Consider the following 288,358-nt stretch of genomic DNA (forward strand, 5'->3'; position numbering starts at 1 on the left):
AATTGCACCTTGCAATGCGGAGAAATTACTGTTTGTGCATTTACAATATTCATTGATTTTTGCCATTGAAAAACATCATGTTATTCATATACCAGAAATGTTTGAAGCTACTGACTGAATGAAAAGAGCTGGCATCTCACTCTCTTTGAATCTTCTTTATCAAGCTAAGAGGAGCAGGAAAAAGCAAAAAATTTCAGAATTGCACCTTGCAATGTGGAGAAATTACTGTTTGTGCATTTACAATATTCATTGATTTTTGCCATTGAAAAACGACCAGAAATGTTTGAAGCTACTGACTGAATGAAAGGAGCTGGCATCTCACTCTCTTTGAATCTTCTTTATCATGCTAAGAGGAGCAGGAAAAAGCAAAAAATTTCAGAATTGCACCTTGCAATGCGGAGAAATTACTGTTTGTGCATTTACAATATTCATTGATTTTGCCATTGAAAAACATCATGTTATTCATATACCAGAAATGTTTGAAGCTACTGACTGAATGAAAAGAGCTGGCATCTCACTCTCTTTGAATCTTCTTTATCATGCTAAGAGGAGCAGGAAAAAGCAAAAAATTTCAGAATTGCACCTTGCAATGTGGAGAAATTACTGTTTGTGCATTTACAATATTCATTGATTTTTGCCATTGAAAAACGTCCAGAAATGTTTGAAGCTACTGACTGAATGAAAGGAGCTGGCATCTCACTCTCTTTGAATCTTCTTTATCATGCTAAGAGGAGCAGGAAAAAGCAAAAAATTTCAGAATTGCACCTTGCAATGTGGAGAAATTACTGTTTGTGCATTTACAATATTCATTGATTTTTGCCATTGAAAAACATCATGTTATTCATATACCAGAAATGTTTGAAGCTACTGACTGAATGAAAAGAGCTGGCATCTCACTCTCTTTGAATCTTCTTTATCATGCTAAGAGGAGCAGGAAAAAGCAAAAAATTTCAGAATTGCACCTTGCAATGTGGAGAAATTTGTTTGTGCATTTACAATATTCATTGATTTTTGCCATTGAAAAACGTCCAGAAATGTTTGAAGCTACTGACTGAATGAAAGGAGCTGGCATCTCACTGTCTTTGAATCTTCTTTATCATGCTAAGAGGAGCAGGAAAAAGCAAAAAATTTCAGAATTGCACTTTGCAATGCGGAGAAATTACTGTTTGTGCATTTACAATATTCATTGATTTTTGCCATTGAAAAACATCATGTTATTCATATACCAGAAATGTTTGAAGCTACTGACTGAATGAAAAGAGCTGGCATCTCACTCTCTTTCAATCTTCTTTATCATGCTAAGAGGAGCAGGAAAAAGCAAAAAATTTCAGAATTGCACCTTGCAATGTGGAGAAATTACTGTTTGTGCATTTACAATATTCATTGATTTTTGCCATTAAAAAACGTCCAGAAATGTTTGAAGCTACTGACTGAATGAAAGGAGCTGGCATCTCACTCTCTTTGAATCTTCTTTATCATGCTAAGAGGAGCAGGAAAAAGCAAAAAATTTCAGAATTGCACCTTGCAATGCGGAGAAATTACTGTTTGTGCATTTACAATATTCATTGATTTTTGCCATTGAAAAACGTCCAGAAATGTTTGAAGCTACTGACTGAATGAAAGGAGCTGGCATCTCACTCTCTTTGAATCTTCTTTATCATGCTAAGAGGAGCAGGAAGAAGCAAAAATTTCAGAATTGCACCTTGCAATGCTGAGAAATTACTGTTTGTGCATTTACAATATTCATTGATTTTGCCATTGAAAAACATCATGTTATTCATATACCAGAAATGTTTGAAGCTATTGACTGAATGAAAAGAGCTGGCATCTCACTCTCTTTGAATCTTCTTTATCATGCTAAGAGGAGCAGGAAAAAGCTAAAAATTTCAGAATTGCACCTTGCAATGTGGAGAAATTACTGTTTGTGCATTTACAATATTCATTGATTTTTGCCATTGAAAAACGTCCAGAAATGTTTGAAGCTACTGACTGAATGAAAGGAGCTGGCATCTCATTCTCTTTGAATCTTCTTTATCATGCTAAGAGGAGCAGGAAAAAGCAAAAAATTTCAGAATTGCACCTTGCAATGCGGAGAAATTACTGTTTGTGCATTTACAATATTCATTGAATTTTGCCATTGAAAAACATCATGTTATTCATATACCAGAAATGTTTGAAGCTACTGACTGAATGAAAAGAGCTGGCATCTCACTCTCTTTGAGTCTTCTTTATCATGCTAAGAAGAGGAGGAAAAAGCAAAAAATTTCAGAATTGCACCTTGCAATGTGGAGAAATTACTGTTTGTGCATTTACAATATTCATTGATTTTTGCCATTGAAAAACGTCCAGAAATGTTTGAAGCTACTGACTGAATGAAAGGAGCTGGCATCTCACTCTCTTTGAATCTTCTTTATCATGCTAAGAGGAGCAGGAAGAAGCAAAAATTTCAGAATTGCACCTTGCAATGCTGAGAAATTACTGTTTGTGCATTTACAATATTCATTGATTTTGCCATTGAAAAACATCATGTTATTCATATACCAGAAATGTTTGAAGCTATTGACTGAATGAAAAGAGCTGGCATCTCACTCTCTTTGAATCTTCTTTATCATGCTAAGAGGAGCAGGAAAAAGCTAAAAATTTCAGAATTGCACCTTGCAATGTGGAGAAATTACTGTTTGTGCATTTACAATATTCATTGATTTTTGCCATTGAAAAACGTCCAGAAATGTTTGAAGCTACTGACTGAATGAAAGGAGCTGTCATCTCATTCTCTTTGAATCTTCTTTATCATGCTAAGAGGAGCAGGAAAAAGCAAAAAATTTCAGAATTTCACCTTGCAATGTGGAGAAATTACTGTTCGTGCATTTACAATATTCATTGATTTTTGCCATTGAAAAACGTCCAGAAATGTTTGAAGCTACTGACTGAATGAAAGGAGCTGGCATCTCACTCTCTTTGAATCTTCTTTATCATGCTAAGAGGAGCAGGAAAAAGCAAAAATTTCAGAATTGCACCTTGCAATGCGGAGAAATTACTGTTTGTGCATTTACAATATTCATTGATTTTTGCCATTGAAAAACATCATGTTATTCATATACCAGAAATGTTTGAAGCTACTGACTGAATGAAAAGAGCTGGCATCTCACTCTCTTTGAATCTTCTTTATCAAGCTAAGAGGAGCAGGAAAAAGCAAAAAATTTCAGAATTGCACCTTGCAATGTGGAGAAATTACTGTTTGTGCATTTACAATATTCATTGATTTTTGCCATTGAAAAACGACCAGAAATGTTTGAAGCTACTGACTGAATGAAAGGAGCTGGCATCTCACTCTCTTTGAATCTTCTTTATCATGCTAAGAGGAGCAGGAAAAAGCAAAAAATTTCAGAATTGCACCTTGCAATGCGGAGAAATTACTGTTTGTGCATTTACAATATTCATTGATTTTGCCATTGAAAAACATCATGTTATTCATATACCAGAAATGTTTGAAGCTACTGACTGAATGAAAAGAGCTGGCATCTCACTCTCTTTGAATCTTCTTTATCATGCTAAGAGGAGCAGGAAAAAGCAAAAAATTTCAGAATTGCACCTTGCAATGTGGAGAAATTACTGTTTGTGCATTTACAATATTCATTGATTTTTGCCATTGAAAAACGTCCAGAAATGTTTGAAGCTACTGACTGAATGAAAGGAGCTGGCATCTCACTCTCTTTGAATCTTCTTTATCATGCTAAGAGGAGCAGGAAAAAGCAAAAAATTTCAGAATTGCACCTTGCAATGTGGAGAAATTACTGTTTGTGCATTTACAATATTCATTGATTTTTGCCATTGAAAAACATCATGTTATTCATATACCAGAAATGTTTGAAGCTACTGACTGAATGAAAAGAGCTGGCATCTCACTCTCTTTGAATCTTCTTTATCATGCTAAGAGGAGCAGGAAAAAGCAAAAAATTTCAGAATTGCACCTTGCAATGTGGAGAAATTTGTTTGTGCATTTACAATATTCATTGATTTTTGCCATTGAAAAACGTCCAGAAATGTTTGAAGCTACTGACTGAATGAAAGGAGCTGGCATCTCACTGTCTTTGAATCTTCTTTATCATGCTAAGAGGAGCAGGAAAAAGCAAAAAATTTCAGAATTGCACTTTGCAATGCGGAGAAATTACTGTTTGTGCATTTACAATATTCATTGATTTTTGCCATTGAAAAACATCATGTTATTCATATACCAGAAATGTTTGAAGCTACTGACTGAATGAAAAGAGCTGGCATCTCACTCTCTTTCAATCTTCTTTATCATGCTAAGAGGAGCAGGAAAAAGCAAAAAATTTCAGAATTGCACCTTGCAATGTGGAGAAATTACTGTTTGTGCATTTACAATATTCATTGATTTTTGCCATTAAAAAACGTCCAGAAATGTTTGAAGCTACTGACTGAATGAAAGGAGCTGGCATCTCACTCTCTTTGAATCTTCTTTATCATGCTAAGAGGAGCAGGAAAAAGCAAAAAATTTCAGAATTGCACCTTGCAATGCGGAGAAATTACTGTTTGTGCATTTACAATATTCATTGATTTTGCCATTGAAAAACATCATGTTATTCATATACCAGAAATGTTTGAAGCTACTGACTGAATGAAAAGAGCTGGCATCTCACTCTCTTTGAATCTTCTTTATCATGCTAAGAGGAGCAGGAAAAAGCAAAAAAATTCAGAATTGCACCTTGCAATGTGGAGAAATTACTGTTTGTGCACTTACAATATTCATTGATTTTTGCCATTGAAAAACGTCCAGAAATGTTTGAAGCTACTGACTGAATGAAAGGAGCTGGCATCTCACTCTCTTTGAATCATCTTTATCATGCTAAGAGGAGCAGGAAAAAGCAAAAAATTTCAGAATTGCACCTTGCAATGCGGAGAAATTACTGTTTGTGCATTTACAATATTCATTGAATTTTGCCATTGAAAAACATCATGTTATTCATATACCAGAAATGTTTGAAGCTACTGACTGAATGAAAAGAGCTGGCATCTCACTCTCTTTGAGTCTTCTTTATCATGCTAAGAAGAGCAGGAAAAAGCAAAAAATTTCAGAATTGCACCTTGCAATTTGGAGAAATTACTGTTTGTGCATTTACAATATTCATTGATTTTTGCCATTGAAAAACGTCCAGAAATGTTTGAAGCTACTGACTGAATGAAAGGAGCTGGCATCTCACTCTCTTTGAATCTTCTTTATCATGCTAAGAGGAGCAGGAAGAAGCAAAAATTTCAGAATTGCACCTTGCAATGCTGAGAAATTACTGTTTGTGCATTTACAATATTCATTGATTTTTGCCATTGAAAAACATCATGTTATTCATATACCAGAAATGTTTGAAGCTACTGACTGAATGAAAAGAGCTGGCATCTCACTCTCTTTGAATCTTCTTTATCAAGCTAAGAGGAGCAGGAAAAAGCAAAAAATTTCAGAATTGCACCTTGCAATGTGGAGAAATTACTGTTTGTGCATTTACAATATTCATTGATTTTTGCCATTGAAAAACGTCCAGAAATGTTTGAAGCTACTGACTGAATGAAAGGAGCTGGCATCTCACTCTCTTTGAATCTTCTTTATCATGCTAAGAGGAGCAGGAAAAAGCAAAAAATTTCAGAATTGCACCTTGCAATGCGGAGAAATTACTGTTTGTGCATTTACAATATTCATTGATTTTGCCATTGAAAAACATCATGTTATTCATATACCAGAAATGTTTGAAGCTACTGACTGAATGAAAAGAGCTGGCATCTCACTCTCTTTGAATCTTCTTTATCATGCTAAGAGGAGCAGGAAAAAGCAAAAAATTTCAGAATTGCACCTTGCAATGTGGAGAAATTACTGTTTGTGCATTTACAATATTCATTGATTTTTGCCATTGAAAAACGTCCAGAAATGTTTGAAGCTACTGACTGAATGAAAGGAGCTGGCATCTCACTCTCTTTGAATCTTCTTTATCATGCTAAGAGGAGCAGGAAAAAGCAAAAAATTTCAGAATTGCACCTTGCAATGCGGAGAAATTACTGTTTGTGCATTTACAATATTCATTGATTTTTGCCATTGAAAAACATCATGTTATTCATATACCAGAAATGTTTGAAGCTACTGACTGAATGAAAAGAGCTGGCATCTCACTCTCTTTGAATCTTCTTTATCATGCTAAGAGGAGCAGGAAAAAGCAAAAAATTTCAGAATTGCACCTTGCAATGTGGAGAAATTAGTTTGTGCATTTACAATATTCATTGATTTTTGCCATTGAAAAACGTCCAGAAATGTTTGAAGCTACTGACTGAATGAAAGGAGCTGGCATCTCACTCTCTTTGAATCTTCTTTATCATGCTAAGAGGAGCAGGAAAAAGCAAAAAATTTCAGAATTGCACCTTGCAATGTGGAGAAATTACTGTTTGTGCATTTACAATATTCATTGATTTTTGCCATTGAAAAACGTCCAGAAATGTTTGAAGCTACTGACTGAATGAAAGGAGCTGGCATCTCACTGTCTTTGAATCTTCTTTATCATGCTAAGAGGAGCAGGAAAAAGCAAAAAATTTCAGAATTGCACCTTGCAATGCGGAGAAATTACTGTTTGTGCATTTACAATATTCATTGAATTTTGCCATTGAAAAACATCATGTTATTCATATACCAGAAATGTTTGAAGCTACTGACTGAATGAAAAGAGCTGGCATCTCACTCTCTTTGAGTCTTCTTTATCATGCTAAGAAGAGGAGGAAAAAGCAAAAAATTTCAGAATTGCACCTTGCAATGTGGAGAAATTACTGTTTGTGCATTTACAATATTCATTGATTTTTGCCATTGAAAAACGTCCAGAAATGTTTGAAGCTACTGACTGAATGAAAGGAGCTGGCATCTCACTCTTTTGAATCTTCTTTATCATGCTAAGAGGAGCAGGAAGAAGCAAAAATTTCAGAATTGCACCTTGCAATGCTGAGAAATTACTGTTTGTGCATTTACAATATTCATTGATTTTGCCATTGAAAAACATCATGTTATTCATATACCAGAAATGTTTGAAGCTATTGACTGAATGAAAAGAGCTGGCATCTCACTCTCTTTGAATCTTCTTTATCATGCTAAGAGGAGCAGGAAAAAGCTAAAAATTTCAGAATTGCACCTTGCAATGTGGAGAAATTACTGTTTGTGCATTTACAATATTCATTGATTTTTGCCATTGAAAAACGTCCAGAAATGTTTGAAGCTACTGACTGAATGAAAGGAGCTGGCATCTCATTCTCTTTGAATCTTCTTTATCATGCTAAGAGGAGCAGGAAAAAGCAAAAAATTTCAGAATTGCACCTTGCAATGTGGAGAAATTACTGTTCGTGCATTTACAATATTCATTGATTTTTGCCATTGAAAAACGTCCAGAAATGTTTGAAGCTACTGACTGAATGAAAGGAGCTGGCATCTCACTCTCTTTGAATCTTCTTTATCATGCTAAGAGGAGCAGGAAAAAGCAAAAATTTCAGAATTGCACCTTGCAATGCGGAGAAATTACTGTTTGTGCATTTACAATATTCATTGATTTTTGCCATTGAAAAACATCATGTTATTCATATACCAGAAATGTTTGAAGCTACTGACTGAATGAAAAGAGCTGGCATCTCACTCTCTTTGAATCTTCTTTATCAAGCTAAGAGGAGCAGGAAAAAGCAAAAAATTTCAGAATTGCACCTTGCAATGTGGAGAAATTACTGTTTGTGCATTTACAATATTCATTGATTTTTGCCATTGAAAAACGACCAGAAATGTTTGAAGCTACTGACTGAATGAAAGGAGCTGGCATCTCACTCTCTTTGAATCTTCTTTATCATGCTAAGAGGAGCAGGAAAAAGCAAAAAATTTCAGAATTGCACCTTGCAATGCGGAGAAATTACTGTTTGTGCATTTACAATATTCATTGATTTTGCCATTGAAAAACATCATGTTATTCATATACCAGAAATGTTTGAAGCTACTGACTGAATGAAAAGAGCTGGCATCTCACTCTCTTTGAATCTTCTTTATCATGCTAAGAGGAGCAGGAAAAAGCAAAAAATTTCAGAATTGCACCTTGCAATGTGGAGAAATTACTGTTTGTGCATTTACAATATTCATTGATTTTTGCCATTGAAAAACGTCCAGAAATGTTTGAAGCTACTGACTGAATGAAAGGAGCTGGCATCTCACTCTCTTTGAATCTTCTTTATCATGCTAAGAGGAGCAGGAAAAAGCAAAAAATTTCAGAATTGCACCTTGCAATGTGGAGAAATTACTGTTTGTGCATTTACAATATTTATTGATTTTTGCCATTGAAAAACATCATGTTATTCATATACCAGAAATGTTTGAAGCTACTGACTGAATGAAAAGAGCTGGCATCTCACTCTCTTTGAATCTTCTTTATCATGCTAAGAGGAGCAGGAAAAAGCAAAAAATTTCAGAATTGCACCTTGCAATGTGGAGAAATTTGTTTGTGCATTTACAATATTCATTGATTTTTGCCATTGAAAAACGTCCAGAAATGTTTGAAGCTACTGACTGAATGAAAGGAGCTGGCATCTCACTCTCTTTGAATCTTCTTTATCATGCTAAGAGGAGCAGGAAAAAGCAAAAAATTTCAGAATTGCACCTTGCAATGTGGAGAAATTACTGTTTGTGCATTTACAATATTCATTGATTTTTGCCATTGAAAAACGTCCAGAAATGTTTGAAGCTACTGACTGAATGAAAGGAGCTGGCATCTCACTGTCTTTGAATCTTCTTTATCATGCTAAGAGGAGCAGGAAAAAGCAAAAAATTTCAGAATTGCACTTTGCAATGCGGAGAAATTACTGTTTGTGCATTTACAATATTCATTGATTTTTGCCATTGAAAAACATCATGTTATTCATATACCAGAAATGTTTGAAGCTACTGACTGAATGAAAAGAGCTGGCATCTCACTCTCTTTCAATCTTCTTTATCATGCTAAGAGGAGCAGGAAAAAGCAAAAAATTTCAGAATTGCACCTTGCAATGTGGAGAAATTACTGTTTGTGCATTTACAATATTCATTGATTTTTGCCATTAAAAAACGTCCAGAAATGTTTGAAGCTACTGACTGAATGAAAGGAGCTGGCATCTCACTCTCTTTGAATCTTCTTTATCATGCTAAGAGGAGCAGGAAAAAGCAAAAAATATCAGAATTGCACCTTGCAATGCGGAGAAATTACTGTTTGTGCATTTACAATATTCATTGATTTTGCCATTGAAAAACATCATGTTATTCATATACCAGAAATGTTTGAAGCTACTGACTGAATGAAAAGAGCTGGCATCTCACTCTCTTTGAATCTTCTTTATCATGCTAAGAGGAGCAGGAAAAAGCAAAAAAATTCAGAATTGCACCTTGCAATGTGGAGAAATTACTGTTTGTGCACTTACAATATTCATTGATTTTTGCCATTGAAAAACGTCCAGAAATGTTTGAAGCTACTGACTGAATGAAAGGAGCTGGCATCTCACTCTCTTTGAATCTTCTTTATCATGCTAAGAGGAGCAGGAAAAAGCAAAAAATTTCAGAATTGCACCTTGCAATGCGGAGAAATTACTGTTTGTGCATTTACAATATTCATTGAATTTTGCCATTGAAAAACATCATGTTATTCATATACCAGAAATGTTTGAAGCTACTGACTGAATGAAAAGAGCTGGCATCTCACTCTCTTTGAGTCTTCTTTATCATGCTAAGAAGAGCAGGAAAAAGCAAAAAATTTCAGAATTGCACCTTGCAATGTGGAGAAATTACTGTTTGTGCATTTACAATATTCATTGATTTTTGCCATTGAAAAACGTCCAGAAATGTTTGAAGCTACTGACTGAATGAAAGGAGCTGGCATCTCACTCTCTTTGAATCTTCTTTATCATGCTAAGAGGAGCAGGAAGAAGCAAAAATTTCAGAATTGCACCTTGCAATGCTGAGAAATTACTGTTTGTGCATTTACAATATTCATTGATTTTGCCATTGAAAAACATCATGTTATTCATATACCAGAAATGTTTGAAGCTATTGACTGAATGAAAAGAGCTGGCATCTCACTCTCTTTGAATCTTCTTTATCATGCTAAGAGGAGCAGGAAAAAGCTAAAAATTTCAGAATTGCACCTTGCAATGTGGAGAAATTACTGTTTGTGCATTTACAATATTCATTGATTTTTGCCATTGAAAAACGTCCAGAAATGTTTGAAGCTACTGACTGAATGAAAGGAGCTGGCATCTCATTCTCTTTGAATCTTCTTTATCATGCTAAGAGGAGCAGGAAAAAGCAAAAAATTTCAGAATTGCACCTTGCAATGCGGAGAAATTACTGTTTGTGCATTTACAATATTCATTGAATTTTGCCATTGAAAAACATCATGTTATTCATATACCAGAAATGTTTGAAGCTACTGACTGAATGAAAAGAGCTGGCATCTCACTCTCTTTGAGTCTTCTTTATCATGCTAAGAAGAGGAGGAAAAAGCAAAAAATTTCAGAATTGCACCTTGCAATGTGGAGAAATTACTGTTTGTGCATTTACAATATTCATTGATTTTTGCCATTGAAAAACGTCCAGAAATGTTTGAAGCTACTGACTGAATGAAAGGAGCTGGCATCTCACTCTCTTTGAATCTTCTTTATCATGCTAAGAGGAGCAGGAAGAAGCAAAAATTTCAGAATTGCACCTTGCAATGCTGAGAAATTACTGTTTGTGCATTTACAATATTCATTGATTTTGCCATTGAAAAACATCATGTTATTCATATACCAGAAATGTTTGAAGCTATTGACTGAATGAAAAGAGCTGGCATCTCACTCTCTTTGAATCTTCTTTATCATGCTAAGAGGAGCAGGAAAAAGCTAAAAATTTCAGAATTGCACCTTGCAATGTGGAGAAATTACTGTTTGTGCATTTACAATATTCATTGATTTTTGCCATTGAAAAACGTCCAGAAATGTTTGAAGCTACTGACTGAATGAAAGGAGCTGGCATCTCATTCTCTTTGAATCTTCTTTATCATGCTAAGAGGAGCAGGAAAAAGCAAAAAATTTCAGAATTGCACCTTGCAATGTGGAGAAATTACTGTTCGTGCATTTACAATATTCATTGATTTTTGCCATTGAAAAACGTCCAGAAATGTTTGAAGCTACTGACTGAATGAAAGGAGCTGGCATCTCACTCTCTTTGAATCTTCTTTATCATGCTAAGAGGAGCAGGAAAAAGCAAAAATTTCAGAATTGCACCTTGCAATGCGGAGAAATTACTGTTTGTGCATTTACAATATTCATTGATTTTTGCCATTGAAAAACATCATGTTATTCATATACCAGAAATGTTTGAAGCTACTGACTGAATGAAAAGAGCTGGCATCTCACTCTCTTTGAATCTTCTTTATCAAGCTAAGAGGAGCAGGAAAAAGCAAAAAATTTCAGAATTGCACCTTGCAATGTGGAGAAATTACTGTTTGTGCATTTACAATATTCATTGATTTTTGCCATTGAAAAACGACCAGAAATGTTTGAAGCTACTGACTGAATGAAAGGAGCTGGCATCTCACTCTCTTTGAATCTTCTTTATCATGCTAAGAGGAGCAGGAAAAAGCAAAAAATTTCAGAATTGCACCTTGCAATGCGGAGAAATTACTGTTTGTGCATTTACAATATTCATTGATTTTGCCATTGAAAAACATCATGTTATTCATATACCAGAAATGTTTGAAGCTACTGACTGAATGAAAAGAGCTGGCATCTCACTCTCTTTGAATCTTCTTTATCATGCTAAGAGGAGCAGGAAAAAGCAAAAAATTTCAGAATTGCACCTTGCAATGTGGAGAAATTACTGTTTGTGCATTTACAATATTCATTGATTTTTGCCATTGAAAAACGTCCAGAAATGTTTGAAGCTACTGACTGAATGAAAGGAGCTGGCATCTCACTCTCTTTGAATCTTCTTTATCATGCTAAGAGGAGCAGGAAAAAGCAAAAAATTTCAGAATTGCACCTTGCAATGTGGAGAAATTACTGTTTGTGCATTTACAATATTCATTGATTTTTGCCATTGAAAAACATCATGTTATTCATATACCAGAAATGTTTGAAGCTACTGACTGAATGAAAAGAGCTGGCATCTCACTCTCTTTGAATCTTCTTTATCATGCTAAGAGGAGCAGGAAAAAGCAAAAAATTTCAGAATTGCACCTTGCAATGTGGAGAAATTTGTTTGTGCATTTACAATATTCATTGATTTTTGCCATTGAAAAACGTCCAGAAATGTTTGAAGCTACTGACTGAATGAAAGGAGCTGGCATCTCACTGTCTTTGAATCTTCTTTATCATGCTAAGAGGAGCAGGAAAAAGCAAAAAATTTCAGAATTGCACTTTGCAATGCGGAGAAATTACTGTTTGTGCATTTACAATATTCATTGATTTTTGCCATTGAAAAACATCATGTTATTCATATACCAGAAATGTTTGAAGCTACTGACTGAATGAAAAGAGCTGGCATCTCACTCTCTTTCAATCTTCTTTATCATGCTAAGAGGAGCAGGAAAAAGCAAAAAATTTCAGAATTGCACCTTGCAATGTGGAGAAATTACTGTTTGTGCATTTACAATATTCATTGATTTTTGCCATTAAAAAACGTCCAGAAATGTTTGAAGCTACTGACTGAATGAAAGGAGCTGGCATCTCACTCTCTTTGAATCTTCTTTATCATGCTAAGAGGAGCAGGAAAAAGCAAAAAATTTCAGAATTGCACCTTGCAATGCGGAGAAATTACTGTTTGTGCATTTACAATATTCATTGATTTTGCCATTGAAAAACATCATGTTATTCATATACCAGAAATGTTTGAAGCTACTGACTGAATGAAAAGAGCTGGCATCTCACTCTCTTTGAATCTTCTTTATCATGCTAAGAGGAGCAGGAAAAAGCAAAAAAATTCAGAATTGCACCTTGCAATGTGGAGAAATTACTGTTTGTGCACTTACAATATTCATTGATTTTTGCCATTGAAAAACGTCCAGAAATGTTTGAAGCTACTGACTGAATGAAAGGAGCTGGCATCTCACTCTCTTTGAATCATCTTTATCATGCTAAGAGGAGCAGGAAAAAGCAAAAAATTTCAGAATTGCACCTTGCAATGCGGAGAAATTACTGTTTGTGCATTTACAATATTCATTGAATTTTGCCATTGAAAAACATCATGTTATTCATATACCAGAAATGTTTGAAGCTACTGACTGAATGAAAAGAGCTGGCATCTCACTCTCTTTGAGTCTTCTTTATCATGCTAAGAAGAGCAGGAAAAAGCAAAAAATTTCAGAATTGCACCTTGCAATTTGGAGAAATTACTGTTTGTGCATTTACAATATTCATTGATTTTTGCCATTGAAAAACGTCCAGAAATGTTTGAAGCTACTGACTGAATGAAAGGAGCTGGCATCTCACTCTCTTTGAATCTTCTTTATCATGCTAAGAGGAGCAGGAAGAAGCAAAAATTTCAGAATTGCACCTTGCAATGCTGAGAAATTACTGTTTGTGCATTTACAATATTCATTGATTTTTGCCATTGAAAAACATCATGTTATTCATATACCAGAAATGTTTGAAGCTACTGACTGAATGAAAAGAGCTGGCATCTCACTCTCTTTGAATCTTCTTTATCAAGCTAAGAGGAGCAGGAAAAAGCAAAAAATTTCAGAATTGCACCTTGCAATGTGGAGAAATTACTGTTTGTGCATTTACAATATTCATTGATTTTTGCCATTGAAAAACGTCCAGAAATGTTTGAAGCTACTGACTGAATGAAAGGAGCTGGCATCTCACTCTCTTTGAATCTTCTTTATCATGCTAAGAGGAGCAGGAAAAAGCAAAAAATTTCAGAATTGCACCTTGCAATGCGGAGAAATTACTGTTTGTGCATTTACAATATTCATTGATTTTGCCATTGAAAAACATCATGTTATTCATATACCAGAAATGTTTGAAGCTACTGACTGAATGAAAAGAGCTGGCATCTCACTCTCTTTGAATCTTCTTTATCATGCTAAGAGGAGCAGGAAAAAGCAAAAAATTTCAGAATTGCACCTTGCAATGTGGAGAAATTACTGTTTGTGCATTTACAATATTCATTGATTTTTGCCATTGAAAAACGTCCAGAAATGTTTGAAGCTACTGACTGAATGAAAGGAGCTGGCATCTCACTCTCTTTGAATCTTCTTTATCATGCTAAGAGGAGCAGGAAAAAGCAAAAAATTTCAGAATTGCACCTTGCAATGCGGAGAAATTACTGTTTGTGCATTTACAATATTCATTGATTTTTGCCATTGAAAAACATCATGTTATTCATATACCAGAAATGTTTGAAGCTACTGACTGAATGAAAAGAGCTGGCATCTCACTCTCTTTGAATCTTCTTTATCATGCTAAGAGGAGCAGGAAAAAGCAAAAAATTTCAGAATTGCACCTTGCAATGTGGAGAAATTAGTTTGTGCATTTACAATATTCATTGATTTTTGCCATTGAAAAACGTCCAGAAATGTTTGAAGCTACTGACTGAATGAAAGGAGCTGGCATCTCACTCTCTTTGAATCTTCTTTATCATGCTAAGAGGAGCAGGAAAAAGCAAAAAATTTCAGAATTGCACCTTGCAATGTGGAGAAATTACTGTTTGTGCATTTACAATATTCATTGATTTTTGCCATTGAAAAACGTCCAGAAATGTTTGAAGCTACTGACTGAATGAAAGGAGCTGGCATCTCACTGTCTTTGAATCTTCTTTATCATGCTAAGAGGAGCAGGAAAAAGCAAAAAATTTCAGAATTGCACCTTGCAATGCGGAGAAATTACTGTTTGTGCATTTACAATATTCATTGATTTTTGCCATTGAAAAACATCATGTTATTCATATACCAGAAATGTTTGAAGCTACTGACTGAATGAAAAGAGCTGGCATCTCACTCTATTTGAATCTTCTTTATCATGCTAAGAGGAGCAGGAAAAAGCAAAAAATTTCAGAATTGCACCTTGCAATGTGGAGAAATTATTGTTTGTGCATTTACAATTTTCATTGATTTTTGCCATTGAAAAACGTCCAGAAATGTTTGAAGCTACTGACTGAATGAAAGGAGCTGGCATCTCACTCTCTTTGAATCTTCTTTATCATGCTAAGAGGAGCAGGAAAAAGCAAAAAATTTCAGAATTGCACCTTGCAATGCGGAGAAATTACTGTTTGTGCATTTACAATATTCATTGATTTTTGCCATTGAAAAACATCATGTTATTCATATACCAGAAATGTTTGAAGCTACTGACTGAATGAAAAGAGCTGGCATCTCATTCTCTTTGAATCTTCTTTATCATGCTAAGAGGAGCAGGAAAAAGCAAAACATTTCAGAATTGCACCTTGCAATGTGGAGAAATTACTGTTTGTGCATTTACAATATTCATTGATTTTTGCCATTGAAAAACGTCCAGAAATGTTTGAAGCTACTGACTGAATGAAAGGAGCTGGCATCTCACTCTCTTTGAATCTTCTTTATCATGCTAAGAGGAGCAGGAAAAAGCAAAATATTTCAGAATTGCACTTTGCAATGCGGAGAAATTACTGTTTGTGCATTTACAATATTCATTGATTTTGCCATTGAAAAACATCATGTTATTCATATACCAGAAATGTTTGAAGCTACTGACTGAATGAAAAGAGCTGGCATCTCACTCTCTTTGAATCTTCTTTATCATGCTAAGAGGAGCAGGAAAAAGCAAAAAATTTCAGAATTGCACCTTGCAATGTGGAGAAATTACTGTTTGTGCATTTACAATATTCATTGATTTTTGCCATTGAAAAACGTCCAGAAATGTTTGAAGCTACTGACTGAATGAAAGGAGCTGGCATCTCACTCTCTTTGAATCTTCTTTATCATGCTAAGAGGAGCAGGAAAAAGCAAAAAATTTCAGAATTGCACCTTGCAATGCGGAGAAATTACTGTTTGTGCATTTACAATATTCATTGATTTTTGCCATTGAAAAACATCATGTTATTCATATACCAGAAATGTTTGAAGCTACTGACTGAATGAAAAGAGCTGGCATCTCACTCTATTTGAATCTTCTTTATCATGCTAAGAGGAGCAGGAAAAAGCAAAAAATTTCAGAATTGCACCTTGCAATGTGGAGAAATTACTGTTTGTGCATTTACAATTTTCATTGATTTTTGCCATTGAAAAACGTCCAGAAATGTTTGAAGCTACTGACTGAATGAAAGGAGCTGGCATCTCACTCTCTTTGAATCTTCTTTATCATCCTAAGAGGAGCAGGAAAAAGCAAAAAATTTCAGAATTGCACCTTGCAATGCGGAGAAATTACTGTTTGTGCATTTACAATATTCATTGATTTTTGCCATTGAAAAACATCATGTTATTCATATACCAGAAATGTTTGAAGCTACTGACTGAATGAAAAGAGCTGGCATCACATTCTCTTTGAATCTTCTTTATCATGCTAAGAGGAGCAGGAAAAAGCAAAAAATTTCAGAATTGCACCTTGCAATGTGGAGAAATTACTGTTTGTGCATTTACAATATTCATTGATTTTTGCCATTGAAAAACGTCCAGAAATGTTTGAAGCTACTGACTGAATGAAAGGAGCTGGCATCTCACTCTCTTTGAATCTTCTTTATCATGCTAAGAGGAGCAGGAAAAGCAAAAATTTCAGAATTGCACCTTGCAATGTGGAGAAGTTACTGTTTGTGCATTTACAATATTCATTGATTTTTGCCATTGAAAAACATCATGTTATTCATATACCAGAAATGTTTGAAGCTACTGACTGAATGAAAAGAGCTGGCATCTCACTCTCTTTAAATCTTCTTTATCATGCTAAGAGGAGCAGGAAAAAGCAAAACAATTCAGAATTGCACCTTGCAATGTGGAGAAATTACTGTTTGTGCATTTACAATATTCATTGATTTTTGCCATTGAAAAACGTCCAGAAATGTTTGAAGCTACTGACTGAATGAAAGGAGCTGGCATCTCACTCTCTTTGAATCTTCTTTATCATGCTAAGAGGAGCAGGAAAAAGCAAAAAATTTCAGAATTGCACCTTGCAATGCGGAGAAATTACTGTTTGTGCATTTACAATATTCATTGATTTTTGCCATTGAAAAACATCATGTCATTCATATACCAGAAATGTTTGAAGCTACTGACTGAATGAAAAGAGCTGGCATCTCACTCTCTTTGAATCTTCTTTATCATGCTAAGAAGAGCAGGAAAAAGTAAAAAATTTCAGAATTGCACCTTGCAATGTGGAGAAATTACTGTTTGTGCATTTACAATATTCATTGATTTTTGCCATTGAAAAACATCGTTATTCATATACCAGAAATGTATGAAGCTACTGACTGAATGAAAAGAGCTGGCATCTCACTCTCTTTGAATCTTCTTTATCATGCTAAGAGGAGCAGGAAAAAGCAAAAAATTTCAGAATTGCACCTTGCAATGTGGAGAAATTAGTTTGTGCATTTACAATATTCATTGATTTTTGCCATTGAAAAACGTCCAGAAATGTTTGAAGCTACTGACTGAATGAAAGGAGCTGGCATCTCACTCTCTTTGAATCTTCTTTATCATGCTAAGAGGAGCAGGAAAAAGCAAAAAATTTCAGAATTGCACCTTGCAATGTGGAGAAATTACTGTTTGTGCATTTACAATATTCATTGATTTTTGCCATTGAAAAACGTCCAGAAATGTTTGAAGCTACTGACTGAATGAAAGGAGCTGGCATCTCACTGTCTTTGAATCTTCTTTATCATGCTAAGAGGAGCAGGAAAAAGCAAAAAATTTCAGAATTGCACCTTGCAATGCGGAGAAATTACTGTTTGTGCATTTACAATATTCATTGATTTTTGCCATTGAAAAACATCATGTTATTCATATACCAGAAATGTTTGAAGCTACTGACTGAATGAAAAGAGCTGGCATCTCACTCTATTTGAATCTTCTTTATCATGCTAAGAGGAGCAGGAAAAAGCAAAAAATTTCAGAATTGCACCTTGCAATGTGGAGAAATTATTGTTTGTGCATTTACAATTTTCATTGATTTTTGCCATTGAAAAACGTCCAGAAATGTTTGAAGCTACTGACTGAATGAAAGGAGCTGGCATCTCACTCTCTTTGAATCTTCTTTATCATGCTAAGAGGAGCAGGAAAAAGCAAAAAATTTCAGAATTGCACCTTGCAATGCGGAGAAATTACTGTTTGTGCATTTACAATATTCATTGATTTTTGCCATTGAAAAACATCATGTCATTCATATACCAGAAATGTTTGAAGCTACTGACTGAATGAAAAGAGCTGGCATCTCACTCTCTTTGAATCTTCTTTATCATGCTAAGAAGAGCAGGAAAAAGCAAAAAATTTCAGAATTGCACCTTGCAATGTGGAGAAATTACTGTTTGTGCATTTACAATATTCATTGATTTTTGCCATTGAAAAACATCGTTATTCATATACCAGAAATGTATGAAGCTACTGACTGAATGAAAAGAGCTGGCATCTCACTCTCTTTGAATCTTCTTTATCATGCTAAGAGGAGCAGGAAAAAGCAAAAAATTTCAGAATTGCACCTTGCAATGTGGAGAAATTAGTTTGTGCATTTACAATATTCATTGATTTTTGCCATTGAAAAACGTCCAGAAATGTTTGAAGCTACTGACTGAATGAAAGGAGCTGGCATCTCACTCTCTTTGAATCTTCTTTATCATGCTAAGAGGAGCAGGAAAAAGCAAAAAATTTCAGAATTGCACCTTGCAATGTGGAGAAATTACTGTTTGTGCATTTACAATATTCATTGATTTTTGCCATTGAAAAACGTCCAGAAATGTTTGAAGCTACTGACTGAATGAAAGGAGCTGGCATCTCACTGTCTTTGAATCTTCTTTATCATGCTAAGAGGAGCAGGAAAAAGCAAAAAATTTCAGAATTGCACCTTGCAATGCGGAGAAATTACTGTTTGTGCATTTACAATATTCATTGATTTTTGCCATTGAAAAACATCATGTTATTCATATACCAGAAATGTTTGAAGCTACTGACTGAATGAAAAGAGCTGGCATCTCACTCTATTTGAATCTTCTTTATCATGCTAAGAGGAGCAGGAAAAAGCAAAAAATTTCAGAATTGCACCTTGCAATGTGGAGAAATTATTGTTTGTGCATTTACAATTTTCATTGATTTTTGCCATTGAAAAACGTCCAGAAATGTTTGAAGCTACTGACTGAATGAAAGGAGCTGGCATCTCACTCTCTTTGAATCTTCTTTATCATGCTAAGAGGAGCAGGAAAAAGCAAAAAATTTCAGAATTGCACCTTGCAATGTGGAGAAATTACTGTTTGTGCATTTACAATATTCATTGATTTTTGCCATTGAAAAACATCATGTTATTCATATACCAGAAATGTTTGAAGCTACTGACTGAATGAAAAGAGCTGGCATCTCATTCTCTTTGAATCTTCTTTATCATGCTAAGAGGAGCAGGAAAAAGCAAAAAATTTCAGAATTGCACCTTGCAATGTGGAGAAATTACTGTTTGTGCATTTACAATATTCATTGATTTTTGCCATTGAAAAACGTCCAGAAATGTTTGAAGCTACTGACTGAATGAAAGGAGCTGGCATCTCACTCTCTTTGAATCTTCTTTATCATGCTAAGAGGAGCAGGAAAAAGCAAAAATTTCAGAATTGCACCTTGCAATGCGGAGAAATTACTGTTTGTGCACTTACAATATTCATTGATTTTTGCCATTGAAAAACATCATGTTATTCATATACCAGAAATGTTTGAAGCTACATGACTGAATGAAAAGAGCTGGCATCTCACTCTCTTTGAATCTTATTTATCATGCTAAGAGGAGCAGGAAAAAGCAAAAAATTTCAGAATTGCACCTTGCAATGTGGAGAAATTACTGTTTGTGCATTTACAATATTCATTGATTTTTGCCATTAAAAAATGTCCAGAAATGTTTGAAGCTACTGACTGAATGAAAGGAGCTGGCATCTCACTCTCTTTGAATCTTCTTTATCATGCTAAGAGGAGCAGGAAAAAGCAAAAAATTTCAGAATTGCACCTTGCAATGCGGAGAAATTACTGTTTGTGCATTTACAATATTCATTGATTTTGCCATTGAAAAACATCATGTTATTCATATACCAGAAATGTTTGAAGCTACTGACTGAATGAAAAGAGCTGGCATCTCACTCTATTTGAATCTTCTTTATCATGCTAAGAGGAGCAGGAAAAAGCAAAAAATTTCAGAATTGCACCTTGCAATGTGGAGAAATTACTGTTTGTGCATTTACAATTTTCATTGATTTTTGCCATTGAAAAACGTCCAGAAATGTTTGAAGCTACTGACTGAATGAAAGGAGCTGGCATCTCACTCTCTTTGAATCTTCTTTATCATGCTAAGAGGAGCAGGAAAAAGCAAAAAATTTCAGAATTGCACCTTGCAATGCGGAGAAATTACTGTTTGTGCATTTACAATATTCATTGATTTTTGCCATTGAAAAACATCATGTTATTCATATACCAGAAATGTTTGAAGCTACTGACTGAATGAAAAGAGCTGGCATCTCATTCTCTTTGAATCTTCTTTATCATGCTAAGAGGAGCAGGAAAAAGCAAAAAATTTCAGAATTGCACCTTGCAATGTGGAGAAATTACTGTTTGTGCATTTACAATATTCATTGATTTTTGCCATTGAAAAACGTCCAGAAATGTTTGAAGCTACTGACTGAATGAAAGGAGCTGGCATCTCACTCTCTTTGAATCTTCTTTATCATGCTAAGAAGAGCAGGAAAAAGCAAAAAATTTCAGAATTGCACCTTGCAATGTGGAGAAATTACTGTTTGTGCATTTACAATATTCATTGATTTTTGCCATTGAAAAACATCGTTATTCATATACCAGAAATGTATGAAGCTACTGACTGAATGAAAAGAGCTGGCATCTCACTCTCTTTGAATCTTCTTTATCATGCTAAGAGGAGCAGGAAAAAGCAAAAAATTTCAGAATTGCACCTTGCAATGTGGAGAAATTACTGTTTGTGCATTTACAATATTCATTTATTTTTGCCATTAAAAAACGTCCAGAAATGTTTGAAGCTACTGACTGAATGAAAGGAGCTGGCATCTCACTCTCTTTGAATGTTCTTTATCATGCTAAGAGAAGCAGGAAAAAGCAAAAAATTTCAGAATTGCACCTTGCAATGCGGAGAAATTACTGTTTGTGCATTTACAATATTCATTGATTTTGCCATTGAAAAACATCATGTTATTCATATACCAGAAATGTTTGAAGCTACTGACTGAATGAAAAGAGCTGGCATCTCACTCTCTTTGAATCTTCTTTATCATGCTAAGAGGAGCAGGAAAAAGCAAAAAAAATTCAGAATTGCACCTTGCAATGTGGAGAAATTACTGTTTGTGCATTTTCAATATTCATTGATTTTTGCCATTGAAAAACGTCCAGAAATGTTTGAAGCTACTGACTGAATGAAAGGAGCTGGCATCTCACTCTCTTTGAATCTTCTTTATCATGCTAAGAGGAGCAGGAAAAAGCAAAAAATTTCAGAATTGCACCTTGCAATGCGGAGAAATTACTGTTTGTGCATTTACAATATTCATTGATTTTTGCCATTGAAAAACATCATGTTATTCATATACCAGAAATGTTTGAAGCTACTGACTGAATGAAAAGAGCTGGCATCTCACTCTCTTTGAATCTTCTTTATCATGCTAAGAGGAGCTGGAAAATGCAAAAAATTTCAGAATTGCACCTTGCAATGTGGAGAAATTACTGTTTGTGCATTTACAATATTCATTGATTTTTGCCATTGAAAAACGTCCAGAAATGTTTGAAGTTACTGACTGAATGAAAGGAGCTGGCATCTCACTCTCTTTAAATCTTCTTTATCATGCTAGGATTAGCAGGAAAAAGCAAAAAATTTCAGAATTACACTTTGCAATGCGGAAAAATTACTGTTTGTGCATTTACAATATTCATTGATTTTCGCCATTGAAAAACATCATGTTATTCATATACCAGAAATGTTTGAAGCTACTGACTGAATGAAAAGAGCTGGCATCTCACTCTCTTTGAATTTTCTTTATCATGCTAAGAGGAGCAGGAAAAAGCAAAAAATTTCAGAGTTGCACCTTGCAATGCGGAGAAATTACTGTTTGTGCATTTACAATATTCATTGATTTTTGCCATTGAAAAACGTCCAGAAATGTTTGAAGCTACTGACTGAATGAAAGGAGCTGGCATCTCACTCTCTTTGAATCTTGTTTATCATGCTAAGAGGAGCAGGAAAAAGCAAAAAATTTCAGAGTTGCACCTTGCAATGCGGAGAAATTACTGTTTGTGCATTTACAATATTCATTGATTTTTGCCATTGAAAAACATCATGTTATTCATATAACAGAAATGTTTGAAGCTACTGACAATGAAAAGAGCTGGCATCTCACTCTCTTTGAATCTTCTTTATGATGCTAAGAGGAGCAGGAAAAAGCAAAAAATTTCAGAATTGCACCTTGCAATGTGGAGAAATTACTGTTTGTGCATTTACAATATTCATTGATTTTTGCCATTGAAAAACGTCCAGAAATGTTTGAAGCTACTGACTGAATGAAAGGAGCTTGCATCTCACTCTCTTTGAATTTTCTTTATCATGCTAAGAGAAGCAGGAAAAAGCAAAAAATTTCAGAATTGCACCTTGCAATGCGGAGAAATTACTGTTTGTGCATTTTCAATATTCATTGATTTTTGCCATTGAAAAACATCATGTTATTCATATACGAGAAATGTTTGAAGCTACTGACTGAATGAAAAGAGCTGGCATCTCATTCTCTTTGAATCTTCTTTATCATGCTAAGAGGAGCAGGAAAAAGCAAAAAATATCAGAATTGCACCTTCAATGTGGAGAAATTACTGTTTGTGCATTTACAATATTCATTGATTTTTGCCATTGAAAAACGTCCAGAAATGTTTGAAGCTACTGACTGAATGAAAGGAGCTGGCATCTCACTCTCTTTGAATCTTCTTTATCATGCTAAGAGGATCAGGAAAAAGCAAAAATTTCAGAATTGCACCTTGCAATGCGGAGAAATTACTGTTTGTGCATTTACAATATTCATTGATTTTTGCCATTGTAAAACATCATGTTATTCATATACCAGAAATGTTTGAAGCTACTGACTGAATGAAAAGAGCTGGCATCTCACTCTCTTTGAATCTTCTTTATCATGCTAAGAGGAGCAGGAAAAAGCAAAAAATTTCAGAATTGCACCTTGCAATGTGGAGAAATTACTGTTTGTGCATTTACAATATTCATTGATTTTTGCCATTGAAAAACGTCCAGAAATGTTTGAAGCTACTGACTGAATGAAAGGAGCTGGAATCTCACTCTCTTTGAATCTTCTTTATCATGCTAAAAGGAGCAGGAAAAAGCAAAAAATTTCAGAATTGCACCTTGCAATGCGGAGAAATTACTGTTTGTGCATTTACAATATTCATTGATTTTTGCCATTGAAAAACATCATGTTATTCATATACCAGAAATGTTTGAAGCTACTGACTGAATGAAAAGAGCTGGCATCTCACTCTCTTTGAATCTTCTTTATCATGCTAAGAGGAGCAGGAAAAAGCAAAAAATCTCAGAATTGCACCTTGCAATGTGGAGAAATTACTGTTTGTGCATTTACAATATTCATTGATTTTTGCCATTGAAAAACGTCCAGAAATGTTTGAAGCTACTGACTGAATGAAAGGAGCTGGCATCTCACTCTCTTTGAATCTTCTTTATCATGCTAAGAGAAGCAGGAAAAAGCAAAAAATTTCAGAATTGCACCTTGCAATGCGGAGAAATTACTGTTTGTGCATTTTCAATATTCATTGATTTTTGCCATTGAAAAACATCATGTTATTCATATACCAGAAATGTTTGAAGCTACTGACTGAATGAAAAGAGCTGGCATCTCACTCTCTTTGAATCTTCTTTATCATGCTAAGAGAAGCAGGAAAAAGCAAAAAATTTCAGAATTGCACCTTGCAATGTGGAGAAATTACTGTTTGTGCATTTACAATATTCATTGATTTTTGCCATTGAAAAACGTCCAGAAATGTTTGAAGCTACTGACTGAATGAAAGGAGCTGGCATCTCACTCTCTTTGAATCTTCTTTATCATGCTAAGAGGAGCAGGAAAAAGCAAAAAATTTCAGAATTGCACTTTGCAATGCGGAGAAATTACTGTTTGTGCATTTACAATATTCATTGATTTTTGCCATTGAAAAACATCATGTTATTCATATACCAGAAATGTTTGAAGCTACTGACTGAATGAAAAGAGCTGGCATCTCATTCTCTTTGAATCTTCTTTATCATGCTAAGAGGAGCAGGAAAAAGCAAAAAATTTCAGAATTGCACTTTCAATGTGGAGAAATTACTGTTTGTGCATTTACAATATTCATTGATTTTTGCCATTGAAAAACGTCCAGAAATGTTTGAAGCTACTGACTGAATGAAAGGAGCTGGCATCTCACTCTCTTTGAATCTTCTTTATCATGCTAAGAGGATCAGGAAAAAGCAAAAATTTCAGAATTGCACTTTGCAATGCGGAGAAATTACTGTTTGTGCATTTACAATATTCATTGATTTTTGCCATTGTAAAACATCATGTTATTCATATACCAGAAATGTTTGAAGCTACTGACTGAATGAAAAGAGCTGGCATCTCACTCTCTTTGAATCTTCTTTATCATGCTAAGAGGAGCAGGAAAAAGCAAAAAATTTCAGAATTGCACCTTGCAATGTGGAGAAATTACTGTTTGTGCATTTACAATATTCATTGATTTTTGCCATTGAAAAACGTCCAGAAATGTTTGAAGCTACTGACTGAATGAAAGGAGCTGGCATCTCACTCTCTTTGAATCTTCTTTATCATGCTAAGAGGAGCAGGAAAAAGCAAAAAATTTCAGAATTGCACCTTGCAATGCGGAGAAATTACTGTTTGTGCATTTACAATATTCATTGATTTTGCCATTGAAAAACATCATGTTATTCATATACCAGAAATGTTTGAAGCTACTGACTGAATGAAAAGAGCTGGCATCTCACTCTCTTTGAATCTTCTTTATCATGCTAAGAGGAGCAGGAAAAAGCAAAAAATTTCAGAATTGCACCTTGCAATGTGGAGAAATTACTGTTTGTGCATTTACAATATTCATTGATTTTTGCCATTGAAAAACGTCCAGAAATGTTTGAAGCTACTGACTGAATGAAAGGAGCTGGCATCTCACTCTCTTTGAATCTTCTTTATCATGCTAAGAGGAGCAGGAAAAAGCAAAAAATTTCATAATTGCACCTTGCAATGCGGAGAAATTACTGTTTGTGCATTTACAATATTCATTGATTTTTGCCATTGAAAAACATCATGTTATTCATATACCAGAAATGTTTGAAGCTACTGACTGAATGAAAAGAGCTGGCATCTCACTCTCTTTGAATCTTCTTTATCATGCTAAGAGGAGCTGGAAAAAGCAAAAAATTTCAGAATTGCACCTTGCAATGTGGAGAAATTACTGTTTGTGCATTTACAATATTCATTGATTTTTGCCATTGAAAAACGTCCAGAAATGTTTGAAGCTACTGACTGAATGAAAGGAGCTGGCATCTCACTCTCTTTGAATCTTCTTTATCATGCTAAGAGGAGCAGGAAAAAGCAAAAAATTTCAGAATTGCACTTTGCAATGCGGAGAAATTACTGTTTGTGCATTTACAATATTCATTGATTTTTGCCATTGAAAAACATCATGTTATTCATATACCAGAAATGTTTGAAGCTACTGACTGAATGAAAAGAGCTGGCATCTCATTCTCTTTGAATCTTCTTTATCATGCTAAGAGGAGCAGGAAAAAGCAAAAAATTTCAGAATTGCACCTTCAATGTGGAGAAATTACTGTTTGTGCATTTACAATATTCATTGATTTTTGCCATTGAAAAACGTCCAGAATTGTTTGAAGCTACTGACTGAATGAAAGGAGCTGGCATCTCACTCTCTTTGAATCTTCTTTATCATGCTAAGAGGATCAGGAAAAAGCAAAAATTTCAGAATTGCACCTTGCAATGCGGAGAAATTACTGTTTCTGCATTTACAATATTCATTGATTTTTGCCATTGAAAAACATCATGTTATTCATATACCAGAAATGTTTGAAGCTACTGACTGAATGAAAAGAGCTGGCATCTCACTCTCTTTGAATCTTCTTTATCATGCTAAGAGGAGCAGGAAAAAGCAAAAAATTTCAGAATTGCACTTTCAATGTGGAGAAATTACTGTTTGTGCATTTACAATATTCAATGATTTTTGCCATTGAAAAACGTCCAGAAATGTTTGAAGCTACTGACTGAATGAAAGGAGCTGGTATCTCACTCTCTTTGAATCTTCTTTATCATGCTAAGAGGATCAGGAAAAAGCAAAAATTTCAGAATTGCACTTTGCAATGCGGAGAAATTACTGTTTGTGCATTTACAATATTCATTGATTTTTGCCATTGTAAAACATCATGTTATTCATATACCAGAAATGTTTGAAGCTACTGACTGAATGAAAAGAGCTGGCATCTCACTCTCTTTGAATCTTCTTTATCATGCTAAGAGGAGCAGGAAAAAGCAAAAAATTTCAGAATTGCACCTTGCAATGTGGAGAAATTACTGTTTGTGCATTTACAATATTCATTGATTTTTGCCATTGAAAAACGTCCAGAAATGTTTGAAGCTACTGACTGAATGAAAGGAGCTGGCATCTCACTCTCTTTGAATCTTCTTTATCATGCTAAGAGGAGCAGGAAAAAGCAAAAAATTTCAGAATTGCACCTTGCAATGCGGAGAAATTACTGTTTGTGCATTTACAATATTCATTGATTTTGCCATTGAAAAACATCATGTTATTCATATACCAGAAATGTTTGAAGCTACTGACTGAATGAAAAGAGCTGGCATCTCACTCTCTTTGAATCTTCTTTATCATGCTAAGAGGAGCAGAAAAAAGCAAAAAATTTCAGAATTGCACCTTGCAATGTGGAGAAATTACTGTTTGTGCATTTACAATATTCATTGATTTTTGCCATTGAAAAACGTCCAGAAATGTTTGAAGCTACTGACTGAATGAAAGGAGCTGGCATCTCACTCTCTTTGAATCTTCTTTATCATGCTAAGAGGAGCAGGAAAAAGCAAAAAATTTCATAATTGCACCTTGCAATGCGGAGAAATTACTGTTTGTGCATTTACAATATTCATTGATTTTTGCCATTGAAAAACATCATGTTATTCATATACCAGAAATGTTTGAAGCTACTGACTGAATGAAAAGAGCTGGCATCTCACTCTCTTTGAATCTTCTTTATCATGCTAAGAGGAGCTGGAAAAAGCAAAAAATTTCAGAATTGCACCTTGCAATGTGGAGAAATTACTGTTTGTGCATTTACAATATTCATTGATTTTTGCCATTGAAAAACGTCCAGAAATGTTTGAAGCTACTGACTGAATGAAAGGAGCTGGCATCTCACTCTCTTTGAATCTTCTTTATCATGCTAAGAGGATCAGGAAAAAGCAAAAATTTCAGAATTGCACCTTGCAATGCGGAGAAATTACTGTTTCTGCATTTACAATATTCATTGATTTTTGCCATTGAAAAACATCATGTTATTCATATACCAGAAATGTTTGAAGCTACTGACTGAATGAAAAGAGCTGGCATCTCACTCTCTTTGAATCTTCTTTATCATGCTAAGAGGAGCAGGAAAAAGCAAAAAATTTCAGAATTGCACCTTGCAATGTGGAGAAATTACTGTTTGTGCATTTACAATATTCATTGATTTTTGCCATTGAAAAACGTCCAGAAATGTTTGAAGCTACAGACTGAATGAAAGGAGCTGGCATCTCACTCTCTTTGAATCTTCTTTATCATGCTAAGAGGAGCAGGAAAAAGCAAAAAATTTCAGAATTGCACCTTGCAATGCGGAGAAATTACTGTTTGTGCATTTACAATATTCATTGATTTTGCCATTGAAAAACATCATGTTATTCATATACCAGAAATGTTTGAAGCTACTGACTGAATGAAAAGAGCTGGCATCTCACTCTCTTTGAATCTTCTTTATCATGCTTAGAGGAGCAGGAAAAAGCAAAAAATTTCAGAATTGCACCTTGCAATGTGGAGAAATTACTGTTTGTGCATTTACAATATTCATTGATTTTTGCCATTGAAAAACATCATGTTATTCATATACCAGAAATGTTTGAAGCTACTGACTGAATGAAAAGAGCTGGCATCTCACTCTCTTTGAATCTTCTTTATCATGCTAAGAGGAGCAGGAAAAAGCAAAACATTTCAGAATTGCACCTTGCAATGTGGAGAAATTACTGTTTGTGCATTTACAATATTCATTGATTTTTGCCATTGAAAAACGTCCAGAAATGTTTGAAGCTACTGACTGAATGAAAGGAGCTGGCATCTCACTCTCTTTGAATCTTGTTTATCATGCTAAGAGGAGCAGGAAAAAGCAAAAAATTTCAGAGTTGCACCTTGCAATGCGGAGAAATTACTGTTTGTGCATTTACAATATTCATTGGTTTTTGCCATTGAAAAACATCATGTTATTCATATACCAGAAATGTTTGAAGCTACTGACAATGAAAAGAGCTGGCATCTCACTCTCTTTGAATCTTCTTTATCATGCTAAGAGGAGCAGGAAAAAGCAAAAAATTTCAGAATTGCACCTTGCAATGTGGAGAAATTACTGTTTGTGCATTTACAATATTCATTGATTTTTGCCATTGAAAAACATCATGTTATTCATATACCAGAAATGTTTGAAGCTACTAACTGAATGAAAAGAGCTGGCATCTCACTCTCTTTGAATCTTCTTTATCATTCTAAGAGGAGCAGGAAAAAGCAAAAAATTTCAGAATTGCACCTTGCAATGTGGAGAAATTACTGTTTGTGCATTTACAATATTCATTGATTTTTGCCATTGAAAAACGTCCAGAAATGTTTGAAGCTACTGACTGAATGAAAGGAGCTGGCATCTCACTCTCTTTGAATCTTCTTTATCATGCTAAGAGGAGCAGGAAAAAGCAAAAAATTTCAGAATTGCACCTTGCAATGCGGAGAAATTACTGTTTGTGCATTTACAATATTCATTGATTTTTGCCATTGAAAAACATCATGTTATTCATATACCAGAAATGTTTGAAGCTACTGACTGAATGAAAAGAGCTGGCATCTCACTCTCTTTGAATCTTCTTTATCATGCTAAGAGGAGCAGGAAAAAGCAAAAAATTTCAGAATTGCACCTTGCAATGTGGAGAAATTACTGTTTGTGCATTTACAATATTCATTGATTTTTGCCATTGAAAAATGTCCAGAAATGTTTGAAGCTACTGACTGAATGAAAGGAGCTGGCATCTCACTCTCTTTGAATCTTCTTTATCATGCTAAGAGGAGCAGGAAAAAGCAAAAAATTTCAGAGTTGCACCTTGCAATGCGGAGAAATTACTGTTTGTGCATTTACAATATTCATTGATTTTTGCCATTGAAAAACATCATGTTATTCATATACCAGAAATGTTTGAAGCTACTGACAATGAAAAGAGCTGGCATCTCACTCTCTTTGAATCTTCTTTATCATGCTAAGAGGAGCAGGAAAAAGCAAAAAATTTCAGAATTGCACCTTGCAATGTGGAGAAATTACTGTTTGTGCATTTACAATATTCATTGATTTTTGCCATTGAAAAACATCCAGAAATGTTTGAAGCTAGTGACTGAATGAAAGGAGCTGGCATCTCACTCTCTTTGAATCTTCTTTATCATGCTAAGAGGAGCAGGAAAAAGCAAAAAATTTCAGAATTGCACCTTGCAATGCGGAGAAATTACTGTTTGTGCATTTACAATATTCATTGATTTTTGCCATTGAAAAACATCATGTTATTCATATACCAGAAATGTTTGAAGCTACTGACTGAATGAAAAGAGCTGGCATCTCACTCTCTTTGAATCTTCTTTATCATGCTAAGAAGAGCAGGAAAAAGCAAAAAATTTCAGAATTGCACCTTGCAATGTGGAGAAATTACTGTTTGTGCATTTACAATATTCATTGATTTTTGCCATTGAAAAACGTCCAGAAATGTTTGAAGCTACTGACTGAATGAAAGGAGCTGGCATCTCACTCTCTTTGAATCTTCTTTATCATGCTAGGAGTAGCAGGAAAAAGCAAAAAATTTCAGAATTGCACCTTGCAATGCGGAGAAATTACTGTTTGTGCATTTACAATATTCATTGATTTTTGCCATTGAAAAACGTCCAGAAATGTTTGAAGCTACTGACTGAATGAAAGGAGCTGGCATCTCACTCTCTTTGAATCTTCTTTATCATGCTAAGAGGAGCAGGAAAAAGCAAAAAATTTCAGAATTGCACCTTGCAATGCGGAGAAATTACTGTTTGTGCATTTACAATATTCATTGATTTTTGCCATTGAAAAACATCATGTTATTCATATACCAGAAATGTTTGAAGCTACTGACTGAATGAAAAGAGCTGGCATCTCACTCTCTTTGAATCTTCTTTATCATGCTAAGAGGAGCAGGAAAAAGCAAAAAATTTCAGAATTGCACCTTGCAATGTGGAGAAATTACTGTTTGTGCATTTACAATATTCATTGATTTTTGCCATTGAAAAATGTCCAGAAATGTTTGAAGCTACTGACTGAATGAAAGGAGCTGGCATCTCACTCTCTTTGAATCTTCTTTATCATGCTAAGAGGAGCAGGAAAAAGCAAAAAATTTCAGAGTTGCACCTTGCAATGCGGAGAAATTACTGTTTGTGCATTTACAATATTCATTGATTTTTGCCATTGAAAAACATCATGTTATTCATATATCAGAAATGTTTGAAGCTACTGACAATGAAAAGAGCTGGCATCTCACTCTCTTTGAATCTTCTTTATCATGCTAAGAGGAGCAGGAAAAAGCAAAAAATTTCAGAATTGCACCTTGCAATGTGGAGAAATTACTGTTTGTGCATTTACAATATTCATTGATTTTTGCCATTGAAAAACATCCAGAAATGTTTGAAGCTAGTGACTGAATGAAAGGAGCTGGCATCTCACTCTCTTTGAATCTTCTTTATCATGCTAAGAGGAGCAGGAAAAAGCAAAAAATTTCAGAATTGCACCTTGCAATGCGGAGAAATTACTGTTTGTGCATTTACAATATTCATTGATTTTTGCCATTGAAAAACATCATGTTATTCATATACCAGAAATGTTTGAAGCTACTGACTGAATGAAAAGAGCTGGCATCTCACTCTCTTTGAATCTTCTTTATCATGCTAAGAAGAGCAGGAAAAAGCAAAAAATTTCAGAATTGCACCTTGCAATGTGGAGAAATTACTGTTTGTGCATTTACAATATTCATTGATTTTTGCCATTGAAAAACGTCCAGAAATGTTTGAAGCTACTGACTGAATGAAAGGAGCTGGCATCTCACTCTCTTTGAATCTTCTTTATCATGCTAGGAGTAGCAGGAAAAAGCAAAAAATTTCAGAATTGCACCTTGCAATGCGGAGAAATTACTGTTTGTGCATTTACAATATTCATTGATTTTTGCCATTGAAAAACGTCCAGAAATGTTTGAAGCTACTGACTGAATGAAAGGAGCTGGCATCTCACTCTCTTTGAATCTTCTTTATCATGCTAAGAGGAGCAGGAAAAAGCAAAAAATTTCAGAATTGCACCTTGCAATGCGGAGAAATTACTGTTTGTGTATTTACAATATTCATTGATTTTTGTCATTGAAAAACATCTTGTTATTCATATACCAGAAATGTTTGAAGCTACTGACTGAATGAAAAGAGCTGGCATCTAACTCTCTTTGAATCTTCTTTATCATGCTAAGAGGAGCAGGAAAAAGCAAAAAAGTTCAGCATTGCACCTTGCAATGTGGAGAAATTACTGTTTGTGCATTTACAATATTCATTGATTTTTGCCATTGAAAAACGTCCAGAAATGATTGAAGCTACTGACTGAATGAAAGGAGCTGGCATCTCACTCTTTTTGAATCTTCTTTATCATGCTAAGAGGAGCAGGAAAAAGCAAAAAATTTCAGAATTGCACCTTGCAATGCGGAGAAATTACTGTTTGTGCATTTACAATATTCATTGATTTTTGCCATTGAAAAACATCATGTTATTCATATACCAGAAATGTGTGAAGCAACTGACTGAATGAAAAGAGCTGGCATCTCACTCTCTTTGAATCTTCTTTATCATGCTAAGAAGAGCAGGAAAAAGCAAAAAATTTCAGAATTGCACCTTGCAATGTGGAGAAATTACTGTTTGTGCATTTACAATATTCATTTATTTTTGCCATTGAAAAACATCCAGAAATGATTGAAGCTACTGACTGAATGAAAGGAGCTGGCATCTCACTCTCTTTGAATCTTCTTTATCATGCTAAGAGGAGCAGGAAAAAGCAAAAAATTTCAGAATTGCACCTTGCAATGCGGAGAAATTACTGTTTGTGCATTTACAATATTCATTGATTTTTGTCATTGAAAAACATCTTGTTATTCATATACCAGAAATGTTTGAAGCTACTGACTGAATGAAAAGAGCTGGCATCTAACTCTCTTTGAATCTTCTTTATCATGCTAAGAGGAGCAGGAAAAAGCAAAAAAGTTCAGAATTGCACCTTGCAATCTGGAGAAATTACTGTTTGTGCATTTACAATATTCATTGATTTTTGCCATTGAAAAACGTCCAGAAATGATTGAAGCTACTGACTGAATGAAAGGAGCTGGCATCTCACTCTTTTTGAATCTTCTTTATCATGCTAAGAGGAGCAGGAAAAAGCAAAAAATTTCAGAATTGCACCTTGCAATGCGGAGAAATTACTGTTTGTGCATTTACAATATTCATTGATTTTTGCCATTGAAAAACATCATGTTATTCATATACCAGAAATGTGTGAAGCAACTGACTGAATGAAAAGAGCTGGCATCTCACTCTCTTTGAATCTTCTTTATCATGCTAAGAAGAGCAGGAAAAAGCAAAAAATTTCAGAATTGCACCTTGCAATGTGGAGAAATTACTGTTTGTGCATTTACAATATTCATTTATTTTTGCCATTGAAAAACATCCAGAAATGATTGAAGCTACTGACTGAATGAAAGGAGCTGGCATCTCACTCTCTTTGAATCTTCTTTATCATGCTAAGAGGAGCAGGAAAAAGCAAAAAATTTCAGAATTGCACCTTGCAATGCGGAGAAATTACTGTTTGTGCATTTACAATATTCATTGATTTTTGCCATTGAAAAACATCGTTATTCATATACCAGAAATGTTTGAAGCTACTGACTGAATGAAAAGAGCTGGCATCTCACTCTCTTTGAATCTTCTTTATCATGCTAAGAGGAGCAGGAAAAAGCAAAAAATTTCAGAATTGCACCTTGCAATGTGGAGAAATTATTATTTGTGCATTTACAATATTCATTGATTTTTGCCATTAAAAAACGTCCAGAAATGTTTGAAGCTACTGACTGAATGAAAGGAGCTGGCATCTCACTTTCTTTGAATCTTCTTTATCATGCTAAGAGGAGCAGGAAAAAGCAAAAAATTTCAGAATTGCACCTTGCAATGCGGAGAAATTACTGTTTGTGCATTTACAATATTCATTGATTTTTGTCATTGAAAAACATCTTGTTATTCATATACCAGAAATGTTTGAAGGTACTGACTGAATGAAAAGAGCTGGCATCTAACTCTCTTTGAATCTTCTTTATCATGCTAAGAGGAGCAGGAAAAAGCAAAAAAGTTCAGAATTGCACCTTGCAATGTGGAGAAATTACTGTTTGTGCATTTACAATATTCATTGATTTTTGCCATTGAAAAACGTCCAGAAATGATTGAAGCTACTGACTGAATGAAAGGAGCTGGCATCTCACTCTTTTTGAATCTTCTTTATCATGCTAAGAGGAGCAGGAAAAAGCAAAAAATTTCAGAATTGCACCTTGCAATGCGGAGAAATTACTGTTTGTGCATTTACAATATTCATTGATTTTTGCCATTGAAAAACATCATGTTATTCATATACCAGAAATGTGTGAAGCAACTGACTGAATGAAAAGAGCTGGCATCTCACTCTCTTTGAATCTTCTTTATCATGCTAAGAAGAGCAGGAAAAAGCAAAAAATTTCAGAATTGCACCTTGCAATGTGGAGAAATTACTGTTTGTGCATTTACAATATTCATTTATTTTTGCCATTGAAAAACATCCAGAAATGATTGAAGCTACTGACTGAATGAAAGGAGCTGGCATCTCACTCTCTTTGAATCTTCTTTATCATGCTAAGAGGAGCAGGAAAAAGCAAAAAATTTCAGAATTGCACCTTGCAATGCGGAGAAATTACTGTTTGTGCATTTACAATATTCATTGATTTTTGCCATTGAAAAACATCGTTATTCATATACCAGAAATGTTTGAAGCTACTGACTGAATGAAAAGAGCTGGCATCTCACTCTCTTTGAATCTTCTTTATCATGCTAAGAGGAGCAGGAAAAAGCAAAAAATTTCAGAATTGCACCTTGCAATGTGGAGAAATTATTATTTGTGCATTTACAATATTCATTGATTTTTGCCATTAAAAAACGTCCAGAAATGTTTGAAGCTACTGACTGAATGAAAGGAGCTGGCATCTCACTTTCTTTGAATCTTCTTTATCATGCTAAGAGGAGCAGGAAAAAGCAAAAAATTTCAGAATTGCACCTTGCAATGCGGAGAAATTACTGTTTGTGCATTTACAATATTCATTGATTTTTGCCATTGAAAAACATCATGTTATTCATATACCAGAAATGTTTGAAGCTACTGACTGAATGAAAAGAGCTGGCATCTCAATCTCTTTGAATCTTCTTTATCATGCTAAGAGGAGCGGTAAAAAGCAAAAAATTTCAGAATTGCACCTTGCAATGTGGAGAAATTACTGTTTGTGCATTTACAATATTCATTGATTTTTGCCATTGAAAAATGTCCAGAAATGTTTGAAGCTACTGACTGAATGAAAGGAGCTGGCATCTCACTCTCTTTGAATCTTCTTTATCATGCTAAGAGGAGCAGGAAAAAGCAAAAAATTTCAGAATTGCACCTTGCAATGCGGAGAAATTACTGTTTGTGCATTTACAATATTCATTGATTTTTGCCATTGAAAAACGTCCAGAAATGTTTGAAGCTACTGACTGAATGAAAGGAGCTGGCATCTCACTTTCTTTGAATCTTCTTTATCATGCTAAGAGGAGCAGGAAAAAGCAAAAATTTCAGAATTGCACCTTGCAATGCGGAGAAATTACTGTTTGTGCATTTACAATATTCATTGATTTTTGCCATTGAAAAACATCATGTTATTCATATACCAGAAATGTTTGAAGCTACTGACTGAATGAAAACAGCTGGCATCTCACTCTCTTTGAATCTTCTTTATCATGCTAAGAGGAGCAGGAAAATGCAAAAAATTTCAGAATTGCACCTTGCAATGTGGAGAAATTACTGTTTGTGCATTTACAATATTCATTGATTTTTGCCATTGAAAAATGTCCAGAAATGTTTGAAGCTACTGACTGAATGAAAGGAGCTGGCATCTCACTCTCTTTGAATCTTCTTTATAAAACTAAGAGGAGCAGGAAAAAGCAAACAATTTCAGAATTGCACCTTACAATGCGGAGAAATTACTGTTTGTGCATTTACAATATTCATTGATTTTGCCATTGAAAAACATCATGTTATTCATATACCAGAAATGTTTGAAGCTACTGACTGAATGAAAAGAGCTGGCATCTCACTCTCTTTGAATCGTCTTTATCATGCTAAGAGGAGCAGGAAAAAGGAAAAAATTTCAGAATTGCACCTTGCAATGTGGAGAAATTACTGTTTGTGCATTTACAATATTCATTGATTTTTGCCATTGAAAAACGTCCAGAAATGTTTGAAGCTACTGACTGAATGAAAGGAGCTGGCATCTCACTCTCTTTGAATCTTCTTTATCATGCTAAGAGGAGCAGGAAAAAGCAAAAGATTTCAGAATTGCACCTTGCAATGCGGAGAAATTACTGTTTGTGCATTTACAATATTCATTCATTTTTGACATTGAAAAACATCATGTTATTCATATACCAGAAATGTTTGAAGCTACTGACTGAATGAAAAGAGCTGGCATCTCACTCTCTTTGAATCTTCTTTACCATGCTAAGAGGAGCAGGAAAAAGCAAAAAATTTCAGAATTGCACCTTGCAATGTGGAGAAATTACTGTTTGTGCATTTACAATATTCATTGATTTTTGCCATTGAAAAAAGTCCAGAAATGTTTGAAGCTACTGACTGAATGAAAGGAGCTGGCATCTCAATCTCTTTGAATCTTCTTTATCATGCTAAGAGGAGGAGGAAAAAGCAAAAAATTTCAGAATTGCACCTTGCAATGCGGAGAAATTACTGTTTGTGCATTTACAATATTCCTTGATTTTTGCCATTGAAAAACATCATGTTATTCATATACCAGAAATGTTTGAAGCTACTGACTGAATGAAAAGAGCTGGCATCTCACTCTCTTTGAATCTTCTTTATCATGCTAAGAAGAGCAGGAAAAAGCAAAAAATTTCAGAATTGCACCTTGCAATGCAGAGAAATTACTGTTTGTGCATTTACAATATTCATTGATTTTTGCCATTGAAAAACATCGTTATTCATATACCAGAAATGTTTGAAGCTACTGACTGAATGAAAAGAGGTGGCATCTCAATCTCTTTGAATCTTCTTTATTATGCTAAGAGGAGCAGGAAAAAGCAAAAAATTTCAGAATTGCACCTTGCAATGTGGAGAAATTACTGTTTGTGCATTTACAATATTCATTGATTTTTGCCATTGAAAAACGTCCAGAAATGTTTGAAGCTACAGACTGAATGAAAGGAGCTGGCATCTCACTCTCTTTGAATCTTCTTTATCATGCTAAGAGGAGCAGGAAAAAGCAAAAAATTTCAGAATTGCACCTTGCAATGCGGAGAAATTACTGTTTGTGCATTTACAATATTCATTGATTTTTGCCATTGAAAAACGTCCAGAAATGATTGAAGCTACTGACTGAATGAAAGGAGCTGGCATCTCACTCTCTTTGAATCTTCTTTATCATGCTAAGAGGAGCAGGAAAAATCAAAAAATTTCAGAATTGCACCTTGCAATGCGGAAAAATTACTGTTTGTGCATTTACAATATTCATTGATTTTTGCCATTGAAAAACATCTTGTTATTCATATACCAGAAATGTTTGAAGCTACTGACTGAATGAAAAGAGCTGGCATCTCACTCTCTTTGAATCTTCTTTATCATGCTAAGAGGAGCAGGAAAAAGCAAAAAATTTCAGAATTGCACCTTGCAATGTGGAGAAATTACTGTTTGTGCTTTTACAATATTCATTGATTTTTGCCATTGAAAAACGTCCAGAAATGATTGAAGCTACTGACTGAATGAAAGGAGCTGGCATCTCACTCTTTTTGAATCTTCTTTATCATGCTAAGAGGAGCAGGAAAAAGCAAAAAATTTCAGAATTGCACCTTGCAATGCGGAGAAATAACTGTTTGTGCATTTACAATATTCATTGATTTTTGCCATTGAAAAACATCATGTTATTCATATACCAGAAATGTGTGAAGCTACTGACTGAATGAAAAGAGCTGGCATCTCACTCTCTTTGAATCTTCTTTATCATGCTAAGAGGAGCAGGAAAAAGCAAAAAATTTCAGAATTGCACCTTGCAATGTGGAGAAATTACTGTTTGTGCATTTACAATATTCATTGATTTTTGCCATTGAAAAACGTCCAGAAATGTTTGAAGCTACTGACTGAATGAAAGGAGCTGGCATCTCACTCTCTTTGAATCTTCTTTATCATGCTAAGAGGAGCAGGAAAAAGCAAAAAATTTCAGAATTGCACCTTGCAATGCGGAGAAATTACTGTTTGTGCATTTACAATATTCATTGATTTTTGCCATTGAAAAACATCATGTTATTCATATACCAGAAATGTTTGAAGCTACTGACTGAATGAAAAGAACTGGCATCTCACTCTCTTTGAATCTTCTTTATCATACTAAGAAGAGCAGGAAAAAGCAAAAAAATTCAGAATTGCACCTTGCAATGTGGAGAAATTAATGTTTGTGCATTTACAATATTCATTGATTTTAGCCATTGAAAAACATCGTTATTCATATACCAGAAATGTTTGAAGCTACTGACTGAATGAAAAGAGCTGGCATCTCACTCTCTTTTAATCTTCTTTATCATGCTAAGAGGAGCAGGAAAAAGCAAAAAATTTCAGAATTGCACCTTACAATGTGGAGAAATTGCTGTTTGTGCATTTACAAAATCATTGATTTTTGCCATTGAAAAACGTCCAGAAATGATTGAAGCTACTGACTGAATGAAAGGAGCTGGCATCTCACTCTCTTTGAATCTTCTTTATCATGCTAAGAGGAGCAGGAAAAAGCAAAAAATTTCAGAATTGCACCTTACAATGCGGAGAAATTACTGTTTGTGCATTTACAATATTCATTGATTTTGCCATTGAAAAACATCATGTTATTCATATACCAGAAATGTTTGAAGCTACTGACTGAATGAAAAGAGCTGGCATCTCACTCTCTTTGAATCGTCTTTATCATGCTAAGAGGAGCAGGAAAAAGGAGAAAATTTCAGAATTGCACCTTGCAATGTGGAGAAATTACTGTTTGTGCATTTACAATATTCATTGATTTTTGCCATTGAAAAACGTCCAGAAATGTTTGAAGCTACTGACTGAATGAAAGGAGCTGGCATCTCACTCTCTTTGAATCTTCTTTATCATGCTAAGAGGAGCAGGAAAAATCAAAAAATTTCAGAATTGCACCTTGCAATGCGGAAAAATTACTGTTTGTGCATTTACAATATTCATTGATTTTTGCCATTGAAAAACATCTTGTTATTCATATACCAGAAATGTTTGAAGCTACTGACTGAATGAAAAGAGCTGGCATCTCACTCTCTTTGAATCTTCTTTATCATGCTAAGAGGAGCAGGAAAAAGCAAAAAATTTCAGAATTGCACCTTGCAATGTGGAGAAATTACTGTTTGTGCATTTACAATATTCATTGATTTTTGCCATTGAAAAACGTCCAGAAATGATTGAAGCTACTGACTGAATGAAAGGAGCTGGCATCTCACTCTTTTTGAATCTTCTTTATCATGCTAAGAGGAGCAGGAAAAAGCAAAAAATTTCAGAATTGCACCTTGCAATGCGGAGAAATAACTGTTTGTGCATTTACAATATTCATTGATTTTTGCCATTGAAAAACATCATGTTATTCATATACCAGAAATGTGTGAAGCTACTGACTGAATGAAAAGAGCTGGCATCTCACTCTCTTTGAATCTTCTTTATCATGCTAAGAGGAGCAGGAAAAAGCAAAAAATTTCAGAATTGCACCTTGCAATGTGGAGAAATTACTGTTTGTGCATTTACAATATTCATTGATTTTTGCCATTGAAAAACGTCCAGAAATGTTTGAAGCTACTGACTGAATGAAAGGAGCTGGCATCTCACTCTCTTTGAATCTTCTTTATCATGCTAAGAGGAGCAGGAAAAAGCAAAAAATTTCAGAATTGCACCTTGCAATGTGGAGAAATTACTGTTTGTGCATTTACAATATTCATTGATTTTTGCCATTGAAAAACATCATGTTATTCATATACCAGAAATGTTTGAAGCTACTGACTGAATGAAAAGAACTGGCATCTCACTCTCTTTGAATCTTCTTTATCATACTAAGAAGAGCAGGAAAAAGCAAAAAAATTCAGAATTGCACCTTGCAATGTGGAGAAATTAATGTTTGTGCATTTACAATATTCATTGATTTTAGCCATTGAAAAACATCGTTATTCATATACCAGAAATGTTTGAAGCTACTGACTGAATGAAAAGAGCTGGCATCTCACTCTCTTTTAATCTTCTTTATCATGCTAAGAGGAGCAGGAAAAAGCAAAAAATTTCAGAATTGCACCTTGCAATGTGGAGAAATTGCTGTTTGTGCATTTACAAAATCATTGATTTTTGCCATTGAAAAACGTCCAGAAATGATTGAAGCTACTGACTGAATGAAAGGAGCTGGCATCTCACTCTCTTTGAATCTTCTTTATCATGCTAAGAGGAGCAGGAAAAAGCAAAAAATTTCAGAATTGCACCTTACAATGCGGAGAAATTACTGTTTGTGCATTTACAATATTCATTGATTTTTGCCATTGAAAAACATCATGTTATTCATATACCAGGAATGTTTGAAGCTACTGACTGAATGAAAAGAGCTGGCATCTCACTCTCTTTGAATCTTCTTTATCATGCTAAGAGGAGCAGGAAAAAGCAAAAAATTTCAGAATTGCACATTGCAATGTGGAGAAATTACTGTTTGTGCATTTACAATATTCATTGATTTTTGCCATTGAAAAACGTCCAGAAATGATTGAAGCTACTGACTGAATGAAAGGAGCTGGCATCTCACTCTTTTTGACTCTTCTTTATCATGCTAAGAGGAGCAGGAAAAAGCAAAAAATTTCAGAATTGCACCTTGCAATGCGGAGAAATAACTGTTTGTGCATTTACAATATTCATTGATTTTTGCCATTGAAAAACATCATGTTATTCATATACCAGAAATGTTTGAAGCTACTGACTGAATGAAAAGAGCTGGCATCTCACTCTCTTTGAATCTTCTTTATCATCCTAAGAGGAGCAGGAAAAAGCAAAAAATTTCAGAATTGCACCTTGCAATGTGGAGAAATTACTGTTTGTGCATTTACAATATTCATTGATTTTTGCCATTGAAAAATGTCCAGAAATGATTGAAGCTACTGACTGAATGAAAGGAGCTGGCATCTCACTCTCTTTGAATCTTCTTTATCATGCTAAGAGGAGCAGGAAAAAGCAAAAAATTTCAGAATTGCACCTTGCAATGCGGAGAAATTACTGTTTGTGCATTTACAATATTCATTGATTTTTGCCATTGAAAAACATCGTTATTCATATTCCAGAAATGTTTGAAGCTACTGACTGAATGAAAAGAGCTGGCATCTCACTCTCTTTGAATCTTCTTTATCATGCTAAGAGGAGCAGGAAAAAGCAAAAAATTTCAGAATTGCACCTTGCAATGTGGAGAAATTACTGTTTGTGCATTTACAATATTCATTGATTTTTGCCATTAAAAAACGTCCAGAAATGTTTGAAGCTACTGACTGAATGAAAGGAGCTGGCATCTCACTCTCTTTGAATCTTCTTTATCATGCTAAGAGGAGCAGGAAAAAGCAAAAAATTTCAGAATTGCACCTTGCAATGTGGAGAAATTACTGTTTGTGCATTTACAATATTCATTGATTTTTGCCATTGAAAAACATGATGTTATTCATATACCAGAAATGTTTGAAGCTACTGACTGAATGAAAAGAGCTGGCATCTCACTCTCTTTGAATCTTCTTTATCATGCTAAGAGGAGCAGGAAAAAGCAAAAAATTAAAGAATGCACCTTGCAATGTGGAGAAATTACTGTTTGTGCATTTACAATATTCATTGATTTTTGCCATTGAAAAACGTCCAGAAATGTTTGAAGCTACTGATTGAATGAAAGGAGCTGGCATCTCACTCTCTTTGAATCTTCTTTATCATGCTAAGAGGAGCAGGAAAAAGCAAAAAATTTCAGAATTGCACCTTGCAATGCGGAGAAATTACTGTTTGTGCATTTACAATATTCATTGATTTTTGCCATTGAAAAACATCATGTTATTCATATACCAGAAATGTTTGAAGCTACTGACTGAATGAAAAGAGCTGGCATCTCATTCTCTTTGAATCTTCTTTATCATGCTAAGAGGAGCAGGAAAAAGCAAAAAATTTCAGAATTGCACCTTGCAATGTGGAGAAATTACTGTTTGTGCATTTACAATATTCATTGATTTTTGCCATTGAAAAACGTCCAGAAATGTTTGAAGCTACTGACTGAATGAAAGGAGCTGGCATCTCACTCTCTTTGAATCTTCTTTATCATGCTAAGAGGAGCAGGAAAAAGCAAAAATTTCAGAATTGCACCATGCAATGCGGAGAAATTACTGTTTGTGCATTTACAATATTCATTGATTTTTGCCATTGAAAAACATCATGTTATTCATATACCAGAAATGTTTGAAGCTACTGACTGAATAAAAAGAGCTGGCATCTCACTCTCTTTGAATCTTCTTTATCATCCTAAGAGGAGCAGGAAAAAGCAAAAAATTTCAGAATTGCACCTTGCAATGTGGAGAAATTACTGTTTGTGCATTTACAATATTCATTGATTTTTGCCATTGAAAAATGTCCAGAAATGTTTGAAGCTACTGACTGAATGAAAGGAGCTGGCATCTCACTCTCTTTGAATCTTCTTTATCATGCTAAGAGGAGCAGGAAAAAGCAAAAAATTTCAGAATTGCACCTTGTAATGCGGAGAAATTACTGTTTGTGCATTTACAATATTCATTGATTTTGACATTGAAAAACATCATGTTATTCATATACCAGAAATGTTTGAAGCTACTGACTGAATGAAAAGAGCTGGCATCTCACTCTCTTTGAATCTTCTTTATCATGCTAAGAGGAGCAGGAAAAAGCAAAAAATTTCAGAATTGCACCTTGCAATATGGAGAAATTAGTTTGTGCATTTACAATATTCATTGATTTTTGCCATTGAAAAACATCCAGAAATGTTTGAAGCTACTGACTGAATGAAAGGAGCTGGCATCTCACTCTCTATGAATCTTCTTTATCATGCTAAGAGGAGCAGGAAAAAGCAAAAAATTTCAGAATTGCACCTTGCAATGCGGAGAAATTACTGTTTGTGCATTTACAATATTCATTGATTTTTGCCATTGAAAAACATCATGTTATTCATATACCAGAAATGTTTGAAGCTACTGACTGAATGAAAAGAGCTGACATCTCACTCTCTTTGAATCTTCTTTATCATGCTAAGAGGAGCAGGAAAAAGCAAAAAATTTCAGGATTGCACCTTGCAATGTGGAGAAATTACTGTTTGTGCATTTACAATATTCATTGATTTTTGCCATTGAAAAACGTCCAGAAATGTTTGAAGCTACTGACTGAATGAAAGGAGCTGGCATCTCACTCTCTTTGAATCTTCTTTATCATGCTAAGAGGAGCAGGAAAAAGCAAAAAATTTCAGAATTGCCCTTTGCAATGCGGAGAAATTACTGTTTGTGCATTTACAATATTCATTGATTTTTGCCATTGAAAAACATCATGTTATTCATATACCAGAAATGTTTGAAGCTACTGACTGAATGAAAAGAGCTGGCATCTCACTCTCTTTGAATCTTCTTTATCATGCTAAGAGGAGCAGGAAAAAGCAAAAAATTTCAGAATTGCACCTTGCAATGCGGAGAAATTACTGTTTGTACATTTACAATATTCATTGATTTTTGCCATTGAAAAACATCATGTTATTCATATACCAGAAATGTTTGAAGCTACTGACTGAATGAAAAGAGCTGGCATCTCACTCTCTTTGAATCTTCTTTATCATGCTAAGAGGAGCAGGAAAAAGCAAAAAATTTCAGAATTGCACCTTGCAATGTGGAGAAATTACTGTTTGTGCATTTACAATATTCATTGATTTTTGCCACTGAAAAACGTCCAGAAATGTTTGAAGCTACTGACTGAATGAAAGGAGCTGGCATCTCACGCTCTTTGAGTCTTCTTTATCATGCTAAGAGGAGCAGGAAAAAGCAAAAAATTTCAGAATTGCACCTTGCAATGCGGAGAAATTACTGTTTGTGCATTTACAATATTCATTGATTTTTGCCATTGAAAAACATCATGTTATTCATATACCAGAAATGTTTGAAGCTACTGACTGAATGAAAGGAGCTGGCATCTCACGCTCTTTGAATCTTCTTTATCATGCTAAGAGGAGCAGGAAAAAGCAAAAAATTTCAGAATTGCACCTTGCAATGCGGAGAAATTACTGTTTGTGCATTTACAATATTCATTGATTTTTGCCATTGAAAAACGTCCAGAAATGTTTGAAGCTACTGACTGAATGAAAGGAGCTGGCATCTCATGCTCTTTGAATCTTCTTTATCATGCTAAGAGGAGCAGGAAAAAGCAAAAAATTTCAGAATTGCACCTTGCAATGCGGAGAAATTACTGTTTGTGCATTTACAATATTCATTGATTTTTGCCATTGAAAAACATCATGTTATTCATATACCAGAAATGTTTGAAGCTACTGACTGAATGAAAAGAGCTGGCATCTCACTCTCTTTGAATCTTCTTTATCATGCTAAGAGGAGCAGGAAAAAGCAAAACATTTCAGAATTGCACCTTGCAATGTGGAGAAATTACTGTTTGTGCATTTACAATATTCATTGATTTTTGCCATTGAAAAACGTCCAGAAATGTTTGAAGCTACTGACTGAATGGAAGGAGCTGGCATCTCACTCTCTTTGAATCTTCTTTATCATGCTAAGAGGAGCAGGAAAAAGCAAAAAATTTCAGAATTGCACCTTGCAATGCGGAGAAATTACTGTTTGTGCATTTACAATATTCATTGATTTTTGCCATTGAAAAACGTCCAGAAATGTTTGAAGCTACTGACTGAATGAAAGGAGCTGGCATCTCACTCTCTTTGAATCTTCTTTATCATGCTAAGAGGAGCAGGAAAAAGCAAAAAATTTCAGAATTGCACCTTGCAATGCGGAGAAATTACTGTTTGTGCATTTACAATATTCATTGATTTTTGCCATTGAAAAACATCATGTTATTCATATACCAGAAATGTTTGAAGCTACTGACTGAATGAAAAGAGCTGGCATCTCACTCTCTTTGAATCTTGTTTATCATGCAAAGAGGAGCAGGAAAAAGCAAAAAATTTCAGAATTGCACCTTGCAATGTGGAGAAATTACTGTTTGTGCATTTACAATATTCATTGATTTTTGCCATTGAAAAACGTCCAGAAATGTTTGAAGCTACTGACTGAATGAAAGGAGCTGGCATCTCACTCTCTTTGAATCTTCTTTATCATGCTAAGAGGAGCAGGAAAAAGCAAAAAATTTCAGAATTGCACCTTGCAATGCGGAGAAATTACTGTTTGTGCATTTACAATATTCATTGATTTTGCCATTGAAAAACATCATGTTATTCATATACCAGAAATGTTTGAAGCTACTGACTGAATGAAAAGAGCTGTCATCTCACTCTCTTTGAATCTTCTTTATCATGCTAGGAGGAGCAGGAAAAATCAAAAAATTTCAGAATTGCACCTTGCAATGTGGAGAAATTACTGTTTGTGCTTTTACAATATTCATTGATTTTTGCCATTGAAAAACGTCCAGAAATGTTTGAAGCTACTGACTGAATGAAAGGAGCTGGCATCTCACTCTCTTTGAATCTTCTTTATCATGCTAAGAGGAGCAGGAAAAAGCAAAAAATTTCAGAATTGCACCTTGCAATGCGGAGAAATTACTGTTTGTGCATTTACAATATTCATTGATTTTTGCCATTGAAAAACATCATGTTAATCATATACCAGAAATGTTTGAAGCTACTGACTGAATGAAAAGAGCTGGCATCTCACTCTCTTTGAATCTTCTTTATCATGCTAAGAGGAGCAGGAAAAAGGAAAAAAATTCAGAATTGCACCTTGCAATGTGGAGAAATTACTGTTTGTGCATTTACAATATTCATTGATTTTTGCCATTGAGAAATGTCCAGAAATGTTTGAAGCTACTGACTGAATGAAGGGAGCTGGCATCTCACTCTCTTTGATCGTCTTTATCATGCTAAGAGGAGCAGGAAAAAGCAAAAAATTTCAGAATTGCACCTTGCAATGCGGAGAAATTACTGTTTGTGCATTTACAATATTCATTGATTTTTGCCATTGAAAAACATCTTGTTATTCATATACCAGAAATGTTTGAAGCTACTGACTGAATGAAAAGAGCTGGCATCTCACTCTCTTTGAATCTTCTTTATCATGCTAAGAGGAGCAGGAAAAAGCAAAAAATTTCAGAATTGCACCTTGCAATGTGGAGAAATTACTGTTTGTGCATTTACAATATTCATTGATTTTTGCCATTGAAAAACGTCCAGAAAGGTTTGAAGCTACTGACTGAATGAAAGGAGCTGGCATCTCACTCTCTTTGAATCTTCTTTATCATGCTAAGAGGAGCAGGAAAAAGCAAAAAATTTCAGAGTTGCACCTTGCAATGCGGAGAAATTCCTGTTTGTGCATTTACAATATTCATTGATTTTTGCCATTGAAAAACATCTTGTTATTCATATACCAGAAATATTTGAAGCTACTGACTGAATGAAAAGAGCTGGCATCTCACTCTCTTTGAATCTTCTTTATCATGCTAAGAGGAGCAGGAAAAAGCAAAAAATTTCAGAATTGCACCTTGCAATGTGGAGAAATTACTGTTTGTGCATTTACAATATTCATTGATTTTTGCCATTGAAAAACGTCCAGAAATGTTTGAAGCTACTGACTGAATGAAAGGAGCTGGCATCTCACTCTCTTTGAATCTTCTTTATCATGCTAAGAGGAGCAGGAAAAAGCAAAAAAATTCAGAATTGCACCTTGCAATGCGGAGAAATTACTGTTTGTGCATTTACAATATTCATTGATTTTTGCCATTGATAAACGTCCAGAAATGTTTGAAGCTACTGACTGAATGAAAGGAGCTGGCATCTCACTCTCTTTGAATCTTCTTTATCATGCTAAGAGGAGCAGGAAAAAGCAAAAAATTTCAGAATTGCACCTTGCAATGCGGAGAAATTACTGTTTGTGCATTTACAATATTCATTGATTTTTGCCATTGAAAAACATCATGTTATTCATATACCAGAAATGTTTGAAGCTACTGACTGAATGAAAAGAGCTGGCATCTCACTCTCTTTGAATCTTCTTTATCATGCTAAGAGGAGCAGGAAAAAGCAAAAAATTTCAGAATTGCACCTTGCAATGTGGAGAAATTACTGTTTGTGCATTTACAATATTCATTGATTTTTGCCATTGAAAAACGTCCAGAAATGTTTGAAGCTACTGACTGAATGAAAGGAGCTGGCATCTCACTCTCTTTGAATCTTCTTTATCATGCTAAGAGGAGCAGGAAAAAGCAAAAAATTTCAGAATTGCACCTTGCAATGCGGAGAAATTACTGTTTGTGCATTTACAATATTCATTGATTTTTGCCATTGAAAAACATCATGTTATTCATATACCAGAAATGTTTGAAGCTACTGACTGAATGAAAAGAGCTGGCATCTCACTCTCTTTGAATCTTCTTTATCATGCTAAGAGGAGCAGGAAAAAGCAAAAAATTTCAGAATTGCACCTTGCAATGTGGAGAAATTACTGTTTGTGCATTTACAATATTCATTGATTTTTGCCATTGAAAAACGTCCAGAAATGTTTGAAGCTACTGACTGAATGAAAGGAGCTGGCATCTCACGCTCTTTGAATCTTCTTTATCATGCTAAGAGGAGCAGGAAAAAGCAAAAAATTTCAGAATTGCACCTTGCAATGTGGAGAAATTACTGTTTGTGCATTTACAATATTCATTGATTTTTGCCATTGAAAAACGTCCAGAAATGTTTGAAGCTACTGACTGAATGAAAGGAGCTGGCATCTCAATCTCTTTGAATCTTCTTTATCATGCTAAGAGGAGCAGGAAAAAGCAAAAAATTTCAGAATTGCACCTTGCAATGCGGAGAAATTGCTGTTTGTGCATTTACAATATTCATTGATTTTTGCCATTGAAAAACATCATGTTATTCATATACCAGAAATGTTTGAAGCTACTGATTGAATGAAAAGAGCTGGCATCTCACTCTCTTTGAATCTTCTTTATCATGCTAAGAAGAGCAGGAAAAAGCAAAAAATTTCAGAGATGCACCTTGCAATGCGGAGAAACTACTGTTTGTGCATTTACAATATTCATTGATTTTTGCCATTGAAAAACATCATTCTATTCATATACAAGAAATGTTTGAAGCTACTGACAATGAAAAGAGCTGGCATCTCACTCTCTTTGAATCTTCTTTATCATGCTAAGAGGAGCAGGAAAAAGCAAAAAATTTCAGAATTGCACCTTGCAATGTGGAGAAATTACTGTTTGTGCATTTACAATATTCATTGATTTTTGCCATTGAAAAACGTCCAGAAATGTTTGAAGCTACTGACTGAATGAAAGGAGCTGGCATCTCACGCTCTTTGAATCTTCTTTATCATGCTAAGAGGAGCAGGAAAAAGCAAAAAATTTCAGAATTGCACCTTGCAATGTGGAGAAATTACTGTTTGTGCATTTACAATATTCATTGATTTTTGCCATTGAAAAACGTCCAGAAATGTTTGAAGCTACTGACTGAATGAAAGGAGCTGGCATCTCAATCTCTTTGAATCTTCTTTATCATGCTAAGAGGAGCAGGAAAAAGCAAAAAATTTCAGAATTGCACCTTGCAATGCGGAGAAATTGCTGTTTGTGCATTTACAATATTCATTGATTTTTGCCATTGAAAAACATCATGTTATTCATATACCAGAAATGTTTGAAGCTACTGATTGAATGAAAAGAGCTGGCATCTCACTCTCTTTGAATCTTCTTTATCATGCTAAGAAGAGCAGGAAAAAGCAAAAAATTTCAGAATTGCACCTTGCAATGTGGAGAAATTACTGTTTGTGCATTTACAATATTCATTGATTTTTGCCATTGAAAAACATTGTTATTCATATACCAGAAATGTTTGAAGCTACTGACTTAATGAAAAGAGCTGGCATCTCACTCTATTTGAATCTTCTTTATCATGCTAAGAGGAGCAGGAAAAAGCAAAAAACTTCAGAATTGCACCTTGCAATGTGGAGAAATTACTGTTTGTGCATTTACAATATTCATTGATTTTTGCCATTGAAAAACGTCCAGAAATGTTTGAAGCTACTGACTGAATGAAAGGAGCTGGCATCTCACTCTCTTTGAATCTTCTTTATCATGCTAAGAGGAGCAGGAAAAAGCAAAAGATTTCAGCATTGCACCTTGCAATGCGGAGAAATTACTGTTTGTGCATTTACAATATTCATTGATTTTTGACATTGAAAAACATCATGTTATTCATGTACCAGAAATGTTTGAAGCTACTGACTGAATGAAAAGAGCTGGCATCTCACTCTCTTTGAATCTTCTTTATCATGCTAAGAGTAGCAGGAAAAAGCAAAAAATTTCAGAATTGCACCTTGCAATGTGGAGAAATTACTGTTTGTGCATTTACAATATTCATTGATTTTTGCCATTGAAAAACGTCCAGAAATGTTTGAAGCTACTGACTGAATGAAAGGAGCTGGCATCTCAATCTCTTTGAATCTTCTTTATCATGCTAAGAGGAGGAGGAAAAAGCAAAAAATTTCAGAATTGCACCTTGCAATGCGGAGAAATTACTGTTTGTGCATTTACAATATTCATTGATTTTTGCCATTGAAAAACATCATGTTATTCATATACCAGAAATGTTTGAAGCTACTGACTGAATGAAAAGAGCTGGCATCTCACTCTCTTTGAATCTTCTTTATCATGCTAAGAGGAGCAGGAAAAAGCAAAAAATTTCAGAATTGCACCTTGCAATGTGGAGAAATTACTGTTTGTGCATTTACAATATTCATTGATTTTTGCCATTGAAAAACGTCCAGAAATGTTTGAAGCTACTGACTGAATGAAAGGAGCTGGCATCTCACTCTCTTTGAATCTTCTTTATCATGCTAAGAGGAGCAGGAAAAAGCAAAAAATTTCAGAATTGCACCTTGCAATGCGGAGAAATTACTGTTTGTGCATTTACAATATTCATTGATTTTTGCCATTGAAAAACGTCCAGAAATGTTTGTAGCTACTGACTGAATGAAAGGAGCTGGCATCTCACTCTCTTTGAATCTTCTTTATCATGCTAAGAGGAGCAGGAAAAATCAAAAAATTTCAGAATTGCACCTTGCAATGCGGAAAAATTACTGTTTGTGCATTTACAATATTCATTGATTTTTGCCATTGAAAAACATCTTGTTATTCATATACCAGAAATGTTTGAAGCTACTGACTGAATGAAAAGAGCTGGCATCTCACTCTCTTTGAATCTTCTTTATCATGCTAAGAGGAGCAGGAAAAAGCAAAAAATTTCAGAATTGCACCTTGCAATGTGGAGAAATTACTGTTTGTGCATTTACAATATTCATTGATTTTTGCCATTGAAAAACGTCCAGAAATGATTGAAGCTACTGACTGAATGAAAGGAGCTGGCATCTCAATCTTTTTGAATCTTCTTTATCATGCTAAGAGGAGCAGGAAAAAGCAAAAAATTTCAGAATTGCACCTTGCAATGCGGAGAAATAACTGTTTGTGCATTTACAATATTCATTGATTTTTGCCATTGAAAAACATCATGTTATTCATATACCAGAAATGTTTGAAGCTACTGACTGAATGAAAAGAGCTGGCATCTCACTCTCTTTGAATCTTCTTTATCATGCTAAGAGGAGCAGGAAAAAGCAAAAAATTTCAGAATTGCACCTTGCAATGTGGAGAAATTACTGTTTGTGCATTTACAATATTCATTGATTTTTGCCATTGAAAAACGTCCAGAAATGTTTGAAGCTACTGACTGAATGAAAGGAGCTGGCATCTCACTCTCTTTGAATCTTCTTTATCATGCTAAGAGGAGCAGGAAAAAGCAAAAAATTTCAGAATTGCACCTTGCAATGCGGAGAAATTACTGTTTGTGCATTTACAATATTCATTGATTTTTGCCATTGAAAAACATCATGTTATTCATATACCAGAAATGTTTGAAGCTACTGACTGAATGAAAAGAGCTGGCATCTCACTCTCTTTGAATCTTCTTTATCATGCTAAGAGGAGCAGGAAAAAGCAAAAAATTTCAGAATTGCACCTTGCACTGTGGAGAAATTACTGTTTGTGCATTTACAATATTCATTGATTTTTGCCATTGAAAAACGTCCAGAAATGTTTGAAGCTACTGACTGAATGAAAGGAGCTGGCATCTCACTCTCTTTGAATCTTCTTTATCATGCTAAGAGGAGCAGGAAAAAGCAAAAAATTTCAGAATTGCACCTTGCAATGCGGAGAAATTGCTGTTTGTGCATTTACAATATTCATTGATTTTTGCCATTGAAAAACATCATGTTATTCATATACCAGAAATGTTTGAAGCTACTGATTGAATGAAAAGAGCTGGCATCTCACTCTCTTTGAATCTTCTTTATCATGCTAAGAAGAGCAGGAAAAAGCAAAAAATTTCAGAGATGCACCTTGCAATGCGGAGAAACTACTGTTTGTGCATTTACAATATTCATTGATTTTTGCCATTGAAAAACATCATTCTATTCATATACAAGAAATGTTTGAAGCTACTGACAATGAAAAGAGCTGGCATCTCACTCTCTTTGAATCTTCTTTATCATGCTAAGAGGAGCAGGAAAAAGCAAAAAATTTCAGAATTGCACCTTGCAATGTGGAGAAATTACTGTTTGTGCATTTACAATATTCATTGATTTTTGCCATTGAAAAACGTCCAGAAATGTTTGAAGCTACTGACTGAATGAAAGGAGCTGGCATCTCACGCTCTTTGAATCTTCTTTATCATGCTAAGAGGAGCAGGAAAAAGCAAAAAATTTCAGAATTGCACCTTGCAATGTGGAGAAATTACTGTTTGTGCATTTACAATATTCATTGATTTTTGCCATTGAAAAACGTCCAGAAATGTTTGAAGCTACTGACTGAATGAAAGGAGCTGGCATCTCAATCTCTTTGAATCTTCTTTATCATGCTAAGAGGAGCAGGAAAAAGCAAAAAATTTCAGAATTGCACCTTGCAATGCGGAGAAATTGCTGTTTGTGCATTTACAATATTCATTGATTTTTGCCATTGAAAAACATCATGTTATTCATATACCAGAAATGTTTGAAGCTACTGACTTAATGAAAAGAGCTGGCATCTCACTCTATTTGAATCTTCTTTATCATGCTAAGAGGAGCAGGAAAAAGCAAAAAACTTCAGAATTGCACCTTGCAATGTGGAGAAATTACTGTTTGTGCATTTACAATATTCATTGATTTTTGCCATTGAAAAACGTCCAGAAATGTTTGAAGCTACTGACTGAATGAAAGGAGCTGGCATCTCACTCTCTTTGAATCTTCTTTATCATGCTAAGAGGAGCAGGAAAAAGCAAAAGATTTCAGCATTGCACCTTGCAATGCGGAGAAATTACTGTTTGTGCATTTACAATATTCATTGATTTTTGACATTGAAAAACATCATGTTATTCATGTACCAGAAATGTTTGAAGCTACTGACTGAATGAAAAGAGCTGGCATCTCACTCTCTTTGAATCTTCTTTATCATGCTAAGAGGAGCAGGAAAAAGCAAAAAATTTCAGAATTGCACCTTGCAATGTGGAGAAATTACTGTTTGTGCATTTACAATATTCATTGATTTTTGCCATTGAAAAACGTCCAGAAATGTTTGAAGCTACTGACTGAATGAAAGGAGCTGGCATCTCACTCTCTTTGAATCTTCTTTATCATGCTAAGAGGAGCAGGAAAAAGCAAAAAATTTCAGAATTGCACCTTGCAATGCGGAGAAATTACTGTTTGTGCATTTACAATATTCATTGATTTTTGCCATTGAAAAACGTCCAGAAATGTTTGTAGCTACTGACTGAATGAAAGGAGCTGGCATCTCACTCTCTTTGAATCTTCTTTATCATGCTAAGAGGAGCAGGAAAAATCAAAAAATTTCAGAATTGCACCTTGCAATGCGGAAAAATTACTGTTTGTGCATTTACAATATTCATTGATTTTTGCCATTGAAAAACATCTTGTTATTCATATACCAGAAATGTTTGAAGCTACTGACTGAATGAAAAGAGCTGGCATCTCACTCTCTTTGAATCTTCTTTATCATGCTAAGAGGAGCAGGAAAAAGCAAAAAATTTCAGAATTGCACCTTGCAATGTGGAGAAATTACTGTTTGTGCATTTACAATATTCATTGATTTTTGCCATTGAAAAACGTCCAGAAATGATTGAAGCTACTGACTGAATGAAAGGAGCTGGCATCTCACTCTTTTTGAATCTTCTTTATCATGCTAAGAGGAGCAGGAAAAAGCAAAAAATTTCAGAATTGCACCTTGCAATGCGGAGAAATAACTGTTTGTGCATTTACAATATTCATTGATTTTTGCCATTGAAAAACATCATGTTATTCATATACCAGAAATGTTTGAAGCTACTGACTGAATGAAAAGAGCTGACATCTCACTCTCTTTGAATCTTCTTTATCATGCTAAGAGGAGCAGGAAAAAGCAAAAAATTTCAGAATTGCACCTTGCAATGTGGAGAAATTACTGTTTGTGCATTTACAATATTCATTCATTTTTGCCATTGAAAAACATCATGTTATTCATATACCAGGAATGTTTGAAGCTACTGACTGACTGAAAAGAGCTGGCATCTCGCTGTCTTTGAATCTTCTTTATCATGCTAAGAGGAGCAGGAAAAAGCAAAAAATTTCAGAATTGCACCTTGCAATGTGGAGAAATTGATGTTTGTGCATTTACAATATTCATTCATTTTTGCCATTGAAAAACATCATGTTATTCATATACCAGGAATGTTTGAAGCTACTGACTGAATGAAAAGAGCTGGCATCTCGCTGTCTTTGAATCTTCTTTATCATGCTAACAGGAGCAGGAAAAAGCAAAAAATTTCAGAATTGCACCTTGCAATGTGGAGAAATTACTGTTTGTGCATTTACAATATTCATTGATTTTTGCCATTGAAAAACGTCCAGAAATGATTGAAGCTACTGACTGAATGAAAGGAGCTGGCATCTCACTCTTTTTGAATCTTCTTTATCATGCTAAGAGGAGCAGGAAAAAGCAAAAAATTTCAGAATTGCACCTTGCAATGCGGAGAAATAACTGTTTGTGCATTTACAATATTCATTGATTTTTGCCATTGAAAAACATCATGTTATTCATATTCCAGAAATGTTTGATGCTACTGACTGAATGAAAAGAGCTGGCATGTCACTCTCTTTGAATCTTCTTTATCATGCTAAGAGGAGCAGGAAAAAGCAAAAAATTTCAGAATTGCACCTTGCAATGTGGAGAAATTACTGTGTGTGCATTTACAATATTCATTGATTTTTGCCATTAAAAAACGTCCAGAAATGTTTGACGCTACTGACTGAATGAAAGGAGCTGGCATCTCACTCTCTTTGAATCTTCTTTATCATGCTAAGAGGAGCAGGAAAAAGCAAAAAATTTCAGAATTGCACCTTGCAATGCGGAGAAATTACTGTTTGTGCATTTACAATATTCATTGATTTTGCCATTGAAAAACATCATGTTATTCATATACCAGAAATGTTTGAAGCTACTGACTGAATGAAAAGAGCTGGCATCTCACTCTCTTTGCATCTTCTTTATCATGCTAAGAGGAGCAGGAAAAAGCAAAAAATTTCAGAATTGCACCTTGCAATGTGGAGAAATTATTGTTTGTGCATTTACAATATTCATTGATTTTTGCCATTGAAAAACGTCCAGAAATGTTTGAAGCTACTGACTGAATGAAAGGAGCTGGCATCTCAATCTCTTTGAATCTTCTTTATCATGCTAAGAGGAGCAGGAAAAAGCAAAAAATTTCAGAATTGCACCTTGCAATGCGGAGAAATTACTGTTTGTGCATTTACAATATTCATTGATTTTTGCCATTGAAAAACATGATGTTATTCATATACCAGAAATGTTTGAAGCTACTGACTGAATGAAAAGAGCTGGCATCTCACTCTCTTTGAATCTTCTTTATCATGCTAAGAGGAGCAGGAAAAAGCAAAAAATTTCAGAATTTCACCTTGCAATGTGGAGAAATTACTGTTTGTGCATTTACAATATTCATTGATTTTTGCCAATGAAAAACGTCCAGAAATGTTTGAAGCTACTGACTGAATGAAAGGAGCTGGCATCTCACTCTCTTTGAATCTTCTTTATCATGCTAAGAGGAGCAGGAAAAAGCAAAAAATTTCAGAATTGCACCTTGCAATGCGGAGAAATTACTGTTTGTGCATTTACAATATTCATTGATTTTGCCATTGAAAAACATCATGTTATTCATATACCAGAAATGTTTGAAGCTACTGACTGAATGAAAAGAGCTGGCATCTCACTCTCTTTGAATCTTCTTTATCATGCTAAGAGGAGCAGGAAAAAGCAAAAAAATTCAGAATTGCACCTTGCAATGTGGAGAAATTACTGTTTGTGCATTTACAATATTCATTGATTTTTGCCATTGAAAAACGTCCAGAAATGTTTGAAGCTACTGACTGAATGAAAGGAGGTGGCATCTCACTCTCTTTGAATCTTCTTTATCATGCTAACAGGAGCAGGAAAAAGCAAAAAATTTCAGAATTGCACCTTGCAATGCGGAGAAATTACTGTTTGTGCATTTACAATATTCATTGATTTTTGCCATTGAAAAACATCATGTTATTCATATACCAGAAATGTTTGAAGCTACTGACTGAATGAAAAGAGCTGGCATCTCACTCTCTTTGAATCTTCTTTATCATGCTATGTGGAGCAGGAAAAAGCAAAAAATTTCAGAATTGCACCTTGCAATGTGGAGAAATTAGTTTGTGCATTTACAATATTCATTGATTTTTGCCATTAAAAAACGTCCAGAAATGTTTGACGCTGCTGACTGAATGAAAGGAGCTGGCATCTCACTCTCTTTGAATCTTCTTTATCATGCTAAGAGGAGCAGGAAAAAGCAAAAAATTTCAGAATTGCACCTTGCAATGCGGAGAAATTACTGTTTGTGCATTTACAATATTCATTGATTTTGCCATTGAATAACATCATGTTATTCATATACCAGAAATGTTTGAAGCTACTGACTGAATGAAAAGAGCTGGCATCTCACTCTCTTTGCATCTTCTTTATCATGCTAAGAGGAGCAGGAAAAAGCAAAAAATTTCAGAATTGCACCTTGCAATGTGGAGAAATTATTGTTTGTGCATTTACAATATTCATTGATTTTTGCCATTGAAAAACGTCCAGAAATGTTTGAAGCTACTGACTGAATGAATGGAGCTGGCATCTCAATCTCTTTGAATCTTCTTTATCATGCTAAGAGGAGCAGGAAAAAGCAAAAAATTTCAGAATTGCACCTTGCAATGCGGAGAAATTACTGTTTGTGCATTTACAATATTCATTGATTTTTGCCATTGAAAAACATGATGTTATTCATATACCAGAAATGTTTGAAGCTACTGACTGAATGAAAAGAGCTGGCATCTCACTCTCTTTGAATCTTCTTTATCATGCTAAGAGGAGCAGGAAAAAGCAAAAAATTTCAGAATTGCACCTTGCAATGTGCAGAAATTACTGTTTGTGCATTTACAATATTCATTGATTTTTGCCATTGAAAAACGTCCAGAAATGTTTGAAGCTACTGACTGAATGAAAGGAGCTGGCATCTCACTCTCTTTGAATCTTCTTTATCATGCTAAGAGGAGCAGGAAAAAGCAAAAAATTTCAGAATTGCACCTTGCAATGTGGAGAAATTACTGTTTGTGCATTTACAATATTCATTGATTTTTGCCAATGAAAAACATCATGTTATTCATATACCAGAAATGTTTGAAGCTACTGACTGAATGAAAAGAGCTGGCATCTCATTCTCTTTGAATCTTCTTTATCATGCTAAGAGGAGCAAGAAAAAGCAAAAAATTTCAGAATTGCACCTTGCAATGTGGAGAAATTACTGTTTGTGCATTTACAATATTCATTGATTTTTGCCATTGAAAAACGTCCAGAAATGTTTGAAGCTACTGACTGAATGAAAGGAGCTGGCATCTCACTCTCTTTGAATCTTCTTTATCATGCTACCAGGAGCAGGAAAAAGCAAAAAATTTCAGAATTGCACCTTGCAATGCGGAGAAATTACTGTTTGTGCATTTACAATATTCATTGATTTTTGCCATTGAAAAACATCATGTTATTCATATACCAGAAATGTTTGAAGCTACTGACTGAATGAAAAGAGCTGGCATCTCACTCTCTTTGAATCTTCTTTATCATGCTATGTGGAGCAGGAAAAAGCAAAAAATTTCAGAATTGCACCTTGCAATGTGGAGAAATTACTGTTTGTGCATTTACAATATTCATTGATTTTTGCCATTGAAAAACATCCAGAAATGTTTGAAGCTACTGACTGAATGAAAGGAGCTGGCATCTCACTCTCTTTGAATCTTCTTTATCATGCTAAGAGGAGCAGGAAAAAGCAAAAAATTTCAGAATTGCACCTTGCAATGCGGAGAAATTACTGTTTGTGCATTTACAATATTCATTGATTTTTGCCATTGAAAAACATCATGTTATTCATATACCAGAAATGTTTGAAGCTACTGACTGAATGAAAAGAGCTGACATCTCACTCTCTTTGAATCTTCTTTATCATGCTAAGAGGAGCAGGAAAAAGCAAAAAATTTCAGAATTGCACCTTGCAATGTGGAGAAATTACTGTTTGTGCATTTACAATATTCATTGATTTTTGCCATTGAAAAACGTCCAGAAATGATTGAAGCTACTGACTGAATGAAAGGAGCTGGCATCTCACTCTTTTTGAATCTTCTTTATCATGCTAAGAGGAGCAGGAAAAAGCAAAAAATTTCAGAATTGCACCTTGCAATGCGGAGAAATAACTGTTTGTGCATTTACAATATTCATTGATTTTTGCCATTGAAAAACATCATGTTATTCATATACCAGAAATGTTTGATGCTACTGACTGAATGAAAAGAGCTGGCATCTCACTCTCTTTGAATCTTCTTTATCATGCTAAGAGGAGCAGGAAAAAGCAAAAAATTTCAGAATTGCACCTTGCAATGTGGAGAAATTACTGTGTGTGCATTTACAATATTCATTGATTTTTGCCATTAAAAAACGTCCAGAAATGTTTGACGCTACTGACTGAATGAAAGGAGCTGGCATCTCACTCTCTTTGAATCTTCTTTATCATGCTAAGAGGAGCAGGAAAAAGCAAAAAATTTCAAAATTGCACCTTGCAATGCGGAGAAATTACTGTTTGCGCATTTACAATATTCATTGATTTTGCCATTGAAAAACATCATGTTATTCATATACCAGAAATGTTTGAAGCTACTGACTGAATGAAAAGAGCTGGCATCTCACTCTCTTTGCATCTTCTTTATCATGCTAAGAGGAGCAGGAAAAAGCAAAAAATTTCAGAATTGCACCTTGCAATGTGGAGAAATTATTGTTTGTGCATTTTCAATATTCATTGATTTTTGCCATTGAAAAACGTCCAGAAATGTTTGAAGCTACTGACTGAATGAAAGGAGCTGGCATCTCAATCTCTTTGAATCTTCTTTATCATGCTAAGAGGAGCAGGAAAAAGCAAAAAATTTCAGAATTGCACCTTGCAATGCGGAGAAATTACTGTTTGTGCATTTACAATATTCATTGATTTTTGCCATTGAAAAACATGATGTTATTCATATACCAGAAATGTTTGAAGCTACTGACTGAATGAAAAGAGCTGGCATCTCACTCTCTTTGAATCTTCTTTATCATGCTAAGAGGAGCAGGAAAAAGCAAAAAATTTCAGAATTGCACCTTGCAATGTGGAGAAATTACTGTTTGTGCATTTACAATATTCATTGATTTTTGCCATTGAAAAACGTCCAGAAATGTTTGAAGCTACTGACTGAATGAAAGGAGCTGGCATCTCACTCTCTTTGAATCTTCTTTATCATGCTAGAAGGAGCAGGAAAAAGCAAAAAATTTCAGAATTGCACCTTGCAATGCGGAGAAATTACTGTTTGTGCATTTACAATATTCATTGATTTTGCCATTGAAAAACATCATGTTATTCATATACCAGAAATGTTTGAAGCTACTGACTGAATGAAAAGAGCTGGCATCTCACTCTCTTTGAATCTTCTTTATCATGCTAAGAGGAGCAGGAAAAAGCAAAAAATTTCAGAATTGCACCTTGCAATGTGGAGAAATTACTGTTTGTGCATTTACAATATTCATTGATTTTTGCCATTGAAAAACGTCCAGAAATGTTTGAAGCTACTGACTGAATGAAAGGAGCTGGCATCTCACTCTCTTTGAATCTTCTTTATCATGCTAACAGGAGCAGGAAAAAGCAAAAAATTTCAGAATTGCACCTTGCAATGCGGAGAAATTACTGTTTGTGCATTTACAATATTCATTGATTTTTGCCATTGAAAAACATCATGTTATTCATATACCAGAAATGTTTGAAGCTACTGACTGAATGAAAAGAGCTGGCATCTCACTCTCTTTGAATCTTCTTTATCATGCTATGTGGAGCAGGAAAAAGCAAAAAATTTCAGAATTGCACCTTGCAATGTGGAGAAATTAGTTTGTGCATTTACAATATTCATTGATTTTTGCCATTAAAAAACATCCAGAAATGTTTGACGCTACTGACTGAATGAAAGGAGCTGGCATCTCACTCTCTTTGAATCTTCTTTATCATGCTAAGAGGAGCAGGAAAAAGCAAAAAATTTCAGAATTGCACCTTGCAATGCGGAGAAATTACTGTTTGTGCATTTACAATATTCATTGATTTTGCCATTGAATAACATCATGTTATTCATATACCAGAAATGTTTGAAGCTACTGACTGAATGAAAAGAGCTGGCATCTCACTCTCTTTGCATCTTCTTTATCATGCTAAGAGGAGCAGGAAAAAGCAAAAAATTTCAGAATTGCACCTTGCAATGTGGAGAAATTATTGTTTGTGCATTTACAATATTCATTGATTTTTGCCATTGAAAAACGTCCAGAAATGTTTGAAGCTACTGACTGAATGAATGGAGCTGGCATCTCAATCCCTTTGAATCTTCTTTATCATGCTAAGAGGAGCAGGAAAAAGCAAAAAAATTCAGAATTGCACCTTGCAATGCGGAGAAATTACTGTTTGTGCATTTACAATATTCATTGATTTTTGCCAATGAAAAACATCATGTTATTCATATACCAGAAATGTTTGAAGCTACTGACTGAATGAAAAGAGCTGGCATCTCATTCTCTTTGAATCTTCTTTATCATGCTAAGAGGAGCAGGAAAAAGCAAAAAATTTCAGAATTGCACCTTGCAATGTGGAGAAATTACTGTTTGTGCATTTACAATATTCATTGATTTTTGCCATTGAAAAATGTCCAGAAATGTTTGAAGCTACTGACTGAATGAAAGGAGCTGGCATCTCACTCTCTTTGAATCTTCTTTATCATGCTAAGAGGAGCAGGAAAAAGCAAAAAATTTCAGAATTGCACCTTGCAATGCGGAGAAATTACTGTTTGTGCATTTACAATATTCATTGATTTTGCCATTGAAAAACATCATGTTATTCATATACCAGAAATGTTTGAAGCTACTGACTGAATGAAAAGAGCTGGCATCTCACTCTCTTTGAATCTTCTTTATCATGCTAAGAGGAGCAGGAAAAAGCAAAAAATTTCAGAATTGCACCTTGCAATGTGGAGAAATTACTGTTTGTGCATTTACAATATTCATTGATTTTTGCCATTGAAAAACGTCCAGAAATGTTTGAAGCTACTGACTGAATGAAAGGAGCTGGCATCTCACTCTCTTTGAATCTTCTTTATCATGCTACCAGGAGCAGGAAAAAGCAAAAAATTTCAGAATTGCACCTTGCAATGCGGAGAAATTACTGTTTGTGCATTTACAATATTCATTGATTTTTGCCATTGAAAAACATCATGTTATTCATATACCAGAAATGTTTGAAGCTACTGACTGAATGAAAAGAGCTGGCATCTCACTCTCTTTGAATCTTCTTTATCATGCTATGTGGAGCAGGAAAAAGCAAAAAATTTCAGAATTGCACCTTGCAATGTGGAGAAATTAGTTTGTGCATTTACAATATTCATTGATTTTTGCCATTGAAAAACATCCAGAAATGTTTGAAGCTACTGACTGAATGAAAGGAGCTGGCATCTCACTCTCTTTGAATCTTCTTTATCATGCTAAGAGGAGCAGGAAAAAGCAAAAAATTTCAGAATTGCACCTTGCAATGCGGAGAAATTACTGTTTGTGCATTTACAATATTCATTGATTTTTGCCATTGAAAAACATCATGTTATTCATATACCAGAAATGTTTGAAGCTACTGACTGAATGAAAAGAGCTGACATCTCACTCTCTTTGAATCTTCTTTATCATGCTAAGAGGAGCAGGAAAAAGCAAAAAATTTCAGAATTGCACCTTGCAATGTGGAGAAATTACTGTTTGTGCATTTACAATATTCATTGATTTTTGCCATTGAAAAACGTCCAGAAATGTTTGAAGCTACTGACTGAATGAAAGGAGCTGGCATCTCACTCTCTTTGAATCTTCTTTATCATGCTAAGAGGAGCAGGAAAAAGCAAAAAATTTCAGAATTGCACCTTGCAATGCGGAGAAATTACTGTTTGTGCATTTACAATATTCATTGATTTTTGCCATTGAAAAACATCATGTTATTCATATACCAGAAATGTTTGAAGCTACTGACTGAATGAAAAGAGCTGGCATCTCACTCTCTTTGAATCTTCTTTATCATGCTAAGAGGAGCAGGAAAAAGCAAAAAATTTCAGAATTGCACCTTGCAATGCGGAGAAATTACTGTTTGTGCATTTACAATATTCATTGATTTTTGCCATTGAAAAACGTCCAGAAATGTTTGAAGCTACTGACTGAATGAAAGGAGCTGGCATCTCACGCTCTTTGAATCTTCTTTATCATGCTAAGAGGAGCAGGAAAAAGCAAAAAATTTCAGAATTGCACCTTGCAATGCGGAGAAATTACTGTTTGTGCATTTACAATATTCATTGATTTTTGCCATTGAAAAACATCATGTTATTCATATACCAGAAATGTTTGAAGCTACTGACTGAATGAAAAGAGCTGGCATCTCACTCTCTTTGAATCTTCTTTATCATGCTAAGAGGAGCAGGAAAAAGCAAAAAATTTCAGAATTGCACCTTGCAATGTGGAGAAATTACTGTTTGTGCATTTACAATATTCATTGATTTTTGCCATTGAAAAATGTCCAGAAATATTTGAAGCTACTGACTGAATGAAAGGAGCTGGCATCTCACTCTCTTTGAATCTTCTTTATCATGCTAAGAGGAGCAGGAAAAAGCAAAAAATTTCAGAATTGCACCTTGCAATGCGGAGAAATTACTGTTTGTGCATTTACAATATTCATTGATTTTTGCCATTGAAAAACATCTTGTTATTCATATACCAGAAATGTTTGATGCTACTGACTGAATGAAAAGAGCTGGCATTTCACTCTTTTTGAATCTTCTTTATCATGCTAAGAGGAGCAGGAAAAAGCAAAAAATTTCAGAATTGCACCTTGCAATGTGGAGAAATTACTGTTTGTGCATTTACAATATTCATTGATTTTTGCCATTGAAAAACGTCCAGAAATGTTTGAAGCTACTGACTGAATGAAAGGAGCTGGCATCTCACTCTCTTTGAATCTTCTTTATCATGCTAAGAGGAGCAGGAAAAGGCAAAAAATTTCAGAATTGCACCTTGCAATGCGGAGAAATTACTGTTTGTGCATTTACAATATTCATTGATTTTGCCATTGAAAAACATCATGTTATTCATATACCAGAAATGTTTGAAGCTACTGACTGAATGAAAAGAGCTGGCATCTCACTCTCTTTGAATCTTCTTTATCATGCTAAGAGGAGCAGGAAAAAGCAAAAAATTTCAGAATTGCACCTTGCAATGTGGAGAAATTACTGTTTGTGCATTTACAATATTCATTGATTTTTGCCATTGAAAAACGTCCAGAAATGTTTGAAGCTACTGACTGAATGAAAGGAGCTGGCATCTCACTCTCTTTGAATCTTTTTTATCATGCTAACAGGAGCAGGAAAAAGCAAAAAATTTCAGAATTGCACCTTGCAATGCGGAGAAATTACTGTTTGTGCATTTACAATATTCATTGATTTTTGCCATTGAAAAACATCATGTTATTCATATACCAGAAATGTTTGAAGCTACTGACTGAATGAAAAGAGCTGGCATCTCACTCTCTTTGAATCTTCTTTATCATGCTATGTGGAGCAGGAAAAAGCAAAAAATTTCAGAATTGCACCTTGCAATGTGGAGAAATTAGTTTGTGCATTTACAATATTCATTGATTTTTGCCATTAAAAAACGTCCAGAAATGTTTGACGCTACTGACTGAATGAAAGGAGCTGGCATCTCACTCTCTTTGAATCTTCTTTATCATGCTAAGAGGAGCAGGAAAAAGCAAAAAATTTCAGAATTGCACCTTGCAATGCGGAGAAATTACTGTTTGTGCATTTACAATATTCATTGATTTTGCCATTGAATAACATCATGTTATTCATATACCAGAAATGTTTGAAGCTACTGACTGAATGAAAAGAGCTGGCATCTCACTCTCTTTGAATCTTCTTTATCATGCTATGTGGAGCAGGAAAAAGCAAAAAATTTCAGAATTGCACCTTGCAATGTGGAGAAATTAGTTTGTGCATTTACAATATTCATTGATTTTTGCCATTAAAAAACGTCCAGAAATGTTTGACGCTACTGACTGAATGAAAGGAGCTGGCATCTCACTCTCTTTGAATCTTCTTTATCATGCTAAGAGGAGCAGGAAAAAGCAAAAAATTTCAGAATTGCACCTTGCAATGCGGAGAAATTACTGTTTGTGCATTTACAATATTCATTGATTTTGCCATTGAATAACATCATGTTATTCATATACCAGAAATGTTTGAAGCTACTGACTGAATGAAAAGAGCTGGCATCTCACTCTCTTTGCATCTTCTTTATCATGCTAAGAGGAGCAGGAAAAAGCAAAAAATTTCAGAATTGCACCTTGCAATGTGGAGAAATTATTGTTTGTGCATTTACAATATTCATTGATTTTTGCCATTGAAAAACGTCCAGAAATGTTTGAAGCTACTGACTGAATGAATGGAGCTGGCATCTCAATCTCTTTGAATCTTCTTTATCATGCTAAGAGGAGCAGGAAAAAGCAAAAAATTTCAGAATTGCACCTTGCAATGCGGAGAAATTACTGTTTGTGCATTTACAATATTCATTGATTTTTGCCATTGAAAAACATGATGTTATTCATATACCAGAAATGTTTGAAGCTACTGACTGAATGAAAAGAGCTGGCATCTCACTCTCTTTGAATCTTCTTTATCATGCTAAGAGGAGCAGGAAAAAGCAAAAAATTTCAGAATTGCACCTTGCAATGTGGAGAAATTACTGTTTGTGCATTTACAATATTCATTGATTTTTGCCATTGAAAAACGTCCAGAAATGTTTGAAGCTACTGACTGAATGAAAGGAGCTGGCATCTCACTCTCTTTGAATCTTCTTTATCATGCTAAGAGGAGCAGGAAAAAGCAAAAAATTTCAGAATTGCACCTTGCAATGCGGAGAAATTACTGTTTGTGCATTTACAATATTCATTGATTTTTGCCAATGAAAAACATCATGTTATTCATATACCAGAAATGTTTGAAGCTACTGACTGAATGAAAAGAGCTGGCATCTCATTCTCTTTGAATCTTCTTTATCATGCTAAGAGGAGCAGGAAAAAGCAAAAAATTTCAGAATTGCACCTTGCAATGTGGAGAAATTACTGTTTGTGCATTTACAATATTCATTGATTTTTGCCATTGAAAAATGTCCAGAAATGTTTGAAGCTACTGACTGAATGAAAGGAGCTGGCATCTCACTCTCTTTGAATCTTCTTTATCATGCTAAGAGGAGCAGGAAAAAGCAAAAAATTTCAGAATTGCACCTTGCAATGCGGAGAAATTACTGTTTGTGCATTTACAATATTCATTGATTTTGCCATTGAAAAACATCATGTTATTCATATACCAGAAATGTTTGAAGCTACTGACTGAATGAAAAGAGCTGGCATCTCACTCTCTTTGAATCTTCTTTATCATGCTAAGAGGAGCAGGAAAAAGCAAAAAATTTCAGAATTGCACCTTGCAATGTGGAGAAATTACTGTTTGTGCATTTACAATATTCATTGATTTTTGCCATTGAAAAACGTCCAGAAATGTTTGAAGCTACTGACTGAATGAAAGGAGCTGGCATCTCACTCTCCTTGAATCTTCTTTATCATGCTACCAGGAGCAGGAAAAAGCAAAAAATTTCAGAATTGCACCTTGCAATGCGGAGAAATTACTGTTTGTGCATTTACAATATTCATTGATTTTTGCCATTGAAAAACATCATGTTATTCATATACCAGAAATGTTTGAAGCTACTGACTGAATGAAAAGAGCTGGCATCTCACTCTCTTTGAATCTTCTTTATCATGCTATGTGGAGCAGGAAAAAGCAAAAAATTTCAGAATTGCACCTTGCAATGTGGAGAAATTAGTTTGTGCATTTACAATATTCATTGATTTTTGCCATTGAAAAACATCCAGAAATGTTTGAAGCTACTGACTGAATGAAAGGAGCTGGCATCTCACTCTCTTTGAATCTTCTTTATCATGCTAAGAGGAGCAGGAAAAAGCAAAAAATTTCAGAATTGCACCTTGCAATGCGGAGAAATTACTGTTTGTGCATTTACAATATTCATTGATTTTTGCCATTGAAAAACATCATGTTATTCATATACCAGAAATGTTTGAAGCTACTGACTGAATGAAAAGAGCTGACATCTCACTCTCTTTGAATCTTCTTTATCATGCTAAGAGGAGCAGGAAAAAGCAAAAAATTTCAGAATTGCACCTTGCAATGTGGAGAAATTACTGTTTGTGCATTTACAATATTCATTGATTTTTGCCATTGAAAAACGTCCAGAAATGTTTGAAGCTACTGACTGAATGAAAGGAGCTGGCATCTCACTCTCTTTGAATCTTCTTTATCATGCTAAGAGGAGCAGGAAAAAGCAAAAAATTTCAGAATTGCACCTTGCAATGCGGAGAAATTACTGTTTGTGCATTTACAATATTCATTGATTTTTGCCATTGAAAAACATCATGTTATTCATATACCAGAAATGTTTGAAGCTACTGACTGAATGAAAAGAGCTGGCATCTCACTCTCTTTGAATCTTCTTTATCATGCTAAGAGGAGCAGGAAAAAGCAAAAAATTTCAGAATTGCACCTTGCAATGCGGAGAAATTACTGTTTGTGCATTTACAATATTCATTGATTTTTGCCATTGAAAAACGTCCAGAAATGTTTGAAGCTACTGACTGAATGAAAGGAGCTGGCATCTCACGCTCTTTGAATCTTCTTTATCATGCTAAGAGGAGCAGGAAAAAGCAAAAAATTTCAGAATTGCACCTTGCAATGCGGAGAAATTACTGTTTGTGCATTTACAATATTCATTGATTTTTGCCATTGAAAAACATCATGTTATTCATATACCAGAAATGTTTGAAGCTACTGACTGAATGAAAAGAGCTGGCATCTCACTCTCTTTGAATCTTCTTTATCATGCTAAGAGGAGCAGGAAAAAGCAAAAAATTTCAGAATTGCACCTTGCAATGTGGAGAAATTACTGTTTGTGCATTTACAATATTCATTGATTTTTGCCATTGAAAAATGTCCAGAAATGTTTGAAGCTACTGACTGAATGAAAGGAGCTGGCATCTCACTCTCTTTGAATCTTCTTTATCATGCTAAGAGGAGCAGGAAAAAGCAAAAAATTTCAGAATTGCACCTTGCAATGCGGAGAAATTACTGTTTGTGCATTTACAATATTCATTGATTTTGCCATTGAAAAACATCATGTTATTCATATACCAGAAATGTTTGAAGCTACTGACTGAATGAAAAGAGCTGGCATCTCACTCTCTTTGAATCTTCTTTATCATGCTAAGAGGAGCAGGAAAAAGCAAAAAATTTCAGAATTGCACCTTGCAATGTGGAGAAATTACTGTTTGTGCATTTACAATATTCATTGATTTTTGCCATTGAAAAACGTCCAGAAATGTTTGAAGCTACTGACTGAATGAAAGGAGCTGGCATCTCACTCTCCTTGAATCTTCTTTATCATGCTACCAGGAGCAGGAAAAAGCAAAAAATTTCAGAATTGCACCTTGCAATGCGGAGAAATTACTGTTTGTGCATTTACAATATTCATTGATTTTTGCCATTGAAAAACATCATGTTATTCATATACCAGAAATGTTTGAAGCTACTGACTGAATGAAAAGAGCTGGCATCTCACTCTCTTTGAATCTTCTTTATCATGCTATGTGGAGCAGGAAAAAGCAAAAAATTTCAGAATTGCACCTTGCAATGTGGAGAAATTAGTTTGTGCATTTACAATATTCATTGATTTTTGCCATTGAAAAACATCCAGAAATGTTTGAAGCTACTGACTGAATGAAAGGAGCTGGCATCTCACTCTCTTTGAATCTTCTTTATCATGCTAAGAGGAGCAGGAAAAAGCAAAAAATTTCAGAATTGCACATTGCAATGCGGAGAAATTACTGTTTGTGCATTTACAATATTCATTGATTTTTGCCATTGAAAAACATCATGTTATTCATATACCAGAAATGTTTGAAGCTACTGACTGAATGAAAAGAGCTGACATCTCACTCTCTTTGAATCTTCTTTATCATGCTAAGAGGAGCAGGAAAAAGCAAAAAATTTCAGAATTGCACCTTGCAATGTGGAGAAATTACTGTTTGTGCATTTACAATATTCATTGATTTTTGCCATTGAAAAACGTCCAGAAATGTTTGAAGCTACTGACTGAATGAAAGGAGCTGGCATCTCACTCTCTTTGAATCTTTTTTATCATGCTAAGAGGAGCAGGAAAAAGCAAAAAATTTCAGAATTGCACCTTGCAATGCGGAGAAATTACTGTTTGTGCATTTACAATATTCATTGATTTTTGCCATTGAAAAACATCATGTTATTCATATACCAGAAATGTTTGAAGCTACTGACTGAATGAAAAGAGCTGGCATCTCACTCTCTTTGAATCTTCTTTATCATGCTAAGAGGAGCAGGAAAAAGCAAAAAATTTCAGAATTGCACCTTGCAATGCGGAGAAATTACTGTTTGTGCATTTACAATATTCATTGATTTTTGCCATTGAAAAACGTCCAGAAATGTTTGAAGCTACTGACTGAATGAAAGGAGCTGGCATCTCACGCTCTTTGAATCTTCTTTATCATGCTAAGAGGAGCAGGAAAAAGCAAAAAATTTCAGAATTGCACCTTGCAATGCGGAGAAATTACTGTTTGTGCATTTACAATATTCATTGATTTTTGCCATTGAAAAACATCATGTTATTCATATACCAGAAATGTTTGAAGCTACTGACTGAATGAAAAGAGCTGGCATCTCACTCTCTTTGAATCTTCTTTATCATGCTAAGAGGAGCAGGAAAAAGCAAAAAATTTCAGAATTGCACCTTGCAATGTGGAGAAATTACTGTTTGTGCATTTACAATATTCATTGATTTTTGCCATTGAAAAATGTCCAGAAATATTTGAAGCTACTGACTGAATGAAAGGAGCTGGCATCTCACTCTCTTTGAATCTTCTTTATCATGCTAAGAGGAGCAGGAAAAAGCAAAAAATTTCAGAATTGCACCTTGCAGTGCGGAGAAATTACTGTTTGTGCATTTACAATATTCATTGATTTTTGCCATTGAAAAACATCTTGTTATTCATATACCAGAAATGTTTGATGCTACTGACTGAATGAAAAGAGCTGGCATTTCACTCTCTTTGAATCTTCTTTATCATGCTAAGAGGAGCAGGAAAAAGCAAAAAATTTCAGAATTGCACCTTGCAATGTGGAGAAATTACTGTTTGTGCATTTACAATATTCATTGATTTTTGCCATTGAAAAACGTCCAGAAATGTTTGAAGCTACTGACTGAATGAAAGGAGCTGGCATCTCACTCTCTTTGAATCTTCTTTATCATGCTAAGAGGAGCAGGAAAAAGCAAAAAATTTCAGAATTGCACCTTGCAATGTGGAGAAATTACTGTTTGTGCATTTACAATATTCATTGATTTTTGCCATTGAGAAATGTCCAGAAATGTTTGAAGCTACTGACTGAATGAAAGGAGCTGGCATCTCACTCTCTTTGAATCTTCTTTATCATGCTAAGAGGAGCAAGAAAAAGCAAAAAATTTCATAATTGCACCTTGCAATGCGGAGAAATTACTGTTTGTGCATTTACAATATTCATTGATTTTTGCCATTGAAAAACATCTTGTTATTCATATACCAGAAATGTTTGAAGCTACTGACTGAATGAAAAGAGCTGGCATCTCACTCTCTTTGAATCTTCTTTATCATGCTAAGAGGAGCAGGAAAAAGCAAAAAATTTCAGAATTGCACCTTGCAATGTGGAGAAATTACTGTTTGTGCATTTACAATATTCATTGATTTTTGCCATTGAAAAACGTCCAGAAATGTTTGAAGCTACTGACTGAATGAAAGGAGCTGGCATCTCACTCTCTTTGAATCTTCTTTATCATGCTAAGAGGAGCAGGAAAAAGCAAAAAATTTCAGAATTGCACCTTGCAATGCGGAGAAATTACTGTTTGTGCATTTACAATATTCATTGATTTTTGCCATTGAAAAACATCATGTTATTCATATACCAGAAATGTTTGAAGCTACTGACTGAATGAAAAGAGCTGGCATCTCACTCTCTTTGAATCTTCTTTATCATGCTAAGAGGAGCAGGAAAAAGCAAAAAATTTCAGAATTGCACCTTGCAATGTGGAGAAATTACTGTTTGTGCATTTACAATATTCATTGATTTTGCCATTGAGAAATGTCCAGAAATGTTTGAAGCTACTGACTGAATGAAAGGAGCTGGCATCTCACTCTCTTTGAATCTTCTTTATCATGCTAAGAGGAGCAGGAAAAAGCAAAAAATTTCAGAATTGCACCTTGCAATGCGGAGAAATTACTGTTTGTGCATTTACAATATTCATTGATTTTTGCCATTGAAAAACATCTTGTTATTCATATACCAGAAATGTTTGAAGCTACTGACTGAATGAAAAGAGCTGGCATCTCACTCTCTTTGAATCTTCTTTATCATGCTAAGAGGAGCAGGAAAAAGCAAAAAATTTCAGAATTGCACCTTGCAATGTGGAGAAATTACTGTTTGTGCATTTACAATATTCATTGATTTTTGCCATTGAAAAATGTCCAGAAATGTTTGAAGCTACTGACTGAATGAAAGGAGCTGGCATCTCACTCTCTTTGAATCTTCTTTATCATGCTAAGAGGAGCAGGAAAAAGCAAAAAATTTCAGAATTGCACCTTGCAATGCGGAGAAATTGCTGTTTGTGCATTTACAATATTCATTGATTTTTGCCATTGAAAAACATCATGTTATTCATATACCAGAAATGTTTGAAGCTACTGATTGAATGAAAAGAGCTGGCATCTCACTCTCTTTGAATCTTCTTTATCATGCTAAGAAGAGCAGGAAAAAGCAAAAAATTTCAGAATTGCACCTTGCAATGTGGAGAAATTACTGTTTGTGCATTTACAATATTCATTGATTTTTGCCATTGAAAAACCTTGTTATTCATATACCAGAAATGTTTGAAGCTACTGACTTAATGAAAAGAGCTGGCATCTCACTCTATTTGAATCTTCTTTATCATGCTAAGAGGAGCAGGAAAAAGCAAAAAACTTCAGAATTGCACCTTGCAATGTGGAGAAAATACTGTTTGTGCATTTACAATATTCATTGATTTTTGCCATTGAAAAACGTCCAGAAATGATTGAAGCTACTGACTGAATGAAAAGAGCTGGCATCTCACTCTCTTTGAATCTTCTTTATCATGCTAAGAGGAGCAGGAAAAAGCAAAAAATTTCAGAATTGCACCTTGCAATGCGGAGAAATTACTGTTTGTGCATTTACAATATTCATTGATTTTTGCCATTGAAAAACATCATGTTATTCATATACCAGAAATGTTTGAAGCTACTGACTGAATGAAAAGAGCTGGCATCTCACTCTCTTTGAATCTTCTTTATCATGCTAAGTGGAGCAGGAAAAAGCAAAAAATTTCAGAATTGCACCTTGCAATGTGGAGAAATTAGTTTGTGCATTTACAATATTCATTGATTTTTGCCGTTGAAAAACATCCAGAAATGTTTGAAGCTACTGACTGAATGAAAGGAGCTGGCATCTCACTCTCTTTGAATCTTCTTTATCATGCTAAGAGGAGCAGGAAAAAGCAAAAAATTTCAGAATTGCACCTTGCAATGTGGAGAAATTACTGTTTGTGCATTTACAATATTCATTGATTTTTGCCATTGAGAAATGTCCAGAAATGTTTGAAGCTACTGACTGAATGAAAGGAGCTGGCATCTCACTCTCTTTGAATCTTCTTTATCATGCTAAGAGGAGCAAGAAAAAGCAAAAAATTTCATAATTGCACCTTGCAATGCGGAGAAATTACTGTTTGTGCATTTACAATATTCATTGATTTTTGCCATTGAAAAACATCTTGTTATTCATATACCAGAAATGTTTGAAGCTACTGACTGAATGAAAAGAGCTGGCATCTCACTCTCTTTGAATCTTCTTTATCATGCTAAGAGGAGCAGGAAAAAGCAAAAAATTTCAGAATTGCACCTTGCAATGTGGAGAAATTACTGTTTGTGCATTTACAATATTCATTGATTTTTGCCATTGAAAAACGTCCAGAAATGTTTGAAGCTACTGACTGAATGAAAGGAGCTGGCATCTCACTCTCTTTGAATCTTCTTTATCATGCTAAGAGGAGCAGGAAAAAGCAAAAAATTTCAGAATTGCACCTTGCAATGCGGAGAAATTACTGTTTGTGCATTTACAATATTCATTGATTTTTGCCATTGAAAAACATCATGTTATTCATATACCAGAAATGTTTGAAGCTACTGACTGAATGAAAAGAGCTGGCATCTCACTCTCTTTGAATCTTCTTTATCATGCTAAGAGGAGCAGGAAAAAGCAAAAAATTTCAGAATTGCACCTTGCAATGTGGAGAAATTACTGTTTGTGCATTTACAATATTCATTGATTTTTGCCATTGAGAAATGTCCAGAAATGTTTGAAGCTACTGACTGAATGAAAGGAGCTGGCATCTCACTCTCTTTGAATCTTCTTTATCATGCTAAGAGGAGCAGGAAAAAGCAAAAAATTTCAGAATTGCACCTTGCAATGCGGAGAAATTACTGTTTGTGCATTTACAATATTCATTGATTTTTGCCATTGAAAAACATCTTGTTATTCATATACCAGAAATGTTTGAAGCTACTGACTGAATGAAAAGAGCTGGCATCTCACTCTCTTTGAATCTTCTTTATCATGCTAAGAGGAGCAGGAAAAAGCAAAAAATTTCAGAATTGCACCTTGCAATGTGGAGAAATTACTGTTTGTGCATTTACAATATTCATTGATTTTTGCCATTGAAAAATGTCCAGAAATGTTTGAAGCTACTGACTGAATGAAAGGAGCTGGCATCTCACTCTCTTTGAATCTTCTTTATCATGCTAAGAGGAGCAGGAAAAAGCAAAAAATTTCAGAATTGCACCTTGCAATGCGGAGAAATTGCTGTTTGTGCATTTACAATATTCATTGATTTTTGCCATTGAAAAACATCATGTTATTCATATACCAGAAATGTTTGAAGCTACTGATTGAATGAAAAGAGCTGGCATCTCACTCTCTTTGAATCTTCTTTATCATGCTAAGAAGAGCAGGAAAAAGCAAAAAATTTCAGAATTGCACCTTGCAATGTGGAGAAATTACTGTTTGTGCATTTACAATATTCATTGATTTTTGCCATTGAAAAACCTTGTTATTCATATACCAGAAATGTTTGAAGCTACTGACTTAATGAAAAGAGCTGGCATCTCACTCTATTTGAATCTTCTTTATCATGCTAAGAGGAGCAGGAAAAAGCAAAAAACTTCAGAATTGCACCTTGCAATGTGGAGAAAATACTGTTTGTGCATTTACAATATTCATTGATTTTTGCCATTGAAAAACGTCCAGAAATGATTGAAGCTACTGACTGAATGAAAAGAGCTGGCATCTCACTCTCTTTGAATCTTCTTTATCATGCTAAGAGGAGCAGGAAAAAGCAAAAAATTTCAGAATTGCACCTTGCAATGCGGAGAAATTACTGTTTGTGCATTTACAATATTCATTGATTTTTGCCATTGAAAAACATCATGTTATTCATATACCAGAAATGTTTGAAGCTACTGACTGAATGAAAAGAGCTGGCATCTCACTCTCTTTGAATCTTCTTTATCATGCTAAGTGGAGCAGGAAAAAGCAAAAAATTTCAGAATTGCACCTTGCAATGTGGAGAAATTAGTTTGTGCATTTACAATATTCATTGATTTTTGCCGTTGAAAAACATCCAGAAATGTTTGAAGCTACTGACTGAATGAAAGGAGCTGGCATCTCACTCTCTTTGAATCTTCTTTATCATGCTAAGAGGAGCAGGAAAAAGCAAAAAATTTCAGAATTGCACCTTGCAATGTGGAGAAATTACTGTTTGTGCATTGACAATATTCATTGATTTTTGCCATTGAAAAACGTCCAGAAATGTTTGAAGCTACTGACTGAATGAAAGGAGCTGGCATCTCACTCTCTTTGAATCTTCTTTATCATGTTAAGAGGAGCAGGAAAAAGCAAAAAATTTCAGAATTGCACCTTGCAATGCGGAGAAATTACTGTTTGTGCATTTACAATATTCATTGATTTTTGCCTTTGAAAAACATCATGTTATTCATATACCAGAAATGTTTGAAGCTACTGACTGAATGAAAAGAGCTGGCATCTCACTCTCTTTGAATCTTCTTTATCATGCTAAGAGGAGCAGGAAAAAGCAAAAAATTTCAGAATTGCACCTTGCAATGTGGAGAAATTACTGTTTGTGCATTTACAATATTCATTGATTTTTGCCATTGAAAAACGTCCAGAAATGTTTGAAGCTACTGACTGAATGAAAGGAGCTGGCATCTCACGCTCTTTGAATCTTCTTCACAATGCTAAGAGGAGCAGGAAAAAGCAAAAAATTTCAGAATTGCACCTTGCAATGCGGAGAAATTACTGTTTGTGCATTTACAATATTCATTGATTTTTGCCATTGAAAAACATCATGTTATTCATATACCAGAAATGTTTGAAGCTACTGACTGAATGAAAAGAGCTGGCATCTCACTCTCTTTGAATCTTCTTTCTCATGCTAAGAGGAGCAGGAAAAAGCAAAAAATTTCAGAATTGCACCTTGCAATGTGGAGAAATTACTGTTTGTGCATTTACAATATTCATTGATTTTTGCCATTGAAAAATGTCCAGAAATATTTGAAGCTTCTGACTGAATGAAAGGAGCTGGCATCTCACTCTCTTTGAATCTTCTTTATCATGCTAAGAGGAGCAGGAAAAAGCAAAAAATTTCAGAATTGCACCTTGCAATGCGGAGAAATTACTGGTTGTGCATTTACAATATTCATTGATTTTTGCCATTGAAAAACATCTTGTTATTCATATACCAGAAATGTTTGAAGCTACTGACTGAATGAAAAGAGCTGGCATCTCACTCTCTTTGAATCTTCTTTATCATGCTAAGAGGAGCAGGAAAAAGCAAAAAATTTCAGAATTGCACCTTGCAATGTGGAGAAATTACTGTTTGTGCATTTACAATATTCATTGATTTTTGCCATTGAAAAATGTCCAGAAATGTTTGAAGCTACTGACTGAATGAAAGGAGCTGGCATCTCACTCTCTTTGAATCTTCTTTATCATGCTAAGAGGAGCAGGAAAAAGCAAAAAATTTCAGAATTGCACCTTGCAATGCGGAGAAATTGCTGTTTGTGCATTTACAATATTCATTGATTTTTGCCATTGAAAAACATCATGTTATTCATATACCAGAAATGTTTGAAGCTACTGATTGAATGAAAAGAGCTGGCATCTCACTCTCTTTGAATCTTCTTTATCATGCTAAGAAGAGCAGGAAAAAGCAAAAAATTTCAGAATTGCACCTTGCAATGTGGAGAAAACTGTTTGTGCATTTACAATATTCATTGATTTTTGCCATTGAAAAACCTTGTTATTCATATACCAGAAATGTTTGAAGCTACTGACTTAATGAAAAGAGCTGGCATCTCACTCTATTTGAATCTTATTTATCATGCTAAGAGGAGCAGGAAAAAGCAAAAAACTTCAGAATTGCACCTTGCAATGTGGAGAAAATACTGTTTGTGCATTTACAATATTCATTGATTTTTGCCATTGAAAAACGTCCAGAAATGATTGAAGCTACTGACTGAATGAAAAGAGCTGGCATCTCACTCTCTTTGAATCTTCTTTATCATGCTAAGAGGAGCAGGAAAAAGCAAAAAATTTCAGAATTGCACCTTGCAATGCGGAGAAATTACTGTTTGTGCATTTACAATATTCATTGATTTTTGCCATTGAAAAACATCATGTTATTCATATACCAGAAATGTTTGAAGCTACTGACTGAATGAAAAGAGCTGGCATCTCACTCTCTTTGAATCTTCTTTATCATGCTAAGTGGAGCAGGAAAAAGCAAAAAATTTCAGAATTGCACCTTGCAATGTGGAGAAATTAGTTTGTGCATTTACAATATTCATTGATTTTTGCCATTGAAAAACATCCAGAAATGTTTGAAGCTACTGACTGAATGAAAGGAGCTGGCATCTCACTCTCTTTGAATCTTCTTTATCATGCTAAGAGGAGCAGGAAAAAGCAAAAAATTTCAGAATTGCACCTTGCAATGTGGAGAAATTACTGTTTGTGCATTTACAATATTCATTGATTTTTGCCATTGAAAAACGTCCAGAAATGTTTGAAGCTACTGACTGAATGAAAGGAACTGGCATCTCACTCTCTTTGAATCTTCTTTATCATGTTAAGAGGAGCAGGAAAAAGCAAAAAATTTCAGAATTGCACCTTGCAATGCGGAGAAATTACTGTTTGTGCATTTACAATATTCATTGATTTTTGCCTTTGAAAAACATCATGTTATTCATATACCAGAAATGTTTGAAGCTACTGACTGAATGAAAAGAGCTGGCATCTCACTCTCTTTGAATCTTCTTTATCATGCTAAGAGGAGCAGGAAAAAGCAAAAAATTTCAGAATTGCACCTTGCAATGTGGAGAAATTACTGTTTGTGCATTTACAATATTCATTGATTTTTGCCATTGAAAAACGTCCAGAAATGTTTGAAGCTACTGACTGAATGAAAGGAGCTGGCATCTCACGCTCTTTGAATCTTCTTTATCATGCTAAGAAGAGCAGGAAAAAGCAAAAAATTTCAGAATTGCACCTTGCAATGCGGAGAAATTACTGTTTGTGCATTTACAATATTCATTGATTTTTGCCATTGAAAAACATCATGTTATTCATATACCAGAAATGTTTGAAGCTACTGACTGAATGAAAAGAGCTGGCATCTCACTCTCTTTGAATCTTCTTTCTCATGCTAAGTGGAGCAGGAAAAAGCAAAAAATTTCAGAATTGCACCTTGCAATGTGGAGAAATTACTGTTTGTGCATTTACAATATTCATTGATTTTTGCCATTGAAAAATGTCCAGAAATATTTGAAGCTTCTGACTGAATGAAAGGAGCTGGCATCTCACTCTCTTTGAATCTTCTTTATCATGCTAAGAGGAGCAGGAAAAAGCAAAAAATTTCAGAATTGCACCTTGCAATGCGGAGAAATTACTGTTTGTGCATTTACAATATTCATTGATTTTTGCCATTGAAAAACATCATGTTATTCATATACCAGAAATGTTTGAAGCTACTGACTGAATGAAAAGAGCTGGCATCTCACTCTCTTTGAATATTCTTTATCATGCTAAGAGGAGCAGGAAAAAGCAAAAAATTTCAGAATTGCACCTTGCAATGTGGAGAAATTACTGTTTGTGCATTTACAATATTCATTGATTTTTGCCATTGAAAAACATCCAGAAATGTTTGAAGCTACTGACTGAATGAAAGGAGCTGGCATCTCACTCTCTTTGAATCTTCTTTATCATGCTAAGAGGAGCAGGAAAAAGCAAAAAATTTCAGAATTGCACCTTGCAATGCGGAGAAATTACTGTTTGTGCATTTACAATATTCATTGATTTTTGCCATTGAAAAACATCATGTTATTCATATACCAGAAATGTTTGAAGCTACTGACTGAATGAAAAGATCTGGCATCTCACTCTCTTTGAATCTTCTTTATCATGCTAAGAGGAGCAGGAAAAAGCAAAAAATTTCAGAATTGCACCTTGCAATGTGGAGAAATTACTGTTTGTGCATTTACAATATTCATTGATTTTTGCCATTGAAAAACATTGTTATTCATATACCAGAAATGTTTGAAGCTACTGACTTAATGAAAAGAGCTGGCATCTCACTCTATTTGAATCTTCTTTATCATGCTAAGAGGAGCAGGAAAAAGCAAAAAACTTCAGAATTGCACCTTGCAATGTGGAGAAAATACTGTTTGTGCATTTACAATATTCATTGATTTTTGCCATTGAAAAACGTCCAGAAATGATTGAAGCTACTGACTGGATGAAAGGAGCTGGCATCTCACTCTCTTTGAATCTTTTTTATCATGCTAAGAGGAGCAGGAAAAAGCAAAAAAGTTCAGAATTGCACCTTGCAATGCGGAGAAATTACTGTTTGTGCATTTACAATATTCATTGATTTTGCCATTGAAAAACATCATGTTATTCATATACCAGAAATGTTTGAAGCTACAGACTGAATGAAAGGAGCTGGCATCTCACTCTCTTTGAATCTTCTTTATCATGCTAAGAGGAGCAGGAAAAAGCAAAAAATTTCAGAATTGCACCTTGCAATGTGGAGAAATTACTGTTTGTGCATTTACAATATTCATTGATTTTTGCCATTGAAAAATGTCCAGAAATATTTGAAGCTTCTGACTGAATGAAAGGAGCTGGCATCTCACTCTCTTTGAATCTTCTTTATCATGCTAAGAGGAGCAGGAAAAAGCAAAAAATTTCAGAATTGCACCTTGCAATGCGGAGAAATTACTGTTTGTGCATTTACAATATTCATTGATTTTTGCCATTGAAAAACATCTTGTTATTCATATACCAGAAATGTTTGAAGCTACTGACTGAATGAAAAGAGCTGGCATCTCACTCTCTTTGAATCTTCTTTATCATGCTAAGAGGAGCAGGAAAAAGCAAAAAATTTCAGAATTGCACCTTGCAATGTGGAGAAATTACTGTTTGTGCATTTACAATATTCATTGATTTTTGCCATTGAAAAACATCCAGAAATGTTTGAAGCTACTGACTGAATGAAAGGAGCTGGCATCTCACTCTCTTTGAATCTTCTTTATCATGCTAAGAGGAGCAGGAAAAAGCAAAAAATTTCAGAATTGCACCTTGCAATGCGGAGAAATTACTGTTTGTGCATTTACAATATTCATTGATTTTTGCCATTGAAAAACATCATGTTATTCATATACCAGAAATGTTTGAAGCTACTGACTGAATGAAAAGATCTGGCATCTCACTCTCTTTGAATCTTCTTTATCATGCTAAGAGGAGCAGGAAAAAGCAAAAAATTTCAGAATTGCACCTTGCAATGTGGAGAAATTACTGTTTGTGCATTTACAATATTCATTGATTTTTGCCATTGAGAAATGTCCAGAAATGTTTGAAGCTACTGACTGAATGAAAGGAGCTGGCATATCACTCTCTTTGAATCTTCTTTATCATGCTAAGAGGAGCAGGAAAAAGCAAAAAATTTCAGAATTGCACCTTGCAATGCGGAGAAATTGCTGTTTGTGCATTTACAATATTCATTGATTTTTGCCATTGAAAAACATCATGTTATTCATATACCAGAAATGTTTGAAGCTACTGATTGAATGAAAAGAGCTGGCATCTCACTCTCTTTGAATCTTCTTTATCATGCTAAGAAGAGCAGGAAAAAGCAAAAAATTTCAGAATTGCACCTTGCAATGTGGAGAAATTACTGTTTGTGCATTTACAATATTCATTGATTTTTGCCATTGAAAAACCTTGTTATTCATATACCAGAAATGTTTGAAGCTACTGACTTAATGAAAAGAGCTGGCATCTCACTCTATTTGAATCTTATTTATCATGCTAAGAGGAGCAGGAAAAAGCAAAAAACTTCAGAATTGCACCTTGCAATGTGGAGAAAATACTGTTTGTGCATTTACAATATTCATTGACTTTTGCCATTGAAAAACGTCCAGAAATGATTGAAGCTACTGACTGAATGAAAAGAGCTGGAATCTCACTCTCTTTGAATCTTCTTTATCATGCTAAGAGGAGCAGGAAAAAGCAAAAAATTTCAGAATTGCACCTTGCAATGCGGAGAAATTACTGTTTGTGCATTTACAATATTCATTGATTTTTGCCATTGAAAAACATCATGTTATTCATATACCAGAAATGTTTGAAGCTACTGACTGAATGAAAAGAGCTGGCATCTCACTCTCTTTGAATCTTCTTTATCATGCTAAGTGGAGCAGGAAAAAGCAAAAAATTTCAGAATTGCACCTTGCAATGTGGAGAAATTAGTTTGTGCATTTACAATATTCATTGATTTTTGCCATTGAAAAACATCCAGAAATGTTTGAAGCTACTGACTGAATGAAAGGAGCTGGCATCTCACTCTCTTTGAATCTTCTTTATCATGCTAAGAGGAGCAGGAAAAAGCAAAAAATTTCAGAATTGCACCTTGCAATGTGGAGAAATTACTGTTTGTGCATTTACAATATTCATTGATTTTTGCCATTGAAAAACGTCCAGAAATGTTTGAAGCTACTGACTGAATGAAAGGAACTGGCATCTCACTCTCTTTGAATCTTCTTTATCATGCTAAGAGGAGCAGGAAAAAGCAAAAAATTTCAGAATTGCACCTTGCAATGCGGAGAAATTACTGTTTGTGCATTTACAATATTCATTGATTTTTGCCATTGAAAAACATCATGTTATTCATATACCAGAAATGTTTGAAGCTACTGACTGAATGAAAAGAGCTGGCATCTCACTCTCTTTGAATCTTCTTTCTCATGCTAAGTGGAGCAGGAAAAAGCAAAAAATTTCAGAATTGCACCTTGCAATGTGGAGAAATTACTGTTTGTGCATTTACAATATTCATTGATTTTTGCCATTGAAAAATGTCCAGAAATATTTGAAGCTTCTGACTGAATGAAAGGAGCTGGCATCTCACTCTCTTTGAATCTTCTTTATCATGCTAAGAGGAGCAGGAAAAAGCAAAAAATTTCAGAATTGCACCTTGCAATGCGGAGAAATTACTGTTTGTGCATTTACAATATTCATTGATTTTTGCCATTGAAAAACATCATGTTATTCATATACCAGAAATGTTTGAAGCTACTGACTGAATGAAAAGAGCTGGCATCTCACTCTCTTTGAATATTCTTTATCATGCTAAGAGGAGCAGGAAAAAGCAAAAAATTTCAGAATTGCACCTTGCAATGTGGAGAAATTACTGTTTGTGCATTTACAATATTCATTGATTTTTGCCATTGAAAAACATCCAGAAATGTTTGAAGCTACTGACTGAATGAAAGGAGCTGGCATCTCACTCTCTTTGAATCTTCTTTATCATGCTAAGAGGAGCAGGAAAAAGCAAAAAATTTCAGAATTGCACCTTGCAATGCGGAGAAATTACTGTTTGTGCATTTACAATATTCATTGATTTTTGCCATTGAAAAACATCATGTTATTCATATACCAGAAATGTTTGAAGCTACTGACTGAATGAAAAGATCTGGCATCTCACTCTCTTTGAATCTTCTTTATCATGCTAAGAGGAGCAGGAAAAAGCAAAAAATTTCAGAATTGCACCTTGCAATGTGGAGAAATTACTGTTTGTGCATTTACAATATTCATTGATTTTTGCCATTGAAAAACATTGTTATTCATATACCAGAAATGTTTGAAGCTACTGACTTAATGAAAAGAGCTGGCATCTCACTCTATTTGAATCTTCTTTATCATGCTAAGAGGAGCAGGAAAAAGCAAAAAACTTCAGAATTGCACCTTGCAATGTGGAGAAAATACTGTTTGTGCATTTACAATATTCATTGATTTTTGCCATTGAAAAACGTCCAGAAATGATTGAAGCTACTGACTGGATGAAAGGAGCTGGCATCTCACTCTCTTTGAATCTTTTTTATCATGCTAAGAGGAGCAGGAAAAAGCAAAAAAGTTCAGAATTGCACCTTGCAATGCGGAGAAATTACTGTTTGTGCATTTACAATATTCATTGATTTTGCCATTGAAAAACATCATGTTATTCATATACCAGAAATGTTTGAAGCTACAGACTGAATGAAAGGAGCTGGCATCTCACTCTCTTTGAATCTTCTTTATCATGCTAAGAGGAGCAGGAAAAAGCAAAAAATTTCAGAATTGCACCTTGCAATGTGGAGAAATTACTGTTTGTGCATTTACAATATTCATTGATTTTTGCCATTGAAAAATGTCCAGAAATATTTGAAGCTTCTGACTGAATGAAAGGAGCTGGCATCTCACTCTCTTTGAATCTTCTTTATCATGCTAAGAGGAGCAGGAAAAAGCAAAAAATTTCAGAATTGCACCTTGCAATGCGGAGAAATTACTGTTTGTGCATTTACAATATTCATTGATTTTTGCCATTGAAAAACATCTTGTTATTCATATACCAGAAATGTTTGAAGCTACTGACTGAATGAAAAGAGCTGGCATCTCACTCTCTTTGAATCTTCTTTATCATGCTAAGAGGAGCAGGAAAAAGCAAAAAATTTCAGAATTGCACCTTGCAATGTGGAGAAATTACTGTTTGTGCATTTACAATATTCATTGATTTTTGCCATTGAAAAACATCCAGAAATGTTTGAAGCTACTGACTGAATGAAAGGAGCTGGCATCTCACTCTCTTTGAATCTTCTTTATCATGCTAAGAGGAGCAGGAAAAAGCAAAAAATTTCAGAATTGCACCTTGCAATGCGGAGAAATTACTGTTTGTGCATTTACAATATTCATTGATTTTTGCCATTGAAAAACATCATGTTATTCATATACCAGAAATGTTTGAAGCTACTGACTGAATGAAAAGATCTGGCATCTCACTCTCTTTGAATCTTCTTTATCATGCTAAGAGGAGCAGGAAAAAGCAAAAAATTTCAGAATTGCACCTTGCAATGTGGAGAAATTACTGTTTGTGCATTTACAATATTCATTGATTTTTGCCATTGAGAAATGTCCAGAAATGTTTGAAGCTACTGACTGAATGAAAGGAGCTGGCATATCACTCTCTTTGAATCTTCTTTATCATGCTAAGAGGAGCAGGAAAAAGCAAAAAATTTCAGAATTGCACCTTGCAATGCGGAGAAATTGCTGTTTGTGCATTTACAATATTCATTGATTTTTGCCATTGAAAAACATCATGTTATTCATATACCAGAAATGTTTGAAGCTACTGATTGAATGAAAAGAGCTGGCATCTCACTCTCTTTGAATCTTCTTTATCATGCTAAGAAGAGCAGGAAAAAGCAAAAAATTTCAGAATTGCACCTTGCAATGTGGAGAAATTACTGTTTGTGCATTTACAATATTCATTGATTTTTGCCATTGAAAAACCTTGTTATTCATATACCAGAAATGTTTGAAGCTACTGACTTAATGAAAAGAGCTGGCATCTCACTCTATTTGAATCTTATTTATCATGCTAAGAGGAGCAGGAAAAAGCAAAAAACTTCAGAATTGCACCTTGCAATGTGGAGAAAATACTGTTTGTGCATTTACAATATTCATTGACTTTTGCCATTGAAAAACGTCCAGAAATGATTGAAGCTACTGACTGAATGAAAAGAGCTGGAATCTCACTCTCTTTGAATCTTCTTTATCATGCTAAGAGGAGCAGGAAAAAGCAAAAAATTTCAGAATTGCACCTTGCAATGCGGAGAAATTACTGTTTGTGCATTTACAATATTCATTGATTTTTGCCATTGAAAAACATCATGTTATTCATATACCAGAAATGTTTGAAGCTACTGACTGAATGAAAAGAGCTGGCATCTCACTCTCTTTGAATCTTCTTTATCATGCTAAGTGGAGCAGGAAAAAGCAAAAAATTTCAGAATTGCACCTTGCAATGTGGAGAAATTAGTTTGTGCATTTACAATATTCATTGATTTTTGCCATTGAAAAACATCCAGAAATGTTTGAAGCTACTGACTGAATGAAAGGAGCTGGCATCTCACTCTCTTTGAATCTTCTTTATCATGCTAAGAGGAGCAGGAAAAAGCAAAAAATTTCAGAATTGCACCTTGCAATGTGGAGAAATTACTGTTTGTGCATTTACAATATTCATTGATTTTTGCCATTGAAAAACGTCCAGAAATGTTTGAAGCTACTGACTGAATGAAAGGAACTGGCATCTCACTCTCTTTGAATCTTCTTTATCATGTTAAGAGGAGCAGGAAAAAGCAAAAAATTTCAGAATTGCACCTTGCAATGCGGAGAAATTACTGTTTGTGCATTTACAATATTCATTGATTTTTGCCTTTGAAAAACATCATGTTATTCATATACCAGAAATGTTTGAAGCTACTGACTGAATGAAAAGAGCTGGCATCTCACTCTCTTTGAATCTTCTTTATCATGCTAAGAGGAGCAGGAAAAAGCAAAAAATTTCAGAATTGCACCTTGCAATGTGGAGAAATTACTGTTTGTGCATTTACAATATTCATTGATTTTTGCCATTGAAAAACGTCCAGAAATGTTTGAAGCTACTGACTGAATGAAAGGAGCTGGCATCTCACGCTCTTTGAATCTTCTTTATCATGCTAAGAGGAGCAGGAAAAAGCAAAAAATTTCAGAATTGCACCTTGCAATGCGGAGAAATTACTGTTTGTGCATTTACAATATTCATTGATTTTTGCCATTGAAAAACATCATGTTATTCATATACCAGAAATGTTTGAAGCTACTGACTGAATGAAAAGAGCTGGAATCTCACTCTCTTTGAATCTTCTTTCTCATGCTAAGAGGAGCAGGAAAAAGCAAAAAATTTCAGAATTGCACCTTGCAATGTGGAGAAATTACTGTTTGTGCATTTACAATATTCATTGATTTTTGCCATTGAAAAATGTCCAGAAATATTTGAAGCTTCTGACTGAATGAAAGGAGCTGGCATCTCACTCTCTTTGAATCTTCTTTATCATGCTAAGAGGAGCAGGAAAAAGCAAAAAATTTCAGAATTGCACCTTGCAATGCGGAGAAATTACTGTTTGTGCATTTACAATATTCATTGATTTTTGCCATTGAAAAACATCTTGTTATTCATATACCAGAAATGTTTGAAGCTACTGACTGAATGAAAAGAGCTGGCATCTCACTCTCTTTGAATCTTCTTTATCATGCTAAGAGGAGCAGGAAAAAGCAAAAAATTTCAGAATTGCACCTTGCAATGTGGAGAAATTACTGTTTGTGCATTTACAATATTCATTGATTTTTGCCATTGAAAAACATCCAGAAATGTTTGAAGCTACTGACTGAATGAAAGGAGCTGGCATCTCACTCTCTTTGAATCTTCTTTATCATGCTAAGAGGAGCAGGAAAAAGCAAAAAATTTCAGAATTGCACCTTGCAATGCGGAGAAATTACTGTTTGTGCATTTACAATATTCATTGATTTTTGCCATTGAAAAACATCATGTTATTCATATACCAGAAATGTTTGAAGCTACTGACTGAATGAAAAGATCTGGCATCTCACTCTCTTTGAATCTTCTTTATCATGCTAAGAGGAGCAGGAAAAAGCAAAAAATTTCAGAATTGCACCTTGCAATGCGGAGAAATTACTGTTTGTGCATTTACAATATTCATTGATTTTTGCCATTGAAAAACATCATGTTATTCATATACCAGAAATGTTTGAAGCTACTGACTGAATGAAAAGAGCTGGAATCTCACTCTCTTTGAATCTTCTTTCTCATGCTAAGAGGAGCAGGAAAAAGCAAAAAATTTCAGAATTGCACCTTGCAATGTGGAGAAATTACTGTTTGTGCATTTACAATATTCATTGATTTTTGCCATTGAAAAATGTCCAGAAATATTTGAAGCTTCTGACTGAATGAAAGGAGCTGGCATCTCACTCTCTTTGAATCTTCTTTATCATGCTAAGAGGAGCAGGAAAAAGCAAAAAATTTCAGAATTGCACCTTGCAATGCGGAGAAATTGCTGTTTGTGCATTTACAATATTCATTGATTTTTGCCATTGAAAAACATCATGTTATTCATATACCAGAAATGTTTGAAGCTACTGATTGAATGAAAAGAGCTGGCATCTCACTCTCTTTGAATCTTCTTTATCATGCTAAGAAGAGCAGGAAAAAGCAAAAAATTTCAGAATTGCACCTTGCAATGTGGAGAAATTACTGTTTGTGCATTTACAATATTCATTGATTTTTGCCATTGAAAAACATTGTTATTCATATACCAGAAATGTTTGAAGCTACTGACTTAATGAAAAGAGCTGGCATCTCACTCTATTTGAATCTTCTTTATCATGCTAAGAGGAGCAGGAAAAAGCAAAAAACTTCAGAATTGCACCTTGCAATGTGGAGAAAATACTGTTTGTGCATTTACAATATTCATTGATTTTTGCCATTGAAAAACGTCCAGAAATGATTGAAGCTACTGACTGGATGAAAGGAGCTGGCATCTCACTCTCTTTGAATCTTTTTTATCATGCTAAGAGGAGCAGGAAAAAGCAAAAAAGTTCAGAATTGCACCTTGCAATGCGGAGAAATTACTGTTTGTGCATTTACAATATTCATTGATTTTGCCATTGAAAAACATCATGTTATTCATATACCAGAAATGTTTGAAGCTACTGACTGAATGAAAAGAGCTGGCATCTCACTCTCTTTGAATCTTCTTTATCATGCTAAGAGGAGCAGGAAAAAGCAAAAAATTTCAGAATTGCGCCTTGCAATGTGGAGAAATTACTGTTTGTGCATTTACAATATTCATAGATTTTTGCCATTGAAAAACGTCCAGAAATGATTGAAGCTACTGACTGAATGAAAGGAGCTGGCATCTCACTCTCTTTGAATCTTCTTTATCATGCTAAGAGGAGCAGGAAAAAGCAAAAAATTTCAGAATTGCACCTTGCAATGCGGAGAAATTACTGTTTGTGCATTTACAATATTCATTGATTTTTGCCATTGAAAAACATCATGTTATTCATATACCAGAAATGTTTGAAGCTACTGACTGAATGAAAAGAGCTGGAATCTCACTCTCTTTGAATCTTCTTTCTCATGCTAAGAGGAGCAGGAAAAAGCAAAAAATTTCAGAATTGCACCTTGCAATGTGGAGAAATTACTGTTTGTGCATTTACAATATTCATTGATTTTTGCCATTGAAAAATGTCCAGAAATATTTGAAGCTTCTGACTGAATGAAAGGAGCTGGCATCTCACTCTCTTTGAATCTTCTTTATCATGCTAAGAGGAGCAGGAAAAAGCAAAAAATTTCAGAATTGCACCTTGCAATGCGGAGAAATTACTGTTTGTGCATTTACAATATTCATTGATTTTTGCCATTGAAAAACATCTTGTTATTCATATACCAGAAATGTTTGAAGCTACTGACTGAATGAAAAGAGCTGGCATCTCACTCTCTTTGAATCTTCTTTATCATGCTAAGAGGAGCAGGAAAAAGCAAAAAATTTCAGAATTGCACCTTGCAATGTGGAGAAATTACTGTTTGTGCATTTACAATATTCATTGATTTTTGCCATTGAAAAACATCCAGAAATGTTTGAAGCTACTGACTGAATGAAAGGAGCTGGCATCTCACTCTCTTTGAATCTTCTTTATCATGCTAAGAGGAGCAGGAAAAAGCAAAAAATTTCAGAATTGCACCTTGCAATGCGGAGAAATTACTGTTTGTGCATTTACAATATTCATTGATTTTTGCCATTGAAAAACATCATGTTATTCATATACCAGAAATGTTTGAAGCTACTGACTGAATGAAAAGATCTGGCATCTCACTCTCTTTGAATCTTCTTTATCATGCTAAGAGGAGCAGGAAAAAGCAAAAAATTTCAGAATTGCACCTTGCAATGCGGAGAAATTACTGTTTGTGCATTTACAATATTCATTGATTTTTGCCATTGAAAAACATCATGTTATTCATATACCAGAAATGTTTGAAGCTACTGACTGAATGAAAAGAGCTGGAATCTCACTCTCTTTGAATCTTCTTTCTCATGCTAAGAGGAGCAGGAAAAAGCAAAAAATTTCAGAATTGCACCTTGCAATGTGGAGAAATTACTGTTTGTGCATTTACAATATTCATTGATTTTTGCCATTGAAAAATGTCCAGAAATATTTGAAGCTTCTGACTGAATGAAAGGAGCTGGCATCTCACTCTCTTTGAATCTTCTTTATCATGCTAAGAGGAGCAGGAAAAAGCAAAAAATTTCAGAATTGCACCTTGCAATGCGGAGAAATTGCTGTTTGTGCATTTACAATATTCATTGATTTTTGCCATTGAAAAACATCATGTTATTCATATACCAGAAATGTTTGAAGCTACTGATTGAATGAAAAGAGCTGGCATCTCACTCTCTTTGAATCTTCTTTATCATGCTAAGAAGAGCAGGAAAAAGCAAAAAATTTCAGAATTGCACCTTGCAATGTGGAGAAATTACTGTTTGTGCATTTACAATATTCATTGATTTTTGCCATTGAAAAACATTGTTATTCATATACCAGAAATGTTTGAAGCTACTGACTTAATGAAAAGAGCTGGCATCTCACTCTATTTGAATCTTCTTTATCATGCTAAGAGGAGCAGGAAAAAGCAAAAAACTTCAGAATTGCACCTTGCAATGTGGAGAAAATACTGTTTGTGCATTTACAATATTCATTGATTTTTGCCATTGAAAAACGTCCAGAAATGATTGAAGCTACTGACTGGATGAAAGGAGCTGGCATCTCACTCTCTTTGAATCTTTTTTATCATGCTAAGAGGAGCAGGAAAAAGCAAAAAAGTTCAGAATTGCACCTTGCAATGCGGAGAAATTACTGTTTGTGCATTTACAATATTCATTGATTTTGCCATTGAAAAACATCATGTTATTCATATACCAGAAATGTTTGAAGCTACTGACTGAATGAAAAGAGCTGGCATCTCACTCTCTTTGAATCTTCTTTATCATGCTAAGAGGAGCAGGAAAAAGCAAAAAATTTCAGAATTGCGCCTTGCAATGTGGAGAAATTACTGTTTGTGCATTTACAATATTCATAGATTTTTGCCATTGAAAAACGTCCAGAAATGATTGAAGCTACTGACTGAATGAAAGGAGCTGGCATCTCACTCTCTTTGAATCTTCTTTATCATGCTAAGAGGAGCAGGAAAAAGCAAAAAATTTCAGAATTGCACCTTGCAATGCGGAGAAATTACTGTTTGTGCATTTACAATATTCATTGATTTTGCCATTGAAAAACATCATGTTATTCATATACCAGAAATGTTTGAAGCTACAGACTGAATGAAAGGAGCTGGCATCTCACTCTCTTTGAATCTTCTTTATCATGCTAAGAGGAGCAGGAAAAAGCAAAAAATTTCAGAATTGCACCTTGCAATGTGGAGAAATTACTGTTTGTGCATTTACAATATTCATTGATTTTTGCCATTAAAAAACGTCCAGAAATGTTTGAAGCTACTGACTGAATGAAAGGAGCTGGCATCTCACTCTCTTTGAATCTTCTTTATCATGCTAAGAGGAGCAGGAAAAAGCAAAAAATTTCAGAATTGCACCTTGCAATGCGGAGAAATTACTGTTTGTGCATTTACAATATTCATTGATTTTGCCATTGAAAAACATCATGTTATTCATATACCAGAAATGTTTGAAGCTACTGACTGAATGAAAAGAGCTGGCATCTCACTCTCTTTGAATCTTCTTTATCATGCTAAGAGGAGCAGGAAAAAGCAAAAAATTTCAGAATTGCACCTTGCAATGTGGAGAAATTACTGTTTGTGCATTTACAATATTCATTGATTTTTGCCATTGAAAAACGTCCAGAAATGTTTGAAGCTACTGACTGAATGAAAGGAGCTGGCATCTCACTCTCTTTGAATCTTCTTTATCATGCTAAGAGGAGCAGGAAAAAGCAAAAAATTTCAGAATTGCACATTGCAATGCGGAGAAATTACTGTTTGTGCATTTACAATATTCATTGATTTTTGCCATTGAAAAACATGTTATTCATATACCAGAAATGTTTGAAGCTACTGACTGAATGAAAAGAGCTGGCATCTCACTCTCTTTGAATCTTCTTTATCATGCTAAGAGGAGCAGGAAAAAGCAAAAAATTTCAGAATTGCACCTTGCAATGTGGAGAAATTACTGTTTGTGCATTTACAATATTCATTGATTTTTGCCATTGAAAAACGTCCAGAAATGTTTGAAGCTACTGACTGAATGAAAGGAGCTGGCATCTCACTCTCTTTGAATCTTCTTTATCATGCTAAGAGGAGCAGGAAAAAGCAAAAAATTTCAGAATTGCACCTTGCAATGCGGAGAAATTACTGTTTGTGCATTTACAATATTCATTGATTTTTGCCATTGGAAAACATCATGTTATTCATATACCAGAAATGTTTGAAGCTACTGACTGAATGAAAAGAGCTGGCATCTCACTCTCTTTGAATCTTCTTTATCATGCTAAGAGGAGCAGGAAAAAGCAAAAAATTTCAGAATTGCACCTTGCAATGTGGAGAAATTACTGTTTGTGCATTTACAATATTCATTGATTTTTGCCATTGAAAAACGTCCAGAAATGTTTGAAGCTACTGACTGAATGAAAGGAGCTGGCATCTCACTCTCTTTGAATCTTCTTTATCATGCTAAGAGGAGCAGGAAAAAGCAAAAAATTTCAGAATTGCACCTTGCAATGCGGAGAAATTACTGTTTGTGCATTTACAATATTCATTGATTTTTGCCATTGAAAAACATCATGTTATTCATATACCAGAAATGTTTGAAGCTACTGACTGAATGAAAAGAGCTGGCATCTCACTCTATTTGAATCTTCTTTATCATGCTAAGAGGAGCAGGAAAAAGCAAAAAACTTCAGAATTGCACCTTGCAATGTGGAGAAAATACTGTTTGTGCATTTACAATACTCATTGATTTTTGCCATTGAAAAACGTCCAGAAATGATTGAAGCTACTGACTGAATGAAAAGAGCTGGCATCTCACTCTCTTTGAATCTTCTTTATCATGCTAAGAGGAGCAGGAAAAAGCAAAAAATTTCAGAATTGCACCTTGCAATGCGGAGAAATTACTGTTTGTGCATTTACAATATTCATTGATTTTTGCCATTGAAAAACATCATGTTATTCATATACCAGAAATGTTTGAAGCTACTGACTGAATGAAAAGAGCTGGCATCTCACTCTCTTTGAATCTTCTTTATCATGCTAAGTGGAGCAGGAAAAAGCAAAAAATTTCAGAATTGCACCTTGCAATGTGGAGAAATTAGTTTGTGCATTTACAATATTCATTGATTTTTGCCGTTGAAAAACATCCAGAAATGTTTGAAGCTACTGACTGAATGAAAGGAGCTGGCATCTCACTCTCTTTGAATCTTCTTTATCATGCTAAGAGGAGCAGGAAAAAGCAAAAAATTTCAGAATTGCACCTTGCAATGTGGAGAAATTACTGTTTGTGCATTGACAATATTCATTGATTTTTGCCATTGAAAAACGTCCAGAAATGTTTGAAGCTACTGACTGAATGAAAGGAGCTGGCATCTCACTCTCTTTGAATCTTCTTTATCATGTTAAGAGGAGCAGGAAAAAGCAAAAAATTTCAGAATTGCACCTTGCAATGCGGAGAAATTACTGTTTGTGCATTTACAATATTCATTGATTTTTGCCTTTGAAAAACATCATGTTATTCATATACCAGAAATGTTTGAAGCTACTGACTGAATGAAAAGAGCTGGCATCTCACTCTCTTTGAATCTTCTTTATCATGCTAAGAGGAGCAGGAAAAAGCAAAAAATTTCAGAATTGCACCTTGCAATGTGGAGAAATTACTGTTTGTGCATTTACAATATTCATTGATTTTTGCCATTGAAAAACGTCCAGAAATGTTTGAAGCTACTGACTGAATGAAAGGAGCTGGCATCTCACGCTCTTTGAATCTTCTTCACAATGCTAAGAGGAGCAGGAAAAAGCAAAAAATTTCAGAATTGCACCTTGCAATGCGGAGAAATTACTGTTTGTGCATTTACAATATTCATTGATTTTTGCCATTGAAAAACATCATGTTATTCATATACCAGAAATGTTTGAAGCTACTGACTGAATGAAAAGAGCTGGCATCTCACTCTCTTTGAATCTTCTTTCTCATGCTAAGAGGAGCAGGAAAAAGCAAAAAATTTCAGAATTGCACCTTGCAATGTGGAGAAATTACTGTTTGTGCATTTACAATATTCATTGATTTTTGCCATTGAAAAATGTCCAGAAATATTTGAAGCTTCTGACTGAATGAAAGGAGCTGGCATCTCACTCTCTTTGAATCTTCTTTATCATGCTAAGAGGAGCAGGAAAAAGCAAAAAATTTCAGAATTGCACCTTGCAATGCGGAGAAATTACTGTTTGTGCATTTACAATATTCATTGATTTTTGCCATTGAAAAACATCTTGTTATTCATATACCAGAAGTGTTTGAAGCTACTGACTGAATGAAAAGAGCTGGCATCTCACTCTCTTTGAATCTTCTTTATCATGCTAAGAGGAGCAGGAAAAAGCAAAAAATTTCAGAATTGCACCTTGCAATGTGGAGAAATTACTGTTTGTGCATTTACAATATTCATTGATTTTTGCCATTGAAAAATGTCCAGAAATGTTTGAAGCTACTGACTGAATGAAAGGAGCTGGCATCTCACTCTCTTTAAATCTTCTTTATCATGCTAAGAGGAGCAGGAAAAAGCAAAAAATTTCAGAATTGCACCTTGCAATGCGGAGAAATTGCTGTTTGTGCATTTACAATATTCATTGATTTTTGCCATTGAAAAACATCATGTTATTCATATACCAGAAATGTTTGAAGCTACTGATTGAAAGAAAAGAGCTGGCATCTCACTCTCTTTGAATCTTCTTTATCATGCTAAGAAGAGCAGGAAAAAGCAAAAAATTTCAGAATTGCACCTTGCAATGTGGAGAAATTACTGTTTGTGCATTTACAATATTCATTGATTTTTGCCATTGAAAAACCTTGTTATTCATATACCAGAAATGTTTGAAGCTACTGACTTAATGAAAAGAGCTGGCATCTCACTCTATTTGAATCTTATTTATCATGCTAAGAGGAGCAGGAAAAAGCAAAAAACTTCAGAATTGCACCTTGCAATGTGGTGAAAATACTGTTTGTGCATTTACAATATTCATTGATTTTTGCCATTGAAAAACGTCCAGAAATGATTGAAGCTACTGACTGAATGAAAAGAGCTGGCATCTCACTCTCTTTGAATCTTCTTTATCATGCTAAGAGGAGCAGGAAAAAGCAAAAAATTTCAGAATTGCACCTTGCAATGCGGAGAAATTACTGTTTGTGCATTTACAATATTCATTGATTTTTGCCATTGAAAAACATCATGTTATTCATATACCAGAAATGTTTGAAGCTACTGACTGAATGAAAAGAGCTGGCATCTCACTCTCTTTGAATCTTCTTTATCATGCTAAGTGGAGCAGGAAAAAGCAAAAAATTTCAGAATTGCACCTTGCAATGTGGAGAAATTAGTTTGTGCATTTACAATATTCATTGATTTTTGCCGTTGAAAAACATCCAGAAATGTTTGAAGCTACTGACTGAATGAAAGGAGCTGGCATCTCACTCTCTTTGAATCTTCTTTATCATGCTAAGAGGAGCAGGAAAAAGCAAAAAATTTCAGAATTGCACCTTGCAATGTGGAGAAATTACTGTTTGTGCATTGACAATATTCATTGATTTTTGCCATTGAAAAACGTCCAGAAATGTTTGAAGCTACTGACTGAATGAAAGGAGCTGGCATCTCACTCTCTTTGAATCTTCTTTATCATGTTAAGAGGAGCAGGAAAAAGCAAAAAATTTCAGAATTGCACCTTGCAATGCGGAGAAATTACTGTTTGTGCATTTACAATATTCATTGATTTTTGCCTTTGAAAAACATCATGTTATTCATATACCAGAAATGTTTGAAGCTACTGACTGAATGAAAAGAGCTGGCATCTCACTCTCTTTGAATCTTCTTTATCATGCTAAGAGGAGCAGGAAAAAGCAAAAAATTTCAGAATTGCACCTTGCAATGTGGAGAAATTACTGTTTGTGCATTTACAATATTCATTGATTTTTGCCATTGAAAAACGTCCAGAAATGTTTGAAGCTACTGACTGAATGAAAGGAGCTGGCATCTCACGCTCTTTGAATCTTCTTCACAATGCTAAGAGGAGCAGGAAAAAGCAAAAAATTTCAGAATTGCACCTTGCAATGCGGAGAAATTACTGTTTGTGCATTTACAATATTCATTGATTTTTGCCATTGAAAAACATCATGTTATTCATATACCAGAAATGTTTGAAGCTACTGACTGAATGAAAAGAGCTGGCATCTCACTCTCTTTGAATCTTCTTTCTCATGCTAAGAGGAGCAGGAAAAAGCAAAAAATTTCAGAATTGCACCTTGCAATGTGGAGAAATTACTGTTTGTGCATTTACAATATTCATTGATTTTTGCCATTGAAAAATGTCCAGAAATATTTGAAGCTTCTGACTGAATGAAAGGAGCTGGCATCTCACTCTCTTTGAATCTTCTTTATCATGCTAAGAGGAGCAGGAAAAAGCAAAAAATTTCAGAATTGCACCTTGCAATGCGGAGAAATTACTGTTTGTGCATTTACAATATTCATTGATTTTTGCCATTGAAAAACATCTTGTTATTCATATACCAGAAATGTTTGAAGCTACTGACTGAATGAAAAGAGCTGGCATCTCACTCTCTTTGAATCTTCTTTATCATGCTAAGAGGAGCAGGAAAAAGCAAAAAATTTCAGAATTGCACCTTGCAATGTGGAGAAATTACTGTTTGTGCATTTACAATATTCATTGATTTTTGCCATTGAAAAATGTCCAGAAATGTTTGAAGCTACTGACTGAATGAAAGGAGCTGGCATCTCACTCTCTTTAAATCTTCTTTATCATGCTAAGAGGAGCAGGAAAAAGCAAAAAATTTCAGAATTGCACCTTGCAATGCGGAGAAATTGCTGTTTGTGCATTTACAATATTCATTGATTTTTGCCATTGAAAAACATCATGTTATTCATATACCAGAAATGTTTGAAGCTACTGATTGAAAGAAAAGAGCTGGCATCTCACTCTCTTTGAATCTTCTTTATCATGCTAAGAAGAGCAGGAAAAAGCAAAAAATTTCAGAATTGCACCTTGCAATGTGGAGAAATTACTGTTTGTGCATTTACAATATTCATTGATTTTTGCCATTGAAAAACCTTGTTATTCATATACCAGAAATGTTTGAAGCTACTGACTTAATGAAAAGAGCTGGCATCTCACTCTATTTGAATCTTATTTATCATGCTAAGAGGAGCAGGAAAAAGCAAAAAACTTCAGAATTGCACCTTGCAATGTGGAGAAAATACTGTTTGTGCATTTACAATATTCATTGATTTTTGCCATTGAAAAACGTCCAGAAATGATTGAAGCTACTGACTGAATGAAAAGAGCTGGCATCTCACTCTCTTTGAATCTTCTTTATCATGCTAAGAGGAGCAGGAAAAAGCAAAAAATTTCAGAATTGCACCTTGCAATGCGGAGAAATTACTGTTTGTGCATTTACAATATTCATTGATTTTTGCCATTGAAAAACATCATGTTATTCATATACCAGAAATGTTTGAAGCTACTGACTGAATGAAAAGAGCTGGCATCTCACTCTCTTTGAATCTTCTTTATCATGCTAAGTGGAGCAGGAAAAAGCAAAAAATTTCAGAATTGCACCTTGCAATGTGGAGAAATTAGTTTGTGCATTTACAATATTCATTGATTTTTGCCATTGAAAAACATCCAGAAATGTTTGAAGCTACTGACTGAATGAAAGGAGCTGGCATCTCACTCTCTTTGAATCTTCTTTATCATGCTAAGAGGAGCAGGAAAAAGCAAAAAATTTCAGAATTGCACCTTGCAATGTGGAGAAATTACTGTTTGTGCATTTACAATATTCATTGATTTTTGCCATTGAAAAACGTCCAGAAATGTTTGAAGCTACTGACTGAATGAAAGGAGCTGGCATCTCACTCTCTTTGAATCTTCTTTATCATGTTAAGAGGAGCAGGAAAAAGCAAAAAATTTCAGAATTGCACCTTGCAATGCGGAGAAATTACTGTTTGTGCATTTACAATATTCATTGATTTTTGCCTTTGAAAAACATCATGTTATTCATATACCAGAAATGTTTGAAGCTACTGACTGAATGAAAAGAGCTGGCATCTCACTCTCTTTGAATCTTCTTTATCATGCTAAGAGGAGCAGGAAAAAGCTAAAAATTTCAGAATTGCACCTTGCAATGTGGAGAAATTACTGTTTGTGCATTTACAATATTCATTGATTTTTGCCATTGAAAAACGTCCAGAAATGTTTGAAGCTACTGACTGAATGAAAGGAGCTGGCATCTCACGCTCTTTGAATCTTCTTTATCATGCTAAGAGGAGCAGGAAAAAGCAAAAAATTTCAGAATTGCACCTTGCAATGCGGAGAAATTACTGTTTGTGCATTTACAATATTCATTGATTTTTGCCATTGAAAAACATCATGTTATTCATATACCAGAAATGTTTGAAGCTACTGACTGAATGAAAAGAGCTGGCATCTCACTCTCTTTGAATCTTCTTTCTCATGCTAAGAGGAGCAGGAAAAAGCAAAAAATTTCAGAATTGCACCTTGCAATGTGGAGAAATTACTGTTTGTGCATTTACAATATTCATTGATTTTTGCCATTGAAAAATGTCCAGAAATATTTGAAGCTTCTGACTGAATGAAAGTAGCTGGCATCTCACTCTCTTTGAATCTTCTTTATCATGCTAAGAGGAGCAGGAAAAAGCAAAAAATTTCAGAATTGCACCTTGCAATGCGGAGAAATTACTGTTTGTGCATTTACAATATTCATTGATTTTTGCCATTGAAAAACATCTTGTTATTCATATACCAGAAATGTTTGAAGCTACTGACTGAATGAAAAGAGCTGGCATCTCACTCTCTTTGAATCTTCTTTATCATGCTAAGAGGAGCAGGAAAAAGCAAAAAATTTCAGAATTGCACCTTGCAATGTGGAGAAATTACTGTTTGTGCATTTACAATATTCATTGATTTTTGCCATTGAAAAACATCCAGAAATGTTTGAAGCTACTGACTGAATGAAAGGAGCTGGCATCTCACTCTCTTTGAATCTTCTTTATCATGCTAAGAGGAGCAGGAAAAAGCAAAAAATTTCAGAATTGCACCTTGCAATGCGGAGAAATTACTGTTTGTCCATTTACAATATTCATTGATTTTTGCCATTGAAAAACATCATGTTATTCATATACCAGAAATGTTTGAAGCTACTGACTGAATGAAAAGATCTGGCATCTCACTCTCTTTGAATCTTCTTTATCATGCTAAGAGGAGCAGGAAAAAGCAAAAAATTTCAGAATTGCACCTTGCAATGTGGAGAAATTACTGTTTGTGCATTTACAATATTCATTGATTTTTGCCATTGAGAAATGTCCAGAAATGTTTGTAGCTACTGACTGAATGAAAGGAGCTGGCATCTCACTCTCTTTGAATCTTCTTTATCATGCTAAGAGGAGCAGGAAAAAGCAAAAAATTTCAGAATTGCACCTTGCAATGCGGAGAAATTGCTGTTTGTGCATTTACAATATTCATTGATTTTTGCCATTGAAAAACATCATGTTATTCATATACCAGAAATGTTTGAAGCTACTGATTGAATGAAAAGAGCTGGCATCTCACTCTCTTTGAATCTTCTTTATCATGCTAAGAAGAGCAGGAAAAAGCAAAAAATTTCAGAATTGCACCTTGCAATGTGGAGAAATTACTGTTTGTGCATTTACAATATTCATTGATTTTTGCCATTGAAAAACGTCCAGAAATGTTTGAAGCTACTGACTGAATGAAAGGAGCTGGCATCTCACTCTCTTTGAATCTTCTTTATCATGCTAAGAGGAGCAGGAAAAAGCAAAAAATTTCAGAATTGCACCTTGCAATGCGGAGAAATTACTGTTTGTGCATTTACAATATTCATTGATTTTTGCCATTGAAAAACATGTTATTCATATACCAGAAATGTTTGAAGCTACTGACTGAATGAAAAGAGCTGGCATCTCACTCTCTTTGAATCTTCTTTATCATGCTAAGAGGAGCAGGAAAAAGCAAAAAATTTCAGAATTGCACCTTGCAATGTGGAGAAATTACTGTTTGTGCATTTACAATATTCATTGATTTTTGCCATTGAAAAACGTCCAGAAATGTTTGAAGCTACTGACTGAATGAAAGGAGCTGGCATCTCACTCTCTTTGAATCTTCTTTATCATGCTAAGTGGAGCAGGAAAAAGCAAAAAATTTCAGAATTGCACCTTGCAATGCGGAGAAATTACTGTTTGTGCATTTACAATATTCATTGATTTTTGCCATTGGAAAACATCATGTTATTCATATACCAGAAATGTTTGAAGCTACTGACTGAATGAAAAGAGCTGGCATCTCACTCTCTTTGAATCTTCTTTATCATGCTAAGAGGAGCAGGAAAAAGCAAAAAATTTCAGAATTGCACCTTGCAATGTGGAGAAATTACTGTTTGTGCATTTACAATATTCATTGATTTTTGCCATTGAAAAACGTCCAGAAATGTTTGAAGCTACTGACTGAATGAAAGGAGCTGGCATCTCACTCTCTTTGAATCTTCTTTATCATGCTAAGAGGAGCAGGAAAAAGCAAAAAATTTCAGAATTGCACCTTGCAATGCGGAGAAATTACTGTTTGTGCATTTACAATATTCATTGATTTTTGCCATTGAAAAACATCATGTTATTCATATACCAGAAATGTTTGAAGCTACTGACTGAATGAAAAGAGCTGGCATCTCACTCTCTTTGAATCTTCTTTATCATGCTAAGAGGAGTAGGAAAAAGCAAAAAATTTCAGAATTGCACCTTGCAATGCGGAAAAATTACTGTTTGTGCATTTACAATATTCATTGATTTTTGCCATTGAAAAACGTCCAGAAATGTTTGAAGCTACTGACTGAATGAAAGGACTGGCATCTCACTCTCTTTGAATCTTCTTTATCATGCTAAGAGGAGCAGGAAAAAGCAAAAAATTTCAGAATTGCACCTTGCAATGCGGAGAAATTACTGTTTGTGCATTTACAATATTCATTGATTTTTGCCATTGAAAAACATCATGTTATTCATATACCAGAAATGTTTGAAGCTACTGACTGAATGAAAAGAGCTGGCATCTCACTCTCTTTGAATCTTTTTTATCATGCTAAGAGGAGCAGGAAAAAGCAAAAAATTTCAGAATTGCACCTTGCAATGCGGAGAAATTACTGTTTGTGCATTTACAATATTCATTGATTTTTGCCATTGAAAAACATCATGTTATTCATATACCAGAAATGTTTGAAGCTACTGACTGAATGAAAAGACCTGGCATCTCACTCTCTTTGAATCTTATTTATCATGCTAAGAGGAGCAGGAAAAAGCAAAAAATTTCAGAATTGCACCTTGCAATGTGGAGAAATTACTGTTTGTGCATTTACAATATTCATTAATTTTTGCCATTGAAAAACGTCCAGAAATGTTTGAAGCTACTGACTGAATGAAAGGAGCTGGCATCTCACTCTCTTTGAATCTTCTTTATCATGCTAAAAGGATCAGGAAAAAGCAAAAAATTTCAGAATTGCACCTTGCAATGCGGAGAAATTACTGTTTGTGCATTTACAATATTCATTGATTTTTGCCTTTGAAAAACATCATGTTATTCATATACCAGAAATGTTTGAAGCTACTGACTGAATGAAAAGAGATGGCATCTCACTCTCTTTGAATCTTCTTTATCATGCTAAGAGGAGCAGGAAAAAGCAAAAAATTTTAGAATTGCACCTTGCAATGTGGAGAAATTAGTGTTTGCGCATTTACAATATTCATTGATTTTTGCCATTGAGAAACGTCCAGAAATGTTTGAAGCTACTGACTGAATGAAAGGAGCTGGCATCTCACTCTCTTTGAATCTTCTTTATCATGCTAAGAGGAGCAGGAGAAAGCAAAAAATTTCAGAATTGCACCTTGCAATGCGGAGAAATTACTGTTTGTGCATTTACAATATTCATTGATTTTTGCCATTGAAAAACATCATGTTATTCATATACCAGAAATGTTTGAAGCTACTGACTGAATGAAAAGAGCTGGCATCTCACTCTCTTTGAATCTTTTTTATCATGCTAAGAGGAGCACGAAAAAGCAAAAAATTACAGAATTGCACCTTGCAATGTGGAGAAATTACTGTTTGAGCATTTACAATATTCATTGATTTTTGCCATTGAAAAACGTCCAGAAATGTTTGAAGCTACTGACTGAATGAAAGGAGCTGGCATCTCACTCTCTTTGAATCTTCTTTATCATACTAAGAGGAGCAGGAAAAAGCAAAAAATTTCAGAATTGCACCTTGCAATGCGGAGAAATTACTGTTTGTGCATTTACAATATTCATTGATTTTTGCCATTGAAAAACATCATGTTATTCATATACCAGAAATGTTTGAAGCTACTGACTGAATGAAAAGAGCTGCCATCTCACTCTCTTTGAATCTTCTTTATCATGCTAAGAGGAGCAGGAAAAAGCAAAAAATTTCAGAATTGCACCTTGCAAAGTGGAGAAATTACTGTTTGTGCATTTACAATATTCATTGATTTTTGCCATTGAAAAACGTCCAGAAATGATTGAAGCTACTGACTGAATGAAAGGAGCTGGCATCTCACTCTCTTTGAATCTTCTTTATCATGCTAAGAGGAGCAGGAAAAAGGAAAAAATTTCAGAATTGCACCTTGCAATGAGGAGAATTTACTGTTTGTGCATTTACAATATTCATTGATTTTTGCCATTGAAAAACATCATGTTATTCATATACCAGAAATGTTTGAAGCTACTGACTGAATGAAAAGAGCTGGCATCTCACTCTCTTTGAATCTTCTTTATCATGCTAAGAGGAGCAGGAAAAAGCAAAAAATTTCAGAATTGCACCTTGCAATGTGGAGAAATTACTGTTTGTGCATTTACAATATTCATTGATTTTTGCCATTGAAAAACGTCCAGAAATGATTGAAGCTACTGACTGAATGAAAGGAGCTGGCATCTCACTCTCTTTGAATCTTCTTTATCATGCTAAGAGGAGCAGGAAAAAGCAAAAATTTTCAGAATTGCACCTTGCAATGTGGAGAAATTACTGTTTGTGCATTTACAATATTCATTGATTTTTGCCATTGAAAAACGTCCAGAAATGTTTGAAGCTACTGACTGAATGAAAGGAGCTGGCATCTCACTCTCTTTGAATCTTCTTTATCATGCTAAGAGGAGCAGGAAAAAGCAAAACATTTCAGAATTGCACCGTGCAATGCGGAGAAATTACTGTTTGTGCATTTAAAATATTCATTGATTTTTGCCATTGAAAAACATCATGTTATTCATATACCAGAAATGTTTGAAGCTACTGACTGAATGAAAAGAGCTGGCATCTCACTCTCTTTGAATCTTCTTTATCATGCTAAGAGGAGCAGGAAAAAGCAAAAAATTTCAGAATTGCACCTTGCAATGTGGAGAAATTACTGTTTGTGCATTTAAAATATTCATTGATTTTTGCCATTGAAAAACATCCAGAAATGTTTGAAGCTACTGACTGAATGAAAGGAGCTGGCATCTCACTCTCTTTGAATCTTCTTTATCATGCTAAGAAGAGCAGGAATAAGCAAAAAATTTCAGAATTGCACCTTGCAATGCGGAGAATTTACTGTTTGTGCATTTACAATATTCATAGATTTTTGCCATTGAAAAACATCATGTTATTCATATACCAGAAATGTTTGAAGCTACTGACTGAATGAAAAGAGCTGGCATATCACTCTCTTTGAATCTTCTTTATCATGCTAAGAGGAGCAGGAAAAAGCAAAAAAATTCAGAATTGCACCTTGCAATGTGGAGAAATTACTGTTTGTGCATTTACAATATTCATTGATTTTTGCCATTGAAAAACGTCCAGAAATGATTGAAGCTACTGACTGAATGAAAGGAGCTGGCATCTCACTCTCTTTGAATCTACTTTATCATGCTAAGAGGAGCAGGAAAAAGCAAAAAATTTCAGAATTGCACCTTGCAATGCGGAGAAATTACTGTTTGTGCATTTACAATATTCATTGATTTTTGCCATTGAAAAACATCATGTTATTCATATACCAGAAATGTTTGAAGCTACTGACTGAATGAAAAGAGCTGGCATCTCACTCTCTTTGAATCTTCTTTATCATGCTAAGAGGAGCAGGAAAAAGCAAAAAATTTCAGAATTGCACCTTGCAATGTGGAGAAATTACTGTTTGTTCATTTACAATATTCATTGATTTTTGCCATTGAAAAACGTCCAGAAATGTTTGAAGCTACTGACTGAATGAAAGGAGCTGGCATCTCACTCTCTTTGAATCTTCTTTATCATGCTAAAAGGAGCAGGAAAAAGCAAAAAATTTCAGAATTGCACCTTGCAATGCGGAGAAATTACTGTTTGTGCATTTACAATATTCATTGATTTTTGCCATTGAAAAACATCATGTTATTCATATACCAGAAATGTTTGAAGCTACTGACTGAATGAAAAGAGCTGGCATCTCACTCTCTTTGAATCTTCTTTGTCATGCTAAGAGGAGCAGGAAAAAGCAAAAAATTTCAGAATTGCACCTTGCAATGTGGAGAAATTACTGTTTGCGCATTTACAATATTCATTGATTTTTGCCATTGAAAAACGTCCAGAAATGTTTGAAGCTACTGACTGAATGAAAGGAGCTGGCATCTCACTCTCTTTGAATCTTCTTTATCATGCTAAGAGGAGCAGGAAAAAGCAAAAAATTTCAGAATTGCACCTTGCAATGCGGAGAAATTACTGTTTGTGCATTTACAATATTCATTGATTTTTGCCATTGAAAACATCATGTTATTCATATACCAGAAATGTTTGAAGCTACTGACTGAATGAAAAGAGCTGGCATCTCACTCTCTTTGAATCTTTTTTATCATGCTAAGAGGAGCAGGAAAAAGCAAAAAATTTCAGAATTGCACCTTGCAATGTGGAGAAATTACTGTTTGTGCATTTACAATATTCATTGATTTTTGCCATTGAAAAACGTCCAGAAATGTTTGAAGCTACTGACTGAATGAAAGGAGCTGGCATCTCACTCTCTTTGAATCTTCTTTATCATACTAAGAGGAGCAGAAAAAAGCAAAAAATTTCAGAATTGCACCTTGCAATGCGGAGAAATTACTGTTTGTGCATTTACAATATTCATTGATTTTTGCCATTGAAAAACATCATGTTATTCATATACCAGAAATGTTTGAAGCTACTGACTGAATGAAAAGAGCTGGCATCTCACTCTCTTTGAATCTTCTTTATCATGCTAAGAGGAGCAGGAAAAAGCAAAAAATTTCAGAATTGCACCTTGCAATGTGGAGAAATTACTGTTTGTGCATTTACAATATTCATTGATTTTTGCCATTGAAAAACGTCCAGAAATGTTTGAAGCTACTGACTGAATGAAAGGAGCTGGCATCTCACTCTCTTTGAATCTTCTTTATCATGCTAAGAGGAGCAGGAAAAAGCAAAAAATTTCAGAATTGCACCTTGCAATGCGGAGAAATTACTGTTTGTGCATTTACAATATTCATTGATTTTTGCCATTGAAAAACATCATCTTATTCATATACCAGAAATGTTTGAAGCTACTGACTGAATGAAAAGAGCTGGCATCTCACTCTCTTTGAATCTTCTTTATCATGCTAAGAGGAGCAGGAAAAAGCAAAAAATTTCAGAATTGCACCTTGCAATGTGGAGAAATTATTGTTTGTGCATTTACAATATTCATTGATTTTTGCCATTGAAAAACGTCCAGAAATGTTTGAAGCTACTGACTGAATGAAAGGAGCTGGCATCTCACTCTCTTTGAATCTTCTTTATCATGCTAAGTGGAGCAGGAAAAAGCAAAAAATTTCAGAATTGCACCTTGCAATGCGGAGAAATTACTGTTTGTGCATTTACAATATTCATTGATTTTTGCCATTGAAAAACATCATGTTATTCATATACCAGAAATGTTTGAAGCTACTGACTGAATGAAAAGAGCTGGCATCTCACTCTCTTTGAATATTCTTTATCATGCTAAGAGGAGCAGGAAAAAGCAAAAAATTTCAGAATTGCACCTTGCAATGTGGAGAAATTACTGTTTGTGCATTTACAATATTCATTGATTTTTGCCATTGAAAAACATCCAGAAATGTTTGAAGCTACTGACTGAATGAAAGGAGCTGGCATCTCACTCTCTTTGAATCTTCTTTATCATGCTAAGAGGAGCAGGAAAAAGCAAAACATTTCAGAATTGCACCTTGCAATGCGGAGAAATTACTGTTTGTGCATTTACAATATTCATTGATTTTTGCCATTGAAAAACATCATGATATTCATATACCAGAAATGTTTGAAGCTACTGACTGAATGAAAAGAGCTGGCTTCTCACTCTCTTTGAATCTTCTTTATCATGCTAAGAGGAGCAGGAAAAAGCAAAAAATTTCAGAATTGCACCTTGCAATGTGGAGAAATTACTGTTTGTGCATTTACAATATTCATTGATTTTTGCCATTGAAAAACGTCCAGAAATGTTTGAAGCTACTGACTGAATGAAAGGAGCTGGCATCTCACTCTCTTTGAATCTTCTTTATCATGCTAAGAGGAGCAAGAAAAAGCAAAAAATTTCAGAATTGCACCTTGCAATGCGGAGAAATTACTGTTTGTGCATTTACAATATTCATTGATTTTTGCCATTGAAAAACATCATGTTATTCATATACCAGAAATGTTTGAAGCTACTGACTGAATGAAAAGAGCTGGCATCTCACTCTCTTTGAATCTTCTTTATCATGCTAAGAGGAGCAGGAAAAAGCAAAAAATTTCAGAATTGCACCTTGCAATGTGGAGAAATTACTGTTTGTGCATTTACAATATTCATTGATTTTTGCCATTGAAAAACGTCCAGAAATGATTGAAGCTACTGACTGAATGAAAGGAGCTGGCATCTCACTCTCTTTGAATCTTCTTTATCATGCTAAGAGGAGCAGGAAAAAGCAAAAAATTTCAGAATTGCACCTTGCAATGCGGAGAAATTACTGTTTGTGCATTTACAATATTCATTGATTTTTGCCATTGAAAAACATCATGTTATTCATATACCAGAAATGTTTGAAGCTACTGACTGAATGAAAAGAGCTGGCATCTCACTCTCTTTGAATCTTCTTTATCATGCTAAGAGAAGCAGGAAAAAGCAAAAAATTTCAGAATTGCACCTTGCAATGTGGAGAAATTACTGTTTGTGCATTTACAATATTCATTGATTTTTGCCATTGAAAAACGTCCAGAAATGTTTGAAGCTACTGACTGAATGAAAGGAGCTGGCATCTCACTCTCTTTGAATCTTCTTTATCATGCTAAGAGGAGCAGGAAAAAGCAAAACGTTCAGAATTGCACCTTGCAATGCGGAGAAATTACTGTTTGTGCATTTACAATATTCATTGATTTTTGCCATTGAAAAACATCATGTTATTCATATACCAGAAATGTTTGAAGCTACTGACTGAATGAAAAGAGCTGGCATCTCACTCTCTTTGAATCTTCTTTTTCATGCTAAGAGGAGCAGGAAAAAGCAAGAAATTTCAGAATTGCACCTTGCAATGTGGAGAAATTACTGTTTGTGCATTTACAATATTCATTGATTTTTGCCATTGAAAAACGTCCAGAAATGTTTGAAGCTACTGACTGAATGAAAGGAGCTGGCATATTACCCTCTTTGAATCTTCTTTATCATGCTAAGAGGAGCAGGAAAAAGCAAAAAATTTCAGAATTGCACCTTGCAATGCGGAGAAATTACTGTTTGTGCATTTACAATATTCATTGATTTTTGCCATTGAAAAACATCATGTTATTCATATACCAGAAATGTTTGAAGCTACTGACTGAATGAAAAGAGCTGGGATCTCACTCTCTTTGAATCTTCTTTATCATGCTAAGAGGAGCAGGAAAAAGCAAAAAATTTCAGAATTGCACCTTGCAATGTGGAGAAATTACTGTTTGTGCATTTACAATATTCATTGATTTTTGCCATTGAAAAACGTTCAGAAATGATTGAAGCTACTGACTGAATGAAAGGAGCTGGCATCTCACTCTCTTTGAATCTTCTTTATCATGCTAAGAGGAGCAGGAAAAAGCAAAAAATTTCAGAATTGCACCTTGCAATGCGGAGAAATTACTGTTTGTGCATTTACAATATTCATTGATTTTTGCCATTGAAAAACATCATGTTATTCATATACCAGAAATGTTTGAAGCTACTGACTGAATGAAAAGAGCTGTCATCTCACTCTCTTTGAATCTTCTTTATCATGCTAAGAGGAGCAGGAAAAAGCAAAAAATTTCAGAATTGCACCTTGCAATGTGGAGAAATTACTGTTTGTGTATTTACAATATTCATTGATTTTTGCCATTGAAAAACGTCCAGAAATGTTTGAAGCTACTGACTGAATGAAAGGAGCTGGCATCTCACCCTCTTTGAATCTTCTTTATCATGCTAAAAGGAGCAGGAAAAAGCAAAAAATTTCAGAATTGCACCTTGCAATGCGGAGAAATTACTGCTTGTGCATTTACAATATTCACTGATTTTTGCCATTGAAAAACATCATGTTATTCATATACCAGAAATGTTTGAAGCTACTGACTGAATGAAAAGAGCTGGCATCTCACTCTCTTTGAATCTTCTTTATCATGCTAAGAGGAGCAGGAAAAAGCAAAAAATTTCAGAATTGCACCTTGCAATGTGGAGAAATTACTCTTTGCGCATTTACAATATTCATTGATTTTTGCCATTGAAAAACGTTCAGAAATGTTTGAAGCTACTGACTGAATGAAAGGAGCTGGCATCTCACTCTCTTTGAATCTTCTTTATCATGCTAAGAGGAGCAGGAAAAAGCAAAAAATTTCAGAATTGCACCTTGCAATGCGGAGAATTTACTGTTTGTGCATTTACAATATTCATTGATTTTTGCCATTGAAAAACATCATGTTATTCATATACCAGAAATGTTTGAAGCTACTGACTGAATGAAAAGAGCTGGCATCTCACTCTCTTTGAATCTTCTTTATCATGCTAAGAGGAGCAGGAAAAAGCAAAAAATTTCAGAATTGCACCTTGCAATGCGGAGAAATTACTGTTTGTGCATTTACAATATTCATTGATTTTTGCCATTGAAAAACATCATGTTATTCATATACCAGAAATGTTTGAAGCTACTGACTGAATGAAAAGAGATGTCATCTCACTCTCTTTGAATCTTCTTTATCATGCTAAGAGGAGCAGGAAAAAGCAAAAAATTTCAGAATTGCACCTTGCAATGTGGAGAAATTACTGTTTGTGCATTTACAATATTCATTGATTTTTGCCATTGAAAAACGTCCAGAAATGTTTGAAGCTACTGACTGAATGAAAGGAGCTGGCATCTCACCCTCTTTGAATCTTCTTTATCATGCTAAAAGGAGCAGGAAAAAGCAAAAAATTTCAGAATTGCACCTTGCAATGTGGAGAAATTACTGTTTGCGCATTTACAATATTCATTGATTTTTGCCATTGAAAAACATCATGTTATTCATATACCAGAAATGTTTGAAGCTACTGACTGAATGAAAAGAGCTGGCATCTCAATCTCTTTGAATCTTCTTTATCATGCTAAGAGGAGCAGGAAAAAGCAAAAAATTTCAGAATTGCACCTTGCAATGTGGAGAAATTGCTGTTTGCGCATTTACAATATTCATTGATTTTTGCCATTGAAAAACGTCCAGAAATGTTTGAAGCTACTGACTGAATGAAAGGAGCTGGCATCTCACTCTCTTTGAATCTTCTTTATGATGCTAAGAGGAGCAGGAAAAAGCAAAAAATTTCAGAATTGCACCTTGCAATGCGGAGAAATTACTGTTTGTGCATTTACAATATTCATTGATTTTTGCCATTGAAAAACGTCCAGAAATGTTTGAAGCTACTGACTGAATGAAAAGAGCTGGCATCTCACTCTCTTTGAATCTTCTTTATCATGCTAAGAGGAGCAGGAAAAAGTAAAAAATTTCAGAATTGCACCTTGCAATGCGGAGAAATTACTGTTTGTGCATTTACAATATTCATTGATTTTTGCCATTGAAAAACATCATGTTATTCATATACCAGAAATGTTTGAAGCTACTGACTGAATGAAAAGAGCTGGCATCTCACTCTCTTTGAATCTTCTTTCTCATGCTAAGAGGAGCAGGAAAAAGCAAAAAATTTCAGAATTGCACCTTGCAATGTGGAGAAATTACTGTTTGTGCATTTACAATATTCATTGATTTTTGCCATTGAAAAACGTCCAGAAATGTTTGAAGCTACTGACTGAATGAAAGGAGCTGGCATCTCACTCTCTTTGAATCTTCTTTATCATGCTAAGAGGAGCAGGAAAAAGCAAAAAATTTCAGAATTGCACCTTGCAATGCGGAGAAATTACTGTTTGTGCATTTACAATATTCATTGATTTTTGCCATTGAAAAACATCTTGTTATTCATATACCAGAAATGTTTGAAGCTACTGACTGAATGAAAAGAGCTGGCATCTCACTCTCTTTGAATCTTCTTTATCATGCTAAGAGGAGCAGGAAAAAGCAAAAAATTTCAGAATTGCACCTTGCAATGTGGAGATATTACTGTTTGTGCATTTACAATATTCATTGATTTTTGCCATTGAAAAACGTCCAGAAATGTTTGAAGCTACTGACTGAATGAAAGGAGCTGGCATCTCACTCTCTTTGAATCTTCTTTATCATGCTAAGAGGAGCAGGAAAAAGCAAAAAATTTCAGAATTGCACCTTGCAATGCGGAGAAATTACTCTTTGTGCATTTACAATATTCATTGATTTTTGCCATTGAAAAACATCATGTTATTCATATACCAGAAATGTTTGAAGCTACTGACTGAATGAAAAGAGCTGGCATCTCACTCTCTTTGAATGTTCTTTATCATGCTAAGAGGAGCAGGAAAAGCAAAAAATTTCAGAATTGCACCTTGCAATGTGGAGAAATTACTGTTTGTGCATTTACACTATTCATTGATTTTTGCCATTGAAAAAGTCCAGAAATGTTTGAAGCTACTGACTGAATGAAAGGAGCTGGCATCTCACTCTCTTTGAATCTTCTTTATCATGCTAAGAGGAGCAGGAAAAAGCAAAAAATTTCAGAATTGCACCTTGCAATGCGGAGAAATTACTGTTTGTGCATTTACAATATTCATTGATTTTTGCCATTGAAAAACATCATGTTATTCATATACCAGAAATGTTTGAAGCTACTGACTGAATGAAAAGAGCTGGCATCTCACTCTCTTTGAATCTTCTTTATCATGCTAAGAAGAGCAGGAAAAAGCAAAAAATTTCAGAATTGCACCTTGCAATGTGGAGAAATTACTGTTTGTGCATTTACAATATTCATTGATTTTTGCCATTGAAAAACGTCCAGAAATGTTTGAAGCTACTGACTGAATGAAAGGAGCTGGCATCTCACTCTCTTTGAATCTTCTTTATCATGCTAAGAGGAGCAGGAAAAAGCAAAAAATTTCAGAATTGCACCTTGCAATGAGGAGAAATTACTGTTTGTGCATTTACAATATTCATTGATTTTTGCCATTGAAAAACATCTTGTTATTCATATACCAGAAATGTTTGAAGCTACTGACTGAATGAAAAGAGCTGGCATCTCACTCTCTTTGAATCTTCTTTATCATGCTAAGAGGAGCAGGAAAAAGCAAAAAATTTCAGAATTGCACCTTGCAATGTGGAGATATTACTGTTTGTGCATTTACAATATTCATTGATTTTTGCCATTGAAAAACGTCCAGAAATGTTTGAAGCTACTGACTGAATGAAAGGAGCTGGCATCTCACTCTCTTTGAATCTTCTTTATCATGCTAAGAGGAGCAGGAAAAAGCAAAAAATTTCAGAATTGCACCTTGCAATGCGGAGAAATTACTCTTTGTGCATTTACAATATTCATTGATTTTTGCCATTGAAAAACATCATGTTATTCATATACCAGAAATGTTTGAAGCTACTGACTGAATGAAAAGAGCTGGCATCTCACTCTCTTTGAATCTTCTTTATCATGCTAAGAGGAGCAGGAAAAAGCAAAAAATTTCAGAATTGCACCTTGCAATGCGGAGAAATTACTGTTTGTGCATTTACAATATTCATTGATTTTGCCATTGAAAAACATCATGTTATTCATATACCAGAAATGTTTGAAGCTACTGACTGAATGAAAAGAGCTGGCATCTCACTCTCTTTGAATCTTCTTTATCATGCTAAGAGGAGCAGGAAAAAGCAAAAAATTTCAGAATTGCACCTTGCAATGTGGAGAAATTACTGTTTGTGCATTTACAATATTCATTGATTTTTGCCATTGAAAAACGTCCAGAAATGTTTGAAGCTACTGACTGAATGAAAGGAGCTGGCATCTCACTCTCTTTGAATCTTCTTTATCATGCTAAGAGGAGCAGGAAAAAGCAAAAAAATTCAGAATTGCACCTTGCAATGCGGAGAAATTACTGTTTGTGCATTTATAATATTCATTGATTTTTGCCATTGAAAAACATCATGTTATTCATATACCAGAAATGTTTGAAGCTACTGACTGAATGAAAAGAGCTGGCATCTCACTCTCTTTGAATCTTCTTTATCATGCTAAGAGGAGCAGGAAAAAGCAAAAAATTTCAGAATTGCACCTTGCAATGTGGAGAAATTACGGTTTGTGCATTTAGAATATTCATTGATTTTTGCCATTGAAAAACGTCCAGAAATGTTTGAAGCTACTGACTGAATGAAAGGAGTTGGCATCTCACTCTCTTTGAATCTTCTTTGTCATGCTAAGAGGAGCAGGAAAAAGCAAAAAATTTCAGAATTGCACCTTGCAATGCGGAGAAATTACTATTTATGCATTTACAATATTCATTGATTTTTGCCATTGAAAAACATCATGTTATTCATATACCAGAAATGTTTGAAGCTACTGACTGAATGAAAAGAGCTGGCATCTCACTCTCTTTGAATCTTCTTTATCATGCTAAGAGGAGCAGGAAAAAGCAAAAAATTTCAGAATTGCACCTTGCAATGTGGAGAAATTACTGTTTGTGCATTTACAATATTCATTGATTTTTGCCATTGAAAAACGTCCAGAAATGTTTGAAGCTACTGACTGAATGAAAGGAGCTGGCATCTCACTCTCTTTGAATCTTCTTTATCATGCTAAGAGGAGCAGGAAAAAGCAAAAAATTTCAGAATTGCACCTTGCAATGCGGAGAAATTACTGTTTGTGCATTTACAATATTCATTGATTTTTGCCATTGAAAAACATCATGTTATTCATATACCAGAAATGTTTGAAGCTACTGACTGAATGAAAAGAGCTGGCATCTCACTCTCTTTGAATCTTCTTTATCATGCTAAGAGGAGCAGGAAAAAGCAAAAAATTTCAGAATTGCACCTTGCAATGTGGAGAAATTACTGTTTGTGCATTTACAATATTCATTGATTTTTGCCATTGAAAAACGTCCAGAAATGTTTGAAGCTACTGACTGAATGAAAGGAGCTGGCATCTTACTCTCTTTGAATCTTCTTTATCATGCTAAGAGGAGCAGGAAAAAGCAAAAAAATTCAGAATTGCACCTTGCAATGCGGAGAAATTACTGTTTGTGCATTTACAATATTCATTGATTTTTGCCATTGAAAAACATCATGTTATTCATATAACAGAAATGTTTGAAGCTACTGACTGAATGAAAAGAGCTGGCATCTCACTCTCTTTGAATCTTCTTTATCATGCTAAGAGGAGCAGGAAAAAGCAAAAAATTTCAGAATTGCACCTTGCAATGTGGAGAAATTACTGTTTGTGCATTTACAATATTCATTGATTTTTGCCATTGAAAAACGTCCAGAAATGTTTGAAGCTACTGACTGAATGAAAGGAGCTGGCATCTCACTCTCTTTGAATCTTCTTTATCATGCTAAGAGGAGCAGGAAAAAGCAAAAAATTTCAGAATTGCACCTTGCAATGAGGAGAAATTACTGTTTGTGCATTTACAATATTCATTGATTTTTGCCATTGAAAAACATCTTGTTATTCATATACCAGAAATGTTTGAAGCTACTGACTGAATGAAAAGAGCTGGCATCTCACTCTCTTTGAATCTTCTTTATCATGCTAAGAGGAGCAGGAAAAAGCAAAAAATTTCAGAATTGCACCTTGCAATGTGGAGATATTACTGTTTGTGCATTTACAATATTCATTGATTTTTGCCATTGAAAAACGTCCAGAAATGTTTGAAGCTACTGACTGAATGAAAGGAGCTGGCATCTCACTCTCTTTGAATCTTCTTTATCATGCTAAGAGGAGCAGGAAAAAGCAAAAAATTTCAGAATTGCACCTTGCAATGCGGAGAAATTACTCTTTGTGCATTTACAATATTCATTGATTTTTGCCATTGAAAAACATCATGTTATTCATATACCAGAAATGTTTGAAGCTACTGACTGAATGAAAAGAGCTGGCATCTCACTCTCTTTGAATCTTCTTTATCATGCTAAGAGGAGCAGGAAAAAGCAAAAAATTTCAGAATTGCACCTTGCAATGTGGAGAAATTACTGTTTGTGCATTTACAATATTCATTGATTTTTGCCATTGAAAAAGTCCAGAAATGTTTGAAACTGCTGACTGAATGAAAGGAGCTGGCATCTCACTCTCTTTAAATCTTCTTTATCATGCTAAGAGGAGCAGGAAAAAGCAAAAAAATTCAGAATTGCACCTTGCAATGCGGAGAAATTACTGTTTGTGCATTTACAATATTCATTGATTTTTGCCATTGAAAAACATCATGTTATTCATATACCAGAAATGTTTGAAGCTACTGACTGAATGAAAAGAGCTGGCATCTCACTCTCTTTGAATCTTCTTTATCATGCTAAGAAGAGCAGGAAAAAGCAAAAAATTTCAGAATTGCACCTTGCAATGTGGAGAAATTACTGTTTGTGCATTTACAATATTCATTGATTTTTGCCATTGAAAAACATCGTTATTCATATACCAGAAATGTTTGAAGCTACTGACTGAATGAAAAGAGCTGGCATCTCACTCTCTTTGAATCTTCTTTATCATGCTTAGAGGAGCAGGAAAAAGCAAAAAATTTCAGAATTGCACCTTGCAATGTGGAGTAACTACTGTTTGTGCATTTACAATATTCATTGATTTTTGCCATTGAAAAACGTCCAGAAATGATTGAAGCTACTGACTGAATGAAAGGAGCTGGCATCTCACTCTCTTTGAATCTTCTTTATCATGCTAAGAGGAGCAGGAAAAAGCAAAAAATTTCAGAATTGCACCTTGCAATGCGGAGAAATTACTGTTTGTGCATTTACAATATTCATTGATTTTTGCCATTGAAAAACATCATGTTATTCATATACCAGAAATGTTTGAAGCTACTGACTGAATGAAAGGAGCTGGCATCTCACTCTCTTTGAATCTTCTTTATCATGCTAAGAGGAGCAGGAAAAAGCAAAAAATTTCAGAATTGCACCTTGCAATGCGGAGAAATTACTGTTTGTGCATTTACAATATTCATTGATTTTTGCCATTGAAAAACATCATGTTATTCATATACCAGAAATGTTTGAAGCTACTGACTGAATGAAAAGAGCTGGCATCTCACTCTCTTTGAATCTTCTTTATCATGCTAAGAGGAGCAGGAAAAAGCAAAAAATTTCAGAATTGCACCTTGCAATGTGGAGAAATTACGGTTTGTGCATTTAGAATATTCATTGATTTTTGCCATTGAAAAACGTCCAGAAATGTTTGAAGCTACTGACTGAATGAAAGGAGCTGGCATCTCACTCTCTTTGAATCTTCTTTATCATGCTAAGAGGAGCAGGAAAAAGCAAAAAAAATCAGAATTGCACCTTGCAATGCGGAGAAATTACTGTTTATGCATTTACAATATTCATTGATTTTTGCCATTGAAAAACATCATGTTATTCATATACCAGAAATGTTTGAAGCTACTGACTGAATGAAAAGAGCTGGCATCTCACTCTCTTTGAATCTTCTTTATCATGCTAAGAGGAGCAGGAAAAAGCAAAAAATTTCAGAATTGCACCTTGCAATGTGGAGAAATTACTGTTTGTGCATTTACAATATTCATTGAATTTTGCCATTGAAAAACGTCCAGAAATGTTTGAAGCTACTGACTGAATGAAAGGAGCTGGCATCTCACTCTCTTTGAATCTTCTTTATCATGCTAAGAGGAGCAGGAAAAAGCAAAAAATTTCAGAATTGCACCTTGCAATGCGGAGAAATTACTGTTTGTGCATTTACAATATTCATTGATTTTTGCCATTGAAAAACATCATGTTATTCATATACCAGAAATGTTTGAAGCTACTGACTGAATGAAAAGAGCTGGCATCTCACTCTCTTTGAATCTTCTTTATCATGCTAAGAGGAGCAGGAAAAAGCAAAAAATTTCAGAATTGCACCTTGCAATGTGGAGAAATTACTGTTTGTGCATTTACAATATTCATTGATTTTTGCCATTGAAAAACGTCCAGAAATGTTTGAAGCTACTGACTGAATGAAAGGAGCTGGCATCTTACTCTCTTTGAATCTTCTTTATCATGCTAAGAGGAGCAGGAAAAAGCAAAAAAATTCAGAATTGCACCTTGCAATGCGGAGAAATTACTGTTTGTGCATTTACAATATTCATTGATTTTTGCCATTGAAAAACATCATGTTATTCATATAACAGAAATGTTTGAAGCTACTGACTGAATGAAAAGAGCTGGCATCTCACTCTCTTTGAATCTTCTTTATCATGCTAAGAGGAGCAGGAAAAAGCAAAAAATTTCAGAATTGCACCTTGCAATGTGGAGAAATTACGGTTTGTGCATTTACAATATTCATTGATTTTTGCCATTGAAAAACATCCAGAAATGATTGAAGCTACTGACTGAATGAAAGGAGCTGGCATCTCACTCTCTTTGAATCTTCTTTATCATGCTAAGAGGAGCAGGAAAAAGCAAAAAATTTCAGAATTGCACCTTGCAATGTGGAGAAATTACGGTTTGTGCATTTACAATATTCATTGATTTTTGCCATTGAAAAACGTCCAGAAATGTTTGAAGCTACTGACTGAATGAAAGGAGCTGGCATCTCACTCTCTTTGAATCTTCTTTGTCATGCTAAGAGGAGCAGGAAAAAGCAAAAAATTTCAGAATTGCACCTTGCAATGCGGAGAAATTACTGTTTATGCATTTACAATATTCATTGATTTTTGCCATTGAAAAACATCATGTTATTCATATACCAGAAATGTTTGAAGCTACTGACTGAATGAAAAGAGCTGGCATCTCACTCTCTTTGAATCTTCTTTATCATGCTAAGAGGAGCAGGAAAAAGCAAAAAATTTCAGAATTGCACCTTGCAATGTGGAGAAATTACTGTTTGTGCATTTACAATATTCATTGATTTTTGCCATTGAAAAACGTCCAGAAATGTTTGAAGCTACTGACTGAATGAAAGGAGCTGGCATCTCACTCTCTTTGAATCTTCTTTATCATGCTAAGAGGAGCAGGAAAAAGCAAAAAATTTCAGAATTGCACCTTGCAATGCGGAGAAATTACTGTTTGTGCATTTACAATATTCATTGATTTTTGCCATTGAAAAACATCATGTTATTCATATACCAGAAATGTTTGAAGCTACTGACTGAATGAAAAGAGCTGGCATCTCACTCTCTTTGAATCTTCTTTATCATGCTAAGAGGAGCAGGAAAAAGCAAAAAATTTCAGAATTGCACCTTGCAATGTGGAGAAATTACTGTTTGTGCATTTACAATATTCATTGATTTTTGCCATTGAAAAACGTCCAGAAATGTTTGAAGCTACTGACTGAATGAAAGGAGCTGGCATCTTACTCTCTTTGAATCTTCTTTATCATGCTAAGAGGAGCAGGAAAAAGCAAAAAAATTCAGAATTGCACCTTGCAATGCGGAGAAATTACTGTTTGTGCATTTACAATATTCATTGATTTTTGCCATTGAAAAACATCATGTTATTCATATACCAGAAATGTTTGAAGCTACTGACTGAATGAAAAGAGCTGGCATCTCACTCTCTTTGAATCTTCTTTATCATGCTAAGAGGAGCAGGAAAAAGCAAAAAATTTCAGAATTGCACCTTGCAATGTGGAGAAATTACTGTTTGTGCATTTACAATATTCATTGATTTTTGCCATTGAAAAACATCCAGAAATGATTGAAGCTACTGACTGAATGAAAGGAGCTGGCATCTCACTCTCTTTGAATCTTCGTTATCATGCTAAGAGGAGCAGGAAAAAGCAAAAAATGTCAGAATTGCACCTTGCAATGTGGAGAAATTACTGTTTGTGCATTTACAATATTCATTGATTTTTGCCATTGAAAAACATCATGTTATTCATATACCAGAAATGTTTGAAGCTACTGACTGAATGAAAAGAGCTGGCATCTCACTCTCTTTGAATCTTCTTTATCATGCTAAGAGGAGCAGGAAAAAGCAAAAAATTTCAGAATTGCACCTTGCAATGTGGAGAAATTACTGTTTGTGCATTTACAATATTCATTGATTTTTGCCATTGAAAAACATCATGTTATTCATATACCAGAAATGTTTGAAGCTACTGACTGAATGAAAGGAGCTGGCATCTCACTCTCTTTGAATCTTCTTTGTCATGCTAAGAGGAGCAGGAAAAAGCAAAAAATTTCAGAATTGCACCTTGCAATGCGGAGAAATTACTGTTTATGCATTTACAATATTCATTGATTTTTGCCATTGAAAAACATCATGTTATTCATATACCAGAAATGTTTGAAGCTACTGACTGAATGAAAAGAGCTGGCATCTCACTCTCTTTGAATCTTCTTTATCATGCTAAGAGGAGCAGGAAAAAGCAAAAAATTTCAGAATTGCACCTTGCAATGTGGAGAAATTACTGTTTGTGCATTTACAATATTCATTGATTTTTGCCATTGAAAAACGTCCAGAAATTTTTGAAGCTACTGACTGAATGAAAGGAGCTGGCATCTCACTCTCTTTGAATCTTCTTTATCATGCTAAGAGGAGCAGGAAAAAGCAAAAAATTTCAGAATTGCACCTTGCAATGCGGAGAAATTACTGTTTGTGCATTTACAATATTCATTGATTTTTGCCATTGAAAAACATCATGTTATTCATATACCAGAAATGTTTGAAGCTACTGACTGAATGAAAAGAGCTGGCATCTCACTCTCTTTGAATCTTCTTTATCATGCTAAGAGGAGCAGGAAAAAGCAAAAAATTTCAGAATTGCACCTTGCAATGTGGAGAAATTACTGTTTGTGCATTTACAATATTCATTGATTTTTGCCATTGAAAAACGTCCAGAAATGTTTGAAGCTACTGACTGAATGAAAGGAGCTGGCATCTTACTCTCTTTGAATCTTCTTTATCATGCTAAGAGGAGCAGGAAAAAGCAAAAAAATTCAGAATTGCACCTTGCAATGCGGAGAAATTACTGTTTGTGCATTTACAATATTCATTGATTTTTGCCATTGAAAAACATCATGTTATTCATATACCAGAAATGTTTGAAGCTACTGACTGAATGAAAAGAGCTGGCATCTCACTCTCTTTGAATCTTTTTTATCATGCTAAGAGGAGCAGGAAAAAGCAAAAAATTTCAGAATTGCACCTTGCAATGTGGAGAAATTACTGTTTGTGCATTTACAATATTCATTGATTTTTGCCATTGAAAAACATCCAGAAATGATTGAAGCTACTGACTGAATGAAAGGAGCTGGCATCTCACTCTCTTTGAATCTTCGTTATCATGCTAAGAGGAGCAGGAAAAAGCAAAAAATTTCAGAATTGCACCTTGCAATGTGGAGAAATTACTGTTTGTGCATTTACAATATTCATTGATTTTTGCCATTGAAAAACATCATGTTATTCATATACCAGAAATGTTTGAAGCTACTGACTGAATGAAAAGAGCTGGCATCTCACTCTCTTTGAATCTTCTTTATCATGCTAAGAGGAGCAGGAAAAAGCAAAAAATTTCAGAATTGCACCTTGCAATGTGGAGAAATTACTGTTTGTGCATTTACAATATTCATTGATTTTTGCCATTGAAAAACGTCCAGAAATGTTTGAAGCTACTGACTGAATGAAAGGAGCTGGTATCTCACTCTCTTTGAATCTTCTTTATCATGCTAAGAGGAGCAGGAAAAAGCAAAAAATTTCAGAATTGCACCTTGCAATGTGGAGAAATTACTGTTTGTGCATTTACAATATTCATTGATTTTTGCCATTGAAAAACATCATGTTATTCATATACCAGAAATGTTTGAAGCTACTGACTGAATGAAAAGAGCTGGCATCTCACTCTCTTTGAATCTTCTTTATCATGCTAAGAGGAGCAGGAAAAAGCAAAAAATTTCAGAATTGCACCTTGCAATGTGGAGAAATTACTGTTTGTGCATTTACAATATTCATTGATTTTTGCCATTGAAAAACGTCCAGAAATGTTTGAAGCTACTGACTGAATGAAAGAAGCTGGTATCTCACTCTCTTTGAATTTTCTTTATCATGCTAAGAGGAGCAGGAAAAAGCAAAAAATTTCAGAATTGCACCTTGCAATGCGGAGAAATTACTGTTTGTGCATTTACAATATTCATTGATTTTTGCCATTGAAAAACATCATGTTATTCATATACCAGAAATGTTTGAAGCTACTGACTGAATGAAAAGAGCTGGCATCTCACTCTTTTTGAATCTTCTTTATCATGCTAAGAGGAGCAGGAAAAAGCAAAAAATTTCAGAATTGCACCTTGCAATGTGGAGAAATTACTGTTTGTGCATTTACAATATTCATTGATTTTTGCCATTGAAAAACGTCCAGAAATGTTTGAAGCTACTGGCTGAATGCAAGGAGCTGGCATCTCACTCTCTTTGAATCTTCTTTATCATGGTAAGAGGAGCAGGAAAAAGCAAAAAATTTCAGAATTGCACCTTGCAATGCGGAGAAATTACTGTTTGTGCATTTACAATATTCATTGATTTTTGCCATTGAAAAACATCATGTTATTCATATACCAGAAATGTTTGAAGCTACTGACTGAATGAAAAGAGCTGGCATCTCACTCTCTTTGAATCTTCTTTATCATGCTAAGAGGAGCAGGAAAAAGCAAAAAATTTCAGAATTGCACCTTGCAATGTGGAGAAATTACTGTTTGTGCATTTACAATATTCATTGATTTTTGCCATTGAAAAACGTCCAGAAATGTTTGAAGCTACTGACTGAATGAAAGGAGCTGGCATCTTACTCTCTTTGAATCTTCTTTATCATGCTAAGAGGAGCAGGAAAAAGCAAAAAAATTCAGAATTGCACCTTGCAATGCGGAGAAATTACTGTTTGTGCATTTACAATATTCATTGATTTTTGCCATTGAAAAACATCATGTTATTCATATACCAGAAATGTTTGAAGCTACTGACTGAATGAAAAGAGCTGGCATCTCACTCTCTTTGAATCTTTTTTATCATGCTAAGAGGAGCAGGAAAAAGCAAAAAATTTCAGAATTGCACCTTGCAATGTGGAGAAATTACTGTTTGTGCATTTACAATATTCATTGATTTTTGCCATTGAAAAACATCCAGAAATGATTGAAGCTACTGACTGAATGAAAGGAGCTGGCATCTCACTCTCTTTGAATCTTCGTTATCATGCTAAGAGGAGCAGGAAAAAGCAAAAAATTTCAGAATTGCACCTTGCAATGTGGAGAAATTACTGTTTGTGCATTTACAATATTCATTGATTTTTGCCATTGAAAAACATCATGTTATTCATATACCAGAAATGTTTGAAGCTACTGACTGAATGAAAAGAGCTGGCATCTCACTCTCTTTGAATCTTCTTTATCATGCTAAGAGGAGCAGGAAAAAGCAAAAAATTTCAGAATTGCACCTTGCAATGTGGAGAAATTACTGTTTGTGCATTTACAATATTCATTGATTTTTGCCATTGAAAAACGTCCAGAAATGTTTGAAGCTACTGACTGAATGAAAGGAGCTGGTATCTCACTCTCTTTGAATCTTCTTTATCATGCTAAGAGGAGCAGGAAAAAGCAAAAAATTTCAGAATTGCACCTTGCAATGTGGAGAAATTACTGTTTGTGCATTTACAATATTCATTGATTTTTGCCATTGAAAAACATCATGTTATTCATATACCAGAAATGTTTGAAGCTACTGACTGAATGAAAAGAGCTGGCATCTCACTCTCTTTGAATCTTCTTTATCATGCTAAGAGGAGCAGGAAAAAGCAAAAAATTTCAGAATTGCACCTTGCAATGTGGAGAAATTACTGTTTGTGCATTTACAATATTCATTGATTTTTGCCATTGAAAAACGTCCAGAAATGTTTGAAGCTACTGACTGAATGAAAGAAGCTGGTATCTCACTCTCTTTGAATTTTCTTTATCATGCTAAGAGGAGCAGGAAAAAGCAAAAAATTTCAGAATTGCACCTTGCAATGCGGAGAAATTACTGTTTGTGCATTTACAATATTCATTGATTTTTGCCATTGAAAAACATCATGTTATTCATATACCAGAAATGTTTGAAGCTACTGACTGAATGAAAAGAGCTGGCATCTCACTCTTTTTGAATCTTCTTTATCATGCTAAGAGGAGCAGGAAAAAGCAAAAAATTTCAGAATTGCACCTTGCAATGTGGAGAAATTACTGTTTGTGCATTTACAATATTCATTGATTTTTGCCATTGAAAAACGTCCAGAAATGTTTGAAGCTACTGGCTGAATGCAAGGAGCTGGCATCTCACTCTCTTTGAATCTTCTTTATCATGGTAAGAGGAGCAGGAAAAAGCAAAAAATTTCAGAATTGCACCTTGCAATGCGGAGAAATTACTGTTTGTGCATTTACAATATTCATTGATTTTTGCCATTGAAAAACATCATGTTATTCATATACCAGAAATGTTTGAAGCTACTGACTGAATGAAAAGAGCTGGCATCTCACTCTCTTTGAATCTTCTTTATCATGCTAAGAGGAGCAGGAAAAAGCAAAAAATTTCAGAATTGCACCTTGCAATGTGGAGAAATTACTGTTTGTGCATTTACAATATTCATTGATTTTTGCCATTGAAAAACGTCCAGAAATGTTTGAAACTACTGACTGAATGAAAAGAGCTGGCATCTCACTCTCTTTGAATCTTCTTTATCATGCTAAGAGGAGCAGGAAAAAGCAAAAAATTTCAGAATTGCACCTTGCAATGTGGAGAAATTACTGTTTGTGCATTTACAATATTCATTGATTTTTGCCATTGAAAAACATCATGTTATTCATATACCAGAAATGTTTGAAGCTACTGACTGAATGAAAAGAGCTGGCATCTCACTCTCTTTGAATCTTCTTTATCATGCTAAGAGGAGCAGGAAAAAGCAAAAAATTTCAGAATTGCACCTTGCAATGTGGAGAAATTACTGTTTGTGCATTTACAATATTCATTGATTTTTGCCATTGAAAAACATCATGTTATTCATATACCAGAAATGTTTGAAGCTACTGACTGAATGAAAAGAGCTGGCATCTCACTCTCTTTGAATCTTCTTTATCATGCTAAGAGGAGCAGGAAAAAGCAAAAAATTTCAGAATTGCACCTTGCAATGTGGAGAAATTACTGTTTGTGCATTTACAATATTCATTGATTTTTGCCATTGAAAAACATCCAGAAATGATTGAAGCTACTGACTGAATGAAAGGAGCTGGCATCTCACTCTCTTTGAATCTTCGTTATCATGCTAAGAGGAGCAGGAAAAAGCAAAAAATTTCAGAATTGCACCTTGCAATGTGGAGAAATTACTGTTTGTGCATTTACAATATTCATTGATTTTTGCCATTGAAAAACATCATGTTATTCATATACCAGAAATGTTTGAAGCTACTGACTGAATGAAAAGAGCTGGCATCTCACTCTCTTTGAATCTTCTTTATCATGCTAAGAGGAGCAGGAAAAAGCAAAAAATTTCAGAATTGCACCTTGCAATGTGGAGAAATTACTGTTTGTGCATTTACAATATTCATTGATTTTTGCCATTGAAAAACGTCCAGAAATGTTTGAAGCTACTGACTGAATGAAAGGAGCTGGTATCTCACTCTCTTTGAATTTTCTTTATCATGCTAAGAGGAGCAGGAAAAAGCAAAAAATTTCAGAATTGCACCTTGCAATGCGGAGAAATTACTGTTTGTGCATTTACAATATTCATTGATTTTTGCCATTGAAAAACATCATGTTATTCATATACCAGAAATGTTTGAAGCTACTGACTGAATGAAAAGAGCTGGCATCTCACTCTCTTTGAATCTTCTTTATCATGCTAAGAGGAGCAGGAAAAAGCAAAAAATTTCAGAATTGCACCTTGCAATGTGGAGAAATTACTGTTTGTGCATTTACAATATTCATTGATTTTTGCCATTGAAAAACGTCCAGAAATGTTTGAAGCTACTGACTGAATGAAAGGAGCTGGCATCTCACTCTCTTTGAATCTTCTTTATCATGCTAAGAGGAGCAGGAAAAAGCAAAAAATTTCAGAATTGCACCTTGCAATGCGGAGAAATTACTGTTTGTGCATTTACAATATTCATTGATTTTTGCCATTGAAAAACATCATGTTATTCATATACCAGAAATGTTTGAAGCTACTGACTGAATGAAAAGAGCTGGCATCTCACTCTCTTTGAATCTTCTTTATCATGCTAAGAGGAGCAGGAAAAAGCAAAAAATTTCAGAATTGCACCTTGCAATGTGAAGAAATTACTGTTTGTGCATTTACAATATTCATTTATTTTTGCCATTGAAAAACGTCCAGAAATAATTGAAGCTTCCGACTGAATGAAAGGAGCTGGCATCTCACTCTCTTTGTATCTTCTTTATCATGCTAAGAGGAGCAGGAAAAAGCAAAAAATTTCAGAATTGCACCTTGCAATGCGGAGAAATTACTGTTTGTGCATTTACAATATTCATTGATTTTTGCCATTGAAAAACATCATGTTATTCATATACCAGAAATGTTTGAAGCTACTGACTGAATGAAAAGAGCTGGCATCTCACTCTCTTTGAATCTTCTTTATCGTGCTAAGAGGAGCAGGAAAAAGCAAAAAATTTCAGAATTGCACCTTGCAATGTGGAGAAATTACTGTTTGTGCATTTACAATATTCATTGATTTTTGCCATTGAAAAACGTCCAGAAATGTTTGAAGCTACTGACTGAATGAAAGGAGCTGGCATCTCACTCTCTTTGAATCTTCTTTATCATGCTTAGAGGAGCAGGAAAAAGCAAAAAATTTCAGAATTGCACCTTGCAATGCGGAGAAATTACTGTTTGTGCATTTACAATATTCATTGATTTTTGCCATTGAAAAACATCATGTTATTCATATACGAGAAATGTTTGAAGCTACTGACTGAATGAAAAGAGCTGGCATCTCACTCTCTTTGAATCTTCTTTATCATGCTAAGAGGAGCAGGAAAAAGCAAAAAAATTCAGAATTGCACCTTGCAATGTGGAGAAATTACTGTTTGTGCATTTACAATATTCATTGATTTTTGCCATTGAAAAACGTCCAGAAATGTTTGAAGCTACTGACTGAATGAAAGGAGCTGGCATCTCACTCTCTTTGAATCTTCTTTATAATGCTAAGAGGAGCAGGAAAAAGAAAAAAAAATTCAGAATTGCACCTTGCAATGCGGAGAAATTACTGTTTGTGCATTTACAATATTCATTGATTTTTGCCATTGAAAAACATCATGTTATTCATATACCAGAAATGTTTGAAGCTACTGACTGAATGAAAAGAGCTGGCACCTCACTCTCTTTGAATCTTCTTTATCATGCTAAGAGGAGCAGGAAAAAGCAAAAAATTTCAGAATTGCACCTTGCAAAGTGGAGAAATTACTGTTTGTGCATTTACAATATTCATTGATTTTTGCCATTGAAAAACGTCCAGAAATGTTTGAAGCTACTGACTGAATGAAAGGAGCTGGCATCTCACTCTCTTTGAATCTTCTTTATCATGCTAAGAGGAGCAGGAAAAAGCAAAAAATTTCAGAATTGCACCTTGCAATGCGGAGAAATTACTGTTTGTGCATTTACAATATTCATTGATTTTTGCCATTGAAAAACATCATGTTATTCATATACCAGAAATGTTTGAAGCTACTGACTGAATGAAAAGAGCTGGCATCTCACTCTCTTTGAATCTTCTTTATCATGCTAAGAGGAGCAGGAAAAAGCAAAAAATTTCAGAATTGCACCTTGCAATGTGAAGAAATTACTGTTTGTGCATTTACAATATTCATTGATTTTTGCCATTGAAAAACGTCCAGAAATGATTGAAGCTACTGACTGAATGAAAGGAGCTGGCATCTCACTCTCTTTGAATCTTCTTTATCATGCTAAGAGGAGCAGGAAAAAGCAAAAAATTTCAGAATTGCACCTTGCAATGCGGAGAAATTACTGTTTGTGCATTTACAATATTCATTGATTTTTGCCATTGAAAAACATCATGTTATTCATATACCAGAAATGTTTGAAGCTACTGACTGAATGAAAAGAGCTGGCATCTCACTCTCTTTGAATCTTCTTTATCATGCTAAGAGGAGCAGGAAAAAGCAAAAAATTTCAGAATTGCACCTTGCAATGTGGAGAAATTACTGTTTGTGCATTTACAATATTCATTGATTTTTGCCATTGAAAAGAGTCCAGAAATGTTTGAAGCTACTGACTGAATGAAAGGAGCTGGCATCTCACTCTCTTTGAATCTTCTTTATCATGCTAAGAGGAGCAGGAAAAAGCAAAAAATTTCAGAATTGCACCTTGCAATGCGGAGAAATTACTGTTTGTGCATTTACAATATTCATTGATTTTTGCCATTGAAAAACATCATGTTATTCATATACCAGAAATGTTTGAAGCTACTGACTGAATGAAAAGAGCTGGCATCTCACTCTCTTTGAATCTTCTTTATCATGCTAAGAGGTGCAGGAAAAAGCAAAAAATTTCAGAATTGCACCTTGCATTGTGGAGAAATTACTGTTTGTGCATTTACAATATTCATTGATTTTTGCCATTGAAAAACGTTCAGAAATGTTTGAAGCTACTGACTGAATGAAAGGAGCTGGCATCTCACTCTCTTTGAATCTTCTTTATCATGCTAAGAGGAGCAGGAAAAAGCAAAAAATTTCAGAATTGCACCTTGCAATGCGGAGAAATTACTGTTTGTGCATTTACAATATTCATTGATTTTTGCCATTGAAAAACATCATGTTATTCATATACCAGAAATGTTTGAAGCTACTGACTGAATGAAAAAAGCTGGCATCTCACTCTCTTTGAATCTTCTTTATCATGCAAAGAGGAGCAGGAAAATCAAAAAAATTCAGAATTGCACCTTGCAATGTGGAGAAATTACTGTTTGTGCATTTACAATATTCATTGATTTTTGCCATTGAAAAACGTCCAGAAATGTTTGAAGCTACTGACTGAATGAAAGGAGCTGGCATCTCACTCTCTTTGAATCTTCTTTATCATGCTAAGAAGAGCAGGAAAAAGCAAAAAATTTCAGAATTGCACCTTGCAATGCGGAGAAATTACTGATTGTGCATTTACAATATTCATTGATTTTTGCCATTGAAAATCATCGTTATTCATATACCAGAAATGTTTGTAGCTACTGACTGAATGAAAAGAGATGGCATCTCACTCTCTTTGAATCTTGTTTATCATGCTAAGAGGAGCAAGAAAAAGCAAAAAATTTCAGAATTGCACCTTGCAATGTGGAGAAATTACTGTTTGTGCATTTACAATATTCATTGATTTTTGCCATTGAAAAACGTCCAGAAATGTTTGAAGCTACTGACTGAATGAAAGGAGCTGGCATCTCACTCTCTTTGAATCTTCTTTATCATGCTAAGAGGAGCAGGAAAAAGCAAAAAATTTCAGAATTGCACCTTGCAATGCGGAGAAATTACTGTTTGTGCATTTACAATATTCATTGATTTTTGCCATTGAAAAACATCATGTTATTCATATACCAGAAATGTTTGAAGCTACTGACTGAATGAAAAGAGCTGGCATCTCACTCTCTTTGAATCTTCTTTATCATGCTAAGAGGAGCAGGAAAAAGCAAAAAAATTTCAGAATTTCACCTTGCAATGTGAAGAAATTACTGTTTGTGCATTTACAATATTCATTGATTTTTGCCATTGAAAAACGTCCAGAAATGATTGAAGCTACTGACTGAATGAAAGGAGCTGGCATCTCACTCTCTTTGAATCTTCTTTATCATGCTAAGAGGAGCAGGAAAAAGCAAAAAATTTCAGAATTGCACCTTGCAATGCGGAGAAATTACTGTTTGTGCATTTACAATATTCATTGATTTTTGCCATTGAAAAACATCATGTTATTCATATACCAGAAATGTTTGAAGCTACTGACTGAATGAAAAGAGCTGGCATCTCACTCTCTTTGAATCTTCTTTATCATGCTAAGAGGAGCAGGAAAAAGCAAAAAATTTCAGAATTGCACCTTGCAATGTGGAGAAATTACTGTTTGTGCATTTACAATATTCATTGATTTTTGCCATTGAAAAACGTCCAGAAATGTTTGAAGCTACTGACTGAATGAAAGGAGCTGGCATCTCACTCTCTTTGAATCTTCTTTATCATGCTAAGAGGAGCAGGAAAAAGCAAAAAATTTCAGAATTGCACCTTGCAATGCGGAGAAATTACTGTTTGTGCATTTACAATATTCATTGATTTTTGCCATTGAAAAACATCATGTTATTCATATACCAGAAATGTTTGAAGCTACTGACTGAATGAAAAAAGCTGGCATCTCACTCTCTTTGAATCTTCTTTATCATGCAAAGAGGAGCAGGAAAAAGCAAAAAATTTCAGAATTGCACCTTGCAATGTGGAGAAATTACTGTTTGTGCATTTACAATATTCATTGATTTTTGCCATTGAAAAACGTCCAGAAATGTTTGAAGCTACTGACTGAATGAAAGGAGCTGGCATCTCACTCTCTTTGAATCTTCTTTATCATGCTAAGAAGAGCAGGAAAAAGCAAAAAATTTCAGAATTGCACCTTGCAATGCGGAGAAATTACTGTTTGTGCATTTACAATATTCATTGATTTTTGCCATTGAAAATCATCGTTATTCATATACCAGAAATGTTTGAAGCTACTGACTGAATGAAAAGAGATGGCATCTCACTCTCTTTGAATCTTCTTTATCATGCTATGAGGAGCAGGAAAAAGCAAAAAATTTCAGAATTGCACCTTGCAATGCGGAGAAATTACTGTTTGTGCATTTACAATATTCATTGATTTTTTCCATTGAAAAACATCATGTTATTCATATACCAGAAATGTTTGATGCTACTGACTGAATGTAAAGAGCTGGCATCTCACTCTCTTTGAATCTTCTTTATCATGCTAAGAGGAGCAGGAAAAAGCAAAAAATTTCAGAATTGCACCTTGCAATGTGGAGAAATTACTGTTTGTGCATTTACAATATTCATTGATTTTTGCCATTGAAAAACGTCCAGAAATGTTTGAAGCTACTGACTGAATGAAAGGAGCTGGCATCTCACTCTCTTTGAATCCGCTTTATCATGCTAAGAGGAACAGGAAAAAGCAAAAAATTTCAGAATTGCACCTTGCAATGCGGAGAAATTACTGTTTGTGCATTTACAATATTCATTGATTTTTGCCATTGAAAAACATCATGTTATTCATATACCAGAAATGTTTGAAGCTACTGACTGAATGAAAATAGCTGGCATCTCACTCTCTTTGAATCTTCTTTATCATGCTAAGAGGAGCAGGAAAAAGCAAAAAATTTCAGAATTGCACCTTGCAATGTGGAGAAATTACTGTTTGTGCATTTACAATATTCATTGATTTTTGCCATTGAAAAACGTCCAGAAATGTTTGAAGCTACTGACTGAATGAAAGGAGCTGGCATCTCACTCTCTTTGAATCTTCTTTATCATGCTAAGAGGAGCAGGAAAAAGCAAAAAATTTCAGAATTGCACCTTGCAATGCGGAGAAATTAGTTTGTGCATTTACAATATTCATTGATTTTTGCCATTGAAAAACATCATGTTATTCATATACCAGAAATGTTTGAAGCTACTGACTGAATGAAAAGAGCTGGCATCTCACTCTCTTTGAATCTTTTTTATCATGCTAAGAGGAGCAGGAAAAAGCAAAAAATTTCAGAATTGCACCTTGCAATGCGGAGAAATTACTGTTTGTGCATTTACAATATTCATTGATTTTTGCCATTGAAAAACATCATGTTATTCATATACCAGAAATGTTTGAAGCTACTGACTGAATGAAATGAGCTGGCATCTCACTCTCTTTGAATCTTCTTTATCATGCTAAGAGGAGCAGGAAAAAGCAAAAAATTTCAGAATTGCACCTTGCAATATGGAGAAATTACTGTTTGTGCATTTACAATATTCATTGATTTTTGCCATTGAAAAACATCATGTTATTCATATACCAGAAATGTTTGAAGCTACTGACTGAATGAAAAGAGCTGGCATCTCACTTTCTATGAATCTTCTTTATCATGCTAAGAGGAGCAGGAAAAAGCAAAAAATTTCAGAATTGCACCTTGCAATGTGGAGAAATTACTGTTTGTGCATTTACAATATTCATTGATTTTTGCCATTGAAAAACGTCCAGAAATGATTGAAGCTACTGACTGAATGAAAGGAGCTGGCATCTCACTCTCTTTGAATCTTCTTTATCATGCTAAGAGGAGCAGGAAAAAGCAAAAAATTTCAGAATTGCACCTTGCAATGCGGAGAAATTACTGTTTGTGCATTTACAATATTCATTCATTTTTGCCATTGAAAAACATCATGTTATTCATATACCAGAAATGTTTGAAGCTACTGACTGAATGAAAAGAGCTGGCATCTCACTCTCTTTGAATCTTCTTTATCATGCTAAGAGGAGCAGGAAAAAGCAAAAAATTTCAGAATTGCACCTTGCAATGTGGAGAAATTACTGTTTGTGCATTTACAATATTCATTGATTTTTGCCATTGAAAAACGTCCAGAAATGTTTGAAGCTACTGACTGAATGAAAGGAGCTGGCATCTCACTCTCTTTGAATCTTCTTTATCATGCTAAGAGGAGCAGGAAAAAGCAAAAAATTTCAGAATTGCACCTTGCAATGCGGAGAAATTACTGTTTGTGCATTTACAATATTCATTGATTTTTGCCATTGAAAAACATCATGTTATTCATATACCAGAAATGTTTGAAGCTACTGACTGAATGAAAAAAGCTGGCATCTCACTCTCTTTGAATCTTCTTTATCATGCAAAGAGGAGCAGGAAAAAGCAAAAAATTTCAGAATTGCACCTTGCAATGTGGAGAAATTACTGTTTGTGCATTTACAATATTCATTGATTTTTGCCATTGAAAAACGTCCAGAAATGTTTGAAGCTACTGACTGAATGAAAGGAGCTGGCATCTCACTCTCTTTGAATCTTCTTTATCATGCTAAGAAGAGCAGGAAAAAGCAAAAAATTTCAGAATTGCACCTTGCAATGCGGAGAAATTACTGTTTGTGCATTTACAATATTCATTAATTTTTGCCATTGAAAATCATCGTTATTCATATACCAGAAATGTTTGAAGCTACTGACTGAATGAAAAGAGATGGCATCTCACTCTCTTTGAATCTTCTTTATCATGCTATGAGGAGCAGGAAAAAGCAAAAAATTTCAGAATTGCACCTTGCAATGCGGAGAAATTACTGTTTGTGCATTTACAATATTCATTGATTTTTGCCATTGAAAAACGTCCAGAAATGTTTGAAGCTACTGACTGAATGAAAGGAGCTGGCATCTCACTCTCTTTGAATCCGCTTTATCATGCTAAGAGGAGCAGGAAAAAGCAAAAAATTTCAGAATTGCACCTTGCAATGCGGAGAAATTACTGTTTGTGCATTTACAATATTCATTGATTTTTGCCATTGAAAAACATCATGTTATTCATATACCAGAAATGTTTGAAGCTACTGACTGAATGAAAATAGCTGGCATCTCACTCTCTTTGAATCTTCTTTATCATGCTAAGAGGAGCAGGAAAAAGCAAAAAATTTCAGAATTGCACCTTGCAATGTGGAGAAATTACTGTTTGTGCATTTACAATATTCATTGATTTTTGCCATTGAAAAACGTCCAGAAATGTTTGAAGCTACTGACTGAATGAAAGGAGCTGGCATCTCACTCTCTTTGAATCTTCTTTATCATGCTAAGAGGAGCAGGAAAGAGCAAAAAATTTCAGAATTGCACCTTGCAATGCGGAGAAATTAGTTTGTGCATTTACAATATTCATTGATTTTTGCCATTGAAAAACATCATGTTATTCATATACCAGAAATGTTTGAAGCTACTGACTGAATGAAAAGAGCTGGCATCTCACTCTCTTTGAATCTTTTTTATCATGCTAAGAGGAGCAGGAAAAAGCAAAAAATTTCAGAATTGCACCTTGCAATGCGGAGAAATTACTGTTTGTGCATTTACAATATTCATTTATTTTTGCCATTGAAAAACATCATGTTATTCATATACCAGAAATGTTTGAAGCTACTGACTGAATGAAATGAGCTGGCATCTCACTCTCTTTGAATCTTCTTTATCATGCTAAGAGGAGCAGGAAAAAGCAAAAAATTTCAGAATTGCACCTTGCAATATGGAGAAATTACTGTTTGTGCATTTACAATATTCATTGATTTTTGCCATTGAAAAACATCATGTTATTCATATACCAGAAATGTTTGAAGCTACTGACTGAATGAAAAGAGCTGGCATCTCACTCTCTATGAATCTTCTTTATCATGCTAAGAGGAGCAGGAAAAAGCAAAAAATTTCAGAATTGCACCTTGCAATGTGGAGAAATTACTGTTTGTGCATTTACAATATTCATTGATTTTTGCCATTTAAAAACGTCCAGAAATGATTGAAGCTACTGACTGAATGAAAGGAGCTGGCATCTCACTCTCTTTGAATCTTCTTTATCATGCTAAGAGGAGCAGGAAAAAGCAAAAAATTTCAGAATTGCACCTTGCAATGCGGAGAAATTACTGTTTGTGCATTTACAATATTCATTCATTTTTGCCATTGAAAAACATCATGTTATTCATATACCAGAAATGTTTGAAGCTACTGACTGAATGAAAAGAGCTGGCATCTCACTCTCTTTGAATCTTCTTTATCATGCTAAGAGGAGCAGGAAAAAGCAAAAAATTTCAGAATTGCACCTTGCAATATGGAGAAATTACTGTTTGTGCATTTACAATATTCATTGATTTTTGCCATTGAAAAACGTCCAGAAATGTTTGAAGCTACTGACTGAATGAAAGGAGCTGGCATCTCACTCTCTTTGAATCTTCTTTATCATGCTAAGAGGAGCAGGAAAAAGCAAAAAATTTCAGAATTGCACCTTGCAATGCGGAGAAATTACTGTTTGTGCATTTACAATATTCATTGATTTTTGCCATTGAAAAACATCATGTTATTCATATACCTGAAATGTTTGAAGCTACTGACTGAATGAAAAAAGCTGGCATCTCACTCTCTTTGAATCTTCTTTATCATGCAAAGAGGAGCAGGAAAAAGCAAAAAATTTCAGAATTGCACCTTGCAATGTGGAGAAATTACTGTTTGTGCATTTACAATATTCATTGATTTTTGCCATTGAAAAACGTCCAGAAATGTTTGAAGCTACTGACTGAATGAAAGGAGCTGGCATCTCACTCTCTTTGAATCTTCTTTATCATGCTAAGAAGAGCAGGAAAAAGCAAAAAATTTCAGAATTGCACCTTGCAATGCGGAGAAATTACTGTTTGTGCATTTACAATATTCATTGATTTTTGCCATTGAAAATCATCGTTATTCATATACCAGAAATGTTTGAAGCTACTGACTGAATGAAAAGAGATGGCATCTCACTCTCTTTGAATCTTCTTTATCATGCTAAGAGGAGCAGGAAAAAGCAAAAAATTTCAGAATTGCACCTTGCAATGCGGAGAAATTACTGTTTGTGCATTTACAATATTCATTTATTTTTTCCATTGAAAAACATCATGTTATTCATATACCAGAAATGTTTGATGCTACTGACTGAATGTAAAGAGCTGGCATCTCACTCTCTATGAATCTTCTTTATCATGCTAAGAGGAGCAGGAAAAAGCAAAATATTTCAGAATTGCACCTTGCAATGTGGAGAAATTACTGTTTGTGCATTTACATTATTCATTGATTTTTGCCATTGAAAAACGTCCAGAAATGTTTGAAGCTACTGACTGAATGAAAGGAGCTGGCATCTCACTCTCTTTGAATCCGCTTTATCATGCTAAGAGGAGCAGGAAAAAGCAAAAAATTTCAGAATTGCACCTTGCAATGCGGAGAAATTACTGTTTGTGCATTTACAATATTCATTGATTTTTGCCATTGAAAAACATCATGTTATTCATATACCAGAAATGTTTGAAGCTACTGACTGAATGAAAAGAGCTGGCATCTCACTCTCTTTGAATCTTCTTTATCATGCTAAGAGGAGCAGGAAAAAGCAAAAAATTTCAGAATTGCACCTTGCAATGTGGAGAAATTACTGTTTGTGCATTTACAATATTCATTGATTTTTGCCATTGAAAAACGTCCAGAAATGTTTGAAGCTACTGACTGAATGAAAGGAGCTGGCATCTCACTCTCTTTGAATCTTCTTTATCATGCTAAGAGGAGCAGGAAAAAGCAAAAAATTTCAGAATTGCACCTTGCAATGCGGAGAAATTAGTTTGTGCATTTACAATATTCATTGATTTTTGCCATTGAAAAACATCATGTTATTCATATACCAGAAATGTTTGAAGCTACTGACTGAATGAAAAGAGCTGGCATCTCACTCTCTTTGAATCTTCTTTATCATGCTAAGAGGAGCAGGAAAAAGCAAAAAATTTCAGAATTGCACCTTGCAATGCGGAGAAATTACTGTTTGTGCATTTACAATATTCATTGATTTTTGCCATTGAAAAACATCATGTTATTCATATACCAGAAATGTTTGAAGCTACTGACTGAATGAAATGAGCTGGCATCTCACTCTCTTTGAATCTTCTTTATCATGCTAAGAGGAGCAGGAAAAAGCAAAAAATTTCAGAATTGCACCTTGCAATATGGAGAAATTACTGTTTGTGCATTTACAATATTCATTGATTTTTGCCATTGAAAAACATCATGTTATTCATATACCAGAAATGTTTGAAGCTACTGACTGAATGAAAAGAGCTGGCATCTCACTCTCTATGAATCTTCTTTATCATGCTAAGAGGAGCAGGAAAAAGCAAAAAATTTCAGAATTGCACCTTGCAATGTGGAGAAATTACTGTTTGTGCATTTACAATATTCATTGATTTTTGCCATTGAAAAACGTCCAGAAATGATTGAAGCTACTGACTGAATGAAAGGAGCTGGCATCTCACTCTCTTTGAATCTTCTTTATCATGCTAAGAGGAGCAGGAAAAAGCAAAAAATTTCAGAATTGCACCTTGCAATGCGGAGAAATTACTGTTTGTGCATTTACAATATTCATTCATTTTTGCCATTGAAAAACATCATGTTATTCATATACCAGAAATGTTTGAAGCTACTGACTGAATGAAAAGAGCTGGCATCTCACTCTCTTTGAATCTTCTTTATCATGCTAAGAGGAGCAGGAAAAAGCAAAAAATTTCAGAATTGCACCTTGCAATGTGGAGAAATTACTGTTTGTGCATTTACAATATTCATTGATTTTTGCCATTGAAAAACGTCCAGAAATGTTTGAAGCTACTGACTGAATGAAAGGAGCTGGCATCTCACTCTCTTTGAATCTTCTTTATAATGCTAAGAAGAGCAGGAAAAAGCAAAAAATTTCAGAATTGCACCTTGCAATGCGGAGAAATTACTGTTTGTGCATTTACAATATTCATTGATTTTTGCCATTGAAAAACATCATGTTATTCATATACCAGAAATGTTTGAAGCTACTGACTGAATGAAAAGAGCTGGCATCTCACTCTCTTTGAATCTTCTTTATCATGCTAAGAGGAGCAGGAAAAAGCAAAAAATTTCAGAATTGCACCTTGCAATGTGGAGAAACTACTGTTTGTGCATTTACAATATTCATTGATTTTTGCCATTGAAAAACGTCCAGAAATGTTTGAAGCTACTGACTGAATGAAAGGAGCTGGCATCTCACTCTCTTTGAATCTTCTTTATCATGCTAAGAGGAGCAGGAAAAAGCAAAAAATTTCAGAATTGCACCTTGCAATGCAGAGAAATTACTGTTTGTGCATTTACAATATTCATTGATTTTTGCCATTGAAAAACATCATGTTATTCATATACCAGAAATGTTTGAAGCTACTGACTGAATGAAAAGAGCTGGCATCTCACTCTCTATGAATCTTCTTTATCATGCTAAGAGGAGCAGGAAAAAGCAAAAAATTTCAGAATTGCACCTTGCAATGTGGAGAAATTGCTGTTTGTGCATTTACAATATTCATTGATTTTTGCCATTGAAAAACGTCCAGAAATGTTTGAAGCTACTGACTGAATGAAAGGAGCTGGCATCTCACTCTCTTTGAATCTTCTTTATCATGCTAAGAGGAGCAGGAAAAAGCAAAAAATTTCAGAATTGCACCTTGCAATGCAGAGAAATTACAGTTTGTGCATTTACAATATTCATTGATTTTTGCCATTGAAAAACATCATGTTATTCATATACCAGAAATGTTTGAAGCTACTGACTGAATGAAAAGAGCTGGCATCTCACTCTCTTTGAATCTTCTTTATCATGCTAAGAGGAGCAGGAAAAAGCAAAAAATTTCAGAATTGCACCTTGCAATGTGGAGAAATTACTGTTTGTGCCTTTACAATATTCATTGATTTTTGCCATTGAAAAACGTCCAGAAATGATTGAAGCTACTGACTGAATAAAAGGAGCTGGCATCTCACTCTCTTTGAATCTTCTTTATCATGCTAAGAGGAGGAGGAAAAAGCAAAAAATTTCAGAATTGCACCTAGCACTGCGGAGAAATTACTGTTTGTGCATTTACAATATTCATTGATTTTTGCCATTGAAAAACATCATGTTATTCATATAGCAGAAATGTTTGAAGCTACTGACTGAATGAAAAGAGCTGGCATCTCACTCTCTTTGAATCTTCTTTATCATGCTAAGAATAGCAGGAAAAAGCAAAAAATTTCAGAATTGCACCTTGCAATGTGGAGAAATTACTGTTTGTGCATTTACAATATTCATTGATTTTTGCCATTGAAAAACGTCCAGAAATGATTGAAGCTACTGACTGAATGAAAGGAGCTGGCATCTCACTCTCTTTGAATCTTCGTTATCATGCTAAGAGGAGCAGGAAAAAGCAAAAAATTTCAGAATTGCACCTTGCAATGCGGAGAAATTACTGTTTGTGCATTTACAATATTCATTGATTTTTGCCATTGAAAAACATCATGTTATTCATATACCAGAAATGTTTGAAGCTACTGACTGAATGAAAAGAGCTGGCATCTCACTCTCTTTGAATCTTCTTTATCATGCTAAGAGGAGCAGGAAAAAGCAAAAAATTTCAGAATTGCACCTTGCAATGTGGAAAAATTACTGTTTGTGCATTTACAATATTCATTGATTTTTGCCATTGAAAAACGTCCAGAAATGTTTGAAGCTACTGACTGAATGAAAGGAGCTGGCATCTCACTCTCTTTGAATCTTCTTTATCATGCTAAGAGGAGCAGGAAAAAGCAAAAAATTTCAGAATTGCACCTTGCAATGCGGAGAAATTACTGTTTGTGCATTTACAATATTCATTGATTTTTGCCATTGAAAAACATCATGTTATTCATATACCAGAAATGTTTGAAGCTACTGACTGAATGAAAAGAGCTGGCATCTCACTCTCTTTGAAGCTTCTTTATCATGCTAAGAGGAGCAGGAAAAAGCAAAAAAATTCAGAATTGCACCTTGCAAAGTGGAGAAATTACTGTTTGTGCATTTACAATATTCATTGATTTTTGCCATTGAAAAACGTCCAGAAATGTTTGAAGCTACTGACTGAATGAAAGGAGCTGGCATCTCACTCTCTTTGAATCTTCTTTATCATGCTAAGAGGAGCAGGAAAAAGCAAAAAATTTCAGAATTGCACCTTGCAATGCGGAGAAATTACTGTTTGTGCATTTACAATATTCATTGATTTTTGCCATTGAAAAACATCATGTTATTCATATACCAGAAATGTTTGAAGCTACTGACTGAATGAAAAGAGCTGGCATCTCACTCTCTTTGAATCTTCTTTATCATGCTAAGAGGAGCAGGAAAAAGCAAAAAAATTCAGAATTGCACCTTGCAATGTGGAGAAATTACTGTTTGTGCATTTACAATATTCATTGATTTTTGCCATTGAAAAACGTCCAGAAATGTTTGAAGCTACTGACTGAATGAAAGGAGCTGGCATCTCACTCTCTTTGAATCTTCTTTATCATGCTAAGAGGAGCAGGAAAAAGCAAAAAATTTCAGAATTGCACCTTGCAATGCGGAGAAATTACTGTTTGTGCATTTACAATATTCATTGATTTTTGCCATTGAAAAACATCATGTTATTCATATACCAGAAATGTTTGAAGCTACTGACTGAATGAAAAGAGCTGGCATCTCACTCTCTTTGAATCTTCTTTATCATGCTAAGGGGAGCAGGAAAAAGCAAAAAATTTCAGAATTGCACCTTGCAATGTGGAGAAATTACTGTTTGTGCATTTACAATATTCATTGATTTTTGCCATTGAAAAACGTCCAAAAATGTTTGAAGCTACTGACTGAATGAAAGGAGCTGGCATCTCACTCTCTTTGAATCTTCTTTATCATGCTAAGAGGAGCAGGAAAAAGCAAAAAAATTCAGAATTGCACCTTGCAATGCGGAGAAATTACTGTTTGTGCATTTACAATATTCATTGATTTTTGCCATTGAAAAACATCATGTTATTCATATACCAGAAATGTTTGAAGCTACTGACTGAATGAAAAGAGCTGGCATCTCACTCTCTTTGAATCTTCTTTATCATGCTAAGAGGAGCAGGAAAAAGCAAAAAATTTCAGAATTGCACCTTGCAATGTGAAGAAATTACTGTTTGTGCATTTACAATATTCATTGATTTTTGCCATTGAAAAAAGTCCAGAAATGATTGAAGCTACTGACTGAATGAAAGGAGCTGGCATCTCACTCTCTTTGAATCTTCTTTATCATGCTAAGAGGAGCAGGAAAAAGCAAAAAATTTCAGAATTGCACCTTGCAATGCGGAGAAATTACTCTTTGTGCATTTACAATATTCATTGATTTTTGCCATTGAAAAACATCATGTTATTCATATACCAGAAATGTTTGAAGCTACTGACTGAATGAAAAGAGCTGGCATCTCACTCTCTTTGAATCTTCTTTATCATGCTAAGAGGAGCAGGAAAAAGCAAAAAATTTCAGAATTGCACCTTGCAATGCGGAGAAATTACTGTTTGTGCATTTACAATATTCATTGATTTTTGCCATTGAAAAACATCATGTTATTCATATACCAGAAATGTTTGAAGCTACTGACTGAATGAAATGAGCTGGCATCTCACTCTCTTTGAATCTTCTTTATCATGCTAAGAGGAGCAGGAAAAAGCAAAAAATTTCAGAATTGCACCTTGCAATATGGAGAAATTACTGTTTGTGCATTTACAATATTCATTGATTTTTGCCATTGAAAAACATCATGTTATTCATATACCAGAAATGTTTGAAGCTACTGACTGAATGAAAAGAGCTGGCATCTCACTCTCTATGAATCTTCTTTATCATGCTAAGAGGAGCAGGAAAAAGCAAAAAATTTCAGAATTGCACCTTGCAATGTGGAGAAATTACTGTTTGTGCATTTACAATATTCATTGATTTTTGCCATTGAAAAACGTCCAGAAATGATTGAAGCTACTGACTGAATGAAAGGAGCTGGCATCTCACTCTCTTTGAATCTTCTTTATCATGCTAAGAGGAGCAGGAAAAAGCAAAAAATTTCAGAATTGCACCTTGCAATGCGGAGAAATTACTGTTTGTGCATTTACAATATTCATTGATTTTTGCCATTGAAAAACATCATGTTATTCATATACCAGAAATGTTTGAAGCTACTGACTGAATGAAAAGAGCTGGCATCTCACTCTCTATGAATCTTCTTTATCATGCTAAGAGGAGCAGGAAAAAGCAAAAAATTTCAGAATTGCACCTTGCAATGTGGAGAAATTGCTGTTTGTGCATTTACAATATTCATTGATTTTTGCCATTGAAAAACGTCCAGAAATGTTTGAAGCTACTGACTGAATGAAAGGAGCTGGCATCTCACTCTCTTTGAATCTTCTTTATCATGCTAAGAGGAGCAGGAAAAAGCAAAAAATTTCAGAATTGCACCTTGCAATGCAGAGAAATTACAGTTTGTGCATTTACAATATTCATTGATTTTTGCCATTGAAAAACATCATGTTATTCATATACCAGAAATGTTTGAAGCTACTGACTGAATGAAAAGAGCTGGCATCTCACTCTCTTTGAATCTTCTTTATCATGCTAAGAGGAGCAGGAAAAAGCAAAAAATTTCAGAATTGCACCTTGCAATGTGGAGAAATTACTGTTTGTGCCTTTACAATATTCATTGATTTTTGCCATTGAAAAACGTCCAGAAATGATTGAAGCTACTGACTGAATAAAAGGAGCTGGCATCTCACTCTCTTTGAATCTTCTTTATCATGCTAAGAGGAGGAGGAAAAAGCAAAAAATTTCAGAATTGCACCTAGCACTGCGGAGAAATTACTGTTTGTGCATTTACAATATTCATTGATTTTTGCCATTGAAAAACATCATGTTATTCATATAGCAGAAATGTTTGAAGCTACTGACTGAATGAAAAGAGCTGGCATCTCACTCTCTTTGAATCTTCTTTATCATGCTAAGAATAGCAGGAAAAAGCAAAAAATTTCAGAATTGCACCTTGCAATGTGGAGAAATTACTGTTTGTGCATTTACAATATTCATTGATTTTTGCCATTGAAAAACGTCCAGAAATGATTGAAGCTACTGACTGAATGAAAGGAGCTGGCATCTCACTCTCTTTGAATCTTCGTTATCATGCTAAGAGGAGCAGGAAAAAGCAAAAAATTTCAGAATTGCACCTTGCAATGCGGAGAAATTACTGTTTGTGCATTTACAATATTCATTGATTTTTGCCATTGAAAAACATCATGTTATTCATATACCAGAAATGTTTGAAGCTACTGACTGAATGAAAAGAGCTGGCATCTCACTCTCTTTGAATCTTCTTTATCATGCTAAGAGGAGCAGGAAAAAGCAAAAAATTTCAGAATTGCACCTTGCAATGTGGAAAAATTACTGTTTGTGCATTTACAATATTCATTGATTTTTGCCATTGAAAAACGTCCAGAAATGTTTGAAGCTACTGACTGAATGAAAGGAGCTGGCATCTCACTCTCTTTGAATCTTCTTTATCATGCTAAGAGGAGCAGGAAAAAGCAAAAAATTTCAGAATTGCACCTTGCAATGCGGAGAAATTACTGTTTGTGCATTTACAATATTCATTGATTTTTGCCATTGAAAAACATCATGTTATTCATATACCAGAAATGTTTGAAGCTACTGACTGAATGAAAAGAGCTGGCATCTCACTCTCTTTGAATCTTCTTTATCATGCTAAGGGGAGCAGGAAAAAGCAAAAAATTTCAGAATTGCACCTTGCAATGTGGAGAAATTACTGTTTGTGCATTTACAATATTCATTGATTTTTGCCATTGAAAAACGTCCAGAAATGTTTGAAGCTACTGACTGAATGAAAGGAGCTGGCATCTCACTCTCTTTGAATCTTCTTTATCATGCTAAGAGGAGCAGGAAAAAGCAAAAAAATTCAGAATTGCACCTTGCAATGCGGAGAAATTACTGTTTGTGCATTTACAATATTCATTGATTTTTGCCATTGAAAAACATCATGTTATTCATATACCAGAAATGTTTGAAGCTACTGACTGAATGAAAAGAGCTGGCATCTCACTCTCTTTGAATCTTCTTTATCATGCTAAGAGGAGCAGGAAAAAGCAAAAAATTTCAGAATTGCACCTTGCAATGTGAAGAAATTACTGTTTGTGCATTTACAATATTCATTGATTTTTGCCATTGAAAAAAGTCCAGAAATGATTGAAGCTACTGACTGAATGAAAGGAGCTGGCATCTCACTCTCTTTGAATCTTCTTTATCATGCTAAGAGGAGCAGGAAAAAGCAAAAAATTTCAGAATTGCACCTTGAAATGCGGAGAAATTAATGTTTGTGCATTTACAATATTCATTGATTTTTGCCATTGAAAAACATCATGTTATTCATATACCAGAAATGTTTGAAGCTACTGACTGAATGAAAAGAGCTGGCATCTCACTCTCTTTGAATCTTCTTTATCATGCTAAGAGGAGCAGGAAAAAGCAAAAAATTTCAGAATTGCACCTTGCAATGTGGAGAAATTACTGTTTGTGCATTTACAATATTCATTGATTTTTGCCATTGAAAAACGTCCAGAAATGTTTGAAGCTACTGACTGAATCAAAGGAGCTGGCATCTCACTCTCTTTGAATCTTCTTTATATTGCTAAGAGGAGCAGGAAAAAGCAAAAAATTTCAGAATTGCACCTTGCAATGCGGAGAAATTACTGTTTGTGCATTTACAATATTCATTGATTTTTGCCATTGAAAAACATCATGTTATTCATATACCAGAAATGTTTGAAGCTACTGACTGAATGAAAAGAGCTGGCATCTCACTCTCTTTGAATCTTCTTTATCATGCTAAGAGGAGCAGGAAAAAGCAAAAAATTTCAGAATTGCACCTTGCAATGTGAAGAAATTACTGTTTGTGCATTTACAATATTCATTGATTTTTGCCATTGAAAAATGTCCAGAAATGATTGAAGCTACTGACTGAATGAAAGGAGCTGGCATCTCACTCTCTTTGAATCTTCTTTATCATGCTAAGAGGAGCAGGAAAAAGCAAAAAATTTCAGAATTGCACCTTGCAATGCGGAGAAATTACTGTTTGCGCATTTACAATATTCATTGATTTTTGCCATTGAAAAACATCATGTTATTCATATACCAGAAATGTTTGAAGCTACTGACTGAATGAAAAGAGCTGGCATCTCACTCTCTTTGAATATTCTTTATCATGCTAAGAGGAGCAGGAAAAAGCAAAAAATTTCAGAATTGCACCTTGCAATGTGGAGAAATTACTGTTTGTGCATTTACAATATTCATTGATTTTTGCCATTGAAAAACGTTCAGAAATGTTTGAAGCTACTGACTGAATGAAAGGAGCTGGCATCTCACTCTCTTTGAATCTTCTTTATCATGCTAAGAGGAGCAGGAAAAAGCAAAAAATTTCAGAATTGCACCTTGCAATGCGGAGAAATTACTGTTTGTGCATTTACAATATTCATTGATTTTTGCCATTGAAAAACATCATGTTAATCATATACCAGAAATGTTTGAAGCTACTGACTGAATGAAAAGAGCTGGCATCTCACTCTCTTTGAATCTTCTTTATCATGCTAAGAGGAGCAGGAAAAAGCAAAAAATTTCAGAATTGCACCTTGCAATGTGGAGAAATTACTGTTTGTGCATTTACAATATTCATTGATTTTTGCCATTGAAAAACGTCCAGAAATGTTTGAAGCTACTGACTGAATGAAAGGAGCTGGCATCTCACTCTCTTTGAATCTTCTTTATCATGCTAAGAGGAGCAGGAAAAAGCAAAAAATTTCAGAATTGCACCTTGCAATGTGGAGAAATTACTGTTTGTGCATTTACAATATTCATTGATTTTTGCCATTGAAAAACGTCCAGAAATGTTTGAAGCTACTGACTGAATGAAAAGAGCTGGTATCTCACTCTCTTTGAATCTTCTTTATCATGCTAAGAGGAGCAGGAAAAAGCAAAAAATTTCAGAATTCCACCTTGCAATGTGGAGAAATTACTGTTTGTGCATTTACAATATTCATTGATTTTTGCCATTGAAAAACGTTCAGAAATGTTTGAAGCTACTGACTGAATGAAAGGAGCTGGCATCTCACTCTCTTTGAATCTTTTTTATCATGCTAAGAGGAGCAGGAAAAAGCAAAAAATTTCAGAATTGCACCTTGCAATGCGGAGAAATTACTGTTTGTGCATTTACAATATTCATTGATTTTTGCCATTGAAAAACATCATGTTATTCATATACCAGAAATGTTTGAAGCTACTGACTGAATGAAAAGAGCTGGCATCTCACTCTCTTTGAATCTTCTTTATCATGCTAAGAGGAGCAGGAAAAAGCAAAAAATTTCAGAATTGCACCTTGCAATGTGGAGAAATTACTGTTTGTGCATTTACAATATTCATTGATTTTTGCCATTGAAAAACATCATGTTATTCATATACCAGAAATGTTTGAAGCTCCTGACTGAATGAAAAGAGCTGGCATCTCACTCTCTTTGAATCTTCTTTATCATGCTAAGAGGAGCAGGAAAAAGCAAAAAATTTCAGAATTGCACCTTGCAATGTGGAGAAATTACTGTTTGTGCATTTACAATATTCATAGATTTTTGCCATTGAAAAACGTCCAGAAATGTTTGAAGCTACTGACTGAATCAAAGGAGCTGGCATCTCACTCTCTTTGAATCTTCTTTATATTGCTAAAAGGAGCAGGAAAAAGCAAAAAATTTCAGAATTGCACCTTGCAATGCGGAGAAATTACTGTTTGTGCATTTACAATATTCATTGATTTTTGCCATTGAAAAACATCATGTTATTCATATACCAGAAATGTTTGAAGCTACTGACTGAATGAAAAGAGCTGGCATCTCACTCTCTTTGAATCTTCTTTATCATGCTAAGAGGAGCAGGAAAAAGCAAAAAATTTCAGAATTGCACCTTGCAATGTGAAGAAATTACTGTTTGTGCATTTACAATATTCATTGATTTTTGCCATTGAAAAACGTCCAGAAATGATTGAAGCTACTGACTGAATGAAAGGAGCTGGCATCTCACTCTCTTTGAATCTTCTTTATCATGCTAAGAGGAGCAGGAAAAAGCAAAAAATTTCAGAATTGCACCTTGCAATGCGGAGAAATTACTGTTTGCGCATTTACAATATTCATTGATTTTTGCCATTGAAAAACATCATGTTATTCATATACCAGAAATGTTTGAAGCTACTGACTGAATGAAAAGAGCTGGCATCTCACTCTCTTTGAATCTTCTTTATCATGCTAAGAGGAGCAGGAAAAAGCAAAAAATTTCAGAATTGCACCTTGCAATGTGGAGAAATTACTGTTTGTGCATTTACAATATTCATTGATTTTTGCCATTGAAAAACGTCCAGAAATGTTTGAAGCTACTGACTGAATCAAAGGAGCTGGCATCTCACTCTCTTTGAATCTTCTTTATCATGCTAAGAGGAGCAGGAAAAAGCAAAAAATTTCAGAATTGCACCTTGCAATGCGGAGAAATTACTGTTTGTGCATTTACAATATTCATTGATTTTTGCCATTGAAAAACATCATGATATTCATATACCAGAAATGTTTGAAGCTACTGACTGAATGAAAAGAGCTGGCATCTCACTCTCTTTGAATCTTCTTTATCATGCTAAGAGGAGCAGGAAAAAGCAAAAATTTCAGAATTGCACCTTGCAATGTGGAGAAATTACTGTTTGTGCATTTACAATATTCATTGATTTTTGCCATTGAAAAACGTCCAGAAATGTTTGAAGCTACTGACTGAATGAAAGGAGCTGGCATCTCACTCTCTTTGAATCTTCTTTATCATGCTAAGAGGAGCAGGAAAAAGCAAAAAATTTCAGAATTGCACCTTGCAATGTGGAGAAATTACTGTTTGTGCATTTACAATATTCATTGATTTTTGCCATTGAAAAACGTCCAGAAATGTTTGAAGCTACTGACTGAATGAAAAGAGCTGGCATCTCACTCTCTTTGAATCTTCTTTATCATGCTAAGAGGAGCAGGAAAAAGCAAAAAATTTCAGAATTGCACCTTGCAATGTGGAGAAATTACTGTTTGTGCATTTACAATATTCATTGATTTTTGCCATTGAAAAACGTTCAGAAATGTTTGAAGCTACTGACTGAATGAAAGGAGCTGGCATCTCACTCTCTTTGAATCTTCTTTATCATGCTAAGAGGAGCAGGAAAAAGCAAAAAATTTCAGAATTGCACCTTGCAATGCTGAGAAATTACTGTTTGTGCATTTACAATATTCATTGATTTTTGCCATTGAAAAACATCGTTATTCATATACCAGAAATGTTTGAAGCTACTGACTGAATGAAAAGAGCTGGCATCTCACTCTCTTTGAATCTTCTTTATCATGCTAAGAGGAGCAGGAAAAAGCAAAAAATTTCAGAATTGCACCTTGCAATGTGGAGAAATTACTGTTTGTGCATTTACAATATTCATTGATTTTTGCCATTGAAAAACATCATGTTATTCATATACCAGAAATGTTTGAAGCTACTGACTGAATGAAAAGAGCTGGCATCTCACTCTCTTTGAATCTTCTTTATCATGCTAAGAGGAGCAGGAAAAAGCAAAAAATTTCAGAATTGCACCTTGCAATGTGGAGAAATTACTGTTTGTGCATTTACAATATTCATTGATTTTTGCCATTGAAAAACGTCCAGAAATGTTTGAAGCTACTGACTGAATGAAAGGAGCTGGCATCTCACTCTCTTTGAATCTTCTTTATATTGCTAAGAGGAGCAGGAAAAAGCAAAAAATTTCAGAATTGCACCTTGCAATGCGGAGAAATTACTGTTTGTGCATTGACAATATTCATTGATTTTTGCCATTGAAAAACATCATGTTATTCATATACCAGAAATGTTTGAAGCTACTGACTGAATGAAAAGAGCTGGCATCTCACTCTCTTTGAATCTTCTTTATCATGCTAAGAGGAGCAGGAAAAAGCAAAAAATTTCAGAATTGCACCTTGCAATGTGAAGAAATTACTGTTTGTGCATTTACAATATTCATTGATTTTTGCCATTGAAAAACGTCCAGAAATGATTGAAGCTACTGACTGAATGAAAGGAGCTGGCATCTCACTCTCTTTGAATCTTCTTTATCATGCTAAGAGGAGCAGTAAAAAGCAAAAAATTTCAGAATTGCACCTTGCAATGCGGAGAAATTACTGTTTGCGCATTTACAATATTCATTGATTTTTGCCATTGAAAAACATCATGTTATTCATATACCAGAAATGTTTGAAGCTACTGACTGAATGAAAAGAGCTGGCATCTCACTCGCTTTGAATCTTCTTTATCATGCTAAGAGGAGCAGGAAAAAGCAAAAAATTTCAGAATTGCACCTTGCAATGTGGAGAAATTACTGTTTGTGCATTTACAATATTCATTGATTTTTGCCATTGAAAAACGTTCAGAAATGTTTGAAGCTACTGACTGAATGAAAGGAGCTGGCATCTCACTCTCTTTGAATCTTCTTTATCATGCTAAGAGGAGCAGGAAAAAGCAAAAAATTTCAGAATTGCACCTTGCAATGCGGAGAAATTACTGTTTGTGCATTTACAATATTCATTGATTTTTGCCATTGAAAAACATCATGTTATTCATATACCAGAAATCTTTGAAGCTACTGACTGAATGAAAAGAGCTGGCATCTCACTTTCTTTGAATCTTCTTTATCATGCAAAGAGGAGCAGGAAAAAGCAAAAAATTTCAGAATTGCACCTTGCAATGTGGAGAAATTACTGTTTGTGCATTTACAATATTCATTGATTTTTGCCATTGAAAAAAGTCCAGAAATGTTTGAAGCTACTGACAGAATGAAAGGAGCTGGCATCTCACTCTCTTTGAATCTTCTTTATCATGCTAAGAAGAGCAGGAAAAAGCAAAAAATTTCAGAATTGCACCTTGCAATGCGGAGAAATTACTGTTTGTGCATTTACAATATTCATTGATTTTTGCCATTGAAAAACATCGTTATTCATATACCAGAAATGTTTGAAGCTACTGACTGAATGAAAAGAGATGGCATCTCACTCTCTTTGAATATTCTTTATCATGCTAAGAGGAGCAGGAAAAAGCAAAAAATTTCAGAATTGCACCTTGCAATGCGGAGTAATTATTGTTTGTGCATTTACAATATTAATTGATTTTTTCCATTGAAAAACATCATGTTATTCATATACCAGAAATGTTTGATGCTACTGACTGAATGTAAAGAGCTGGCATCTCACTCTCTTTGAATCTTCTTTATCATGCTAAGAGGAGCAGGAAAAAGCAAAAAATTTCAGAATTGCACCTTGCAATGTGGAGGAATTATTGTTTGTGCATTTACAATATTCATTGATTTTTGCCATTGAAAAACGTCCAGAAATGTTTGAAGCTACTGACTGAAAGAAAGGAGCTGGCATCTCACTCTCTTTGAATCTTCTTTATCATGCTAAGAGGAGCAGGAAAAAGCAAAAAATTTCAGAATTGCACCTTGCAATGCGGAGAAATTAGTTTGTGCATTTACAATATTCATTGATTTTTGCCATTGAAAAACATCATGTTATTCATATACCAGAAATGTTTGAAGCTACTGACTGAATGAAAAGAGCTGGCATCTCACTCTCTTTGAATCTTCTTTATCAGGCTAAGAGGAGCAGGAAAAAGCAAAAAATTTCAAAATTGCACCTTGCAATGCGGAGAAATTACTGTTTGTGCATTTACAATATTCATTGATTTTTGCCATTGAAAAACGTCCAGAAATGATTGAAGCTACTGACTGAATGAAAGGAGCTGGCATCTCACTCTCTTTGAATCTTCTTTATCATGCTAAGAAGAGCAGGAAAAAGCAAAAAATTTCAGAATTGCACCTTGTAATGCGGAGAAATTACTGTTTGTGCATTTACAATATTCATTAATTTTTGCCATTGAAAAACATCATGTTATTCATATACCAGAAATGTTTGAAGCTACTGACTGAATGAAAAGAGCTGGCATCTCACTCTCTTTGAATCTTCTTTATCATGCTAAGAGGAGCAGGAAAAAGCAAAAAAATTCAGAATTGCACCTTGCAATGTGGAGAAATTACTGTTTGTCCATTTACAATATTCATTGATTTTTGCCATTGAAAAACGTCCAGAAATGTTTGAAGCTACTGACTGAATGAAAGGAGCTGGCATCTCACTCTCTTTGAATCTTCTTTATCATGCTAAGAAGAGCAGGAAAAAGCAAAAAATTTCAGAATTGCACCTTGCAATGCGGAGAAATTACTGTTTGTGCATTTACAATATTCAATGATTTTTGCCTTTGAAAAACATCATGTTATTCATATACCAGAAATGTTTGAAGCTACTGACTGAATGAAAAGAGCTGGCATCTCACTCTCTATGAATCTTCTTTATCATGCTAAGAGGAGCAGGAAAAAGCAAAAAATTTCAGAATTGCACCTTGCAATGTGGAGAAATTACTGTTTGTGCATTTACAATATTCATTGATTTTTGCCATTGAAAAAAGTCCAGAAATGATTGAAGCTACTGACTGAATGAAAGGAGCTGGCATCTCACTCTCTTTGAATCTTCTTTATCATGCTAAGAGGAGCAGGAAAAAGCAAAAAATTTCAGAATTGCACCTTGCAATGCGGAGAAATTACTGTTTGTGCATTTACAATATTCATTAATTTTTGCCATTGAAAAACATCATGTTATTCATATACCAGAAATGTTTGAAGCTACTGACTGAATGAAAAGAGCTGGCATCTCACTCTCTTTGAATCTTCTTTATCATGCTAAGAGGAGCAGGAAAAAGCAAAAAAATTCAGAATTGCACCTTGCAATGTGGAGAAATTACTGTTTGTGCATTTACAATATTCATTGATTTTTGCCATTGAAAAACGTCCAGAAATGTTTGAAGCTACTGACTGAATGAAAGGAGCTGGCATCTCACTCTCTTTGAATCTTCTTTATCATGCTAAGAAGAGCAGGAAAAAGCAAAAAATTTCAGAATTGCACCTTGTAATGCGGAGAAATTACTGTTTGTGCATTTACAATATTCATTGATTTTTGTCATTGAAAAACATCATGTTATTCATATACCAGAAATGTTTGAAGCTACTGACTGAATGAAAAGAGCTGGCATCTCACTCTCTTTGAATCTTGTTTATCATGCTAAGAGGAGCAGGAAAAAGCAAAAAATTTCAGAATTGCACCTTGCAATGTGGAGAAATTGCTGTTTGTGCATTTACAATATTCATTGATTTTTGCCATTGAAAAACGTCCAGAAATGTTTGAAGCTACTGACTGAATGAAAGGAGCTGGCATCTCACTCTCTTTGAATCTTCTTTATCATGCTAAGAGGAGCAGGAAAAAGCAAAAAATTTCAGAATTGCACCTTGCAATGCGGAGAAATTACTGTTTGTGCATTTACAATATTCATTGATTTTTGTCATTGAAAAACATCATGTTATTCATATACCAGAAATGTTTGAAGCTACTGACTGAATGAAAAGAGCTGGCATCTCACTCTCTTTGAATCTTCTTTATCATGCTAAGAGGAGCAGGAAAAAGCAAAAAATTTCAGAATTGCACCTTGCAATGTGGAGAAATTACTGTTTGTGCATTTACAATATTCATTGATTTTTGCCATTGAAAAACGTCCAGAAATGTTTGAAGCTACTGACTGAATGAAAGGAGCTGGCATCTCACTCTCTTTGAATCTTCTTTATCATGCTAAGAGGAGCAGGAAAAAGCAAAAAATTTCAGAATTGCACCTTGCAATGCGGAGAAATTACTGTTAGTGCATTTACAATATTCATTGATTTTTGCCATTGAAAAACATCATGTTATTCATATACCAGAAATGTTTGAAGCTACTGACTGAATGAAAAGAGCTGGCATCTCACTCTCTTTGAATCTTCTTTATCATGCTAAGAGAAGCAGGAAGAAGCAAAAAATTTCAGAATTGCACCTTGCAATGTGGAGAAATTACTGTTTGTGTATTTACAATATTAATTGATTTTTGCCATTAAAAAACGTCCAGAAATGTTTGAAGCTACTGACTGAATGAAAGGAGCTGCCATCTCACTCTCTTTGAATCTTCTTTATCATGCTAAGAGGAGCAGGAAAAAGCAAAAAATTTCAGAATTGCACCTTGCAATGCGGAGAAATTACTGTTTGTGCATTTACAATATTCATTGATTTTTGCCATTGAAAAACATCATGTTATTCATATACCAGAAATGTTTGAAGCTACTGACTGAATGAAAAGAGCTGGCATCTCACTCTCTTTGAATCTTCTTTATCATGCTAAGAGGAGCAGGAAAAGGCAAAAAATTTCAGAATTGCACCTTGCAATGTGGAGAAATTACTGTTTGTGCATTTAAAATATTCATTGATTTTTGCCATTGAAAAACGTCCAGAAATGATTGAAGCTACTGACTGAATGAAAGGAGCTGGCATCTCACTCTCTTTGAATCTTCTTTATCATGCTAAGAGGAGCAGGAAAAAGCAAAAAATTTCAGAATTGCACCTTGCAATGCGGAGAAATTACTGTTTGTGCATTTACAATATTCATTGATTTTTGCCATTGAAAAACATCATGTTATTCATATACCAGAAATGTTTGAAGCTACTGACTGAATGAAAAGAGCTGGCATCTCACTCTCTTTGAATCTTCTTTATCATGCTAAGAGGAGCAGGAAAAAGCAAAAAATTTCAGAATTGCACCTTGCAATGTGGAGAAATTACTGTTTGTGCATTTACAATATTCATTGATTTTTGCCATTGAAAAACGTCCAGAAATGTTTGAAGCTACTGACTGAATGAAAGGAGCTGGCATCTCACTCTCTTTGAATCTTCTTTATCATGCTAAGAGGAGCAGGAAAAGGCAAAAAATTTCAGAATTGCACCTTGCAATGCTGAGAAATTACTGTTTGTGCATTTACAATTTTCATTGATTTTTGCCATTGAAAAACATCGTTATTCATATACCAGAAATGTTTGAAGCTACTGACTGAATGAAAAGAGCTGGCATCTCACTCTCTTTGAATCTTCTTTATCATGCTAAGAGGAGCAGGAAAAAGCAAAAAATTTCAGAATTGCACCTTGCAATGTGGAGAAATTACTGTTTGTGCATTTACAATATTCATTGATTTTTGCCATTGAAAAACGTCCAGAAATGTTTGAAGCTACTGACTGAATCAAAGGAGCTGGCATCTCACTCTCTTTGAATCTTCTTTATCATGCTAAGAGGAGCAGGAAAAAGCAAAAAATTTCAGAATTGCACCTTGCAATGCTGAGAAATTACTGTTTGTGCATTTACAATATTCATTGATTTTTGCCATTGAAAAACGTCCAGAAATGTTTGAAGCTACTGACTGAATGAAAGGAGCTGGCATCTCACTCTCTTTGAATCTTCTTTATCATGCTAAGAAGAGCAGGAAAAAGCAAAAAATTTCAGAATTGCACCTTGCAATGCGGAGAAATTACTGTTTGTGCATTTACAATATTCATTGATTTTTGTCATTGAAAAACATCATGTTATTCATATACCAGAAATGTTTGAAGCTACTGACTGAATGAAAAGAGCTGGCATCTCACTCTCTTTGAATCTTGTTTATCATGCTAAGAGGAGCAGGAAAAAGCAAAAAATTTCAGAATTGCACCTTGCAATGTGGAGAAATTGCTGTTTGTGCATTTACAATATTCATTGATTTTTGCCATTGAAAAACATCCAGAAATGTTTGAAGCTACTGACTGAATGAAAGGAGCTGGCATCTCACTCTCTTTGAATCTACTTTATCATGCTAAGAGGAGCAGGAAAAAGCAAAAAATTTCAGAATTGCACCTTGCAATGCGGAGAAATTACTGTTTGTGCATTTACAATATTCATTGATTTTTGCCATTGAAAAACATCATGTTATTCATATACCAGAAATGTTTGAAGCTACTGACTGAATGAAAAGAGCTGGCATCTCACTCTCTTTGAATCTTCTTTATTATGCTAAGAGGAGCAGGAAAAAGCAAAAAATTTCAGAATTGCACCTTGCAATGTGGAGAAATTACTGTTTGTGTATTTACAATATTCATTGATTTTTGCCATTGAAAAACGTCCAGAAATGTTTGAAGCTACTGACTGAATGAAAGGAGCTGGCATCTCACTCTCTTTGAATCTTCTTTATCATGCTAAGAGGAGCAGGAAAAAGCAAAAAATTTCAGAATTGCACCTTGCAATGCGGAGAAATTACTGTTTGTGCATTTACAATATTCATTGATTTTTTGCCATTGAAAAACATCATGTTATTCATATACCAGAAATGTTTGAAGCTACTGACTGAATGAAAAGAGCTGGCATCTCACTCTCTTTGAATCTTCTTTATCATGCTAAGAGGAGCAGGAAAAAGCAAAAAATTTCAGAATTGCACCTTGCAATGTGGAGAAATTACTGTTTGTGCATTTACAATATTCATTGATTTTTGCCATTGAAAAACGTCCAGAAATGATTGAAGCTACTGACTGAATGAAAGGAGCTGGCATCTCACTCTCTTTGAATCTTCTTTATCATGCTAAGAGGAGCAGGAAAAAGCAAAAAATTTCAGAATTGCACCTTGCAATGCTGAGAAATTACTGTTTGTGCATTTACAATATTCATTGATTTTTGCCATTGAAAAACATCGTTATTCATATACCAGAAATGTTTGAAGCTTCTGACTGAATGAAAAGAGCTGGCATCTCACTCTCTTTGAATCTTCTTTATCATGCTAAGAGGAGCAGGAAAAAGCAAAAAATTTCAGAATTGCACTTTGCAATGTGGAGAAATTACTGTTTGTGCATTTACAATATTCATTGATTTTTGCCATTGAAAAACGTCCAGAAATGTTTGAAGCTACTGACTGAATGAAAGGAGCTGGCATCTCACTCTCTTTGAATCTTCTTTATCATGCTAAGAGGAGCAGGAAAAAGCAAAAAAATTCAGAATTGCACCTTGCAATGTGGAGAAATTACTGTTTGTGCATTTACAATATTCATTGATTTTTGCCATTGAAAAACGTCCAGAAATGTTTGAAGCTACTGACTGAATGAAAGGAGCTGGCATCTCACTCTCTTTGAATCTTCTTTATCATGCTAAGAAGAGCAGGAAAAAGCAAAAAATTTCAGAATTGCACCTTGCAATGCGGAGAAATTACTGTTTGTGCATTTACAATATTCATTGATTTTTGTCATTGAAAAACATCATGTTATTCATATACCAGAAATGTTTGAAGCTACTGACTGAATGAAAAGAGCTGGCATCTCACTCTCTTTGAATCTTGTTTATCATGCTAAGAGGAGCAGGAAAAAGCAAAAAATTTCAGAATTGCACCTTGCAATGTGGAGAAATTGCTGTTTGTGCATATACAATATTCATTGATTTTTGCCATTGAAAAACATCCAGAAATGTTTGAAGCTACTGACTGAATGAAAGGAGCTGGCATCTCACTCTCTTTGAATCTACTTTATCATGCTAAGAGGAGCAGGAAAAAGCAAAAAATTTCAGAATTGCACCTTGCAATGCGGAGAAATTACTGTTTGTGCATTTACAATATTCATTGATTTTTGCCATTGAAAAACATCATGTTATTCATATACCAGAAATGTTTGAAGCTACTGACTGAATGAAAAGAGCTGGCATCTCACTCTCTTTGAATCTTCTTTATCATGCTAAGAGAAGCAGGAAGAAGCAAAAAATTTCAGAATTGCACCTTGCAATGTGGAGAAATTACTGTTTGTGTATTTACAATATTAATTGATTTTTGCCATTAAAAAACGTCCAGAAATGTTTGAAGCTACTGACTGAATGAAAGGAGCTGCCATCTCACTCTCTTTGAATCTTCTTTATCATGCTAAGAGGAGCAGGAAAAAGCAAAAAATTTCAGAATTGCACCTTGCAATGCGGAGAAATTACTGTTTGTGCATTTACAATATTCATTGATTTTTGCCATTGAAAAACATCATGTTATTCATATACCAGAAATGTTTGAAGCTACTGACTGAATGAAAAGAGCTGGCATCTCACTCTCTTTGAATCTTCTTTATCATGCTAAGAGGAGCAGGAAAAGGCAAAAAATTTCAGAATTGCACCTTGCAATGTGGAGAAATTACTGTTTGTGCATTTACAATATTCATTGATTTTTGCCATTGAAAAACGTCCAGAAATGATTGAAGCTACTGACTGAATGAAAGGAGCTGGCATCTCACTCTCTTTGAATCTTCTTTATCATGCTAAGAGGAGCAGGAAAAAGCAAAAAATTTCAGAATTGCACCTTGCAATGCGGAGAAATTACTGTTTGTGCATTTACAATATTCATTGATTTTTGCCATTGAAAAACATCATGTTATTCATATACCAGAAATGTTTGAAGCTACTGACTGAATGAAAAGAGCTGGCATCTCACTCTCTTTGAATCTTCTTTATCATGCTAAGAGGAGCAGGAAAAAGCAAAAAATTTCAGAATTGCACCTTGCAATGTGGAGAAATTACTGTTTGTGCATTTACAATATTCATTGATTTTTGCCATTGAAAAACGTCCAGAAATGTTTGAAGCTACTGACTGAATGAAAGGAGCTGGCATCTCACTCTCTTTGAATCTTCTTTATCATGCTAAGAGGAGCAGGAAAAAGCAAAAAATTTCAGAATTGCACCTTGCAATGCTGAGAAATTACTGTTTGTGCATTTACAATTTTCATTGATTTTTGCCATTGAAAAACATCGTTATTCATATACCAGAAATGTTTGAAGCTACTGACTGAATGAAAAGAGCTGGCATCTCACTCTCTTTGAATCTTCTTTATCATGCTAAGAGGAGCAGGAAAAAGCAAAAAATTTCAGAATTGCACCTTGCAATGTGGAGAAATTACTGTTTGTGCATTTACAATATTCATTGATTTTTGCCATTGAAAAACGTCCAGAAATGTTTGAAGCTACTGACTGAATCAAAGGAGCTGGCATCTCACTCTCTTTGAATCTTCTTTATCATGCTAAGAGGAGCAGGAAAAAGCAAAAAATTTAAGAATTGCACCTTGCAATGCTGAGAAATTACTGTTTGTGCATTTACAATATTCATTGATTTTTGCCATTGAAAAACGTCCAGAAATGTTTGAAGCTACTGACTGAATGAAAGGAGCTGGCATCTCACTCTCTTTGAATCTTCTTTATCATGCTAAGAAGAGCAGGAAAAAGCAAAAAATTTCAGAATTGCACCTTGCAATGCGGAGAAATTACTGTTTGTGCATTTACAATATTCATTGATTTTTGTCATTGAAAAACATCATGTTATTCATATACCAGAAATGTTTGAAGCTACTGACTGAATGAAAAGAGCTGGCATCTCACTCTCTTTGAATCTTGTTTATCATGCTAAGAGGAGCAGGAAAAAGCAAAAAATTTCAGAATTGCACCTTGCAATGTGGAGAAATTGCTGTTTGTGCATTTACAATATTCATTGATTTTTGCCATTGAAAAACATCCAGAAATGTTTGAAGCTACTGACTGAATGAAAGGAGCTGGCATCTCACTCTCTTTGAATCTACTTTATCATGCTAAGAGGAGCAGGAAAAAGCAAAAAATTTCAGAATTGCACCTTGCAATGCGGAGAAATTACTGTTTGTGCATTTACAATATTCATTGATTTTTGCCATTGAAAAACATCATGTTATTCATATACCAGAAATGTTTGAAGCTACTGACTGAATGAAAAGAGCTGGCATCTCACTCTCTTTGAATCTTCTTTATTATGCTAAGAGGAGCAGGAAAAAGCAAAAAATTTCAGAATTGCACGTTGCAATGTGGAGAAATTACTGTTTGTGTATTTACAATATTCATTGATTTTTGCCATTGAAAAACGTCCAGAAATGTTTGAAGCTACTGACTGAATGAAAGGAGCTGGCATCTCACTCTCTTTGAATCTTCTTTATCATGCTAAGAGGAGCAGGAAAAAGCAAAAAATTTCAGAATTGCACCTTGCAATGCGGAGAAATTACTGTTTGTGCATTTACAATATTCATTGATTTTTGCCATTGAAAAACATCATGTTATTCATATACCAGAAATGTTTGAAGCTACTGACTGAATGAAAAGAGCTGGCATCTCACTCTCTTTGAATCTTCTTTATCATGCTAAGAGGAGCAGGAAAAAGCAAAAAATTTCAGAATTGCACCTTGCAATGTGGAGAAATTACTGTTTGTGCATTTACAATATTCATTCATTTTTGCCATTGAAAAACGTCCAGAAATGATTGAAGCTACTGACTGAATGAAAGGAGCTGGCATCTCACTCTCTTTGAATCTTCTTTATCATGCTAAGAGGAGCAGGAAAAAGCAAAAAATTTCAGAATTGCACCTTGCAATGCTGAGAAATTACTGTTTGTGCATTTACAATATTCATTGATTTTTGCCATTGAAAAACATCGTTATTCATATACCAGAAATGTTTGAAGCTTCTGACTGAATGAAAAGAGCTGGCATCTCACTCTCTTTGAATCTTCTTTATCATGCTAAGAAGAGCAGGAAAAAGCAAAAAATTTCAGAATTGCACCTTGCAATGTGGAGAAATTACTGTTTGTGCATTTACAATATTCATTGATTTTTGCCATTGAAAAACGTCCAGAAATGTTTGAAGCTACTGACTGAATGAAAGGAGCTGGCATCTCACTCTCTTTGAATCTTCTTTATCATGCTAAGAGGAGCAGGAAAAAGCAAAAAATTTCAGAATTGCACCTTGCAATGCTGAGAAATTACTGTTTGTGCATTTACAATATTCATTGATTTTTGCCATTGAAAAACATCGTTATTCATATACCAGAAATGTTTGAAGCTACTGACTGAATAAAAAGAGCTGGCATCTCACTCTCTTTGAATCTTCTTTATCATGCTAAGAGGAGCAGGAAAAAGCAAAAAAATTCAGAATTGCACCTTGCAATGTGGAGAAATTACTGTTTGTGCATTTACAATATTCATTGATTTTTGCCATTGAAAAACGTCCAGAAATGTTTGAAGCTACTGACTGAATGAAAGGAGCTGGCATCTCACTCTCTTTGAATCTTCTTTATCATGCTAAGAAGAGCAGGAAAAAGCAAAAAATTTCAGAATTGCACCTTGCAATGCGGAGAAATTACTGTTTGTGCATTTACAATATTCATTGATTTTTGTCATTGAAAAACATCATGTTATTCATATACCAGAAATGTTTGAAGCTACTGACTGAATGAAAAGAGCTGGCATCTCACTCTCTTTGAATCTTGTTTATCATGCTAAGAGGAGCAGGAAAAAGCAAAAAATTTCAGAATTGCACCTTGCAATGTGGAGAAATTGCTGTTTGTGCATATACAATATTCATTGATTTTTGCCATTGAAAAACATCCAGAAATGTTTGAAGCTACTGACTGAATGAAAGGAGCTGGCATCTCACTCTCTTTGAATCTACTTTATCATGCTAAGAGGAGCAGGAAAAAGCAAAAAATTTCAGAATTGCACCTTGCAATGCGGAGAAATTACTGTTTGTGCATTTACAATATTCATTGATTTTTGCCATTGAAAAACATCATGTTATTCATATACCAGAAATGTTTGAAGCTACTGACTGAATGAAAAGAGCTGGCATCTCACTCTCTTTGAATCTTCTTTATCATGCTAAGAGGAGCAGGAAAAAGCAAAAAATTTCAGAATTGCACCTTGCAATGTGGAGAAATTACTGTTTGTGCATTTACAATATTCATTGATTTTTGCCATTGAAAAACGTCCAGAAATGTTTGAAGCTACTGACTGAATGAAAGGAGCTGGCATCTCACTCTCTTTGAATCTTCTTTATCATGCTAAGAGGAGCAGGAAAAAGCAAAAAATTTCAGAATTGCACCTTGCAATGCTGAGAAATTACTGTTTGTGCATTTACAATTTTCATTGATTTTTGCCATTGAAAAACATCGTTATTCATATACCAGAAATGTTTGAAGCTACTGACTGAATGAAAAGAGCTGGCATCTCACTCTCTTTGAATCTTCTTTATCATGCTAAGAGGAGCAGGAAAAAGCAAAAAATTTCAGAATTGCACCTTGCAATGTGGAGAAATTACTGTTTGTGCATTTACAATATTCATTGATTTTTGCCATTGAAAAACGTCCAGAAATGTTTGAAGCTACTGACTGAATCAAAGGAGCTGGCATCTCACTCTCTTTGAATCTTCTTTATCATGCTAAGAGGAGCAGGAAAAAGCAAAAAATTTCAGAATTGCACCTTGCAATGCTGAGAAATTACTGTTTGTGCATTTACAATATTCATTGATTTTTGCCATTGAAAAACGTCCAGAAATGTTTGAAGCTACTGACTGAATGAAAGGAGCTGGCATCTCACTCTCTTTGAATCTTCTTTATCATGCTAAGAAGAGCAGGAAAAAGCAAAAAATTTCAGAATTGCACCTTGCAATGCGGAGAAATTACTGTTTGTGCATTTACAATATTCATTGATTTTTGTCATTGAAAAACATCATGTTATTCATATACCAGAAATGTTTGAAGCTACTGACTGAATGAAAAGAGCTGGCATCTCACTCTCTTTGAATCTTGTTTATCATGCTAAGAGGAGCAGGAAAAAGCAAAAAATTTCAGAATTGCACCTTGCAATGTGGAGAAATTGCTGTTTGTGCATTTACAATATTCATTGATTTTTGCCATTGAAAAACATCCAGAAATGTTTGAAGCTACTGACTGAATGAAAGGAGCTGGCATCTCACTCTCTTTGAATCTACTTTATCATGCTAAGAGGAGCAGGAAAAAGCAAAAAATTTCAGAATTGCACCTTGCAATGCGGAGAAATTACTGTTTGTGCATTTACAATATTCATTGATTTTTGCCATTGAAAAACATCATGTTATTCATATACCAGAAATGTTTGAAGCTACTGACTGAATGAAAAGAGCTGGCATCTCACTCTCTTTGAATCTTCTTTATTATGCTAAGAGGAGCAGGAAAAAGCAAAAAATTTCAGAATTGCACCTTGCAATGTGGAGAAATTACTGTTTGTGTATTTACAATATTCATTGATTTTTGCCATTGAAAAACGTCCAGAAATGTTTGAAGCTACTGACTGAATGAAAGGAGCTGGCATCTCACTCTCTTTGAATCTTCTTTATCATGCTAAGAGGAGCAGGAAAAAGCAAAAAATTTCAGAATTGCACCTTGCAATGCGGAGAAATTACTGTTTGTGCATTTACAATATTCATTGATTTTTGCCATTGAAAAACATCATGTTATTCATATACCAGAAATGTTTGAAGCTACTGACTGAATGAAAAGAGCTGGCATCTCACTCTCTTTGAATCTTCTTTATCATGCTAAGAGGAGCAGGAAAAAGCAAAAAATTTCAGAATTGCACCTTGCAATGTGGAGAAATTACTGTTTGTGCATTTACAATATTCATTCATTTTTGCCATTGAAAAACGTCCAGAAATGATTGAAGCTACTGACTGAATGAAAGGAGCTGGCATCTCACTCTCTTTGAATCTTCTTTATCATGCTAAGAGGAGCAGGAAAAAGCAAAAAATTTCAGAATTGCACCTTGCAATGCTGAGAAATTACTGTTTGTGCATTTACAATATTCATTGATTTTTGCCATTGAAAAACATCGTTATTCATATACCAGAAATGTTTGAAGCTTCTGACTGAATGAAAAGAGCTGGCATCTCACTCTCTTTGAATCTTCTTTATCATGCTAAGAAGAGCAGGAAAAAGCAAAAAATTTCAGAATTGCACCTTGCAATGTGGAGAAATTACTGTTTGTGCATTTACAATATTCATTGATTTTTGCCATTGAAAAACGTCCAGAAATGTTTGAAGCTACTGACTGAATGAAAGGAGCTGGCATCTCACTCTCTTTGAATCTTCTTTATCATGCTAAGAGGAGCAGGAAAAAGCAAAAAATTTCAGAATTGCACCTTGCAATGCTGAGAAATTACTGTTTGTGCATTTACAATATTCATTGATTTTTGCCATTGAAAAACATCGTTATTCATATACCAGAAATGTTTGAAGCTACTGACTGAATGAAAAGAGCTGGCATCTCACTCTCTTTGAATCTTCTTTATCATGCTAAGAGGAGCAGGAAAAAGCAAAAAAATTCAGAATTGCACCTTGCAATGTGGAGAAATTACTGTTTGTGCATTTACAATATTCATTGATTTTTGCCATTGAAAAACGTCCAGAAATGTTTGAAGCTACTGACTGAATGAAAGGAGCTGGCATCTCACTCTCTTTGAATCTTCTTTATCATGCTAAGAAGAGCAGGAAAAAGCAAAAAATTTCAGAATTGCACCTTGCAATGCGGAGAAATTACTGTTTGTGCATTTACAATATTCATTGATTTTTGTCATTGAAAAACATCATGTTATTCATATACCAGAAATGTTTGAAGCTACTGACTGAATGAAAAGAGCTGGCATCTCACTCTCTTTGAATCTTGTTTATCATGCTAAGAGGAGCAGGAAAAAGCAAAAAATTTCAGAATTGCACCTTGCAATGTGGAGAAATTGCTGTTTGTGCATATACAATATTCATTGATTTTTGCCATTGAAAAACATCCAGAAATGTTTGAAGCTACTGACTGAATGAAAGGAGCTGGCATCTCACTCTCTTTGAATCTACTTTATCATGCTAAGAGGAGCAGGAAAAAGCAAAAAATTTCAGAATTGCACCTTGCAATGCGGAGAAATTACTGTTTGTGCATTTACAATATTCATTGATTTTTGCCATTGAAAAACATCATGTTATTCATATACCAGAAATGTTTGAAGCTACTGACTGAATGAAAAGAGCTGGCATCTCACTCTCTTTGAATCTTCTTTATCATGCTAAGAGGAGCAGGATAAAGCAAAAAATTTCAGAATTGCACCTTGCAATGTGGAGAAATTACTGTTTGTGCATTTACAATATTCATTGATTTTTGCCATTGAAAAACGTCCAGAAATGATTGAAGCTACTGACTGAATGAAAGGAGCTGGCATCTCACTCTCTTTGAATCTTCTTTATCATGCTAAGAGGAGCAGGAAAAAGCAAAAAATTTCAGAATTGCACCTTGCAATGCGGAGAAATTACTGTTTGTGCATTTACAATATTCATTGATTTTTGCCATTGAAAAACATCATGTTATTCATATACCAGAAATGTTTGAAGCTACTGACTGAATGAAAAGAGCTGGCATCTCACTCTCTTTGAATCTTCTTTATCATGCTAAGAGGAGCAGGAAAAAGCAAAAAATTTCAGAATTGCACCTTGCAATGTGGAGAAATTACTGTTTGTGCATTTACAATATTCATTGATTTTTGCCATTGAAAAACGTCCAGAAATGTTTGAAGCTACTGACTGAATGAAAGGAGCTGGCATCTCACTCTCTTTGAATCTTCTTTATCATGCTAAGAGGAGCAGGAAAAAGCAAAAAATTTCAGAATTGCACCTTGCAATGCTGAGAAATTACTGTTTGTGCATTTACAATATTCATTGATTTTTGCCATTGAAAAACATCGTTATTCATATACCAGAAATGTTTGAAGCTACTGACTGAATGAAAAGAGCTGGCATCTCACTCTCTTTGAATCTTCTTTATCATGCTAAGAGGAGCAGGAAAAAGCAAAAAATTTCAGAATTGCACCTTGCAATGCGGAGAAATTACTGTTTGTGCATTTACAATATTCATTGATTTTTGCCATTGAAAAACATCATGTTATTCATATACCAGAAATGTTTGAAGCTACTGACTGAATGAAAAGAGCTGGCATCTCACTCTCTTTGAATCTTCTTTATTATGCTAAGAGGAGCAGGAAAAAGCAAAAAATTTCAGAATTGCACCTTGCAATGTGGAGAAATTACTGTTTGTGTATTTACAATATTCATTGATTTTTGCCATTGAAAAACGTCCAGAAATGTTTGAAGCTACTGACTGAATGAAAGGAGCTGGCATCTCACTCTCTTTGAATCTTCTTTATCATGCTAAGAGGAGCAGGAAAAAGCAAAAAATTTCAGAATTGCACCTTGCAATGCTGAGAAATTACTGTTTGTGCATTTACAATATTCATTGATTTTTGCCATTGAAAAACATCGTTATTCATATACCAGAAATGTTTGAAGCTACTGACTGAATGAAAAGAGCTGGCATCTCACTCTCTTTGAATCTTCTTTATCATGCTAAGAGGAGCAGGAAAAAGCAAAAAAATTCAGAATTGCACCTTGCAATGTGGAGAAATTACTGTTTGTGCATTTACAATATTCATTGATTTTTGCCATTGAAAAACGTCCAGAAATGTTTGAAGCTACTGACTGAATGAAAGGAGCTGGCATCTCACTCTCTTTGAATCTTCTTTATCATGCTAAGAAGAGCAGGAAAAAGCAAAAAATTTCAGAATTGCACCTTGCAATGCGGAGAAATTACTGTTTGTGCATTTACAATATTCATTGATTTTTGTCATTGAAAAACATCATGTTATTCATATACCAGAAATGTTTGAAGCTACTGACTGAATGAAAAGAGCTGGCATCTCACTCTCTTTGAATCTTGTTTATCATGCTAAGAGGAGCAGGAAAAAGCAAAAAATTTCAGAATTGCACCTTGCAATGTGGAGAAATTGCTGTTTGTGCATTTACAATATTCATTGATTTTTGCCATTGAAAAACATCCAGAAATGTTTGAAGCTACTGACTGAATGAAAGGAGCTGGCATCTCACTCTCTTTGAATCTACTTTATCATGCTAAGAGGAGCAGGAAAAAGCAAAAAATTTCAGAATTGCACCTTGCAATGCGGAGAAATTACTGTTTGTGCATTTACAATATTCATTGATTTTTGCCATTGAAAAACATCATGTTATTCATATACCAGAAATGTTTGAAGCTACTGACTGAATGAAAAGAGCTGGCATCTCACTCTCTTTGAATCTTCTTTATTATGCTAAGAGGAGCAGGAAAAAGCAAAAAATTTCAGAATTGCACCTTGCAATGTGGAGAAATTACTGTTTGTGTATTTACAATATTCATTGATTTTTGCCATTGAAAAACGTCCAGAAATGTTTGAAGCTACTGACTGAATGAAAGGAGCTGGCATCTCACTCTCTTTGAATCTTCTTTATCATGCTAAGAGGAGCAGGAAAAAGCAAAAAATTTCAGAATTGCACCTTGCAATGCGGAGAAATTACTGTTTGTGCATTTACAATATTCATTGATTTTTGCCATTGAAAAACATCATGTTATTCATATACCAGAAATGTTTGAAGCTACTGACTGAATGAAAAGAGCTGGCATCTCACTCTCTTTGAATCTTCTTTATCATGCTAAGAGGAGCAGGAAAAAGCAAAAAATTTCAGAATTGCACCTTGCAATGTGGAGAAATTACTGTTTGTGCATTTACAATATTCATTGATTTTTGCCATTGAAAAACGTCCAGAAATGTTTGAAGCTACTGACTGAATGAAAGGAGCTGGCATCTCACTCTCTTTGAATCTTCTTTATCATGCTAAGAGGAGCAGGAAAAAGCAAAAAATTTCAGAATTGCACCTTGCAATGCTGAGAAATTACTGTTTGTGCATTTACAATATTCATTGATTTTTGCCATTGAAAAACATCGTTATTGATATACCAGAAATGTTTGAAGCTACTGACTGAATGAAAAGAGCTGGCATCTCACTCTCTTTGAATCTTCTTTATCATGCTAAGAGGAGCAGGAAAAAGCAAAAAATTTCAGAATTGCACCTTGCAATGTGGAGAAATTACTGTTTGTGCATTTACAATATTCATTGATTTTTGCCATTGAAAAACGTCCAGAAATGTTTGAAGCTACTGACTGAATGAAAGGAGCTGGCATCTCACTCTCTTTGAATCTTCTTTATCATGCTAAGAGGAGCAGGAAAAAGCAAAAAATTTCAGAATTGCACCTTGCAATGCTGAGAAATTACTGTTTGTGCATTTACAATATTCATTGATTTTTGCCATTGAAAAACATCGTTATTCATATACCAGAAATGTTTGAAGCTACTGACTGAATGAAAATTGCTGGCATCTCACTCTCTTTGAATCTTCTTTATCATGCTAAGAGGAGCAGGAAAAAGCAAAAAATTTCAGAATTGCACCTTGCAATGTGGAGAAATTACTGTTTGTGCATTTACAATATTCATTGATTTTTGCCATTGAAAAACGTCCAGAAATGATTGAAGCTACTGACAATGAAAGGAGCTGGCATCTCACTCTCTTTGAATCTTCTTTATCATGCTAAGAGGAGCAGGAAAAAGCAAAAAATTTCAGAATTGCACCTTGCAATGCGGAGAAATTACTGTTTGTACATTTACAATATTCATTGATTTTTGCCATTGAAAAACATCATGTTATTCATATACCAGAAATGTTTGAAGCTACTGACTGAATGAAAAGAGCTGGCATCTCACTCTCTTTGAATCTTCTTTATCATGCTAAGAGGAGCAGGAAAAAGCAAAAAATTTCAGAATTGCACCTTGCAATGTGGAGAAATTACTGTTTGTGCATTTACAATATTCATTGATTTTTGCCATTGAAAAACGTCCAGAAATGTTTGAAGCTACTGACTGAATGAAAGGAGCTGGCATCTCACTCTCTTTGAATCTTCTTTATCATGCTAAGAGGAGCAGGAAAAAGCAAAAAATTTCAGAATTGCACCTTGCAATGCTGAGAAATTACTGTTTGTGCATTTACAATATTCATTGATTTTTGCCATTGAAAAACATCGTTATTGATATACCAGAAATGTTTGAAGCTACTGACTGAATGAAAAGAGCTGGCATCTCACTCTCTTTGAATCTTCTTTATCATGCTAAGAGGAGCAGGAAAAAGCAAAAAATTTCAGAATTGCACCTTGCAATGTGGAGAAATTACTGTTTGTGCATTTACAATATTCATTGATTTTTGCCATTGAAAAACGTCCAGAAATGTTTGAAGCTACTGACTGAATGAAAGGAGCTGGCATCTCACTCTCTTTGAATCTTCTTTATCATGCTAAGAGGAGCAGGAAAAAGCAAAAAATTTCAGAATTGCACCTTGCAATGCGGAGAAATTACTGTTTGTGCATTTACAATATTCATTGATTTTTGCCATTGAAAAACATCATGTTATTCATATACCAGAAATGTTTGAAGCTACTGACTGAATGAAAAGAGCTGGCATCTCACTCTCTTTGAATCTTCTTTATCATGCTAAGAGGAGCAGGAAAAAGCAAAAAATTTCAGAATTGCACCTTGCAATGTGGAGAAATTACTGTTTGTGCATTTACAATATTCATTGATTTTTGCCATTGAAAAACGTCCAGAAATGTTTGAAGCTACTGACTGAATGAAAGGAGCTGGCATCTCACTCTCTTTGAATCTTCTTTATCATGCTAAGAGGAGCAGGAAAAAGCAAAAAATTTCAGAATTGCACCTTGCAATGCTGAGAAATTACTGTTTGTGCATTTACAATATTCATTGATTTTTGCCATTGAAAAACATCGTTATTCATATACCAGAAATGTTTGAAGCTACTGACTGAATGAAAAGAGCTGGCATCTCACTCTCTTTGAATCTTCTTTATCATGCTAAGAGGAGCAGGAAAAAGCAAAAAATTTCAGAATTGCACCTTGCAATGTGGAGAAATTACTGTTTGTGCATTTACAAAATTCATTGATTTTTGCCATTGAAAAACGTCCAGAAATGTTTGAAGCTACTGACTGAATGAAAGGAGCTGGCATCTCACTCTCTTTGAATCTTCTTTATCATGCTAAGAGGAGCAGGAAAAAGCAAAAAATTTCAGAATTGCACCTTGCAATGCTGAGAAATTACTGTTTGTGCATTTACAATATTCATTGATTTTTGCCATTGAAAAACATCGTTATTCATATACCAGAAATGTTTGAAGCTACTGACTGAATGAAAAGAGCTGGCATCTCACTCTCTTTGAATCTTCTTTATCATGCTAAGAGGAGCAGGAAAAAGCAAAAAAATTCAGAATTGCACCTTGCAATGTGGAGAAATTACTGTTTGTGCATTTACAATATTCATTGATTTTTGCCATTGAAAAACGTCCAGAAATGTTTGAAGCTACTGACCGAATGAAAGGAGCTGGCATCTCACTCTCTTTGAATCTTCTTTATCATGCTAAGAAGAGCAGGAAAAAGCAAAAAATTTCAGAATTGCACCTTGCAATGCGGAGAAATTACTGTTTGTGCATTTACAATATTCATTGATTTTTGTCATTGAAAAACATCATGTTATTCATATACCAGAAATGTTTGAAGCTACTGACTGAATGAAAAGAGCTGGCATCTCACTCTCTTTGAATCTTGTTTATCATGCTAAGAGGAGCAGGAAAAAGCAAAAAATTTCAGAATTGCACCTTGCAATGTGGAGAAATTGCTGTTTGTGCATTTACAATATTCATTGATTTTTGCCATTGAAAAACATCCAGAAATGTTTGAAGCTACTGACTGAATGAAAGGAGCTGGCATCTCACTCTCTTTGAATCTACTTTATCATGCTAAGAGGAGCAGGAAAAAGCAAAAAATTTCAGAATTGCACCTTGCAATGCGGAGAAATTACTGTTTGTGCATTTACAATATTCATTGATTTTTGCCATTGAAAAACATCATGTTATTCATATACCAGAAATGTTTGAAGCTACTGACTGAATGAAAAGAGCTGGCATCTCACTCTCTTTGAATCTTCTTTATCATGCTAAGAGGAGCAGGATAAAGCAAAAAATTTCAGAATTGCACCTTGCAATGTGGAGAAATTACTGTTTGTGCATTTACAATATTCATTGATTTTTGCCATTGAAAAACGTCCAGAAATGATTGAAGCTACTGACTGAATGAAAGGAGCTGGCATCTCACTCTCTTTGAATCTTCTTTATCATGCTAAGAGGAGCAGGAAAAAGCAAAAAATTTCAGAATTGCACCTTGCAATGCGGAGAAATTACTGTTTGTGCATTTACAATATTCATTGATTTTTGCCATTGAAAAACATCATGTTATTCATATACCAGAAATGTTTGAAGCTACTGACTGAATGAAAAGAGCTGGCATCTCACTCTCTTTGAATCTTCTTTATCATGCTAAGAGGAGCAGGAAAAAGCAAAAAATTTCAGAATTGCACCTTGCAATGTGGAGAAATTACTGTTTGTGCATTTACAATATTCATTGATTTTTGCCATTGAAAAACGTCCAGAAATGTTTGAAGCTACTGACTGAATGAAAGGAGCTGGCATCTCACTCTCTTTGAATCTTCTTTATCATGCTAAGAGGAGCAGGAAAAAGCAAAAAATTTCAGAATTGCACCTTGCAATGCTGAGAAATTACTGTTTGTGCATTTACAATATTCATTGATTTTTGCCATTGAAAAACATCGTTATTCATATACCAGAAATGTTTGAAGCTACTGACTGAATGAAAAGAGCTGGCATCTCACTCTCTTTGAATCTTCTTTATCATGCTAAGAGGAGCAGGAAAAAGCAAAAAATTTCAGAATTTCACCTTGCAATGTGGAGAAATTACTGTTTGTGCATTTACAATATTCATTGATTTTTGCCATTGAAAAACGTCCAGAAATGTTTGAAGCTACTGACTGAATGAAAGGAGCTGGCATCTCACTCTCTTTGAATCTTCTTTATCATGCTAAGAGGAGCAGGAAAAAGCAAAAAATTTCAGAATTGCACCTTGCAATGCTGAGAAATTACTGTTTGTGCATTTACAATATTCATTGATTTTTGCCATTGAAAAACATCGTTATTCATATACCAGAAATGTTTGAAGCTACTGACTGAATGAAAAGAGCTGGCATCTCACTCTCTTTGAATCTTGTTTATCATGCTAAGAGGAGCAGGAAAAAGCAAAAAATTTCAGAATTGCACCTTGCAATGTGGAGAAATTGCTGTTTGTGCATTTACAATATTCATTGATTTTTGCCATTGAAAAACATCCAGAAATGTTTGAAGCTACTGACTGAATGAAAGGAGCTGGCATCTCACTCTTTTTGAATCTACTTTATCATGCTAAGAGGAGCAGGAAAAAGCAAAAAATTTCAGAATTGCACCTTGCAATGCGGAGAAATTACTGTTTGTGCATTTACAATATTCATTGATTTTTGCCATTGAAAAACGTCCAGAAATGTTTGAAGCTACTGACTGAATGAAAGGAGCTGGCATCTCACTCTCTTTGAATCTTCTTTATCATGCTAAGAGGAGCAGGAAAAAGCAAAAAATTTCAGAATTGCACCTTGCAATGCTGAGAAATTACTGTTTGTGCATTTACAATATTCATTGATTTTTGCCATTGAAAAACATCGTTATTCATATACCAGAAATGTTTGAAGCTACTGACTGAATGAAAAGAGCTGGCATCTCACTCTCTTTGAATCTTCTTTATCATGCTAAGAGAAGCAGGAAAAAGCAAAAAATTTCAGAATTGCACCTTGCAATGTGGAGAAATTACTGTTTGTGCATTTACAATATTCATTGATTTTTGCCATTGAAAAACGTCCAGAAATGTTGGAAGCTACTGACTGAATGAAAGGAGCTGGCATCTCCCTCTCTTTGAATCTTCTTTATCATGCTAAGAAGAGCAGGAAAAAGCAAAAAATTTCAGAATTGCACCTTGCAATGCGGAGAAATTACTGTTTGTGCATTTACAATATTCATTGATTTTTGCCATTGAAAAACATCATGTTATTCATATACCAGAAATGTTTGAAGCTACTGACTGAATGAAAAGAGCTGGCATCTCACTCTCTTTGAATCTTCTTTATCATGCTAAGAGGAGCAGGAAAAAGCAAAAAATTTCAGAATTGCACCTTGCAATGTGGAGAAATTACTGTTTGTGCATTTACAATATTCATTGATTTTTGCCATTGAAAAACGTCCAGAAATGTTTGAAGCTACTGACTGAATGAAAGAAGCTGGCATCTCACTCTCTTTGAATCTTCTTTATCATGCTAAGAGGAGCAGGAAAAAGCAAAAAATTTCAGAATTGCACCTTGCAATGCGGAGAAATTACTGTTTGTGCATTTACAATATTCATTGATTTTTGCCATTGAAAAACATCATGTTATTCATATACCAGAAATTATTGCAGGGGATGCCGAAGCAGAAACAACGAGTCAAAGGCCCATTATATGAAAAAGTAGAAAATATTTTATTGAACATTATTATTTAAACAGTATCCGGAGTGACACAAACTGTGCAACCAATACATGAATGAATTAAAAATATACTAAAATTGTAGCAGCAGATCACCACAGGTTACCGGTATATATACCACCCTGATATCCCCATTACACCACTCATTACCACAAGGAGTAAATACATACTAATGGAAGAGGAGAAATCATCCCAATCTATAAACAATTGTCATGTGCAATGACTACTATACATCATAGTCTCCCTCTCCTCTCTACAGGCAAATAAAGAGTGGGATCTAATTACCTTCGTAACGTGGCACTGGTACACAGTGTGATTCCCCGACGCGCGTTTCGGCGCTATTGCCTTTCTCAAGGGGATGGCTTTGGATGAGCACGGGACACTTTAAATATATCGTCGTCCGCTTTTCTAACCAATCACAATAGTGATCACGCCCATACCGGAAAGAGACGATCACATGAGTATTGTCATGGCAACCATAGCCGCCATTCAATATGTCCCACAACCCGGAAATGGGCAATCACATGGGAGTCGTCATAGAAACACGGCCGCTATTAATACATCTCGTGACCAAAAAGATTGAACGATCACATGGGCATTGTCATAGTAGTATAGCCGCTGCTGATTATTCCCCGTGACCCGGAAGTGACGCAGGATGCGTCGCCGTAACCCAGACAACAGGCCCCTCCGGCATCGCAGCAAAGAAGGCTACCCAGGATGCCGAAGGGACCAGGCGTGAGGGGACAGCGGTGCACCTGCGTACAGAGTCAATGGTAAATTACAGCCCCATATCGCATTGGAACAACACTATTTGTGCCCTATTTTTACACGGCTACTAATATCACTTTTTGGCTTTTAGTTACGCCCAACATTGTCCCTAAATGCACAGTATGTTATTACCACAACTATTGTTCAAAACAACAAAGTACATATGTAATTATATAGATACATATACATCACCATAATTATTCCCTCTTCATGTTAATATTGTGAGTAACATCCTTGTCGACCAATCATAGATACTAAGCACAAAAATTAACAATAGAAGCACTCACATTGTTATTATATATCATGGATAAATATTGAGGATGTAAAAAAATAGAGAGATATATGCATCTATCCCACACCACCCATATATATACATCGTCTCACATTCTATGTATGCATCATTTTAATCATATACCATAGATAGAGTATAAGCATAACAGCTATGCGATATTAAATATATATATTGTTTCTTTTTTGATTCTTTTTTGAAGTACTCTGTATTCATATTGCATCTGAGACAAGATGTCTTGAGGTATGATCACAAGCATGGGATATAGCAATGTTGTAAGGACGACCCCATCCATGGACGCACAAAGGACCATGCTCATCCGTGCCAAAAAATATATTAAGCCTGCTGAAAAAATATCATAATTAAAAACACATACAAAAAAATAACATAAAACCATTATTACATATACAGGTTGTATGGGACACTACGATGTAATAACAAGACAGATTCACAAAAATGGGGCAAAAGTATTGTTTTCATTCAAGCCCTTAGGGTGTAAGGTTCCGAGGGTCCAGATCCACCTTGTCTCCACGCGGTACATTGATGACATTTTTCTGATCTGGCAGGGTTCATGTGAAAATCTTGTCACATTTATGGATGCTCTTAACACCAACACAATGAACATACGTATCACGTTCGCATATGATCCGTATAAAATTGAGTTTTTGGACGTATGTTTGACACGTGATAAGGACAATGCCGTTCAAACTAATATCTTTAGGAAACCGACGGCATCCAATACTCTTCTTCACGCCTCCTCTTCCCATCCATCACATATGGTTCAAGCTGTTCCGGTGGGGCAGTTTCTGCGCCTTCGCAGGATCTGCTCCACCGAGCAGGAGTTCGAGAAACAATCTTTGGAATTGAGGGAGCGGTTTTATGAGCGTGGGTACAGTCGGAGAATGATTAAGAAAGCCTATAATCGGGCCAAATATTCTTCACGAAATGATTTGTTATACAAATCTCGTGATAAAAAAGAGAATGATAAGGCTAGGTTCATAACTACATTCCACACTCAAATACCCGCTGTTAGAGATGCTCTCAACAAAGCTTGGCCAGTCCTGAGAGCCGATCCTGTATTATCCCAATACGTTTCAGAAACACCGTCAATTGTATTTCGTCGTGCAAAAAATCTCCGTGACCATTTGGTCCGGAGCCATTATGAGGGCGGTAAAGTACAGACGTTTATGGATAATATTAGGGTTAGTTCTGGTTGCATACCATGTGGGCGGTGTGTGGCCTGTCCCAATGTGGCTAGAAGTACTTCATTTGTTGATTCCACGGGAAAACAGATATATAAGATTAAAAAATATATCACATGTACATCCCGTTATGTGATATATCATGCCACATGTCCATGTGGCCTTATCTACATTGGGATGACCACGCGCTGCCTAAAAATACGGATTAGATAACACGTTCTTGGGATAATAGCCGCCTCTGAACAGAAAGACATATCAACCCTTAAGACAATACCTAGACACTTTAAAATCCACCACGATTGCAATGCTAAATTGTTGGTCGTGAAAGGTATTGATATGGTGGATAGGGGGATAAGGGGGGGCCTATTTCCCAGAAACTTGCCCGTATGGAGACAAGGTGGATCTGGACCCTCGGAACCTTACACCCTAAGGGCTTGAATGAAAACAATACTTTTGCCCCATTTTTGTGAATCTGTCTTGTTATTACATCATAGTGTCCCATACAACCTGTATATGTAATAATGGTTTTATGTTATTTTTTTGTATGTGTTTTTAATTATGATATTTTTTCAGCAGGCTTAATATATTTTTTGGCACGGATGAGCATGGTCCTTTGTGCGTCCATGGATGGGGTCGTCCTTACAACATTGCTATATCCCATGCTTGTGATCATACCTCAAGACATCTTGTCTCAGATGCAATATGAATACAGAGTACTTCAAAAAAGAATCAAAAAAGAAACAATATATATATTTAATATCGCATAGCTGTTATGCTTATACTCTATCTATGGTATATGATTAAAATGATGCATACATAGAATGTGAGACGATGTATATATATGGGTGGTGTGGGATAGATGCATATATCTCTCTATTTTTTTACATCCTCAATATTTATCCATGATATATAATAACAATGTGAGTGCTTCTATTGTTAATTTTTGTGCTTAGTATCTATGATTGGTCGACAAGGATGTTACTCACAATATTAACATGAAGAGGGAATAATTATGGTGATGTATATGTATCTATATAATTACATATGTACTTTGTTGTTTTGAACAATAGTTGTGGTAATAACATACTGTGCATTTAGGGACAATGTTGGGCGTAACTAAAAGCCAAAAAGTGATATTAGTAGCCGTGTAAAAATAGGGCACAAATAGTGTTGTTCCAATGCGATATGGGGCTGTAATTTACCATTGACTCTGTACGCAGGTGCACCGCTGTCCCCTCACGCCTGGTCCCTTCGGCATCCTGGGTAGCCTTCTTTGCTGCGATGCCGGAGGGGCCTGTTGTCTGGGTTACGGCGACGCATCCTGCGTCACTTCCGGGTCACGGGGAATAATCAGCAGCGGCTATACTACTATGACAATGCCCATGTGATCGTTCAATCTTTTTGGTCACGAGATGTATTAATAGCGGCCGTGTTTCTATGACGACTCCCATGTGATTGCCCATTTCCGGGTTGTGGGACATATTGAATGGCGGCTATGGTTGCCATGACAATACTCATGTGATCGTCTCTTTCCGGTATGGGCGTGATCACTATTGTGATTGGTTAGAAAAGCGGACGACGATATATTTAAAGTGTCCCGTGCTCATCCAAAGCCATCCCCTTGAGAAAGGCAATAGCGCCGAAACGCGCGTCGGGGAATCACACTGTGTAACGGTGCCACGTTACGAAGGTAATTAGATCCCACTCTTTATTTACCTGTAGAGAGGAGAGGGAGACTATGATGTATAGTAGTCATTGCACATGACAATTGTTTATAGATTGGGATGATTTCTCCTCTTCCATTCGTATGTATTTACTCCTTGTGGTAATGAGTGGTGTAATGGGGATATCAGGGTGGTATATATACCGGTAACCTGTGGTGATCTGCTGCTACAATTTTAGTATATTTTTAATTCATTCATGTATTGGTTGCACAGTTTGTGTCACTCCGGATACTGTTTAAATAATAATGTTCAATAAAATATTTTCTACTTTTTCATATAATGGGCCTTTGACTCGTTGTTTCTGCTTCGGCATCCCCTGCAATAATATTGATTTAAACGAGTGGTCAGAGATATATATCCATGAGTAGGTTGCAATATGTATATTAGATATTTAACTATATTTAGCAACTTAGTACTTTGTTCTAATTTTCTCTCTTATATACCAGAAATGTTTGAAGCTACTGACTGAATGAAAAGAGCTGGCATCTCACTCTCTTTGAATCTTCTTTATCATGCTAAGAGGAGCAGGAAAAAGCAAAAAATTTCAGAATTGCACCTTGCAATGTGGAGAAATTACTGTTTGTGCATTTACAATATTCATTGATTTTTGCCATTGAAAAATGTCCAGAAATGTTTGAAGCTACTGACTGAATGAAAGGAGCTGGCATCTCACTCTCTTTGAATCTTCTTTATCATGCTAAGAAGAGCAGGAAAAAGCAAAAAATTTCAGAATTGCACCTTGCAATGCGGAGAAATTACTGTTTGTGCATTTACAATATTCATTGATTTTTGCCATTGAAAAACATCATGTTATTCATATACCAGAAATGTTTGAAGCTACTGACTGAATGAAAAGAGCTGGCATCTCACTCTCTTTGAATCTTCTTTATCATGCTAAGAGGAGCAGGAAAAAGCAAAAACTTTCAGAATTGCACCTTGCAATGTGGAGAAATTACTGTTTGTGCATTTACAATATTCATTGATTTTTGCCATTGAAAAACGTCCAGAAATATTTGAAGCTACTGACTGAATGAAAGGAGCTGGCATCTCACTCTCTTTGAATCTTCTTTATCATGCTAAGAGGAGCAGGAAAAAGCAAAAAATTTCAGAATTGCACCTTGCAATGCGGAGAAATTACTGTTTGTGCATTTACAATATTCATTGATTTTTGCCATTGAAAAACATGTTATTCATATACCAGAAATGTTTGAAGCTACTGACTGAATGAAAAAAGCTGGCATCTCATTCTCTATGAATCTTCTTTATCATGCTAAGAGGAGCAGGAAAAAGCAAAAAGTTTCAGAATTGCACCTTGCAATGTGGAGAAATTACTGTTTGTGCATTTACAATATTCATTGATTTTTGCCATTGAAAAACGTCCAGAAATGATTGAAGCTACTGACTGAATGAAAGGAGCTGGCATCTCACTCTCTTTGAATCTTCTTTATCATGCTAAGAGGAGCAGGAAAAAGCAAAAAATTTCAGAATTGCACCTTGCAATGTGGAACAATTACTGTTTGTGCATTTACAATATTCCTTGATTTTGCCATTGAAAAACATCATGTTAGTCATATACCAGAAATGTTTGAAGCTACTGGCTGAATGAAAAGAGCTGGCATCTCACTCTCTTTAAATCTTCTTTATCATGCTAAGAGGAGCAGGAAAAAGCAAAAAATTTCAGAATTGCACCTTGCAATGTGGAGAAATTACTGTTTGTGCATTTACAATATTCATTGATTTTTGCTATTGAAAAACGTCCAGAAATGATTGAAGCTACTGACTGAATGATAGGAGCTGGCATCTCACTCTCTTTGAATCTTCTTTATCATGCTAAGAGGAGCAGGAAAAAGCAAAAAATTTCAGAATTGCACCTAGGACTGCGGAGAAATTACTGTTTGTGCATTTACAATATTGATTGATTTTTGCCATTGAAAAACATCATGTTATTCATATAGCAGAAATGTTTGAAGCTACTGACTGAATGAAAAGAGCTGGCATCTCACTCTCTTTGAATCTTCTTTATCATGCTAAGAGGAGCAGGAAAAAGCAAAAAATTTCAGAATTGCACCTTGCAATGTGGAGAAATTACTGTTTGTGCATTTACAATATTCATTGATTTTTGCCATTGAAAAACATCCAGAAATGTTTGAAGCTACTGACTGAATGAAAGGAGCTGGCATCTCACTCCCTTTGAATCTTCTTTATCATGCTAAGAGGAGCAGGAAAAAGCAAAAAATTTCAGAATTGCACCTTGCAATGTGGAGAAATTACTGTTTGTGTATTTACAATATTAATTGATTTTTGCCATTGAAAAACGTCCAGAAATGTTTGAAGCTACTGACTGAATGAAAGGAGCTGCCATCTCACTCTCTTTGAATCTTCTTTATCATGCTAAGAGGAGCAGGAAAAAGCAAAAAATTTCAGAATTGCACCTTGCAATGCGGAGAAATTACTGTTTGTGCATTTACAATATTCATTGATTTTTGCCATTGAAAAACATCATGTTATTCATATACCAGAAATGTTTGAAGGTACTGACTGAATGAAAAGAGCTGGCATCTCACTCTCTTTGAATCTTCTTTATCATGCTAAGAGGAGCAGGAAAAAGCAAAAAATTTCAGAATTGCACCTTGCAATGTGGAAAAATTACTGTTTGTGCATTTACAATATTCATTGATTTTTGCCATTGAAAAACGTCCAGAAATGATTGAAGCTACTGACTGAATGAAAGGAGCTGGCATCTCACTCTCTTTGAATCTTCTTTATCATGCTAAGAGGAGCAGGAAAAAGCAAAAAATTTCAGAATTGCACCTTGCAATGCGGAGAAATTACTGTTTGTGCATTTACAATATTCATTGATTTTTGCCATTGAAAAACATCATGTTATTCATATACCAGAAATGTTTGAAGCTACTGACTGAATGAAAAGAGCTGGCATCTCACTCTCTTTGAATCTTCTTTATCATGCTAAGAGGAGCAGGAAAAAGGAAAAAAATTTCAGAATTGCACCTTGCAATGTGGAGAAATTACTGTTTGTGCATTTACAATATTCATTGATTTTTGCCATTGAAAAACGTCCAGAAATGTTTGAAGCTACTGACTGAATGAAAGGAGCTGGCATCTCACTCTCTTTGAATCTTCTTTATCATGCTAAGAAGAGCAGAAAAAAGCAAAAAATTTCAGAATTGCACCTTGCAATGCGGAGAAATTACTGTTTGTGCATTTACAATATTCATTGATTTTTGCCATTGAAAAACATCATGTTATTCATATACCAGAAATGTTTGAAGCTACTGACTGAATGAAAAGAGCTGGCATCTCACTCTCGTTGAATCTTCTTTATCATGCTAAGAGGAGCAGGAAAAAGCAAAAAATTTCAGAATTGCACCTTGCAATGTGGAGAAATTACTGTTTGTGCATTTACAATATTCATTGATTTTTGCCATTGAAAAACGTCCAGAAATGTTTGAAGCTACTGACTGAATGAAAGGAGCTGGCATCTCACTCTCTTTGAATCTTCTTTATCATGCTAAGAGGAGCAGGAAAAAGCAAAAAATTTCAGAATTGCACCTTGCAATGCGGAGAAATTACTGTTTGTGCATTTACAATATTCATTGATTTTTGCCATTGAAAAACATCATGTTATTCATATACCAGAAATGTTTGAAGCTACTGACTGAATGAAAAGAGCTGGCATCTCACTCTCTTTGAATCTTCTTTATCATGCTAAGAGAAGCAGGAAAAAGCAAAAAATTTCAGAATTTCACCTTGCAATGTGGAGAAATTACTGTTTGTGCATTTACAATATTCATTGATTTTTGCCATTGAAAAACGTCCAGAAATGTTTGAAGCTACTGACTGAATGAAAGAATCTGGCATCTCACTCTCTTTGAATCTTCTTTATCATGCTAAGAGGAGCAGGAAAAAGCAAAAAATTTCAGAATTGCACCTTGCAATGCGGAGAAATTACTGTTTGTGCATTTACAATATTCATTGATTTTTGCCATTGAAAAACATCATGTTATTCATATACCAGAAATGTTTGAAGCTACTGACTGAATGAAAAGAGCTGGCATCTCACTCTCTTTGAATCTTCTTTATCATGCTAAGAGGAGCAGGAAAAAGCAAAAAATTTCAGAATTGCACCTTGCAATGTGGAGAAATTACTGTTTGTGCATTTACAATATTCATTGATTTTTGCCATTGAAAAACGTCCAGAAATGTTTGAAGCTACTGACTGAATGAAAGGAGCTGGCATCTCACTCTCTTTGAATCTTCTTTATCATGCTAAGAAGAGCAGGAAAAAGCAAAAAATTTCAGAATTGCACCTTGCAATGCGGAGAAATTACTGTTTGTGCATTTACAATATTCATTGATTTTTGCCATTGAAAAACATCATGTTATTCATATACCAGAAATGTTTGAAGCTACTGACTGAATGAAAAGAGCTGGCATCTCACTCTCTTTGAATCTTCTTTATCATGCTAAGAGGAGCAGGAAAAAGCAAAAACTTTCAGAATTGCACCTTGCAATGTGGAGAAATTACTGTTTGTGCATTTACAATATTCATTGATTTTTGCCATTGAAAAACGTCCAGAAATATTTGAAGCTACTGACTGAATGAAAGGAGCTGGCATCTCACTCTCTTTGAATCTTCTTTATCATGCTAAGAGGAGCAGGAAAAAGCAAAAAATTTCAGAATTGCACCTTGCAATGCGGAGAAATTACTGTTTGTGCATTTACAATATTCATTGATTTTTGCCATTGAAAAACATGTTATTCATATACCAGAAATGTTTGAAGCTACTGACTGAATGAAAAAAGCTGGCATCTCATTCTCTTTGAAACTTCTTTATCATGCTAAGAGGAGCAGGAAAAAGCAAAAAGTTTCAGAATTGCACCTTGCAATGTGGAGAAATTACTGTTTGTGCATTTACAATATTCATTGATTTTTGCCATTGAAAAACGTCCAGAAATGATTGAAGCTACTGACTGAATGAAAGGAGCTGGCATCTCACTCTCTTTGAATCTTCTTTATCATGCTAAGAGGAGCAGGAAAAAGCAAAAAATTTCAGAATTGCACCTTGCAATGTGGAACAATTACTGTTTGTGCATTTACAATATTCCTTGATTTTGCCATTGAAAAACATCATGTTATTCATATACCAGAAATGTTTGAAGCTACTGGCTGAATGAAAAGAGCTGGCATCTCACTCTCTTTGAATCTTCTTTATCATGCTAAGAGGAGCAGGAAAAAGCAAAAAATTTCAGAATTGCACCTTGCAATGTGGAGAAATTACTGTTTGTGCATTTACAATATTCATTGATTTTTGCCATTGAAAAACATCATGTTATTCATATACCAGAAATGTTTGAAGCTACTGACTGAATGAAAAGAGCTGGCATCTCACTCTCTTTGAATCTTCTTTATCATGCTAAGAGGAGCAGGAAAAAGCAAAAAATTTCAGAATTGCACCTTGCAATGTGGAGAAATTACTGTTTGTGCATTTACAATATTCATTGATTTTTGCCATTGAAAAACATCATGTTATTCATATACCAGAAATGTTTGAAGCTACTGACTGAATGAAAAGAGCTGGAATCTCACTCTCTTTGAATCTTCTTTATCATGCTAAGAGGAGCAGGAAAAAGCAAAAAATTTCAGAATTGCACCTTGCAATGTGGAGAAATTACTGTTTGTGCATTTACAATATTCATTGATTTTTGCCATTGAAAAACGTCCAGAAATGTTTGAAGCTACTGACTGAATGAAAGGAGCTGGCATCTCACTCTCTTTGAATCTTCTTTATCATGCTAAGAGGAGCAGGAAAAAGCAAAAAATTTCAGAATTGCACCTTGCAATGCGGAGAAATTACTGTTTGTGCATTTACAATATTCATTGATTTTTGCCATTGAAAAACATCATGTTATTCATATACCAGAAATGTTTGAAGCTACTGACTGAATGAAAAGAGCTGGCATCTCACTCTCTTTGAATCTTCTTTATCATGCTAAGAGGAGCAGGAAAAAGCAAAAAATTTCAGAATTGCACCTTGCAATGTGGAGAAATTACTGTTTGTGCATTTACAATATTCATTGATTTTTGCCATTGAAAAACATCATGTTATTCATATACCAGAAATGTTTGAAGCTACTGACTGAATGAAAAGAGCTGGAATCTCACTCTCTTTGAATCTTCTTTATCATGCTAAGAGGAGCAGGAAAAAGCAAAAAATTTCAGAATTGCACCTTGCAATGTGGAGAAATTACTGTTTGTGCATTTACAATATTCATTGATTTTTGCCATTGAAAAACGTCCAGAAATGTTTGAAGCTACTGACTGAATGAAAGGAGCTGGCATCTCACTCTCTTTGAATCTTCTTTATCATGCTAAGAGGAGCAGGAAAAAGCAAAAAATTTCAGAATTGCACCTTGCAATGCGGAGAAATTACTGTTTGTGCATTTACAATATTCATTGATTTTTGCCATTGAAAAACATCATGTTATTCATATACCAGAAATGTTTGAAGCTACTGACTGAATGAAAAGAGCTGGCATCTCACTCTCTTTGAATCTTCTTTATCATGCTAAGAGGAGCAGGAAAAAGCAAAAAATTTCAGAATTGCACCTTGCAATGTGGAGAAATTACTGTTTGTGCATTTACAATATTCATTGATTTTTGCCATTGAAAAACGTCCAGAAATGATTGAAGCTACTGACTGAATGAAAGGAGCTGGCATCTCACTCTCTTTGAATCTTCTTTATCATGCTAAGAGGAGCAGGAAAAAGCAAAAAATTTCAGAATTGCACCTTGCAATGTGGAACAATTACTGTTTGTGCATTTACAATATTCCTTGATTTTGCCATTGAAAAACATCATGTTATTCATATACCAGAAATGTTTGAAGCTACTGGCTGAATGAAAAGAGCTGGCATCTCACTCTCTTTGAATCTTCTTTATCATGCTAAGAGGAGCAGGAAAAAGCAAAAAATTTCAGAATTGCACCTTGCAATGTGGAGAAATTACTGTTTGTGCATTTACAATATTCATTGATTTTTGCCATTGAAAAACATCATGTTATTCATATACCAGAAATGTTTGAAGCTACAGACTGAATGAAAAGAGCTGGCATCTCACTCTCTTTGAATCTTCTTTATCATGCTAAGAGGAGCAGGAAAAAGCAAAAAATTTCAGAATTGCACCTTGCAATGTGGAGAAATTACTGTTTGTGCATTTACAATATTCATTGATTTTTGCCATTGAAAAACATCATGTTATTCATATACCAGAAATGTTTGAAGCTACTGACTGAATGAAAAGAGCTGGAATCTCACTCTCTTTGAATCTTCTTTATCATGCTAAGAGGAGCAGGAAAAAGCAAAAAATTTCAGAATTGCACCTTGCAATGTGGAGAAATTACTGTTTGTGCATTGACAATATTCATTGATTTTTGCCATTGAAAAACATCATGTTATTCATATACCAGAAATGTTTGAAGCTACTAACTGAATGAAAAGAGCTGGCATCTCACTCTCTTTGAATCTTCTTTATCATGCTAAGAGGAGCAGGAAAAAGCAAAAAATTTCAGAATTGCACCTTGCAATGTGGAGAAATTACTGTTTGTGCATTTACAATATTCATTGATTTTTGCCATTGAAAAACGTCCAGAAATGTTTGAAGCTACTGACTGAATGAAAGGAGCTGGCATCTCACTCTCTTTGAATCTTCTTTATCATGCTAAGAGGAGCAGGAAAAAGCAAAAAATTTCAGAATTGCACCTTGCAATGCGGAGAAATTACTGTTTGTGCATTTACAATATTCATTGATTTTTGCCATTGAAAAACATCATGTTATTCATATACCATAAATGTTTGAAGCTACTGACTGAATGAAAAGAGCTGGCATCTCACTCTCTTTGAATCTTCTTTATCATGCTAAGAGGAGCAGGAAAAAGCAAAAAATTTCAGAATTGCACCTTGCAATGTGGAGAAATTACTGTTTGTGCATTTACAATATTCATTGATTTTTGCCATTGAAAAACGTCCAGAAATGTTTGAAGCTACTGACTGAATGAAAGGAGCTGGCATCTCACTCTCTTTGAATCTTCTATATCATGCTAAGAGGAGCAGGAAAAAGCAAAAAATTTCAGAATTGCACCTTGCAATGCGGAGAAATTACTGTTTGTGCATTTACAATATTCATTGATTTTTGCCATTGAAAAACATCATGTTATTCATATACCAGAAATGTTTGAAGCTACTGACTGAATGAAAAGAGCTGGCATCTCACTCTGTTTGAATCTTCTTTATCATGCTAAGAAGAGCACTAAAAAGCAAAAAATTTCAGAATTGCACCTTGCAATGTGGAGAAATTACTGTTTGTGCATTTACAATATTCATTGATTTTTGCCATTGAAAAACATCATGTTATTCATATACCAGAAATGTTTGAAGCTACTGACTGAATGAAAAGAGCTGGCATCTCACTCTCTTTGAATCTTCTTTATCATGCTAAGAGGAGCAGGAAAAAGCAAAAAATTTCAGAATTGCACCTTGCAATGTGGAGAAATTACTGTTTGTGCATTTACAATATTCATTAATTTTTGCCATTGAAAAACATCATGTTATTCATATACCAGAAATGTTTGAAGCTACTGACTGAATGAAAAGAGCTGGCATCTCACTCTCTTTGAATCTTCTTTATCATGCTAAGAGGAGCAGGAAAAAGCAAAAAATTTCAGAATTGCACCTTGCAATGTGGAGAAATTACTGTTTGTGCATTTACAATATTCATTGATTTTTGCCATTGAAAAACATCATGTTATTCATATACCAGAAATGTTTGAAGCTACTGACTGAATGAAAAGAGCTGGAATCTCACTCTCTTTGAATCTTCTTTATCATGCTAAGAGGAGCAGGAAAAAGCAAAAAATTTCAGAATTGCACCTTGCAATGTGGAGAAATTACTGTTTGTGCATTTACAATATTCATTGATTTTTGCCATTGAAAAACGTCCAGAAATGTTTGAAGCTACTGACTGAATGAAAGGAGCTGGCATCTCACTCTCTTTGAATCTTCTTTATCATGCTAAGAGGAGCAGGAAAAAGCAAAAAATTTCAGAATTGCACCTTGCAATGCGGAGAAATTACTGTTTGTGCATTTACAATATTCATTGATTTTTGCCATTGAAAAACATCATGTTATTCATATACCAGAAATGTTTGAAGCTACTGACTGAATGAAAAGAGCTGGCATCTCACTCTCTTTGAATCTTCTTTATCATGCTAAGAGGAGCAGGAAAAAGCAAAAAATTTCAGAATTGCACCTTGCAATGTGGAGAAATTACTGTTTGTGCATTTACAATATTCATTGATTTTTGCCATTGAAAAACATCATGTTATTCATATACCAGAAATGTTTGAAGCTACTGACTGAATGAAAAGAGCTGGAATCTCACTCTCTTTGAATCTTCTTTATCATGCTAAGAGGAGCAGGAAAAAGCAAAAAATTTCAGAATTGCACCTTGCAATGTGGAGAAATTACTGTTTGTGCATTTACAATATTCATTGATTTTTGCCATTGAAAAACGTCCAGAAATGTTTGAAGCTACTGACTGAATGAAAGGAGCTGGCATCTCACTCTCTTTGAATCTTCTTTATCATGCTAAGAGGAGCAGGAAAAAGCAAAAAATTTCAGAATTGCACCTTGCAATGCGGAGAAATTACTGTTTGTGCATTTACAATATTCATTGATTTTTGCCATTGAAAAACATCATGTTATTCATATACCAGAAATGTTTGAAGCTACTGACTGAATGAAAAGAGCTGGCATCTCACTCTCTTTGAATCTTCTTTATCATGCTAAGAGGAGCAGGAAAAAGCAAAAAATTTCAGAATTGCACCTTGCAATGTGGAGAAATTACTGTTTGTGCATTTACAATATTCATTGATTTTTGCCATTGAAAAACGTCCAGAAATGATTGAAGCTACTGACTGAATGAAAGGAGCTGGCATCTCACTCTCTTTGAATCTTCTTTATCATGCTAAGAGGAGCAGGAAAAAGCAAAAAATTTCAGAATTGCACCTTGCAATGTGGAACAATTACTGTTTGTGCATTTACAATATTCCTTGATTTTGCCATTGAAAAACATCATGTTATTCATATACCAGAAATGTTTGAAGCTACTGGCTGAATGAAAAGAGCTGGCATCTCACTCTCTTTGAATCTTCTTTATCATGCTAAGAGGAGCAGGAAAAAGCAAAAAATTTCAGAATTGCACCTTGCAATGTGGAGAAATTACTGTTTGTGCATTTACAATATTCATTGATTTTTGCCATTGAAAAACATCATGTTATTCATATACCAGAAATGTTTGAAGCTACAGACTGAATGAAAAGAGCTGGCATCTCACTCTCTTTGAATCTTCTTTATCATGCTAAGAGGAGCAGGAAAAAGCAAAAAATTTCAGAATTGCACCTTGCAATGTGGAGAAATTACTGTTTGTGCATTTACAATATTCATTGATTTTTGCCATTGAAAAACATCATGTTATTCATATACCAGAAATGTTTGAAGCTACTGACTGAATGAAAAGAGCTGGAATCTCACTCTCTTTGAATCTTCTTTATCATGCTAAGAGGAGCAGGAAAAAGCAAAAAATTTCAGAATTGCACCTTGCAATGTGGAGAAATTACTGTTTGTGCATTGACAATATTCATTGATTTTTGCCATTGAAAAACATCATGTTATTCATATACCAGAAATGTTTGAAGCTACTAACTGAATGAAAAGAGCTGGCATCTCACTCTCTTTGAATCTTCTTTATCATGCTAAGAGGAGCAGGAAAAAGCAAAAAATTTCAGAATTGCACCTTGCAATGTGGAGAAATTACTGTTTGTGCATTTACAATATTCATTGATTTTTGCCATTGAAAAACGTCCAGAAATGTTTGAAGCTACTGACTGAATGAAAGGAGCTGGCATCTCACTCTCTTTGAATCTTCTTTATCATGCTAAGAGGAGCAGGAAAAAGCAAAAAATTTCAGAATTGCACCTTGCAATGCGGAGAAATTACTGTTTGTGCATTTACAATATTCATTGATTTTTGCCATTGAAAAACATCATGTTATTCATATACCATAAATGTTTGAAGCTACTGACTGAATGAAAAGAGCTGGCATCTCACTCTCTTTGAATCTTCTTTATCATGCTAAGAGGAGCAGGAAAAAGCAAAAAATTTCAGAATTGCACCTTGCAATGTGGAGAAATTACTGTTTGTGCATTTACAATATTCATTGATTTTTGCCATTGAAAAACGTCCAGAAATGTTTGAAGCTACTGACTGAATGAAAGGAGCTGGCATCTCACTCTCTTTGAATCTTCTATATCATGCTAAGAGGAGCAGGAAAAAGCAAAAAATTTCAGAATTGCACCTTGCAATGCGGAGAAATTACTGTTTGTGCATTTACAATATTCATTGATTTTTGCCATTGAAAAACATCATGTTATTCATATACCAGAAATGTTTGAAGCTACTGACTGAATGAAAAGAGCTGGCATCTCACTCTGTTTGAATCTTCTTTATCATGCTAAGAAGAGCACTAAAAAGCAAAAAATTTCAGAATTGCACCTTGCAATGTGGAGAAATTACTGTTTGTGCATTTACAATATTCATTGATTTTTGCCATTGAAAAACATCATGTTATTCATATACCAGAAATGTTTGAAGCTACTGACTGAATGAAAAGAGCTGGCATCTCACTCTCTTTGAATCTTCTTTATCATGCTAAGAGGAGCAGGAAAAAGCAAAAAATTTCAGAATTGCACCTTGCAATGTGGAGAAATTACTGTTTGTGCATTTACAATATTCATTAATTTTTGCCATTGAAAAACATCATGTTATTCATATACCAGAAATGTTTGAAGCTACTGACTGAATGAAAAGAGCTGGCATCTCACTCTCTTTGAATCTTCTTTATCATGCTAAGAGGAGCAGGAAAAAGCAAAAAATTTCAGAATTGCACCTTGCAATGTGGAGAAATTACTGTTTGTGCATTTACAATATTCATTGATTTTTGCCATTGAAAAACGTCCAGAAATGTTTGAAGCTACTGACTGAATGAAAGGAGCTGGCATCTCACTCTCTTTGAATCTTCTTTATCATGCTAAGAGGAGCAGGAAAAAGCAAAAAATTTCAGAATTGCACCTTGCAATGCGGAGAAATTACTGTTTGTGCATTTACAATATTCATTGATTTTTGCCATTGAAAAACATCATGTTATTCATATACCAGAAATGTTTGAAGCTACTGACTGAATGAAAAGAGCTGGCATCTCACTCTCTTTGAATCTTCTTTATCATGCTAAGAGGAGCAGGAAAAAGCAAAAAATTTCAGAATTGCACCTTGCAATGTGGAGAAATTACTGTTTGTGCATTTACAATATTCATTGATTTTTGCCATTGAAAAACGTCCAGAAATGTTTGAAGCTACTGACTGAATGAAAGGAGCTGGCATCTCACTCTCTTTGAATCTTCTTTATCATGCTTAGAGGAGCAGGAAAATGCAAAAAATTTCAGAATTGCACCTTGCAATGCGGAGAAATTACTTTTTGTGCATTTACAATATTCACTGATTTTTGCCATTGAAAAACATCATGTTATTCATATACCAGAAATGTTTGAAGCTACTGACTGAATGAAAAGAGCTGGCATCTCACTCTCTTTGAATCTTCTTTATCATGCTAAGAGGAGCAGGAAAAAGCAAAAAATTTCAGAATTGCACCTTGCAATGTGGAGAAATTACTGTTTGTGCATTTACAATATTCATTGATTTTTGCCATTGAAAAACGTCAAGAAATGTTTGAAGCTACTGACTGAATGAAAGGAGCTGGCATCTCACTCTCTTTGAATCTTCTTTATCATGCTAAGAGGAGCAGGAAAAAGCAAAAAATTTCAGAATTGCACCTTGCAATGCGGAGAAATTACTGTTTGTGCATTTACAATATTCATTGATTTTTGCCATTGAAAAACGTCCAGAAATGTTTGAAGCTACTGACTGAATGAAAGGAGCTGGCATCTCACTCTCTTTGAATCTTCTTTATCATGCTAAGAGGAGCAGGAAAAAGCAAAAAATTTCAGAATTGCACCTTGCAATGCGGAGAAATTACTGTTTGTGCATTTACAAAATTCATTGATTTTTGCCATTGAAAAACGTCAAGAAATGTTTGAAGCTACTGACTGAATGAAAGGAGCTGGCATCTCACTCTCTTTGAATCTTCTTTATCATGCTAAGAGGAGCAGGAAAAAGCAAAAAATTTCAGAATTGCACCTTGCAATGCGGAGAAATTACTGTTTGTGCATTTACAATATTCATTGATTTTTGCCATTGAAAAACGTCCAGAAATGTTTGAAGCTACTGACTGAATGAAAGGAGCTGGCATCTCACTCTCTTTGAATCTTCTTTATCATGCTAAGAGGAGCAGGAAAAAGCAAAAAATTTCAGAATTGCACCTTGCAATGCGGAGAAATTACTGTTTGTGCATTTACAATATTCATTGATTTTTGCCATTGAAAAACATCATGTTATTCATATACCAGAAATGTTTGAAGCTACTGACTGAATGAAAAGAGCTGGCATCTCACTCTCTTTGAATCTTCTTTATCATGCTAAGAGGAGCAGGAAAAAGCAAAAAATTTCAGAATTGCACCTTGCAATGTGGAGAAATTACTGTTTGTGCATTTACAATATTCATTGATTTTTGCCATTGAAAAACGTCCAGAAATGTTTGAAGCTACTGACTGAATGAAAGGAGCTGGCATCTCACTCTCTTTGAATCTTCTTTATCATGCTAAGAAGAGCAGGAAAAAGCAAAAAATTTCAGAATTGCACCTTGCAATGCGGAGAAATTACTGTTTGTGCATTTACAATATTCATTGATTTTTGCCATTGAAAAACATCATGTTATTCATATACCAGAAATGTTTGAAGCTACTGACTGAATGAAAAGAGCTGGCATCTCACTCTCTTTGAATCTTCTTTATCATGCTAAGAGGAGCAGGAAAAAGCAAAAACTTTCAGAATTGCACCTTGCAATGTGGAGAAATTACTGTTTGTGCATTTACAATATTCATTGATTTTTGCCATTGAAAAACGTCCAGAAATGTTTGAAGCTACTGACTGAATGAAAGGAGCTGGCATCTCACTCTCTTTGAATCTTCTTTATCATGCTAAGAGGAGCAGGAAAAAGCAAAAAATTTCAGAATTGCACCTTGCAATGCGGAGAAATTACTGTTTGTGCATTTACAATATTCATTGATTTTTGCCATTGAAAAACATGTTATTCATATACCAGAAATGTTTGAAGCTACTGACTGAATGAAAAAAGCTGGCATCTCATTCTCTTTGAATCTTCTTTATCATGCTAAGAGGAGCAGGAAAAAGCAAAAAATTTCAGAATTGCACCTTGCAATGTGGAGAAATTACTGTTTGTGCATTTACAATATTCATTGATTTTTGCCATTGAAAAACGTCCAGAAATGATTGAAGCTACTGACTGAATGAAAGGAGCTGGCATCTCACTCTCTTTGAATCTTCCTTATCATGCTAAGAGGAGCAGGAAAAAGCAAAAAATTTCAGAATTGCACCTTGCAATGTGGAACAATTACTGTTTGTGCATTTACAATATTCCTTGATTTTTGCCATTGAAAAACATCATGTTATTCATATACCAGAAATGTTTGAAGCTACTGGCTGAATGAAAAGAGCTGGCATCTCACTCTCTTTGAATCTTCTTTATCATGCTAAGAGGAGCAGGAAAAAGCAAAAAATTTCAGAATTGCACCTTGCAATGTGGAGAAATTACTGTTTGTGCATTTACAATATTCATTAATTTTTGCCATTGAAAAACATCATGTTATTCATATACCAGAAATGTTTGAAGCTACTGACTGAATGAAAAGAGCTGGCATCTCACTCTCTTTGAATCTTCTTTATCATGCTAAGAGGAGCAGGAAAAAGCAAAAAATTTCAGAATTGCACCTTGCAATGTGGAGAAATTACTGTTTGTGCATTTACAATATTCATTGATTTTTGCCATTGAAAAACGTCAAGAAATGTTTGAAGCTACTGACTGAATGAAAGGAGCTGGCATCTCACTCTCTTTGAATCTTCTTTATCATGCTAAGAGGAGCAGGAAAAAGCAAAAAATTTCAGAATTGCACCTTGCAATGCGGAGAAATTACTGTTTGTGCATTTACAATATTCATTGATTTTTGCCATTGAAAAACGTCCAGAAATGTTTGAAGCTACTGACTGAATGAAAGGAGCTGGCATCTCACTCTCTTTGAATCTTCTTTATCATGCTAAGAGGAGCAGGAAAAAGCAAAAAATTTCAGAATTGCACCTTGCAATGCGGAGAAATTACTGTTTGTGCATTTACAATATTCATTGATTTTTGCCATTGAAAAACATCATGTTATTCATATACCAGAAATGTTTGAAGCTACTGACTGAATGAAAAGAGCTGGCATCTCACTCTCTTTGAATCTTCTTTATCATGCTAAGAGGAGCAGGAAAAAGCAAAAAATTTCAGAATTGCACCTTGCAATGTGGAGAAATTACTGTTTGTGCATTTACAATATTCATTGATTTTTGCCATTGAAAAACGTCCAGAAATGTTTGAAGCTACTGACTGAATGAAAGGAGCTGGCATCTCACTCTCTTTGAATCTTCTTTATCATGCTAAGAAGAGCAGGAAAAAGCAAAAAATTTCAGAATTGCACCTTGCAATGCGGAGAAATTACTGTTTGTGCATTTACAATATTCATTGATTTTTGCCATTGAAAAACATCATGTTATTCATATACCAGAAATGTTTGAAGCTACTGACTGAATGAAAAGAGCTGGCATCTCACTCTCTTTGAATCTTCTTTATCATGCTAAGAGGAGCAGGAAAAAGCAAAAACTTTCAGAATTGCACCTTGCAATGTTGAGAAATTACTGTTTGTGCATTTACAATATTCATTGATTTTTGCCATTGAAAAACGTCCAGAAATGTTTGAAGCTACTGACTGAATGAAAGGAGCTGGCATCTCACTCTCTTTGAATCTTCTTTATCATGCTAAGAGGAGCAGGAAAAAGCAAAAAATTTCAGAATTGCACCTTGCAATGCGGAGAAATTACTGTTTGTGCATTTACAATATTCATTGATTTTTGCCATTGAAAAACATGTTATTCATATACCAGAAATGTTTGAAGCTACTGACTGAATGAAAAAAGCTGGCATCTCATTCTCTTTGAATCTTCTTTATCATGCTAAGAGGAGCAGGAAAAAGCAAAAAATTTCAGAATTGCACCTTGCAATGTGGAGAAATTACTGTTTGTGCATTTACAATATTCATTGATTTTTGCCATTGAAAAACGTCCAGAAATGATTGAAGCTACTGACTGAATGAAAGGAGCTGGCATCTCACTCTCTTTGAATCTTCCTTATCATGCTAAGAGGAGCAGGAAAAAGCAAAAAATTTCAGAATTGCACCTTGCAATGTGGAACAATTACTGTTTGTGCATTTACAATATTCCTTGATTTTTGCCATTGAAAAACATCATGTTATTCATATACCAGAAATGTTTGAAGCTACTGGCTGAATGAAAAGAGCTGGCATCTCACTCTCTTTGAATCTTCTTTATCATGCTAAGAGGAGCAGGAAAAAGCAAAAAATTTCAGAATTGCACCTTGCAATGTGGAGAAATTACTGTTTGTGCATTTACAATATTCATTAATTTTTGCCATTGAAAAACATCATGTTATTCATATACCAGAAATGTTTGAAGCTACTGACTGAATGAAAAGAGCTGGCATCTCACTCTCTTTGAATCTTCTTTATCATGCTAAGAGGAGCAGGAAAAAGCAAAAAATTTCAGAATTGCACCTTGCAATGTGGAGAAATTACTGTTTGTGCATTTACAATATTCATTGATTTTTGCCATTGAAAAACGTCAAGAAATGTTTGAAGCTACTGACTGAATGAAAGGAGCTGGCATCTCACTCTCTTTGAATCTTCTTTATCATGCTAAGAGGAGCAGGAAAAAGCAAAAAATTTCAGAATTGCACCTTGCAATGCGGAGAAATTACTGTTTGTGCATTTACAATATTCATTGATTTTTGCCATTGAAAAACGTCCAGAAATGTTTGAAGCTACTGACTGAATGAAAGGAGCTGGCATCTCACTCTCTTTGAATCTTCTTTATCATGCTAAGAAGAGCAGGAAAAAGCAAAAAATTTCAGAATTGCACCTTGCAATGCGGAGAAATTACTGTTTGTGCATTTACAATATTCATTGATTTTTGCCATTGAAAAACATCATGTTATTCATATACCAGAAATGTTTGAAGCTACTGACTGAATGAAAAGAGCTGGCATCTCACTCTCTTTGAATCTTCTTTATCATGCTAAGAGGAGCAGGAAAAGGCAAAAACTTTCAGAATTGCACCTTGCAATGTGGAGAAATTACTGTTTGTGCATTTACAATATTCATTGATTTTTGCCATTGAAAAACATCATGTTATTCATATACCAGAAATGTTTGAAGCTACTGACTGAATGAAAGGAGCTGGCATCTCACTCTCTTTGAATCTTCTTTATCATGCTAAGAGGAGCAGGAAAAAGCAAAAAATTTCAGAATTACACCTTGCAATGCGGAGAAATTACTGTTTGTGCATTTACAATATTCATTGATTTTTGCCATTGAAAAACATGTTATTCATATACCAGAAATGTTTGAAGCTACTGACTGAATGAAAAAAGCTGACATCTCATTCTCTTTGAATCTTCTTTATCATGCTAAGAGGAGCAGGAAAAAGCAAAAAATTTCAGAATTGCACCTTGCAATGTGGAGAAATTACTGTTTGTGCATTTACAATATTCATTGATTTTTGCCATTGAAAAACGTCCAGAAATGATTGAAGCTACTGACTGAATGAAAGGAGCTGGCATCTCACTCTCTTTGAATCTTCTTTATCATGCTAAGAGGAGCAGGAAAAAGCAAAAAATTTCAGAATTGCACCTTGCAATGTGGAACAATTACTGTTTGTGCATTTACAATATTCCTTGATTTTTGCCATTGAAAAACATCATGTTATTCATATACCAGAAATGTTTGAAGCTACTGGCTGAATGAAAAGAGCTGGCATCTCACTCTCTTTGAATCTTCTTTATCATGCTAAGAGGAGCAGGAAAAAGCAAAAAATTTCAGAATTGCACCTTGCAATGTGGAGAAATTACTGTTTGTGCATTTACAATATTCATTGATTTTTGCCATTGAAAAACATCATGTTATTCATATACCAGAAATGTTTGAAGCTACTGACTGAATGAAAAGAGCTGGCATCTCACTCTCTTTGAATCTTCTTTATCATGCTAAGAGGAGCAGGAAAAAGCAAAAAATTTCAGAATTGCACCTTGCAATGTGAAGAAATTACTGTTTGTGCATTTACAATATTCATTGATTTTTGCCATTGAAAAAAATCATGTTATTCATATACCAGAAATGTTTGAAGCTACTGACTGAATGAAAAGAGCTGGAATCTCACTCTCTTTGAATCTTCTTTATCATGCTAAGAGGAGCAGGAAAAAGCAAAAAATTTCAGAATTGCACCTTGCAATGTGGAGAAATTACTGTTTGTGCATTTACAATATTCATTGATTTTTGCCATTGAAAAACGTCCAGAAATGTTTGAAGCTACTGACTGAATGAAAGGAGATGGCATCTCACTCTCTTTGAATCTTCTTTATCATGCTAAGAGGAGCAGGAAAAAGCAAAAAATTTCAGAATTGCACCTTCTAATGCGGAGAAATTGCTTTTTGTGCATTTACAATATTCACTGATTTTTGCCATTGAAAAACATCATGTTATTCATATACCAGAAATGTTTGAAGCTACTGACTGAATGAAAAGAGCTGGCATCTCACTCTCTTTGAATCTTCTTTATCATGCTAAGAGGAGCAGGAAAAAGCAAAAAATTTCAGAATTGCACCTTGCAATGTGGAGAAATTACTGTTTGTGCATTTACAATATTCATTGATTTTTGCCATTGAAAAACGTCCAGAAATGTGTGAAGCTACTGACTGAATGAAAGAAGCTGGCATCTCACTCTCTTTGAATCTTCTTTATCATGCTAAGAGGAGCAGGAAAAAGCAAAAAATTTCAGAATTGCACCTTGCAATGCGGAGAAATTACTGTTTGTGCATTTACAATATTCATTGATTTTTGCCATTGAAAAACATCATGTTATTCATATACCAGAAATGTTTGAAGCTACTGACTGAATGAAAAGAGCTGGCATCTCACTCTCTTTGAATCTTCTTTATCATGCTAAGAGGAGCAGGAAAAAGCAAAAAATTTCAGAATTGCACCTTGCAATGTGGAGAAATTACTGTTTGTGCATTTACAATATTCATTGATTTTTGCCATTGAAAAACGTCCAGAAATGTTTGAAGCTACTGACTGAATGAAAGGAGCTGGCATCTCACTCTCTTTGAATCTTCTTTATCATGCTAAGAAGAGCAGGAAAAAGCAAAAAATTTCAGAATTGCACCTTTCAATGCGGAGAAATTACTGTTTGTGCATTTACAATATTCATTGATTTTTGCCATTGAAAAACATCATGTTATTCATATACCAGAAATGTTTGAAGCTACTGACTGAATGAAAAGAGCTGGCATCTCACTCTCTTTGAATCTTCTTTATCATGCTAAGAGGAGCAGGAAAAAGCAAAAACTTTCAGAATTGCACCTTGCAATGTGGAGAAATTACTGTTTGTGCATTTACAATATTCATTGATTTTTGCCATTGAAAAACGTCCAGAAATATTTGAAGCTACTGACTGAATGAAAGGAGCTGGCATCTCACTCTCTTTGAATCTTCTTTATCATGCTAAGAGGAGCAGGAAAAAGCAAAAAATTTCAGAATTGCACCTTGCAATGCGGAGAAATTACTGTTTGTGCATTTACAATATTCATTGATTTTTGCCATTGAAAAACATGTTATTCATATACCAGAAATGTTTGAAGCTACTGACTGAATGAAAAAAGCTGGCATCTCATTCTCTTTGAATCTTCTTTATCATGCTAAGAGGAGCAGGAAAAAGCAAAAAATTTCAGAATTGCACCTTGCAATGTGGAGAAATTACTGTTTGTGCATTTACAATATTCATTGATTTTTGCCATTGAAAAACGTCCAGAAATGATTGAAGCTACTGACTGAATGAAAGGAGCTGGCATCTCACTCTCTTTGAATCTTCTTTATCATGCTAAGAGGAGCAGGAAAAAGCAAAAAATTTCAGAATTGCACTTTGCAATGTGGAACAATTACTGTTTGTGCATTTACAATATTCCTTGAATTTTGCCATTGAAAAACATCATGTTATTCATATACCAGAAATGTTTGAAGCTACTGGCTGAATGAAAAGAGCTGGCATCTCACTCTCTTTGAATCTTCTTTATCATGCTAAGAGGAGCAGGAAAAAGCAAAAAATTTCAGAATTGCACCTTGCAATGTGGAGAAATTACTGTTTGTGCATTTACAATATTCATTGATTTTTGCCATTGAAAAACATCATGTTATTCATATACCAGAAATGTTTGAAGCTACTGACTGAATGAAAAGAGCTGGCATCTCACTCTCTTTGAATCTTCTTTATCATGCTAAGAGGAGCAGGAAAAAGCAAAAAATTTCAGAATTGCACCTTGCAATGTGGAGAAATTACTGTTTGTACATTTACAATATTCATTGATTTTTGCCATTGAAAAACATCATGTTATTCATATACCAGAAATGTTTGAAGCTACTGACTGAATGAAAAGAGCTGGAATCTCACTCTCTTTGAATCTTCTTTATCATGCTAAGAGGAGCAGGAAAAAGGAAAAAATTTCAGAATTGCACCTTGCAATGTGGAGAAATTACTGTTTGTGCATTTACAATATTCATTGATTTTTGCCATTGAAAAACGTCAAGAAATGCTTGAAGCTACTGACTGAATGAAAGGAGCTAGCATCTCACTCTCTTTGAATCTTCTTTATCATGCTAAGAGGAGCAGGAAAAAGCAAAAAATTTCAGAATTGCACCTTGCAATGCGGAGAAATTACTGTTTGTGCATTTACAATATTCATTGATTTTTGCCATTGAAAAACATCATGTTATTCATATACCAGAAATGTTTGAAGCTACTGACTGAATGAAAAGAGCTGGCATCTCACTCTCTTTGAATCTTCTTTATCATGCTAAGAGGAGCAGGAAAAAGCAAAAAATTTCAGAATTGCACCTTGCAATGTGGAGAAATTACTGTTTGTGCATTTACAATATTCATTGATTTTTGCCATTGAAAAACGTCCAGAAATGTTTGAAGCTACTGACTGAATGAAAGGAGCTGGCATCTCACTCTCTTTGAATCTTTATCATGCTAAGAGGAGCAGGAAAAAGCAAAAAATTTCAGAATTGCACCTTGCAATGCGGAGAAATTACTGTTTGTGCATTTACAATATTCATTGATTTTTGCCATTGAAAAACATCATGTTATTCATATACCAGAAATGTTTGAAGCTACTGACTGAATGAAAAGAGCTGGCATCTCACTCTCTTTGAATCTTCTTTATCATGCTAAGAGGAGCAGGAAAAAGCAAAAAATTTCAGAATTGCACCTTGCAATGTGGAGAAATTACTGTTTGTGCATTTACAATATTCATTGATTTTTGCCATTGAAAAACGTCCAGAAATGTTTGAAGCTACTGACTGAATGAAAGGAGCTGGCATCTCACTCTCTTTGAATCTTCTATATCATGCTAAGAGGAGCAGGAAAAAGCAAAAAAATTTCAGAATTGCACCTTGCAATGCGGAGAAATTACTGTTTGTGCATTTACAATATTCATTGATTTTTGCCATTGAAAAACATCATGTTATTCATATACCAGAAATGTTTGAAGCTACTGACTGAATGAAAAGAGCTGGCATCTCACTCTCTTTGAATCTTCTTTATCATGCTAAGAGGAGCAGGAAAAAGCAAAAAATTTCAGAATTGCACCTTGCAATGTGGAGAAATTACTGTTTGTGCATTTACAATATTCATTGATTTTTGCCATTGAAAAACATCCAGAAATGTTTGAAGCTACTGACTGAATGAAAGGAGCTGGCATCTCACTCTCTTTGAATCTTCTTTATCATGCTAAGAGGAGAAGGAAAAAGCAATAAATTTCAGAATTGCACCTTGCAATGCGGAGAAATTACTGTTTGTGCATTTACAATATTCATTGATTTTTGCCATTGAAAAACATCATGTTATTCATATACCAGAAATGTTTGAAGCTACTGACTGAATGAAAAGAGCTGGCATCTCACTCTCTTTGAATCTTCTTTATCATGCTAAGAGGAGCAGGAAAAAGCAAAAAATTTCAGAATTGCACCTTGCAATGTGGAGAAATTACTGTTTGTGCATTTACAATATTCATTGATTTCTGCCATTGAAAAACATCATGTTATTCATAAACCAGAAATGTTTGAATCTACTGACTGAATGAAAAGAGCTGGCATCTCACTCTCTTTGAATCTTCTTTATCATGCTAAGAGGAGCAGGAAAAAGCAAAAAATTTCAGAATTGCACCTTGCAATGTGGAGAAATTACTGTTTGTGCATTTACAATATTCATTGATTTTTGCCATTGAAAAACGTCCAGAAATATTTGAAGCTACTGACTGAATGAAAGGAGCTGGCATCTCACTCTCTTTGAATCTTCTTTATCATGCTAAGAGGAGCAGGAAAAAGCAAAAAATTTCAGAATTGCACCTTGCAATGCGGAGAAATTACTGTTTGTGCATTTACAATATTCATTGATTTTTGCCATTGAAAAACATGTTATTCATATACCAGAAATGTTTGAAGCTACTGACTGAATGAAAAAAGCTGGCATCTCATTCTCTTTGAATCTTCTTTATCATGCTAAGAGGAGAAAGAAAAAGCAAAAAATTTCAGAATTGCACCTTGCAATGTGGAGAAATTACTGTTTGTGCATTTACAATATTCATTGATTTTTGCCATTGAAAAATGTCCAGAAATGATTGAAGCTACTGACTGAATGAAAGGAGCTGGCATCTCACTCTCTTTGAATCTTCTTTATCATGCTAAGAGGAGCAGGAAAAAGCAAAAAATTTCAGAATTGCACCTTGCAATGTGGAACAATTACTGTTTGTGCATTTACAATATTCCTTGATTTTTGCCATTGAAAAACATCATGTTATTCATATACCAGAAATGTTTGAAGCTACTGGCTGAATGAAAAGAGCTGGCATCTCACTCTCTTTGAATCTTCTTTATCATGCTAAGAGGAGCAGGAAAAAGCAAAAAATTTCAGAATTGCACCTTGCAATGTGGAGAAATTACTGTTTGTGCATTTACAATATTCATTGATTTTTGCCATTGAAAAACATCATGTTATTCATATACCAGAAATGTTTGAAGCTACTGACTGAATGAAAAGAGCTGGCATCTCACTCTCTTTGAATCTTCTTTATCATGCTAAGAGGAGCAGGAAAAAGCAAAAAATTTCAGAATTGCACCTTGCAATGTGGAGAAATTACTGTTTGTGCATTTACAATATTCATTGATTTTTGCCATTGAAAAACATCATGTTATTCATATACCAGAAATGTTTGAAGCTACTGACTGAATGAAAAGAGCTGGAATCTCACTCTCTTTGAATCTTCTTTATCATGCTAAGAGGAGCAGGAAAAAGCAAAAAATTTCAGAATTGCACCTTGCAATGTGGAGAAATTACTGTTTGTGCATTTACAATATTCATTGATTTTTGCCATTGAAAAACGTCCAGAAATGTTTGAAGCTACTGACTGAATGAAAGGAGCTAGCATCTCACTCTCTTTGAATCTTCTTTATCATGCTAAGAGGAGCAGGAAAAAGCAAAAAATTTCAGAATTGCACCTTGCAATGCGGAGAAATTACTGTTTGTGCATTTACAATATTCATTGATTTTTGCCATTGAAAAACATCATGTTATTCATATACCAGAAATGTTTGAAGCTACTGACTGAATGAAATGAGCTGGCATCTCACTCTCTTTGAATCTTCTTTATCATGCTAAGAGGAGCAGGAAAAAGCAAAAAATTTCAGAATTGCACCTTGCAATGTGGAGAAATTACTGTTTGTGCATTTACAATATTCATTGATTTTTGCCATTGAAAATCGTCCAGAAATGTTTGAAGCTACTGACTGAATGAAAGGAGCTGGCATCTCACTCTCTTTGAATCTTCTATATCATGCTAAGAGGAGCAGGAAAAAGCAAAAAAATTTCAGAATTGCACCTTGCAATGCGGAGAAATTACTGTTTGTGCATTTACAATATTCATTGATTTTTGCCATTGAAAAACATCATGTTATTCATATACCAGAAATGTTTGAAGCTACTGACTGAATGAAAAGAGCTGGCATCTCACTCTCTTTGAATCTTCTTTATCATGCTAAGAAGAGCAGGAAAAAGCAAAAAATTTCAGAATTGCACCTTGCAATGTGGAGAAATTACTGTTTGTGCATTTACAATATTCATTGATTTTTGCCATTGAAAAACATCATGTTATTCATATACCAGAAATGTTTGAAGCTACTGACTGAATGAAAAGAGCTGGCATCTCACTCTCTTTGAATCTTCTTTATCATGCTAAGAGGAGCAGGAAAAAGCAAAAAATTTCAGAATTGCACCTTGCAATGCGGAGAAATTACTGTTTGTGCATTTACAATATTCATTGATTTTTGCCATTGAAAAACATCATGTTATTCATATACCAGAAATGTTTGAAGCTACTGACTGAATGAAAAGAGCTGGCATCTCACTCTCTTTGAATCTTCTTTATCATGCTAAGAGGAGCAGGAAAAAGCAAAAAATTTCAGAATTGCACCTTGCAATGTGGAGAAATTACTGTTTGTGCATTTACAATATTCATTGATTTTTGCCATTGAAAAACATCCAGAAATGTTTGAAGCTACTGACTGAATGAAAGGAGCTGGCATCTCACTCTCTTTGAATCTTCTTTATCATGCTAAGAGGAGAAGGAAAAAGCAAAAAATTTCAGAATTGCACCTTGCAATGCGGAGAAATTACTGTTTGTGCATTTACAATATTCATTGATTTTTGCCATTGAAAAACATCATGTTATTCATATACCAGAAATGTTTGAAGCTACTGACTGAATGAAAAGAGCTGGCATCTCACTCTCTTTGAATCTTCTTTATCATGCTAAGAGGAGCAGGAAAAAGCAAAAAATTTCAGAATTGCACCTTGCAATGTGGAGAAATTACTGTTTGTGCATTTACAATATTCATTGATTTTTGCCATTGAAAAACGTCCAGAAATGTTTGAAGCTACTGACTGAATGAAAGGAGCTGGCATCTCACTCTCTTTGAATCTTCTTTATCATGCTAAGAGGAGCAGGAAAAAGCAAAAAATTTCAGAATTGCACCTTGCAATGCGGAGAAATTACTGTTTGTGCATTTACAATATTCATTGATTTTTGCCATTGAAAAACATCATGTTATTCATATACCAGAAATGTTTGAATCTACTGACTGAATGAAAAGAGCTGGCATCTCACTCTCTTTGAATCTTCTTTATCATGCTAAGAGGAGCAGGAAAAAGCAAAAAAATTCAGAATTGCACCTTGCAAAGTGGAGAAATTACTGTTTGTGCATTTACAATATTCATTGATTTTTGCCATTGAAAAACGTCCAGAAATATTTGAAGCTACTGACTGAATGAAAGGAGCTGGCATCTCACTCTCTTTGAATCTTCTTTATCATGCTAAGAGGAGCAGGAAAAAGCAAAAAATTTCAGAATTGCACCTTGCAATGCGGAGAAATTACTGTTTGTGCATTTACAATATTCATTGATTTTTGCCATTGAAAAACAGGTTATTCATATACCAGAAATGTTTGAAGCCACTGACTGAATGAAAAAAGCTGGCATCTCATTCTCTTTGAATCTTCTTTATCATGCTAAGAGGAGCAAGAAAAAGCAAAAAATTTCAGAATTGCACCTTGCAATGTGGAGAAATTACTGTTTGTGCATTTACAATATTCATTGATTTTTGCCATTGAAAAATGTCCAGAAATGATTGAAGCTACTGACTGAATGAAAGGAGCTGGCATCTCACTCTCTTTGAATCTTCTTTATCATGCTAAGAGGAGCAGGAAAAAGCAAAAAATTTCAGAATTGCACCTTGCAATGTGGAACAATTACTGTTTGTGCATTTACAATATTCCTTGATTTTTGCCATTGAAAAACATCATGTTATTCATATACCAGAAATGTTTGAAGCTACTGGCTGAATGAAAAGAGCCGGCATCTCACTCTCTTTGAATCTTCTTTATCATGCTAAGAGGAGCAGGAAAAAGCAAAAAATTTCAGAATTGCACCTTGCAATGTGGAGAAATTACTGTTTGTGCATTTACAATATTCATTGATTTTTGCCATTGAAAAACATCATGTTATTCATATACCAGAAATGTTTGAAGCTACTGACTGAATGAAAAGAGCTGGCATCTCACTCTCTTTGAATCTTCTTTATCATGCTAAGAGGAGCAGGAAAAAGCAAAAAATTTCAGAATTGCACCTTGCAATGTGGAGAAATTACTGTTTGTGCATTTACAATATTCATTGATTTTTGCCATTGAAAAACATCATGTTATTCATATACCAGAAATGTTTGAAGCTACTGACTGAATGAAAAGAGCTGGAATCTCACTCTCTTTGAATCTTCTTTATCATGCTAAGAGGAGCAGGAAAAAGCAAAAAATTTCAGAATTGCACCTTGCAATGTGGAGAAATTACTGTTTGTGCATTTACAATATTCATTGATTTTTGCCATTGAAAAACGTCCAGAAATGTTTGAAGCTACTGACTGAATGAAAGGAGCTAGCATCTCACTCTCTTTGAATCTTCTTTATCATGCTAAGAGGAGCAGGAAAAAGCAAAAAATTTCAGAATTGCACCTTGCAATGCGGAGAAATTACTGTTTGTGCATTTACAATATTCATTGATTTTTGCCATTGAAAAACATCATGTTATTCATATACCAGAAATGTTTGAAGCTACTGACTGAATGAAAAGAGCTGGCATCTCACTCTCTTTGAATCTTCTTTATCATGCTAAGAGGAGCAGGAAAAAGCAAAAAATTTCAGAATTGCACCTTGCAATGTGGAGAAATTACTGTTTGTGCATTTACAATATTCATTGATTTTTGCCATTGAAAAACGTCCAGAAATGTTTGAAGCTACTGACTGAATGAAAGGAGCTGGCATCTCACTCTCTTTGAATCTTCTATATCATGCTAAGAGGAGCAGGAAAAAGCAAAAAAATTTCAGAATTGCACCTTGCAATGCGGAGAAATTACTGTTTGTGCATTTACAATATTCATTGATTTTTGCCATTGAAAAACATCATGTTATTCATATACCAGAAATCTTTGAAGCTACTGACTGAATGAAAAGAGCTGGCATCTCACTCTCTATGAATCTTCTTTATCATGCTAAGAAGAGCAGGAAAAAGCAAAAAATTTCAGAATTGCACCTTGCAATGTGGAGAAATTACTGTTTGTGCATTTACAATATTCATTGATTTTTGCCTTTGAAAAACATCATGTTATTCATATACCAGAAATGTTTGAAGCTACTGACTGAATGAAAAGAGCTGGCATCTCACTCTCTTTGAATCTTCTTTATCATGCTAAGAGGAGCAGGAAAAAGCAAAAAATTTCAGAATTGCACCTTGCAATGTGGAGAAATTACTGTTTGTGCATTTACAATATTCATTGATTTTTGCCATTGAAAAACATCATGTTATTCATATACAAGAAATGTTTGAAGCTACTGACTGAATGAAAAGAGCTGGCATCTCACTCTCTTTGAATCTTCTTTATCATGCTAAGAGGAGCAGGAAAAAGCAAAAAATTTCAGAATTGCACCTTGCAATGTGGAGAAATTACTGTTTGTGCATTTACAATATTCATTGATTTTTGCCATTGAAAAACGTCCAGAAATGTTTGAAGCTACTGACTGAATGAAAGGAGCTGGCATCTCACTCTCTTTGAATCTTCTTTATCATGCTAAGAGGAGCAGGAAAAAGCAAAAAATTTCAGAATTGCACCTTGCAATGCGGAGAAATTACTGTTTGTGCATTTACAATATTCATTGACTTTTGCCATTGAAAAACATCATGTTATTCATATACCAGAAATGTTTGAAGCTACTGACTGAATGAAAAGAGCTGGCATCTCACTCTCTTTCAATATTCTTTATCATGCTAAGAGGAGCAGGAAAAAGCAAAAAATTTCAGAATTGCACCTTGCAATGTGGAGAAATTACTGTTTGTGCATTTACAATATTCATTGATTTTTGCCATTGAAAAACGTCCAGAAATGTTTGAAGCTACTGACTGAATGAATGGAGCTGGCATCTCACTCTCTTTGAATCTTCTTTATCATGCTAAGAAGAGCAGGAAAAAGCAAAAAATTTCAGAATTGCACCTTGCAATGCGGAGAAATTACTGTTTGTGCATTTACAATATTCATTGATTTTTGCCATTGAAAAACATCATGTTATTCATATACCAGAAATGTTTGAAGCTACTGACTGAATGAAAAGAGCTGGCATCTCACTCTCTTTGAATCTTCTTTATCATGCTAAGAGGAGCAGGAAAAAGCAAAAAATTTCAGAATTGCACCTTGCAATGTGGAGAAATTACTGTTTGTGCATTTACAATATTCATTGATTTTTGCCATTGAAAAACGTCCAGAAATGTTTGAAGCTACTGACTGAATGAAAGGAGCTGGCATCTCACTCTCTTTGAATCTTCTTTATCATGCTTAGAGGAGCAGGAAAAAGCAAAAAATTTCAGAATTGCACCTTGCAATGCGGAGAAATTACTGTTTGTGCATTTACAATATTCATTGATTTTTGCCATTGAAAAACATCATGTTATTCATATACCAGAAATGTTTGAAGCTACTGACTGAATGAAAAGACCTGGCATCTCACTCTCTTTCAATCTTCTTTATCATGCTAAGAGGAGCAGGAAAAAGCAAAAAATTTCAGAATTGCACCTTGCAATGTGGAGAAATTAATGTTTGTGCATTTACAATATTCATTGATTTTTGCCATTGAAAAACGTCCAGAAATGTTTGAAGCTACTGACTGAATGAAAGGAGATGGCATCTCACTCTCTTTGAATCTTCTTTATCATGCTAAGAGGAGTAGGAAAAAGCAAAAAATTTCAGAATTGCACCTTGCAATGCGGAGAAATTACTGTTTGTGCATTTACAATATTCATTGATTTTTGCCATTGAAAAACATCATGTTATTCATATACCAGAAATGTTTGAAGCTACTGACTGAATGAAAAGAGCTGGCATCTCACTCTCTTTGAATCTTCTTTATCATGCTAAGAAGAGCAGGAAAAAGCAAAAAATTTCAGAATTGCACCTTGCAATGTGGAGAAATTACTGTTTGTGCATTTACAATATTCATTGATTTTTGCCATTGAAAAACATCATGTTATTCATATACCAGAAATGTTTGAAGCTACTGACTGAATGAAAAGAGCTGGCATCTCACTCTCTTTCAATCTTCTTTATCATGCTAAGAGGAGCAGGAAAAAGCAAAAAATTTCAGAATTGCACCTTGCAATGTGGAGAAATTACTGCTTGTGCATTTACAATATTCATTGATTTTTGCCATTGAAAAACGTCCAGAAATGTTTGAAGCTACTGACTGAATGAAAGGAGCTGGCATCTCACTCTCTTTGAATCTTCTTTATCATGCTAAGAGGAGCAGGAAAAAGCAAAAAATTTCAGAATTGCACCTTGCAATGCGGAGAAATTACTGTTTGTGCATTTACAATATTCACTGATTTTTGCCATTGAAAAACATCATGTTATTCATATACCAGAAATGTTTGAAGCTACTGACTGAATGAAAAGAGCTGGCATCTCACTCTCTTTGAATCTTCTTTATCATGCTAAGAGGAGCAGGAAAAAGCAAAAAATTTCAGAATTGCACCTTGCAATGTGGAGAAATTACTGTTTGTGCATTTACAATATTCATTGATTTTTGCCATTGAAAAACGTCAAGAAATGTTTGAAGCTACTGACTGAATGAAAGGAGCTGGCATCTCACTCTCTTTGAATCTTCTTTATCATGCTAAGAGGAGCAGGAAAAAGCAAAAAATTTCAGAATTGCACCTTGCAATGCGGAGAAATTACTGTTTGTGCATTTACAATATTCATTGATTTTTACCATTGAAAAACATCATGTTATTCATATACCAGAAATGTTTGAAGCTACTGACTGAATAAAAAGAGCTGGCATCTCACTCTCTTTGAATCTTCTTTATCATGCTAAGAGGAGCAGGAAAAAGCAAAAAATTTCAGAATTGCACCTTGCAATGTGGAGAAATTACTGTTTGTGCATTTACAATATTCATTGATTTTTGCCATTGAAAAACGTCCAGAAATGTTTGAAGCTACTGACTGAATGAAAGGAGCTGGCATCTCACTCTCTTTGAATCTTCTTTATCATGCTAAGAGGAGCAGGAAAAAGCAAAAAATTTCAGAATTGCACCTTGCAATGCGGAGAAATTACTGTTTGTGCATTTACAATATTCATTGACTTTTGCCATTGAAAAACGTCCAGAAATGTTTGAAGCTACTGACTGAATGAAAGGAGCTGGCATCTCACTCTCTTTGAATCTTCTTTATCATGCTTAGAGGAGCAGGAAAAAGCAAAAAATTTCAGAATTGCACCTTGCAATGCGGAGAAATTACTGTTTGTGCATTTACAATATTCATTGATTTTTGCCATTGAAAAACATCATGTTATTCATATACGAGAAATGTTTGAAGCTACTGACTGAATGAAAAGAGCTGGCATCTCACTCTCTTTCAATCTTCTTTATCATGCTAAGAGGAGCAGGAAAAAGCAAAAAATTTCAGAATTGCACCTTGCAATGTGGAGAAATTAATGTTTGTGCATTTACAATATTCATTGATTTTTGCCATTGAAAAACGTCCAGAAATGTTTGAAGCTACTGACTGAATGAAAGGAGATGGCATCTCACTCTCTTTGAATCTTCTTTATCATGCTAAGAGGAGTAGGAAAAAGCAAAAAATTTCAGAATTGCACCTTGCAATGCGGAGAAATTACTGTTTGTGCATTTACAATATTCATTGATTTTTGCCATTGAAAAACATCATGTTATTCATATACCAGAAATGTTTGAAGCTACTGACTGAATGAAAAGAGCTGGCATCTCACTCTCTTTGAATCTTCTTTATCATGCTAAGAAGAGCAGGAAAAAGCAAAAAATTTCAGAATTGCACCTTGCAATGTGGAGAAATTACTGTTTGTGCATTTACAATATTCATTGATTTTTGCCATTGAAAAACATCATGTTATTCATATACCAGAAATGTTTGAAGCTACTGACTGAATGAAAAGAGCTGGCATCTCACTCTCTTTCAATCTTCTTTATCATGCTAAGAGGAAGAGGAGCAGGAAAAAGCAAAAAATTTCAGAATTGCACCTTGCAATGTGGAGAAATTACTGCTTGTGCATTTACAATATTCATTGATTTTTGCCATTGAAAAACGTCCAGAAATGTTTGAAGCTACTGACTGAATGAAAGGAGCTGGCATCTCACTCTCTTTGAATCTTCTTTATCATGCTAAGAGGAGCAGGAAAAAGCAAAAAATTTCAGAATTGCACCTTGCAATGCGGAGAAATTACTGTTTGTGCATTTACAATATTCACTGATTTTTGCCATTGAAAAACATCATGTTATTCATATACCAGAAATGTTTGAAGCTACTGACTGAATGAAAAGAGCTGGCATCTCACTCTCTTTGAATCTTCTTTATCATGCTAAGAGGAGCAGGAAAAAGCAAAAAATTTCAGAATTGCACCTTGCAATGTGGAGAAATTACTGTTTGTGCATTTACAATATTCATTGATTTTTGCCATTGAAAAATGTCAAGAAATGTTTGAAGCTACTGACTGAATGAAAGGAGCTGGCATCTCACTCTCTTTGAATCTTCTTTATCATGCTAAGAGGAGCAGGAAAAAGCAAAAAATTTCAGAATTGCACCTTGCAATGCGGAGAAATTACTGTTTGTGCATTTACAATATTCATTGACTTTTGCCATTGAAAAACATCATGTTATTCATATACCAGAAATGTTTGAAGCTACTGACTGAATGAAAAGAGCTGGCATCTCACTCTCTTTCAATCTTCTTTATCATGCTAAGAGGAGCAGGAAAAAGCAAAAAATTTCAGAATTGCACCTTGCAATGTGGAGAAATTACTGTTTGTGCATTTACAATATTCATTGATTTTTGCCATTGAAAAACGTTCAGAAATGTTTGAAGCTACTGAGTGAATGAATGGAGCTGGCATCTCACTCTCTTTGAATCTTCTTTATCATGCTAAGAAGAGCAGGAAAAAGCAAAAAATTTCAGAATTGCACCTTGCAATGCGGAGAAATTACTGTTTGTGCATTTACAATATTCATTGATTTTTGCCATTGAAAAACATCATGTTATTCATATACCAGAAATGTTTGAAGCTACTGACTGAATGAAAAGAGCTGGCATCTCACTCTCTTTGAATCTTCTTTATCATGCTAAGAGGAGCAGGAAAAAGCAAAAAATTTCAGAATTGCACCTTGCAATGTGGAGAAATTACTGTTTGTGCATTTACAATATTCATTGATTTTTGCAATTGAAAAACGTCCAGAAATGTTTGAAGCTACTGACTGAATGAAAGGAGCTGGCATCTCACTCTCTTTGAATCTTCTTTATCATGCTTAGAGGAGCAGGAAAAAGCAAAAAATTTCAGAATTGCACCTTGCAATGCGGAGAAATTACTGTTTGTGCATTTACAATATTCATTGATTTTTGCCATTGAAAAACATCATGTTATTCATATACCAGAAATGTTTGAAGCTACTGACTGAATGAAAAGAGCTGGCATCTCACTCTCTTTGAATCTTCTTTATCATGCTAAGAGGAGCAGGAAAAAGCAAAAAATTTCAGAATTGCACCTTGCATTGTGGAGAAATTACTGTTTGTGCATTTACAATATTCATTGATTTTTGCCATTGAAAAACGTCCAGAAATGTTTGAAGCTACTGACTGAATGAAAGGATCTGGCATCTCACTCTCTTTGAATCTTCTTTATCATGCTAAGAGGAGCAGGAAAAAGCAAAAAATTTCAGAATTGCACCTTGCAATGCGGAGAAATTACTGTTTGTGCATTTACAATATTCATTGATTTTTGCCATTGAAAAACATCATGTTATTCATATACCAGAAATGTTTGAAGCTACTGACTGAATGAAAAGAGCTGGCATCTCACTCTCTTTGAATCTTCTTTATCATGCTAAGAGGAGCAGGAAAAAGCAAAAAATTTCAGAATTGCACCTTGCAATGTGGAGAAATTACTGTTTGTGCATTTACAATATTCATTGATTTTTGCCATTGAAAAACATCATGTTATTCATATACCAGAAATGTTTGAAGCTACTGACTGAATGAAAAGAGCTGGCATCTCACTCTCTTTGAATCTTCTTTATCATGCTAAGAGGAGCAGGAAAAAGCAAAAAATTTCAGAATTGCACCTTGCAATGTGGAGAAATTACTGTTTGTGCATTTACAATATTCATTGATTTTTGCAATTGAAAAACGTCCAGAAATGTTTGAAGCTACTGACTGAATGAAAGTAGCTGGCATCTCACTCTCTTTGAATCTTCTTTATCATGCTTAGAGGAGCAGGAAAAAGCAAAAAATTTCAGAATTGCACCTTGCAATGCGGAGAAATTACTGTTTGTGCATTTACAATATTCATTGATTTTTGCCATTGAAAAACATCATGTTATTCATATACCAGAAATGTTTGAAGCTACTGACTGAATGAAAAGAGCTGGCATCTCACTCTCTTTGAATCTTCTTTATCATGCTAAGAGGAGCAGTAAAAAGCAAAAAATTTCAGAATTGCACCTTGCAATGTGGAGAAATTACTGTTTGTGCATTTACAATATTCATTGATTTTTGCCATTGAAAAACGTCCAGAAATGTTTGAAGCTACTGACTGAATGAAAGGAGCTGGCATCTCACTCTCTTTGAATCTTCTTTATCATGCTAAGAGGAGCAGGAAAAAGCAAAAAATTTCAGAATTGCACCTTGCAATGCGGAGAAATTACTGTTTGTGCATTTACAATATTCATTGATTTTTGCCATTGAAAAACATCATGTTATTCATATACCAGAAATGTTTGAAGCTACTGACTGAATGAAAAGAGCTGGCATCTCACTCTCTTTGAATCTTCTTTATCATGCTAAGAGGAGCAGGAAAAAGCAAAAAATTTCAGAATTGCACCTTGCAATGTGGAGAAATTACTGTTTGTGCATTTGCAATATTCATTGATTTTTGCCATTTAAAAACGTCCAGAAATGTTTGAAGCTACTGACTGAATGAAAGGAGCTTGCATCTCACTCTCTTTGAATCTTCTTTATCATGCTAAGAGGAGCAGGAAAAAGCAAAAAATTTCAGAATTGCACCTTGCAATGCGGAGAAATTACTGTTTGTGCATTTACAATATTCATTGATTTTTGCCATTGAAAAACATCATGTTATTCATATACCAGAAATGTTTGAAGCTACTGACTGAATGAAAAGAGCTGGCATCTCACTCTCTTTGAATCTTCTTTATCATGCTAAGAGGAGCAGGAAAAAGCAAAAAATTTCAGAATTGCACCTTGCAATGTGGAGAAATTACTGTTTGTGCATTTACAATATTCATTGATTTTTGCCATTGAAAAACATCCAGAAATGTTTGAAGCTACTGACTGAATGAAAGGAGCTGGCATCTCACTCTCTTTGAATCTTCTTTATCATGCTAAGAGGAGCAGGAAAAAGCAAAAAATTTCAGAATTGCACCTTGCAATGCGGAGAAATTACTGTTTGTGCATTTACAATATTCATTGATTTTTGCCATTGAAAAACATCATGTTATTCATATACCAGAAATGTTTGAAGCTACTGACTGAATGAAAAGAGCTGGCATCTCACTCTCTTTGAATCTTCTTTATCATGCTAAGAGGAGCAGGAAAAAGCAAAAAATTTCAGAATTGCACCTTGCAATGTGGAGAAATTACTGTTTGTGCATTTACAATATTCATTGATTTTTGCCATTGAAAAACATCATGTTATTCATATACCAGAAATGTTTGAAGCTACTGACTGAATGAAAAGAGCTGGCATCTCACTCTCTTTGAATCTTCTTTATCATGCTAAGAGGAGCAGGAAAAAGCAAAAAATTTCAGAATTGCACCTTGCAATGTGGAGAAATTACTGTTTGTGCATTTACAATATTCATTGATTTTTGCAATTGAAAAACGTCCAGAAATGTTTGAAGCTACTGACTGAATGAAAGGAGCTGGCATCTCACTCTCTTTGAATCTTCTTTATCATGCTTAGAGGAGCAGGAAAAAGCAAAAAATTTCAGAATTGCACCTTGCAATGCGGAGAAATTACTGTTTGTGCATTTACAATATTCATTGATTTTTGCCATTGAAAAACATCATGTTATTCATATACCAGAAATGTTTGAAGCTACTGACTGAATGAAAAGAGCTGGCATCTCACTCTCTTTGAATCTTCTTTATCATGCTAAGAGGAGCAGTAAAAAGCAAAAAATTTCAGAATTGCACCTTGCAATGTGGAGAAATTACTGTTTGTGCATTTACAATATTCATTGATTTTTGCCATTGAAAAACGTCCAGAAATGTTTGAAGCTACTGACTGAATGAAAGGAGCTGGCATCTCACTCTCTTTGAATCTTCTTTATCATGCTAAGAGGAGCAGGAAAAAGCAAAAAATTTCAGAATTGCACCTTGCAATGCGGAGAAATTACTGTTTGTGCATTTACAATATTCATTGATTTTTGCCATTGAAAAACATCATGTTATTCATATACCAGAAATGTTTGAAGCTACTGACTGAATGAAAAGAGCTGGCATCTCACTCTCTTTGAATCTTCTTTATCATGCTAAGAGGAGCAGGAAAAAGCAAAAAATTTCAGAATTGCACCTTGCAATGTGGAGAAATTACTGTTTGTGCATTTGCAATATTCATTGATTTTTGCCATTTAAAAACGTCCAGAAATGTTTGAAGCTACTGACTGAATGAAAGGAGCTGGCATCTCACTCTCTTTGAATCTTCTTTATCATGCTAAGAGGAGCAGGAAAAAGCAAAAAATTTCAGAATTGCACCTTGCAATGCTGAGAAATTACTGTTTGTGCATTTACAATATTCATTGATTTTTGCTATTGAAAAACGTCCAGAAATGTTTGAAGCTACTGACTGAATGAAAGGAGCTGGCATCTCACTCTCTTTGAATCTTCTTTATCATGCTTAGAGGAGCAGGAAAAAGCAAAAAATTTCAGAATTGCACCTTGCAATGCGGAGAAATTACTGTTTGTGCATTTACAATATTCATTGATTTTTGCCATTGAAAAACATCATGTTATTCATATACCAGAAATGTTTGAAGCTACTGACTGAATGAAAAGAGCTGGCATCTCACTCTCTTTGAATCTTCTTTATCATGCTAAGAGGAGCAGTAAAAAGCAAAAAATTTCAGAATTGCACCTTGCAATGTGGAGAAATTACTGTTTGTGCATTTACAATATTCATTGATTTTTGCCATTGAAAAACGTCCAGAAATGTTTGAAGCTACTGACTGAATGAAAGGAGCTGGCATCTCACTCTCTTTGAATCTTCTTTATCATGCTAAGAGGAGCAGGAAAAAGCAAAAAATTTCAGAATTGCACCTTGCAATGCGGAGAAATTACTGTTTGTGCATTTACAATATTCATTGATTTTTGCCATTGAAAAACATCATGTTATTCATATACCAGAAATGTTTGAAGCTACTGACTGAATGAAAAGAGCTGGCATCTCACTCTCTTTGAATCTTCTTTATCATGCTAAGAGGAGCAGGAAAAAGCAAAAAATTTCAGAATTGCACCTTGCAATGTGGAGAAATTACTGTTTGTGCATTTGCAATATTCATTGATTTTTGCCATTGAAAAACGTCCAGAAATGTTTGAAGCTACTGACTGAATGAAAGGAGCTGGCATCTCACTCTCTTTGAATCTTCTTTATCATGCTAAGAGGAGCAGGAAAAAGCAAAAAATTTCAGAATTGCACCTTGCAATGCTGAGAAATTACTGTTTGTGCATTTACAATATTCATTGATTTTTGCTATTGAAAAACGTCCAGAAATGTTTGAAGCTACTGACTGAATGAAAGGAGCTGGCATCTCACTCTCTTTGAATCTTCTTTATCATGCTAAGAGGAGCAGGAAAAAGCAAAAAATTTCAGAATTGCACCTTGCAATGCTGAGAAATTACTGTTTGTGCATTTACAATATTCATTGATTTTTGCCATTGAAAAACATCATGTTATTCATATACCAGAAATGTTTGAAGCTACTGACTGAATGAAAAGAGCTGGCATCTCACTCTCTTTGAATCTTCTTTATCATGCTAAGAGGAGCAGGAAAAAGCAAAAAATTTCAGAATTGCACCTTGCAATGCGGAGAAATTACTGTTTGTGCCTTTACAATATTCATTGATTTTTGCCATTGAAAAACGTCCAGAAATGTTTGAAGCTACTGACTGAATGAAAGGAGCTGGCATCTCACTCTCTTTGAATCTTCTTTATCATGCTAAGAGGAGCAGGAAAAAGCAAAAAATTTCAGAATTGCACCTTGCAATGCGGAGAAATTACTGTTTGTGCATTTACAATATTCATTGATTTTTGCCATCTGAAAAACATCATGTTATTCATATACCAGAAATGTTTGAAGCTACTGACTGAATGAAAAGAGCTGGCATCTCACTCTCTTTGAATCTTCTTTATCATGCTAAGAGGAGCAGGAAAAAGCAAAAAATTTCAGAATTGCACCTTGCAATGTGGAGAAATTACTGTTTGTGCATTTACAATATTCATTGATTTTTGCCATTGAAAAACGTCCAGAAATGTTTGAAGCTACTGACTGAATGAAAGGAGCTGGCATCTCACTCTCTTTGAATCTTCTTTATCATGCTAAGAGGAGCAGGAAAAAGCAAAAAATTTCAGAATTGCACCTTGCAATGCGGAGAAATTACTGTTTGTGCATTTACAATATTCATTGATTTTTGCCATTGAAAAACATCATGTTATTCACATACCAGAAATGTTTGAAGCTACTGACTGAATGAAAAGAGCTGGCATCTCACTCTCTTTGAATCTTCTTTATCATGCTAAGAAGAGCAGGAAAAAGCAAAAAATTTCAGAATTGCACCTTGCAATGTGGAGAAATTACTGTTTGTGCATTTACAATATTCATTGATTTTTGCCATTGAAAAACGTCCAGAAATGTTTGAAGCTACTGACTGAATGAAAGGAGCTGGCAACTCACTCTCTTTGAATCTTCTTTATCATGCTAAGAGGAGCAGGAAAAAGCAAAAAATTTCAGAATTGCACCTTGCAATGCGGAGAAATTACTGTTTGTGCATTTACAATATTCATTGATTTTTGCCATTGAAAAACATCATGTTATTCATATACCAGAAATGTTTGAAGCTACTGACTGAATGAAAAGAGCTGGCATCTCACTCTCTTTGAATCTTCTTTATCATGCTAAGAAGAGCAGGAAAAAGCAAAAAATTTCAGAATTGCACCTTGCAATGTGGAGAAATTACTGTTTGTGCATTTACAATATTCATTGATTTTTGCCATTGAAAAACGTCCAGAAATGTTTGAAGCTACTGACTGAATGAAAGGAGCTGGCATCTCACTCTCTTTGAATCTTCTTTATCATGCTAAGAGGAGCAGGAAAAAGCAAAAAATTTCAGAATTGCACCTTGCAATGTGGAGAAATTACTGTTTGTGCATTTACAATATTCATTGATTTTTGCCATTGAAAAACGTCCAGAAATGTTTGAAGCTACTGACTGAATGAAAGGAGCTGGCATCTCACTCTCTTTGAATCTTCTTTATCATGCTAAGAGGAGCAGGAAAAAGCAAAAAATTTCAGAATTGCACCTTGCAATGCGGAGAAATTACTGTTTGTGCATTTACAATATTCATTGATTTTTGCCATTGAAAAACATCATGTTATTCATATACCAGAAATGTTTGAAGCTACTGACTGAATGAAAAGAGCTGGCATCTCGCTCTCTTTGAATCTTCTTTATCATGCTAAGAAGAGCAGGAAAAAGCAAAAAATTTCAGAATTGCACCTTGCAATGTGGAGAAATTACTGTTTGTGCATTTACAATATTCATTGATTTTTGCCATTGAAAAACATCATGTTATTCATATACCAGAAATGTTTGAAGCTACTGACTGAATGAAAAGAGCTGGCATCTCACTCTCTTTCAATCTTCTTTATCATGCTAAGAGGAGCAGGAAAAAGCAAAAAATTTCAGAATTGCACCTTGCAATGTGGAGAAATTACTGTTTGTGCATTTACAATATTCATTGATTTTTGCGATTGAAAAACATCATGTTATTCATATACCAGAAATGTTTGAAGCTACTGACTGAATGAAAAGAGCTGGCATCTCACTCTCTTTGAATCTTCTTTATTATGCTAAGAGGAGCAGGAAAAAGCAAAAAATTTCAGAATTGCACCTTGCAATGTGGAGAAATTACTGTTTGTGCATTTACAATATTCATTGATTTTTGCCATTGAAAAAAGTCCAGAAATGTTTGAAGCTACTGACTGAATGAAAGGAGCTGGCATCTCACTCTCTTTGAATCTTCTTTATCATGCTAAGAGGAGCAGGAAAAAGGAAAAAATTTCAGAATTGCACCTTGCAATGTGGAGAAATTACTGTTTGTGCATTTGCAATATTCATTGATTTTTGCCATTGAAAAACATCATGTTATTCATATACCAGAAATGTTTGAAGCTACTGACTGAATGAAAAGAGCTGGCATCTCACTCTCTTTGAATCTTCTTTATCATGCTAAGAGGAGCAGGAAAAAGCAAAAAATTTCAGAATTGCACCTTGCAATGTGGAGAAATTACTGTTTGTGCATTTACAATATTCATTGATTTTTGCCATTGAAAAACGTCCAGAAATGTTTGAAGCTACTGACTGAATGAAAGGAGCTGGCATCTCACTCTCTTTGAATCTTCTTTATCATGCTAAGAGGAGCAGGAAAAAGCAAAAAATTTCAGAATTGCACCTTGCAATGCGGAGAAATTACTGTTTGTGCATTTACAATATTCATTGATTTTTGCCATTGAAAAACATCATGTTATTCATATACCAGAAATGTTTGAAGCTACTGACTGAATGAAAAGAGCTGGCATCTCACTCTCTTTGAATCTTCTTTATCATGCTAAGAGGAGCAGGAAAAAGCAAAAAATTTCAGAATTGCACCTTGCAATGTGGAGAAATTACTGTTTGTGCCTTTACAATATTCATTGATTTTTGCCATTGAAAAACGTCCAGAAATGTTTGAAGCTACTGACTGAATGAAAGGAGCTGGCATCTCACTCTCTTTGAATCTTCTTTATCATGCTAAGAGGAGCAGGAAAAAGCAAAAAATTTCAGAATTGCACCTTGCAATGCGGAGAAATTACTGTTTGTGCATTTACAATATTCATTGATTTTTGCCATTGAAAAACATCATGTTATTCATATACCAGAAATGTTTGAAGCTACTGACTGAATGAAAAGAGCTGGCATCTCACTCTCTTTGAATCTTCTTTATCATGCTAAGAGGAGCAGGAAAAAGCAAAAAATTTCAGAATTGCACCTTGCAATGTGGAGAAATTACTGTTTGTGCATTTACAATATTCATTGATTTTTGCCATTGAAAAACGTCCAGAAATGTTTGAAGCTACTGACTGAATGAAAGGAGCTGGCATCTCACTCTCTTTGAATCTTCTTTATCATGCTAAGAGGAGCAGGAAAAAGCAAAAAATTTCAGAATTGCACCTTGCAATGCGGAGAAATTACTGTTTGTGCATTTACAATATTCATTGATTTTTGCCATTGAAAAACATCATGTTATTCACATACCAGAAATGTTTGAAGGTACTGACTGAATGAAAAGAGCTGGCATCTCACTCTCTTTGAATCTTCTTTATCATGCTAAGAAGAGCAGGAAAAAGCAAAAAATTTCAGAATTGCACCTTGCAATGTGGAGAAATTACTGTTTGTGCATTTACAATATTCATTGATTTTTGCCATTGAAAAACATCATGTTATTCATATACCAGAAATGTTTGAAGCTACTGACTGAATGAAAAGAGCTGGCATCTCACTCTCTTTGAATCTTCTTTATCATGCTAAGAGGAGCAGGAAAAAGCAAAAAATTTCAGAATTGCACCTCGCAATGTGGAGAAATTACTGTTTGTGCATTTACAATATTCATTGATTTTTGCCATTGAAAAACATCATGTTATTCATATACCAGAAATGTTTGAAGCTACTGACTGAATGAAAAGAGCTGGCATCTCACTCTCTTTGAATCTTCTTTATCATGCTAAGAGGAGCAGGAAAAAGCAAAAAATTTCAGAATTGCAACTTGCAATGTGGAGAAATTACTGTTTGTGCATTTACAATATTCATTGATTTTTGCCATTGAAAAACATCATGTTATTCATATACCAGAAATGTTTGAAGCTACTGACTGAATGAAAAGAGCTGGCATCTCACTCTCTTTGAATCTTCTTTATCATGCTAAGAGGAGCAGGAAAAAGCAAAAAAATTCAGAATTGCACCTTGCAATGCGGAGAAATTACTGTTTGTGCATTTACAATATTCATTGATTTTTGCCATTGAAAAACATCATGTTATTCATGTACCAGAAATGTTTGAAGCTACTGACTGAATGAAAAGAGCTGGCATCTCACTCTCTTTGAATCTTCTTTATCATGGTAAGAGGAGCAGGAAAAAGCAAAAAATTTCAGAATTGCACCTTGCAATGTGGAGAAATTACTGTTTGTGCATTTACAATATTCATTGATTTTTGCCATTGAAAAACGTCCAGAAATGTTTGAAGCTACTGACTGAATGAAAGGAGATGGCATCTCACTCTCTTTGAATATTATTTATCATGCTAAGAGGAGTAGGAAAAAGCAAAAAATTTCAGAATTGCACCTTGCAATGCGGAGAAATTACTGTTTGTGCATTTACAATATTCATTGATTTTTGCCATTGAAAAACATCATGTTATTCATATACCAGAAATGTTTGAAGCTACTGACTGAATGAAAAGAGCTGGCATCTCACTCTCTTTGAATCTTCTTTATCATGCTAAGAAGAGCAGGAAAAAGCAAAAAATTTCAGAATTGCACCTTGCAATGTGGAGAAATTACTGTTTGTGCATTTACAATATTCATTGATTTTTGCCATTGAAAAACATCATGTTATTCATATACCAGAAATGTTTGAAGCTACTGACTGAATGAAAAGAGCTGGCATCTCACTCTCTTTCAATCTTCTTTATCATGCTAAGAGGAGCAGGAAAAAGCAAAAAATTTCAGAATTGCACCTTGCAATGTGGAGAAATTACTGTTTGTGCATTTACAATATTCATTGATTTTTGCCATTGAAAAACATCATGTTATTCATATACCAGAAATGTTTGAAGCTACTGACTGAATGAAAAGAGCTGGCATCTCACTCTCTTTGAATCTTCTTTATTATGCTAAGAGGAGCAGGAAAAAGCAAAAAATTTCAGAATTGCACCTTGCAATGTGGAGAAATTACTGTTTGTGCATTTACAATATTCATTGATTTTTGCCATTGAAAAACGTCCAGAAATGTTTGAAGCTACTGACTGAATGAAAGCAGCTGGCATCTCACTCTCTTTGAATCTTCTTTATCATGCTAAGAGGAGCAGGAAAAAGGAAAAAATTTCAGAATTGCACCTTGCAATGTGGAGAAATTACTGTTTGTGCATTTGCAATATTCATTGATTTTTGCCATTGAAAAACATCATGTTATTCATATACCAGAAATGTTTGAAGCTACTGACTGAATGAAAAGAGCTGGCATCTCACTCTCTTTGAATCTTCTTTATCATGCTAAGAGGAGCAGGAAAAAGCAAAAAATTTCAGAATTGCACCTTGCAATGTGGAGAAATTACTGTTTGTGCATTTACAATATTCATTGATTTTTGCCATTGAAAAACGTCCAGAAATGTTTGAAGCTACTGACTGAATGAAAGGAGCTGGCATCTCACTCTCTTTGAATCTTCTTTATCATGCTAAGAGGAGCAGGAAAAAGTAAAAAATTTCAGAATTGCACCTTGCAATGCGGAGAAATTACTGTTTGTGCATTTACAATATTCATTGATTTTTGCCATTGAAAAACATCATGTTATTCATATACCAGAAATGTTTGAAGCTACTGACTGAATGAAAAGAGCTGGCATCTCACTCTCTTTGAATCTTCTTTATCATGCTAAGAGGAGCAGGAAAAAGCAAAAAATTTCAGAATTGCACCTTGCAATGTGGAGAAATTACTGTTTGTGCCTTTACAATATTCATTGATTTTTGCCTTTGAAAAACGTCCAGAAATGTTTGAAGCTACTGACTGAATGAAAGGAGCTGGCATCTCACTCTCTTTGAAACTTCTTTATCATGCTAAGAGGAGCAGGAAAAAGCAAAAAATTTCAGAATTGCACCTTGCAATGCGGAGAAATTACTGTTTGTGCATTTACAATATTCATTGATTTTTGCCATTGAAAAACATCATGTTATTCATATACCAGAAATGTTTGAAGCTACTGACTGAATGAAAAGAGCTGGCATCTCACTCTCTTTGAATCTTCTTTATCATGCTAAGAGGAGCAGGAAAAAGCAAAAAATTTCAGAATTGCACCTTGCAATGTGGAGAAATTACTGTTTGTGCATTTACAATATTCATTGATTTTTGCCATTGAAAAACGTCCAGAAATGTTTGAAGCTACTGACTGAATGAAAGGAGCTGGCATCTCACTCTCTTTGAATCTTCTTTATCATGCTAAGAGGAGCAGGAAAAAGCAAAAAATTTCAGAATTGCACCTTGCAATGCGGAGAAATTACTGTTTGTGCATTTACAAAATTCATTGATTTTTGCCATTGAAAAACATCATGTTATTCTCATACCAGAAATGTTTGAAGCTACTGACTGAATGAAAAGAGCTGGCATCTCACTCTCTTTGAATCTTCTTTATCATGCTAATAAGAGCAGGAAAAAGCAAAAAATTTCAGAATTGCACCTTGCAATGTGGAGAAATTACTGTTTGTGCATTTACAATATTCATTGATTTTTGCCATTGAAAAACATCATGTTATTCATATACCAGAAATGTTTGAAGCTACTGACTGAATGAAAAGAGCTGGCATCTCACTCTCTTTGAATCTTCTTTATCATGCTAAGAGGAGCAGGAAAAAGCAAAAAATTTCAGAATTGCACCTTGCAATGTGGAGAAATTACTGTTTGTGCATTTACAATATTCATTGATTTTTGCCATTGAAAAACATCATGTTATTCATATACCAGAAATGTTTGAAGCTACTGACTGAATGAAAAGAGCTGGCATCTCACTCTCTTTCAATCTTCTTTATCATGCTAAGAGGAGCAGGAAAAAGCAAAAAATTTCAGAATTGCACCTTGCAATGTGGAGAAATTACTGTTTGTGCATTTACAATATTCATTGATTTTTGCGATTGAAAAACATCATGTTATTCATATACCAGAAATGTTTGAAGCTACTGACTGAATGAAAAGAGCTGGCATCTCACTCTCTTTGAATCTTCTTTATTATGCTAAGAGGAGCAGGAAAAAGCAAAAAATTTCAGAATTGCACCTTGCAATGTGGAGAAATTACTGTTTGTGCATTTACAATATTCATTGATTTTTGCCATTGAAAAACGTCCAGAAATGTTTGAAGCTACTGACTGAATGAAAGGAGCTGGCATCTCACTCTCTTTGAATCTTCTTTATCATGCTAAGAGGAGCAGGAAAAAGGAAAAAATTTCAGAATTGCACCTTGCAATGTGGAGAAATTACTGTTTGTGCATTTGCAATATTCATTGATTTTTGCCATTGAAAAACATCATGTTATTCATATACCAGAAATGTTTGAAGCTACTGACTGAATGAAAAGAGCTGGCATCTCACTCTCTTTGAATCTTCTTTATCATGCTAAGAGGAGCAGGAAAAAGCAAAAAATTTCAGAATTGCACCTTGCAATGTGGAGAAATTACTGTTTGTGCATTTACAATATTCATTGATTTTTGCCATTGAAAAACGTCCAGAAATGTTTGAAGCTACTGACTGAATGAAAGGAGCTGGCATCTCACTCTCTTTGAATCTTCTTTATCATGCTAAGAGGAGCAGGAAAAAGCAAAAAATTTCAGAATTGCACCTTGCAATGCGGAGAAATTACTGTTTGTGCATTTACAATATTCATTGATTTTTGCCATTGAAAAACGTCCAGAAATGTTTGAAGCTACTGACTGAATGAAAGGAGCTGGCATCTCACTCTCTTTGAATCTTCTTTATCATGATAAGAGGAGCAGGAAAAAGCAAAAAATTTCAGAATTGCACCTTGCAATGCGGAGAAATTACTGTTTGTGCATTTACAATATTCATTGATTTTTGCCATTGAAAAACATCATGTTATTCATATACCAGAAATGTTTGAAGCTACTGACTGAATGAAAAGAGCTGGCATCTCACTCTCTTTGAATCTTCTTTATCATGCTAAGAGGAGCAGGAAAAAGCAAAAAATTTCAGAATTGCACCTTGCAATGTGGAGAAATTACTGTTTGTGCCTTTACAATATTCATTGATTTTTGCCATTGAAAAACGTCCAGAAATGTTTGAAGCTACTGACTGAATGAAAGGAGCTGGCATCTCACTCTCTTTGAATCTTTTTTATCATGCTAAGAGGAGCAGGAAAAAGCAAAAAATTTCAGAATTGCACCTTGCAATGTGGAGAAATTACTGTTTGTGCATTTACAATATTCATTGATTTTTGCCATTGAAAAACATCATGTTATTCATATACCAGAAATGTTTGAAGCTACTGACTGAATGAAAAGAGCTGGCATCTCACTCTCTTTGAATCTTCTTTATCATGCTAAGAGGAGCAGGAAAAAGCAAAAAATTTCAGAATTGCACCTTGCAATGTGGAGAAATTACTGTTTGTGCATTTACAATATTCATTGATTTTTGCCATTGAAAAACGTCCAGAAATGTTTGAAGCTACTGACTGAATGAAAGCAGCTGGCATCTCACTCTCTTTGAATCTTCTTTATCATGCTAAGAGGAGCAGGAAAAAGGAAAAAATTTCAGAATTGCACCTTGCAATGTGGAGAAATTACTGTTTGTGCATTTGCAATATTCATTGATTTTTGCCATTGAAAAACATCATGTTATTCATATACCAGAAATGTTTGAAGCTACTGACTGAATGAAAAGAGCTGGCATCTCACTCTCTTTGAATCTTCTTTATCATGCTAAGAGGAGCAGGAAAAAGCAAAAAATTTCAGAATTGCACCTTGCAATGTGGAGAAATTACTGTTTGTGCATTTACAATATTCATTGATTTTTGCCATTGAAAAACGTCCAGAAATGTTTGAAGCTACTGACTGAATGAAAGGAGCTGGCATCTCACTCTCTTTGAATCTTCTTTATCATGCTAAGAGGAGCAGGAAAAAGTAAAAAATTTCAGAATTGCACCTTGCAATGCGGAGAAATTACTGTTTGTGCATTTACAATATTCATTGATTTTTGCCATTGAAAAACATCATGTTATTCATATACCAGAAATGTTTGAAGCTACTGACTGAATGAAAAGAGCTGGCATCTCACTCTCTTTGAATCTTCTTTATCATGCTAAGAGGAGCAGGAAAAAGCAAAAAATTTCAGAATTGCACCTTGCAATGTGGAGAAATTACTGTTTGTGCCTTTACAATATTCATTGATTTTTGCCTTTGAAAAACGTCCAGAAATGTTTGAAGCTACTGACTGAATGAAAGGAGCTGGCATCTCACTCTCTTTGAAACTTCTTTATCATGCTAAGAGGAGCAGGAAAAAGCAAAAAATTTCAGAATTGCACCTTGCAATGCGGAGAAATTACTGTTTGTGCATTTACAATATTCATTGATTTTTGCCATTGAAAAACATCATGTTATTCATATACCAGAAATGTTTGAAGCTACTGACTGAATGAAAAGAGCTGGCATCTCACTCTCTTTGAATCTTCTTTATCATGCTAAGAGGAGCAGGAAAAAGCAAAAAATTTCAGAATTGCACCTTGCAATGTGGAGAAATTACTGTTTGTGCATTTACAATATTCATTGATTTTTGCCATTGAAAAACGTCCAGAAATGTTTGAAGCTACTGACTGAATGAAAGGAGCTGGCATCTCACTCTCTTTGAATCTTCTTTATCATGCTAAGAGGAGCAGGAAAAAGCAAAAAATTTCAGAATTGCACCTTGCAATGCGGAGAAATTACTGTTTGTGCATTTACAAAATTCATTGATTTTTGCCATTGAAAAACATCATGTTATTCTCATACCAGAAATGTTTGAAGCTACTGACTGAATGAAAAGAGCTGGCATCTCACTCTCTTTGAATCTTCTTTATCATGCTAATAAGAGCAGGAAAAAGCAAAAAATTTCAGAATTGCACCTTGCAATGTGGAGAAATTACTGTTTGTGCATTTACAATATTCATTGATTTTTGCCATTGAAAAACATCATGTTATTCATATACCAGAAATGTTTGAAGCTACTGACTGAATGAAAAGAGCTGGCATCTCACTCTCTTTGAATCTTCTTTATCATGCTAAGAGGAGCAGGAAAAAGCAAAAAATTTCAGAATTGCACCTTGCAATGTGGAGAAATTACTGTTTGTGCATTTACAATATTCATTGATTTTTGCCATTGAAAAACATCATGTTATTCATATACCAGAAATGTTTGAAGCTACTGACTGAATGAAAAGAGCTGGCATCTCACTCTCTTTCAATCTTCTTTATCATGCTAAGAGGAGCAGGAAAAAGCAAAAAATTTCAGAATTGCACCTTGCAATGTGGAGAAATTACTGTTTGTGCATTTACAATATTCATTGATTTTTGCGATTGAAAAACATCATGTTATTCATATACCAGAAATGTTTGAAGCTACTGACTGAATGAAAAGAGCTGGCATCTCACTCTCTTTGAATCTTCTTTATTATGCTAAGAGGAGCAGGAAAAAGCAAAAAATTTCAGAATTGCACCTTGCAATGTGGAGAAATTACTGTTTGTGCATTTACAATATTCATTGATTTTTGCCATTGAAAAACGTCCAGAAATGTTTGAAGCTACTGACTGAATGAAAGGAGCTGGCATCTCACTCTCTTTGAATCTTCTTTATCATGCTAAGAGGAGCAGGAAAAAGGAAAAAATTTCAGAATTGCACCTTGCAATGTGGAGAAATTACTGTTTGTGCATTTGCAATATTCATTGATTTTTGCCATTGAAAAACATCATGCTATTCATATACCAGAAATGTTTGAAGCTACTGACTGAATGAAAAGAGCTGGCATCTCACTCTCTTTGAATCTTCTTTATCATGCTAAGAGGAGCAGGAAAAAGCAAAAAATTTCAGAATTGCACCTTGCAATGTGGAGAAATTACTGTTTGTGCATTTACAATATTCATTGATTTTTGCCATTGAAAAACGTCCAGAAATGTTTGAAGCTACTGACTGAATGAAAGGAGCTGGCATCTCACTCTCTTTGAATCTTCTTTATCATGCTAAGAGGAGCAGGAAAAAGCAAAAAATTTCAGAATTGCACCTTGCAATGCGGAGAAATTACTGTTTGTGCATTTACAATATTCATTGATTTTTGCCATTGAAAAACGTCCAGAAATGTTTGAAGCTACTGACTGAATGAAAGGAGCTGGCATCTCACTCTCTTTGAATCTTCTTTATCATGATAAGAGGAGCAGGAAAAAGCAAAAAATTTCAGAATTGCACCTTGCAATGCGGAGAAATTACTGTTTGTGCATTTACAATATTCATTGATTTTTGCCATTGAAAAACATCATGTTATTCATATACCAGAAATGTTTGAAGCTACTGACTGAATGAAAAGAGCTGGCATCTCACTCTCTTTGAATCTTCTTTATCATGCTAAGAGGAGCAGGAAAAAGCAAAAAATTTCAGAATTGCACCTTGCAATGTGGAGAAATTACTGTTTGTGCCTTTACAATATTCATTGATTTTTGCCATTGAAAAACGTCCAGAAATGTTTGAAGCTACTGACTGAATGAAAGGAGCTGGCATCTCACTCTCTTTGAATCTTTTTTATCATGCTAAGAGGAGCAGGAAAAAGCAAAAAATTTCAGAATTGCACCTTGCAATGTGGAGAAATTACTGTTTGTGCATTTACAATATTCATTGATTTTTGCCATTGAAAAACATCATGTTATTCATATACCAGAAATGTTTGAAGCTACTGACTGAATGAAAAGAGCTGGCATCTCACTCTCTTTGAATCTTCTTTATCATGCTAAGAGGAGCAGGAAAAAGCAAAAAATTTCAGAATTGCACCTTGCAATGTGGAGAAATTACTGTTTGTGCATTTACAATATTCATTGATTTTTGCCATTGAAAAACGTCCAGAAATGTTTGAAGCTACTGACTGAATGAAAGGAGCTGGCATCTCACTCTCTTTGAATCTTCTTTATCATGCTAAGAGGAGCAGGAAAAAGCAAAAAATTTCAGAATTGCACCTTGCAATGCGGAGAAATTACTGTTTGTGCATTTACAATATTCATTGATTTTTGCCATTGAAAAACATCATGTTATTCTCATACCAGAAATGTTTGAAGCTACTGACTGAATGAAAAGAGCTGGCATCTCACTCTCTTTGAATCTTCTTTATCATGCTAAGAAGAGCAGGAAAAAGCAAAAAATTTCAGAATTGCACCTTGCAATGTGGAGAAATTACTGTTTGTGCATTTACAATATTCATTGATTTTTGCCATTGAAAAACATCATGTTATTCATATACCAGAAATGTTTGAAGCTACTGACTGAATGAAAAGAGCTGGCATCTCACTCTCTTTGAATCTTCTTTATCATGCTAAGAGGAGCAGGAAAAAGCAAAAAATTTCAGAATTGCACCTTGCAATGTGGAGAAATTACTGTTTGTGCATTTACAATATTCATTGATTTTTGCCATTGAAAAACATCATGTTATTCATATACCAGAAATGTTTGAAGCTACTGACTGAATGAAAAGAGCTGGCATCTCACTCTCTTTGAATCTTCTTTATCATGCTAAGAGGAGCAGGAAAAAGCAAAAAATTTCAGAATTGCACCTTGCAATGTGGAGAAATTACTGTTTGTGCATTTACAATATTCATTGATTTTTGCCATTGAAAAACTTCATGTTATTCATATACCAGAAATGTTTGAAGCTACTGACTGAATGAAAAGAGCTGGCATCTCACTCTCTTTGAATCTTCTTTATCATGCTAAGAGGAGCAGGAAAAAGCAAGAAATTTCAGAATTGCACCTTGCAATGTGGAGAAATTACTGTTTGTGCATTTACAATATTCATTGATTTTTGCCATTGAAAAACATCATGTTATTCATATACCAGAAATGTTTGAAGCTACTGACTGAATGAAAAGAGCTGGCATCTCACTCTCTTTGAATCTTCTTTATCATGCTAAGAGGAGCAGGAAAAAGCAAAAAATTTCAGAATTGCACCTTGCAATGTGGAGAAATTACTGTTTGTGCATTTACAATATTCATTGATTTTTGCCATTGAAAAACGTCCAGAAATGTTTGAAGCTACTGACTGAATGAAAGGAGCTGGCATCTCACTCGCTTTGAATCTTCTTTATCATGCTAAGAGGAGCAGGAAAAAGCAAAAAATTTCAGAATTGCACCTTGCAATGCGGAGAAATTACTGTTTGTGCATTTACAATATTCATTGATTTTTGCCATTGAAAAACATCATGTTATTCATATACCAGAAATGTTTGAAGCTACTGACTGAATGAAATGAGCTGGCATCTCACTCTCTTTGAATCTTCTTTATCATGCTAAGAGGAGCAGGAAAAAGCAAAAAATTTCAGAATTGCACCTTGCAATATGGAGAAATTACAGTTTGTGCATTTACAATATTCATTGATTTTTGCCATTGAAAAACGTCCAGAAATGTTTGAAGCTACTGACTGAATGAAAGGAGCTGGCATTTCACTCTCTTTGAATCTTCTTTATCATGCTAAGAGGAGCAGGAAAAAGCAAAAAATTTCAGAATTGCACCTTGCAATGCGGAGAAATTACTGTTTGTGCATTTACAATATTCATTGATTTTTGCCATTGAAAAACATCATGTTATTCATATACCAGAAATGTTTGAAGCTACTGACTGAATGAAAAGAGCTGGCATCTCACTCTCTTTGAATCTTCTTTATCATGCTAAGAGGAGCAGGAAAAAGCAAAAAATTTCAGAATTGCACCTTGCAATGTGGAGAAATTACTGTTTGTGCATTTACAATATTCATTGATTTTTGCCATTGAAAAACATCCAGAAATGTTTGAAGCTACTGACTGAATGAAAGGAGCTGGCATCTCACTCTCTTTGAATCTTCTTTATCATGCTAAGAGGAGCAGGAAAAAGCAAAAAATTTCAGAATTGCACCTTGCAATGCGGAGAAATTACTGTTTGTGCATTTACAATATTCATTGATTTTTGCCATTGAAAAACATCATGTTATTCATATACCAGAAATGTTTGAAGCTACTGACTGAATGAAAAGAGCTGGCATCTCACTCTCTTTGAATCTTCTTTATCATGCTAAGAGGAGCAGGAAAAAGCAAAAAATTTCAGAATTGCACCTTGCAATGTGGAGAAATTACTGTTTGTGCCTTTACAATATTCATTGATTTTTGCCATTGAAAAACGTCCAGAAATGTTTGAAGCTACTGACTGAATGAAAGGAGCTGGCATCTCACTCTCTTTGAATCTTCTTTATCATGCTAAGAGGAGCAGGAAAAAGCAAAAAATTTCAGAATTGCACCTTGCAATGTGGAGAAATTACTGTTTGTGCATTTACAATATTCATTGATTTTTGCCATTGAAAAACATCATGTTATTCATATACCAGAAATGTTTGAAGCTACTGACTGAATGAAAAGAGCTGGCATCTCACTCTCTTTGAATCTTCTTTATCATGCTAAGAGGAGCAGGAAAAAGCAAAAAATTTCAGAATTGCACCTTGCAATGTGGAGAAATTACTGTTTGTGCATTTACAATATTCATTGATTTTTGCCATTGAAAAACGTCCAGAAATGTTTGAAGCTACTGACTGAATGAAAGGAGCTGGCATCTCACTCTCTTTGAATCTTCTTTATCATGCTAAGAGGAGCAGGAAAAAGCAAAAAATTTCAGAATTGCACCTTGCAATGCGGAGAAATTACTGTTTGTGCATTTACAATATTCATTGATTTTTGCCATTGAAAAACATCATGTTATTCTCATACCAGAAATGTTTGAAGCTACTGACTGAATGAAAAGAGCTGGCATCTCACTCTCTTTGAATCTTCTTTATCATGCTAAGAAGAGCAGGAAAAAGCAAAAAATTTCAGAATTGCACCTTGCAATGTGGAGAAATTACTGTTTGTGCATTTACAATATTCATTGATTTTTGCCATTGAAAAACATCATGTTATTCATATACCAGAAATGTTTGAAGCTACTGACTGAATGAAAAGAGCTGGCATCTCACTCTATTTGAATCTTCTTTATCATGCTAAGAGGAGCAGGAAAAAGCAAAAAATTTCAGAATTGCACCTTGCAATGTGGAGAAATTACTGTTTGTGCATTTACAATATTCATTGATTTTTGCCATTGAAAAACATCATGTTATTCATATACCAGAAATGTTTGAAGCTACTGACTGAATGAAAAGAGCTGGCATCTCACTCTCTTTGAATCTTCTTTATCATGCTAAGAGGAGCAGGAAAAAGCAAAAAATTTCAGAATTGCACCTTGCAATGTGGAGAAATTACTGTTTGTGCATTTACAATATTCATTGATTTTTGCCATTGAAAAACTTCATGTTATTCATATACCAGAAATGTTTGAAGCTACTGACTGAATGAAAAGAGCTGGCATCTCACTCTCTTTGAATCTTCTTTATCATGCTAAGAGGAGCAGGAAAAAGCAAGAAATTTCAGAATTGCACCTTGCAATGCGGAGAAATTACTGTTTGTGCATTTACAATATTCATTGATTTTTGCCATTGAAAAACATCATGTTATTCATATACCAGAAATGTTTGAAGCTACTGACTGAATGAAAAGAGCTGGCATCTCACTCTCTTTGAATCTTCTTTATCATGCTAAGAGGAGCAGGAAAAAGCAAAAAATTTCAGAATTGCACCTTGCAATGTGGAGAAATTACTGTTTGTGCATTTACAATATTCATTGATTTTTGCCATTGAAAAACGTCCAGAAATGTTTGAAGCTACTGACTGAATGAAAGGAGCTGGCATCTCACTCGCTTTGAATCTTCTTTATCATGCAAAGAGGAGCAGGAAAAAGCAAAAAATTTCAGAATTGCACCTTGCAATGCGGAGAAATTACTGTTTGTGCATTTACAATATTCATTGATTTTTGCCATTGAAAAACATCATGTTATTCATATACCAGAAATGTTTGAAGCTACTGACTGAATGAAATGAGCTGGCATCTCACTCTCTTTGAATCTTCTTTATCATGCTAAGAGGAGCAGGAAAAAGCAAAAAATTTCAGAATTGCACCTTGCAATATGGAGAAATTACAGTTTGTGCATTTACAATATTCATTGATTTTTGCCATTGAAAAACGTCCAGAAATGTTTGAAGCTACTGACTGAATGAAAGGAGCTGGCATTTCACTCTCTTTGAATCTTCTTTATCATGCTAAGAGGAGCAGGAAAAAGCAAAAAATTTCAGAATTGCACCTTGCAATGCGGAGAAATTACTGTTTGTGCATTTACAATATTCATTGATTTTTGCCATTGAAAAACATCATGTTATTCATATACCAGAAATGTTTGAAGCTACTGACTGAATGAAAAGAGCTGGCATCTCACTCTCTTTGAATCTTCTTTATCATGCTAAGAGGAGCAGGAAAAAGCAAAAAATTTCAGAATTGCACCTTGCAATGTGGAGAAATTACTGTTTGTGCATTTACAATATTCATTGATTTTTGCCATTGAAAAACGTCCAGAAATGTTTGAAGCTACTGACTGAATGAAAGGAGCTGGCATCTCACTCTCTTTGAATCTTCTTTATCATGCTAAGAGGAGCAGGAAAAAGCAAAAAATTTCAGAATTGCACCTTGCAATGCGGAGAAATTACTGTTTGTGCATTTACAATATTCATTGATTTTTGCCATTGAAAAACATCATGTTATTCATATACCAGAAATGTTTGAAGCTACTGACTGAATGAAAAGAGCTGGCATCTCACTCTCTTTGAATCTTCTTTATCATGCTAAGAGGAGCAGGAAAAAGCAAAAAATTTCAGAATTGCACCTTGCAATGTGGAGAAATTACTGTTTGTGCATTTACAATATTCATTGATTTTTGCCATTGAAAAACGTCCAGAAATGTTTGAAGCTACTGACTGAATGAAAGGAGCTGGCATTTCACTCTCTTTGAATCTTCTTTATCATGCTAAGAGGAGCAGGAAAAAGCAAAAAATTTCAGAATTGCACCTTGCAATGCGGAGAAATTACTGTTTGTGCATTTACAATATTCATTGATTTTTGCCATTGAAAAACATCATGTTATTCATATACCAGAAATGTTTGAAGCTACTGACTGAATGAAAAGAGCTGGCATCTCACTCTCTTTGAATCTTCTTTATCATGCTAAGAGGAGCAGGAAAAAGCAAAAAATTTCAGAATTGCACCTTGCAATGTGGAGAAATTACTGTTTGTGCCTTTACAATATTCATTGATTTTTGCCATTGAAAAACGTCCAGAAATGTTTGAAGCTACTGACTGAATGAAAGGAGCTGGCATCTCACTCTCTTTGAATCTTCTTTATCATGCTAAGAGGAGCAGGAAAAAGCAAAAAATTTCAGAATTGCACCTTGCAATGTGGAGAAATTACTGTTTGTGCATTTACAATATTCATTGATTTTTGCCATTGAAAAACATCATGTTATTCATATACCAGAAATGTTTGAAGCTACTGACTGAATGAAAAGAGCTGGCATCTCACTCTCTTTGAATCTTCTTTATCATGCTAAGAGGAGCAGGAAAAAGCCAAAAATTTCAGAATTGCACCTTGCAATGTGGAGAAATTACTGTTTGTGCATTTACAATATTCATTGATTTTTGCCATTGAAAAACGTCCAGAAATGTTTGAAGCTACTGACTGAATGAAAGGAGCTGGCATCTCACTCTCTTTGAATCTTCTTTATCATGCTAAGAGGAGCAGGAAAAAGCAAAAAATTTCAGAATTGCACCTTGCAATGCGGAGAAATTACTGTTTGTGCATTTACAATATTCATTGATTTTTGCCATTGAAAAACATCATGTTATTCTCATACCAGAAATGTTTGAAGCTACTGACTGAATGAAAAGAGCTGGCATCTCACTCTCTTTGAATCTTCTTTATCATGCTAAGAAGAGCAGGAAAAAGCAAAAAATTTCAGAATTGCACCTTGCAATGTGGAGAAATTACTGTTTGTGCATTTACAATATTCATTGATTTTTGCCATTGAAAAACATCATGTTATTCATATACCAGAAATGTTTGAAGCTACTGACTGAATGAAAAGAGCTGGCATCTCACTCTATTTGAATCTTCTTTATCATGCTAAGAGGAGCAGGAAAAAGCAAAAAATTTCAGAATTGCACCTTGCAATGTGGAGAAATTACTGTTTGTGCATTTACAATATTCATTGATTTTTGCCATTGAAAAACATCATGTTATTCATATACCAGAAATGTTTGAAGCTACTGACTGAATGAAAAGAGCTGGCATCTCACTCTCTTTGAATCTTCTTTATCATGCTAAGAGGAGCAGGAAAAAGCAAAAAATTTCAGAATTGCACCTTGCAATGTGGAGAAATTACTGTTTGTGCATTTACAATATTCATTGATTTTTGCCATTGAAAAACTTCATGTTATTCATATACCAGAAATGTTTGAAGCTACTGACTGAATGAAAAGAGCTGGCATCTCACTCTCTTTGAATCTTCTTTATCATGCTAAGAGGAGCAGGAAAAAGCAAGAAATTTCAGAATTGCACCTTGCAATGTGGAGAAATTACTGTTTGTGCATTTACAATATTCATTGATTTTTGCCATTGAAAAACATCATGTTATTCATATACCAGAAATGTTTGAAGCTACTGACTGAATGAAAAGAGCTGGCATCTCACTCTCTTTGAATCTTCTTTATCATGCTAAGAGGAGCAGGAAAAAGCAAAAAATTTCAGAATTGCACCTTGCAATGTGGAGAAATTACTGTTTGTGCATTTACAATATTCATTGATTTTTGCCATTGAAAAACGTCCAGAAATGTTTGAAGCTACTGACTGAATGAAAGGAGCTGGCATCTCACTCGCTTTGAATCTTCTTTATCATGCTAAGAGGAGCAGGAAAAAGCAAAAAATTTCAGAATTGCACCTTGCAATGCGGAGAAATTACTGTTTGTGCATTTACAATATTCATTGATTTTTGCCATTGAAAAACATCATGTTATTCATATACCAGAAATGTTTGAAGCTACTGACTGAATGAAATGAGCTGGCATCTCACTCTCTTTGAATCTTCTTTATCATGCTAAGAGGAGCAGGAAAAAGCAAAAAATTTCAGAATTGCACCTTGCAATATGGAGAAATTACAGTTTGTGCATTTACAATATTCATTGATTTTTGCCATTGAAAAACGTCCAGAAATGTTTGAAGCTACTGACTGAATGAAAGGAGCTGGCATTTCACTCTCTTTGAATCTTCTTTATCATGCTAAGAGGAGCAGGAAAAAGCAAAAAATTTCAGAATTGCACCTTGCAATGCGGAGAAATTACTGTTTGTGCATTTACAATATTCATTGATTTTTGCCATTGAAAAACATCATGTTATTCATATACCAGAAATGTTTGAAGCTACTGACTGAATGAAAAGAGCTGGCATCTCACTCTCTTTGAATCTTCTTTATCATGCTAAGAGGAGCAGGAAAAAGCAAAAAATTTCAGAATTGCACCTTGCAATGTGGAGAAATTACTGTTTGTGCATTTACAATATTCATTGATTTTTGCCATTGAAAAACGTCCAGAAATGTTTGAAGCTACTGACTGAATGAAAGGAGCTGGCATCTCACTCTCTTTGAATCTTCTTTATCATGCTAAGAGGAGCAGGAAAAAGCAAAAAATTTCAGAATTGCACCTTGCAATGCGGAGAAATTACTGTTTGTGCATTTACAATATTCATTGATTTTTGCCATTGAAAAACATCATGTTATTCTCATACCAGAAATGTTTGAAGCTACTGACTGAATGAAAAGAGCTGGCATCTCACTCTCTTTGAATCTTCTTTATCATGCTAAGAAGAGCAGGAAAAAGCAAAAAATTTCAGAATTGCACCTTGCAATGTGGAGAAATTACTGTTTGTGCATTTACAATATTCATTGATTTTTGCCATTGAAAAACATCATGTTATTCATATACCAGAAATGTTTGAAGCTACTGACTGAATGAAAAGAGCTGGCATCTCACTCTCTTTGAATCTTCTTTATCATGCTAAGAGGAGCAGGAAAAAGCAAAAAATTTCAGAATTGCACCTTGCAATGTGGAGAAATTACTGTTTGTGCATTTACAATATTCATTGATTTTTGCCATTGAAAAACATCATGTTATTCATATACCAGAAATGTTTGAAGCTACTGACTGAATGAAAAGAGCTGGCATCTCACTATCTTTGAATCTTCTTTATCATGCTAAGAGGAGCAGGAAAAAGCAAAAAATTTCAGAATTGCACCTTGCAATGTGGAGAAATTACTGTTTGTGCATTTACAATATTCATTGATTTTTGCCATTGAAAAACATCATGTTATTCATATACCAGAAATGTTTGAAGCTACTGACTGAATGAAAAGAGCTGGCATCTCACTCTCTTTGAATCTTCTTTATCATGCTAAGAGGAGCAGGAAAAAGCAAGAAATTTCAGAATTGCACCTTGCAATGTGGAGAAATTACTGTTTGTGCATTTACAATATTCATTGATTTTTGCCATTGAAAAACGTCCAGAAATGTTTGAAGCTACTGACTGAATGAAAGGAGCTGGCATCTCACTCTCTTTGAATCTTCTTTATCATGCTAAGAGGAGTAGGAAAAAGCAAAAAATTTCAGAATTGCACCTTGCAATGCGGAGAAATTACTGTTTGTGCATTTACAATATTCATTGATTTTTGCCATTGAAAAACATCATGTTATTCATATACCAGAAATGTTTGAAGCTACTGACTGAATGAAAAGAGCTGGCATCTCACTCTCTTTGAATCCTCTTTATCATGCTAAGAAGAGCAGGAAAAAGCAAAAAATTTCAGAATTGCACCTTGCAATGTGGAGAAATTACTGTTTGTGCATTTACAATATTCATTGATTTTTGCGATTGAAAAACATCATGTTATTCATATACCAGAAATGTTTGAAGCTACTGACTGAATGAAAAGAGCTGGCATCTCACTCTCTTTGAATCTTCTTTATTATGCTAAGAGGAGCAGGAAAAAGCAAAAAATTTCAGAATTGCACCTTGCAATGTGGAGAAATTACTGTTTGTGCATTTACAATATTCATTGATTTTTGCCATTGAAAAACGTCCAGAAATGTTTGAAGCTACTGACTGAATGAAAGGAGCTGGCATCTCACTCTCTTTGAATCTTCTTTATCATGCTAAGAGGAGCAGGAAAAAGGAAAAAATGTCAGAATTGCACCTTGCAATGTGGAGAAATTACTGTTTGTGCATTTGCAATATTCATTGATTTTTGCCATTGAAAAACATCATGTTATTCATATACCAGAAATGTTTGAAGCTACTGACTGAATGAAAAGAGCTGGCATCTCACTCTCTTTGAATCTTCTTTATCATGCTAAGAGGAGCAGGAAAAAGCAAAAAATTTCAGAATTGCACCTTGCAATGCGGAGAAATTACTGTTTGTGCATTTACAATATTCATTGATTTTTGCCATTGAAAAACGTCCAGAAATGTTTGAAGCTACTGACTGAATGAAAGGAGCTGGCATCTCACTCTCTTTGAATCTTCTTTATCATGCTAAGAGGAGCAGGAAAAAGCAAAAAATTTCAGAATTGCACCTTGCAATGCGGAGAAATTACTGTTTGTGCATTTACAATATTCATTGATTTTTGCCATTGAAAAACATCATGTTATTCATATACCAGAAATGTTTGAAGCTACTGACTGAATGAAAAGAGCTGGCATCTCACTCTCTTTGAATCTTCTTTATCATGCTAACAGGAGCAGGAAAAAGCAAAAAATTTCAGAATTGCACCTTGCAATATGGAGAAATTACTGTTTGTGCATTTACAATATTCATTGATTTTTGCCATTGAAAAACGTCCAGAAATGTTTGAAGCTACTGACTGAATGAAAGGAGCTGGCATCTCACTCTCTTTGAATCTTCTTTATCATGCTAAGAGGAGCAGGAAAAAGCAAAAAATTTCAGAATTGCACCTTGCAATGCGGAGAAATTACTGTTTGTGCATTTACAATATTCATTGATTTTTGCCATTGAAAAATATCATGTTATTCACATACCAGAAATGTTTGAAGCTACTGACTGAATGAAAAGAGCTGGCATCTCACTCTCTTTGAATCTTCTTTATCATGCTAAGAAGAGCAGGAAAAAGCAAAAAATTTCAGAATTGCACCTTGCAATGTGGAGAAATTACTGTTTGTGCATTTACAATATTCATTGATTTTTGCCATTGAAAAACATCATGTTATTCATATACCAGAAATGTTTGAAGCTACTGACTGAATGAAAAGAGCTGGCATCTCACTCTCTTTGAATCTTCTTTATCATGCTAAGAGGAGCAGGAAAAAGCAAAAAATTTCAGAATTGCACCTTGCAATGTGGAGAAATTACTGTTTGTGCATTTACAATATTCATTGATTTTTGCCATTGAAAAACATCATGTTATTCATATACCAGAAATGTTTGAAGCTACTGACTGAATGAAAAGAGCTGGCATCTCACTCTCTTTGAATCTTCTTTATCATGCTAAGAGGAGCAGGAAAAAGCAAAAAATTTCAGAATTGCACCTTGCAATGTGGAGAAATTACTGTTTGTGCATTTGCAATATTCATTGATTTTTGCCATTGAAAAACATCATGTTATTCATATACCAGAAATGTTTGAAGCTACTGACTGAATGAAAAGAGCTGGCATCTCACTCTCTTTGAATCTTCTTTATCATGCTAAGAGGAGCAGGAAAAAGCAAGAAATTTCAGAATTGCACCTTGCAATGTGGAGAAATTACTGTTTGTGCATTTACAATATTCATTGATTTTTGCCATTGAAAAACATCATGTTATTCATATACCAGAAATGTTTGAAGCTACTGACTGAATGAAAAGAGCTGGCATCTCACTCTCTTTGAATCTTCTTTATCATGCTAAGAGGAGCAGGAAAAAGCAAAAAATTTCAGAATTGCACCTTGCAATGTGGAGAAATTACTGTTTGTGCATTTACAATATTCATTGATTTTTGCCATTGAAAAACGTCCAGAAATGTTTGAAGCTACTGACTGAATGAAAGGAGCTGGCATCTCACTCGCTTTGAATCTTCTTTATCATGCTAAGAGGAGCAGGAAAAAGCAAAAAATTTCAGAATTGCACCTTGCAATGCGGAGAAATTACTGTTTGTGCATTTACAATATTCATTGATTTTTGCCATTGAAAAACATCATGTTATTCATATACCAGAAATGTTTGAAGCTACTGACTGAATGAAAAGAGCTGGCATCTCACTCTCTTTGAATCTTCTTTATCATGCTAAGAGGAGCAGGAAAAAGCAAAAAATTTCAGAATTGCACCTTGCAATATGGAGAAATTACAGTTTGTGCATTTACAATATTCATTGATTTTTGCCATTGAAAAACGTCCAGAAATGTTTGAAGCTACTGACTGAATGAAAGGAGCTGGCATTTCACTCTCTTTGAATCTTCTTTATCATGCTAAGAGGAGCAGGAAAAAGCAAAAAATTTCAGAATTGCACCTTGCAATGCGGAGAAATTACTGTTTGTGCATTTACAATATTCATTGATTTTTGCCATTGAAAAACATCATGTTATTCATATACCAGAAATGTTTGAAGCTACTGACTGAATGAAAAGAGCTGGCATCTCACTCTCTTTGAATCTTCTTTATCATGCTAAGAGGAGCAGGAAAAAGCAAAAAATTTCAGAATTGCACCTTGCAATGTGGAGAAATTACTGTTTGTGCATTTACAATATTCATTGATTTTTGCCATTGAAAAACGTCCAGAAATGTTTGAAGCTACTGACTGAATAAAAGGAGCTGGCATCTCACTCTCTTTGAATCTTCTTTATCATGCTAAGAGTAGCAGGAAAAAGCAAAAAAATTCAGAATTGCACCTTGCACTGCGGAGAAATTACTGTTTGTGCATTTACAATATTCATTGATTTTTGCCATTGAAAAACATCATGTTATTCATATACCAGAAATGTTTGAAGGTACTGACTGAATGAAAAGAGCTGGCATCTCACTCTCTTTGAATCTTCTTTATCATGCTAAGAGGAGCAGGAAAAAGCAAAAAATTTCAGAATTGCACCTTGCAATGTGGAGAAATTACTGTTTGTGCATTTACAATATTCATTGATTTTTGCCATTGAAAAAGTCCAGAAATGTTTGAAGCTACTGACTGAATGAAAGGAACTGGCATCTCACTCTCTTTGAATCTTCTTTATCATGCTAAGAAGAGCAGGAAAAAGCAAAAAATTTCAGAATTGCACCTTGCAATGCGGAGAAATTACTGTTTGTGCATTTACAATATTCATTGATTTTTGCCATTGAAAAACATCATGTTATTCATATACCAGAAATGTTTGAAGCTACTGCCTGAATGAAAAGAGCTGGCATCTCACTCTCTTTAAATCTTCTTTATCATGCTAAGAGGAGCAGGAAAAAGCAAAAAATTTCAGAATTGCACCTTGCAATGTGGAGAAATTACTGTTTGTGCATTTACAATATTCATTGATTTTTGCCATTGAAAAACGTCCAGAAATGATGGAAGCTACTGACTGAATGAAAGGAGCTGGCATCTCACTCTCTTTGAATCTTCTTTATCATGCTAAGAGGAGCAGGAAAAAGCAAAAAATTTCAGAATTGCACCTAGCACTGCGGAGAAATTACTGTTTGTGCATTTACAATATTCATTGATTTTTGCCATTGAAAAACATCATGTTATTCATATACCAGAAATGTTTGAAGGTACTGACTGAATGAAAAGAGCTGGCATCTCACTCTCTTTGAATCTTCTTTATCATGCTAACAGGAGCAGGAAAAAGCAAAAAATTTCAGAATTGCACCTTGCAATATGGAGAAATTACTGTTTGTGCATTTACAATATTCATTGATTTTTGCCATTGAAAAACGTCCAGAAATGTTTGAAGCTACTGACTGAATGAAAGGAGCTGGCATCTCACTCTCTTTGAATCTTCTTTATCATGCTAAGAGGAGCAGGAAAAAGCAAAAAATTTCAGAATTGCACCTTGCAATGCGGAGAAATTACTGTTTGTGCATTTACAATATTCATTGATTTTTGCCATTGAAAAATATCATGTTATTCACATACCAGAAATGTTTGAAGCTACTGACTGAATGAAAAGAGCTGGCATCTCACTCTCTTTGAATCTTCTTTATCATGCTAAGAAGAGCAGGAAAAAGCAAAAAATTTCAGAATTGCACCTTGCAATGTGGAGAAATTACTGTTTGTGCATTTACAATATTCATTGATTTTTGCCATTGAAAAACATCATGTTATTCATATACCAGAAATGTTTGAAGCTACTGACTGAATGAAAAGAGCTGGCATCTCACTCTCTTTGAATCTTCTTTATCATGCTAAGAGGAGCAGGAAAAAGCAAAAAATTTCAGAATTGCACCTTGCAATGTGGAGAAATTACTGTTTGTGCATTTACAATATTCATTGATTTTTGCCATTGAAAAACATCATGTTATTCATATACCAGAAATGTTTGAAGCTACTGACTGAATGAAAAGAGCTGGCATCTCACTCTCTTTGAATCTTCTTTATCATGCTAAGAGGAGCAGGAAAAAGCAAAAAATTTCAGAATTGCACCTTGCAATGTGGAGAAATTACTGTTTGTGCATTTACAATATTCATTGATTTTTGCCATTGAAAAACATCATGTTATTCATATACCAGAAATGTTTGAAGCTACTGACTGAATGAAAAGAGCTGGCATCTCACTCTCTTTGAATCTTCTTTATCATGCTAAGAGGAGCAGGAAAAAGCAAGAAATTTCAGAATTGCACCTTGCAATGTGGAAAAATTACTGTTTGTGCATTTACAATATTCATTGATTTTTGCCATTGAAAAACATCATGTTATTCATATACCAGAAATGTTTGAAGCTACTGACTGAATGAAAAGAGCTGGCATCTCACTCTCTTTGAATCTTCTTTATCATGCTAAGAGGAGCAGGAAAAAGCAAAAAATTTCAGAATTGCACCTTGCAATGTGGAGAAATTACTGTTTGTGCATTTACAATATTCATTGATTTTTGCCATTGAAAAACGTCCAGAAATGTTTGAAGCTACTGACTGAATGAAAGGAGCTGGCATCTCACTCGCTTTGAATCTTCTTTATCATGCTAAGAGGAGCAGGAAAAAGCAAAAAATTTCAGAATTGCACCTTGCAATGCGGAGAAATTACTGTTTGTGCATTTACAATATTCATTGATTTTTGCCATTGAAAAACATCATGTTATTCATATACCAGAAATGTTTGAAGCTACTGACTGAATGAAAGGAGCTGGCATCTCACTCGCTTTGAATCTTCTTTATCATGCTAAGAGGAGCAGGAAAAAGCAAAAAATTTCAGAATTGCACCTTGCAATGCGGAGAAATTACTGTTTGTGCATTTACAATATTCATTGATTTTTGCCATTGAAAAACATCATGTTATTCATATACCAGAAATGTTTGAAGCTACTGACTGAATGAAAAGAGCTGGCATCTCACTCTCTTAGAATCTTCTTTATCATGCTAAGAGGAGCAGGAAAAAGCAAAAAATTTCAGAATTGCACCTTGCAATATGGAGAAATTACAGTTTGTGCATTTACAATATTCATTGATTTTTGCCATTGAAAAACGTCCAGAAATGTTTGAAGCTACTGACTGAATGAAAGGAGCTGGCATTTCACTCTCTTTGAATCTTCTTTATCATGCTAAGAGGAGCAGGAAAAAGCAAAAAATTTCAGAATTGCACCTTGCAATGCGGAGAAATTACTGTTTGTGCATTTACAATATTCATTGATTTTTGCCATTGAAAAACATCATGTTATTCATATACCAGAAATGTTTGAAGCTACTGACTGAATGAAAAGAGCTGGCATCTCACTCTCTTTGAATCTTCTTTATCATGCTAAGAGGAGCAGGAAAAAGCAAAAAATTTCAGAATTGCACCTTGCAATGTGGAGAAATTACTGTTTGTGCATTTACAATATTCATTGATTTTTGCCATTGAAAAACATCATGTTATTCATATACCAGAAATGTTTGAAGCTACTGACTGAATGAAAAGAGCTGGCATCTCACTCTCTTTGAATCTTCTTTATCATGCTAAGAGGAGCAGGAAAAAGCAAAAAATTTCAGAATTGCACCTTGCAATGTGGAGAAATTACTGTTTGTGCATTTACAATATTCATTGATTTTTGCCATTGAAAAACATCATGTTATTCATATACCAGAAATGTTTGAAGCTACTGACTGAATGAAAAGAGCTGGCATCTCACTCTCTTTGAATCTTCTTTATCATGCTAAGAGGAGCAGGAAAAAGCAAAAAATTTCAGAATTGCACCTTGCAATGTGGAGAAATTACTGTTTGTGCATTTGCAATATTCATTGATTTTTGCCATTGAAAAACATCATGTTATTCATATACCAGAAATGTTTGAAGCTACTGACTGAATGAAAAGAGCTGGCATCTCACTCTCTTTGAATCTTCTTTATCATGCTAAGAGGAGCAGGAAAAAGCAAGAAATTTCAGAATTGCACCTTGCAATGTGGAGAAATTACTGTTTGTGCATTTACAATATTCATTGATTTTTGCCATTGAAAAACATCATGTTATTCATATACCAGAAATGTTTGAAGCTACTGACTGAATGAAAAGAGCTGGCATCTCACTCTCTTTGAATCTTCTTTATCATGCTAAGAGGAGCAGGAAAAAGCAAAAAATTTCAGAATTGCACCTTGCAATGTGGAGAAATTACTGTTTGTGCATTTACAATATTCATTGATTTTTGCCATTGAAAAACGTCCAGAAATGTTTGAAGCTACTGACTGAATGAAAGGAGCTGGCATCTCACTCGCTTTGAATCTTCTTTATCATGCTAAGAGGAGCAGGAAAAAGCAAAAAATTTCAGAATTGCACCTTGCAATGCGGAGAAATTACTGTTTGTGCATTTACAATATTCATTGATTTTTGCCATTGAAAAACATCATGTTATTCATATACCAGAAATGTTTGAAGCTACTGACTGAATGAAAAGAGCTGGCATCTCACTCTCTTTGAATCTTCTTTATCATGCTAAGAGGAGCAGGAAAAAGCAAAAAATTTCAGAATTGCATCTTGCAATATGGAGAAATTACAGTTTGTGCATTTACAATATTCATTGATTTTTGCCATTGAAAAACGTCCAGAAATGTTTGAAGCTACTGACTGAATGAAAGGAGCTGGCATTTCACTCTCTTTGAATCTTCTTTATCATGCTAAGAGGAGCAGGAAAAAGCAAAAAATTTCAGAATTGCACCTTGCAATGCGGAGAAATTACTGTTTGTGCATTTACAATATTCATTGATTTTTGCCATTGAAAAACATCATGTTATTCATATACCAGAAATGTTTGAAGCTACTGACTGAATGAAAAGAGCTGGCATCTCACTCTCTTTGAATCTTCTTTATCATGCTAAGAGGAGCAGGAAAAAGCAAAAAATTTCAGAATTGCACCTTGCAATGTGGAGAAATTACTGTTTGTGCATTTACAATATTCATTGATTTTTGCCATTGAAAAACGTCCAGAAATGTTTGAAGCTACTGACTGAATAAAAGGAGCTGGCATCTCACTCTCTTTGAATCTTCTTTATCATGCTAAGAGTAGCAGGAAAAAGCAAAAAAATTCAGAATTGCACCTTGCACTGCGGAGAAATTACTGTTTGTGCATTTACAATATTCATTGATTTTTGCCATTGAAAAACATCATGTTATTCATATACCAGAAATGTTTGAAGGTACTGACTGAATGAAAAGAGCTGGCATCTCACTCTCTTTGAATCTTCTTTATCATGCTAAGAGGAGCAGGAAAAAGCAAAAAATTTCAGAATTGCACCTTGCAATGTGGAGAAATTACTGTTTGTGCATTTACAATATTCATTGATTTTTGCCATTGAAAAAGTCCAGAAATGTTTGAAGCTACTGACTGAATGAAAGGAACTGGCATCTCACTCTCTTTGAATCTTCTTTATCATGCTAAGAAGAGCAGGAAAAAGCAAAAAATTTCAGAATTGCACCTTGCAATGCGGAGAAATTACTGTTTGTGCATTTACAATATTCATTGATTTTTGCCATTGAAAAACATCATGTTATTCATATACCAGAAATGTTTGAAGCTACTGCCTGAATGAAAAGAGCTGGCATCTCACTCTCTTTAAATCTTCTTTATCATGCTAAGAGGAGCAGGAAAAAGCAAAAAATTTCAGAATTGCACCTTGCAATGTGGAGAAATTACTGTTTGTGCATTTACAATATTCATTGATTTTTGCCATTGAAAAACGTCCAGAAATGATGGAAGCTACTGACTGAATGAAAGGAGCTGGCATCTCACTCTCTTTGAATCTTCTTTATCATGCTAAGAGGAGCAGGAAAAAGCAAAAAATTTCAGAATTGCACCTAGCACTGCGGAGAAATTACTGTTTGTGCATTTACAATATTCATTGATTTTTGCCATTGAAAAACATCATGTTATTCATATACCAGAAATGTTTGAAGGTACTGACTGAATGAAAAGAGCTGGCATCTCACTCTCTTTGAATCTTCTTTATCATGCTAACAGGAGCAGGAAAAAGCAAAAAATTTCAGAATTGCACCTTGCAATATGGAGAAATTACTGTTTGTGCATTTACAATATTCATTGATTTTTGCCATTGAAAAACGTCCAGAAATGTTTGAAGCTACTGACTGAATGAAAGGAGCTGGCATCTCACTCTCTTTGAATCTTCTTTATCATGCTAAGAGGAGCAGGAAAAAGCAAAAAATTTCAGAATTGCACCTTGCAATGCGGAGAAATTACTGTTTGTGCATTTACAATATTCATTGATTTTTGCCATTGAAAAATATCATGTTATTCACATACCAGAAATGTTTGAAGCTACTGACTGAATGAAAAGAGCTGGCATCTCACTCTCTTTGAATCTTCTTTATCATGCTAAGAAGAGCAGGAAAAAGCAAAAAATTTCAGAATTGCACCTTGCAATGTGGAGAAATTACTGTTTGTGCATTTACAATATTCATTGATTTTTGCCATTGAAAAACATCATGTTATTCATATACCAGAAATGTTTGAAGCTACTGACTGAATGAAAAGAGCTGGCATCTCACTCTCTTTGAATCTTCTTTATCATGCTAAGAGGAGCAGGAAAAAGCAAAAAATTTCAGAATTGCACCTTGCAATGTGGAGAAATTACTGTTTGTGCATTTACAATATTCATTGATTTTTGCCATTGAAAAACATCATGTTATTCATATACCAGAAATGTTTGAAGCTACTGACTGAATGAAAAGAGCTGGCATCTCACGCTCTTTGAATCTTCTTTATCATGCTAAGAGGAGCAGGAAAAAGCAAAAAATTTCAGAATTGCACCTTGCAATGTGGAGAAATTACTGTTTGTGCATTTACAATATTCATTGATTTTTGCCATTGAAAAACATCATGTTATTCATATACCAGAAATGTTTGAAGCTACTGACTGAATGAAAAGAGCTGGCATCTCACTCTCTTTGAATCTTCTTTATCATGCTAAGAGGAGCAGGAAAAAGCAAGAAATTTCAGAATTGCACCTTGCAATGTGGAGAAATTACTGTTTGTGCATTTACAATATTCATTGATTTTTGCCATTGAAAAACATCATGTTATTCATATACCAGAAATGTTTGAAGCTACTGACTGAATGAAAAGAGCTGGCATCTCACTCTCTTTGAATCTTCTTTATCATGCTAAGAGGAGCAGGAAAAAGCAAAAAATTTCAGAATTGCACCTTGCAATGTGGAGAAATTACTGTTTGTGCATTTACAATATTCATTGATTTTTGCCATTGAAAAACGTCCAGAAATGTTTGAAGCTACTGACTGAATGAAAGGAGCTGGCATCTCACTCGCTTTGAATCTTCTTTATCATGCTAAGAGGAGCAGGAAAAAGCAAAAAATTTCAGAATTGCACCTTGCAATGCGGAGAAATTACTGTTTGTGCATTTACAATATTCATTGATTTTTGCCATTGAAAAACATCATGTTATTCATATACCAGAAATGTTTGAAGCTACTGACTGAATGAAAAGAGCTGGCATCTCACTCTCTTTGAATCTTCTTTATCATGCTAAGAGGAGCAGGAAAAAGCAAAAAATTTCAGAATTGCACCTTGCAATATGGAGAAATTACAGTTTGTGCATTTACAATATTCATTGATTTTTGCCATTGAAAAACGTCCAGAAATGTTTGAAGCTACTGACTGAATGAAAGGAGCTGGCATTTCACTCTCTTTGAATCTTCTTTATCATGCTAAGAGGAGCAGGAAAAAGCAAAAAATTTCAGAATTGCACCTTGCAATGCGGAGAAATTACTGTTTGTGCATTTACAATATTCATTGATTTTTGCCATTGAAAAACATCATGTTATTCATATACCAGAAATGTTTGAAGCTACTGACTGAATGAAAAGAGCTGGCATCTCACTCTCTTTGAATCTTCTTTATCATGCTAAGAGGAGCAGGAAAAAGCAAAAAATTTCAGAATTGCACCTTGCAATGTGGAGAAATTACTGTTTGTGCATTTACAATATTCATTGATTTTTGCCATTGAAAAACATCATGTTATTCATATACCAGAAATGTTTGAAGCTACTGACTGAATGAAAAGAGCTGGCATCTCACTCTCTTTGAATCTTCTTTATCATGCTAAGAGGAGCAGGAAAAAGCAAAAAATTTCAGAATTGCACCTTGCAATGTGGAGAAATTACTGTTTGTGCATTTACAATATTCATTGATTTTTGCCATTGAAAAACATCATGTTATTCATATACCAGAAATGTTTGAAGCTACTGACTGAATGAAAAGAGCTGGCATCTCACTCTCTTTGAATCTTCTTTATCATGCTAAGAGGAGCAGGAAAAAGCAAAAAATTTCAGAATTGCACCTTGCAATGTGGAGAAATTACTGTTTGTGCATTTACAATATTCATTGATTTTTGCCATTGAAAAACATCATGTTATTCATATACCAGAAATGTTTGAAGCTACTGACTGAATGAAAAGAGCTGGCATCTCACTCTCTTTGAATCTTCTTTATCATGCTAAGAGGAGCAGGAAAAAGCAAGAAATTTCAGAATTGCACCTTGCAATGTGGAGAAATTACTGTTTGTGCATTTACAATATTCATTGATTTTTGCCATTGAAAAACATCATGTTATTCATATACCAGAAATGTTTGAAGCTACTGACTGAATGAAAAGAGCTGGCATCTCACTCTCTTTGAATCTTCTTTATCATGCTAAGAGGAGCAGGAAAAAGCAAAAAATTTCAGAATTGCACCTTGCAATGTGGAGAAATTACTGTTTGTGCATTTACAATATTCATTGATTTTTGCCATTGAAAAACGTCCAGAAATGTTTGAAGCTACTGACTGAATGAAAGGAGCTGGCATCTCACTCGCTTTGAATCTTCTTTATCATGCTAAGAGGAGCAGGAAAAAGCAAAAAATTTCAGAATTGCACCTTGCAATGCGGAGAAATTACTGTTTGTGCATTTACAATATTCATTGATTTTTGCCATTGAAAAACATCATGTTATTCATATACCAGAAATGTTTGAAGCTACTGACTGAATGAAAAGAGCTGGCATCTCACTCTCTTTGAATCTTCTTTATCATGCTAAGAGGAGCAGGAAAAAGCAAAAAATTTCAGAATTGCACCTTGCAATATGGAGAAATTACAGTTTGTGCATTTACAATATTCATTGATTTTTGCCATTGAAAAACGTCCAGAAATGTTTGAAGCTACTGACTGAATGAAAGGAGCTGGCATTTCACTCTCTTTGAATCTTCTTTATCATGCTAAGAGGAGCAGGAAAAAGCAAAAAATTTCAGAATTGCACCTTGCAATGCGGAGAAATTACTGTTTGTGCATTTACAATATTCATTGATTTTTGCCATTGAAAAACATCATGTTATTCATATACCAGAAATGTTTGAAGCTACTGACTGAATGAAAAGAGCTGGCATCTCACTCTCTTTGAATCTTCTTTATCATGCTAAGAGGAGCAGGAAAAAGCAAAAAATTTCAGAATTGCACCTTGCAATGTGGAGAAATTACTGTTTGTGCATTTACAATATTCATTGATTTTTGCCATTGAAAAACGTCCAGAAATGTTTGAAGCTACTGACTGAATAAAAGGAGCTGGCATCTCACTCTCTTTGAATCTTCTTTATCATGCTAAGAGTAGCAGGAAAAAGCAAAAAAATTCAGAATTGCACCTTGCACTGCGGAGAAATTACTGTTTGTGCATTTACAATATTCATTGATTTTTGCCATTGAAAAACATCATGTTATTCATATACCAGAAATGTTTGAAGGTACTGACTGAATGAAAAGAGCTGGCATCTCACTCTCTTTGAATCTTCTTTATCATGCTAAGAGGAGCAGGAAAAAGCAAAAAATTTCAGAATTGCACCTTGCAATGTGGAGAAATTACTGTTTGTGCATTTACAATATTCATTGATTTTTGCCATTGAAAAAGTCCAGAAATGTTTGAAGCTACTGACTGAATGAAAGGAACTGGCATCTCACTCTCTTTGAATCTTCTTTATCATGCTAAGAAGAGCAGGAAAAAGCAAAAAATTTCAGAATTGCACCTTGCAATGCGGAGAAATTACTGTTTGTGCATTTACAATATTCATTGATTTTTGCCATTGAAAAACATCATGTTATTCATATACCAGAAATGTTTGAAGCTACTGCCTGAATGAAAAGAGCTGGCATCTCACTCTCTTTAAATCTTCTTTATCATGCTAAGAGGAGCAGGAAAAAGCAAAAAATTTCAGAATTGCACCTTGCAATGTGGAGAAATTACTGTTTGTGCATTTACAATATTCATTGATTTTTGCCATTGAAAAACGTCCAGAAATGATGGAAGCTACTGACTGAATGAAAGGAGCTGGCATCTCACTCTCTTTGAATCTTCTTTATCATGCTAATAGGAGCAGGAAAAAGCAAAAAATTTCAGAATTGCACCTAGCACTGCGGAGAAATTACTGTTTGTGCATTTACAATATTCATTGATTTTTGCCATTGAAAAACATCATGTTATTCATATACCAGAAATGTTTGAAGGTACTGACTGAATGAAAAGAGCTGGCATCTCACTCTCTTTGAATCTTCTTTATCATGCTAAGAGGAGCAGGAAAAAGCAAAAAATTTCAGAATTGCACCTTGCAATGTGGAGAAATTACTGTTTGTGCATTTACAAAATTCATTGATTTTTGCCATTGAAAAACGTCCAGAAATGTTTGAAGCTACTCACTGAATGAAAGGAGCTGGCATCTCACTCTCTTTGAATCTTCTTTATCATGCTAAGAGGAGCAGGAAAAAGCAAAAAATTTCAGAATTGCACCTTGCAATGCGGAGAAATTACTGTTTGTGCATTTACAATATTCATTGATTTTTGCCATTGAAAAACATCATGTTATTCACATACCAGAAATGTTTGAAGCTACTGACTGAATGAAAAGAGCTGGCATCTCACTCTCTTTGAATCTTCTTTATCATGCTAAGAAGAGCAGGAAAAAGCAAAAAATTTCAGAATTGCACCTTGCAATGTGGAGAAATTACTGTTTGTGCATTTACAATATTCATTGATTTTTGCCATTGAAAAACGTCCAGAAATGTTTGAAGCTACTGACTGAATGAAAGGAGCTGGCATCTCACTCTCTTTGAATCTTCTTTATCATGCTAAGAGGAGCAGGAAAAAGCAAAAAATTTCAGAATTGCACCTTGCAATGCTGAGAAATTACTGTTTGTGCATTTACAATATTCATTGATTTTTGCCATTGAAAAACATCATGTTATTCATATACCAGAAATGTTTGAAGCTACTGACTGAATGAAAAGAGCTGGCATCTCACTCTCTTTGAATCTTCTTTATCATGCTAAGAGGAGCAGGAAAAAGCAAAAAATTTCAGAATTGCACCTTGCAATGTGGAGAAATTACTGTTTGTGCCTTTACAATATTCATTGATTTTTGCCATTGAAAAACGTCCAGAAATGTTTGAAGCTACTGACTGAATGAAAGGAGCTGGCATCTCACTCTCTTTGAATCTTCTTTATCATGCTAAGAGGAGCAGGAAAAAGCAAAAAATTTCAGAATTGCACCTTGCAATGCGGAGAAATTACTGTTTGTGCATTTACAATATTCATTGATTTTTGCCATTGAAAAACATCATGTTATTCACATACCAGAAATGTTTGAAGCTACTGACTGAATGAAAAGAGCTGGCATCTCACTCTCTTTGAATCTTCTTTATCATGCTAAGAAGAGCAGGAAAAAGCAAAAAATTTCAGAATTGCACCTTGCAATGTGGAGAAATTACTGTTTGTGCATTTACAATATTCATTGATTTTTGCCATTGAAAAACATCATGTTATTCATATACCAGAAATGTTTGAAGCTACTGACTGAATGAAAAGAGCTGGCATCTCACTCTCTTTGAATCTTCTTTATCATGCTAAGAGGAGCAGGAAAAAGCAAAAAATTTCAGAATTGCACATTGCAATGTGGAGAAATTACTGTTTGTGCATTTACAATATTCATTGATTTTTGCCTTTGAAAAACATCATGTTATTCATATACCAGAAATGTTTGAAGCTACTGACTGAATGAAAAGAGCTGGCATCTCACTCTCTTTGAATCTTCTTTATCATGCTAAGAGGAGCAGGAAAAAGCAAAAAATTTCAGAATTGCACCTTGCAATGTGGAGAAATTACTGTTTGTGCATTTACAATATTCATTGATTTTTGCCATTGAAAAACATCATGTTATTCATATACCAGAAATGTTTGAAGCTACTGACTGAATGAAAAGAGCTGGCATCTCACTCTCTTTGAATCTTCTTTATCATGCTAAGAGGAGCAGGAAAAAGCAAGAAATTTCAGAATTGCACCTTGCAATGTGGAGAAATTACTGTTTGTGCATTTACAATATTCATTGATTTTTGCCATTGAAAAACATCATGTTATTCATATACCAGAAATGTTTGAAGCTACTGACTGAATGAAAAGAGCTGGCATCTCACTCTCTTTGAATCTTCTTTATCATGCTAAGAGGAGCAGGAAAAAGCAAAAAATTTCAGAATTGCACCTTGCAATGTGGAGAAATTACTGTTTGTGCATTTACAATATTCATTGATTTTTGCCTTTGAAAAACGTCCAGAAATGTTTGAAGCTACTGACTGAATGAAAGGAGCTGGCATCTCACTCGCTTTGAATCTTCTTTATCATGCTAAGAGGAGCAGGAAAAAGCAAAAAATTTCAGAATTGCACCTTGCAATGCGGAGAAATTACTGTTTGTGCATTTACAATATTCATTGATTTTTGCCATTGAAAAACATCATGTTATTCATATACCAGAAATGTTTGAAGCTACTGACTGAATGAAAAGAGCTGGCATCTCACTCTCTTTGAATCTTCTTTATCATGCTAAGAGGAGCAGGAAAAAGCAAAAAATTTCAGAATTGCACCTTGCAATATGGAGAAATTACAGTTTGTGCATTTACAATATTCATTGATTTTTGCCATTGAAAAACGTCCAGAAATGTTTGAAGCTACTGACTGAATGAAAGGAGCTGGCATTTCACTCTCTTTGAATCTTCCTTATCATGCTAAGAGGAGCAGGAAAAAGCAAAAAATTTCAGAATTGCACCTTGCAATGCGGAGAAATTACTGTTTGTGCATTTACAATATTCATTGATTTTTGCCATTGAAAAACATCATGTTATTCATATACCAGAAATGTTTGAAGCTACTGACTGAATGAAAAGAGCTGGCATCTCACTCTCTTTGAATCTTCTTTATCATGCTAAGAGGAGCAGGAAAAAGCAAAAAATTTCAGAATTGCACCTTGCAATGTGGAGAAATTACTGTTTGTGCATTTACAATATTCATTGATTTTTGCCATTGAAAAACGTCCAGAAATGTTTGAAGCTACTGACTGAATGAAAGGAGCTGGCATCTCACTCTCTTTGAATCTTCTTTATCATGCTAAGAGGAGCAGGAAAAAGCAAAAAAATTCAGAATTGCACCTTGCACTGCGGAGAAATTACTGTTTGTGCATTTACAATATTCATTGATTTTTGCCATTGAAAAACATCATGTTATTCATATACCAGAAATGTTTGAAGGTACTGACTGAATGGAAAGAGCTGGCATCTCACTCTCTTTGAATCTTCTTTATCATGCTAAGAGGAGCAGGAAAAAGCAAAAAATTTCAGAATTGCATCTAGCACTGCGGAGAAATTACTGTTTGTGCATTTACAATATTCATTGATTTTTGCCATTGAAAAACATCATGTTATTCATATACCAGAAATTTTTGAAGGTACTGACTGAATGAAAAGAGCTGGCATCTCACTCTCTTTGAATCTTCTTTATCATGCTAAGAGGAGCAGGAAAAAGCAAAAAATTTCAGAATTGCACCTTGCAATGTGGAGAAATTACTGTTTGTGCATTTACAATATTCATTGATTTTTGCCATTGAAAAACGTCCAGAAATGATGGAAGCTACTGACTGAATGAAAGGAGCTGGCATCTCACTCTCTTTGAATCTTCTTTATCATGCTAAGAGGAGCAGGAAAAAGCAAAAAATTTCAGAATTGCACCTAGCACTGCGGAGAAATTACTGTTTGTGCATTTACAATATTCATTGATTTTTGCCTTTGAAAAACATCATGTTATTCATATACCAGAAATTTTTGAAGGTACTGACTGAATGAAAAGAGCTGGCATCTCACTCTCTTTGAATATTCTTTATCATGCTAAGAGGAGCAGGAAAAAGCAAAAAATTTCAGAATTGCACCTTGCAATGTGGAGAAATTACTGTTTGTGCATTTACAATATTCATTGATTTTTGCCATTGAAAAACGTCCAGAAATGTTTGAAGCTACTGACTGAATGAAAGGAGCTGGCATCTCACTCTCTTGGAATCTTCTTTACCATGCTAAGAGGAGCAGGAAAAAGCAAAAAATTTCAGAATTGCACCTTGCAATGCGGAGAAATTACTGTTTGTGCATTTACAATATTCATAGATTTTTGCCATTGAAAAACATCATGTTATTCACATACCAGAAATGTTTGAAGCTACTGACTGAATGAAAAGAGCTGGCATCTCACTCTCTTTGAATCTTCTTTATCATGCTAAGAAGAGCAGGAAAAAGCAAAAAATTTCAGAATTGCACCTTGCAATGTGGAGAAATTACTGTTTGTGCATTTACAATATTCATTGATTTTTGCCATTGAAAAACGTCCAGAAATGTTTGAAGCTACTGACTGAATGAAAGGAGCTGGCATCTCACTCTCTTTGAATCTTCTTTATCATGCTAAGAGGAGCAGGAAAAAGCAAAAAATTTCAGAATTGCACCTTGCAATGCGGAGAAATTACTGTTTGTGCATTTACAATATTCATTGATTTTTGCCATTGAAAAACATCATGTTATTCACATACCAGAAATGTTTGAAGCTACTGACTGAATGAAAAGAGCTGGCATCTCACTCTCTTTGAATCTTCTTTATCATGCTAAGAAGAGCAGGAAAAAGCAAAAAATTTCAGAATTGCACCTTGCAATGTGGAGAAATTACTGTTTGTGCATTTACAATATTCATTGATTTTTGCCATTGAAAAACGTCCAGAAATGTTTGAAGCTACTGACTGAATGAAAGGAGCTGGCATCTCACTCTCTTTGAATCTTCTTTATCATGCTAAGAGGAGCAGGAAAAAGCAAAAAATTTCAGAATTGCACCTTGCAATGCTGAGAAATTACTGTTTGTGCATTTACAATATTCATTGATTTTTGCCATTGAAAAACATCATGTTATTCATATACCAGAAATGTTTGAAGCTACTGACTGAATGAAAAGAGCTGGCATCATCTCACTCTCTTTGAATCTTCTTTATCATGCTAAGAGGAGCAGGAAAAAGCAAAAAATTTCAGAATTGCACCTTGCAATGTGGAGAAATTACTGTTTGTGCCTTTACAATATTCATTGATTTTTGCCATTGAAAAACGTCCAGAAATGTTTGAAGCTACTGACTGAATGAAAGGAGCTGGCATCTCACTCTCTTTGAATCTTCTTTATCATGCTAAGAGGAGCAGGAAAAAGCAAAAAATTTCAGAATTGCACCTTGCAATGCGGAGAAATTACTGTTTGTGCATTTACAATATTCATTGATTTTTGCCATTGAAAAACATCATGTTATTCACATACCAGAAATGTTTGAAGCTACTGACTGAATGAAAAGAGCTGGCATCTCACTCTCTTTGAATCTTCTTTATCATGCTAAGAGGAGCAGGAAAAAGCAAAAAATTTCAGAATTGCACCTTGCAATGTGGAGAAATTACTGTTTGTGCATTTACAATATTCATTGATTTTTGCCATTGAAAACATCATGTTATTCATATACCAGAAATGTTTGAAGCTACTGACTGAATGAAAAGAGCTGGCATCTCACTCTCTTTGAATCTTCTTTATCATGCTAAGAGGAGCAGGAAAAAGCAAAAAATTTCAGAATTGCACCTTGCAATGTGGAGAAATTACTGTTTGTGCATTTACAATATTCATTGATTTTTGCCATTGAAAAACGTCCAGAAATGTTTGAAGCTACTGACTGAATGAAAGGAGCTGGCATCTCACTCTCTTTGAATCTTCTTTATCATGCTAAGAGGAGCAGGAACAAGCAAAAAAATTCAGAATTGCACCTTGCACTGCGGAGAAATTACTGTTTGTGCATTTACAATATTCATTGATTTTTGCCATTGAAAAACATCATGTTATTCATATACCAGAAATGTTTGAAGGTACTGACTGAATGGAAAGAGCTGGCATCTCACTCTCTTTGAATCTTCTTTATCATGCTAAGAGGAGCAGGAAAAAGCAAAAAATTTCAGAATTGCACCTTGCAATGTGGAGAAATTACTGTTTGTGCATTTACAATATTCATTGATTTTTGCCATTGAAAAAGTCCAGAAATGTTTGAAGCTACTGACTGAATGAAAGGAGCTGGCATCTCACTCTCTTTGAATCTTCTTTATCATGCTAAGAGGAGCAGGAAAAAGCAAAAAATTTCAGAATTGCACCTAGCACTGCGGAGAAATTACTGTTTGTGCATTTACAATATTCATTGATTTTTGCCATTGAAAAACATCATGTTATTCATATACCAGAAATTTTTGAAGGTACTGACTGAATGAAAAGAGCTGGCATCTCACTCTCTTTGAATCTTCTTTATCATGCTAAGAGGAGCAGGAAAAAGCAAAAAATTTCAGAATTGCACCTTGCAATGTGGAGAAATTACTGTTTGTGCATTTACAATATTCATTGATTTTTGCCATTGAAAAACGTCCAGAAATGATGGAAGCTACTGACTGAATGAAAGGAGCTGGCATCTCACTCTCTTTGAATCTTCTTTATCATGCTAAGAGGAGCAGGAAAAAGCAAAAAATTTCAGAATTGCACCTAGCACTGCGGAGAAATTACTGTTTGTGCATTTACAATATTCATTGATTTTTGCCTTTGAAAAACATCATGTTATTCATATACCAGAAATTTTTGAAGGTACTGACTGAATGAAAAGAGCTGGCATCTCACTCTCTTTGAATATTCTTTATCATGCTAAGAGGAGCAGGAAAAAGCAAAAAATTTCAGAATTGCACCTTGCAATGTGGAGAAATTACTGTTTGTGCATTTACAATATTCATTGATTTTTGCCATTGAAAAACATCATGTTATTCACATACCAGAAATGTTTGAAGCTACTGACTGAATGAAAAGAGCTGGCATCTCACTCTCTTTGAATCTTCTTTATCATGCTAAGAAGAGCAGGAAAAAGCAAAAAATTTCAGAATTGCACCTTGCAATGTGGAGAAATTACTGTTTGTGCATTTACAATATTCATTGATTTTTGCCATTGAAAAACGTCCAGAAATGTTTGAAGCTACTGACTGAATGAAAGGAGCTGGCATCTCACTCTCTTTGAATCTTCTTTATCATGCTAAGAGGAGCAGGAAAAAGCAAAAAATTTCAGAATTGCACCTTGCAATGCGGAGAAATTACTGTTTGTGCATTTACAATATTCATTGATTTTTGCCATTGAAAAACATCATGTTATTCACATACCAGAAATGTTTGAAGCTACTGACTGAATGAAAAGAACTGGCATCTCACTCTCTTTGAATCTTCTTTATCATGCTAAGAAGAGCAGGAAAAAGCAAAAAATTTCAGAATTGCACCTTGCAATGTGGAGAAATTACTGTTTGTGCATTTACAATATTCATTGATTTTTGCCATTGAAAAACGTCCAGAAATGTTTGAAGCTACTGACTGAATGAAAGGAGCTGGCATCTCACTCTCTTTGAATCTTCTTTATCATGCTAAGAGGAGCAGGAAAAAGCAAAAAATTTCAGAATTGCACCTTGCAATGCTGAGAAATTACTGTTTGTGCATTTACAATATTCATTGATTTTTGCCATTGAAAAACATCATGTTATTCATATACCAGAAATGTTTGAAGCTACTGACTGAATGAAAAGAGCTGGCATCATCTCACTCTCTTTGAATCTTCTTTACCATGCTAAGAGGAGCAGGAAAAAGCAAAAAATTTCAGAATTGCACCTTGCAATGTGGAGAAATTACTGTTTGTGCCTTTACAATATTCATTGATTTTTGCCATTGAAAAACGTCCAGAAATGTTTGAAGCTACTGACTGAATGAAAGGAGCTGGCATCTCACTCTCTTTGAATCTTCTTTATCATGCTAAGATGAGCAGGAAAAAGCAAAAAATTTCAGAATTGCACCTTGCAATGCGGAGAAATTACTGTTTGTGCATTTACAATATTCATTGATTTTTGCCATTGAAAAACATCATGTTATTCACATACCAGAAATGTTTGAAGCTACTGACTGAATGAAAAGAGCTGGCATCTCACTCTCTTTGAATCTTCTTTATCATGCTAAGAGGAGCAGGAAAAAGCAAAAAATTTCAGAATTGCACCTTGCAATGTGGAGAAATTACTGTTTGTGCATTTACAATATTCATTGATTTTTGCCATTGAAAACATCATGTTATTCATATACCAGAAATGTTTGAAGCTACTGACTGAATGAAAAGAGCTGGCATCTCACTCTCTTTGAATCTTCTTTATCATGCTAAGAGGAGCAGGAAAAAGCAAAAAATTTCAGAATTGCACCTTGCAATGTGGAGAAATTACTGTTTGTGCATTTACAATATTCATTGATTTTTGCCATTGAAAAACGTCCAGAAATGTTTGAAGCTACTGACTGAATGAAAGGAGCTGGCATTTCACTCTCTTTGAATCTTCTTTATCATGCTAAGAGGAGCAGGAAAAAGCAAAAAATTTCAGAATTGCACCTTGCAATGCGGAGAAATTACTGTTTGTGCATTTACAATATTCATTGATTTTTGCCATTGAAAAACATCATGTTATTCATATACCAGAAATGTTTGAAGCTACTGACTGAATGAAAAGAGCTGGCATCTCATTCTCTTTGAATCTTCTTTATCATGCTAAGAGGAGCAGGAAAAAGCAAAAAATTTCAGAATTGCACCTTGCAATGTGGAGAAATTACTGTTTGTGCATTTACAATATTCATTGATTTTTGCCATTGAAAAACGTCCAGAAATGTTTGAAGCTACTGACTGAATGAAAGGAGCTGGCATCTCACTCTCTTTGAATCTTCTTTATCATGCTAAGAGGAGCAGGAAAAAGCAAAGAAATTCAGAATTGCACCTTGTACTGCGGAGAAATTACTGTTTGTGCATTTACAATATTCATTGATTTTTGCCATTGAAAAACATCATGTTATTCATATACCAGAAATGTTTGAAGGTACTGACTGAATGAAAAGAGCTGGCATCTCACTCTCTTTGAATCTTCTTTATCATGCTAAGAGGAGCAGGAAAAAGCAAAAAATTTCAGAATTGCACCTTGCAATGTGGAGAAATTACTGTTTGTGCATTTACAATATACATTGATTTTTGCCATTGAAAAAGTCCAGAAATGTTTGAAGCTACTGACTGAATGAAAGGAGCTGGCATCTCACTCTCTTTGAATCTTCTTTATCATGCTAAGAGGAGCAGGAAAAAGCAAAAAATTTCAGAATTGCACCTAGCACTGCGGAGAAATTACTGTTTGTGCATTTACAATATTCATTGATTTTTGCCATTGAAAAACATCATGTTATTCATATACCAGAAATTTTTGAAGGTACTGACTGAATGAAAAGAGCTGGCATCTCACTCTCTTTGAATCTTCTTTATCATGCTAAGAGGAGCAGGAAAAAGCAAACAATTTCAGAATTGCACCTTGCAATGTGGAGAAATTACTGTTTGTGCATTTACAATATTCATTGATTTTTGCCATTGAAAAACGTCCAGAAATGATGGAAGCTACTGACTGAATGAAAGGAGCTGGCATCTCACTCTCTTTGAATCTTCTTTATCATGCTAAGAGGAGCAGGAAAAAGCTAAAAATTTCAGAATTGCACCTAGCACTGCGGAGAAATTACTGTTTGTGCATTTACAATATTCATTGATTTTTGCCATTGAAAAACATCATGTTATTCATATACCAGAAATTTTTGAAGGTACTGACTGAATGAAAAGAGCTGGCATCTCACTCTCTTTGAATCTTCTTTATCATGCTAAGAGGAGCAGGAAAAAGCAAAAAATTTCAGAATTGCACCTTGCAATGTGGAGAAATTACTGTTTGTGCATTTACAATATTCATTGATTTTTGCCATTGAAAAACGTCCAGAAATGTTTGAAGCTACTGACTGAATGAAAGGAGCTGGCATCTCACTCTCTTTGAATCTTCTTTATCATGCTAAGAGGAGCAGGAAAAAGCAAAAAATTTCAGAATTGCACCTTGCAATGCGGAGAAATTACTGTTTGTGCATTTACAATATTCATTGATTTTTGCCATTGAAAAACATCATGTTATTCACATACCAGAAATGTTTGAAGCTACTGACTGAATGAAAAGAGCTGGCATCTCACTCTCTTTGAATCTTATTTATCATGCTAAGAAGAGCAGGAAAAAGCAAAAAATTTCAGAATTGCACCTTGCAATGTGGAGAAATTACTGTTTGTGCATTTACAATATTCATTGATTTTTGCCATTGAAAAACGTCCAGAAATGTTTGAAGCTACTGACTGAATGAAAGGAGCTGGCATCTCACTCTCTTTGAATCTTCTTTATCATGCTAAGAGGAGCAGGAAAAAGCAAAAAATTTCAGAATTGCACCTTGCAATGCTGAGAAATTACTGTTTGTGCATTTACAATATTCATTGATTTTTGCCATTGAAAAACATCATGTTATTCATATACCAGAAATGTTTGAAGCTACTGACTGAATGAAAAGAGCTGGCATCTCACTCTCTTTGAATCTTCTTTATCATGCTAAGAAGAGCAGGAAAAAGCAAAAAATTTCAGAATTGCACCTTGCAATGTGGAGAAATTACTGTTTGTGCCTTTACAATATTCATTGATTTTTGCCATTGAAAAACGTCCAGAAATGTTTGAAGCTACTGACTGAATGAAAGGAGCTGGCATCTCACTCTCTTTGAATCTTCTTTATCATGCTAAGAGGAGCAGGAAAAAGCAAAAAATTTCAGAATTGCACCTTGCAATGCGGAGAAATTACTGTTTGTGCATTTACAATATTCATTGATTTTTGCCATTGAAAAACATCATGTTATTCATATACCAGAAATGTTTGAAGCTACTGACTGAATGAAAAGAGCTGGCATCTCACTCTCTTTGAATCTTCTTTATCATGCTAAGAGGAGCAGGAAAAAGCAAAAAATTTCAGAATTGCACCTTGCAATGTGGAGAAATTACTGTTTGTGCATTTACAATATTCATTGATTTTTGCCATTGAAAATCGTCCAGAAATGTTTGAAGCTACTGACTGAATGAAAGGAGCTGGCATCTCACTCTCTTTGAATCTTCTTTATCATGCTAAGAGGAGCAGGAAAAAGCAAAAAATTTCAGAATTGCACCTTGCAATGCGGAGAAATTACTGTTTGTGCACTTACAATATTCATTGATTTTTGCCATTGAAAAACATCATGTTATTCACATACCAGAAATGTTTGAAGCTACTGACTGAATGAAAAGAGCTGGCATCTCACTCTCTTTGAATCTTCTTTATCATGCTAAGAAGAGCAGGAAAAAGCAAAAAATTTCAGAATTGCACCTTGCAATGTGGAGAAATTACTGTTTGTGCATTTACAATATTCATTGATTTTTGCCATTGAAAAACGTCCAGAAATGTTTGAAGCTACTGACTGAATGAAAGGAGCTGGCATCTCACTCTCTTTGAATCTTCTTTATCATGCTAAGAGGAGCAGGAAAAAGCAAAAAATTTCAGAATTGCACCTTGCAATGCGGAGAAATTACTGTTTGTGCATTTACAATATTCATTGATTTTTGCCATTGAAAAACATCATGTTATTCATATACCAGAAATGTTTGAAGCTACTGACTGAATGAAAAGAGCTGGCATCTCACTCTCTTTGAATCTTCTTTATCATGCTAAGAGGAGCAGGAAAAAGCAAAAAATTTCAGAATTGCACCTTGCAATGTGGAGAAATTACTGTTTGTGCATTTACAATATTCATTGATTTTTGCCATTGAAAAACGTCCAGAAATGTTTGAAGCTACTGACTGAATGAAAGGAGATGGCATCTCACTCTCTTTGAATCTTATTTATCATGCTAAGAGGAGTAGGAAAAAGCAAAAAATTTCAGAATTCCACCTTGCAATGCGGAGAAATTACTGTTTGTGCATTTACAATATTCATTGATTTTTGCCATTGAAAAACATCATGTTATTCATATACCAGAAATGTTTGAAGCTACTGACTGAATGAAAAGAGCTGGCATCTCACTCTCTTTGAATCTTCTTTATCATGCTAAGAAGAGCAGGAAAAAGCAAAAAATTTCAGAATTGCACCTTGCAATGTGGAGAAATTACTGTTTGTGCATTTACAATATTCATTGATTTTTGCCATTGAAAAACATCATGTTATTCATATACCAGAAATGTTTGAAGCTACTGACTGAATGAAAAGAGCTGGCATCTCACTCTCTTTCAATCTTCTTTATCATGCTAAGAGGAGCAGGAAAAAGCAAAAAATTTCAGAATTGCACCTTGCAATGTGGAGAAATTACTGTTTGTGCATTTACAATATTCATTGATTTTTGCGATTGAAAAACATCATGTTATTCATATACCAGAAATGTTTGAAGCTACTGACTGAATGAAAAGAGCTGGCATCTCACTCTCTTTGAATCTTCTTTATTATGCTAAGAGGAGCAGGAAAAAGCAAAAAATTTCAGAATTGCACCTTGCAATGTGGAGAAATTACTGTTTGTGCATTTACAATATTCATTGATTTTTGCCATTGAAAAACGTCCAGAAATGTTTGAAGCTACTGACTGAATGAAAGGAGCTGGCATCTCACTCTCTTTGAATCTTCTTTATCATGCTAAGAGGAGCAGGAAAAAGGAAAAAATTTCAGAATTGCACCTTGCAATGTGGAGAAATTACTGTTTGTGCATTTGCAATATTCATTGATTTTTGCCATTGAAAAACATCATGTTATTCATATACCAGAAATGTTTGAAGCTACTGACTGAATGAAAAGAGCTGGCATCTCACTCTCTTTGAATCTTCTTTATCATGCTAAGAGGAGCAGGAAAAAGCAAAAAATTTCAGAATTGCACCTTGCAATGTGGAGAAATTACTGTTTGTGCATTTACAATATTCATTGATTTTTGCCATTGAAAAACGTCCAGAAATGTTTGAAGCTACTGACTGAATGAAAGGAGCTGGCATCTCACTCTCTTTGAATCTTCTTTATCATGCTAAGAGGAGCAGGAAAAAGCAAAAAATTTCAGAATTGCACCTTGCAATGCGGAGAAATTTCTGTTTGTGCATTTACAATATTCATTGATTTTTGCCATTGAAAAACATCATGTTATTCATATACCAGAAATGTTTGAAGCTACTGACTGAATGAAAAGAGCTGGCATCTCACTCTCTTTGAATCTTCTTTATCATGCTAAGAGGAGCAGGAAAAAGCAAAAAATTTCAGAATTGCACCTTGTAATGTGGAGAAATTACTGTTTGTGCCTTTACAATATTCATTGATTTTTGCCATTGAAAAACGTCCAGAAATGTTTGAAGCTACTGACTGAATGAAAGGAGCTGGCAACTCACTCTCTTTGAATCTTCTTTATCATGCTAAGAGGAGCAGGAAAAAGCAAAAAATTTCAGAATTGCACCTTGCAATGCGGAGAAATTACTGTTTGTGCATTTACAATATTCATTGATTTTTGCCATTGAAAAACATCATGTTATTCATATACCAGAAATGTTTGAAGCTACTGACTGAATGAAAAGAGCTGGCATCTCACTCTCTTTGAATCTTCTTTATCATGCTAAGAGGAGCAGGAAAAAGCAAAAAATTTCAGAATTGCACCTTGCAATGTGGAGAAATTACTGTTTGTGCATTTACAATATTCATTGATTTTTGCCATTGAAAAACGTCCAGAAATGTTTGAAGCTACTGACTGAATGAAAGGAGCTGGCAACTCACTCTCTTTGAATCTTCTTTATCATGCTAAGAGGAGCAGGAAAAAGCAAAAAATTTCAGAATTGCACCTTGCAATGCGGAGAAATTACTGTTTGTGCATTTACAATATTCATTGATTTTTGCCATTGAAAAACATCATGTTATTCACATACCAGAAATGTTTGAAGCTACTGACTGAATGAAAAGAGCTGGCATCTCACTCTCTTTGAATCTTCTTTATCATGCTAAGAAGAGCAGGAAAAAGCAAAAAATTTCAGAATTGCACCTTGCAATGTGGAGAAATTACTGTTTGTGCATTTACAATATTCATTGATTTTTGCCATTGAAAAACATCATGTTATTCATATACCAGAAATGTTTGAAGCTACTGACTGAATGAAAAGAGCTGGCATCTCACTCTCTTTGAATCTTCTTTATCATGCTAAGCGGAGCAGGAAAAAGCAAAAAATTTCAGAATTGCACCTTGCAATGTGGAGAAATTACTGTTTGTGCATTTACAATATTCATTGATTTTTGCCATTGAAAAACATCATGTTATTCATATACCAGAAATGTTTGAAGCTACTGACTGAATGAAAAGAGCTGGCATCTCACTCTCTTTGAATCTTCTTTATCATGCTAAGAGGAGCAGGAAAAAGCAAAAAATTTCAGAATTGCACCTTGCAATGTGGAGAAATTACTGTTTGTACATTTACAATATTCATTGATTTTTGCCATTGAAAAACATCATGTTATTCATATACCAGAAATGTTTGAAGCTACTGACTGAATGAAAAGAGCTGGCATCTCACTCTCTTTGAATCTTCTTTATCATGCTAAGAGGAGCAGGAAAAAGCAAAAAATTTCAGAATTGCACCTTGCAATGTGGAGAAATTACTGTTTGTGCATTTACAATATTCATTGATTTTTGCCATTGAAAAACGTCCAGAAATGTTTGAAGCTACTGACTGAATGAAAGGAGCTGGCATCTCACTCGCTTTGAATCTTCTTTATCATGCTAAGAGGAGCAGGAAAAAGCAAAAAATTTCAGAATTGCACCTTGCAATGCGGAGAAATTACTGTTTGTGCATTTACAATATTCATTGATTTTTGCCATTGAAAAACATCATGTTATTCATATACCAGAAATGTTTGAAGCTACTGACTGAATGAAAAGAGCTGGCATCTCACTCTCTTTGAATCTTCTTTATCATGCTAAGAGGAGCAGGAAAAAGCAAAAAATTTCAGAATTGCACCTTGCAATATGGAGAAATTACAGTTTGTGCATTTACAATATTCATTGATTTTTGCCATTGAAAAACGTCCAGAAATGTTTGAAGCTACTGACTGAATGAAAGGAGCTGGCATTTCACTCTCTTTGAATCTTCTTTATCATGCTAAGAGGAGCAGGAAAAAGCAAAAAAATTCAGAATTGCACCTTGCAATGCGGAGAAATTACTGTTTGTGCATTTACAATATTCATTGATTTTTGCCATTGAAAAACATCATGTTATTCATATACCAGAAATGTTTGAAGCTACTGACTGAATGAAAAGAGCTGGCATCTCATTCTCTTTGAATCTTCTTTATCATGCTAAGAGGAGCAGGAAAAAGCAAAAAATTTCAGAATTGCACCTTGCAATGTGGAGAAATTACTGTTTGTGCATTTACAATATTCATTGATTTTTGCCATTGAAAAACGTCCAGAAATGTTTGAAGCTACTGACTGAATGAAAGGAGCTGGCATCTCACTCTCTTTGAATCTTCTTTATCATGCTAAGAGGAGCAGGAAAAAGCAAAAAAATTCAGAATTGCACCTTGCACTGCGGAGAAATTACTGTTTGTGCATTTACAATATTCATTGATTTTTGCCATTGAAAAACATCATGTTATTCATATACCAGAAATGTTTGAAGGTACTGACTGAATGAAAAGAGCTGGCATCTCACTCTCTTTGAATCTTCTTTATCATGCTAAGAGGAGCAGGAAAAAGCAAAAAATTTCAGAATTGCACCTTGCAATGTGGAGAAATTACTGTTTGTGCATTTACAATATTCATTGATTTTTGCCATTGAAAAAGTCCAGAAATGTTTGAAGCTACTGACTGAATGAAAGGAGCTGGCATCTCACTCTCTTTGAATCTTCTTTATCATGCTAAGAAGAGCAGGAAAAAGCAAAAAATTTCAGAATTGCACCTTGCAATGCGGAGAAATTACTGTTTGTGCATTTGCAATATTCATTGATTTTTGCCATTGAAAAACATCATGTTATTCATATACCAGAAATGTTTGAAGCTACTGACTGAATGAAAAGAGCTGGCATCTCACTCTCTTTGAATCTTCTTTATCATGCTAAGAGGAGCAGGAAAAAGCAAAAAATTTCAGAATTGCACCTTGCAATGTGGAGAAATTACTGTTTGTGCATTTACAATATTCATTGATTTTTGCCATTGAAAAACGTCCAGAAATGTTTGAAGCTACTGACTGAATGAAAGGAGCTGGCATCTCACTCTCTTTGAATCTTCTTTATCATGCTAAGAAGAGCAGGAAAAAGCAAAAAATTTCAGAATTGCACCTTGCAATGCGGAGAAATTACTGTTTGTGCGTTTACAATATTCATTGATTTTTGCCATTGAAAAACATCATGTTATTCATATAGCAGAAATGTTTGAAGCTACTGACTGAATGAAAAGAGCTGGCATCTCACTCTCTTTGAATCTTCTTTATCATGCTAAGAGGAGCAGGAAAGAGCAAAAAATTTCAGAATTGCACCTTGCAATGTGGAGAAATTACTGTTTGTGCATTTACAATATTCATTGATTTTTGCCATTGAAAAACGTCCAGAAATGTTTGAAGCTACTGACTGAATGAAAGGAGCTGGCATCTCACTCTCTTTGAATCTTCTTTATCATGCTAAGAGGAGCAGGAAAAAGCAAAAAATTTCAGAATTGCACCTTGCAATGCGGAGAAATTACTGTTTGTGCATTCACAATATTCATTGATTTTTGCCATTGAAAAACATCATGTTATTCATATACCAGAAATGTTTGAAGCTACTGACTGAATGAAAAGAGCTGGCTTCTCACTCTCTTTGAATCTTCTTTATCATGCTAAGAGGAGCAGGAAAAAGCAAAAAATTTCAGAATTGCACCTTGCAATGTGGAGAAATTACTGTTTGTGTATTTACAATATTCATTGATTTTTGCCATTGAAAAACGTCCAGAAATGTTTGAAGCTACTGACTGAATGAAAGGAGCTGGCATCTCACTCTCTTTGAATCTTCTTTATCATGCTAAGAGGAGCAGGAAAAAGCAAAAAAATTCAGAATTGCACCTTGCAATGCGGAGAAATTACTGTTTGTGCATTTACAATATTCATTGATTTTTGCCATTGAAAAACATCATGTTATTCATATACCAGAAATGTTTGAAGCTACTGACTGAATGAAAAGAACTGGCATCTCACTCTCTTTGAATCTTCTTTATCATGCTAAGAGGAGCAGGAAAAAGCAAAAAATTTCAGAATTGCACCTTGCAATGTGGAGAAATTACTGTTTGTGCATTTACAATATTCATTGATTTTTGCCATTGAAAAACGTCCAGAAATGATTGAAGCTACTGACTGAATGAAAGGAGCTGGCATCTCACTCTCTTTGAATCTTCTTTATCATGCTAAGAGGAGCAGGAAAAAGCAAAAAATTTCAGAATTGCACCTTGCAATGCGGAGAAATTACTGTTTGTGCATTTACAATATTCATTGATTTTTGCCATTGAAAAACATCATGTTATTCATATACCAGAAATGTTTGAAGCTACTGACTGAATGAAAAGAGCTGGCATCTCACTCTCTTTGAATCTTCTTTATCATGCTAAGAGGAGCAGGAAAAAGCAAAAAATTTCAGAATTGCACCTTGCAATGTGGAGAAATTACTGTTTGTGCATTTACAATATTCATTGATTTTTGCCATTGAAAAATGTCCAGAAATGTTTGAAGCTACTGACTGAATGAAAGGAGCTGGCATCTCACTCTCTTTGAATCTTCTTTATCATGCTAAGAGGAGCAGGAAAAAGCAAAAAATTTCAGAATTGCACCTTGCAATGCGGAGAAATTACTGTTTGTGCATTTACAATATTTATTGATTTTTGCCATTGAAAAACATCGTTATTCATATACCAGAAATGTTTGAAGCTACTGACTGAATGAAAAGAGCTGGCATCTCACTCTCTTTGAATCTTCTTTATCATGCTAAGAGGAGCAGGAAAAAGCAAAAAATTTCAGAATTGCACCTTGTAATGTGGAGAAATTACTGTTTGTGCATTTACAATATTCATTGATTTTTGCCATTGAAAAACGTCCAGAAATGTTTGAAGCTACTGACTGAATGAAAGGAGCTGGCATCTCACTCTCTTTGAATCTTCTTTATCATGCTAAGAAGAGCAGGAAAAAGCAAAAAATTTCAGAATTGCACCTTGCAATGCGGAGAAATTACTGTTTGTGCATTTACAATATTCATTGATTTTTGCCATTGAAAAACATCATGTTATTCATATACCAGAAATGTTTGAAGCTACTGACTGAATGAAAAGAGCTGGCATCTCACTCTCTTTGAATCTTCTTTATCATGCTAAGAGGAGCAGGAAAAAGCAAAAAATTTCAGAATTGCACCTTGCAATGTGGAGAAATTACTGTTTGTGCATTTACATTATTCATTGATTTTTGCCATTGAAAAACGTCCAGAAATGTTTGAAGCTACTGACTGAATGAAAGGAGCTGGCATCTCACTCTCTTTGAATCTTCTTTATCATGCTAAGAGGAGCAGGAAAAAGCAAAAAATTTCAGAATTGCACCTTGCAATGCGGAGAAATTAATGTTTGTGCATTTACAATATTCATTGATTTTTGCCATTGAAAAACATCATGTTATTCATATACCAGAAATGTTTGAAGCTACTAACTGAATGAAAAGAGCTGGCATCTCACTCTCTTTGAATCTTCTTTATCATGCTAAGAGGAGCAGGAAAAAGCAAAAAATTTCAGAATTGCACCTTGCAATGTGGAGAAATTACTGTTTGTGCATTTACAATATTCATTGATTTTTGCCATTGAAAAACGTCCAGAAATGTTTGAAGCTACTGACTGAATGAAAGGAGCTGGCATCTCACTCTCTTTGAATCTTCTTTATCATGCTAAGAGGAGCAGGAAAAAGCAAAAAATTTCAGAATTGCACCTTGCAATGCGGAGAAATTACTGTTTGTGCATTTACAATATTCATTGATTTTTGCCATTGAAAAACATGTTATTTATATACCAGAAATGTTTGAAGCTACTGACTGAATGAAAAAAGCTGGCATCTCACTCTCTTTGAATCTTCTTTATCATGCTAAGAGGAGCAGGAAAAAGCAAAAAATTTCAGAATTGCACCTTGCAATGTGGAGAAATTACTGTTTGTGCATTTACATTATTCATTGATTTTTGCCATTGAAAAACGTCCAGAAATGTTTGAAGCTACTGACTGAATGAAAGGAGCTGGCATCTCACTCTCTTTGAATCTTCTTTATCATGCTAAGAGGAGCAGGAAAAAGCAAAAAATTTCAGAATTGCACCTTGCAATGCGGAGAAATTAATGTTTGTGCATTTACAATATTCATTGATTTTTGCCATTGAAAAACATCATGTTATTCATATACCAGAAATGTTTGAAGCTACTGACTGAATGAAAAGAGCTGGCATCTCACTCTCTTTGAATCTTCTTTATCATGCTAAGAGGAGCAGGAAAAAGCAAAAAATTTCAGAATTGCACCTTGCAATGTGGAGAAATTACTGTTTGTGCATTTACAATATTCATTGATTTTTGCCATTGAAAAACGTCCAGAAATGTTTGAAGCTACTGACTGAATGAAAGGAGCTGGCATCTCACTCTCTTTGAATCTTCTTTATCATGCTAAGAGGAGCAGGAAAAAGCAAAAAATTTCAGAATTGCACCGTGCAATGCGGAGACATTAATGTTTGTGCATTTACAATATTCATTGATTTTTGCCATTGAAAAACATCATGTTATTCATATACCAGAAATGTTTGAAGCTACTGACTGAATGAAAAGAGCTGGCATCTCACTCTCTTTGAATCTTCTATATCATGCTAAGAGGAGCAGGAAAAAGCAAAAAATTTCAGAATTGCACCTTGCAATGTGGAGAATTTACTGTTTGTGCATTTACAATATTCATTGATTTTTGCCATTGAAAAACGTCCAGAAATGTTTGAAGCTACTGACTGAATGAAATGACCTGGCATCTCACTCTCTTTGAATCTTCTTTATCATGCTAAGAGGAGCAGGAAAAAGCAAAAAATTTCAGAATTGCACCTTGCAATGCGGAGAAATTACTGTTTGTGCATTTACAATATTCATTGATTTTTGCCATTGAAAAACATCATGTTATTCATATACCAGAAATGTTTGAAGCTACTGACTGAATGAAAAGAGCTGGCATCTCACTCTCTTTGAATCTTCTTTATCATGCTAAGAGGAGCAGGAAAAAGCAAAAAATTTCAGAATTGCACCTTGCAATGTGGAGAAATTACTGTTTGTGCATTTACAATATTCATTGATTTTTGCCATTGAAAAACGTCCAGAAATGTTTGAAGCTACTGACTGAATGAAAGGAGCTGGCATCTCACTCTCTTTGAATCTTCTTTATCATGCTAAGAGGAGCAGGAAAAAGCAAAAAATTTCAGAATTGCACCTTGCAATGCGGAGACATTAATGTTTGTGCATTTACAATATTCATTGATTTTTGCCATTGAAAAACATCATGTTATTCATATACCAGAAATGTTTGAAGCTACTGACTGAATGAAAAGAGCTGGCATCTCACTCTCTTTCAATCTTCTTTATCATGCTAAGAGGAGCAGGAAAAAGCAAAAAATTTCAGAATTGCACCTTGCTATGTGGAGAAATTACTGTTTGTGCATTTACAATATTCTTTGATTTTTGCCATTGAAAAACGTCCAGAAATGATTGAAGCTACTGACTGAATGAAAGGAGTTGGCATCTCACTCTCTTTGAATCTTCTTTATCATGCTAAGAGGAGCAGGAAAAAGCAAAAAATTTCAGAATTGCACCTTGCAATGCGGAGAAATTACTGTTTGTGCATTTACAATATTCATTGATTTTTGCCATTGAAAAACATCATGTTATTCATATACCAGAAATGTTTGAAGCTACTGACTGAATGAAAAGAGCTGGCATCTCACTCTCTTTGAATCATCTTTATCATGCTAAGAGGAGCATGAAAAAGCAAAAAATTTCAGAATTGCACCTTGCAATGTGGAGAATTTACTGTTTGTGCATTTACAATATTCATTGATTTTTGCCATTGAAAAACGTCCAGAAATGTTTGAAGCTACTGACTGAATGAAATGACCTGGCATCTCACTCTCTTTGAATCTTCTTTATCATGCTAAGAGGAGCAGGAAAAAGCAAAAAATTTCAGAATTGCACCTTGCAATGCGGAGAAATTACTGTTTGTGCATTTACAATATTCATTGATTTTTGCCATTGAAAAACATCGTTATTCATATACCAGAAATGGTTGAAGCTACTGATTGAATGAAAAGAGCTGGCATCTCACTCTCTTTGAATCTTCTTTATCATGCTCAGAGTAGCAGGAAAAAGCAAAAAATTTCAGAATTGCACCTTGCAATGTGGAGAAATTACTGTTTGTGCATTTACAATATTCATTGATTTTTGCCATTGAAAAACGTCCAGAAATGTTTGAAGCTACTGACTGAATGAAAGGAGCTGGCATCTCACTCTCTTTGAATCTTCTTTATCATGCTAAGAAGAGCAGGAAAAAGCAAAAAATTTCAGAATTGCACCTTGCAATGCGGAGAAATTACTGTTTGTGCATTTACAATATTTATTGATTTTTGCCATTGAAAAACATCATGTTATTCATATACCAGAAATGTTTGAAGCTACTCACTGAATGAAAAGAGCTGGCATCTCACTCTCTTTGAATCTTCTTTATCATGCTAAGAGGAGCAGGAAAAAGCAAAAAATTTCAGAATTGCACCTTGCAATGTGGAGAAATTACTGTTTGTGCATTTACAATATTCATTGATTTTTGCCATTGAAAAACGTCCAGAAATGTTTGAAGCTACTGACTGAATGAAAGGAGCTGGCATCTCACTCTCTTTGAATCTTCTTTATCATGCTAAGAAGAGCAGGAAAAAGCAAAAAATTTCAGAATTGCACCTTGCAATGCGGAGAAATTACTGTTTGTGCATTTACAATATTCATTGATTTTTGCCATTGAAAAACATCATGTTATTCATATACCAGAAATGTTTGAAGCTACTGAATGAATGAAAAGAGCTGGCATCTCACTCTCTTTGAATCTTCTTTATCATGCTAAGAGGAGCAGGAAAAAGCAAAAACTTTCAGAATTGCACCTTGCAATGTGGAGAAATTACTGTTTGTGCATTTACAATATTCATTGATTTTTGCCATTGAAAAACGTCCAGAAATGTTTGAAGCTACTGACTGAATGAAAGGAGCTGGCCTCTCACTCTCTTTGAATCTTCTTTATCATGCTAAGAGGAGCAGGAAAAAGCAAAAAATTTCAGAATTGCACCTTGCAATGCGGAGAAATTACTGTTTGTGCATTTACAATATTCATTGATTTTTGCCATTGAAAAACATGTTATTCATATACCAGAAATGTTTGAAGCTACTGACTGAATGAAAAAAGCTGGCATCTCACTCTCTTTGAATCTTCTTTATCATGCTAAGAGGAGCAGGAAAAAGCAAAAAATTTCAGAATTGCACCTTGCAATGTGGAGAAATTACTGTTTGTGCATTTACAATATTCATTGATTTTTGCCATTGAAAAACGTCCAGAAATGATTGAAGCTACTGACTGAGTGAAAGGAGCTGGCATCTCACTCTCTTTGAATCTTCTTTATCATGCTAAGAGGAGCAGGAAAAAGCAAAAAATTTCAGAATTGCACCTTGCAATGTGGAACAATTACTGTTTGTGCATTTACAATATTCATTGATTTTTGCCATTGAAAAACATCATGTTATTCATATACCAGAAATGTTTGAAGCTACTGACTGAATGAAATGAGCTGGCATCTCACTCTCTTTGAATCTTCTTTATCATGCTAAGAGGAGCAGGAAAAAGCAAAAAATTTCAGAATTGCACCTTGCAATGTGGAGAAATTACTGTTTGTGCATTTACAATATTCATTGATTTTTGCCATTGAAAAACGTCCAGAAATGTTTGAAGCTACTGACTGAATGAAAGGAGCTGGCATCTCACTCTCTTTGAATCTTCTTTATCATGCTTAGAGGAGCAGGAAAAAGCAAAAAATTTCAGAATTGCACCTTGCAATGCGGAGAAATTACTGTTTGTGCATTTACAATATTCATTGATTTTTGCCATTGAAAAACATCATGTTATTCATATACCAGAAATGTTTGAAGCTACTGACTGAATGAAAAGAGCTGGCATCTCACTCTCTTTGAATCTTCTTTATCATGCTAAGAGGAGCAGGAAAAAGCAAAAAATTTCAGAATTGCACCTTGCAATGTGGAGAAATTACTGTTTGTGCATTTACAATATTCATTGATTTTTGCCATTGAAAAACGTCCAGAAATGTTTGAAGCTACTGACTGAATGAAAGGAGCTGGCATCTCACTCTCTTTGAATCTTCTTTATCATGCTAAGAGGAGCAGGAAAAAGCAAAAAATTTCAGAATTGCACCGTGCAATGCGGAGACATTAATGTTTGTGCATTTACAATATTCATTGATTTTTGCCATTGAAAAACATCATGTTATTCATATACCAGAAATGTTTGAAGCTACTGACTGAATGAAAAGAGCTGGCATCTCACTCTCTTTGAATCTTCTATATCATGCTAAGAGGAGCAGGAAAAAGCAAAAAATTTCAGAATTGCACCTTGCAATGTGGAGAAATTACTGTTTGTGCATTTACAATATTCATTGATTTTTGCCATTGAAAAACGTCCAGAAATTATTGAAGCTACTGACTGAATGAAAGGAGTTGGCATCTCACTCTCTTTGAATCTTCTTTATCATGCTAAGAGGAGCAGGAAAAAGCAAAAAATTTCAGAATTGCACCTTGCAATGCGGAGAAATTACTGTTTGTGCATTTACAATATTCATTGATTTTTGCCATTGAAAAACATCATGTTATTCATATACCAGAAATGTTTGAAGCTACTGACTGAATGAAAAGAGCTGGCATCTCACTCTCTTTGAATCATCTTTATCATGCTAAGAGGAGCAGGAAAAAGCAAAAAATTTCAGAATTGCACCTTGCAATGTGGAGAATTTACTGTTTGTGCATTTACAATATTCATTGATTTTTGCCATTGAAAAACGTCCAGAAATGTTTGAAGCTACTGACTGAATGAAATGACCTGGCATCTCACTCTCTTTGAATCTTCTTTATCATGCTAAGAGGAGCAGGAAAAAGCAAAAAATTTCAGAATTGCACCTTGCAATGCGGAGAAATTACTGTTTGTGCATTTACAATATTCATTGATTTTTGCCATTGAAAAACATCATGTTATTCATATACCAGAAATGTTTGAAGCTACTGACTGAATGAAAAGAGCTGGCATCTCACTCTCTTTGAATCTTCTTTATCATGCTAAGAGGAGCAGGAAAAAGCAAAAAATTTCAGAATTGCACCTTGCAATGTGGAGAAATTACTGTTTGTGCATTTACAATATTCATTGATTTTTGCCATTGAAAAACGTCCAGAAATGTTTGAAGCTACTGACTGAATGAAAGGAGCTGGCATCTCACTCTCTTTGAATCTTCTTTATCATGCTAAGAGGAGCAGGAAAAAGCAAAAAATTTCAGAATTGCACCTTGCAATGCGGAGACATTAATGTTTGTGCATTTACAATATTCATTGATTTTTGCCATTGAAAAACATCATGTTATTCATATACCAGAAATGTTTGAAGCTACTGACTGAATGAAAAGAGCTGGCATCTCACTCTCTTTCAATCTTCTTTATCATGCTAAGAGGAGCAGGAAAAAGCAAAAAATTTCAGAATTGCACCTTGCTATGTGGAGAAATTACTGTTTGTGCATTTACAATATTCTTTGATTTTTGCCATTGAAAAACGTCCAGAAATGATTGAAGCTACTGACTGAATGAAAGGAGTTGGCATCTCACTCTCTTTGAATCTTCTTTATCATGCTAAGAGGAGCAGGAAAAAGCAAAAAATTTCAGAATTGCACCTTGCAATGCGGAGAAATTACTGTTTGTGCATTTACAATATTCATTGATTTTTGCCATTGAAAAACATCATGTTATTCATATACCAGAAATGTTTGAAGCTACTGACTGAATGAAAAGAGCTGGCATCTCACTCTCTTTGAATCATCTTTATCATGCTAAGAGGAGCATGAAAAAGCAAAAAATTTCAGAATTGCACCTTGCAATGTGGAGAATTTACTGTTTGTGCATTTACAATATTCATTGATTTTTGCCATTGAAAAACGTCCAGAAATGTTTGAAGCTACTGACTGAATGAAATGACCTGGCATCTCACTCTCTTTGAATCTTCTTTATCATGCTAAGAGGAGCAGGAAAAAGCAAAAAATTTCAGAATTGCACCTTGCAATGCGGAGAAATTACTGTTTGTGCATTTACAATATTCATTGATTTTTGCCATTGAAAAACATCGTTATTCATATACCAGAAATGGTTGAAGCTACTGATTGAATGAAAAGAGCTGGCATCTCACTCTCTTTGAATCTTCTTTATCATGCTCAGAGTAGCAGGAAAAAGCAAAAAATTTCAGAATTGCACCTTGCAATGTGGAGAAATTACTGTTTGTGCATTTACAATATTCATTGATTTTTGCCATTGAAAAACGTCCAGAAATGTTTGAAGCTACTGACTGAATGAAAGGAGCTGGCATCTCACTCTCTTTGAATCTTCTTTATCATGCTAAGAAGAGCAGGAAAAAGCAAAAAATTTCAGAATTGCACCTTGCAATGCGGAGAAATTACTGTTTGTGCATTTACAATATTTATTGATTTTTGCCATTGAAAAACATCATGTTATTCATATACCAGAAATGTTTGAAGCTACTCACTGAATGAAAAGAGCTGGCATCTCACTCTCTTTGAATCTTCTTTATCATGCTAAGAGGAGCAGGAAAAAGCAAAAAATTTCAGAATTGCACCTTGCAATGTGGAGAAATTACTGTTTGTGCATTTACAATATTCATTGATTTTTGCCATTGAAAAACGTCCAGAAATGTTTGAAGCTACTGACTGAATGAAAGGAGCTGGCATCTCACTCTCTTTGAATCTTCTTTATCATGCTAAGAAGAGCAGGAAAAAGCAAAAAATTTCAGAATTGCACCTTGCAATGCGGAGAAATTACTGTTTGTGCATTTACAATATTCATTGATTTTTGCCATTGAAAAACATCATGTTATTCATATACCAGAAATGTTTGAAGCTACTGAATGAATGAAAAGAGCTGGCATCTCACTCTCTTTGAATCTTCTTTATCATGCTAAGAGGAGCAGGAAAAAGCAAAAACTTTCAGAATTGCACCTTGCAATGTGGAGAAATTACTGTTTGTGCATTTACAATATTCATTGATTTTTGCCATTGAAAAACGTCCAGAAATGTTTGAAGCTACTGACTGAATGAAAGGAGCTGGCCTCTCACTCTCTTTGAATCTTCTTTATCATGCTAAGAGGAGCAGGAAAAAGCAAAAAATTTCAGAATTGCACCTTGCAATGCGGAGAAATTACTGTTTGTGCATTTACAATATTCATTGATTTTTGCCATTGAAAAACATGTTATTCATATACCAGAAATGTTTGAAGCTACTGACTGAATGAAAAAAGCTGGCATCTCACTCTCTTTGAATCTTCTTTATCATGCTAAGAGGAGCAGGAAAAAGCAAAAAATTTCAGAATTGCACCTTGCAATGTGGAGAAATTACTGTTTGTGCATTTACAATATTCATTGATTTTTGCCATTGAAAAACGTCCAGAAATGATTGAAGCTACTGACTGAGTGAAAGGAGCTGGCATCTCACTCTCTTTGAATCTTCTTTATCATGCTAAGAGGAGCAGGAAAAAGCAAAAAATTTCAGAATTGCACCTTGCAATGTGGAACAATTACTGTTTGTGCATTTACAATATTCATTGATTTTTGCCATTGAAAAACATCATGTTATTCATATACCAGAAATGTTTGAAGCTACTGACTGAATGAAATGAGCTGGCATCTCACTCTCTTTGAATCTTCTTTATCATGCTAAGAGGAGCAGGAAAAAGCAAAAAATTTCAGAATTGCACCTTGCAATGTGGAGAAATTACTGTTTGTGCATTTACAATATTCATTGATTTTTGCCATTGAAAAACGTCCAGAAATGTTTGAAGCTACTGACTGAATGAAAGGAGCTGGCATCTCACTCTCTTTGAATCTTCTTTATCATGCTTAGAGGAGCAGGAAAAAGCAAAAAATTTCAGAATTGCACCTTGCAATGCGGAGAAATTACTGTTTGTGCATTTACAATATTCATTGATTTTTGCCATTGAAAAACATCATGTTATTCATATACCAGAAATGTTTGAAGCTACTGACTGAATGAAAAGAGCTGGCATCTCACTCTCTTTGAATCTTCTTTATCATGCTAAGAGGAGCAGGAAAAAGCAAAAAATTTCAGAATTGCACCTTGCAATGTGGAGAAATTACTGTTTGTGCATTTACAATATTCATTGATTTTTGCCATTGAAAAACGTCCAGAAATGTTTGAAGCTACTGACTGAATGAAAGGAGCTGGCATCTCACTCTCTTTGAATCTTCTTTATCATGCTAAGAAGAGCAGGAAAAAGCAAAAAATTTCAGAATTGCACCTTGCAATGCGGAGAAATTACTGTTTGTGCATTTACAATATTCATTGATTTTTGCCATTGAAAAACATCATGTTATTCATATACCAGAAATGTTTGAAGCTACTGAATGAATGAAAAGAGCTGGCATCTCACTCTCTTTGAATCTTCTTTATCATGCTAAGAGGAGCAGGAAAAAGCAAAAACTTTCAGAATTGCACCTTGCAATGTGGAGAAATTACTGTTTGTGCATTTACAATATTCATTGATTTTTGCCATTGAAAAACGTCCAGAAATGTTTGAAGCTACTGACTGAATGAAAGGAGCTGGCCTCTCACTCTCTTTGAATCTTCTTTATCATGCTAAGAGGAGCAGGAAAAAGCAAAAAATTTCAGAATTGCACCTTGCAATGCGGAGAAATTACTGTTTGTGCATTTACAATATTCATTGATTTTTGCCATTGAAAAACATGTTATTCATATACCAGAAATGTTTGAAGCTACTGACTGAATGAAAAAAGCTGGCATCTCACTCTCTTTGAATCTTCTTTATCATGCTAAGAGGAGCAGGAAAAAGCAAAAAATTTCAGAATTGCACCTTGCAATGTGGAGAAATTACTGTTTGTGCATTTACAATATTCATTGATTTTTGCCATTGAAAAACGTCCAGAAATGATTGAAGCTACTGACTGAGTGAAAGGAGCTGGCATCTCACTCTCTTTGAATCTTCTTTATCATGCTAAGAGGAGCAGGAAAAAGCAAAAAATTTCAGAATTGCACCTTGCAATGTGGAACAATTACTGTTTGTGCATTTACAATATTCATTGATTTTTGCCATTGAAAAACATCATGTTATTCATATACCAGAAATGTTTGAAGCTACTGACTGAATGAAATGAGCTGGCATCTCACTCTCTTTGAATCTTCTTTATCATGCTAAGAGGAGCAGGAAAAAGCAAAAAATTTCAGAATTGCACCTTGCAATGTGGAGAAATTACTGTTTGTGCATTTACAATATTCATTGATTTTTGCCATTGAAAAACGTCCAGAAATGTTTGAAGCTACTGACTGAATGAAAGGAGCTGGCATCTCACTCTCTTTGAATCTTCTTTATCATGCTTAGAGGAGCAGGAAAAAGCAAAAAATTTCAGAATTGCACCTTGCAATGCGGAGAAATTACTGTTTGTGCATTTACAATATTCATTGATTTTTGCCATTGAAAAACATCATGTTATTCATATACCAGAAATGTTTGAAGCTACTGACTGAATGAAAAGAGCTGGCATCTCACTCTCTTTGAATCTTCTTTATCATGCTAAGAGGAGCAGGAAAAAGCAAAAAATTTCAGAATTGCACCTTGCAATGTGGAGAAATTACTGTTTGTGCATTTACAATATTCATTGATTTTTGCCATTGAAAAACGTCCAGAAATGTTTGAAGCTACTGACTGAATGAAAGGAGCTGGCATCTCACTCTCTTTGAATCTTCTTTATCATGCTAAGAGGAGCAGGAAAAAGCAAAAAATTTCAGAATTGCACCTTGCAATGCGGAGAAATTACTGTTTGTGCATTTACAATATTCATTGATTTTTGCCATTGAAAAACATCATGTAATTCATATACCAGAAATGTTTGAAGCTACTGACTGAATGAAAAGAGCTGGCATCTCACTCTCTTTGAATCTTCTTTATCATGCTAAGAGGAGCAGGAAAAAGCAAAAAATTTCAGAATTGCACCTTGCAATGTGGAGAAATTACTGTTTGTGCATTTACAATATTCATTGATTTTTGCCATTGAAAAACGTCCAGAAATGTTTGAAGCTACTGACTGAATGAAAGGAGCTGGCATCTCACTCTCTTTGAATCTTCTTTATCATGCTAAGAGGAGCAGGAAAAAGCAAAAAATTTCAGAATTGCACCTTGCAATGCGTAGAAATTACTGTTTGTGCATTTACAATATTCATTGATTTTTGCCATTGAAAAACATCATGTTATTCATATACCAGAAATGTTTGAAGCTACTGCCTGAATGAAAAGAGCTGGCATCTCACTCTCTTTGAATCTTCTTTATCATGCTAAGAAGAGCAGGAAAAAGCAAAAAATTTCAAAATTGCACCTTGCAATGCGGAGAAATTACTGTTTGTGCATTTACAATATTCATTGATTTTTGCCATTGAAAAACATGTTATTCATATACCAGAAAGGTTTGAAGCTACTGACTGAATGAAAAAATCTGGCATCTCACTCTCTTTGAATATTCTTTATCATGCTAAGAGGAGCAGGAAAAAGCAAAAAATTTCAGAATTGCACCTTGCAATGTGGAGAAATTACTGTTTGTGCATTTACAATATTCATTGATTTTTGCCATTGAAAAACGTCCAGAAATGATTTAAGCTACTGACTGAATGAAAGGAGCTGGCATCTCACTCTCTTTGAATATTCTTTATCATGCTAAGATGAGCAGGAAAAAGCAAAAAATTTCAGAATTGCACCTTGCAATGTGGAACAATTACTGTTTGTGCATTTACAATATTCATTGATTTTTGCCATTGAAAAACATCATGTTATTCATATACCAGAAATGTTTGAAGCTACTGACTGAATGAAAAGAGCTGGCATCTCACTCTCTTTGAATCTTCTTTATCATGCTAAGAGGAGCAGGAAAAAGCAAAAAATTTCAGAATTGCACCTTGCAATGTGGAGAAATTACTGTTTGTGCATTTACAATATTCATTGATTTTTGCCATTGAAAAACGTCCAGAAATGTTTGAAGCTACTGACTGAATGAAAGGAGCTGGCATCTCACTCTCTTTGAATCTTCTTTATCATGCTTAGAGGAGCAGGAAAAAGCAAAAAATTTCAGAATTGCACCTTGCAATGCGGAGAAATTACTGTTTGTGCATTTACAATATTCATTGTTTTTTGCCATTGAAAAACATCATGTTATTCATATACCAGAAATGTTTGAAGCTACTGACTGAATGAAAAGAGCTGGCATCTCACTCTGTTTGAATCTTCTTTATCATGCTAAGAGGAGCAGGAAAAAGCAAAAAATTTCAGAATTGCACCTTGCAATGTGGAGAAATTACTGTTTGTGCATTTACAATATTCATTGATTTTTGCCATTGAAAAACGTCCAGAAATGTTTGAAGCTACTGACTGAATGAAAGGAGCTGGCATCTCACTCTCTTTGAATCTTCTTTATCATGCTAAGAGGAGCAGGAAAAGGCAAAAAATTTCAGAATTGCACCTTGCAATGCGGAGAAATTACTGTTTGTGCATTTACAATATTCATTGATTTTTGCCATTGAAAAACATCATGTTATTCATATACCAGAAATGTTTGAAGCTACTGACTGAATGAAAAGGGCTGGCATCTCACTCTCTTTGAATCTTCTTTATCATGCTAAGAGGAGCAGGAAAAAGCAAAAAAATTCAGAATTGCACCTTGCAATGTGGAGAAATTACTGTTTGTGCATTTACAATATTCATTGATTTTTGCCATTGAAAAACGTCCAGAAATGTTTAAAGCTACTGACTGAATGAAAGGAGCTGGCATCTCACTGTCTTTGAATCTTCTTTATCATGCTAAGAGGAGCAGGAAAAAGCAAAAAATTTCAGAATTGCACCTTGCAATGCGGAGAAATTACTGTTTGTGCATTTACAATATTCATTGATTTTTGCCATTGAAAAACATCATGTTATTCATATACCAGAAATGTTTGAAGCTACTGACTGAATGAAAAGAGCTGGCATCTCACTCTCTTTGAATCTTCTTTATCATGCTAAGAAGAGCAGGAAAAAGCAAAAAATTTCAGAATTGCACCTTGCAATGTGGAGAAATTACTGTTTGTGCATTTACAATATTCATTGATTTTTGCCATTGAAAAACATCATGTTATTCATATACCAGAAATGTTTGAAGCTACTGACTGAATGAAAAGAGCTTGCATCTCACTCTCTTTGAATCTTCTTTATCATGCTAAGAGGAGCAGGAAAAAGCAAAAAATTTCAGAATTGCACCTTGCAATGTGGAGAAATTACTGTTTGTGCATTTACAATATTCATTGATTTTTGCCATTGAAAAACATCATGTTATTCATATACCAGAAATGTTTGAAGCTACTGACTGAATGAAAAGAGCTGGCATCTCACTCTCTTTGAATCTTCTTTATCATGCTAAGAGGAGCAGGAAAAAGCGAAAAATTTCAGAATTGCACCTTGCAATGTGGAGAAATTACTGTTTGTGCATTTACAATATTCATTGATTTTTGACATTGAAAAACGTCCAGAAATGTTTGAAGCTACTGACTGAATGAAAGGAGCTGGCATCTCACTCTCTTTGAATCTTCTTTATCATGCTAAGAGGAGCAGGAAAAAGCAAAAAATTTCAGAATTGCACCTTGCAATGCGGAGAAATTACTGTTTGTGCATTTACAATATTCATTGATTTTTGCCATTGAAAAACGTCCAGAAATGTTTGAAGCTACTGACTAAATGAAAGGAGCTGGCATCTCACTCTCTTTGAATCTTCTTTATCATGCTAAGAGGAGCAGGAAAAAGCAAAAAATTTCAGAATTGCACCTTGCAATGCGGAGAAATTACTGTTTGTGCATTTACAATATTCATTGATTTTTGCCATTGAAAAACATCATGTTATTCATATACCCGAAATGTATGAAGCTACTGACTGAATGAAAAGAGCTGGCATCTCACTCTCTTTGAATCTTCTTTATCATGCTAAGAGGAGCAGGAAAAAGCAAAAAATTTCAGAATTGCACCTTGCAATGTGGAGAAATTACTGTTTGTGCATTTACAATATTCATTGATTTTTGCCATTGAAAAACGTCCAGAAATGTTTGAAGCTACTGACTGAATGAAAGGAGCTGGCATCTCACTCTCTTTGAATCTTCTTTATCATGCTAAGAGGAGCAGGAAAAAGCAAAAAATTTCAGAATTGCACCTTGCAATGCGGAGAAATTACTGTTTGTGCATTTACAATATTCATTGATTTTTGCCATTGAAAAACATCATGTTATTCATATACCAGAAATGTTTGAAGCTACTGACTGAATGAAAAGAGCTGGCATCTCATTCTCTTTGAATCTTCTTTATCATGCTAAGAGGAGCAGGAAAAAGCAAAAAATTTCAGAATTGAACCTTGCAATGCGGAGAAATTACTGTTTGTGCATTTACAATATTCATTGATTATTGCCATTGAAAAACATCATGTTATTCATATACCAGAAATGTTTGAAGCTACTGACTGAATGAAAAGAGCTGGCATCTCACTCTCTTTGAATCTTCTTTATCATGCTAAGAGGAGCAGGAAAAAGCAAAAAAATTTCAGAATTGCACCTTGCAATGTGGAGAAATTACTGTTTGTGCATTTACAATATTCATTGATTTTTGCCATTGAAAAACGTCCAGAAATGTTTGAAGCTACTGACTGAATGAAAGGAGCTGGCATCTCACTCTCTTTGAATCTTCTTTATCATGCTAAGAGGAGCAGGAAAAAGCAAAATATTTCAGAATTGCACCTTGCAATGCGGAGAAATTACTGTTTGTGCATTTACAATATTCATTGATTTTTGCCATTGAAAAACATCATGTTATTCATATACCAGAAATGTTTGATGCTACTGACTGAATGAAAAGAGCTGGCATCTCACTCTCTTTGAATCTTCTTTATCATGCTAAGAGGAGCAGGAAAAAGCAAAAAATTTCAGAATTGCACGTTGCAATGTGGAGAAATTACTGTTTGTGCATTTACAATATTCATTCATTTTTGCCATTGAAAAACGTCCAGAAATGTTTGAAGCTACTGACTGAATGAAAGGAGCTGGCATCTCACTCTCTTTGAATCTTCTTTATCATGCTAAGAGGAGCAGGAAAAAGCAAAAAATTTCAGAATTGCACCTTGCAATACGGAGAAATTACTGTTTGTGCATTTACAATATTCATTGATTTTTGCCATTGAAAAACATCATGTTATTCCTATACCAGAAATGTTTGAAGCTACTGACTGAATGAAAAGAGCTGGCATCTCACTCTCTTTGAATCTTCTTTATCATGCTAAGAGGAGCAGGAAAAAGCAAAAAATTTCAGAATTGCACCTTGCAATGTGGAGAAATTACTGTTTGTGCATTTACAATATTCATTGATTTTTGCCATTGAAAAATGTCCAGAAATGTTTGAAGCTACTGACTGAATGAAAGGAGCTGGCATCTCACTCTCTTTGAATCTTCTTTATCATGCTAAGAGGAGCAGGAAAAAGCAAAAAATTTCAGAATTGCACCTTGCAATGCGGAGAAATTACTGTTTGTGCATTTACAATATTCATTGATTTTTGCCATTGAAAAACATCATGTTATTCATATACCAGAAATGTTTGAAGCTACTGACTGAATGAAAAGAGCTGGCATCTCACTGTCTTTGAATCTTCTTATCATGCTAAGAGGAGCAGGAAAAAGCAAAAAATTTCAGAATTGCACCTTGCAATGTGGAGAAATTACTGTTTGTGCATTTACAATATTCATTGATTTTTGCCATTGAAAAACGTCCAGAAATGTTTGAAGCTACTGACTGAATGAAATGAGCTGGCATCTCACTCTCTTTGAATCTTCTTTATCATGCTAAGAGGAGCAGGAAAAAGCAAAAAATTTCAGAATTGCACCTTGCAATGTGGAACAATTACTGTTTGTGCATTTACAATATTCATTGATTTTTGCCATTGAAAAACATCATGTTATTCATATACCAGAAATGTTTGAAGCTACTGACTGAATGAAAAGAGCTGGCATCTCACTCTCTTTGAATCTTCTTTATCATGCTAAGAGGAGCAGGAAAAAGCAAAAAATTTCAGAATTGCACCTTGCAATGTGGAGAAATTACTGGAGGTGCATTTACAATATTCATTGATTTTTGCCATTGAAAAACGTCAAGAAATGTTTGAAGCTACTGACTGAATGAAAGGAGCTGGCATCTCACTCTCTTTGAATCTTCTTTATCATGCTTAGAGGAGCAGGAAAAAGCAAAAAATTTCAGAATTGCACCTTGCAATGCGGAGAAATTACTGTTTGTGCATTTACAATATTCATTGTTTTTTGCCATTGAAAAACATCATGTTATTCATATACCAGAAATGTTTGAAGCTACTGACTGAATGAAAAGAGCTGGCATCTCACTCTCTTTAAATCTTCTTTATCATGCTAAGAAGAGCAGGAAAAAGCAAAAAATTTCAAAATTGCACCTTGCAATGCGGAGAAATTACTGTTTGTGCATTTACAATATTCATTGATTTTTGCCATTGAAAAACATGTTATTCATATACCAGAAAGGTTTGAAGCTACTGACTGAATGAAAAGAGCTGGCATCTCACTCTGTTTGAATCTTCTTTATCAAGCTAAGAGGAGCAGGAAAAAGCAAAAAATTTCAGAATTGCACCTTGCAATGTGGAGAAATTACTGTTTGTGCATTTACAATATTCATTGATTTTTGACATTGAAAAACGTCCAGAAATGTTTGAAGCTACTGACTGAATGAAAGGAGCTGGCATCTCACTCTCTTTGAATCTTCTTTATCATGCTAAGAGGAGCAGGAAAAAGCAAAAAATTTCAGAATTGCACCTTGCAATACGGAGAAATTACTGTTTGTGCATTTACAATATTCATTGATTTTTGCCATTGAAAAACATCATGTTATTCCTATACCAGAAATGTTTGAAGCTACTGACTGAATGAAAAGAGCTGGCATCTCACTCTCTTTGAATCTTCTTTATCATGCTAAGAGGAGCAGGAAAAAGCAAAAAATTTCAGAATTGCACCTTGCAATGTGGAGAAATTACTGTTTGTGCATTTACAATATTCATTGATTTTTGCCATTGAAAAATGTCCAGAAATGTTTGAAGCTACTGACTGAATGAAAGGAGCTGGCATCTCACTCTCTTTGAATCTTCTTTATCATGCTAAGAGGAGCAGGAAAAAGCAAAAAATTTCAGAATTGCACCTTGCAATGCGGAGAAATTACTGTTTGTGCATTTACAATATTCATTGATTTTTGCCATTGAAAAACATCATGTTATTCATATACCAGAAATGTTTGAAGCTACTGACTGAATGAAAAGAGCTGGCATCTCACTGTCTTTGAATCTTCTTATCATGCTAAGAGGAGCAGGAAAAAGCAAAAAATTTCAGAATTGCACCTTGCAATGTGGAGAAATTACTGTTTGTGCATTTACAATATTCATTGATTTTTGCCATTGAAAAACGTCCAGAAATGTTTGAAGCTACTGACTGAATGAAATGAGCTGGCATCTCACTCTCTTTGAATCTTCTTTATCATGCTAAGAGGAGCAGGAAAAAGCAAAAAATTTCAGAATTGCACCTTGCAATGCGGAGAAATTACTGTTTGTGCATTTACAATATTCATTGATTTTTGCCATTGAAAAACATCATGTTATTCATATACCAGAAATGTTTGAAGCTACTGACTGAATGAAAAGAGCTGGCATCTCACTCTCTTTGAATCTTCTTTATCATGCTAAGAAGAGCAGGAAAAAGCAAAAAATTTCAAAATTGCACCTTGCAATGCGGAGAAATTACTGTTTGTGCATTTACAATATTCATTGATTTTTGCCATTGAAAAACATGTTATTCATATACCAGAAAGGTTTGAAGCTACTGACTGAATGAAAAAATCTGGCATCTCACTCTCTTTGAATCTTCTTTATCATGCTAAGAGGAGCAGGAAAAAGCAAAAAATTTCAGAATTGCACCTTGCAATGTGGAGAAATTACTGTTTGTGCATTTACAATATTCATTGATTTTTGCCATTGAAAAACGTCCAGAAATGATTGAAGCTACTGACTGAATGAAAGGAGCTGGCATCTCACTCTATTTGAATCTTCTTTATCATGCTAAGAGGAGCAGGAAAAAGCAAAAAATTTCAGAATTGCACCTTGCAATGTGGAACAATTACTGTTTGTGCATTTACAATATTCATTGATTTTTGCCATTGAAAAACATCATGTTATTCATATACCAGAAATGTTTGAAGCTACTGACTGAATGAAAAGAGCTGGCATCTCACTCTCTTTGAATCTTCTTTATCATGCTAAGAGGAGCAGGAAAAAGCAAAAAATTTCAGAATTGCACCTTGCAATGTGGAGAAATTACTGGAGGTGCATTTACAATATTCATTGATTTTTGCCATTGAAAAACGTCAAGAAATGTTTGAAGCTACTGACTGAATGAAAGGAGCTGGCATCTCACTCTCTTTGAATCTTCTTTATCATGCTTAGAGGAGCAGGAAAAAGCAAAAAATTTCAGAATTGCACCTTGCAATGCGGAGAAATTACTGTTTGTGCATTTACAATATTCATTGTTTTTTGCCATTGAAAAACATCATGTTATTCATATACCAGAAATGTTTGAAGCTACTGACTGAATGAAAAGAGCTGGCATCTCACTCTCTTTGAATCTTCTTTATCATGCTAAGAAGAGCAGGAAAAAGCAAAAAATTTCAAAATTGCACCTTGCAATGCGGAGAAATTACTGTTTGTGCATTTACAATATTCATTGATTTTTGCCATTGAAAAACATGTTATTCATATACCAGAAAGGTTTGAAGCTACTGACTGAATGAAAAGAGCTGGCATCTCACTCTGTTTGAATCTTCTTTATCAAGCTAAGAGGAGCAGGAAAAAGCAAAAAATTTCAGAATTGCACCTTGCAATGTGGAGAAATTACTGTTTGTGCATTTACAATATTCATTGATTTTTGACATTGAAAAACGTCCAGAAATGTTTGAAGCTACTGACTGAATGAAAGGAGCTGGCATCTCACTCTCTTTGAATCTTCTTTATCATGCTAAGAGGAGCAGGAAAAAGCAAAAAATTTCAGAATTGCAACTTGCAATGCGGAGAAATTACTGTTTGTGCATTTACAATATTCATTGATTTTTGCCATTCAAAAACATCATGTTATTCATATACCAGAAATGTTTGAAGCTACTGACTGAATGAAAAGAGCTGGCATCTCACTCTCTTTGAATCTTCTTTATCATGCTAAGAGGAGCAGGAAAAAGCAAAAAAATTCAGAATTGCACCTTGCAATGTGGAGAAATTACTGTTTGTGCATTTACAATATTCATTGATTTTTGCCATTGAAAAACGTCCAGAAATGTTTGAAGCTACTGACTGAATGAAAGGAGCTGGCATCTCACTCTCTTTGAATCTTCTTTATCATGCTAAGAGGAGCAGGAAAAAGCAAAAAATTTCAGAATTGCACCTTGCAATGCGGAGAAATTACTGTTTGTGCATTTACAATATTCATTGATTTTTGCCATTGAAAAACATAATGTTATTCATATACCAGAAATGTTTGAAGCTACTGACTGAATGAAAAGAGCTGGCATCTCACTCTCTTTGAATCTTCTTTATCATGCTAAGAAGAGCAGGAAAAAGCAAAAAATTTCAGAATTGCACCTTGCAATGTGGAGAAATTACTGTTTGTGCATTTACAATATTCATTGATTTTTGCCATTGAAAAACATCATGTTATTCATATACCAGAAATGTTTGAAGCTACTGACTGAATGAAAAGAGCTTGCATCTCACTCTCTTTGAATCTTCTTTATCATGCTAAGAGGAGCAGGAAAAAGCAAAAAATTTCAGAATTGCAACTTGCAATGTGGAGAAATTACTGTTTGTGCATTTACAATATTCATTGATTTTTGCCATTGAAAAACATCATGTTATTCATATACCAGAAATGTTTGAAGCTACTGACTGAATGAAAAGAGCTGGCATCTCACTCTCTTTGAATCTTCTTTATCATGCTAAGAGGAGCAGGAAAAAGCAAAAAATTTCAGAATTGCACCTTGCAATGTGGAGAAATTACTGTTTGTGCATTTACAATATTCATTGATTTTTGCCATTGAAAAACGTCCAGAAATGTTTGAAGCTACTGACTGAATGAAAGGAGCTGGCATCTCACTCTCTTTGAATCTTCTTTATCATGCTAAGAGGAGCAGGAAAAAGGAAAAAATTTCAGAATTGCACCTTGCAATGTGGAGAAATTACTTTTTGTGCATTTACAATATTCATTGATTTTTGCCATTGAAAAACATCATGTTATTCATATACCAGAAATGTTTGAAGCTACTGACTGAATGAAAAGAGCTGGCATCTCACTCTCTTTGAATCTTCTTTATCATGCTAAGAGGAGCAGGAAAAAGCAAAAAATTTCAGAATTGTACATTGCAATGTGGAGAAATTACTGTTTGTGCATTTACAATATTCATTGATTTTTGCCATTGAAAAACATCATGTTATTCATATACCAGAAATGTTTGAAGCTACTGACTGAATGAAAAGAGCTGGCATCTCACTCTCTTTGAATCTTCTTTATCATGCTAAGAGGAGCAGGAAAAAGCAAAAAATTTCAGAATTGCACCTTGCAATGTGGAGAAATTACTGTTTGTGCATTTACAATATTCATTGATTTTTGCCATTGAAAAACGTCCAGAAATGTTTGAAGCTACTGACTGAATGAAAGGAGCTGGCATCTCACTCTCTTTGAATCTTCTTTATCATGCTAAGAGGAGCAGGAAAAAGGAAAAAATTTCAGAATTGCACCTTGCAATGTGGAGAAATTACTTTTTGTGCATTTACAATATTCATTGATTTTTGCCATTGAAAAACATCATGTTATTCATATACCAGAAATGTTTGAAGCTACTGACTGAATGAAAAGAGCTGGCATCTCACTCTCTTTGAATCTTCTTTATCATGCTAAGAGGAGCAGGAAAAAGCAAAAAATTTCAGAATTGTACATTGCAATGTGGAGAAATTACTGTTTGTGCATTTACAATATTCATTGATTTTTGCCATTGAAAAACGTCCAGAAATGTTTGAAGCTACTGACTGAATGAAAGGAGCTGGCATCTCACTCTCTTTGAATCTTCTTTATCATGCTAAGAGGAGCAGGAAAAAGCAAAAAATTTCAGAATTGCACCTTGCAATGCGGAGAAATTACTGTTTGTACATTTACAATATTCATTGATTTTTGCCATTGAAAAACATCATGTTATTCATATACCAGAAATGTTTGAAGCTACTGACTGAATGAAAAGAGCTGGCATCTCACTCTCTTTGAATCTTCTTTATCATGCTAAGAGGAGCAGGAAAAAGCAAAAAATTTCAGAATTGCACCTTGCAATGTGGAGAAATTACTGTTTGTGCATTTACAATATTCATTGATTTTTGCCATTGAAAAACGTCCAGAAATGTTTGAAGCTACTGACTGAATGAAAGGAGCTGGCATCTCACTCTCTTTGAATCTTCTTTATCATGCTAAGTGGAGCAGGAAAAAGCAAAAAATTTCAGAATTGCACCTTGCAATGCGGAGAAATTACTGTTTGTGCATTTACAATATTCATTGATTTTTGCCATTGAAAAACATCATGTTATTCATATACCAGAAATTTTTGAAGGTACTGACTGAATGAAAAGAGCTGGCATCTCACTCTCTTTGAATCTTCTTTATCATGCTAAGAGGAGCAGGAAAAAGCAAAAAATTTCAGAATTGCACCTTGCAATGTGGAGAAATTACTGTTTGTGCATTTACAATATTCATTGATTTTTGCCATTGAAAAACGTCCAGAAATGTTTGAAGCTACTGACTGAATGAAAGGAGCTGGCATCTCACTCTCTTTGAATCTTCTTTATCATGCTAAGAGGAGCAGGAAAAAGCAAAAAATTTCAGAATTGCACCTTGCAATGCGGAGAAATTACTGTTTGTGCATTTACAATATTCATTGATTTTTGCCATTGAAAAACATCATGTTATTCACATACCAGAAATGTTTGAAGCTACTGACTGAATGAAAAGAGCTGGCATCTCACTCTCTTTGAATCTTATTTATCATGCTAAGAAGAGCAGGAAAAAGCAAAAAATTTCAGAATTGCACCTTGCAATGTGGAGAAATTACTGTTTGTGCATTTACAATATTCATTGATTTTTGCCATTGAAAAACGTCCAGAAATGTTTGAAGCTACTGACTGAATGAAAGGAGCTGGCATCTCACTCTCTTTGAATCTTCTTTATCATGCTAAGAGGAGCAGGAAAAAGCAAAAAATTTCAGAATTGCACCTTGCAATGCTGAGAAATTACTGTTTGTGCATTTACAATATTCATTGATTTTTGCCATTGAAAAACATCATGTTATTCATATACCAGAAATGTTTGAAGCTACTGACTGAATGAAAAGAGCTGGCATCTCACTCTCTTTGAATCTTCTTTATCATGCTAAGAGGAGCAGGAAAAAGCAAAAAATTTCAGAATTGCACCTTGCAATGTGGAGAAATTACTGTTTGTGCCTTTACAATATTCATTGATTTTTGCCATTGAAAAACGTCCAGAAATGTTTGAAGCTACTGACTGAATGAAAGGAGCTGGCATCTCACTCTCTTTGAATCTTCTTTATCATGCTAAGAGGAGCAGGAAAAAGCAAAAAATTTCAGAATTGCACCTTGCAATGCGGAGAAATTACTGTTTGTGCATTTACAATATTCATTGATTTTTGCCATTGAAAAACATCATGTTATTCATATACCAGAAATGTTTGAAGCTACTGACTGAATGAAAAGAGCTGGCATCTCACTCTCTTTGAATCTTCTTTATCATGCTAAGAGGAGCAGGAAAAAGCAAAAAATTTCAGAATTGCACCTTGCAATGTGGAGAAATTACTGTTTGTGCATTTACAATATTCATTGATTTTTGCCATTGAAAAACGTCCAGAAATGTTTGAAGCTACTGACTGAATGAAAGGAGCTGGCATCTCACTCTCTTTGAATCTTCTTTATCATGCTAAGAGGAGCAGGAAAAAGCAAAAAATTTCATAATTGCACCTTGCAATGCGGAGAAATTACTGTTTGTGCATTTACAATATTCATTGATTTTTGCCATTGAAAAACATCATGTTATTCACATACCAGAAATGTTTGAAGCTACTGACTGAATGAAAAGAGCTGGCATCTCACTCTCTTTGAATCTTCTTTATCATGCTAAGAAGAGCAGGAAAAAGCAAAAAATTTCAGAATTGCACCTTGCAATGTGGAGAAATTACTGTTTGTGCATTTACAATATTCATTGATTTTTGCCATTGAAAAACGTCCAGAAATGTTTGAAGCTACTGACTGAATGAAAGGAGCTGGCATCTCACTCTCTTTGAATCTTCTTTATCATGCTAAGAGGAGCAGGAAAAAGCAAAAAATTTCAGAATTGCACCTTGCAATGCGGAGAAATTACTGTTTGTGCATTTACAATATTCATTGATTTTTGCCATTGAAAAACATCATGTTATTCATATACCAGAAATGTTTGAAGCTACTGACTGAATGAAAAGAGCTGGCATCTCACTCTCTTTGAATCTTCTTTATCATGCTAAGAGGAGCAGGAAAAAGCAAAAAATTTCAGAATTGCACCTTGCAATGTGGAGAAATTACTGTTTGTGCATTTACAATATTCATTGATTTTTGCCATTGAAAAACGTCCAGAAATGTTTGAAGCTACTGACTGAATGAAAGGAGATGGCATCTCACTCTCTTTGAATCTTATTTATCATGCTAAGAGGAGTAGGAAAAAGCAAAAAATTTCAGAATTGCACCTTGCAATGCGGAGAAATTACTGTTTGTGCATTTACAATATTCATTGATTTTTGCCATTGAAAAACATCATGTTATTCATATACCAGAAATGTTTGAAGCTACTGACTGAATGAAAAGAGCTGGCATCTCACTCTCTTTGAATCTTCTTTATCATGCTAAGAAGAGCAGGAAAAAGCAAAAAATTTCAGAATTGCACCTTGCAATGTGGAGAAATTACTGTTTGTGCATTTACAATATTCATTGATTTTTGCCATTGAAAAACATCATGTTATTCATATACCAGAAATGTTTGAAGCTACTGACTGAATGAAAAGAGCTGGCATCTCACTCTCTTTCAATCTTCTTTATCATGCTAAGAGGAGCAGGAAAAAGCAAAAAATTTCAGAATTGCACCTTGCAATGTGGAGAAATTACTGTTTGTGCATTTACAATATTCATTGATTTTTGCGATTGAAAAACATCATGTTATTCATATACCAGAAATGTTTGAAGCTACTGACTGAATGAAAAGAGCTGGCATCTCACTCTCTTTGAATCTTCTTTATCATGCTAAGAGGAGCAGGAAAAAGCAAAAAATTTCAGAATTGCACCTTGCAATGTGGAGAAATTACTGTTTGTGCATTTACAATATTCATTGATTTTTGCCATTGAAAAACGTCCAGAAATGTTTGAAGCTACTGACTGAATGAAAGGAGCTGGCATCTCACTCTCTTTGAATCTTCTTTATCATGCTAAGAGGAGCAGGAAAAAGCAAAAAATTTCATAATTGCACCTTGCAATGCGGAGAAATTACTGTTTGTGCATTTACAATATTCATTGATTTTTGCCATTGAAAAACATCATGTTATTCACATACCAGAAATGTTTGAAGCTACTGACTGAATGAAAAGAGCTGGCATCTCACTCTCTTTGAATCTTCTTTATCATGCTAAGAAGAGCAGGAAAAAGCAAAAAATTTCAGAATTGCACCTTGCAATGTGGAGAAATTACTGTTTGTGCATTTACAATATTCATTGATTTTTGCCATTGAAAAACGTCCAGAAATGTTTGAAGCTACTGACTGAATGAAAGGAGCTGGCATCTCACTCTCTTTGAATCTTCTTTATCATGCTAAGAGGAGCAGGAAAAAGCAAAAAATTTCAGAATTGCACCTTGCAATGCGGAGAAATTACTGTTTGTGCATTTACAATATTCATTGATTTTTGCCATTGAAAAACATCATGTTATTCATATACCAGAAATGTTTGAAGCTACTGACTGAATGAAAAGAGCTGGCATCTCACTCTCTTTGAATCTTCTTTATCATGCTAAGAGGAGCAGGAAAAAGCAAAAAATTTCAGAATTGCACCTTGCAATGTGGAGAAATTACTGTTTGTGCATTTACAATATTCATTGATTTTTGCCATTGAAAAACGTCCAGAAATGTTTGAAGCTACTGACTGAATGAAAGGAGATGGCATCTCACTCTCTTTGAATCTTATTTATCATGCTAAGAGGAGTAGGAAAAAGCAAAAAATTTCAGAATTGCACCTTGCAATGCGGAGAAATTACTGTTTGTGCATTTACAATATTCATTGATTTTTGCCATTGAAAAACATCATGTTATTCATATACCAGAAATGTTTGAAGCTACTGACTGAATGAAAAGAGCTGGCATCTCACTCTCTTTGAATCTTCTTTATCATGCTAAGAAGAGCAGGAAAAAGCAAAAAATTTCAGAATTGCACCTTGCAATGTGGAGAAATTACTGTTTGTGCATTTACAA

The sequence above is a fragment of the Phyllobates terribilis genome, unplaced genomic scaffold (assembly GCF_046119375.1).
Source record: "Phyllobates terribilis strain yellow unplaced genomic scaffold, ASM4611937v1 Scaffold_13__5_contigs__length_258822181, whole genome shotgun sequence".
Taxonomy (NCBI): Eukaryota; Metazoa; Chordata; class Amphibia; order Anura; family Dendrobatidae; genus Phyllobates; species Phyllobates terribilis.